The 278,219-nt window shown below is 53.8% G+C and overlaps 1 protein-coding gene and 1 long non-coding RNA gene across 3 annotated transcripts; both read right to left on the bottom strand.

Annotated features, from left to right (window-relative positions):
• Positions 1 to 5,866: 5,866 nt before the first annotated feature.
• LOC114199488 (uncharacterized) lies at positions 5,867 to 22,337 on the bottom strand. Of its 2 annotated transcripts, XR_003607302.1 has the most exons (7): positions 21,792 to 22,337; positions 20,767 to 20,963; positions 14,889 to 15,130; positions 12,446 to 12,597; positions 11,725 to 11,793; positions 9,976 to 10,153; positions 5,867 to 6,598 (listed from the first exon to the last, which is right to left on the bottom strand). It is a non-coding gene; the product is annotated as an uncharacterized LOC114199488 (long non-coding RNA). The 2 variants fall into 2 exon arrangements; XR_015769097.1 differs by lacking the exon at positions 11,725 to 11,793.
• Positions 22,338 to 35,915: 13,578 nt separating this feature from the next.
• CMIP (c-Maf inducing protein) lies at positions 35,916 to 263,784 on the bottom strand. Its single transcript, XM_028092692.2, has 21 exons — positions 263,443 to 263,784; positions 121,927 to 122,052; positions 110,499 to 110,549; positions 85,641 to 85,802; positions 81,019 to 81,060; positions 76,019 to 76,081; positions 73,397 to 73,477; positions 67,694 to 67,797; positions 66,222 to 66,326; positions 60,079 to 60,432; positions 50,987 to 51,052; positions 49,742 to 49,768; positions 49,397 to 49,445; positions 46,824 to 46,931; positions 44,575 to 44,691; positions 42,838 to 42,978; positions 42,050 to 42,097; positions 40,797 to 40,943; positions 39,865 to 39,970; positions 38,259 to 38,329; positions 35,916 to 36,205 (listed from the first exon to the last, which is right to left on the bottom strand). The coding sequence occupies exons 1-21, from the start codon at positions 263,740 to 263,742 to the stop codon at positions 36,152 to 36,154; spliced, it is 2,322 nt and encodes a 773-aa protein (XP_027948493.1). The 5' UTR covers positions 263,743 to 263,784; the 3' UTR covers positions 35,916 to 36,151.
• Positions 263,785 to 278,219: the final 14,435 nt, after the last annotated feature.

Here is a 278,219-nt window from a genome sequence, read left to right as displayed (position 1 = left end):
GGCAGCCCACGGGGTCCTGCAGGTATCACAAAGTTCCATGAGGCAACCAGAGAAAAGTCATCTGAGGACGGAGATTCCCTTTTGTTCCCTCCAGAGGCCAGCAAGCCCCCAACCCGGTTCTTGCTCATTCAACAAACACCGAGCCCTCACTTGACACCAGACCCTGTAGATTAGTGTCTGGGGGCTGCATACAAAATACTATACACTGGATGGCTTAAGCCAACAGAAACGTATTCTCCCACACTCCTGGAGGCCCGAAGTCTGAAGTCCAAGTGTTGGCAGGGGCGTTCCCCCTGGAGCCTCTGGGGGACAATGCTATCCGTGCCTCTGTCTTAGGGGCTGGCAGCTGCTGGCCATCTCGGGCACTCCTTGATCTGGGGCTGCATCCCCCACCACCTCTGCTCCATCTTCAGTGATGTTCTTCCCTGTGTCTGGGTCTTGATTCTCTCTCTCCTTTCTCTGGTGAGGGTACCAGTCACTGGACATAAGGTGGGCTCTAAAGTTAGGGTGATCTCATGTTGAGGGACTTAATTACATCTGCAAAGACCTTATTTCCAACTAAGGTCAGATTCACAGGTACGGGCGCCTGGGTGGCTCAGTCAGTTAAGCGTCCAACTCTTGATTTCGGCTCAGGTCACGATCTCAGGGTGGTGGGATCGAGCCCCATGCGGGGCTCCGCGCTCTGCACAGAATCTGCTTGAGTTTCTCTCTCTCTCTCTCCCTTTGTCCCTTCCCCCCTTCTTTCTCTCAGATAAATAAGTCAACCTTTTAAAAAAAAAGCATTCACAGGTACAGGGGGTCAGGACTTAGATCTTTTGGGCAGGTCATGATTCACCCACTAACCCTGTGTTAGGTAAATAGGGCAGTCCACTCAGCACTGAAGGGAGAGATAGCAGGAAGAGACATTTACCACCAAGGAATGATAAGAGTTGGGTTAGAGAGATAAACCAAGGGGCTAGGAAGACTTCTCAGAGGAGGTAACCTCAGAACTGTGTCTTGAGGGATGCACAAGAGGTTTCCAAGAGCACCAGAGAGAGAGAGAAGCTTTGTTATAAACCAGGCTTGTGGGTCAAAGTTGACCAACACCCTTAAAGTCAGAATAGTGGTTCTCTTTGCCTGGTGGGGGCAGAAGGAAGGGTTTTGGGGGCTGTGATATTCTCCCTTTTGATCCTGTAGTTACAAGCGGCGGTCACTTGATGAAAATGAGCCTTACACTTACAACTTGTGCAACTTTATGCATATCTCAATAAAAAATAAATATTTTAAAAAGTCTGCTCGATACATTAACACGTTGTCTCTGACTTGTTCTGCTTCTAGTGTTTTTTAAATATTCTTCACCGAGCACATCTTAGTTATACTAGAAAACTAAACTGAAAATCAAGGCCGGAGGCACCTCGATGGCTCAGTCAGTTAAGCGTCTGCCTTCAGCTCAGGTCATGATCCTAGGGTCCTGGGATCGAGCCCCGCATCGGGCTCCCTGCTCCGGGGGAAGCCTGCTTCTCCCTCTCCCACTCCCCCTGCTTGTGTTCCCTCTCTTGCTGTGTCTCTCTCTGTCAAATAAATAAATAAATAAAATCTTTAAAAAAAAATTAAAATCTTTGTGGTTTACCAAAATCAGTGACATTTATTTAATACCTACCTTGTGCCAGGACCCTACATTCAGTAAATACATTTAGTCCTTGCACCAAGATTGGGAAGCTCAATCACTTTTGTGTCTATTTTACAGATGAGGCTTGGAGGTATTAAATGACCCGCAGAGCTGGGCTCTGAAGCCCAGTGCTGATGAGGTCAGGAGCCCCACTCTCACAGGGGATTCTTGCCTCCCCGGGGGAGTTCTCAGGGAGGTCTGAGATGCACCCAGGGATGCTGGGCCTACTGAATCAGCACCCTGGGAGTGGAGCCTGGGGATCTGCATTTTAACCACCCCCAGCCCCACCCCACAATTCTTTTGTACTCTCTAGTATGGGCACCAATGCCTTCCACTGAAACAACAGGGAAAGAAACACTTGATCGGCCTTTTCAGAGATGGAAAGCAGTCTGGGCACTTGGGGCGGATATACAGAGGTATAAGCCACAAAGATAAGGAGGCTTTCCTGGCAAATTCCAGAAAGACCGCCTTTGGGAGAGGAGACATTGATTAACCCTCCCCCCCGTGGAATCCAAGACAAATTCTCCTTAAACACCAATTCAATAGATCACTCACCCAGCCCACAAGCATTTACTACATACCTACTATGTGTCAGTCACTATTCTAGGCTCCGAGGTTAAGAAGAGGAAAGATTCATGCTCTATCCGGAGGTCACCTGACAGTGAATGAATTTTTACCTACCTGAACAGGTAAAAAAAAAAAAAATTGGTTACACACCTGTTAAAATGGCTAACTAAAGACAACTGACAATACCCAGTGCTGGAGAACATGGGGAGCAGCTGCTGAGAACCCCAAAGGGTGCAGCTCCCTCAGGAAACAGTTGGGCAGTTTCTTAAAAAGGCGCACGTACACTGATCATAGGACCCAGCAATCCCACACCTAGGTATGGACCCAAGAGAAATGGAAACCTGCGTCCATTCATAAGCCTGTCTGTCGGTGTCCATAACAGCTTTATTCATACTTGCTGAAAATAGGAAGTGATCCCAATGCCTTTCAACTTGTGAAAAGATAAACAAACGTGCACGCACCGAAATGGCCCGCGTCGCGCAGAGGGAAAAAATGACAGGCACAACACGGAAGGTGCGGCTCAGATGCATTACGCTAAGTGAGAGAGACCAGAATCAAGACGTTACAATGGTGAGATTCCACTGATGTGACATTCTGGAAGAGGCAAAACCAGAGACAGAAAATAGATCACTGGTTGCCAGGGGCTGGGGGTTGACTACAAAAGGAATGGGGCAGGGGGTGGTAGAATTGTTTTATATTTTGATTGTAGTGAGATTACACAACTATATGAATTTGCCAAAACTCATATACTGTATACCCAAAAGGGTGAATTTTACTGAGTGTAAATCGTATTTTACTTAAAAAAAATTATACTACTACAGATGATAAGACCAAGGGGGGGGGGGGTTGAGGGAAAAGGAGTCATTAATGCAGGTTTGGGAGAAGAGGGTCGGGAAGGCTTCCAGAAAGCAGTGAGTCTCTCTCTGAAGCCCGTGACAGGCGAGAGCTGTCAGCTGAGTGGGGACAGGAGAGAGAACGGGTGGCAGACAGAGCAGCACGGATGATGGATGACGGATGACGCACTCTGGGCAGGGTGTAGTTCTGCTGGAGTGAAGGGCGTACGTGTCCCAAAGGAAGGCCAGGCTTGACTCATGCCCGGCCTGCCGAGCCTAACTAAGCCATCTGGACATTACCTGGGGGTAATGGGGAGCCACCGAAGGTGTTAGAACAGAAGAGCGATCTGGAGGATTTCTGGCTTGGAAAACCCACTGGGGACAGTGGGTTGAGGGAGCCAGGCTGAAGGCAGGAAGACTGGCCAAGACGTTCTTTCCTCCATGGTTGTGCACTCTTGGCTCAGACGCTCTGCAGCTCAGATGTTAACCGAACACCTGCTGCATGCCAGGCACTGCTATAGGAGCTGGGGACGGACCAAAAATCCCTGTGGCTCTTACATTCTAATGGGGAAGACAGACCATAAACAAGGAAACAGATTACCAAGGTCATCCCAGAGGGCAGTGAGTGCTGTGACAGAGCAGATGGGTATAATGGGAGAAGTGAGAGGGAATTTAGATAAGGCAGTCCCAACAGCCTCTCAGAGAAGGTGCCATCTGAGCATGACCTAAGGAAGAGGAGGAGCCCTAAGTGAGGATCTGGAGAAGGAACTTCTCAGGCAAGTGCAAAGGCCCCAGGAGGGGGTGCCTGATCGCTTTGGGGGGCACACAGTGGATGTAGAATCCCTAAAAGCCATGAAGTGGGGCGCAGGGGTCTCCCTTCTAGCAGGAGATGGACGGAGCCTTCCCCTACGAGTGGCTGCCTTTCATGCCCCTGCCCCACAACCTCCATATTTTGGGGGGAATGATAGTTTATGGCCCCAAGTGTGGAGAGAACAGCCTGAATCCAGAAGGGCAGTTTTCCGCCCGGTTCTAAAGGTCACAGCTGTTGCCACTGTAAACAGTGCCCGTGTTGACAGAATCACAGCAGCTCCGGAGACAGGGAGACTGAGGCCACACCTGGAAAGGCCAGTTTGGAATTTTCAAACTTAAAAAATAAAAAATAAAAAAAGGGCCGAGCAAGCAAACATACTTCAGTGTCTGGTGACTCATCTGTTGCTGAATCCTCCCTGTCACCAAAGCTGGCCCTGCCCGGCTCTCTCCCTGTGTGTCACCTCCCTCAGCAGTGTCCACAGGGGAACATCTTTCATTGACTGAACCTTGGTATCAGGTCTGAACTGGGCTGCCCACCTGGCAGTAACTGCCAGGGGTGAGGATGAGACCCCCACAGGACCCCACATGCCTGGGTAACAATCGATGGTGGCTAAATGGCCTTCTGAGGCGAGAGAGTCCGTTCAAAAGCCAGCTGTGGGAGACTGTATTTTCCAAAGACACCCCTACCTGCCCATACCATCTATTCTTCTACAATGTGATGTGGACGTTCCTCCATTGAACCCGGCCAATCTTTGTAACTTTGTGTAATTGCTCCATAGAATGCATCAGAAGGGATGATGCATGGCAGCTTCTGCCTGGCTCAGGACATATGCCCTAGGAGCCCCAAGCTGACTCAGGAAGACCAGCACCCCTGAAGCCACCATGCTGGAGAGACTGCCTGGGCACTGTGCAGAGACAGAGAGAGTCCCAGGGAACCCCCGCTACTCCAGGCCCTTCTCTGGTCCCAGCCCAGGCACCAGACACAAGAGTGAAGAAGTCTTTGAGATGACCACAACCCAAGTCAGCAGCTGCTCCCAGCGGTATGGGAGACCCTGAGCCGGAACTGCCCGCCACTCCCTAATTCCTGACCCTTAGACACCAGGATTGATAATCGATGTGTATTGTGGTTTTAAGCCAGTAAGTTTGGGAGTAATCCAGTACACAGCAATAGATCATTGATAAGAGGAGGTTGCTTTGTCAAGTGGGCTTGCAGGTTTGGGGCAGAGCAGAATCGTCCAGGGCACCAGAAGACAGGAAGGGCTCTGCCATGGAGTTCGCTCTCTTTGCCCTCTCCCTCAGCCCCTTCTTCCTCCTTTCCTCTAACTAAAACCTGAACAAGTATTTGAAATGTCCCGTTGAAGGGACACTGTATGAAGCCCCTGGCCTGTCCTCTCACTTTTCCCTCTACCTGACAAATGCCATTTCACCCTCCAGGGCTCGGCTCATGGTGTTATGGGGAAGGACAAGACAAATTTTACACACATATTATTTAAACTAACAGTTAAGAATCGCTTTAAGAAGGTAATAGAGATGGGGCGCCTGGGTGGCTCAGTCAGTTAAGCGTCCGACTCTTGATTTTGGCTCAGGTCGTGATCTCAGGAGTGGTGAGATCGAGCACTACGTCGGGCTCCATGCTCGGTGGGGAGGCTGTTTGCGATTCTCTCCCTCTTCCGGTCCCTCCCCCTCTGCTCTTCACCTCCCCTGCCCTCACCTCCACCCCCACGGATGCGCACGTGCTCGCTCTCTAAAATAGACAGGTAGATAATTTTTAAACATAAATAAAGAATAAAAAGATAATAGTGACACATATATACATTTGCCATTACTCTCAAACACATTAAAACTAAGATGTATGAATGATTGGAAAGAAACACAGATCGATAAGATGTGATAAAACAAACATAGAAAAGATCATAGGTGGCAGGATGTTTGCTGTCCAATTGGTTAAACTCTTCTTTCTGTGTGTTCTAAAACATTCATAATAAAATGTTGGGGAACTAAAAACAGCAAACAACTACATAGCGAATACGATGCTCTGGTCCTAAACCTCACAGTCTGATAAATCGTTCAGTCCTTAGCCCAGCCTCGGAGGGAGGTTTAATTATTATCCCCATTTTATTAAAGAGGAAGCTGGGCATGCAGAAGTTCCAATCACGCCTAAGGTAAGGAGGCAGGAAAGGGACAGAAGTGAGAGTGAAGCTAGCTAGTCGGCCCCAGCACGGGACATGCTTCCTGATGACAACATACCACCTCTCACTCATGCCACGCCTTTATAATTGGAGGAATTATAATTATATAATTAAAACACGCTTATATTAAACAAAGTCTTATGCCATTCTTTGGGGCTGCGCAGGAAAACCTGCCCTCCTATGTCTGGGGCCTGCCCCGTTACGAGGCTACACCTTAGGGGAAGTCAGAGTCTTGCTTTCCCAGGCTCCCTAGCAGCTAGGGTGCAGACAGTCCCCATCTGCCCCGTAAGGCAGCTGCACCAGCACCAGCCTTGTGTTCAGAAGCTGGAGACCGGAGAAGCAGAGGTCAGAGGGCATCTACCTGGCAAAGGCAGTGTCATGGACACCAGTGTCCCAAAGCAGCAGGACCAGAGGCTGCCATGTCTGAGCCCAGCAGAATCAGCCGTGTCTGAGCCCAGCAGAATCAGCTGTGCTATCTCCACTGGACCATCCGGTGCTGGGGTTTGCTTTGCTTCAGGCGGTGTAGATTCCAGACTTAGATCTCTGCCCTTCTGGAAAATATACAAGCCACCCAACATCCTTCAGTAAATTCCTTGTTTTGGCCAATACTGGAAGGGTTCCTGCTATTGACAAGGGCTGAGTAGAAAGGATAATATCCTACCATTTAAGGGGAAATTGATGTGGATATGCATGTGTGTATAAACTAGTTCCGAAAAATCACCAGGAAAGTGCTAACAGTGGCTATGGCTATCCCTAGCAAGGAGTTTGGGTGGCTGGGGCCAAGGGCAGGAAACTTAACATTAAACCTTTAGAACTCTGGCGGCGCCTGGCTGGCTCAGTCTGTGGAGCATGTGACTCTTGAACTCAGGGTCATGAGTTCAAGTCCCACGTCTGGTGTAAAGCTCACTTAAAAAAGAAGTCATTAGTCTCTAATACTCAAAGCCAGTTTTAGAATGCTGTATCTGTGCAAATATTACCCGTCAAAAAATAAATACATAATTGAATTGATTAAAAGGACAAAAAAAGGAAATATGATGAATTATGAATCATGATCTCTGGGTAGTTATTTTTCCACCTCTTTATACATTTCTGCATTTTTCGAATACCTCAGTAAACATCTTAGTAATCAGGAAAAAAAGGTACAGTGGAAAAGAACTGAAGCCCACAGGATGGGGCAGGATAGTTGAACATCATATATCTGATAAAAGACTTGTATCTAGACTATAAAGGAATCTTATGACGCAAGAAGACACATAAACCGTTAAAAAGGGGCAAAAAATCCAAATAGATATTTTTGTCCAAAGAAGATATACAAACAGCCAATAAAATACATGAAAAGATGCTCAACATCATTAGCCATCTGGGAAATGCAAAATGAAATCACATGAGATACCGCTTCACACACACCAGGGTGGCAAAAATAGAAAAGACAATAATAGGAGCGCCAGGCTGGCCCAGTTGGTAGAACTCTGGATCTCAGGGTCTTGAGTTAGAGCCCCATATTGGGGGTAGGGCTTACTTAAAAAAAATAGAAGGCAGTCACACGTGTTGACAAGGATGAGGGGAAAATCAGAACCTTCATACACTGCCGGTGGGAATGTAAAATGGGGCAGCTGCCTTGGAAAACAGTATGGCAGTTCCTCAAAAGGTTAACCATAGGGTTATGATATGACTCAGCAATTCTACTCCCAGGTGCAGACCCAAGACAGCTGGAAACACACATCCACGCAAAGACTTGAACATGAATGTTAATATCAGCCTTAGTCATAGTGGCCAAATGGTGGAAACACAAGGCAGATGTCCACCCTCTGATGGGTGGATAAACAAAATGTGGCCCGCCCGTCCAGTGGGATATATTTAGCAACAAAAAGGAATGAAGGACTGACACCCACTACAACGTGGATGAACCTTGAAAACATCATGCGAAGAAGCCAGTCACAGAAGAACACACAATATATGATCCCATTTACCTGAAACGTCCAGAAAAAGCAAATCTACAGAGACAGAGTAAGTGTGTGATTTTAGGTGGCTGGAGAAAAGGGGAAATGGGGAGCAAATGTTTAAGGGGCAGGGGTTTCTGTTTGAGGTGATAAAAACATTCTAAAATTGATTGTGGCGATGGTTTCCCAGCTCTGTGAATACACTGAAAACCACTGAATGGTATACTTGAAGTGAGAGAATGGTATGGTATGTGAATTGTATCTCAAGAAAGTTGTTTAAAAATGTTAAAAAAAAAAACTGGAGGGAAGTGTTCAACAATGGCTTTCTTCTCTGAGGCTTCCTCTTTTCTGCTGGTTTTGGGGTATATGTGTGTTGTTTCCAGGGCCTGGCACAAACTGGATCCCAGCAAATGGTTATTGATTGAACGGATGGACAGAAGACAAAAGGATGGCCGGCTGGCTGGATGAATGGTGGTCACCGGCCTCTAAAATGTCCCCCAATGAGCCTCATCTCCTGGGATTTATGCCCCTGTGTTGCCTCCTCCAACACTAAACAAGGGTTGACTCTTAGTGACAGAATTCTGTGGAAGGGACAATGTCTGATGTGTGAGGCTAGGATGGAAAAGGCACTGCAGCTTCTGCGATGGTCCCTTGGGTTGTTCTCTTAGGAGGAAGCCAGCCACCAGGCTGGGAAGACGCTCAAAGATCCCTCTGGAAGCGCTTATCTGGAGGGGGACTGAGCCCTCTCACCACTAGCCAGCACTAACTAGCCAGACGTTCCTGAATTCCTTACTCTCAGAAACCATGATAATGAATTACTGTTGTTTAAACCATGAAGTTTTGGGGCCAGGGAGCAACAGATTACTAAGGGAGATTTATAACAGATGGATGGGTGGATGGATGGATGGATGGATGGATGGATGGATGGATGGATGGGTGGATGGGTGGTTGGATGGATGGGTGGGTGGGTGGGTGGATGGATGGATGGATGGGTGGATGGATGGATGGATGGATGGATGGATGGATGGATGGATGGGTGGATGGGTGGTTGGATGGATGGGTGGGTGGGTGGGTGGGTGGATGGGTGGATGGGTGGATGGGTGGGTGGGTGGGTGGGTGGGTGGATGGATGGATGGATGGATGGGTGGATGGATGGATGGATGGATGGGTGGATGGATGGATGGGTAGATGGGTGGATGGAAGGAAGGAAGGAAGGAAGGAAAGTAGGAAGAAAGATGGATAGAATTTTCTTTTTTCTTTAACTCACCCAAAAGTAAAGGAGACGCAACTACTCCAACATGATTCTCTTTTCCTAACTCTCCATCTGAGCAGGGTTTCAGGCCCAGCAAACATCCATGCACAGAAAATGCGAGGTCACTACACTTCCTACCACATTTCCTCTCCCTCGCCCAAAGTAGCAGCAAGTAGAAACAACTGGGATCTCTTATGTTACTTCAGAAAACATGTGTAGAGGACTGGTATGTCTGTTCCAGGCCTGGGCTCCAGGTCCCAGGGTTCCCAAGACAGATCAGACTTGGAACAAACTGCCAAGGAAGCAAGATAAGGTGGTGGGGTCACCGAAAGGGCAACGCTCTGCAGTGTAGACACATCTGGTTCAAAGTAGAGCTCCCTTGCTTGGGCAACTCAACCTCTCTGTGCTCCCATTCTTCCTCTATAAAATAGAGCCAGTGACACCCTTCAAGTGACGTCTGTGACTCTTCAACACTAATATTAACAAAAGGCTCGGGGCGCCTGGGTGGCTCAGTCGTTAAGCATCTGCCTTCGGCTCAGGTCATGACCCCAGGGTCCTGGGATCGAGCCCCGCCTCGGGCTCCCTGCTCCGCGGGAGGCCTGCTTCTCCCTCTGCCACTCCCCCTGCTTGGGTTCCCTCTCTCGCTGTGTCTCTCTCTCTGTCAAATGAATAAATAAAATATTAAAACAAAAACAAAAACAAAAGGCTCGCATGGGACCTGGGACCGAGGAATTACCTTCCCTCTTTCCCGTACTCGGCTCTCTGCTTGTCCTTCCCTGGCCCGTGACGGTGTATGGCACAGTCCTCTGCACAGGCTCTGGGGTCAGATGACCTGGACTGGGCTCCAGGCTCGCCTCTTTCACTGTGTGACCTTGAGCAAGATACTTCACCTCTCTGTACCACAGCCTCTTCACCTGTAAAATGGGGATAATAGTAGCTGTGTTATAAATTTGTTGAGAGGATTCAAGGAGGTAATCTTACAAATTCCTGGCACCGAATCGGTACCCCACGACTGCTGGCAATAATAATAGAGACCAGCAGCAAATTACTACTGTCCCATTAAGCTCTGTCTGAAGAGCAGGAGGGACAATGGCAAGTCATCCAACTGGCCCTCCAAGGGAAATGCTGCCCATCCACCAGGCCTCCCCGATGGGCTTGGCAATCCTGTTCTTTATCCCGATGGGAGAGCGATGGCTCCACCACATGGCTTTAGCACCAACCTCTGAAATCCCACTGTACCCCTGGACAAGCCCATCTTTCCTCCAGGAAATGCCATCGTCACCTTCCCTGGGCTCCCTGGAAACATACTGTATCGACCGGCCCAGAGTCAAGGCATGGAACAGAGGAGGGTGGGGCATGACTAGACTCATAGCTGGGGTCACCAGGGGAATGATCGTCTTTGGATGAACTTTGTAGAACATTCTTTTCCCAATGGCATAGTGCTCTGGAGAAGAGCACAGTTTTAGCGTCCCTGAGGGGTGTTCTCCAAGCTTCTGCAGGGATGGCTTTCGGGAGCTGAGAGCAGGTACTTCAGTGAAAGACAGAGGCGGGGGCTTGTCTCCTACTGAGAGCCACCCACCTGCTCCACTGGGCAGCACTTTCCTGCTTGCCAAGGCTGCCCACGTGTTTTATCTCATCTGACTCCCGATCCCGGTAGAAGGGCAAGGGAGGATCTCCACCCTCACTTTACAGATCAGGAAACAGAGACTCAGAGAGGCCAGGCAGTTTGCCTAAGAACACACAGCTGGTTCTTCCCCCTTCTATCTCTCCCTCACTTTGTGCTATTGCTGGGACGATGACCTTCATGGAGCTCACTGCTTCTGACGTAGGCTGGGAGAGTCAGCTTGACTCCCAGGGCAGAATTCCAAACTTGCACTACGTGGGCCATGGTAGGTGCTCAATAAATACTTTTAAAAACCCCGTCCTCCCTGAGGCACCTGGGTGGCTCAGTTGGTAAAGTGTCCGGCTCTTGGTTTTGGCTCAAGTCATGGGCTCAGGTCATGGTCTCAGGGTTTTGAGGTCGAGCCCTGCATCAGGCTCCACACTCAGCACGGAGTCTGCTTGAGATTCTCTGCCTTTCCCTCTCCGCCTCTCCCTGCTCATGCTCTCTCTCTCTCTCTCTCAAATAAACAAAAAATTAAAATCTTTAGAACAAAACAAAAAACCACTGTCCTCCCTTTTAATATAATCATTATCTTTAAGAATAAAAAAATAATGGTAACTATTTTTTTAATGACTATAATGCGCCAGGCATTTTCTGCATGTTATTCTACTTAATCTTCGTGGCATATTTTATTTAATGCCCCAGAACAGGTATTAGTGCCCCTTTGGGGATGTCTGCAAATATTGAAGACCGGCCTGGATTTGACAATGCTAAGGAGAAGCATCAGGAGTTGCGGTCCCCGTTAGTAAGCTCTGCCAGAGGGCCATGCAGAAAGTCCTTCACTAGAGCCGACTTCAGTGAAATTGAGTGCTGACTCCTTACCAGGTTCTGGATGTTGATAAACTACGAAGAGAAGTGTACTGCTTTGTGAATTTCCAAATCACCTACCACCTGGTATGAAGAAAGGAACAGAGAAGACAAAATAGGAAAGGGAAGAGAATGGGAAGGGGTATGGGGTGTGGGGCATCCTGGAGGCTTCTCTGTCCCCTCCTGTCACAGGTAGAGGTCGCAAAAACTAGAAGTCAACCTAGTTGACTAGGGTCAACCTCCAGGCATGGTCTCTAAGGACCAAAGTCCTTGCCCGCCAGGTCTTGCCTTGACCTTCCTCCTGGCATCACCCAGGGCCAGCAGAAGCAGCTCCCCCCACCCCGGCTGGGGATGGGCTGGGGACCCAGACCAGGCAAGCTGGCCAGGCCGCACCCGCACACCAGCTGGGCTTCCACCAGAGGTGGGACTGTCCTGGCTCCAGCCATGGAGTCCTGGCTGCTGGCCCAGGGATGGGGGTAATCTCATCTCTACGGCACCCCTCACTAACCGGAACCCTCCAGCTGACTCTCCTCATGAGGAAAGTGCCAAACCACTGCTCCTTTCATCTCAGTCCAGAGCGCCTCTTCCCCGTCCCTATAATCATGCCCGTAACCCTCCCAGCTCTCCTCACCCCTCCCAAAACTCAGGGCCCAGACTGGACTCAGCCATGGAGAATGGCATGATCAAGGTCAAAGGAAAGAAGAAAGGGCTCCTCTTCGCCCGTGCCCGTGCCCACCTGTTGGCAGGTGCCCTTGGTTTCCCCCCTGGTCCAGGCTCAGGTTCTCCCAGAGTTAGTCTGAGGCGTTACTTCCTGATTGGTGTTTTCAAGAGGTTAAGCCATGGGCAGGGAAAGAGAAACTCCTTCACTGAAGAGAGAGTCCCAGGGACCTGGGAAAGGGGGGAAAGAAGTCAGAGTCTTGGGGTGGGAACAGGGCCAGCTCCAAAGGGATGCTCCATGGAGGGACCAGGCTGGGGTGGGGCCACAGAAGCAGTGAGATCGCAGGATCAGATCCCTGGAAGAACACAGAGCTAACAGGTACCAGAGCTTCCGGGGTACCAGGCGCCGTTCTAAGTACATACTCTCAATACCACCACAGCCCCACGAGGCAGATACTAGTCTCATCCCACAGTGCAGCTGAGACCCCACTGGGGTCACCCCACTGGGAAATGGCAGAACCGGGATTTGAACCCACGATGTCCGGCTCCTGATTTCACATCTCCCTGTCCACAGTGTGGCCAGAGGGGCTTCCCCAACGCCTGTGTCCTATCTTGAAACCCCAAGACTTTGGGCAGTTCCTTAAAAAAGTCGAACATAATTACCATGTGATCTAGAAATTCCACTTCTAGGTATACACCCCACAGAACTGAAAGCAGGGACTCAAACAGATATTTGCACACCCACGTGTGTAGCCGCATTATTACAACAGCCAGGATGTGGAAGCAAGCCAAGTGTCCCCTGATGGTTAAGTGGATAAGCAAAATGTGGCCTCAACATATAATGAAGTAGTATTCAAACATAAAAAGGATGGAAATTCTGACCCATGCTCCAACATGGAGGAACCTTGAGGACATTATGCTAATCGAAATAAACCAGTCACAAAGAGGCCAATACTGTAGGATTCCACATAGAAGTGTCACAGAGGGCGGTCAGATGGGGCTGCAGGGGCTGGGGGCAGGGGTGGGAATTTGTCTTTAACGAGGACAGACTCTCAGTCCGGCAAGATGAGAAAGTTCTGGAGGTGGATGGTTGCACAACACTGTGAATGTCCCTAGTGTCCCAGAACCGTACACTCGATCGTTAAAGATGGTTCATTCTAGGTTATGCATATGTTACCACGATAAAACGAACCACGACCCAGGGCTTTGGCACAACACTGGGCTGGGCACAGCCCAACGGTGACTGACATGGATGTTTTACCCAAACAGGCCAGATGGGCCGGGGAGGCTACAGGCTACAGAGGACAGGTAACGTTCCTTGCCACCCTGAGCTTGCGGGCCGTACCTGCTAGATGTGGGAAGCCAGCGACCGCTGGGACAGGCAGAGGGGGGGAACAGACCGGGGTAGCTGTGACAGGCCTCCTCAGCAGGAGCGGGGGCAGAGGGCTGCACCCTAGACCCGCTGCAGGCAGGTCTAAAGCCTTGGGGTGTAGCAGGCTCTCTGCTTGGCACGTACGTACGGCACCGCATGCATTGCTGCAACCTTTGGGAGTGTTATTTATGCCCTCTGCACGGATGGGGAAACTGAGGCCCAAGAAGAAAGGCAACCTGGCCAAGCACACCAGCTGGCTGGCAGCAGAGCCAGGCCTGGCACCCACATTTCTCAATGCCCATCTCCTTCCCAGGCCACAGCTCCTCTGCCCACAAGGGGCACTCATGGTTGAGGTGCCCGGGGCTAGGCTGGGGCTTCTACCCAGAGTCAGGGTCCTCACCTCCCTGGGCATCCTGAGAGGGCTGGCTGCCCGGGCAGGAGTCCTGAACTTGGGCCACACCCTCCATGGAAGTTGCTGGAAGCAGATTCAGCCCCAGTGGAGCACGAATGGGGGGGGGGGGCAGCTGCAAGGGGCAGTGTTTTCAGTCTGGCGGAGGGAGAGCTCAGGAAGCCCACTCACCGCCCTACCCCCCTGCTCCCGGGGACTCAGGGGAGGACCTGGGGGCAGCGAGGGGATGGAAGTCCAGCCGGGCCAGCCTTTCCAGGAGAGACTCAGAGGCCTACTTGGCCACTGCCCGGATGGCTGTCATTAGAACCAACACAGCTGCCTCCGCCCCAGGGAAGAGAGGAAGTGGTCAGACAGCAAGAGAGAACCTTCAAAGGGGACGTGTCCCAACTCCTACCACCCCCTCCCCTCGCAGGAAAAGCGGCCGCCCTGCGGAGCTGGGCCTGAACTTCTGGGAACCTCCCACCTGGGGAGGTCGGGGGAAGACAGAACCTGCTTTCATCCCACAGTGACCTCCTGAAGACACTCCAGAAATCTGAGGGCCTCCAGGCCTCCAGCCTTGGGGATCCCCGATGTCCAGGGGACAGTGGGAGCCCCCAATCTAGTAACCAGCACTCAGCAAGCTCAGAGCTCATGAAAAATGGAGGAGCGGGGCACCGCGGTGAAGACTGTGCCTCGGGAGTTGTGGGTTCAAATCCTGCCTCTGCTGCTTCTTAGCTCTGTGGTCAGCGTCAGGTTGCTCACCTCCTCTGGGCCCTGGTGTCCTCCTTGGGAACGTGGAGACAACCAAGTCCTTGCAAGACTGGTGAGAGCTCAGTGAGGCGTGAGATGTCGAGCGCTAAATGCAAGGCCTGCTGTGCAGATGAGTTTGATAAATGGCAGCTGCTCTGATGTCAGGGGCATCTCTGAGGCGCTGGAGCCCGCGGCGGGCTGGCAGCAGGTGGAGGCTGGGCCCAGGGTACATCCAGAGAAAACCAGCCATGCAGCTACCACAAATGGAGAGAGAATCAGAAAAATCTTAAGGACAAAATGGGTTTGATGATGGGTTGATCCCCATCTCTCCAGAGGTCCAGTCTGAACCCTCCTCGCTGCAGAGTCTAATCCTCAAACACCTCCAGGGAAGGAGGTACCACCACCACCAAAACAGCACAGCATGAAGGGTCCGGGACACCATCTCAGGAGCTGAGCCAGAACTCTGCTGCCTTGCCCCACATGCAGATGTCATTTTATCTGTCCACTGTCACCACCGTCTTGAGTCTAGCTCTGAAGAGTATCAGTGGCCACTCTGGCCTTACAGTACAATAGCTGTTTGCAGATCTCCTGTTTCGTCATCAAGAAGCAGTCAGCAGGGCTGGGACCTGAGCAAGGTGAGCGAGGTGCCTAGGGTGGGAGCCTGAGAGTGAGTGCCTCCTGAATCTTTTCCTTTTAGGGTGTCCCCTGGGCCCCTCACTCACCTCACCCTCTCCAGACCCTGGCAACCGATCTCTGGTTCCCATTCCTCCCTCTTTCAAGGGATACAACCACCTCCACTTCCAAACTATCCACCAAGAACCAAACAGGACGCTTTATGAGAAGATCCTAGAAATGAAAGAAAAGAAGAGAGGCTCCTCTATTTCTCAGAGCCCTTCATGTCACAGGATAACTCACTCCATTAAGACTGAGACCATCCTCTGCTTCAAGTTAAGCAAACTCTTTTCCAAAATCCCGCCCCCACCCCCCAAAGGAAGCATTGGAAATATAAATAGAAACTCTTAGCGACATGGTGCCAGAAGTTTACACCCATTTTGTGTGACAAAAGACCAAGGGACAGTAATATTTTAGCAATTCACACGAGAGGAAACACGATCAGCCAACTTAAAAAGAAAAGAAAGAAAAAGATAGTCAGCCTCACTAGTCCTCAAAGAAATGAAAATAAAATGCTCTTTTTACATTTGAATCAAATAATTTGCTTATTTAACAATATACTACGGACAGACACCTTTCTAGGTCAGCAAATCCAGCAAACGTCATAGTCTTTTGGTTGTTTACAGTTCTGTGTCTCTTTCTCTTACAAGCAGTGCATTTTTCCTTATGTATTTCTGAACACTTGGGGGAGAATATTCACAGAAAAAATATTATTTTCCATTGTAAATGCCGGATCACATTATCAAAACATATATGTATGTTTGACAGAAATGTCAAATTGCCCTCCAAATACTTTACGGTTTGACTTGATAACAATATCCCTCTATTACTTTTTTTTTTAATTAAAAAGGCCGCTTTGCTTAAGATTTGTTTAAGATGACAGAGATGGTAAAAAGCAGCCCAGATGGGCTCAGGGAAGAGGTTCTTTGGCTGAGTTAGTTCTTGGTCCCCCAAATAAACCCCCAAACCAGTTGCGCATGAACATGTAAATCAAACCCATGCTTTGGGTGCCCAGTGTTGACTTCTGTTTCCTGCCTGGAGAGCCCCATGTAAAAGCAAGGGCGGGAAGGCAGCTGGGCTGAGCTTCAGTGAGCACCCAGAGCCTGGAAGTCAACCCCACCCTTACCCTCCTACCCTGGGCCCTCCCCTGCCATATCCGACCCTCAGAGCTTGGAGAGGTCACCTCTAGGAGGGAAGGAGCCAGGCTGGGTCACCAGGAAGTTCTCAGTTTCCATCTCAGCTCTAATAATAGTGTCTCACTTCACATGTCTGACTTCAGACAAGTTGCTAAGACTCTCTGATCCTCAGTTTTCCTAATCTATAAAATGGGTCCGCTAAAACCTGCCTGACTCACTGGATTGTGATGAGGAGCAGATGTGGGAAAGGATGTGAAAGTAACTGGTTTTCCTTCCTTCTGTTTTGGGTTTCCCAACAGGTCTACAGCTGGGGAGTAGGGGAGCCCAGTCTGGGGTTTTCTGACCACAAGTACTTTCCCAGAAATAGTCTTCTTCGAAGTTATTATGTTTTATCTGATCAGGTTATACATGGACATGAAACAAAATTCAAAAGGTCTAAAAGGGTAAGGTTGGAAAGCAAATCTCTTTTCCACTCCTGACCCCTCCCCCCAGGTCCCTGCCCCAGAGGCAGCTTTTGTCACCTCTTTCTTGTGTCTTCTCTCTGGGTGTTTTGTGCATTTGCACCTCTGCACCTTGCTTAAAAAAAAAAAAAAAAAAAAAAAAAAGTCTTGCCAGTGTTTCTTGAAACTTTTCCCCCATCAATGCATATGGAGTTCCCTCGCTTTTTTTTTCATGCCTACTTTTTACTTTGAAAGTTTCAACACTATAAAAAAGTTGCAAGAAGAGGAACATGAACAATCATATTTTAAAGCTTGGATTCACCAATTATTAATAAATGCCACCTTTGCTCTGTTTCTCTTTTTTTTTCTAAACTATCCAAGAGCCCAGAGTTAGTTCAGCAGATATCTACTAAGAAGGACATTCTACCATATAACCACAATACAATGATCACACTCAGGAAAGTCAACATTGATACAATGCTCTTATCTCATATATAGCCCATAATCAAATTTCCCCAGGTGTCTAGTTAAAATGTCATTTTTTAAGAAGCCAAGTTCCAATGAAGGAGTGCTCAGTGCATTTAACTGCCATGTCCGTTTAATCTCGTTCAATCTCCCAGCCTATTTTCTTTTACCACGTCAAGATTTTTGAAGGTCTAGGCCAGTTTTGCAAAATATTCCTCAGTTTGAATTTCTCTGATAGTTTCCTCACAATATGCTTAGTTAAAGCATTTTTTTTTTTTTGCAGGATGTTACATGGGTGACATTACACCTCATTATTGTTAATGGCACATAGTATCCCAGTACATTACAATTTATGTAACTTGTCCTCTACCCATAGAGACTTAGTGGTTTCCAATCATGTTTCATAAACGATGCTACAGTGAATATTCTGAAACTTGTCATTTTGAAACTGTCTAGTGTGTGTAGGATGAATTCCTACAAGTGGAATCACTGCACCTACATAAACCGCCCTTTATAGAGGATATACTCATTAATACTCTCACTAGTACTGCGTGAGGACGCTTGTGCCAGAAGGCTGTCTTATTTTTTAACTTGCATCTCACTGTGTCCTGGCTAGTAAGGTCACACATCCTTGTCAAGTCTCAGGGTGACAAGATTTCCTTACATTTCCTTACATTTTCTCCTGGAATTGGCAAGAAATCCTACTTTCCAAAGACAAAGTCCCAAGTGCTCCAGAGGAGCACAATTTTTTAAAAGATTTTATTTATCTATTTGAGAGAGAGAGAGCGCACAGGAGCGGGGAGAAGGGCAGAGAGAGAGAGGGAGAAGCAGACTCCTGATTGAGCAGGGAGCCTGCCTTGGGGCTTGATCCCAGGACCCTGAGATCATGACCTGAGCTGAAGTCAGAGGCTTAACCACCTGAGCCACCCAGGTGGCCCTCAAGAACAGTTCTTGCTCTTGGTTACAAAACACACCCATATGCTCTGTAAGCTCCGATTCAAAGGGAAGAAGGATTTGTTAAACAAGGAAGGTGTGTTAAGCACCTTGCTAGTTGATTGATGGATGTTATCAAGCCTGACCTGTGAGAGTGATTAATTTGCCCATTTTACAGATAAGAAAACTGAGGTTCAGGAAGGTTACAGGCGGTTTACATGTCTGATTGAGGAATAAGCGACTCAGGCCTCATTGCCATCACAGAAGCGTGGATAGGTCTTATTCTCCGCCCCCCCCCCCCCCGCCCCCCGGGTGTTGGTGGTTGGGAGACAAACAAATCCTACATATTCACTCTAAATCTAAAAATCGTTAACCCCCAGCCACCGCGTCAGGTTAGGGTGAATCACCTCTGCTACCGCCGCGGGTTCTCAAATCCCTTGAAAACTACTTTCTCCAAAATGCATCGCTCTCACGGACTCTTCCAGCCTCTACGGACTACATTTCCCAGGATGCAGTGTGCCCACACCCGCCGGTTCATTTCCGCTTCCGGCCCGGCCTTTCCTGGGTGTTGCGGTGTCTGTGCCGGGGGTGGGACCCCGAGGGCGGGAGGAGGAGCCTGGGGCTGTCACCCCCACGTGGCCCAAAGGCATCCGGGGGGGAATAGGTGTCACACTTACAAGCCAGGAGACACAGGGGAGGCCCGAAAGCACTTTCCGCCTCTCCCTTTAGCCACGCGGGGAGCCATCGGTTGAGACTCTCTGGCCCACTTTGGGGTTAGTAGAGGTTCCTTGAGGATCCTGGCATTCACTTTACCGTCGAGTTTTCTAGGGACCGTGAGGTTCTGTCCTTTATTCTGTGACATCATGTTGCGCCAGAAGCATACCCACGTTTTTCCTCCTTAAGACACCCGCTCCCTTCCAAGCAGAAAGGAAGGAAGCACCTTTTAATATGCTGTCTTGTTCCTACCCACTGTTGCCCCCTCCGGGAGTTAGGCTCGCCGGAGCCAGCGCAATGTTGGAAAGTTAAATCACTCAGTCGCTTCACATTCCACGGCTCCCCGTTGCTCTCAGGATCCCATGCAGACTCCACGTTATGGCCTGTGAGAGCCGATCTGTCCAATTTCACCTTATTCTACTGGCCACCCCATAAATCCCCTCCAGCCCCACTGGTCCTGGCTCCTGGAATATGCCTTGCTCCCTCTAGCCTCACGGCCTTTGGCCATACAGGTGCCTCGGCCAGGACTGTGCTGCCTTCTGCTCTTTGCATGGCTTACAGCTGTTCACTGTGCCATTCAGAGTCCTACAAGGAGACAGAAAGCACCCCGGTTCTTTTAACTGAGAAAATGCAAAGAAGGGTCATTTAAAAAGGTATCAGGGGTTAATTGTGACACAGAGCAGCTACCACCCCCCAGGGCTAGAGGAACAAAGGAAGCGGCTGATTATGAAAATTTAGAAGGTGGGGAAGTTAAGGGTGGGCTCTGGGCCTCTGAGGGGCTGGCCAGCTTAAACATCACCTCCCCGGGAGAGGTGGCCCTGATCCTGGTAACCCCCCCCCCACAGAGCACCCCACCTTGCCTTTCAGAATGCTGTCCGCACATTGTACATCATTGCACTAAGTGCCCCCCAGACACTTTGTTGACAGAATCATTTCCCAGGGACAATGCATTGGGAGTTCCTGCACTGGCTGGGCCGGGATTCTGCCATTTATCTAAACTCTCCTTGAGGGGTGCCTGGGTGGCTCAGTCGGTTAAGCGTCTGCCTTCCACCTGGGACTCGATCCCCAGGGTCCTGGGATGGAGTCCCGAGTGGGGCGCCCTGCTCAGCGGGGCATCTGTTTCTCCCCTCCCTCTGCCTGCCTCTGGCTTGTGCTCTCTCTCACTATCTTTCTCTCTCTCTCTCTCTCTCAAATAAATAAATAAAATCTTAAAAAAAAAAAAAGAAAGAAAGAAAAGGTGTATAAAGTACCTCAATGTGCCACGTATAGTGCTGGGGCTTCTCCCTCTTGTTTGTTTCCTCTAGTTGTGAGCTCGAGTCACAGTTCAAACAGAGAACCTCCCTCTGACTCCCTGAGAGTGGGTCACTGGCCTAGTGTGGGACTGGATCAAAACCATGGCTGAGGGGCCTGGTCCATGGGAGAAGGGGGCTGCCTTGGGGGACCCTCTCCTGCTCTGTGAAGCAAAAAGGGTACATGGATCAGAACTCTTTTCAAACTTGCTTAAGCACAATGGGGAATTTATTGTCTCACCTGTTGGGTTCTACCTTCAGGTCAGGCTGGATCCAGGAACTCAATAGATCTTCATCAGGGTCTCTCATTCATCAACCCAGTGACTGGGCAATAGGGTGCAGTGACTGCTCTTTGCTTGACTCACATGCCCCTCATGGCAGGGCAGGGTTGGTGACTGTGACAGATAGCCCCACTGAATCAGCTCCCAAAGAAGAAGCCTTGATGTTACCAGAAGAATGAAAGAGAGTAAGATAAATAGTAAGCCTTACTATCTGCCACATACCGTTCTAAGCACTCCTCCTTGTTAACTCAGCAAATCCTTCTAATAACCCTACAAAGTCGGTATCATTTTCATCACTCCCATTTTACAGATGAAGAAGCTGAGGCACAGGGCGCCTCAGGTCAGAGTTAGTGAGGGACAGAGCCCGCCTTCTGCCCCAGACAGTCAGGCTCCAAGTCCAACACTGTACCACTTCCTCATGTCGCCTCTCCCTACCAGACAGTAACCAGAGACGGTCACCACAGGGGCAGCCCCAGAAGGGGGCCCAGCACTCTCCTGGAGTAGTATGGACGGCAGCTGGGACCGCAGGTGGCCCAGCCTTCAGTGCCTCTGCATCTGGAAAATGCTGGGAGCTCTTAGAGGACTTACCACAGGTTGAGGACATTCCCAGGCTCCACCCCAGGGGCCAAAGACCTGGCTTGAAGGGCCAGACACCAGCTTTGCCACTGCCATAAGCTGGCTGTGTGACTTGGGGCCAGTCACTGCCCCTCTCAGGGCCTGTTTCTTCCTCTTGCAAATGAGTAAGAGCAGCCTGACCGCCCCCCACCACCACCACCACTGAGGGTTCTCTCTGGGGAAAAGTTGGGGATGAACCGCTCCAACTTGTGGTTGGCCGCAAACTGCTCTGTCCCCAGGTGCTGGGAAAACAAGGTGTCCCCTACGCCCAGCACATCAGTGGCTCTGAGCCCCCGGAGGGACTTGGCCCAACGGTGAACCCCGCTTCCTCTCCCACGGCCACCCTTCTCCCAAGGCCCACCTCACTCACCGTTGCTGGGCTTGCCGGCAGAGAGCACCCTGCCCCGACCGGGGCAGGCCAGTGCACTCCTGCTACACCTTCTCCATCTGGTAGCTTAGGCTCCTGCAGGCTTCACACACTCCAGGGGCAGTAGCTCTCAACTGAGGTGGTCGTGTGGGGTCTCTGGATTTAGCAAATAAAAATGCAACCTTTGGGGCATAATTAGACTAAAAAGCTGTGAGTCGCTTATCTGAAATTCAAATGTAACTGGGAAACCTGCATCTTGGTCTGGCAACGCTACACCCAGGGGGCATCTGTCATGTCTGGAAACATTTTTGGTTGTCAAAACTGGGGGGTTCCATTGGTGTCTCATGGGTTGAGGCCGGGGACACTGTTCAAAACCCTACAGGAGGACTCCACCAGGAGGAATAATCCTACCCAAATATCCGCAGTGCCAAGGCTAAGAAATTCTAGGTGCTTCCCCAAAGCTAACACACAGACTTAACTGCGACCTCAGGGACTTGTCAGAGGCGGCTGTGGTTGTCCCCCCGACACGGATGAAATGGCTTGTTCAAGGTCATGCAACCGGCAAGGAGCAAAGAGGAGTCCTCCACCTGTCTGCGTCTTCTCCTCTCTACTAGACTCACCTGTTCTTCTAAACGGGGAAGCCAGGAAATAGTGGGGGAGGGGAGGCAGGTAGAGCCTTACAGGGTCCGCAGACCCCCAGGGAATGGCACTGGGGCCGGGCCCTTCTGGGCTCCCTGGGGCGTGCAAGCGGGTGCTGGGGAGGGCGAAATCCCAGGTGCTGCCACGAGGTGGCAGCAGAAGCTTGGAAATGAGTCCGCACACCCGGGCGTTCTGCTGGGAATAACTGGATGGTCTCAAAGACTCCAGGGTCTCCCTCCAGAGATCCTGATCTAGTGGGTTGGCCAGGCTCAGCAGGCATTGGTATTTTTTGAACAGCTACCAGGTGATCCTAACGTGCAGCCAGGATTGAGAAGCACTGGTCCAAGGCCTTGGTTTTCATCCCTGATAGCTCATCAGAATCACCTGGGAGCCTTAAAAATACCAACGTGGATACCAATGTGGGTACCACCTCAACGTCCACTGACGGATGATGGATAAGCAAAATGGGGTCCATACGGACAATGGAAGGTTATTCAGCCACTGGAGGAATGAAGCTCTGACGTGCCCACAACGTGGACGAGCCCTGGACGTCACTGTGCTAAGTGAATCAAGCCAGATGCACAGGATTCCACTCTGATGGGGTCTAGGGTGCTCGAATTCAGAGACAGAACGTGGTGCTCGCTATGGGCTGGCGGAGGGAGGAATGGGGAGTTGGTGTTCAATGGGTAGGGCTTCGACTTGGGAAAATGAACATTTCTGGAGGTGATGGTAGCACCACAACGTGAATATACTCATTGCCACTGAACCACACATTTGAAAACAGCGAAAACGGTCCATTTTATGTGATACACATTTTACCACAATAACAAAATGCACTGGAAACAGAAATGTCACGATTAAAGTTTCAGATCATTCCACAAAACGAACCCACACATGTCCAAGTCGGCTCAGAGCAATTCAGTAAGAGGGTCTGGGGTTGGAGCCCCTGCTCTGGGAGTGTCTACAAATGTCCCGGGTGAATTTCAGAAGCAGGTCACGGGCTGAGATTATTCTAAGATCCCAGCGTCAGGGAAGAATAGTGGGTACACCATACACCATCCCTTTACCTGTTGCCACCGTTTTAAAATCTGCCCACAAATTCTTTGAGAGGTGGACCCTAATTTGCCTCTCCTGAGCATGGGCTGGTCTCAGTGACTAATAAACAGGGGAACAGCAGAAGTGACAGTGAGGGCCATCAGAGACCTTGCTGGTAAAGGTCACCAGAGTTTCAGGCTTGGTCTCTCTCTGAGAAGTCACCCTAAGGAAGAGCCATGTCATGAGAACGTTCAAGTAGCCTTTTGGAAAACCATGTGAGGAGAAACTGAGGCCTCCCTCCAACTGCGATGTGGGGCGCCATCGCAGAAGTGGGCCCTCCAGCCCAGAAAGCCTTCAGACAAGACCCAAACCCCAGCGGCTGTCTTGATCACTGCCCCATGGGAGCCCTGAGCCAGAACTACCCAGCTGAGCCACTCCCGAATTCCCACCCCACAGAAACAGTGAGATGCTTGCTTGTTGTTTTGAGCCACTACATTTTGGGGTGATTTGTTACATTGCAGTAGGTACTTAATATACCCATTCATGAGTCACTAAATCATCCACTCATCCCTTTCCACGGCCACCCATTCATCCACCCATCGACTCACCTACCTATCCGTTCATCTATCCATCCACTAATCCGTCCTCCCGTCTGTTCCTTTTTTCATTCACTTATTCACCCAGCCCCCCAGCCAGCTCCCCACCCGCACCCAGCCCCCCAGCCAGCCCCCCACCCCCACCCAGCCCCCCAGCCAGCCCCCACCCCCACCCAGCCCCCCAGCCAGCCCCCCACCCCCAGCCAGCCCCCCACCCAGCCCCCCAGCCAGCCCCCACCCCCACCCAGCCCCCACCCCCACCCAGCCCCCCAGCCAGCCCCCCACCCCCACCCAGCCCCCCAGCCAGCCCCCACCCCCACCCAGCCCCCCAGCCAGCCCCCCACCCCCAGCCAGCCCCCCACCCAGCCCCCCAGCCAGCCCCCACCCCCACCCAGCCCCCACCCCCACCCAGCCCCCCAGCCAGCCCCCCACCCCCACCCAGCCCCCCAGCCAGCTCCCCACCCGCACCCAGCCCCCCAGCCAGCTCCCCACCCCCACCCAGCCAGCTCCCCACCCCCACCCAGCCCCCCAGCCAGCCCCCACCCCCACCCAGCCCCCCAGCCAGCCCCCACCCCCACCCAGCCCCCCAGCCAGCCCCCACACCCACCCAGCCCCCCAGCCAGCCCCCACCCAGCCCCCCAGCCAGCCCCCCATCCCCACCCAGCCCCCCAGCCAGCCCCCCACCCCCACCCAGCCCCCAGCCAGCTCCCCACCCCCACCCAGCCCCCCAGCCAGCCCCCACCCCCACCCAGCCCCCCAGCCAGCCCCCACCTGTTCCTCACGGAATAGACCCATGTAAATATCTGTCACATGAACGAGGAAACATTTTCTAAACATGAAGTCTATGTTTCTTGCTGAGACAGGCCAGGGGACTTAGGGGGTTGGTCGGGAGGTTGGCCCCCTCCCTCGAAGTAGCTTCCCCGCCGGAAGCCCGTCCAGCCTCCTTTTGTCCTGCTGAAAACCGCCCCCAATCCTCCCACAAATCTGTTGGGCCTGCCTGACAGAAAAAGCCTGGTTCTGTCTCTCCACAGACCCTCCCACTGCCCCCCCCGGGGGGGGGCAAATGCTAAGGCTGCTGGCTGTGACTGAGGGCCATCGACGTGCAGAAGGAAGACTGGGGACGGCGGAATCTCCTGCCCGCTGCGGGCATTTGTGACCCTCGGCAGGGGCCACTGGCAGCAGGGCCGGAAGCCTGTCTGCTGAGCTGCCAGGACAAGCACGCAGAGTATCAGTGAGACCCACGGCCTCCAAGCAGCGGGCCGTCGACTCGGGTGACGCAGCCCTCTCCTCTCCTCCCCACTTGGCTGGCTCTGCTCTGGCTGCACCAGCTCCTCTTCCTTGAACATTCCTCCCCTGCTCCAACCCCAGGGCCTTTGTACGGGCTGTTCTCTCTGCCTGGAATGCTCTGCCCCCTCCGTACCCCGATATCGCTTGGCTCCTCCGTCTCCTCCTTCGGGTCTTTGCCCACATGTCCCCTTCTCGGTGAGGCCTTCCCTGGCCACCTTTCCTCCCCTCTCTCCATTCCCCTTTTTGGATTCATTTTCTTCTCATCTCATCTGTCTTTTAAGACACTACATCTTGTTCTTATTAATTCTGTTTGTCGCCTGACTTGTCTCAGAACATAGACTCCCCCAGGGAGGGGTTTGGTCTTTGTTCACTGCTAGACCCCTGCACTTAGCAGAGTGACCAGCACGCAGGTTTGCAAGGTGGGTGGATGGACGAGGAGAGGGTCAGGTGAGAGGATGTCAAGTGGGGCTTCTCCAGCAGCCCTGAAATCATCATCCCGGTGTAAGTTCCCCACGTTCTAGAGAAAGAATACTGAGGAGCCGACCCCAGGGCTTATTACAAAGTGGCTGCAAAGGTCCTACCTTCCCTCCTATCATCCCAGGACCAACAAAAGATGGGAGGAGGAAAAGAGAGACGCCCCCCTCCCCAGGTCTCCAGTCCGCCCCCCCCCCCCGCCCCCGCCCCGCACCCATCCCTGCAAAGCAACACCGGTATTGCCCGTCTTCGTGCTATGCCTGCCCAGATCAGGAAAAAGAGAACTGGTAAGAGGTGCCAGGCTGGTGGGAGGTGACCATGGCATGTCAGGAACGTGTTGAGTTTCTGGGAGTCACAGGGACCCCAGGAAGGACGCAAGGCCAAGAGAGCGTTCCCGTATCCCGAAAAGGTTGGTCCCAGGGTGAGGAGACCCCAGCCGGAAGCAGCTGGAGGTGGGTGACTAGCAACCGGGGGAGGGCGCTGGAGGGACCCTGTCGCGGGGGAGCCTCACCCCCACCCCTCCCAGTCCTCCCAAGTGCCACAGTGTAAGCACCCCCGGGACCAGCGGGAGAAGCACCGGTGAGCAGACAAGGACAAGGGCAACACCAGCCAAGTACGGGACAGGCGTCCCTTTCCACCTTCACCCCCTTGGAAGCGGGACGAGGGAAGAGAAACGAACGAGGATCTGGAGGTGAGGCCGAAGTCAAGTCGCCTGGACAGTAGGCTCCCCAAGGTGTCTCTACGAATCTGGAAGGAAAGATTGGACTGAGCAAGGTGGAGGGACAAAGAGAACCCCACTTCCTACGTGAGCTCCACGGAGTGCTGCGCCCCCGGGCGGCCGCCGCGTCGCGATGCCCCTTCTCCCTCGCTGCGTCGTGCTGGGGGCTGCAGGAGTTGACAAAGCGTTGGGGACCCGCAGGGCCCCAGGAGGCCCTCACTAAAAGCTCCTCGAAGGAAGGAGCATTGGACCCACAACAGTGGAGCTAGGAGTGGGAGGGCGGGGGAGGTCGCTAAGAGGGAGCATGCCCCCCTTTGGTATGTTACTGTCGGGGAGGGCCGCGGCGGGACCCCGGGCTCTTTTATGCCAAAGCATCTCCCAGCCCTGCAAGAAAGGAGCCGTGTCTGGGCGACAGGGGTGGGGGCAGGCTGCGGGGCGGCCGGACCCCTCGGGGTCTCGGTACCCTGCCCTCTCGCTGGGCCGCGCTCTGGGGGCGGAGCCGCGAGACCCAGGTCTGTCCTTCCCGCTCCCCTCAACCCTGCAAAGCCTCCCCAGCCCCGGGGTCCGCAGCTGCGGCAAAGCGTGCGGAGGGAAGCCGGGGTCTCCATGGCAACGTTGACGTCATGGACCCGAGGCCCGGGCACGCCGCCTCCCGCCCCCAGCCGCCGGCCTGGCGCCGCCCCAGCCCCGATCTGCCGCAGCTGGGACGGCGGAGGCGTTGGCGCGGCCACCCTGCCTTCTGACCTGTCCCGTCCGGGCCGCCACAGGCCCGCCAGGTCTCGCCCGCCTGCCAGCTTCCCCCTGCCCCTTTGTCCTCCACTGGCTCTCCGCGGGCTGCCAGCTAAACAGACCTGACTTCCCGTTTCGTTAACCTGCAGCCCCCTCCTAGGGAGAACGGCATTTTAATAGGAACGCGGGAGGTGATGTGCCGCGACCCCCTCCCTCCTCCACTCTCCCACGCTCCCGTCTGCCTCCCTCCGGTCCACTCCAGAACAGAGGGGGGCTGGTTTGTATGTGAACAACTCCCCAATTCTCCTATACCCCTCCCCCACCCCTCTGCCTCCGCCCCTTGCCTCTCCCTCCTGCTGCTCAGGCCCCTCACTTCCTCCTCCTCCCTTCTGCTAGTTTCTTCCTCCCTGGTGCGGGGCCCGGCCTCAGGGCCTCCGCCCCGGCGCTTGCCACTGCCTGGAAGACGGTTACCGGCTCCACCTGCCCTAGGGGCTGGTCCTCCGGGGCTCTTCAAGGTGGGGGCACGTTAGCTCGGTGCTGCCCCCTCTTGGAGGCGCTCATTCCAGCAGCCTGCGCCTCTTTCCTCGGCTCTCTCCACCGCAGTCAGAAGGGGTTTGTGGGGTTGTCTAGTGGCTGCCTCCCCCTCCAGACCGCATGGGGTGGAGGATGGCCTTTGCTTTATTTACTCCTGAGTCTGCAGCGTGCCTGGCACGCAGTAGGTGTTCAGTGCATTAAAAAAAAAAAAAAAAAAAGCCTTATTGAGAGACGCCCGGGTGGCTCAGTTGGTCGAGCCACCTACTCTAGATGTCGGCTCAGGTCATGATCTTCCGGTGGTGGGATCGAGCCTGGCATGGGGCTCCAGGCCCCGCGGGGAGTCTCCTAGGACCCCATTCTCTCTCTCTCCCTCTGCCCCTCCCCTTGCTCTTTCTCTGTCTCTCAAATAAATAAATAAAATATTGAAAAACAAAACACCCTTATTGAGATATAGAATCCACCCAAGTAAAGTGTACAGTTGGGTGGTTTTTTAGTACACTTACAGTGTTGTTCCGAAAACACCACAGGCACGGGAGAACATTTTCATCACTCCAGAATGAAACCCCGTGCCCCTGCCTGGCTCCCCAGCTCCTCAGCCCTCAGCAACCGGTAGTGGACTTTCTCCATAGATGTCCCTAGTCTGGGCTTTCATATGATTGGAATCCTAGAATATGTGGACTTGTGGGACTGGCGTCTTTCACCTAGCACAGTGTTTTCGAGGTTCAAAGCAACACGTTTGCTCAGTGAGTGAAGGGAAAGGCCACAGAAGCGAGCAGAGGGCGCTCTCCTGGCGAGCTGACAGCCAGCTGGGGGAAGGACACTGATCCCCGTCGGGATCCACATTTCATGAGGGACAGAGCTCTGGGAGAGACTGCGGCCTGGCTGTCAGGGGCACACACGTGATTGTCTTCAGCTCAAGGCCAATTTTTACATTGAGGTTTTCCATCCATCCATCCATCCATCCATCCGTCTGTCCATCCTGCAGAAATGCAAGCTCATGATCTACCAAGTTTTCTCTTTTAAATGAATATACTATTCTTTTAAAAAACCAGTTAAAGTGGACAGAAGCTTGCTTCCCAGAGGGACTGGGGGCTAGACCCTTGAACCCAGCAGCTCTGCAGGCCGGTTCTGCAAGGGCCTCCCCCTCAAGGTGTGCCCGAGAGACTTTCCTGCTTAGGGTCGCTCACAGGCAGCTCTGAGGTGGCCTCTCCATACACACATCCAAGCGAAAACCATTTTATCGGGGTGTTAGGCTATTTCAAGTCCTGTACCCTTGCTACTCTCCACTTCCCCGGCTCCGGGTTTATAGGAATTCTAGAACTGTGCTGTTCCTATGAGAGCCACTGGCCAAATATGGCTGCTATTGAGCGCTTGAGTTGTGTGTGACTGGTCCCAGCTGAGATGTGCCAGAAATGCAAAATACACAGAAGACTTCGTACAAAAAAAAAAAAAAAAAGGATTTGAACTATCTCAGTAAGTTTTATATTGATTACACGATTGAAATGATATTTGCAGTCAATTAGGGTAAGAAAAATATTTTGTTAAAATTAATTTTACCTGTTTCTTAAAAAACACTGTGGCTCTGAGGACATTTTATATTATATATGTGGCTTGTATTCTATTTCTCTAATACACACTTGTCTTGAACAGCCAACACCGGGGGAGACAGCCCCCAACCCCATGCCCGTGACGGATACCGTGGGAACTCCAGGGGTACGAGCGGCTTATGATGCATTACTGCTATCCATAAAAAAACAAACCCATGAGAGAATCACTGACCCCCGCTCCCACCTCAGCAGATCCGCTATGGCCATTGTTAGGGGGAGCCCCCGGGGCGACGGCCATGGCGTGTGGATATATGCGGCCCTGTCCCCACGGGTTCTGACAGCCCCTTCTCCTCCCTGGCACATCAGAGAGGAGACACAGCCTGGCGTTTTCGAGAAACAGCTTGTTGTTCCTACCATGACCTTGAGAGGGTACACCAACGGCGAAGAGACCAATTTCCAGGGGCTTGCTGGAGACCCTCGAGCCGGTCCTCAGCCTCCCGCTGCTGTGAAGATGACCACACGGGCTCTGGGGAGGCTTTCGTTTCTGGAGGCGTGTCCCAAGGGCAGGTCCCAACGCAGGGGTGAGAGGATCAGGAACCACATGGATGGCATCTCTCTGCCGAATCCGGGAGAGGTTGGCTTAGCATTAGTGAGGGCATGGCTGGGGGTGGGTGGGGGGAGAGCAGCAAGGCCCCATCCAAATCTGAAGAGACTGCACTGAAAAATGAAGCCAAGTCAGCTGTCCCACGCTATACAGTTGTGCAGGTTGTGCATGGCACAAGCGTGCCACATTTAAGGGAGTCTGAGTAGTTACGATGACAATTGTCCAGCAGATGGCAGTAGAGTGTTTCGAGGCGGCGACTTGGTGAGCACGGGCAAGTACTGCTTGGCTAGAAGTCATGATGGCATTGGCACCACTCACCCTCTTCCCTCTAAAAACTGCTTTTTTGATGCCATTTTTAAAAATTGAGGCGAAATTCATGTAACACACCATTTTAAAGAGGCATTTACAACAATTACAGTATTGTGCAATCACCACCTCTCTCTAGTTGCAAAAAATTTTAATCACCCCAAAACAAAACCCCATTGCCATTAAGCAGTTGCTTCCTAGCCCCCAGTAAATACCAATCTGCTTTCTCTCTATATAGGTTTGCCTATTTTGGATAGTTCCTGTAAATGGAATCAAACATGTGGTCTTCTGTGTCTGGGTTGCTTTACCGAGCATCACATTTTCAAGATTCACCGATGTTGGAGGGTGTAGCCATGGTGCATCCCAAGTCTTGTCTGGATTTACCACATTTATTAACTGGTCGTGGATATTTGAGTTGTGTCCACCTGATGTCACTTTTTTTTTTTTTTTAAGATTTTATTTACTTAGAGAGAGAGAAAGAGAGAGCTCACGAACAGGGCAGAGGAGCAGAGGGAGAGGGAGAAGCAGATTCCGTCCCGGAGCAGGGAGCCTAACCACATGTGGCTCCATCCCCAGGACCCTGGGATCATGACCCGAGCCGAAAGCAGACTTTTAACCAGCTGAGCCACCCAGGTGCCCCCTGATGCCACCTTTAAAAGGGGGTGTAACACGTGCAGTAAATGACATAAATCTGAAATGTGGAGCTCCATGAATGTTTAAACATCCGTGTGTCTGCTGATTAAAGACGTAGGGCATTTTCCTCACTCCAGAAAGTTCCCTGTCAATAGCACATTCCACCCCTGCACTACCAATAACCACTGTTCTGACCTCTATAATCACAGATGCCTGGTACCTGCTCATGAACTTCATGTAAATGGGATCCGATGGCAAACCCTCATTTATGTCTGGCTCCTTTCACACACATAACGTCTGTCCAATTAATTCACTTCATCGTGGGTATCCATGGTTGACTCTTTTGGTCCTTTCCTGCAGAATTCCATCACAGGACTATGTCACTGTGTCTTTATTCATTCTCCTGTTGATGGGGACCCGTGCGCAGTCCCGCCGTGTGACTGCCCTGCTTTGTTGATTCTCCTCTTAGTGGACATTTGGGTTGCTTCCAGTTTTTTGGCTATAAACGTTCTTGTTTGTGTCTCTTGGGGGACATGAGCACTCGGTTCTCTGGAGTGTATGCCCAGGAGCGGAGCTCTGGGGTCACAGCGTGGGCAGGTGTTTAGCTTTAGCTGGTATGTTTTCCAATTTCTTTGCCTACCGGCCGTGTAGCAAAGCTCCTGTCAGCCACCACCTCCAGCTCTGAACACAGGTGCCAGTGGCTTCTGGGGCCCCCAGCTGTAGAGTGCTTCCAGCTTGGCTAGGGTTTGGGCAGACATACCTGGTGACCGTGCATGAAGGCACCCCTAGGGAAAGCAGGTCTCAGAGCTCTCCACCCCCACTGAGCAGGAGGGAGATAGCCGGGGCACTGACATACCAGCCCTGCTTGTCCTTGAGAACTGCTGTCAGGTAGATGTGCTAATTCCAGGCCCTTTGAAGCCTGCCTTGGGGATTCAGCCGAGAAACCGAACAGCATCCCTGACTCCCTGTTGGTCTTGCCTCTCTACCAATCACCATGTTCTGCAGTTTTACTCCTAAGCTCCTCTGGAATCCATTTCTCGACATGGTCCCTGCCCTGGTCCCAGCCCCATCCATTCACCAGCCAGCGGTGCAAAGATCTTCCCCAGATGCCCTGCTCCCTGTGCGACCTTGACCAAGACACCCAGCCTCTCCTGGCCACCACTTCCCCGTCGGTCGAGAGGGGTCCTATTAATCCCTGCCTCATGGGCTCGTCAGGAGGAGCCAATGAGTTCAGACGCCCGACAAAACCCTTGTTTCCCTGCCTGGGACACGGTAGGTAGGGGCTATGGAAGTGTTTCGTTAGAGAATGAGTAGAGAATTAAATCTCCTTATCATTCATAGCCCTCAGGATGAATCCCAGACTTGGAAGTATGATGAACGCAATACGGCTCATCTCACCTCCCTCTTTGCCCTCTAGTGGGTCAAATCCAGAAGATGCATTCACCTGGAGCACGTGACTGTGACCTGACTCGGAAAAAAAGTCTTTGCAGATGTGATCACCTTAAGGACCTGTCCATGAGGTCATCGTGGGTCATCCAGGTGAGCCCTCAATCCAATGGCAGATGTCCTGATAGGAGAAAGCAGAGGGAGACTGGATGCAGAAGTGGGGGTGGGGTGGGGGGGTGGCATGTGAGACAGAGGCAGAGGCTGGAGGAGCACAGCCACAACCAGGAATGCCTCACGGAGACCCCAGGAGTGGGAAGAGGTAAGGAAAGTCTTCTCCGCAGAGAGAGCGCGACCCTGCCGACATCTTGACTTTGTGGACTTCTGGTCTCCAGAGGCAAGAGAGAATACATTTGTTGTTTTAAGCCACTGGGTTAAAAGGGAACACAGTGAGGCTCAGCCGTGCCAAGGGGAGGGCACTGGCTGGACTCGCAGCCTCCTGCAAGGCTGGTGAGGTCGAAGGATGTGGGGCTCCCAAGCTAGCAGGAGCGGGCAGGTCCGACCAGGCTAAGAGCCGGGGGCGGTCAGAGTGGTATTACTCCCAGGGCCGGAGTCGTGCAGGGAGGCTACTGTGAAGCTGGGATACCCAGGGGAAGAAGCCCCTCGACCTCTCTCTTCCAGCCTCCCGACCTCCCCCAGGTAGGCTGCATTCTCCAGGCTCCCCCAGGAGCCAGTGCACAGAGGATCCCAGGTGCTGCAGAAGAGAGTGAGGAGGAGGGTTGCGAACAGCGTGACGGGCAGGGACCGCCCCCCACCCCATGCGTCTGGTAGGTACGTGCACTGGTGCGAGCCAGGCCCTCCCCTGCGGGGGAGGGATCAGCGACGGGGCAGGTGGCAGCGCCTTGCACATGCACACGCATGTCTCCACCGGAGCTGGCCATCACGAAGCCAGGGCCCTCCTGATCCTCACCCATGGCACCTGCCTTCCCTGTGTGGTCAGAGGTGGAGCGGCTAATACCCCATCACGTTCTTGGGCGGTCACTTAATGGGCGTAGAGAGGCCTCTGGAAGTGAGGAGGGCAGGGACGGGGAGCAGGGACGTGGAGAGGCAGGGCAGGGAGCGAGGGCGGGAAGGGGGTGTAGGATGGACCCTGGGAGGCGGCGAGGGTGCTGCTCCAGTCTTCGGGAGAGAGATGAGAGGCCCGGCTTAGGGTGAAGGAGGAGGAAGTACAGATGGGTAAGGAGACTCAGGAATATTCTGGAGTGGCTTCTGAAGGCTGGCAGTGGCCTGGACATGGGGTGGGGTGAGCGATGGGGCCACTGGGCTGGGGTAACGCCCTTGCTGGGTGAGGAAACCCTGGAAGGCAAGTGACTTGGGAGAGGGGTGGAAATAAAGTCTCTCCTCGGACACACTGAATTGCCTCTTGGGGACATCTGGGTGAGGGGGCAGCTGGATGGAAGGTTCTAGGCTGTTGAACTCGGAGCGGCTTCCATGAACCAGTGGCATCTGTGTTGCCCAGAGGTCCTAGGAAGGCAGAGTCTCAGCCCCGCCCCAGACTTTGGAAATCAGCATTTGCATTTTCCCAAGACCCCCAGGTGAAGGAAAGGCACATTGGTCCTAGAAGTTCTAAATTAGAACTGCCATAAAGGCCCTGATGCATACATTGGCAGCCTGGGGTTTCCCCTGGCGGGTGATTTTGTCCCCCTGGGGGCAAAACGTTTTGGGTTGTTACACTGGGAGTGGGCGGCGGAGGCTGGGGTGCCACACGACATCCTAGGATGCCCAGAATGACCTAATGACAAAGGGGGATCTGGCCCCACATGTCAACAGCGCCATGGACGAGGAGCCCCCAGACACTCAGGAGTCCTGACCTGGGCCTGGGTCTTGTCCCCTTCCCACCCCCACCGAAAGGCTCCCTCGAAGCCACACAGAAAGGCCAGATGTCAATGAGTCACTTACAGTTTATTTTTGCCTGAAAGTATTTCACATCTCTGAACACAGCTACGTGACAGTAGTATTAACCATCAGGAAAAGCAACAGTGCGAAGGGAAAAGGTGGCATGTCTCGGTTCTTTTTTTTTTTTTCCTTTTTTAAAGTTTTTTAAAGTTTTTTTTGTTTTTTTTGTTTTTGCTTCTGCTTCTTCCTGCACCAGAGTGCTGTAAAGTATGGGACTGGAGGGGAGAGAAAACCAAACAACAGAAAACGACAACAACAGGAAAAAAAAAAAAAAAAAACCCAACACGAAACAGAACACACTCACACGCACACACAAAATAAAACCTGGCACGTAAAATGAATTAAGACTGAAACCCAATTTCTTTTTTTTTTTCCTTTTTTAAAAAAATGAGGGCATAGTCGGGGGGTAATAAAGTCTACCTAGCAAAGTATAAAACGACAAAAGCATGGTTTCCATTGAATAAGATTAAATATATATAAAACAATTACATTGACTGGGGGTTAGGTCTGGAGGTGCCGGAGGGGGCGGTATTTGTGCTAAACCAACAGAAAAGGGGGCCTGGGGGGGAGAGGGGACCCCAAGTAAACCATAAAAGGGCTGTTCTGTACAGTGAGGGCTTGTTAAGAAAAAGCCGACTGTTTACAAAAGAAACGGAGGTTGGTTTGTCCTCGGGCCCGGGGTGGGGACAGAGGGGCGTCTGTGCTGCAGTGGTCACATTCATGGGGGGCGGGCTGGGCAGTCAGGTGGAGGCGACGTCTCTCTCTTCTCCCAAGAGACCATGCAAAGAAGCGGGCATGCATGAGGAGACCACGCGAAGCACAGGACGGCGGGGAGGCCGCGGGCCGCAGTCTTGGCAGAGACAGGGATGGCAGAGGCCACCAGAGATGGGAGCTCTCCGGGGCAGGGGGCAGGGAGGGACAGGTCAGCACCCCCCACACGTGTAAAAGGGTCTGAGAGAACGCCGGGGCCTGGCGGGAGCAAGACTACAACGTAGGGACCCCACTTCCCGCCCCCCCCAGCCGGACCCCCACCTGTGAGCAAGTTGGAGACAGCTGGGACTTGGAAATGCACAGTGGGGGCGGGCGGGCAGACGGACGGCCGAGCTGTAGCATACAGAATCCATTACGAAAAAGCAATTAATTTTCCAAGGAGGTTTTTTTTTTTTTTTGTCGGTTTCCTTTAAAAAAATAACAATACTACCACCACTACCCCAACAGCTGACTGGTTTGTACAGTACTACAGGCCAGGGGCGGGAGGGCGGGAGGGCGGGAGGGAGGGTCAAAGACTTCATAAATAAGAGGCAGGTCCCAGACCCGCAATTTGTCAACATTTCTTAAATAGGCGCATTATTTAAATCTTATGTACAACAAGAATCACTTTGCATAGCAATGGCGAGGACACAGGACGGTGCGATGACATGTCTGGGCTTTCTTGTCCCAATGGCGGGGGTGGGGGGGGTTGGGGGGCGAATTCTCGGTCGAGCCTCTTGAGGAAGAAAGCATCCTTCCTCGGCCCTTGAGGCCATCGGGGTCGTGTGACGGTGGCATCGGGGTTGACTTTTCCCACACAGCATTAAACACAAAGGCAAAGAAAATCCACAGAGGGTCCCCCCTCCCCAAGCCCCCCACCCCCACCCCACACCCTCCCCCGACCCGCTGATGCTCCTCTGGTTGCTACAAAGTCCATTTTAGATCAGGTCAAGGTTTCCAATTACGAAGCTAAAAGAATTAGGTGGGGCTGGGCGTGCTTACGGCCCCCCCCTCCCCACCCCCTCCCCCCTCCGCCCTCTGCCCCAGAAGGACTCCCCCATCTATCTCACAGCCCGGACGCTGGGGGTGGGACCCCAGGACCCGCGCTCTACGGCTATTAGTCAAGAGTTGTGTGTCGCAGCTGCAAACGCCTTCCTGCCGAGCCGGGAGGTTCACCAGGCTTCCGTGTAGCGGACGTCCACCTCCTTCAGATTGGGGAGCTTGGCCTGTGGGGCAGCAAGAAGGAGCCGGTCCCTTCCAGCACCCGGCCCCGCGGTGCCCGGCTCCCCGCCTCGGTGGCTGTGGGTCCCGCCTTGCCCTCTCCCAACTTGCCACCGGGGGCTCCCTGGAGCTCAGAGCTAGGTGACCTCGGGGAGAACACAGCACATGGGGTGTGCCCAGCCCTGGAGATCGCGGGTGACAGCTGCTGGGGACTCCACGCCCCCCTCCTCGGAGAGGATGTGCATCCCTGGCTCTGTAGGTGGGAAGCCCGGGGCGTGAGCCCCAGCTCTGCCACTTGCTGGTCACAGGACCCTGGGCAGAGCCTCCAGCCTCCGGGAGCCTCAGGAGATGTCTGCGGAGCGAATGGGGTCCAGTCCTCCGCTCCCAGGACGGTGCTAAGGACAGAGTACCTAACGCACAGCACGCAGCGTCTGACACCCGACGGTATGCTCTGCAGATGGGGACTATTCTCCCTTTTCCTATCGCTTACATCCCATCATTACCAGCCATCGGGCACGCGTATGAAGCAGGATCACGGGATCCCCGTAAGGGCAGGTACTGGGCGGGGGGGGGGGGGGCGTGGACAGTCTCCTGCCTCAGGACACCCGGTCAGATCCTCCCAGACAATTCCACCTGCTATTGCTCAGAGCCGCTTCCTGCTCTCCATCCCTGCTACCTAGACAAGTTCCTCCCTTCTTTTATAAACAGCTGGCTTTCTCTCCACAAGCCTTCCCTGCACAGAGAGGACTAACAGCTCTCCTCCCCATACTCCCTCCCTCCCTTCCCACTTGCCTGCGCACCCCGGCCAGGGCGACCTTCTACCGTGCATGTGTACACATGAGCGCACAGAGCTCCTTGGTGCTTCTCTGCTGGGGCCCGGCTCACGGCCCCCCGCTCCCCAGGCAGAGGTGACACACCGGAGGCCTGCGGTCACCCTGCAGCACTGTAAAAAACCCTTTAAGCCAGCCTCTCAAAATCAGGAGACTGCAACACAGGGACGTGGTCTCCAGGTTCTCCTGGACGGGGCAGTGATCTGGGGGGCCTTGCCCGCCTGCCTCTCGAATGCATGAAAGTGGCTCTTCTCACAGGTGGCTGACTATATACACCCTTTTGCTGCTTGGTTGCAGTGTCTGGATCTGGGTTCCTTTAAGTTTCAGGGGCAATCTTTGGCAGTGGGGTCCGTGCTGGTGAGAATTCCCTCCGAGGGGCTTCCAGCGTGTGAAGGTGCCAGTGGGCTGCTGGTACCGTCTGGCCACCTGGCCCAGCCCTTCCGGCGTCCTTGGCACTGGCTAACTGCAGCCCCGCTCACTCCTTCGGGGGCAGAGGGTACCAGGCCCAGGGAGACGGGGGCAGGAGGCTGCTGAAGGCCCAGCTTCCCCAACCCCCAAGACCTGTTTTACAAACAAAACGTGTCCTGCCTTTCCCCACTCAGATCCTTTTTCCTTTCCCCAATTTTATCTCGCCAACCTAGCCCAGGCTGCCAGTCCAGGCTCTTATCTGCGAGATTGTACCAGCCCCATAAATGTGCTTCCTGTTTCTACTCTTGCTGGCACTACCTCCGGCCCCCGCAAAAAAATCAGTTTTCCTGGTAACGGCCAGAATAAGCATTTACAAGCAAAACTCACTACATCGCTTAGAGCCTCTGAAAGCTTTCTACTGAATTTGGATGAAATCCGGAGCCCTTCGGTGACCTCTGAGGCCTTAATTCAGTCTGGCCCCGGTCTATTCGTACTCTCTAGTCGCATCTGCCACAAAGTCAGTTCATGCCAACCCTTTCTGCCTTGGGACCTTTGCACTTGCTTTTCCTCTCATCCTCTGCATCTGTGGCTTATCTCTCAGGTCTCAGCTTATGCAGCCTCTACTTCAAAAGGACCATCGCTACTTCCAATCCACCCATTCTCTGCTGGCTTCCTCTTTATCACTCCTTTCAACCTGCCATTATTCCATTTACTGCCTTTCCTGCTGGAGCATAAGCTCCATGAGGGCGAAGCACCAGTATCTAGATGCTGGTGGATGGATGGAAGGAAGGAAGGAGGGAGGGAGGGAGCAAGGAATTACCTTCAGATCTTCATAGGTGTCAGCCGAGAGCTTGGTGCTGTTCATGTTTAAGCTGCAGAGACTCTTCATGGCTGTACAAGGACAGACAGACCCAGTCATGGAGTCAGTGAGACCCCCACCAGGGTAGGGTAGCTGCAGGTATGGAGCAGTCAAGCTGGGGGACTGACTGTTAGGGCCGAGGGCCCTGATGAGGAGACAGGGTGGGAGAAGTGGAGTTTCAGGGGCACGGCCGGGGCCCACAAGTCAGAAAGTCTGTTTTAGGCATGCGCTGGTCTGGGCCTATGTCCTCTCCCTGCTCTCAGAGCCTCCCTCCACTGCCTGTACCCCAAATGTCCCCAGAGCTTGCCTGCCACACTGCAGATCAGCCCCAGGGGACCAGGCCCAGCCCGTCCTCCAGGGGAACTCTGCAAGCTCTCCTGGGAGGGCTGACCCAGGCCCCAACTTCTTGAAAGCAGGTCTCAAACTTTGGTTTGGTCAGGAGTCGCTCGTTAGCGATGTGATGCTCGGCTCCACTCCTAGGGGCGCGGAGCCAGCGACTGTGAGACTCTAACGACGGTGTCCAAGAAGCGCATGTGTATAGAAACGTCTCCAAATCTCATCTTCCCTGCCCTCCATTCCTCCCGTCTCCTGTCCCCACCCTGCCCAAGCCATCCGGAATTTGCCAATAACCTGGCAGGAGCCATGGCCACTGCCCAGCAAACCCCTCCCCGGCCACTTCCTACATACGGATCTTGTCCACCCAGATCCAGTCACCTCCCTGGGAAGCCTTCCTCAATTCCTCCCAGCCAAGGTATGGGGCCTCTGGTCTAAACCAGTGGGTCAGAAATGGGAAGTGCAAATTCTCAGGCTTAGCACCCAAGAGTTTAGTCCGGGAGATAAGGGTTGGGGTACAGGAATCAGCATTCCTGAGTTCCCTGAGTGTGAACGTGTGTGTGTGTATATATACTTAAAAGATTTATTTACTTTAGAGAGACAACGCATGTACGAGGAGGGGGAGGGGCAGAGGGAGAGAAGCTCAAGCAGACTCCTCGCCGAGTGTGGAGCCCGACGCGGGGATCGATCCCACGACCCATGAGATCATGATCTGAGCCTAAACCAAGAGCTGGATGCTCGACCGACTCAGCCACCCAGGCGCCCCTTCTATTAGGGCGACGCTTCTCAAACCTGAACAGCGTACAGGGATCACCTGGGCACCTTGTTAAAATGCAGTGTCTGAGTCAGCAGGTCTGGGGCAGGATCTGAGAATTTGCCCCTCCAACCCCAGGGGATGGCTGTCACTGGTTAGGGCAACAGCGTCCTACTTTCCTTGAACCTGCTTCCTCAGACAAGTATCTGGAGGGTATGGGTACTCATTTTCCCTTTCTTTTCTAGAATATAAGCTCCCCGAGGGCAGGGATATTTCCCCTCCTGTATTGTTCCTAGCACCTAGAATGGTGCCTGGTGCCCAGCAGGTGCTCAGTGAAGACGTGTTGAATGAATATAACCCAGCACACAGCACAGGGCAGGGCACAGTCCATGCTTAGCCGAGGTCTGCTGAATGCACGCACGCACGCACGCACGCACGCAGCGGGCCCTCCCCCACTCTGGCAGCCCCCTCGGGACTCACAGCTGAGGGCCAGCAGGCCGGCGTCGGTGACGGGCGTCTCGCACAGGTTCAGCACCTGGAGCATGGTGAGGTGTTCCGACAGGAGCCTCAGGCCGGCATCTCCAAACTGTGGAGCAGAGAACCTCTCAGCCCTGGGGCTCCACCAGCCTCCCCCAGGCACCCAGGGAAGTGACCTTAAAGCTGGGGTAGCAGTGGAGGAAGGCGATGGGGACAGAGCCACGGCCTTCCAAGCCCTAGGGGTCTGCTGCTCTCGCTTCTCTCCAGGACTCAGTGCTTCTTGTGACCTGGGTTCGCGTCCAGCTTCTGCTGGTGGGATGTGGGGACCACAGCAGCTTTCCCCGGGCAGGACAGTGGGACGGGGTGGGATGGGCCTGGAAGGCAGACGGCCAGGAACACCCTGGTTTCTCCCCTGAAAAACGAGGGTCCCGGTGGAGCCTAACCATCCCAGGGGTGGTGTGGGGACCACATGCACTGATCCACGGGAGGTGCTCAACAGTGCAAATGACCCTGAGCACGGGCAGCAAGCAGCCATGTGCTGTGGTTATTACAACAAAAAGACCCACGAGCTGCCCGTGTGCTCCCCAGGCAGATGTGTGAGACCAGCCCACATCTCAGCCCTGCCTCTCGGGGCTTCTAAGACTTTGCCCAGCACATCCCTGACCTGGGCCTCAGCAACTGCACCTGTGAAATGGGCCACTGGGCTTCATGAGATCCTAAACTTCCTCTGCCCTCGGGAGTGGGTGCTGAGTGGGGGGAGGGGGTATGGTAATCAGGAGACGGGGCCACGGGCTCTGGGCAGAAAGGCCAGCCACGGAGGAGGGTGCTAAAGCAGGAGCAGAGCAGGAGTGCACGGGGGCATGAAGGCGGGTGCAGGTGCAGGATGTGGGGAGTGGGTGGGAGCACGGAGCAGGGAGCAGGCAAGCAGTGTGCACCTGAGTGGACCACAGGTTGAGCTGCTTGAGAGAAGGCAGTTTGATGAGGTGCTCAGCGCAGGCACTGGTTACGTTGGTGAAGGCCAGACTGAGGTTCTCCAGGTTCCCGAAAGAGCCGGAGCTCAGCAAACGAGCCAAGTCGGCATCCTGCAAACAGACGGGCAGGTGGGGTGTCGGGGAAGGCCTCGGGCCGCGAGCAGCTCCTGAGACCCCGTCGCACGCCCCTCCCCACCGCCCCTCCCCTGCCCCGCAGAGAGCTACAGCTGGGGGCAGCTCAGCCCCAGGAGGTGGTGTGACGCTGTGGCTCGGGGGGAGGGGCTGGGCCGAGGGGGCTGTCGGGGAGGGGAAGGCTGCTTCCACGTCCCTGTGGGTGAGGGAGAAAGCCTCCAGTGCTGTGAGTCACGCCCTGAATCACCAACTGGGGTGTTCTGAGGCCACGTCCTTCCCACGGGTGCGTGTGCGTGCGCGCGTCCACGTGTGCCTGGCCAACTCACCCTCCCAGGCGGCAGCTTGTGCCATTTCCCATCTGTGAACACTGAGGTCCCCCCAACTCTAAGGCCTGTGTAGATCAATGCAGATGGGGTGAGCACTAGACTATGAGGCCACCGAGGGTAACATCCGTTCTCCCTTCCACCTTGGCGACTGAATCCTGGAGTTTCAGCAGTCACACAACTGCCCTGAATTAAGGCTAATCTCGCGGCCAGGTGCGGCCATGTGCTGAACCTGGACAATGGTGTACAGGGAGATGTGTCCACTAGAACTTTCAGGCAAGTCCTGAAAGGGAAAGGGCATGTTCTTTGCTCCTCCTCCTTCTGCTGGTTTGAATGCAGACATGATGGCTAGAGCTTGAGCAGTCTTTTCGGACCATGAGGTGGAAGTCTCATGCCAAGGACAGCGAGGCAGCAGGACAGAAGGAACTGAGATCCCTGAAGACTTGTTAATGGGGCTGGAAAAAGGCACCAACTTCATAGTGCTATTGTGGTGACAAAATGAACTCATAACCCAGTATCTGATACATATATGCTCCATGGATATTAGCTATTATTACTAACTGGTAACATATTAACATTAATATCAACAATAATCTTTATCATGTTTGGTTTCCTGCACCCTGGTTCCCTGCTGGAAAAGCTGGCCTGTCACATACTACGTTGTTCTTGTTTGCCTCCACGAGACACTGCTGTTCCCCAGTGGGGAGGCCTAAGCACCTTCCTTCCTCCACCCGGCCCCACGGAAGATTGAAACCAACTCACTGTGGACTTGGAGGGCAGTGTTAGCCTAGTGGGCCCGCCTTTCCTTTGCTGCAACAGAAACAGACTGATTACGACCCATTCTTTCCCCTGAGCCTCCATCCTGCACCCCCCCCATTAACATCACACACAGTGCCAGGTTCATTTCTGGGTGGTACAAGGCAACAACATGGTGGTCTTGTTCTCGGGGCAGACCCTAAGACAAGGTTGGGGTGGAGTTGGTTTATTAGAGAGGGGATCCCAAGAAACACCAGCGGGGGAAGGGAGACAGCGAAGCCCCTTCAGGAAGGGAGTGTTCTCGTACAGCTACCGCTGGGGGCCTCTGGGTCATGTCTCAGAGGTGTCCCACCTGCGTGGAGAGGGAGCAGGGGTATTTACACACCCTCCCCTATCAGCCACTGGGTGAGAGCTGCTCCAGGGGACCAGGGGCATGAGTCTGTTGCCACTCTGAAGTACAGCCCTGGTGCCCTTAAGGAAGGGCCTAAGACACATGGCTAATGTGGGGGGGGGGGGTGGTGACAGTAACTGGCATACATGACGCTGGGGATGGGGACGCATTCCTGGCACGGCCGAGGAGGAGCTTTGTGCCTGTGGGCCACTGACTTGCCCTCTCTGTGATCGTCTGGAAAGTGGCAGGTGGTAGTCCCGACTTAGCTCTGAGTCTGGAGGAGGACTCACTGGGACAGAGGCCCGTGCAGGTGCAGTGGTCCTGGGCTCTGCCCCCACCGCACCCCAGCTGTGCTCTCTGGCTGGCCCAGCTCTGGAGCCGCGGAGCCGGGCTGTGGACTCACCAGCTCCTTGAGCTCCCGCTGCCGGTCACACAGCTGCTCGTACATGCGCTTGCCCACGCCTGTGCTCTCCAGGGTTGAGATGATCTGCAGCTGGGTGTCGTTGTTGTCGATGATGTTGTATTCCAGCATCAGGCACAGGATCTGCCCAAGAGCAGGGGAGGCACCTTACAGCCAGCCCGAGACTCCGGGCAGGGCTGCTCCTTACAGGCACAGAGGGCCAAACCCCCTCAGCCTGGGCCAACAGCCCCGCGCACCAGGGGACAGGGGTCTATGGATAAGCTCGGCGTGCTCTATGCACCTCAAAATCTTATCCTGAAAACGAGCCACCGTGCTCTCCCCTCTCTGCCTTTCCGGCTGTGTGATATTGGGCAAATCACCATCTGCAGCTTCCCATCCATACAATGGGAACATTCATGCCCACTCAGCTGAGCACAGAGCAGGCCCTTGGCAAATGCATGGAGAAAGGATGCATGCTAGGACCTGAAGGGCTGGGAGAGAGCCCACAAGACTGGATACTTCTTTCCATCCCTAGATTTCCCCCCTTGCCTGGCCCACGGCTGGTGCTCAAGACATGCTCACTGAGTTAAACTGGAGCCCTGGGGACCACCTGCCACATCCTGCCTCCTGGACCTTCGGGCAGCTGCGGGTGTCACTCTTCCCAGCCCTCCTGCCTGGGAGCCCGGGCTTCATGCGAAGGCAGCCCTGCCTCGATTCCCTTCCTGATGACTCCTCCCCTCCCAAGGACAGCCCACCTGGCCCAGGCCCTCATAGCATGGCTAACCTGCCTCTCGGCTCCACCCCCACCCCCCAGTCCCTGCAAGTCCCCTGCACAAGCATCAGGACCCAACCTCCAAGATCCTTACCAGGGCCTGCGGGCGCCTCGCAGGCTTTCCAGGCGCACCCACCCGAGTCCCCAATCTCTTGCCCCTCGACCCAGCCATGCTGGCCTCCTCCCTGTTCTCACGCCACGCCTCCTGCCACAGGGCCTGGCCTGGACGCTCTGCTCCTGCCTTGTTGTGAACTCCTCGCCCCCAGATCTCACTGCAACGCTCACTGGCAGGGAAGACGCTCTGGGGCTCACATTCTCGGGACGCTCTTCCCACTAAGAGGTGTTCGCAGCCCCAGCCCTAGACGAGGGGCTGGCACTTCTCCCAGCAGAATGTGACACAGTGACATTAGGGGGACGACTGGGGAGGCGCGTGAGGAAGAGCAAGACGGCTTCTGCCTGTCTGCCTTTGGACAGCGGCTCTGGGAGCCTCAGGCTTCTGCGGACTTTGGGAGGAGGCAGACAGGAACTGGGCCAGCCGTGTGCTCCCCGGTGAGTGGGAAGACTGTGGCCCAGACTGCTGCGTGGAGAGAGGCCCAGGGTCCCAGATGCTCTGGCCTCCCCACGAGACGCCGAGCGAGAACCCTGTCAGTTGGGCCCAGTCACCCCAAGATCCGTGAGCCAAATAAGTATCACTATTTTAAGCCCCCGTTGGGGTGCTCTGTTACACAGCAATAGACAAATGGAAGAGAAATCTCCCCTGATCCCTCAGGTCAACACAGATGACAAGTGAAATAGGTAACTTGCAGTGGCAGGCTCACGCGAGGCTCAGGGCAGGCCGGGGCCACACCTCAGCGGCAGCTGTGCTCCAGCTGCGCTCACAGCTCTGGGCTCCTGCAAGGCACTCAGCCAACAAGGACGAAGGCCCAGACAGACAGTGGCCTGGCCAGGGACGCGGACCGGCTCCTTACCTCCACCATGGTCTGGTTCCCCCTCAGCGCCAGGAGCATGCAGGGGCCCAGCTTGTTTTCCGCCAGGGAGAGCAGGAATTTTTTGGTCTTGTAACAGGAGCCCATGAGGATGTGCACCTGCAAGGGGAGACGGCCCGTGTGAAGAGCAGGGGCCACCGTGGGGCTGGGGCCCCAGATGCTTGCTTCTGGGGTACCAGAAGGATTCCAAAACCAGAAGGCCTGCCCCACCTCCTGCCTGGACGCTTGATCTGAAATGATCATCAGACCCCTCCCTACAGGGGGATTCAGAAGACCCCCCTCCCTGACACACGCTCCAATGTGGATGAACCTCAAAGACATGGTGCTAAGTAAGCCAATCACAAAGGACAAATCCTGTAGGATTCCACACATGTGAGGGACCTGGAGCGTCAGACTTGGAGGCAGGAAGTCGAATGGGGGTTGCCAGGGTGGGGGTTGGGCATTAGTGTTTAGGGGGTACAGTGCCACCATATGCAGGACAGAGAACAGCAGGGAGCTCCGCCTCCCCCTTCCCAAACTCTCTGGGAGCTCTAAGAGGTGTTGAGTGATCACCTGCCCCAGAAATCCAGGAATTGGCAAAATCTGCCCCACCTGGGTTACAAGCAGGGCCACCGTTGAGAAAACTGTGTTTCTTCCTGCCGTATCTGGAGGCGCACCCAAGGGCAGGGGACCCCAACCAACAGGGCTGGGGCCCAAGCACTTCGTGCGCTTTCCCCACAGACTTCATAGGATAGCAAACGCCTTTCTATGGCTGGAAACGGCAGCCTGATCATGGGGACCTCTCCCGCGCCCTGCATCTCCATGGAAACGAGGCGCTGCCATCCCAGGGGCTGCCTGCTTCCTTTTCCATGTATATTTTTTCCGCTCCATCATTAACAACTCTGGCACATGGACACAATCTCTCAGGCTGGGAAGCTGCCAGCTGCCCGACTTCTCTCGCACACTGAGTCCCCACATCGAGGGGTGGGGGACCACTGGCTGTTGCCATGGTGAAGCTGTGACATCAGGGGAGCCCTGCTGAGAGGTGAGGGGGCGCAGGCAGGCAGAGGCCAGCACCTCCAGGATGCACAGGGCACTGGAGAGGGGCTCATCAGGCAGCGGGTGAGGAGTGGAGGGCCAGTGCGCAAGGAAGACGCTCTAAAAATAAGTCCCTTTCAAGAAAGACTCCAGAGGCAGCGCCGGATCTGGCGTCACTGCGAGAGCTTCGTGAGCTGCAGGCCCCGCTGAACGGGTGGCCCAGCAGAGAGACGAGACCAACTGCAGGTGGTTGTGCGCTAGGCCCTGGCTGGGCGCCCCACGTCCACTGTCACGTGCAAAGGCATGGTGAGCCCGAGAAGCCGGCCCTCCGCTCCTGGCTTACAGATGAGGCGGCGAAGCCCAGGGCGCCACGCCAGTGTGTATCAGAGCCGCCATCTGAGTCGTGTTTTCTTGGGGTTGGGAACACGCAGAGTCCCAGGGCCCAGTTGGCCGCGTCAGCAAGCAGGACAGCCGAGGTTCCCGGCCACCGGGAGGGGAGCGTGTGCCCCCTTCAGGAGACGTGCATGCTGCTACTGGCAGAAGGGGTTGGCTCTGGACAGTGTGGGCTTGGGTCACGGGAGGGATGTGGAGGCCGAAGGCCTGTGTGAGCTCGGGCAGGCCACCACACCTCCCTAGGCTGCTTCGACACCGGCATGCTTAAGGCGGAAGGCGGAAGATGAAGAAACAGCGCACGTGAGGTGCCCGGCACAAAGAAAGCACTGGAAGTCACTGGGGGTGCCGTTACTGGTTTGGTGACCTCGTATCTCTCATCTCCAGGGTGAGACGATCATCCTGACCTTGGCTTTTCAGGCAAAGGTCAGGCGAGCCGGTGGGTCTGCAGTGCCTTCTGGAACCCCTGTGCACACCAAGCCCTCCGTGGCCAGACCTGAACGCTGCAGCTACAATTAGCAGTGCGCGCTTGGGCGGGGGGCGCCTCGGGCTTCAGCCGCCTCGTCTGCGAGGTGTCACTGCCGCACGGAGCTGAGTGGGGCTGTGCGCGAGCAGGAGTTTCGAGGCCCTGGCTGGGTGCCCGCTCAGGTGAGAGATGGAAGGCAACACGTGTGGTCGTCCCCTTCATCACCCTCCTCAGCCTCGATGCAGTCTGGGGGTTCCCAGGCTGGCTGCCCCTGCCGGATCGGGGCAGCTCTGGCCTCGTCCGATGGGCAAGCCTGGGGCCCGCCCGCCGCGCCCAGGGAGGGGCCCGCCCCACATACCATGCTGGCAAACAGCTCGCCGTCGTCGTCACAGGCCACCCCTCCGGGGCTGTAGAGCTGGAACCAGCCGTCTTTGCCCGCCCGCACGCTCAGCAGGCACGAGTGCACCTGCGCAGGAGAGGGGCACGGTGGTCAGTCCCCGGGGGCCCCAGGGAGCCCGGCAGATGGTAAAGGCTCGGACAAGTCCCGCAGTTAGGAGGCTTGTTTCACTTCTAGTCCAGCGACTCCCACCTCCTACTAAATACCATGGAAGGCCTTTTGGGGAAGTGTGGCTTCCATAAACTGGGAACTCCAGCCATTCACCTTCAGCTCCAAAGGACGAAGGGCCAGGCCCGGCTTGGTTAGTTGCCCTGAACAAAAGCAAGTTCTCTCCCCCAAACCATGGGGGAGAGAGGCTCCGAGCAACTGTTCAGACTCAGTCCCCTTTTCTCTTATGCCTCTCGGGGGGGGGGGTAAGGGGGGAGCGCTTTTCTCTCCCTTCTCTCTCTGCCCTCAGCTCCCTCTGAACGTCCTGCTCACTCTCAGGGCACCCGCCCCCTCCACTCCTGGGGGTCTGCACCTCCTGCTGGGTCCTTGCCTCTCCCTGGAAGGCTCTCTGTCCAGGGTGGGACAGTTGTGTGCACAAGCGCAGCTCTTGAGGTCTCAGCCACCCTCCCAGAGCTGCGCGTGTGAGTGTGTGGTGGGCATGTGTGTGTGTGCGTGCGCGGAAGGAACTCCACACACACCTCGGCCCCTCCTGTAACTGGAGAGAGAGAGAGAGAGAGAGAAGCAGAGGCCTTTGTTTCTTCCCCTCCTCCCTGTCCTCAGAAGAGAGCTGAGAGATGTCCCGATCATTTCCTTCAGGAGTGAAGGACAATTTGCTGCCAAAAGCCACTTACTCACAGATATTCAATCGGTCACAACCCACACACGAGTAAACAGAAAACAGAGGCAGTGGGGCTTTGATTTTTCCCTCGGAGTTGGAAGAATATCAAATGTTAATTTGTCTACTTCAAAGAAATATGGAATCAAGAGTATGAAACTCTACTCAGCAAATACATCAAACGATTTATAACTCTGGTTTCTTCAGGAGGAAGGTGGGAGGGGGAAGGAGGAAGCGAAACAGAATCAAAGGGAGAGGCGCACGGGAGCCCGGAGCAAGGCCTGGTGAGGGGCCCGCTGGGGGCAGGGCCTCCCCCGCAGGGTGGGCCCCTCGCTCACCAGTCCCCCCGGGGCCTTGCGGATGGTACCGGGCTTGGAAAGCTCCCTGCCGGCACTTGGCTCTGCCTCTCCACTCTGGGAAAAAGCCGGGACCCCTTTTAGTCTTCAGCTTCAAAGTCTGTGCTGGAACGAAAGGCTCACTTTCCAGGGGAATTCTGAGAATCTGTCTTCACACGCGGTGAAGGAAGGCTTAGACCGGTACCGGTATCCGACCACTTAAGAGCTCCCTATCTGTCAGTTTGCTTGTTCTCACTGCACCTGGGGACAACTTTGGGAATCAGGGTTTAGAATCAAGGTGTTTTAGAACTTGATCCTTCTAGAACGGTTTTACAGTGGGGCCTGAAGAAAGAATATTCTGGTTCCATCAAGAAGAAGAAATCATTTCCTCCTCTGCCCATCCTTAACCTCCCGCTGCACTGGGGGTACATGTGTCCTGGTCTGTCTCCACCTGGAAGCCAGATCCCCTCACATCCCAGGGTCCTCGCCCAGAGAGAAGGGGGCTGCGAGCTCCATGGGGCAAGGCCAGCTTCCTGCTCATTTCTGCAGCCCCGTCTGGCCCAGTGTGTCCGCTGCAGAGCTGGGCACTGAAAAGACTCTGGAGCCACACTCCCTGGGTTTGGGTCCTGCTTTGGCCAGGTACCAGCTGTGTGACCGTGGGGATGTCCCTCAACTTCAGGTTTCTCAACTCTAAGAGGGAGGTACTTCCGACGTAAACGGGGTTGATGACAGAATCTACTCGTGCTTGTGATGGGGGTTCAAGGAGAAAACACACGTGCCTGATACAGGGTGAGGCCCGAGGCAAGGCTGGCTGTCGCTACACTGATACAGTGGATGGAGGAACCCAGGCCACAGTCCTTGCTCACACAGCCTCTGGCGGGGCTGGGGGAAGCTGAGCTCTCCCTGAAGCCCAGATACTGGAGGGACAGAGTGGCCCCTCAGGGAGGCCCACAGCCATCATGCTCGGGAAATGAAAGCCAGCTCAGATCCCAGCTCAGATGTCTTCCCTGGTTTGCTAATTCTCAGAACGGCAGCCTAATGAGGACCCACTGCTGTCCTGGAGTTGGCTGGGAACCCCTGTGGCAGGCTGCACCTAAAGCAAGACCTGTGCTCCAAGAAGAAACCGCCAGCTGCTGGGAAACCACCTCTGGCGAGCCTGAGTGTATAGGAAAGGACTGACATCACGGGCCGGGCACCCCCCATCACAGGCAGGTGGCTGTGTTTATGCACAAGGCAAGGAGCCTTTGTAAACTGTTCTGAATGCCCGTGGGAGACAAGGAGGCCCTGGCAGAAGGCTACAGAAGGCTCAGAGAGGCCCACAGGCGTCCTGCCGTAGCCCTGACAGGGTGCCTTCGAGGGAGTGAGGGAGGCCTCACCTCTTGTCGTGGGTCTTCAGCGAACCTCTGAATCACGTACTTCAGTTCCCTGAAAGAGACGGGGTGGTGGCAGAGTCATTCCCCGGGTCCCGGTTCGCGTGCACCACGATGGGGGCTAAGGAGAGGGCCGGGGCGCGGGGAGCCGAACAGAGCTGGCCGGGGTTGGGAAACACCCGGACAGACCTGGACATGTGGTGCAGAACTTCCAAGAGGAGCCATGGCTGCCTCCCAGAGTGCATGGGACCGAGAAGGGGCTGGAAGGAGGGCTGGCCGAGGGGGGACGGCCTCGGGAGAGAGGACATTTGCACTGGAAGGAGGTAACGAGGGCGTTGCCCCAATACTCACTTGGTGAACTTCTCATGTGCGAGAGCTCTGTAACAAAAACAGAGGGAAAACTGCAGTTAGCGGGGTGCTTTTGAAACCCACAATGATCCACAGATCTTCCTCTGGGGACGGTGAGGCTTTGTCTGATCCGAAGAATGAGGAGGAAGTTGAGAATGAAACACGGACATTTTGTCCCTCCTTGAAACTGCACAACAAAGGCCTCCTTTGATGAGGCCAAGACTGTAGGAACGGGACTAGACGGAGCCCCCCGGGCCCCCGGGGCCCGCACCTGCGGACAGCGGCGGCGCTGAGCGGACGGCCCGTGACCCAGGTGTGCTCGGTAATTGTTCCACCGAGAAGGTGCGGCCGCGCTAATTATGCTGTACGTCAGGGGAGCGTTCGGGGACCATTCTCCAAGTGAATTGCATCATGGGCCCACTGTCACGTGTGTCTCTGGGGCCGTGGGGACAGCAAATGCAGCCAATGACGCCATTGCTCTTTGGAGACAGCCATGGCTCTCAGGAGTCAGATTTCTCCGGTCTTGAGTCCTGGGGGCCCCAGGGACCGGCCAGGCCAGCAAATGGGGCAATTACCGGGTGTAATGTCCCCTTTGGAGAGCCGCATTTCATAAACACAGGCTCGTTAATCGGCTCCTGAGAGAGCCCCGAGCTGCCTCCTGAGGCCTGGCTTCTCCACATCTGTCAAAACAGAGACCTGGAGGCATTTTAGGGCCTGGTTATTCAGACAAAGCCTTCTCTCCTCAGGCCATTATCCACCAGTTTTCTCCCCATTTTCCTCGGATAAATTCAATATTGAGATAAGGGCTGGCAAGGGAGACGAAGGGCCCATTTCTGGCCCAACTCGCCGTGGAACACAAGGTAATAATCGTAATGGGCGCAATAAGAGCATGTTCAGCATATCGCCGTAAGGCCCAGAAAGCAATTCCACGTGCATTATCCTGTGATTTTTGCTGTGGCCTTTGGAGAGCGCACAGGCAGGTAGTCCTGGTCCCATCTGAGGCATAATCAAAATCGCTAACTTCACTGCATGAAGGCACGGTGGGGAGGGCTTTGTCTGCCTTCTCAGCTCAGTGAATCCTTGTAATGTTGCCATGAGGTAACCTCCCCATTTTTCGGGGTGGGGGGTGGTGGTGCCTCCCCAGGGGTCCCACAGCCGAAGACCAACCTCTCCCTCTCCCACCACTGTCCCTGGTGTTCCTGGGGTGACCTGTGGACAACTGAGGTCAGAGACCGGTGTGGGACTTACTCTTTGGGGAATGGAATGGGTTGAAGCAAGCTGGCCAGGGACGGTCTCCAGTCATCGTAGTCGGACCTGGAGAGAGAGGGGGCGACAGTCAGGTTCCGACTGGACAAGGAGAGGCTCACCGTGTGCTGTCACAGATGGCCCACGAAGGGGTGAGGGTCTGGCAGAGACTCCCGTGGGCTTTGTCCCGCTTTCAGGGAGCTGGGGAGACAAGCAGCTGGTGTCTACGGGCCTGACAGACAGAACCTGTCCCGAGACTTCCTTATGGCAACCAAAGGGGCCAGCCCTCCGGCTCTACCCCTCCCCTTTCATCCCACCTCACCTCTGCACCGCGGTTACCAGATCGTTCCTTCCGACTTTTGAATTATCGGGCTGAGATCCTCACCCCAGTACCTTAGACTGTGTCTGTATTTGAAGACACAGATGTGATGAAGGCAAAAATGGGGCCACTAGCCCAGTGTGACTAGCGTCCTAATGTGGCGAGGAGACCAGGACACACACACACACACACACACACACACGCACAGAGGGAAGACCCTATGAGGATATGGGAAGAAGGCAGCTCACTGCAGGCCCAGGAGAGAGACCCCAGAGGAAACCGACCCTGCCCACGCCATGATTTCATACTTCCAGCTTCCAGAACTGCCAGAAAATAAATGTCTGTTGCCGAAGCCACCTGGTCTGTGTAATTTTGTTGCGGCCGCCCGAGCTGACTAGCAGAGGAGGCTTATGTTGGGAATGCAAAAGCATTCTCATCTTTGACCAGAACTGAGGAGCAAATGTATAGACTCATTCATAAAAAATAATAAACATGTGCTATTTATTTGCAGTTTGGGTCAACCCGCCTGACTTATCAGATGCTTCTCCTCCTATGTCCAGATAACAGTGTTTTAACAAAACAGTCCCTTCGAATGACAGTAGTAACAACGGGGAGAGTTAAGTGAAACGCAACAAAACCCAGCAGCTAGGGCAGCGCCAGCACGTTGTGCCTGCGCTGCATGATGCCAAGAGCTTTACCTCTGTTCACTTACTCCTCACACTGAAGTAACTAAGCTCGGCCCCATTCAACAGGTGAGGAAACCGAGGCTCCGAGAAGTTAACTGTGCAAGGTAACACAGCTGTGGTGGATGAGAAATCAAATCCAGCCTTGCCCTCGCCAGCTCTGACAGGAGGCAGCTGAGGCCTCAGGTGGGACCAGGCACTGGAGGGTCCTGCCCCGACCCCGGCCTGGGATGGACTGTTCGAGAACAGGGACGTTGGCATGAATGACTTGCCAAGCACCCACTGCGTGTCGGGACCGCTGAGACCGTGGGATCAGCCCGACTACCACGAATCTGTGTTACAGGCAGGGAGCGGTTCAGTTACTGGCGAGGTGACCGCAGAGCTGCGCCGCAGAGGGAGGTCCCAGGAAGGGAAGCAATAGCTCCTGGAGGCCGCTGCGGAGTCAGCAGGGCTCCCCCCCATCCCAGCTTCTTGCCCCCGAGGAGGAGCCAGGAGGGTCAGGAGCAGGGGAAGGAACATGTGGGGCATGGCAGCACCTCAGCCTGAGGATGGACGGGCCTTTACCAGGCCCTAGAGTGTTCACATGTGCCCCGCTTAACACTCATAGATGCCCCCCGAGGCCCCGAATTCCGACACCCCATTTTGCAGGACAACAAGGCCCACAGATGTTTCATATTTGTACAAATCATCAGCTAGTACTTTGGATTTGACCTCAGGTGCTTCTGGGGCTGTGACTTCTTCTTGCCCCACCCAGAGGCTATACCTGGTACGGCCCCTGACCTGGGTTCTCCTATCACTCTGGTTTTGGGGACTGTGCTGGAAAGCGAACCCAGAGGTAGCTAGTTCTCACCGACCATCCTAAGCCAGCCAGGCACCTCTGCAGCCTCACACACAGCGGTGGGGCCCCTGGAGCAGCCCCGCCCATGCGGAAGACTTCCGGGTGCCCAGGTGCACGCACACCTTGCTCACAGCCGCCCTGGGAGGGGCCGCCTCTTATCTCTGCACCTGTCGGGCTGGGCACCAGGCCAGGCAGATGGCTGGTGCCCGAGAGAGGCCTGTTGAGCTGCGGACCCAGCACACGCTAGGGAGAGGCAGCGGGGGTCCGGGGTTCACTCCCAAGTCGAAGGGGATGTTGACAAGTGGAACAGCGTGCATCCTCAGCTGCGCACTTGGGCGCGGTCTGACCTGGATCCTGTCTTGGTTGGGGCAGGAAGCTGGATTCTGGCAGGAGCGGGTATCTGAACCCTTCATCCAATGGCCTGTGTTGGGGTGGGTGGTGCTACAGTCGGACCCCTACTGACATCTGGCACTGCCCACAGGAGGGGCCCCGACAATGCCTGGATGGCCTGGGCAGAGGAAAGGACCCTGAATCGTGGGCCTGTGGCACTGGGGCTCCCTTCCATTGAGAATCTGGTGTTTCTCAAGCTTCTTACCACCATCTGCTGGTGCTCCTGTGGCACGCCCCCACCCCTGCCCTGAGGAGCTCTCTCGACATTTGTCCCTGTTGTCCCAATATGCACGTATCTGTTTCCGTGCCGTACGTCTGTACTTTACACCAAAAGACAGTTGAGATCCTCTCATCCCCAGGAACCAGTATGCGCCCCCACCACCAAGGCACTGTTTACATAACCCCCGGGTGACAGCCCTTTCCTGCCCTCCCTTCTTGCAGATACTCCAGTGAGAAAGTGGCAGCCTTCAGAATCCAGCTCCCACCCTGGAAAAGAATTCCCAGAAGCGTCTGGTGGCCTGAGCTAAGTCCTAACAGTGCCACTTGTGGAGGTTTGCGGAGCACTCATGAGGCCGTGCACTGGGCCAAAACTTGCTCATGGACTCCTCAGAATTGGCACTCGAGTTACCTGCCTTACGGTGAGAGTGAGGCCCCACCTGAGTCCAGACAGCTGGGAAGTGGGGAGATGGGATCCACAGCCGGGTCCTTGGACCCCAGTGCCCGAGGCTGGGCATGAGCTCTGTGTGCCAGGTGGCCGGGCCCAGCGAGCCCACAGGCCCACTGGCCTCACGGCAGGATGTGGAGACACCTTTTGACCCCAAACCTATGTGCTTCTTTTTTGGCGGGGGAGTCATTGATTTTTGTGGCAAGCCTGTCTTCCCTCTAAACCCCTCCCCATAAGCCCCCTCACCCTGATTCATGGTTTCCAGAAAAATCTAGAAGTAACAGGAGCAAACACTATAGACAGAGCTTGTTGGGAGCAGAGGCTCTTCCAAATGCACACATGGATCAGCCCCTGCGTCCCTCCGAGAAACCTGCTGATCTGGATGCACTTGCCACCCCCATCCTACAGACGTGAGAACCCTCGGGGTAAGCGCTGGCCCAGGGTCGCACCGCCCCCAGGAGCCTGACCCCAGGAGCCTGACCCCAGGAGCCTGGCCCCCACGTCCACAGGCCCAGGGTCGCACCGCCCCCAGGAGCCTGACCCCAGGAGCCTGGCCCCAGGAGCCTGCCCCCCCACGTCCGCAGGCCCAGGGTCGCACCGCCCCCAGGAGCCTGACCCCAGGAGCCTGGCCCCAGGAGCCTGGCCCCCATGTCTGCAGGCCCAGGGTCGCACCGCCCCCAGGAGCCCGACCCCAGGAGCCTGGCCCCCACGTCCGCAGGCCTGTTCACTGGGCGGCACGACGTCACGTCTCCTGCCCCCACCTACACAGAAGGCCACTTCCCTCTATCGAAAAAGGCACTTACTAGTTTTTCTTTGGCTTAAAAAAAAATAAAACATGTCCTATGTAGAAATGCCACTAAATACAGAAAACCCTGAGGAGACTTTAAATCGCTCCTTATCAGTGGGTATCAGAGGCCACGGAGCCGGGGCCTTCAGGGCAGCAACACAGCCTGGCCTGGGTTCACTCCTGAGCAGAAGGGGACTTCAACGAGCCCATTCCGCACAATGGTGCGTGTTGCCTGCACTCCCCGGGCCCTAAACTCAGGCTCCCCTGCCTCGAGCTAGGCCTCCTGCAGGCTCCATCCTGGCAGTTCACACAGGACTGCGAGTGGGGGACACGGGCACGAAGAGAAAGAGGGCACTGGACATCCTTCCTGCCTCAGCCAGGCCCAGTTCTGAGTCTGCAGTTAGCTCCTGGCCCTGCTCCAAATGCCCGGGCTGACCAGTCTGGGGGTGCAAACTGGTGTGCTGGGCAGAGGCTGGGTGCCAGGGGCTAGCCAAGCCCAAGGGGTGGGGTGTGGGCTGCCCATGGCCAGCAGGGCATCGGCCATGAGCTTCCAGAGAGCAGTGCCAGCCTCAGGGCTGGTCGGCCAGACTGACCTGGGATGGAAGGAAGAACGGCAGCTAGGCTGGGAGAGGCCTGCCCACCCACCCCCGGGGAAGAAGACAGCCAGGCCTGCCCTGCGTTCATGGAGGAAAGGGAGATAAGGCACCTTGAGCATCCCAAAGGCCTCTGATGAGCTGTAGGTGTCAATCACCTCAACACTGAGTCCTCACATTAATGGGGCCAGGCTGGCTCTAGGACTCCCCAGACTTCCCAACGAGCTCAGGGTGGCCGCCAAAGGTCACAGAGCTAATAAGGGGGGAAGCTGGACTCAGTGAGCACAAGGCCCAGGTCTTCAGCCTCATTCTGCATTCCACGGGTGGTTTAGAAGCCAGATGGCTGAGAATCACCTTTCTCCTGCTGTGTTGGGCATGGGTAACACCAGGGACAAGCTGGGCAGGTGAGGAAATGGGGACAGGGTGGTTCCCAGGGTTTGGGGCAGCAGCTTTGGCCTGGCAGACATATGGCATATGCTTGGCGGAACCGTAAGCCAACCTGACAGCTGAGGCCTGAGCCCGAGCTTGAAGCTGTCCCGGGGACAAGATGCTTCCTTCCAGCACACGGTTTCCTCCTGATTCCCAGAACTTCTGCACAATGTGGGGAGAAGGCTGCCCTACCCACAGAACAGCCGCTGACACTGAGCCAGGGGGCAGGTGCGCCGTGCGAGCCTTGAGAAGCCCGAAGTCCCCAGCACACTGGCCGGGGTCAGGCAGGCCTGGCCCTGATAGCTGCACGCACAACAGCACCCACCCCAAACCCCAGCCCTCCCAGGCCACAAGCCGGAGAGCACAAGGCAGTGGCCCCCCGGTGCGGGGGTGTCAGACTCCAGCAATGCTCTGGGACTTGGTCCTGGTCCCTCCCACCCAGCCACCCTCCCTCTCTAGCTCTCAGGCTGTTGGGAGCTGTTTCAGCCATTCCTTGTTGGACAGGGTTTCCAAGCCTCCAAACAATCCCCTGCTCCCGGCACCAAGCCTCTGGTGCTCACAGTGGAGCTGCGGCATCTGGCCGGGACAGTTCTTTACTGAGCAGCACTGTCCTGGGTGATGTAGACGCTTGCCTCCTACATTCTAGTCATGCTGCCCAGTCTTTAGGACAACCCCAAGTCTTGTCCGCATTTTCCCCCGAAGGCCCCTGAGGGACGAGGCATCTTCCAGCTCACCTCCAGCCCAACAAGCCCTCTTTCAAAGAGCGGGTGTTTGTGGGGTGCCTGGGTGGCTCAGTCGTTGAGAGTCTGCCTTCGGCTCAGGTCATGATCCCAGGTCCTGGGATCGAGCCCCGCATCGGGCTCCCTGCTCCGCGGGAAGCCTGCTTCTCCCTCTCCCGCTCCCCCTGCTTGTGCTGCCTCTCTGTCAAATGGATAAATAAAATCTTTAAAAAAAAAATTTCTTAAAAAAAAAAGCGGGTGTTTGCAAAAGATCAAGTAGCCAGATTTGAGCTGGTCAGAAGAGTGGATGTGCCCATCGCTCCCTCAGGATGGCTGCTCTTTTCTCTTCCTGGACAGAAGCCTGACCCCTTGCCGGTGGCCTCCCGTGGGCCAGCAGCCTCCCTTACACCGTCCCACCAAGCAGGCGATGTCACCGCTTTTCGTAGTTGGTGCTGCTCAGATGCAGAGGGACTGAGAGCAGGAGATCCGTCGGCGCCCCCCCCCCCACGCCCTGGCATCTAGCACAGAGCCGGGCCCAGTGCACGTGTGTGGCAAGTGCTTGATAAAGGAAAGCACTTTTCCTAAAGAAATGTGTGAGCTGCACACAGTTGCCTCATAAGCTAAGAGGTGGACTCCAAACTCCTAGAGACCCAAACCTGCTCGGTCTTGCTTCCGAGTCCACATTCTTTCCATCGTACCACCCAGCCTGGGCCTCACAGGGTGATGCTGGCCTGCGATGGGAAGAGTTTTCCTTTTTAAGGGTCTCTGGGGAACTTCTCAGGGCTTATGTTACTTTTCAAAGGTGTCAGATTCCAAGGATGCACAGGCCTCCCTGTGGGAAGGCAACTACTCAGGGACTGTGGGCTGGGCTGCCCACACTCTCGGGGAGTGGCAGTGCCTGCTCTAAGTGGGGCTCCTTTGGCCCCCACAAGGCCCCCCATTCCTCTGTTCTTTCCCTTTTACAAATAACTCTCACTGGCGAGTGCTCCAGGTGGTAAGAGCGGTGCACTCTCACCAAGAACCGGCCCTGGGCCGGCAGTGGAAAGGCCCTACGTCAGGACACCCATTGTACAGACAAGAAAGCTGAGGCCCAGGAGCCAAGAGCACTGCCTCCAGTTACACAGCAGGCTAAGTGAGACGGCCACACATCCTCAATCCCCAGAAAACACACGCTTCTTGCAATGTGAGTGTGCACTGAATGCCATATTGGGGCTTTTTTCCTCTCAAACTGCTGCTATTAAATCAAGGATGCATCTCACTCCCAACAGTATCTTAAAATAGAGAGAACACCGTTATAACCACAAAGTGTAGTAACTCCCACTTGCCCAGGTCTGCGCTTGCGAGGCGTCTATGCCGTGCCAGCACCCAGGGAATGTCCATCTCACGCTCGTGCCTGGACGCAGCTGTGGCTCAGAGAGGACCACGAACTCGCCCAAGGCCACAGGCCACCCCTGGCAACCACGGCCCTGGATCCAGCAGTCCGGCTCTGAATCTGTTGCTTTTTCCAATGTACCGTCCTTTGGAGCTGCTGGGGTTTGTGGGTCCAACGTGTCTGAGGGCCTCTGGTGGGCCAGCGACGCAAGCAGGAAGCAGGGTTCGGGAAGAATTTCTCAAGTCCGAATTATGTCCTGAGCCTCTCCCTCCACCCCAAGATGAAAAAGGCTTCCAGAGGTATAAACCTGCTTTGTGGAAAACACCCGGGCAGGGGTGAGGTGTTACTCTGGGCAGTGGCCAGGAATGCCTCCTGGCTCCCGGTGGCCAGCCCTGGCCTGGGCACCTGACCCCCCCCGCCAACGCCCTGGCAGCAGGCAGGAGGTCTGGAAGCAGACCAGAGAGAACAGAATCCGCATTCGTGAGCATGTTTATGGAGAAGGAAAAAAAATGTGTGTCAACTGCATGATGAAAGGCAAACCGTCAGTGCTTAGTGAGAAATGTGAGTCAGGGCCCAAGCCAGCAGAAGGCCTGGGAGTTCCAGGGGTTTGTGGAGAAAAGCTAGAGGAAGAAACTCTCAAGCCACAAGAAGCCGCTGCATGATGTGGGTGCCTAGAGGAGTGTGTGTGTATGTGCAAGTACATGTGCACGTATGTACCACAGGCCTTGGTTTTCCAGCATGCGGGACACCCCTAGCACCTCCCAAGTCCAGGTCAGCCGCTCACCAGGCAGCCGACACGTGTCGGCTGAGGAGACAAGAGACCCCGGTCGGCTCTGGTTGGTGCCGCACCTGCCTCCACCTTGCAGCCCACGAGTGCACTCTGGGCAACCACACGTTCACGAGAGAGGCAGAGCAGAAGCCGCAGAGCCGGGCAACAAGCGGGACTCGGAGAAGGCCCGGCAACACCGACCAGCCCCAGGAACCAGGCATCGCCCTGCATCGAGGGGCCCTGGTGCCCAGTCATTAGACAGGCACCTTGCACTGGTTAGAGGCAACCACACAGTCACGCCCATAATCCCTCTGAAAAGCCCCCCAGACGCCACCGACTGCGCCTGTAAGTGCCACCTTCCGGACTCAGTCCTGAGAGTAGGCCAGAGCTCCGTCTGCAGAACAGAACTTGTGGGGGCGAGGGGGGGAGGCATCCGCTGGGCTCCCCAGACCATGGGGGCCCCTTCATCTGGGCCCCCAGAAACCAGGTGCACGTGAGTTTGAGATGGATCTGGGTGGTTCAAGTGTGAATGGCAGAACTGGAAAGACCCATGAGGGTCAAATATTAAGATCCTTTTATTCTAGAGTCACAACTGAGGCTTGGGGAGGGGTAGGCATGGGCCTGAAGCACCGAGCTCGGTGAGGCACCAACCAGAGTCCTCAGAGCTCTTCCCACCAGTCAGGCCTGCACGCCACACTCCGTCCCTGCCCACTGGGATGCAGAGAAATACACACAGCATGCAGATGACATGACACAGAAACATAGTCACATGCTGGCTCATGCGCAGATCTACACACATACACACAGAGAAATACACGCGCTCCAAGTTTTGTGCACAAATGCTCATAGCCACACATGAGCACTCATAGCTGCTCATGCACAAAAGCAGCACAAAGCACCCAGACACACTCACACTTGTGCACACACACACACAGGCACTCAAAACACACATATAAGCCCCTTCAGAAAAATCCACATCCACCTCCTATATGCCGACACACACACACACACACACACACACACACACACACTCAGGCAACACACACATGTTGTTATAAGTGCACAGAGCCAAAGTCGCCTGAACACATATATGCACTCACAAACTCAGAATGAGCCCCCCCTGCAAAATATAAAGACATTCACACACTCACAGACACACCTGGGTGCCCGTGGGCTCATGGCCATCCTGGCCTCTGGATGCAGACACGTACATACACGTTCTCAACCTCATGGACACAGCTATATACATTAGGCTCATACACACACCCTGTGCATGTGCCCAGATAAGCAGACACGAACACAGCCTTGTGTGCGCCCCCACATATGCGCACGCAATCACGCACAGAGCTTACATTCACAAACACACCCTAAATGTGTGCCCGCACGCCCTGCATCTGCGTCCTGGGCACCCAGTCACATTTACACACATCTCAAGGGTGCACGCGTACACATGTGTGCACACACGCTCAGCATGCCCACCCGAGTCCCCCCCCCCGCCCCACCGGTGACAGGCCCGCAGAGGGGACACTCACAGCAGCTTGAGGATTTCCACGTAGCAGCCGAGGGTGCGGTCGGCCTGGGGGCCCAGCTCGATGCTCATGGTGCTGCAGGCAGGGCTGACCATGAGGCAGTCGATGAGGTTGGGCTCGCTGTCATTGCCCGCGCTGGCCGTGAGCGCTGGCTTGGCAGTGCTGGTATGCTCCACCTCCACGTGGATCTCGCTGGAGGCCACGACCACCGACTTGAGCCGCGCCTCAGACAGCGTGGCTTCCTGAGACACCAGGTCCGGGCTGGGGTGCAGAAGGCGCAGAGGTAAGGTGGGCTTCCGGTCGCAGGGCTGCTGGCAGCCGTTCCGGATCTCCTTCAGGCTGGGGGAGTTGTCACGGCTGCCGGGAGAGCGGAGGGGGGGCGTGTGAGCACGGATGCCCGCGTGTGGCCGAGCCGTCACACACCCTGCAGCCGGTGGCGGTGCCGGGAGCCAGCGGTGTCCTATCCCACCCCACGAGGGAGGAAACTGAGGCTCAGGCTGGGAGAGTGGTTTGCTCCGGGTCTCAAGACGGGGATAGGCGGAGGTGGCATCCACCCCTAAGTGTCCCTGGTGGGGGAGGGGCGGCCAGGCCTCACCTCTACTGCCCCATCCCTGGCCAGGTGAGAAAGCTCAGCATCCACTCTCCACCTGGAAGCCCACTTCAAAGGGATCCCAAACCCCAGAATTCTAGCCTCCTGCAGTCTGCGGGTCCATCCGGTCCACCCCTGCTCTTGGCTGAACCCCCAGGTACAGCATCTCCAACCACCTGGAGGAACGATGCTTGGTAACAGGGGTTTGCTGAGAAAAGGGCTCCACGGCATCACTGACATCACATCTGTGTGGGAAATGCTGGGCCAAACACACTGAAATTAGGCCTCTATATCGCAGGACTTGTCAGAGCCTTGAGGCTGGCTAAAGCACCTCCTCACTCAGTGGGCGGCTCACTAGAGGGAAGACAATCCCAGAAATGGGCTTCCTTTGTTGGTGTTCCAGCGTGGCACAGCACTGAGGGCTATCACAGACCTCACAGATATTCTGAGACCTCCCGGGAAGGCCAGTATCACCATCACCCTGTTATCAGTGAGCAGACACTCTCAGAGGTCAAATGTCCTACCCTTGATAACATGGCTTATAAGTGGAGGTGGCTGGGATTTGAAATCAGGTCTCTGACTATAAAGCCCTGGCTCTTCACCACCACCGTGGTCCTGTGCAGATCCTCCTCCTCCATGAAGTCTTCCCTGATTTCTTCCACTTGCTACCTTTACACTTCTACCCCTGAACTAGAGCTTTCCACCCCTGGCTGGATACTGCTACCCCTTGTGGGCACTTCTGAACATCCTGAAGCCCAATTTGATTAGAATCTCTGGGTTGGGGTCCAGATACCAGTAACTTTCCGGGCTCCCTGTGTGTGCGGTCAAGGTTGAGTCCACTGCTCCAAGGGACTCCGAGCATGATAGCATGATCACAAACAGCTGCTGATCCAGGCCCTCCCTAAATGTGCCACATACATGTGCCCTGTGCTTGCAAAGAGATGTACACATTCCTTGTGCACAAGGACTGGGTTGAGCACAGATTTCAGGTACAATGCACCTGGAGGGCCCGAATTTCTCCACGTGCCACAAGCCAGGCCTCAGCTGAACCCACCAAAGATGTTTAATAAATACACTTTAAACTTTGCTGGGGAAGAACAAAACCCATCAATTAAAGTCCGAGAATTCAATGGCTGATGGAAAAATGTGTGTGGTCTGGGGTGAGGTTGTGGGGGGGAGGGGCAGTGTAACTATCTCCATGGGTTCAGAGCTAATTTGCTACCCAAATACTCAACACTCCATTTCCCCTTGTTTGCCTCTGCTGGGATTTAGGAGTGGATTTTCAAGGCTGTTTGGCTCAGATCGGGTGATTTTCCAGCGAGCTATGCTAACCTGGGTCAAGTTGTCTGTTCTTCTGTAAGTACATCATGTACCCACCGAGAGCACTGTGGACAGGCCCGGAGGACATGGGGCTTTATCTTCCAGGGACTGACCACCACTATGGGATGGACTTGAGCCTGGCAAAGGTCCCCCAGCATTGCAGCCCTTACGATGACTTCCAGGAGGAACTAATAGGAAACTACTCTGGGCTCCAAGGGGGCTGTGCTGCTCTGAGCTGGGAGCTGGGACAGGCCTCTGCAGGAAGCAGCAGGACCTGCCTCGCCCTCCCCAGGCCTCCACCCTGGGCACCTGGTTGCAATCCGCTCAAGGTCACACTTGCCCTCCTCCAGTCCATCCTCCATGTAGCAGAAGCCAGGGGGGAATTTGGAAACTGACAGCTCATCAAGTCCCCTTGTAGTCTACTTAAAACCTATCGGTGACCCCAGTGCTCTCAGAATAAACACTCCAGAACTGAAACACAGGGCCCGCTCTGCCACTCAAAGCGTGGTCCCCAGGCAGCAGCACCAGCATGCCTGGGAGGCTGGAAGCCAAGCAGAGTCTCAGGCCCCGGCCTAGCCCTGCTGAATCGGAATGTGCTCAGCACAGGAAGCTAGAGCTGCTCAGCTGTACTAGTCCCCCCATGGCCTGGCTGGGCTGCTGTCCTCCCCAACTCCATCTTCGCTTCTCTTCCCCTCACTCTGCTCTCACATTGTTTCCCTCCTTCCTCCCCTGCAGCAGCCTTTATCGAGGAGCAGAGCGCCTGTGGATGCTGCAAAGAACGCGAATTCCTGGGCCCACCTGGGAAGTGCCATGTCCAGGGGATTCTGAAGCAGGTGTTTAAGGACCAGAGATGGAAAAGGTGACTAATGCCGACCCCATCCGCACCCCTGGGCCTTTGCATGTGCTGTTTCCTCTGCCTAAATCACCTTGTCCTGCCTCCTGCCTTGCCAACAGCCAGGAGCTCTCAACTTAAATATCACCTCTGTGAAGGATCCCTTCCTCACCTCCCCCCAGAGCAGGAGTTCTCAACTCTGGCCACACACTCGACTTGCCTGGGAAGTTTAAAATGAAAAAAGAACAAGAGCAAAAAAAGCCAAAACCCAAACCAAAACCAAAACAAACCAATGCCAGGCAGGGCCCTCCCAATCAGATCCGAATTACAGTGGATGGGGCCCGGGCACCCCTTTTTTTCTTTAAGATATAACCAGTGTTATGCTGATGCAACAAGAACTTGCCAGAAAAAAAGAGCCCCGGCTGCAGCATTTGCCAGTGTCCTTGGTGAGAATACGCCCACCACGACTGAACCCAAACTATCAAGGTGCCATCAGGGACTATGGAATTGGGAAGTGACACGCTTCCAAATGCAACAGGACTCCAGCACACCCCGGACAGTGAAGCACGTCAACCTCAGGCGCCGAGCTTCGTGAACTTTTACTTGTGTGACACCCAGCCGCCAGATCAGGATTCCTGCACCTCGGCACTACTGACGCTTGGGGCCAGATCAGTCTCTGTAGGGGCTGCCCGGACACGGTAGCATGCTTCGCAGCATTTCCGACTTCTCCCGGCTGGACGCCAGCAGCAGCCCCCCTCCCGCCCAGGCTATGGCAACCCAAAAGGTCTCCAGACATTGCCACACACCCGTGGGGCTCCAAACTGCTCCCAGCTGAGCGCCACTGACCTAGAGCAAGATGGGAAACGTTTCTAGGAACCCAGAGGCTTCTCTCGTGCCCTTCCACCTAACATCCCACCCCAAAGGGGGCCGCCCTTCTGGCCCCCATGACCACACATTCCTTTTGCCTATTCCTGAAATTCCAGGAAAAAGAATCACACTTCATGTATCTTTTGGGTCTGGCTTCTTTTGCCCAGTTTGCCCTTTGTGAGATTTATTCATTGTTCGTCGCTCTCGTTCATCCACTCCTGCTGCTCTATAGCATGCCTTTGTGTGGACAGACCCCAACTGTCCATCAATTCTCCTGTCGTAGGACATCGGAGTGGAGGCAGATTTTAGTTAGGGGCTGTTACAAATAACGCTGCTAGAATATTCCGGTACGTGTCTTCTGATGAATGTCCCCAAAGCTATGAGCAGCTGGGTCACAGGGTACATGTGTGCTTAGCTGATGTTCTGATTTTGTAAACCCTTCCCAAGTGATGGAAAGGTTGAAACTCCCTGACACAGACCACGCTCCCTCACTACTCCTCCATCTCCTGCTACACCGTCCGCTCTGGGAGGGCAAGGGCTCCATGTAACCGGTTCACCTTTGTGCCCTCGGCACCTGGTACATAATGAGCTGTCATCAGACGAGGGCTGAGAGGGTGAGAAGGATGAAAGCTGGTTGTTCCCGTCCCCAGGCCCCTGTCTGTGCAACAGTGTGCGCAGTTCCTAATTCTGGTCCTTTCCACCTCTACCCTTCTCCTGGGGTGGGTGTTGGCAGAGAGATTTCCAGAGTTCTTCTGCTTCCTGCTCCTGAGTCAGGAAAACCTGCTCCAGGGCACCTGGGCAGGGCTTTGAGGACACAGAGGGAAAATTCTGGGAGGTGCTGTTTCCTGCTCCTGCCCCCTCCCAATCTCAGGCCAGGCATCCACCAAGCAGGCCCTGGGAGGCCGAGATGAGTCACGGGCCTCGGGAGGAAAGGGAGCCTGAGAATGTGTGACAGTCCGAATGGCTTCCCTGCTTGCTAGGGTGGCCTGAGTTAGAAATGCATGCTGACCGGCTCCGGAGCTACAGTGTGGGAGGCCAAGGGCAAGTGACCGTCCCTGCCCACAGGGATGCTGGGATGGTTGTACTAGCCAAGTGCTACCCTTTGACCTGCTGCTGCTTCTTTTTTTTTTTTGTTTCTTTTGCTTTTAACATAACATGCTGTAGGGCACAGAACAAGCACTTACAAATGCCCTGCATGACATCTTCATGTTCTGGCCCCAGGGGTTCTATTACCTCCTTCTGAACGGGGAAATGATTTAAGAATGGACAGGTCCCAGTTGAATATCAGGACCTAGGACTACGGATATTAAAAATAGTAATCCTCCCTTCTCAAGTCCTGTCATGAGAAAATATGCCCTTAATGAGCTTTTGTGGCCCCTTCCCCAAGACCTCAAAGTACAGTGTTTGTTTTAGAAGCTTCATTTGTGCAGATTTTCTGCGTGTCAGAATGTTCCACCGCCTTCTCTCTAAGGACAGTAGCTCTAGCTACACACATTTTGGTCCCCTGGGAGTTGTGCAGTGTACCACCAGAACAACTGGACAGGAGAGCTACAGCAGATGCTACCTGGTCCTGCGCATCACATCCTCTCTAATGACCCCAGGGGTCACTGTATAAAGTTCTACACAAACTAGTGGCAACTGCATCACTCTGCATCCCAGGAGTGAACCTCAGTCAGGAAAGAATGGAAGCTGGTAAGTACCTACCCCAGTGCCATCATCCCTCAGGGGAATGGCTCAAACATGTTCCACACAGGCTCCTGGGGGGGGGGGGGGTCCCAGTGGGGAATGTGCAGGTGCCTGCAGTGGTCACCAGACCTACTGGCTGTCCTCCCTTCTTGGGTCCCCTCCCCGAGCTTCCTCAGGTTACATCCTTAATAAGCTGCTTGCCCCCAAACCCTGGAGGACCCAAGGCAGTGGCCCTGCCATGCCCTCTTCTGGCCACGCACTAGCATATGGCTCCAGTTTCTTGTTTTCTCAGCCTTTCCCCATCTGACTCGATCCTGCGTATCGTACGCCATCTCCCCCAGTAGCACCTGAAACCGTGCCTGACACGCACAGGCGCTCAAGGAATCCATGCGCACCACGGGCAAAATGAAATTCTGCCGATGAAGACAAGGGAGAAAACCTCCTGCTAGCCCTTGTGCACACGCACGGACACGCACACTCACCCCCCCCCCACGCACACCTGCACCTGTGTGCACGCATGCTCTCTCTCACACAAGCCCCAATGTATCACACGCACCAGGTGGTGAGAAATCTTCAGAATCAAACACTTGCTCCTAAAGCCAAGGCAACACAACAGCCTCGCAGTTGCTAGTGTTGATTCACAGTGTTTGCTTTTCCAGTAACATCGCTAGGTTCGGGGCCGGGAATCGGGTGAGTGCACGGGCTCAGCAAACACCCTGGAGGCAGTCCCAGCAAACGCCACTCCACCTGCCTGGCTTGGCCAAGGTACAAGCCGCCCTCCCCGGTGACTCGGCCCTTCGCAGTCACCATCCCAAGGTGGTAGCGGGCTCTCCTGGGGGCAGCAGGGCTGACCTGTTGATGAACTCTTCATAGCAGGAGTAGATGGCAGCCAGGCACACGGCCACCAGGTTGGGCAGGACCCGGGGGTGGGGGCAGTGCCCCGTGGGGCCGTGCATGCTGGAAGAGAGCAGAGCACAGGGTGAGCAGGCCGCTGAAGAAGCGGCGCCCACGCAGGGAGGCGGGTGGGGGGCGGGGTGGAGCCCTCCTCAATGGGTTAGGAGAACGACCCAGTTTTCTAATTCACGGAAAGACTTAGCATACGGTAGTCAGATATCCCAGGATAGTCATATTTATGCCTGGGGGTTCTGGAATAATAATTCATAATACCACATTTCAGTCTCAAAAGTGGCCTGCCTTGAAAGAAAAACGATTATGGTCACCCTGGCCCAGCACATGGCCCGGGACACATTTGCTAAGTCCTCCCTGAATGCCAGCTATTGTTATTCATTATGGCCATCGCTGTGCCTCAGTTTTCTCGTCTGTAAAATGGGGACCAATACCGCTACTCCGGAGCTGTCTGGAGCCTGGGAATAATATCTGTAACACTCCTGGAAAATCACTGTGGCCACTGATAAGAGAAGCCTAACCTGAAAAAATTTTACAAACCGTAACTGGGTACTTTAAAGGGACCCTGAAGTCACCAGGGCTCCAGCAGAGGGATACTTCCTTGGGATTTAGAAATGCTTTGTGAGTTCTAAGTGAGTATACTTAGGACACACATAAGCTTCAAAACCAGCTAAAACCGGCTCTTTTGATTTTCTTAAAAAATGAGAAGAGTCATGACAGTGATCGCTGACATCTGCATCGTGCTGACACAGTTCCTAGTGTTTATGGGTATTAGCTCACTGAACCTGCACATTAACCAGATGAAGCGAGTACTATGGTTCTCATTTTCCAGATAAGGAGACAGAGGCACAGAAAGAAAATTTTAAAATCAAAGAAAAAGCAAGCCCTCTCCTCCAAAACACCAGAAGTGAGTAAGAACCAGAAGATCTGGTTTCCTCTTGCCCGAGTTTGGGAGGTGGTTGTTCAAGTCCTCCCCATGATGAACCTCTGGGGCCAGCAGGGCACTATCCCCTGACGCACTCAGCACTTGTAAACCAAAGGTGTGGAAGGTGTGGGACCCATGGAAACAATCCTATTATTTAGAACTGGTACCATTTCCTGAGTTTCTACTGTGTGTCAGGTACTGTGCTAGCGGCTTCCTCATGTATCACCTTATTTAATTATACAACAACCCCTGTGGACAGTGGAGTAAACAGGACCAGAGAGGTACAGCAACTGGCTCAATGTCATACAGCTAGTAAGCGTCTCAGACCACATGGGGTCGGGAGGACCCACGTGACCCCTGTAGAAGACGAGATGCTTGGGGCCTTTGAATACAAGTGGCTTCTCTCTGGGCATCAGTGGCATGAGCAGTTCTGGGGTGGAGACGAGAGTTGGCTGGTAGACAAGGTGGGAGGGGGTCCAGCTGGGAGACCCACCTTTGAATGAACTTCTTCACCACTTCCATCCCCGCGTTGAGCTCGTTCAAGGCGAGGATGTACTCCTGAGTAAACAGCCTCAGTCGTGGGCACTTCCCAAAGTCCTGCAGAGAGAGCAGAGGGAGAAGCTGGGAGAGGCTGCAGAGAAGGCCAGGATCCCAGAAGGGGCAACGGGACCCGCTCTGCCCATAGCTGTTGGTGTGGAAGGCAACGGGAAGACACCAGCCAACGCCTCTTTCTAGAAAGCACACGTTTTTCACTTCAAGAACCTGGCCTCATCACACTCTTGCTTACACCCTTCAATGGCTGCCCTGTTTCTTCTCCTGAGCAAGAGGGCAGGAAGGAGGTACAAGAACCAGACATGGCCCCAGGGTGAAGCTGGTTCCCAGCCATGGGCTCCTCAGATGGCTCCCTCCTGCTCTAGGCTGACCCCAGCCACCCACTGGATTCCAGAAAATACTTAAGGAGCATTTGAGGACCTCATTCTTTTAGTTGTAGAAAAAGCTACCCCTCATATGGCACATGGAATCAAAAAGGCAGATGAGACAGACGGACAAGCTTGAAAAAAAGCTAGCTGGACAGGTAATTGTGTGTGAGAGATGTGGGGTGTGGGGTGTGTGTGAGAGAGAGAGACATGGAGTGTGGGAGAAGGGGTGTGTATGTGTGCGTAAGAGATGTGGGGTGTGCGAGAGTATGTGTGAGAGACGTAGGGTGTGGGAGGAGGTGTGTCTTTATGAGAGACATGGGGTGTGGGAGATGGTGTGTGTGAGAGATGTGGGGTGTGGGAGGAAATACGTGTTTATGTGTGAGAGACATGGAGTGTGGGGGGAGGGGCGTGTGTGTAAGAGATGTGGGGTGTGTGAGAGACATAGGGTTTGGAGGAGGTGTGTGTGTATGAGAGACATGGTGTGGGAGTGTGTATATGTGAGAGATGTGGGGTGGGGGACGAGGTGTGTGTGTGTGTGAGAGACAGGTGGGGTGTGAGAGTGTGTGTGTGAGAGACGGGTGTGGGAGGAGGTATGTGTGTATGTGAGACATGGGGTGTGGGACGAGGTGTGTGTGAGAGGTATGGGTGTGGGAGGTTATGTGTGAGAGATGTAGAGTGTTGGAGGAGGTGTGTGTGTGTGAGAGATGTGAGGTGTGGGAGGAGGTGTGTGTGAGAGACGTGGGGTGTGGGAGCGTGTGAGAGGTATGGGGTGTGGGAGGGTCTGTGTGAGAGATGTAGAGTGTGCGAGGAGGGGTGTGTGTGTGTGAGAGAGAGAGATCTGGGGTGTGCGAGGAGGTGTGTGTGAGAGACATGTGGTGCGGGAGGAGGTGTGTGTGAGAGACATATCGTGTGTGTGTGTGTGAGGCTTAGGGCCTGGGAATGGAGGTGTGTGCCCTGGACAGTGAGTGGCTGGTGTGTGTCTGGGAGTCCGTGTGAAAGGGGCGCAGGCAGGAGGGAGGAGAGGGTAAATCTGCTCAATGTTAGGGAAAGGCCCCAGCCCCCAGGGGCGAGGACGTCTCCATCCACCAGCTCAGCCTGAGTCCCCGCAACTCACTTCAGCTGATGACTAACTAAGGGGCACTGAGCAAGGACAGAGGGACTCCTCCCTGCTCCAGTGAGTGGCATCACTGGACACTTCTGTTTTCTTCGCTTCCCCAACACAGCACATCAACGGGGCAGGTGACAGAGTTCAGCTGAGTGGAGAGGCACATCTCCTTGGTGGCTGCTGGCGCAGGGGCTTGTCAGGAGAGGAGACATGATAGCCAGGAAAGGAGCCGTGTCCGTTCCCACGTTCACAGTAGGGGCCTGGAGGGGTGAGGCCTGCCGGGACAGCAGTTCTATTCATGGACTTCTAAACCTGTGGCCTGGGTTGTGAACAGTCAGAAAGGGCGTGAGGTGTGGTGTGTGAGGAGGGTGACCAGCCAGACATCAGAGGCAAGAGTCACATCTCCAAACTCGTCTGCCCTCTTCCTGCCCCCACTGAGTGGAACCCACTCCGTGAAAAGCAACTGGATGGGCATCCTCATTTGAGATAAAACAGTGGAGACTTTCTTCACAGCTCTAACTGATTCTGCGGGCCCTCGAGAAAGCTGGGAGGAGAACACGTCCCTCCCACACCCTCCTGCCTGCTCACAGAAGCAAGTTTCTAGAGCTGCTTCGTGCTTCTTCACCTGGAGTAAAGAGGCTGAATTATAGTCCTCAAGCCAACGAGGGGCCTCATTGCTTCCATTCTCCCTACCAGGATGACGCACTTCCATGAGGAGGGCGGCAGAAGCCACGGGGCAAGCTCAGAAGGAAGATACACACGTGTGTGCACACATACACACCCACACACACACACTCACACACACAGAGCACTGGGCTACATAAGGCCCCTGCCTGAAGAGAAAACTGAAACTTGATTGTGCTTCCAAACTAAGGAAGACATCTCAAGTCCCCAAGTCCCCAAGTCCCCTAGTGCCCTGGAAAAAGGCTGTGTGGGTCCTCTCGGGGCCTCATCGCCTCTGTTGTGGAGTGAGGGCTGTAACCGTGGATCTCTATGCCCCCCTTTCACTTCTAAGGGTTTAGGAGTCCATGGAAACTGCTTCAGCTCAACCCTGCTAAAGATAACCATCCTTATCTTTGCTATTAGATTTCTGGAGAGTCAAGGTCATTTTCTTGGAAATGAACATTATAGATGGGTCTGATGGCCTTTCGACATGTGGGTGAGGGACATTTTACCTCTTTGGAAAAGCTAAAAATGCTCTTCCTGGAAAAGCAGGTGGTCAGATCACCCACTGGTCCACTAGGGACCACAGGCACTCTTGAGAATACAGTTTAACAAATTGTTTAGAATCTCCAGGAGAACATTCTAGAGGACTGCTTCCATTTGTATCTAATTTTTATTTCAGTCCAGTGAGTAACACTCTCTGAGACTCTTCTCTAAGATTCAATGTACTCATCCATGAAATGGGACACGTGATACATTTGCCAAAAGATGCACCCTGAGGATAAGGGAGGCTCTAAAGTCCCAGAACACCTCTGTGGTCTATGATTTCCTCCAGCTCCCAAATGTTCCAGTGCCTCCTTAATGAGAAACGCTGCATGCACAGTGAAGAGAAGCCGCTGCTCGTGTGATGCTGACAGTCGTGTAGCTGGTGGGTAGGCACACCCATTAGCCAGTGACTACACTCCCCACACCAGCCAGAAGCCCCAGCTCAAAATAGTGCATCTGGCCCATGGCCGGGAAATAAGCTGTAGGGAGCATGAAATGAGTGACACCAAAGGTCTGCCATGTTTCCTGTGCCTACAGAAGCCACGATCACTGCTTCACGCGCACCTGTCCTTCTGCGGAAGGGACTAATGCCCCTCCATCCTATCTACAGTTCTCTTCTAACAGAGTTCATGGTGTGTAACTAGACGCCAAGAGCAAAGAGCGACACAAAGCTTTATCGTATCCCCAGACGCTGAGGATCACTTGGGGAGCTCTTTAAACGTCAAGTGAGAATTCATGCCTGAAGGTCCCTGATCTCTGCCAGGCCACAACAGATGCTATAAATTGTGGATTTGCCCTGTAGCTGTTCTGAATTTTATCCAGAAAATTATTACATGGTCAACACTCTAGGCCCATAAAACTAACCAAATATAAGGGAGATGTTGTATGGTTAAGCCGTGGGAGGCTGGCCTGAATTTGGACTCTTTTCCCTCGGAAGTCAGATGTCCCAAAAGAAGCATTATTAAACAGCTTATTGATGACCACAGAATACACAAAAATGTTTCTGTGCCCAAGGAGGCATGGGCCCAGACAGTATACCCTGGGGGTTTGGCTCTGTCATTGGTAAGTTGTGACGGGAAGGTCCTTTGCAAAAGAAACTCTGAAATCTCTGCTCTAGACTCTGAAAAGGGTACAACCCTCACCTCACACCACCTCCACAGTGATTTTAAAGTGAACAATCCGAAATCTTTTCCTCTTAGAAGCCTGAAGCCAGAGAGTGCCCCTGAAACTATAAAAGCCCAAATTAGGGCACAAATTTACGCTCTCCACCACTACCATGGGGAACTTCTTTGTCAGTCCCGGAGAAAGAACTGGATGGAGTATTCCTCTCCGCTGTGTTGTGAAAATCAGAAATGCATTTATCTCAAATCAAGGAAGATCTCAGAAATAAGCAGCAATTCAATTATGGTATGGGATTGCCCAGGGCAGACAACGGTAAAGAGAACCCGTAAGGTGCCAGTACCATTCAGAGTGGCTGCTGGAATGCTGTGTTGAGACAGATTCTGAAGCTATCTCTTCAGAGCGCTCGGCAGGAAGGGTGCTGTAATCGACTGATGATGTCTGCCACGAGTGTGGATGGGGCAGAAGAGCACATGTGTCATACACTTCCGTCCGGACTGGGATTAGGGGATTGGTGTAGAGACACAGTGGTCTTCACATGCTGAATCCTGACAGGGCAGGGGGGCAGTAGTCATGGGTACCCCACATCTGACTCAGTGCTCCAACGTGTGCTGCAATTACAGAGATGCTTCCATATCACCCAGGTGACTTGAGTCCTGGTTGGTGGCTGGCTCTGGAGAGCACATTGGAACACTGGCCCTCACATTCGACGGCTGCTCCTCAGCACCCCTCATGAGCACTAAGGGCTGCTCATTGGTTCCCTGAGTGACCTACGGAGCCTTTCTGGGTCCCAGACACCTCACCTATGAAAGGGGCTCCCGGGCTTTCATAGGGTTAAAAGACATGTGACATGCTTGAGCGTCACATTGTGTCTGGCTCTCAGAAGGTGCTCAGTAAATATCTATGAGTAGATGCTAGTTATTCTCATTCCTAGCTGTGGCCCCTGGGGCCAGTGAGCGGACTCTGCTAAGCCTCAGTTTCCCCACGTGCAACATGGAGAAAGCAATGATATTTGCTACTCTCACTGAACTGATAAGAACGCCAAGAGGCCACGCACACTGCCAAGCCTATACTCTATTCAGATTGCCTTTGTTTCCCCTGATGTCTTTTTGCGGTTCCAGGATCCCAGCCAGGACACCCCACTACATTTAGTCCTCTTGTCGCCTTAGGCTCCTCTGGGCTGTGACAGTTTCTAGGCTTTTCTTGTTCTCGATGGGCTGGACAGTTTTGAGCAGTGCTGGTCAGGTGTTTTGCAGAAATGTCCCTCAACGGGGACCGGACTGATGTTTCTCTCAGGACTAAACGGGGCCTGTGGGTTTAAGAGAAGAAGCCCCGAGAGGTACGGCGCCCTGTTCGTCACACCGTATCAGGGTGCATGCCCTCACGTGACTGCGGCTGCTGACCGTGACCCACTGGCAGCGGCTGTGACTTTAGGTTTCTCCACCGTACGGTCACTCTTCTCCCCTTTTCCATACTGTGCCTCTGGAAGGACACGGTGTGCACGGCCCCACTGAAGATGTAAGGAGCTCCAGTCCCCCTCCTTGAGGGCGGAGTGTCTGTAGACGTTTGTGAATCTACACATGGGAAACTTCTCTCTTCTCCCCCAGCCACGCTATTTTTGTTATTTTTACTGCGAAAAATATTCTTCCTGTTGCCTTAAGAAGAAGATAAGAGCCAAGGAGGACAGGCTGCATGAACACCCCAACCTCAACAGAATCCCAACCCCAGTCCCTGGCTGTCAGGCCAGGCCAGACAACCCTGTTCCCCAAATCTTTGGGGAATGGCAAAAGGCTGGGGAAAAGTGAAAGACTGGCTTTGCAGTCGGGCTGTCAGGGGAACTCACCATATTATGCTTGAGGATTCTCTGGACCACGGGAGTGAACACTTCGATGACCACCATGGACCGGGGCCGCTCTCTGCAGTGCTGGGGAGACAGAAGGGCACTGTCAGCACTGAGCCTGGCAGGGTCCACAAGCCTGTGGCCTGTGGCCTGTGGCTCTTAAAGTCTGAGATCGTGGGGCTCCTGGGTGGCTCAGTTGGCAAAGCGTCTGCCTTCGGCTCAGGTCATGATCCCAGGGTCCTGGGATCGAGCCCCGCAACGGGCTCCCTGCTCGGCGGGAAGCCTGTTTCTCCCTCTCCCTCTGCCTCTCCCTCAGCACATGCTCTCTCTTGCTCTCTCTAATCTCTAAAGATTAAATCAAATCTGTAAAAAGAAATAATAAAGTCTGAGTTTTCATCAGATGGTACAGACAGGCGTCCATTTGGACAGGTCCTGATTTACCCCAGGAACACTGTAGCACTGAGGATCAGAGGGCACGGTCTAACAGAGGAGTCTCTTGAAAACTGGGTGCAAGAATGCCAGGCGTTTAGTGTCTGGACCCCAGAATCTTGACAGTTCTGTGGCTTTTCAGTTGTTGGCTTTGATAGGCTGGCAGCAGTCTGCAGGCCATCAAATGCCCCTCTCAGATGTACTTTACTTCATCAGCATGTTTTGTTTTTTCAAAGTGAAATTGAAGGCCTTCAGGTGGAACAGAGGAGACCCCACCACGCGAACATATTTATAACCTGCCCGGGCCTGAAGGTACTGAGTTTCTAACCCCTGGATGAGGACCCTGGACCTGGGATATTAGAAATCAGGGCCTTCCTGGGAAATCCAAGATCAATAAGTTTTCCTCAGATCTTAGGGTTCTGGTTTTGAAATCTGGCAGGCAAGGCTGCCCAGGCGTGTCCAGTGTGGCCCAGCGTGGAGCCAGTGGGGGGTGGCTTCGTTCCCCCTCAAGCTCTCCTCTCTGGGCAGGCCGCCTGGTGGGTGGGGCACTGAGGCTGGGACTCTGACGCCCCAGAGGAAAAGCAGCCTGAAGGCTCACGGGCCCCCTAGGCTCGGACCCCTCCCTCCAAAGGACAGGGCAGCCTTCTATTTGAGGACCAACTGGAGTTCTATCAGGAAATGCCAAAAAGAATGGTTTCTTCTACACCGTGAGTTTTCAAACCAGGAACCCGCAGGTATGATTTACTTTGAACGAAGGTCCACTGTTTTAGAACAAGAGTTTGAAAACCATGAAATCTGGGAGAAACCATACAGCTTGAGAGGAGAACAAGGAACAGATTTGGATGAAATTGGACAAAATACTGAGAGACGAGATGGCCTGCTGTGATAGGTAAGGGAGCAGGATATGAAGCCCTGGGATATGTGACCCCACCCCGGTCGGGGCAGTGCCGGGGTCCAAGAAGGCCCCTGTTTTAGTTGTCTTTAGTCTCACTGAGGCCCAGGGAGGAGGGGGCCTCGATTCAGCACCGAAGCCTGATGCCCGTGCAGGCACGCTCTTGCTTACACACGTGCACGGGCTCAGCCAGACGCTCACCTGCCTGGCCCAGAAGGCACACACTGCCACGTGCCCGGACACGCACACTGAGAACACATGCGGGTGCTTCGGGCCGGCAGGCTGCGCCCAGCCTCTGCGCTGTGGGTCGCCGGAAAAGGTCTCCTGCTGGAGACACTGGGCCAAAGGGGGTAACACGACCCTGTCTCTATAATCTCTGAGGCTCCTGCCCTCTGACAAACAGAGAGAGCATGCTCTCTGAGCGGGGTGCAGAGGCAGTAAGGGCATGGCAGTCCCCTTTCCTCCAGAAACCACCGGGCCTCCCAGGTGCCTGCTTTGCCAGGCCACGTGCTCATCTCGCTGGTGGACATAGTCCACGCCCCCCGCCAAGGACAGGCTGTGGAAGGAGCCAGGGAGGGAAGGAGCATGAGTGAAGTGAGTCAGCAGGTGCTAGAGCAGAGAGTGCTGGGGTAGCAGCAAACCTTGCGTCTCTCCAAGGACATCAAGTCATTACAGTAAAAAAAAAAAAAAAAAAAAAATCACAAGCAAAGAACAAAACAGGACTGCCTGCTGGTTGAGGCCCTGGACTGTTGTAGTGTGTTTTCAGAGTGAGGGATGGCTGCTGCCCGACATGCCCCGGGCACGTTCCATGTAAACCCCCTGCAAGCAGCCTGACTCTGGGTCCAAGGGAGTGGATGGGCTGCTCTGTGGCTCCTCCCGGCTAACCTGGCATCCCCTGCCTGTTTTCCCTGTTCAGGAAAAGCCCCATGGCTGTGTCCCACTGTGGGCCAGCCGGTGCTCAGAGGAGCCGTGGCTAATAATAAACCAGCTCTGACGTCAGGAACCCAGAAAATCTGCTACAAATTTCTCCCAAGACAGCTACCAAGATATTCCAAGGAAAAGCCGGACGCTCCTCCCTGACCCACTGGTTTGGACCCTGGGCCTTGTTTATCACCTGTCTGACAGAGAGACAGCGGTAACTCTAAGAACAGGCTGCCTGACTTGCCTTCTGGCTCTGTCTGGGGCCCTGACCCAGGTCGGGGAAGCCTGGGTTTTCAGCAAATTATGCAAAGCCAACCCCCAGCACACACACACAGAGGCAGGCTGCCTCCTGCAAATACAGCCCCATTTCAGTCATGCCATACCTTGCAAAAGAATTCACAGAGATCTGGTGGTGGATGGTTGTTTTCCAGCAAAGGAGCAATTGCCTGAAAGAAAACAAACAAATGTCAGCTGGAATCTCTAGAAAGGAATCCTATCGGGGTCGGTGCGGGGGGGGGGGCTCATGGCACCCACTGAGAAGCTGATAGAAGCTCTGGGCTGCCCTCCAGGCAAATGCACACTGACAGGGGCTCCGTAACCTGCTGATGTCCGTCCACATCCCCCTCAGATCAACAGGCCCGGATTACGGGGCAGGACGGGATCGTGGTTCTAACCCCAGGCACTGGGGGCAGAGTCCTGGGTGCGAGTTCTAGGTCTGGCACTTACTACAGCCTGTTAGAACAAGCTATTTCCTCTCTCTTAACGCCCGAGTTCCCACCTGGGAAGCGGAGCAGAGAGTCACCAGAAGAACGGGAGGGAGGGCCTGCGGGACGTTTAGCAGGGACCTTGTTCTCAACCCACTGGATGCCAGTCGCAAGCCTCAGCCAGTTGTGACAATCAAAAAGCCTCCTGACACACTTCATTTCATATGAAGGCAGGTTGGAACATCTAACGCCCGTTGAGTTCGTGTCTCACCAAGGCTTCTTGGGCTAGCTGTATGGTTCTTACTGGTTCCCACTGCCATTTCTCTACAAGGTTCCCATGGCCCGAATGACGTCTGATTCTTGATTTTTCCTCCCCTTTCATAATTCCTGTTTTAATGATTGTGCTAAACTTCACATTCAAATAAAATATTTGAACAATGGAAAAGAAACGTGTCCAGACATTGCCAAATGCCTCATGGGGGACAAAACTACACCGAACTGAGGACCCCTGGTATAAAGTCTGAAATAGGGCCGGCTCTCCATAAATATTAGTTACTGGATGGTTAATGCCTAGGTGAAGTCCACTCACATTCCTGTGTGCACACTGAGCACAAGGTTAGCAACGAGGAGACCCAGGACCCAGCACCAAGACTGCCAGGCTGTGTGACCCTGAGTGAGCAACTCAACCTCTCTGGGCATTAGTCTTCTAGCCTATAAAATGGGGAGCACTAGAGTGACTGACTCACAGGGTTGCTGGGGGAATTTGATGAGAGAAAACTGTACAAGTTTTGGAGTCTCAGCCTCAGGATAAGCCCATTGCCACCATCACGGGCCGGGGGAGGGGGGGCTGTCTTGGGCAGTACTGGACATAGCGGCAAAGGGTGGCGATTCTGCCCGACTCCCAGGAGGGCTCTGTGAGGACACGCTCTCCCCATCACTGACTTCCAGGCTTAGACCCTGCCTCCTCAATTTCAGAGGGTCTCGGTGATCAGTTCCCTGCAGTGATGCCTTTGAATATGGGTAGGGACCTCTCAGCAAGGCCTTCCGCCAGGCTTGGGACCATCAGGGAAAGGAAGCATCACTGGATGCCAGGAAGAGATGACCTCACTTGTGCGAATGCATCCCTGTGAAGGAGGAAGTCAGTGATACTGAAGTTCTGCTGTGTAGCACCGCCAACCAGGCTGACCAATGGCCCAGGGTCTTACCTGTCTAGGGCGGCACCGTCCAGCACAGTGCAGATCACGTGCAGGGTTGAGCCCCTTCACTCATGCCAGGCCCCTCTTTCTCGAGAATGAGTCAAGGAATAAAGGAGTGGGAAGGATTTAAGTGCCCAGAGTGGGCGTCAGGCAGGGGCTCTGTGCTTCCACGCTATTATCTCATTTGATCCTCATGACAACTCTGTGAGGTCAAGCGGGAGCTATTCCCACTTGTACAGATGAAGAGACAGAGGGTAGGGGAGGTTACCAGTCCTGCCCTGGTCACAGAGTTATGATTATTTTAAAAGGTATGATTAATAAAAAGAGCTTATATTCTGTGGACTCTTTCTTTAAGCCCGGCCCTTGGCTGAGCATGTTAGGTGCATTAGCTCACTGAACCTTCCCAGGAACCCTGTAAGAAAGGCATGCCCATTTCATAAATGAGAAGACTCAGCCTTAATATGTCATATTAGCTGAAAATGATTGGAATGGCCATCTGGTTAAATAATAATATTTTAGAGCCAGTAGAAAGTATGCGTGGGCCAACGGTCCTCAACTAGGGTTGACTCTGCCTCCCAGGGGATGTTGGCACGTCTGGAGCCACATTTTTGATCATCGACAGGGAAGAGTTTCTGGCATCTAGTGGGTTAAGGCAGGGATGCTGCTCAACATTCTACAATGCCCAGGACCGGCCCCCCAGAAGCAATGATTCATCCCCAAATGCCACAGGTACTGAGGCTGGAAACCGTGGGGCACATGGGCACGAAGAGACTTGAAAGCATCCCCAAGATGTGTTACAAGAAAGAACCAACGCAGAACAGCCCATCTAGCAATGCACCATTAATGCTGAAAACAAAAAATAAAAACACAGCCGTATCCGTGTGGCTTTGTCACCACCTGAAAACCGCCAGGGGCTTTCTCTGAAGAGGACAGTGGGCTAGGGTGAAATCCTTTTTCTTCCTTCCTTCCTTCTAATGAAATTATTTTCACGGAATACTTGCAAAAGTATTTTTAAAGAATATCTTAAAGATATTTTCAATACAATAAAACTAAAGTTCTCCCATTGCTTGCCCAAGGTCACAGGGGGTAGTGGGGGGTGGGCCTGGGGTCTGCACCGGCTCAAAACTTGAGCTCACACTGAGCTTCAAGCACGTGGGACGGCAGCTGGGGTCTGGGCTCCAGGTCCATGCACGTCCAGTGATGTGCCATCTGTTACCAGCACAGAGAGATGCCCGACCCCAGATGGGCCGCATAAAACCAACTCAAGTCACTTGTGAAAGTATTTCTGAAAAACAAGCACATTAAAAACATACCAAGCCCTGCTGGGAGAAGACTAATTGCCAACCGGTCAAATCAGATAATGTCATCTCTGGACAGGAAGGCCGCTTCCCAATGATGATAAGGGCACTGGTAATCAAGAGCACTGGAAGGGAGGCTGTAAAACGCAGGGCTGAGGGGGCAGACCTCAGATAAAATTCTTCTCTGTTCTCGGGCACGTCTGTTGAGCAGGGGAGCTTAGCCCAGCCCAATTAAGGGGTCAGCCTCACCAAATTAGCTGGATAAAAGCAGCCTGGATCGCTCAGATCAAAATTCCTTTCCCAGGCTCATCCCCAGTCCAAAGCCCTCACCCGTCCTCCAGGGTTGAAGAGCAGGGGGCGGGGGGTGGATCCATAGGTAGCGCCAGCAGGGAGAGGAAGGTGCCAACTCCTTCCCTGGTACCCATGTCCCTGCCTGCTTTGCCAGTCTTGCTGCTCTGCCTTTCTCATGCCGGGCCCTCTCCCTGGACTGCCTTTCCCTGGAGCACTCCTACCCCTCCTTTAAGATCCAGTTTGCTCACCTCCACCTGGAAGCCCTCTGGCATCCTCCTCCCAGCACGCTCATTGGCAGAGGATGTTAGGTATCTGCCCTCTGTGCTCCCCTAACACTCCAAACAAATCTCAACCCCTGATTATCGGCCGACCTGCCAGGTTCTTCTAGCACACAGTAAATCTCTCAACAGCAGCTCTAGGTCTGTGGAACACAGACTAGTGTTTGGTACATACTTGTCTTTACATGTCAACAAATGTTTGTTAAATGAATTTACTAATTAGTGGTATACCAGAGAAAGGTGGTGGTAGTGAGTGGGGGCACCCAGGTTGACAATCCCCCTGTTCTGGCAAGAGAAGGCAATGAGTGGTCAGGATGCAGCAAGGGGAAAAAAACAAAACAAAACAAAAAACCTTTTATATTTTTAGCAAATTCTCACTGACCACCTACTATGTGCCAATTCCCACTGAACACCTACTATGTGCCAGCCACTGTAGGCGGGACTCCACAGAAGCTGCTGCCTCTACTCTCCATAATAAGTGGCCTAGGACCCACCTCCTTTGGTACCCACAAGACCCAGCTGGGGTGAGGAGGGTGAATCTCCAGGCTGGGCTTGCCAGGGCCAAGTGGGTGGGCCTACGAAATCTTCATTTGGCTCAGAGGGGCATGGAGTTGGCATCCTGCCCCTGTTTCAAAGGCTGTAGCCGTAGGACCGCTGGGGCAGGTGAATGTCCTTTCAGGGCACAAAAGGCTTTGCCTCTCACTTCCATCTCAAGTTCTGCCTCCCTACTTCCCACGTCCTTATGCTTTACAGTCCAGCAATGCCGAAGCTTCCAGAATTTACCACGTTGTTTTACATCTCGATGCATGTTTTGTTTCCTCTCTCTGGAATGCCTTTACTCTGTTTTGCCATCTGGCGAACTCCTATTGACCCTTCAAAACCCAGTTCAGACATCATTGCCTCCAGGAAGCACCATGGCTTTTTCTCCCAGGTGAGTTTATCACTCTCCTCTCTATACTACATCCTGTTTTTGCTGTGGTCTCATCTGTCTTCCTACAATAGATGATAAACCCCTTGGGAGCAGGGCCTGTCTTCATTACCTATGGATTCAAATACATGGCACAGTGCTTGGAACCCAGTAGGTGCAACCTCATTTCTCTCTAGTGAGAGTCACATTTCAGAGCTTAAAATCACCCAGGAAGCTATTTTACCCCAAAGACGCTTACATCATAGTCAAGTCCCAGAAAATATGACCTCACTTTGTGTATCAGAGAGAATTAAATCCAGGTTCTATACGTGGACTAATTAGGAGACACGTCCTGGGGCAAGAAAGAGAATATTTACCTCTCAGCTAATAGGGTTATGCCTCTGAATAAACTATATGCTCTCTGCCATCTGCCTTCAACTCCCCCCAGCATACTCAGGAAGGAGGAAGCAATGAAGACACATTTGCTACAAACCTCAAAGACTGATAATGATGCACCCCCCCAATCAACTGGGGCTCTGAAATGTGCAAAGGCAGGAGGCAGACACATCTGGCTTGACAGAAAAGATAAGATTGAGCGAGGTCGCCATGCTGGTGGATTACACCGGTGCTTCGAGAAGTCACTCAGACAGGGGCAAGGACTGTGGGCCCTGGGAGGTGGACAGAGGGAGAGGGCTCTCGAGAGACTTACCACAATGATGTTCTCATGCTCCTGGGTAGTCAAGTTTGTGTTCTAAGGGAGTGAGCGGAAAGTAGAGGAGGTAGACAAAAACAAAACAAAACAAACCACAATATTAATCAAACGGAACGTTTGCATCTTAAAGGTCCAAACAGTTTAAAACACTTTCAGCCTCTCAGAGTGCAGGTGTTGCTTTGTCTTAATTAAGCAGATCAGAAAACCCTCCAAGGCTCAGCCAGGAAGGGAAAAGAGTATGACTCTGGGGTGGCCGGGGTGCGGGGGGGAACGACACCGAGTTTCGAGTCCCAGTTTCACCCCTGTGAGTTATGTGACCTTGAACCAGTCACTCCTCCTTGGTGAGGCTCCGTTTCCCCTTCCATAAAGGAGAAACTTCCATAGGCTTCAGTGAGAGGATACAAAGAGGGGGCTTAACCCCGTGCTCCATGCTGATCATACAGATGCTACCGGGAAGCCAGAAGGCAGGTTCACGGTAAACACGGAAAGAAACAGACTTTTGAATCTTGACCGTGTGCCAGGCTTTCAGGCACCTCACATACATTATTTCAGTGGTTCTCCAGCTGGGTTCCCAGGGAAGAATGGTGCTCCATGAGCCAAACAAGTTTTAAATTCGAATTCTAGCAATTAGCTTGCAAAAAGAATAATAAGTTGAATGGATTAAATTTGTTTCATTTTGAGGGTTTTTTCCTCCCTGATCTGGAATTTTCTTACCCAGTGGGTGCCTATTACCACCATCCTGTGAATACACGACCGAGGAAAGGAATGAACACACGAGAAGCGAGAAATCGTGGGAAAACCCCGGAATGGTCACTATTGTCTTCTCTGCTAGTTTCACGGCATGCTCTGTTGTGCCCGTTCGTCTCGGTGGGCACGGGCTCTCACCGGTCTCCATTCAGGTCTCCTAACAGAGCCACGTCTGCCTCCTTGTCTCGTGCTGCCTCACTGGACAGCGAACTAGCAAGATAGAGCATTCCTGGGTTCTAGAAAGAGCCCCACCTTGTTCACCACCTAGCTTCAGCTGTAAGGAGCATCAGGATACCCAAGGAGTTTACAACCAGCTGAAGCAAAAGCTAAGCCAGGGGGCCGTGAACATGCTTCTGCCTGGCTGGCCGAGGCAGGAGGACCGCCACGGAACCTGGACCAGTGTCTGTGCTCCTCAAGTCCCCAGGTCCCCATGGAGACAGCCTGGCCCAGCTTAGAATCCAGGAACACGTGGAAGGTGGAAGGATGTTTCTTGGATTCCAAAGGCTTTTTCTTTTTGTGGACACTGGTAGCGTTTAAGGAGCCCATTTGTGGTAGATTATTAAACATCAATAATTTTTCTGATGGAAAGCTTTGGTCTTTCCTTAGGACTGACGGCAAGCTCCCCATGCCTCAGGCCAGGAGTACACTTCGTAATCCTCACCCCACCCATTTCTTTCTTACAGTGCTTCTCCTCCTCTCCCATCGACAGATGAGCTACCTGAGCCCCAGGAGCTGCTTGCCCAGGAGCACGGGGAAGAGAGGTTGGGGTGGGGGTTGGACCACTGTCTGTCCTGATGCCAAAACATGCATCTCTAACTACTGAGCTCTGATGGTTGGCCCACGCAAGGGACGGTTCCATTTCTCAGGCTGTGCTGGGCAGCTCTGAAGGGTCCAGCCCAGTCCTCACCACACCTGTGCACCTTCCCAGCAAGAGCGAGCATAGATGCCAGTTCCTTTGACCCAACCGCTGGTGGAAGCCTGTGCCATTCTGCAGGGACACTTCTCTCCACCAAGGCCATTTTCCACCCTGGGTGGAAAGCACTCACTAATAGCCAGTGCATCGCAGGGGACGTGGGAACCCTAAACTGAATGGTCACTCTCTCTACTCAACTCAACAAAGGCCCGGGGGGTCAGGGATGTGGCTTTTTTTGGCCAGTGGATGGACAGTCCTTTCTCAGAACCAAGAGCCCCCCCCTCCCCTTTCCTCACTCTCTTCCTTGGGATCCTGCCCACCTTCCAGTAGCTTTGGGGACACCTGGAGCCTCCCAGGAGACCCGGGGAGCAACCTGAGTAAAGAGAACAAATAATCTAGCCCATATATTCTAAATAAAAAAGGGCAAGGAGCAGGAAGGATCTGTTTGTTTTTCCACCCATCCCCCTAGACCCTTCAGCTGAGAGAGCTTAAGGTCAAGATCACAACCATCTCCCATGACAACAAAAATGTGACCATTTATCAAGTGCTCCCTGTATATCAGGCACAGGGCCAGGCGCTTTGTATGTATTAGAGCACTCGATCCTTAATTCTATGGAATGGGTGCTCATCTTCGCCCCAACTCACAAAAGAAAATGGTACTGAGAGACCTAGTACATTGTCCAAGGCCAGTTAGCACCTGAAGTGTAGAACCAGGTCCTTCTGCTTCTACAACACCTGTTCTCAACCATCATGTCCTACACAGCTGGGGCGCTCCCTGCCCCACTAGAAAGTCTCTACCAATTTATGCTACCTCTGTGCATGAGAGCGTGAGCTTTCTAAAAAAACAGATCTGGGTGTGGATCCTGGCCCTCCACTTATGCAAGCGACAGCCTCTCTGAGCCTCTGTTCACTCGTCTGTACATTTTAGGACTTACCTCGCAGGGTCCCTGGAGAAATGTAAAGTATCAGCTCTAAATGCCTGCCAAAGCAGTGGTCACAGAGTATGTACTCAAAAAACGTGTCACTCAGAGAGGCCCTAAGCCTTCCTTGAGGGGCTGCTGCCTGGGCTGCAGTCCCAGCTCTGTCCCCTACCAAACAGCAGTGCTTGTCTATCAAAGTGAATAATAATGACCCCGTGCCTGTCACACGGTAGGTACACAGCAGATACAAGTTTCTTCCTTTTTTCTTTTCCCTTTAAATGCCTTTCTCTTTCCACCCTAGTGCTTGGGGGTCAGATGATTTTTAAAACCTTGGCCTGAGAGGTGATGCAAAGGCCCAGGGACACACGGTCTATGCAACATGTAAGACGGAAACAAATGTTGCCAGAAGCTGGTGGTAGAGCCCACCTGCCGCCTTCCCCGTCGTCCTGACAGCGAGCCTGATCTACTGATGGTGTGGTGGTGGGGTGAGGACTGGAGGAGCAGAAGGGGTGGGCGATGTGGCCTTGCAGTGGGAGGGAGGGAGCCCTAAGGTGGAACTTCCAGCCCCACTGCTTGCTCAGCAGGTTGCTGAGTGTCTCGGGGCCTCAGTTTCATCGATTGTATAACGGAGACAGCAAGGCCCAGCTCTCTAGGGCAGACGTACTACCTGAGACGTTGTGTGCGTGGCACCTGACACCTGTTGGCACATGGCAGGTGCTTACTGATGGTGAGCAGCCAGCCCGGGCTCGGGCTGGGAAGCCAGGAGGGAACGTTGGGTATACAGCACCTGGCCTGGTCTCAAATTCCAGACCGTGACTGTGATTCATTTCAGAGCCAGAGTCTTTGCTCTTCTGTGAAATGAACCCATCTCACACCTGAGGGCATGGTCTCTGCTTCCCTACCTGCAACAGTCTTTACTGCCTGTCTTCTACTTCTTGCCCCCACTTGCTTCCAGGGCAAGGGACCCTCTATTCAGCAGATGTGGAAGGCCTGGGCCAGTTTCCTGGACTGACTGGCAGCAACCAGCCTGGGTCCACAGAGGAAGGGGTGGTTCTAGGCAGCAAGGAGCTGGTGCGGGCTCAGAGGGAGCATCTAGAAGCTACTCCGGGAATCGGGCATGCCAGGAGAGCAGGGGCCCGTCCCAGGGGAGGGGGACAGAAGCACCACTCTGGTGGCCATGCGGAGTTTAAATCAGGAGTCATCAACGCCAGGTCTCCAGGGGGCCAGGCAGGCAAACAAACGAGACAAGTGTTAGTATTTGGGGAAGCGCTGACAAGATGGTTGGGGCAGAATAAACAGTGCGTTTCCAAGCAGCTGTCACCTCCCTGTGAAAACAGCGGGACCGACACTGATTGAGGCCCTCGCTCCTGTCTGTCCCCCTGGGGGAACGTGGGCTCCAGGAGGACAGGGGCTTGTCTTCGTCCCCACGCCCAGGACGGTGTCCGGCACAGTGCACGCCCTCATGTGGGGCTGCCTGGCAAAGCCAAGCTGTGTTGGCTGCAGGCTGCTGCCGGAATTTCTGCTGCTGGGCGGGTGGTGGGGGCAGAAAGCCATCGCTGCCTGGGCCCCTGGAGCTGATGCAGGCCAGGGCGGGGGGAGGATGGAGACTGGCAGGGCCGGCCGGCCCCAATGCCGAGGGGCAGGGAGGAAGTGCCGTCTGGGGGCTTGACCGACGTGCTCCGGCTCGGGGACGAACTGGAAAATTCTGAAACTGGCTGCCACCATCATCTCCACCCGCCCAGCCTCAGGCCCAAGACTGGTCCCCCCATGTTCAGGGGTGGGGCCTGGCAGGACAGCAACACCTGCCCCTTCACCCCTGCCCCTCCCCCGGGGTGCTCAGCTGCAGGCACTGGGGACAAACCTCCTGCTGGGCTCCCTCAGGCTGGGGGACACCGCTCACCTCCTTGGAATGGGGAGACAGCACAAACTCAGGTCCAGTTCTGCTGCCAGGTATGGCGTTGTGCTCAGCCGAGGGAAAGGAAAAAAACTTGAAGGCGGGGGTGGGGGGTGTGCAAAATCAAGCAGGAGGAATGTCTTACCTCTGAGAGCAGTTTTGAGACAATTTCCAGTGGGGCTTGGTTGATGGAGTCATCCTGCAGGGGGGATGTCAGGGCCATGTCCACCAGAGTCCGGATCTCCTTCAACACAACTTCCCAACGGCTTGGGTTACTCAGGACTTTCTTATATTTGTAAATCTTTTTCTGGTCGGGAGAGAGAAGGAGACACGAACATGTTATTGACATGCTGAGGGCAGAAGTCGCAAGATGATCAGAGAAACCAATGCAATAGATGTGTAAGGCCCTGATAAACTGTCGGGGTGGACCACCCTGTAAGAAACGGACTCCCAGAGAAAGGCAAAGTCCAACCAGGCCTCCCAGACACTAGCCGAGAAGTCTTCACACTGCTTCCAATGACTTAAAAAAAAAAAAAAAATGAAGAGGTTTCTCTTTCAGATCACATCTGCCAAACGTACTCCCTAAGTATTCACACACAGTCAGAGTGGGTGCATTCCAGGGTGCACAGAGGGACCTTCTTTGAGTTGGAGGCACGGTTTCTCTCATCCCGGTCCTAAGACGTCCCCCTGGAGAGTGGAGTCCAGCTAAGAAGAGGGACAGACAGGCTTGGGGCCAGGAATTCAACTCCGGCTAGGTGCTGACAAGCCCGGAAGCCCCCAAGAAACGTTAAGGCAGTCCTCAGTTTCCTCCTGGTGAGTAAGAAGAGCATTCTCACCTTTGCTCAGGGTCACGTCCAAAGCCGGACAGCCCTGGGGCGAGGGTTCCTGTCTCCCGCGATGTGAGGCAGAGTTCCGCCTCTCTGACATCATGGAAACAGCAACCCTCAGCAGGCGGAAGACCCAGCCAAACACCCTCCCAGCTCTGCAGCTGCCTGCCCACTGCCGCCCTGGCTCGCCTGGGAGTCTCCCGCTGGATGAACTCCTTCATTAAGTGCTCTGCTCCCTGGGGAAAACCTAAGTTTAGTGTCACCGAGCCAGCAGCCAGCTGGGGTGACAAGTCGCAATCTCTGAGCCAGAGTCCGAATGAGGGAGTGGCAGGGAGGAGGTCAGGGTGCCCCTCTGGCCCCGAGGCTGCCAGGGCTCTCCTTGATCATTTAGTTTCTGAGTTTGGAATTGCAAAGTGGTCTTGGACCCCAGGGCCTTCAGGGAAGTATCTGGGGGAACCTATTCCTTATCAACCTGAGTAGTTAACTGTGCTGAGTGAGGCCTCGCAGTGGAACACAGGATAGACTGGAGGCAGGCCCAGTTCTTACCATAAAGCATACCACCTACTGAGCCTCAGTTTCCTCCTCTGCAGACGAGGCATGAAAATATTCTGCAGCCTCTTTCAGTGTGTGACCTTCATAAATTCTGGACCCACGTGGCCCACTCTCTGTACGGAGTCACATTCGAAGGCAGAGGCCAAACAGAATAGACACTGGCAACAAAAAGGGAACCTGGATTCTTAACCTGTCTCTTTGGAGAAACTTCATGAGGGTGAAATGGACAACCCACAGCAACGCAAACAGGATCCCACTTTCTTTCTCCCGTTTGTTCCCAAACTCCATGATTTTCCAGAGTCTCTCACTTGCTAATCATGCCCCATCATCACCACCATCACCCACATAGCTAACTCACAACACAGTCTGTTGCCCCTCATCATCCCAGATCTTTTTAAATTTTTATTTACTTAAGAGAATGAGCACCGGTTGGGGGGGGAGGGGCAGAGGCCGAGGGAGAAGCAGGCTCCCCACGGAGCAGGGAGCCCGATGCGGGGCTCGATCCCAGGACCCTGGGATCATGACCTGAGCCGAAGGCAGACGCTCAACCGACTGAGCCACCAGGCGCCGCAATCCCCGATCTTTCTTATGTAAATCAACGTAGCTTGTCCCCCCAGCCCCCCGCACTCTTGCACCTGCTGGCTGGCCTGCCTGCCCACGACAGCCTCTCCATTCTCCCTCTTGGTCCGGCTGTGCTGTGCCAGTCACCATCCCTCATCAAGAACTAGGAGACAAGTCCTCTCTGAGGGGCGGCAGGCCAAAAGAAACAAACAATGGGGGGATTAGCATCATTTTCTTCAGGTGGGGGACATGACTTGTCAATCATTTTAGATCCTGTAAGGACTGGAAGACATACATGGGGAGCTCTGTCAGGAGAGGGTATTTAGTGAACAGTGAATACGGTCGGGGGGCGGATGATGGTGACTATGAGGATCTGTTGAGCCCCGTGAATTTCATGACAAGACGCACCCAGTTCCCTGAGGCCCCAGTCCCAGTCACCGTCAGCCAGGAGCATGGCCACCTCCACACTGCCTGGCCTGTACAAACACAGCGTGCCCAAAGTCTAACACCATGGGGACACTTTCCAAGGCAAGAACCCGATCCATCCCTGAAGATGAATGCTCCTTTGAGTCCTGGACACAATGGTTTTGCTCTATACCCAGAGAATTGCTTTATTTTTAAATGACTGTGAAATGGTCACAGAAACTCGCCATATATGAAGTCCCAAAGAAAACCACACGATTCATATCCATGTCTTCCCACGGTAGAGTCTAGAGTCGAAAACGGTCTGAGCCGAGCCGTTAGGGCCCTATCTTCCGATCAGCAGCAAGTTATTTACCTTTGAAAGAATAATGACTTAATTCTTTTTGTGAAAATGATGCCTGTTCATTGTAAGACACTTAAACCGTGCTGGAAAGCACAAAGAAGACAGTGAGTGAAAAAAGGCCTCAAAAATCCCACAACCTAGAAATAGCTATCATTAATCTTTGGTGAACACTGTTCCACCCAACCCTCACTGAAACTTTGCCAAATACAGCCAGCGTGTTGTGTGTGGGGGGTGGTGGGGGTACAGGGAGGGGAGGGGCATTGAGTGCTGTCCAAAGCTCCCCATGCTCAGACATCCCTGAGGCTCACACATCCCTGAGGCAGCAAGGTCCAGGCAAAAGGGCTTACTGGGCAGCATTAGCCTCAGCGCTCACCGACACACCCCTCCTTACAGGGGAAGGACAACAGTTCTCTTGCGAGCACCCGCAGCCCTTGCTTAACGGGGCCTCCCCAGGACCTGCGGGTGCATTCAAATCCAGAAGGTCCCAGGGCTTGTGACAAGGGCCAATGCCTAAAGAGCACATACTATGCACCAGGCACCACGCTGAGCACTTCTGGGCATCATCTCACTCCAATCTCACAGTAACCCTGGAGCTGAGGACCTGCCATGGGCTAAGCAGCCCCCAGAGCAGACCCTAAGACAAGAACCCAAGTGCAAACTGTTTCTTTATTTGCAAGGCGTTGTAGGACACATCAGTGCAGGGGGGGGAGGAGAAGGCAATCATTAACAGGGCACCGCCAAGCATTATGACTGGGCCACTGTGGGGCGGGCTGTGAATCCCGTGGGGACTCAAGGAGACCGTGCCCCGCCCCCCCCCACCCCCCAGGGAGCGAGGAAGCTGCAGCATTTACCCACCAACTCCCTGGACACTGCCCTACTTCCAGCTGCCCTGTGCCCAGGACAAAGGGCTCCCACAGCAAGAAAAGAACATGGCCCCAGGCAGTCACATGCGGTCCCGGTCCCGGTGAGCAGTCTTCCGAGCAGAGTGGTTGAGGGGCTCATCTGCAACATCTGCTACAGGACTCTAGTGTCCCGTTTACATACAGGGCTCTCACGGCCAGAGAGGTGGCATGACTCGCCCAAGGTCACACAGCTAGAAAGCAACAATTCAATGGAGTCAGAATCGGCTCTGGTTAATTCCAAAGGTGTCTCTCTCTGTCACATCTGTCAGGGCCAAGGCAGACAGTGAAGAGGAGGGATAGATTTGCCAAGAGACACGGTGATGAAGGGGGTCAAGAAAGCTTGGTGGCATACGGTGAGGGCCAGGACAAGTCCACGGGGGCTCGGAGAGCCGGAGGCAACCGGGGGGCGGAGGCGCTGTGGGAGGCGCTAGTATGAACAGCAGGTGGACAGCAGGACTCTGAAATCATGGTGGGGGCGGGGAGGACAGGCTGCCGGGCCCCACAAGAGGCGCTAAGGTCTGGGACAGGGCAGCCACAGGGCAGAGGGAGGCCTGTCCAGGACCCACAGGGACCCACTCACTCTGCCTTGGGTGACAAATGAGCAGGTTTCATCCCAGGAACTCTGATGAGCTCATCAGGTGTTGAATCGCCATGGGGCTGGGGCTGGGGACACCTCTGGAACCTGACCCTTTGGCTTTGCAGGACTGTCCTCTCCCTGAGCCCCTTCACCAGGAGGGGTGGGTGACCTCTTGCCATGTTCAGCGTGGGGTCCATGGGCCACCGGATTCTTTCAGCAGGGGCCCTGGAATTCTCCACGAGGGGCTTAAAGCAGGAGTCGGCGAAGTGCGGTAGGGCGCCAAATCCAGCCCCTGGCTTCATTTTGTGCAAGGAAGCCCAGAATGTTCTTAGGGGTTGTGAAGCGAAAAACCCCAAAGAACATGGGACAGAAATCCGGTGTGGCCCACAAAGCTGCAAATATTTGCTATCTGGTCCTTTTAGAGAAAAAGCTTGCCAACCCCTAGCTTTTCAGGGCAAAGCCAGTCTAGGAGTAAGTGGGCAGAACGCTGCTCAACATGGTGAGCCGCCAGGGAGATACCGATTCAAACCATGAAGAGACACCACTTCACACCCACCAGGCGGGCTGTAACCAAAAAGACGACCCCGGGTGTTGGTGAGGACCTGGAGGACTGGGCTCCGTGCGCACTGCTGATGGCACCGTGCGGGAGCACGGCACCACCGGAGAACAGTTTGATGGTTACTTAAAGCATGAAGCATACATTTATCATAGATCCAGCAGTTCTGTTCTTAGAAATCTGCCCAAGAGAAATAAAAACAGACTCTACACAGACACATGGACACGAATATCCATGGCATTATTCATAATAGCCTCAAACTGGAAACAACCCACATGTCCATCACCTGGTGAACAGGTAAGCAAAATGTGATCTATCCAGACAATGGACTAGTATTTGCAGTAAAAAGGGTGGATTTATTCATACATGCTACAATATGGACGAACCCTATAAACGTGAGCTAAGTCAAAGAAGCCAGGAGCAAAACATATCTTGTAGGATTCCTTCTCTACGAGATGTCTAGAAAAGGCAAATTTACAAAGACAGAAAGCGGAATAGCCATTGCCTGGGGCTGGAGGGGGGGGTGGCAACAGGGACCAGACCGCAAACAGACATGAGGGCATCTTTTGGGATGATGGAAATATTCTAAAACACGACTGTGGTAATGGTTGTACCACTCCATGAATTTACTGAAGTCACTGAATCATACACTTACAATTGGTGGATTTTAAGGTATGTAAATTATACTTCAATTAAAGTGTTTGAGAAAAAAATCCCAACCTAGGCAGGCAGAGGAGGACATGAGACAAAACCAGAGCTGGTATTGTTTAGTGGCCAAGAGCACAGATTTGTAACAGCAGACTTCAGTTCAAATCTAAGCTCTGCTTCATCCATCCACCTGTCCACCCACCCACCCATCCATCCACCTGTGCATCCATCCATCCATCCATCCCTCCTTCCATCATCTATCCAACCATTCAACAAAAATTACCAGGAACCATCTCCTATGATGTGCCAAGCCCTGTGTTCGGCGCCAAGGGTCTCCAGAGTGAGCAAAGCAGACAGGCCCCAAGTGCTCGTGGAACTCACGGTCTATTCCTTGTACCTAGTTGCCTCATCTGCAACGTGGGGTCGGACTGACTACTGCCCAAGGCTTCCGAGGCTCTTCCATGAGATAATATCTATAAAGCACCTAGCCCCACTGCTGGCTAACCAGCAGCTCTCATTCTTGTCACCTACCAAGTCCTAGAAGTGAGTAGTCCAGAGCGGGTGGAACTTAGGAGCGCTCCTGGCATCCGTGACTAAGCCCCACCAGCTCCCGAAACAACAGAGCCAGCAGGAAGAGCCTCCTGCCTCCTGTGTGGCAGAGCCAGTCACTCCATTGCAGTCCTCACCCTCTGCTCATCAGGGAGGGGACGTTACCTGGGCAACATCCGCCATCTCTCCGGCAACTGCTCCCACGGCAGAGACAACCACAGACGCCCGGGGTTCTTGGCCTGGGAAAGCGGAGCCTGTCGGCTCCTCCACGGGAGACAGGCTGTCACCGGGAGTGTGCCCCTCACCAGGAGAGGCGTGACTCAGAATGTGCTGGAAGCACGCCTCCCGGTGATGGGGCTGCTGTGCTGGTTGCCGCAGCCTCCGAGGCTCAGGCTCACACAAGCACGCATGCTCCCCACCACCTGTCATTAAAGGAAAGGCGGCACGGGAGCTCCTTGGAGCTGCCGAGAAAAATGAGCCAGGGAGGAACTGGACTGGCTTTTAGAACTTCTTTCCAGTAGACGGCCCACAGCTGTGCTGCCCAGGCCCAAAGTCCCTAGCCCCATGTGGCTACTTACATTTAACTTAATTAAAATGAAATGCCATGAAAAATTCAGTGCCACGGTCCCACTGGCCACACTGCGGCTGCCTGCTAGCCACAAGTGGCCAGTGGCTACCATAGTGGATGGTGCAGAGAAAGACCATTCTCATCACTGCAGAAAGTTCCATGGGGCAATGCTGTTCTAAGGTCCTGGGGCCCCCCGGTCACCAATGTTACCAGAAGACCAGCAACACATTCAGAGCCTCTTCCCACACTCAGCCAGCACTTTGGGGCCAGAATGTAAGTAGCACCCTTCCCACCTGTCCTGCTGTTCTGGCTTTCCCTCCCAGGTCTACAGGGTGGTGTCCCCAGATGTCCCCCGCGCATCCAGGAAGACTGACTGGTTGGGCAACTTGTCCAGGCTCCCCGATTCCTAGACAGGGGCCCTTGACCTCCTCATTCCTTCATGACTCACTATGGGGCTGTGTGGGTAACTCGCCATCCCTGCCAAGCAGTGTGCTTCTGGGGCCCCAACGCTTGGGCTGCTGGCCTTCTCGTTAGTCCTCCAGAGTGACTGGATACTACATCTTAAATCCTTCTGGCATCAAAGACCGTCACTTTGCCTTCAGATACAAGCCTGGCCTGTGGCCAGCCCACGCGTGTCACCCCGACTGCCCAGTTGGCCCTCAGGTCTCGACCCTCAACCTGAGACAGCGCATAACCTCCCAGGCCCCTGTGGATGTGCAAAGAGATGCTAATTTAGCAAATACAATTACTGGGCTGTTACCTGCTGGTATAATTAATTGACAGATGGATTCATCAGTGATTACCCTCCAGGGACTCAGGATTTTCAAGAGTGTAGGGATGCCTACTCTGGCCACTGGCTCCATGGGGGCAGTGGGAGTAAGAGAAAGGACACAAAAATGAGACACAGGCCTAGCCCTGGCCTGCCCCCCCACTTTGGCTGGCAGGTAAAGCCTGGCTCAACTCATACTCACAAAGCTATGAAACACAGTAATACTGGCTACCACTTATCCAGTGGTTACCATGTTCCAGGAACAACCATCCTGCATAATGACACAAGTGACAAGTGACACAAGAGCGTAATGGTTATCATTTCTGGAGCGCTCTCCACAGGCCAGGCCCTGTGTGAAGCACTTTATATAATAAAGTAACTTTTTGAATCTTCCCAACCATTCAACAAGGTGTGGGATATAATTGGGCCCATTATACAGAGGAGAAAAACCGAGGCCAGGAGCAGTTAAGTCCTGTGGCAAGTAAGAACCAGAGCTGGAACTGGGAGCAGGTGTAGCTGTAGATCCTCAGGGTCCGACCACTGAGCCACTCTGACAGGCACACCTGAGAGCTTCCTCTGCCTTGATGGAGGCTGCACCCCTGCTCCGAGACGCACAAGAAGTCCTTTAAACTGGAGAGGTGAGACTGGCCCATGACAGACGACCAACTGCAGCTGGGCGTCCAGTTGACACCTGCCTGGAAAGCCAGGTCCTGGGGAGACGGACAATTTGTTTGAAAGAGGGGAAAGAGCCCGGGCACTCAGCCCCCTACGTGCCCACTGGAGGCGGTCTCTCCACAGTCATTAGTGCTTCCAAGGAAACAGCGGGAACTCGGGCACAGCGTCCCAAGTGCCGTCTCAGGGGCATCGGCCGGTTGCCTGGGCAACCACGCATCTGGCTGATGAGGAGAGGAACAGGCCTTGGTGCCAGGCTCCCCACCAGGCACTCCATCCTACCTGGCACTTCAGGGCCTGCAGAACCCTTGGCAAAATCCAATCATCACCCAGATCGGTCTGACCACATTTAAAAAGATTGCACGTGGCTATTTTCCCCCCTAAGCTCTGAGTTCCTCGAGGGCAGGGATTATGTCTCGTGGGCTTCTGCCTTGTTGTATGTGGTGACTGGAGCTTCTCTCAGTGTTTATAAAATGAAGGAAAAACGAAGGTTAGAAATAATGGCTGACATGTATGAAGTGCTTCTGCTGTGCTGAGCACCAAATCTAGTCTTTTAAAACCCACCGAGTGCTCCTCACTCCCAACATGTGAGCAGGAACCATGTGGGGAGTCTTGTTAAAAGGCAGATTCCCAGGGCACCTGGGTGGCTCAGTCGGTTGAGCAGCCGACTCTTGGTTTTGGCTTGTGTGGTGATCTCAGGGTCCTGGGATCGAGCCCTGCGTGGGCTCCCTGCTTAGGAGGAAGTCTGCTTGAGGATTTCTCTCTCTCTCTCTTCCCCTCCCCCCGATCATACGCGTGCTCACTCTCTCTAAAATAAATAACTAAATCTTAAAAAAAAAAAAAAAAAAGGCAGATTCCAACTCCGTAGACCCAGGTGGGGCCCAGTGGGGCCCGGAAGTCTGTTCCCATGATACACGGGAGGAGAGGGCACTGAGGGGTTAATACCTTGCATGAGGCCATACAGCTGGTGTTGTGGGTTGAGTTGTGTTTCCCAAATGATAGGTCCAAGTCCTAACCGCTGGTATCTGTGGATGTGACTTTATCTGGAAATAGGTCTTCGCAGGCGCAATCAAGGGAAGATGAGGTCAGGCTGGATCAGAGATGGGCCCTATAGCCAACAACGTGCATCGCACATAAACAACGGAGAGACGGCCATATAAAGCTGGAGGCCAAGGTTGCAACTATGCGTCCACAAGCCAAGGAACTCCAAAAGAAGCAAGGAAAAGGACCTCCCATAGAGTTTGTGCAGGGGGGCACAGCCTTGTGGAGGGGCGAGACCTTAATTTTTGATTTCTGGCCCCACCACTCTGAGAGGATGAGCTTCTATTGTTTTAGGCCCCCTGGTTGGTGGCACTTTGTCCCAGGAGCCCCAGGAAAACTCATACAGCTGTTGAGCAGCGAAGCAAGGACGGACCTAGGAAGCCTGGCTCCTGATGGCTCCACCAGTCCGCTTCAGCCACTCAAGCTGACCCTTCCATCCCTTTTCTTTTAGGAAGATGGCAGCCAGGGCCCATCTGATGGGCTTGTGGCAGTGTGGGCGGGGGGCATGGACACCCAGGGGGCCCCTGTGCTCAGCAGCCTCTCCCAGCTCTTCCTCAGTTTGGAATTTGCGGGGTTTCCTCTTCCTGGGGGAGAAGTTGACCCCCATCTCTTTCTTGCTCCCTCAGAGGGTGGAAATGCTGGTGTTCCCACTAGGCACCGGGGTACCTGCAACATCAGCCATGTTGCAAGGACTCACCTAGACACCCAGTGGAGCTGCAGGGAGAGCTCCCCGCACTCAGGCAGGACGTTGGCACAGGGCCAGCTTCGAGTCCTTGGCAAAGAAGAGTCATGAGGCGGGCTCTTGCTCAGAACAAATGGAGCTCCTTTTCCTTTTATGAGGGTCACACATGAGCCCAGAGCAGCCCCATCACCCCAGCCGACAGCCCGGGGCCTCCTGTGGCGGGCACTGTGCCACTGCAAGGTTCTCAATCCTGGCCACAGGTCAGAGCCACTTAGGGGATTTCGAAGAGCAATCCAGTAACAGAGTCCAATCACAGGACAATCTCATCAGGAGGGTGTTGGGGGCGAGGTGGAGCCTAGGCACTTATATTTTGGGGGTCACTAGTATATTTTAAATTATATTTAAACACCAATGTGCTTAGCAGCTTTCTTCACTATAGCCAAAGGGTGGGAACAACTCAAGCGTCCCCTGATGAGTGAATGGACAAACGTGTGTATACAATAAGGTGTACGAAAAGGAAGGAAATTCGGACCTGTGTCCCAACATGGAGGAACCTTGAGGATATTATGCTGAAATAAGCCATTCGCAAAAAGACAAATACTGTATGATTCTACTTACATGAGGGACCTAGAGGGGTCAGTGTAAGGGGGCAGATGCGACCCCCATTGTACAGACAAGGAACCCGTAACACAGAGGGGGGATGGTTACCTGCTCGGGGTGAACCAGGACCCCACCTCAGGTGACCTGCTTGTCCTGAGTCAGAGTCACTGATGACTGTGAGCACACCCAGCTACTGCCCCAGACCTGCTCTCAGCATTCTGGAAATGCACCCCTGTCTCCACATGGCCCTAACCCCAGGGGAAGCCACTTTCCCCAGCAGCACCCCTGCCGCCGCCGCAACAGAACGCCATCCAAGATACCTGGGAAGGGGCTGCATGTGCCTTCCAGAGCTCATCACAGCACTCTCGGGAGACTGGGTGGGGGGATCCCCAGTTTCATACTCAGCACACCCAACACTACACCCTCACCTCCCTTTGCTCACTTGCCTCCCCTACCAGCTTGTCAACTCCCAGGGGCTTAGAGGCTTGGGCAAGGCCTGTCTTGGCTCTCAGGCGTGTGCAGTATCATAAACTGAGTGAGGGGGCATATCTGAATTCGAACTTCTGCTCTGCTGCGGGTAAGCTGGGCAGCCTCAAGCGGACGCTATCACTTCCTGGAACCTTAATTTCCTCCCTCTGTAACATGAAGATGGTAGGAGCACCTGCTTCCTGCAGGTGTTGACAAGACTGTGCTATGTCAGGCTGAATGCCATCACTTTGTAGGTGCTCAATAAATCGTAGCTATTGAGTGCTGCAGGACGTTGACTGACGATAGTTAACCTCTGAGAAAACCAAGGGTGACCAGAAACCCCTGAAAGGCCCGTCAGTGGAGACATGTCAAACACACCGCGGCCCCATGCACAGGGTTGTACGAGACAGCAGTTACAAGAATGAAGGAGAGCTGAAAGGTCCGCCAGGGGCTCCACCTGGCAGAAGCGAACACACACGTGTGCACATATATTTCATGCGTGTGCTGCGTAGTGCAGGGAGGGGGACATGGGTCAGGCTGATGACAACCGTCTTCCTGCAGAGGGAAGTGGCTTGAGGGAAAACCAAGGCTCGGGGCGGGGGAGTGGGGACGAGGAGCTTCGGCTTTATCTGTAACGTCTGACCTTGTCATAGGAAGCCAGATCCATGTATTGTACACTTAGTTAAAAAGGAGTATTAAAAAAAAAAAATCCCCAAAGACTTCAGAAATTGGGATCATGAAGGTGGTACTGTCCTTCCACAGAATTTTCAAAGTGGTCAGAACCCCATGTTCTTAGAAAGAGCTGGAAGGTATCTGAGCTCCTAGTATTTTTGACTTTCCAGTGTTCCAGCAGATTACCTGGTTTCTGAAATAATATATGTTCGCTGGAAAACAGAATCGTACAGACTGTGTTAGGGTGGAGAGTAGAGCACCAGAATTCCATCATACGGCTCACCGCCTGCATGTTTGCATGCTGGTGGCCACCATACCATGGGTTTCTTTCTGTGTGTGCACATCACTCACACTCACACACACACACACACACACACACACACACACACCCAGGATAAATGTCTACATAAATTTAGCCCATATCAGATATGTTGGCCTTCTGTTAACCTCACCTCTGTCTCCCACCCCACCTCCCCCACCCCTGTACCCCTGAACCGATGCTAACACCCCAACATATACTAGGGTTCAGCAAGCATTTTCTGTAAAGGGCCAGATAATAATATTCCAGGCTTTTCTGGCCACCCCTGCTATGGTAGCATGAGTGGGTGGGGCTGTGCCCCCCAAATGCCCCTTCTTCAGAAAAACAGGCGGTAGGCTGGGCAGTTTGCTGCCCCTGGGATGTATCCATTCGGATCTTTCTCCGCGGCTCCACGTAATCAAATGCAAGTACACAGACTTAGTCTGGTCCTCAGTTTTTGCTGTTTTGTCTCCCGTTTCATTTTACAAAAAAGGGCATCACATTATACACAGGTCTCAGTGTCTTGCTTTTCCTCTCCTAACCCCTGGAGGAAGGCCCTCCAAATCAATCAGTATAGATTTCCCCGTGCTGTGTGTTTTTATAATGCCACCTCAAGCATCAGCTTTACATTTAGAAAATGAAGCAAACAACAGTCCTCCTGCCTGACCTCAGCCCTCTGGGCAGATCCTCCTGATGGGCTTTCTGGCCATGGCCATCAGCTGCTGTGACCGCCATACCTTCGTGCCCTCCCCTCCTGGCCAGGCTGCTGTGACAAAGAGCCCTTCCTCAGGGGCTACAGCCATCTGGCCGGTACACAGCCAGCCCCCTCGGTCAGCGCAGACTGCTGGGGTCTCCAGGAACCACCCGTCCTCCCCAGGCTTTCAGCCAGCCAGAGGCTTGTCCTGTCTCTCCTAGCGATAAACACGACACAGTCCCTTCCCATTCCAGGCATGGCTGAGACCCACCTTTGAAACTTGCCACTTAAGAAGACCCTATGACTTTGCAATGACTTCTCCAGTGGCGTTCCCGTGCCCGGAGTGCACGCTGAACCTGAAGTGAAAACCACAGTGGGGGCCTCTTGCCAATCCTTAAAGGGGGATGCCATTTTCTGAGGAAACACCCCTGGTTATAATAGCAACCCACCAAATAAGTTTTAAAAATGCACATACTGTACCAGAGGCTGCTCTCTTCCTCTGCCATGTGGGAGGGGTTGGCCCCAGTGAGGTTCACTCCCTGAAATGCAGGGGACAGCACAGGACAGCATCACCGGGCCCCCTGTTTCCGCCCTGTTTCCTCTGAGCAGATAAAGGGGAATCTCTATCCCAAATAAGGAGTTCCCTTGCTCAGCCTCAAGACGTAGCATCTCAGTGGGGGCCTCCGTTGTTTGCCTTAGCACTTTATCTAGTGCTCGCATTACTTCAAAGGGCATCTGATCTGTCCATCCCTTTGTTTGGGAAGCATCCGTTCCTTGGGCGGCGGGGGGTGGGGGGGGTGGGGGTGGGGGGTGTTGCTGACTCCTCTGGGCTGGAACCTGGGCCTGAGTTTATGAGCGAGCTGGAAAAGAGTTCAGCTCCCTAGTTAATTTACAGGTGCTCTCTGGTGCGCATGTCCCAACAGGTAACGGCGGTGGACCTGAATCTAGTGTGACGTCTGCTCCTGCCTTCCTGAGTAGGGGTCTCATGGAGAGGCAGGATTTACAGGGCGGCTGTCCCTTCCTGGTGGAGGAGGGCCCTATAGACTCGCCCAGGGAAGTCTGCGATGGAGCCAGGAGGGGGACTTGGGAGCGTGTCCATCGCGGTGATTCTAAGTTAGCTGCACAAATGGGGGAAGGGCTGGTAGAGGGACCCAAAAGCATGGAACTGTTCAGCCATTTATACTTGATTTCAGGCCGCAAGGGACCCCACAGCAGGGCCTGGAGGACACAGAAGGAGACGCAGGCGGGCTCTGAATTCTGGCTTGGACACACAGGGAAGTTACTTAGTCTGATAGTCAGTTTTCTTGTCTGTGAAAGGGAGATATAGTCCCTACCCCTCAACGACACTGTACGGCCTGATGAGGACAACACAGGGAAGTGGGGGGAAAACAGTTGGCACTCAGTAAATGTCTGCTGCTCTTTGCCCTTTTATTAAGCTACTGCGGCAGTTCTCAAATATTGGTGGGCCTCAAAATCACCTGGAGGACATTCAAGATTACGGGACAGAAGATGTGCACTTCTACTAAATTTCCAGGTGAAGCAGGCGCTGCTGGCCCAGGAACTCCCCTTTGAGAACCACTGGTTCAGAACCCCCGTGCCCACCGTGGCCAGGGGGCCTGGGGGGAGATAAGGACCAGCCTCGTTCCACGCAGATGGTGACAAAGCCAACAGATACCAATGGGCTGCTTGGCTAACGCTGACTTGGCCCCTGACTCCCTGGGTGTGCTTTTCAGGGCCCACACATCCCTGGACGTCTGCTCGAGCCAGAGGTCAGATGCCATCCACTTGGCCAGAGGGTCTTACCCAAGCAGCTGCCCGGCCCCCCACCCGGCCGCAAGCCAGCCTGGTCTTCTGCCGTCACGGAAGGGCAGCTGTCAGGGGGCATCAGGCGCCTCAGAAGGGCGTCTCTGTCCACTTCAGGGTGTTCCGTGAGCCCATCTGTCGGTTCTAAGAGGGCACCAGGACCCCCAGGGAGCAGGGCGTGGGTGATGGCCACCAAGTTTGTGGTGCTTCTGCCCTGTCTCCTGGTCAGTTAGCCTCGCTCCAAAACACCTTTCTATCCAGACTGTTGAGCCCGCTGCCCCGCTGGGTATTTTATGATCATCAGGTGAGGAGAGGCCCTCGCTCCTCTGTGGGGACAAGGTGCTGCTCTTTTAGGAGTCTGTTTGGCCTTGTCTCTGAGCCCACAGGGCCAACAGTCGGGTAGGAACCTCAGAGCCACACAGAACGGCGGGCCACCTTCCCCTCTGCGGCCAGACCACCCGCCACGGCCCCCGCTGAGAGCCGACCGGCATCCGGCTTTCCAGGGCTAGCTGCCCACCGCCCAACTGCGAAACGGACCGGCTGCAGACTCCTGCAGAACAAAAGGTCTTGCTCGTCAAGATGTTACCTCACATTTCTGTTCTAAAGGCTCTTCTCTAAAGAGAAAGCAAGAGAGAGAGAAAAAAATCTGCCTTAAAGGGCAGAAAACAAGTTCACCCGCAAACCATTTACGTGAAAAAACTTCCTTGTATGGTTCAGTGACTCATCAGCCCGCATCAAAGCGTGCGTGGGATGACACACCAAAGCTCTGGTCCCCCCTTCCTTGTCTGGCGAAAAAAAAAAAAAAACAACCCACAAATGCACTTCTTTCTTGGCCATTTGGAGAGCCGGCTGTCATGCACCATCTCTGAGGCCCAGGGAGTACCTTCCCACACAAGGAGGTGGGGGTTCCTGATGGCCAAAGCTCAAGGCCAGCCCTCTGGTGGGGGCTGGGGAAGCCCCGCTTGGGGCAGGAGGGTACAGAGGAAAGGCTTGGGGTCCCAGAGATGTGCTGCAAACCCAGCTGGTCCGTTTCCTGCTCTGTGGCCTGGGCCAGGTCATTACACCTACCCCACCCTGGGGCTCCAGGTTCTGAACCTATCGACTGGGGACAGCTGGGGTGGGGGGGGGGTGTCTTGAGGGGTGAGGATTACTTAGCAAGCACCTCTCACTGCCTCTGGCCTGTAGATGGGGGGTGCTCAACACATGCTCCCCAACCCCCAACCCTTCTCGCAGAAACTCCAGCTCCCCGTCTACACAGCAGTGTTTTACTGAAAGATCTGAAGTAACGAAAGAGTATAAAACCATAAAAAGGAATGAAGTAGATCCCTATGTGCTGCCAGAGAGATGACCATGATATGTAATTAAAGGGTCAAGGAGCAAGGAACGAAACAGTGTGGGTAATATGGTCTGGGTGGTTTTTAAAGAGGAATAGTCACAGGACCTTCTGAAAGCCCCCACAAGAGGCTCACAGGCCTGCCTTGGGGACAGTGGGTATGGGGAGGAGACTGCTCCTCTCACACCTTCCTGTGCCCCTGCCATACACACCCACAGCTTTCATTCTCCTTAAATGTCCACAGAGGCCATCTGGGGTGGGGGGGCTGACGGCAGAGGGGTACGAGGGAATCTTTTGGGGGCACAGGAATTTGGGTGGGGGTTATTCAGGTGAATACAATAGTCAAAACTCACTACACCCAACAGTCAAAATGTGTGCATTTTGTTACATGTCAGTCATAGCTTTTGGTTTTTTTTTTTAACTTAAGATGTATGAATAGGTTTACAGGCAGTGGGAATTTTTTAAGTTCTTTCCGTCCTTTTGGGTATCAAAAAAAAGACCTTCATCAATACAACTGTTAAATGTCCTGTGGCTGGAGGACCCTTGTACACTGCTGGCAGGTATATAAGTCGGTATGACCACTTTGGAGAACTTTGGGGCACTGTCCACTAAAGGGGGTTGCAAAACATATCTGTGCCAACAGAAGGCAGGACAGTGGTCTTCTCTGGTGGTGGTGGAGGAGCAGAAGGGCTTGGGGGCCGAGGAGATGCCTGGGAGGCAGTCGCTCTGCTCCTCAATCTGGGTGATTGTTACTCAGGTTAATTCTGTGAGAATTTGGGAGGATTCATCCAGCAGTACGCTTTTGATCTGTGTCCCTTTCTGCATGTAATCCTTCAATGAAAAGTTAACTTAACAGACAGACTCAAGTGGCCCATGTCTATGCCACAGAGAGCTCTGGTCAGGGGCTGCGGAGATGCACTGCAAGGGCCTCATGCTTGCTGGGCACTCCCCTGCCTCGCTGGGCTCAGAGACGGGGTTGCTGTGCTCATGTCCCCACCCTCTCTACGTCCGTGGTGGTACCACCTCCTGCTGGAAGGACGAGGGTGGGCTTGGAGACCAACCGCCCTAAATCAGACCCTGGCTCTGCCTGGTTCTGGCTGTGCGACTATGGACAAGCCCTTTACCCTTTTAGCTCCTCCTTCAAGATGGGCCTAATCAAACTTGGGGAAGATTTCAAGAGAGTAAACACACACACACACACACACGCACGCACACATGCACGCACGCACGCACGCACGCACACACACACACACGCACACACGAAAGCCCCCAGCACAGCTCCTGAACAATCGCTCTGTCTACAGAGCCACAAGGGCATGAGATCTCCTTCCCAGGGCTACCCAGCCCTCTGCCACTTGTTAGTTTCAATCCCCAAAGCTGCCCTTGTTATTAGTTATAGGGCCCCAATGGCCCACTGAGTCTCTGGAGACTGTGGCCCTCCCGGGGGCTGGCAGCCTGAGCCCCAGTGGCCTCCACTCAGTTCCACGGAACACAGGTGCCAGCTAAGCGGCCTGCAAGGGCCTCTGCTCCGACATGCTGACCCTCCGCTGAGCACCCCCGTCCCCAGTCTTGGGCTGGGATGAGCCCTGCCTCTTGCGGAAAGCCACCCCTTTCACCGTTCTCCACTGAGTCCCTGTGACCCCCTCTTAAGAAGTCACAAGGCTCACTCTGATCAAGAGCTACAAATGCATCTGCATCAAATTCCGGCCTTTCTGACCTGGATGAAGCCGACATGTGCCTGGGCCCATAAGAGGTCTGCGACCAACTTCCACTCATCCTTGTCCCGTTTCCCTGTTTTACCCCCTTTCTCAGAGTGGACGGATAACACTCATGCCTTTTCCAAGCAGAGGAGAACCAGACCCAGAGCGTCAGCCTGGAAGCTTGACAACTTCTCCCATGAGCAAGCCCCAAAGCAGCACAGAGCAGAGACAACAGGACTAGATGTGGATCCCAGCAACGCTCGATGGGTGGCGGTCTAGGAGGTCATAAAGCAGGGCGGAGGGAAGCTTTTGCTCCCTCTGTCAACTCTGGTCAGCCCGCAGGGGCTCTGCTGGGAAGAGTTCTGCCCCCGGGGAAAGGAGCACAATGACTGATTAGTGATGCCTGTCACGGGCCCCCTGCGGGCTGATGGCAGGCCTTGCCTGTGCGGTCCTTCTGCTGGAGCTGTCTGCTAGGACCCTTCTGCACAAAGGGAAACAGCATCTTTGATCATTAAAGCAGAAGAAGAATAATCAACATTGATCTAACACTTACTCACATGGCAGGTGCCCTTCTAAGTTCTTTACTGCTATTGACCCATTTAATCCTTACAAGAATCTAACGAGCTTGGTCTTACTGTGAGTCCCACTTTATTTAGGAGGAAAAGTAGGCTGAGAGAGGAAAGTAACTAGTCCAGGGTCACACTGCCAGTGAGTGGTGGAGCCGAGATTTGAACCCAGGCAGTTAGGCCCCGAGCTCTCACGTTTAGGCCCTGAAGAAATTATTCCTTTGGGAGCAAACGGGCAAATGTGGTTAAGAGCCACAAAGAACACTGCTTCTCTTCCAGAACAGTGGCCACTGCTCTGGAAATCTGCCTTAAAAAAGTAGTTCCAAAGAAGTAGAAGCTTAGGATCGGGGGAAAGGCATGACTGCATTATCCACCGCTGAGGGAACCGGAGAGCCCGGATGCCCAACCATAGCGAGTCGTGTGGTAAATTAGGCCACAACCTCCTCATAGATGTTACGCAGCCATTACAGAGCTGATGCACATAGGCCTGGCCACGTCGAGACGTCTCAGTGGCAAGGCTGTGCCGACGCTAGAGGGAGGGTCTGTGCTGTGCCCCTGGCCACAGCCACCAAAGCCCCCACGCAAAGGCCGACGAGGCCGGGAAGGACATTTGCGAGAGTGAAATCGGACGTCGGATGGGGGCTGGCAGGAGCCCAGTGGCTTTGCCCTTGGTGTGGCTGCGAAGGTGTTTTCAAGATGGCCATAAAAAGGATGGAGAGCGCGAGGGGAAGAAGGACACAGAGGAGGGAGATGGGGGCAGGGAGGGGTGCACAGGGGTCACTGCCTTCCCTCCAGACAAGGGGGCGTCCTGGCCGGGGCAGGCAAGCCCAGCCAGGAGCCACACCGGAGGGCAGTGGCCCAGTGCAGCGGAGTCAGGAGCCAGGCTGGGTCTGGGCGCGCAGAGCCTCGATGTTGGCGTCTGAGGACACTGATGTGTTTGGGGCAGGTGTGGAGGTGGGCTGGTCCTGAGCTTGACCTTCTGGGCCCAGGAAAGGTGGCCTGACAGTGGTCCTGGGGCGCGCAGGACAAGGTAGGGCAATCAGCCTTTACCCACGAGAAATGGGACTGCCGAGCCAGAGGCTTACTCCCATAATCCTCGCGCTGATGTCTTCGAGACTGAGAGAAAAATGTAAAGCTCTCATGAAATGCCGAGCGAAACAGAGACACTGAGGCCCAGTGTGCGCCAGACACCGGAAGAGAAAGGAGCTGAGGGCCGGCTGGCCAGTGCCAGCCCACGAGTGCGAGGAACTGTCCGATGTGCGCGCACGTGTCTGCTGCAGCCACACACACACGTGTGCAGCTGGGAGCCACGTTCCCGGTGGTCGAGCTCCACCCCAGGTTTTGGACTCGGAGTTCTGTCCACACTGCAGCTCCGCCACTGACCCTGAGCGAGGGGTTTAAACTCTCAGCCTCGGTCTCCACATCTGTGAAATGGGAAATAGGGAGACCAGGCTCCTCCTAGGGCTTGTGAGGATTCAATGGGGTGATGATGGTCACTTGCTGCCTTTGCTGAGGGGGGAGATGGATGAAGACTCGGGGCACACAGGCTGTGGCGGGGGGGGGGCAGCTCGGGGAGGTTTGCGGTTGGGTCCAGAGGCGTTTAGGGGTCATAGATGCAGGACTAGCCGTGGCTCTTCCCCAGGAGGAAAGGCCCAAGAATGAAGAGGGAGGTGGGTCTAGGAGGAAGGTCAGAGTTGGGGGTGATGGCACCCACTGTAGGGTCCACCCTTCCCTAGGAGCTTCCCTCTGGGGAAGGGGCATCAGCTCTAGGGCCCTTTGTCTCTCTGACCTGGTTCCCTGGGAATCTGGGCACCAGCTGGACCACCCCCTCTCACCAGGTGGAGATGGGGTGAGGCGTCCAGCCCCCCTGAAGCCTCCTATGGGGGCAGGGACCTAGGCTTCCAGCTGCAGTCTTCACCTCTGGGCCTCCGGTTCTTCACTTGCACACGGGGGCCCCTGATGGTGGCTATGCCTTGGTGGAGGCTCCAAGCATAGGATGGGCTCACCCCCACGTCAGACTCAGCCAGGGCCTGATGTGGAAGCTCGACTGTGGCATCATTAGGAGCTGGCTGTCCTTGGTAATGCCCTTGGCCCCCTCATCTATGAGATGGGGTGGTGAAGACTGCGCAGGACCGTGAGAGGATTAAGGGAGTGCGTGTGCATGAAGTGCCAGGCACAGCAGTGCTCAAAAGCCTTGAGGAACGGCAGCCGCCCACCGCAGGTAAGGCCCTCCTGAGGACACTTCCCACCCATCCCCAATTCTAAAACACGCCTCGCATGGGCAGCGCAGGGGCTGGGGGGTGGGGCGGTGGGGGGCACTGAGCCACACTGATCAGAGTGCCTGCGAGGCTCTCACAGTGGCTGCCAGCCCCCTTATAACTCCCTCATGCACAGCAGAGCATCCCACCCCGCCCGGACCCAGTGAGCAAGGTGCTGGATTATCCCCATCTGACAGAGGAGAAAACTGAGGCTCAAATAAACCCACCGCGCACCCAACACACTCCTAACATGGTTACCCCTCACATGCAACATCCTCTCTCTCTCACACACACTCATTACCTCGCACAGGCGTGTGCATCCCGTGTTCTTTCCACCTTCCTGCTCTGTACAGAGAGGGACAGAGCCAGGGATGGGGTGACCCTGAGGCTGCGGCCACCCCAGGGGTTTGGGGAAACCTGCTCGGGGAGAGGAGACAGCGTGGCCAGGGCAGAATGCCAGACAGGATACAAACCTGAGCTGGGATTTTCCCAGAGTCCAGGGCATGCCTCTGCCCCGCAGCCTTGGGCCAGGAAAACAGGTCAGCCTCTCGTCTCGTGCGGAGCCCGCTTCTCTGCCCCCGGCACTTGGGATAACCCAGCTTCCCCCGGGGATAAAACCATCTTGGTTTTCAAGATTTCTGTGCAACGGCCCACACTGGAACCCCTCTCAGGAAGTGAAAAGGCTGTTTTTCAGAGCTGGAGACTCCGGAAGTGCCAGCTATGTGAAACAGGTGTATCTCGCTCCTTGTGGGCTCCCTTATGGGCCTGGTGCATGCCTCGTCCCAGCCAGGGGCTGTCCACCCCGACAGGCCTGACCCGCACAGTTGTGCACACCCAGGCCTCTTGCTTCAAAACTTGGGACACAGAAACAGGCCGGTCTTCTCGCAGCTTTGTAAACACACATCACGCCCTCATATGCCTTGCACACAGGGACGGGGCTGTCCCCTCATGGCCTTGCACACGTTGGCAGGCCTGTCCCTTCCCGGTCTTACACACACAGGCCTGTCTCCACGGGACCTGGCCTCCAAGGTGCATCTCTGACTCAGAAATGAGGCCTCATTAACTCAGTACAACTGTTTATGCTTCCACACCCCTAGGAACTGGCCTCAGGTGTCAAACCACCCAAACCAAACAGGGCTGGCGTCCCCAGGGAGCCCTCAGGACAGCATGCTCTGCTCCGGAGGACCCTGGGAGGGCTTAGTGCTACTGTCCCACCACCCACAGTAGCCCCGTCCCCGCTCCTTCCTGGGCCTGGAGAAGCTGGCTGTCCTCCTGCGTGAAGGTCTCCCTGAGCAGTGGAGGCCGAGTGGAAGAGGGGTGCAGGCGGAGGGGCAGGGGGAGCAGGGAAGGGGAACCCGGGAGCTGGGACCCTTCTGGGTAGCCTTGGGAGCGTGGGCCAGTGACTCAGATGTCCTCCCATGCAAGCGTCAGTAACAACGGACTATTCAGGGAGACCAAACGATGCTCAAAATACAGGGTCCGGGCCAAAAAAACTCACCAAGCGGACCGTGACAGCGCGAGAAGGCAGAAGCTGGCGCTGAAGTCACTGAACAGGATTACGAGCCGGAGGTAAGAAGCTCACACAGGTATCCTATTTACACTCTGTCTTGTCCCACAACACCACCTGGGGCAGACTGAGCATTTCTCAGCTTTTTTCTAATTATCCTTGCCCCCCACCCCCACCCCAGAAGTCTTCTTAGGCATTTTCCTACTTCCCTTCCTCCCTATGAAATTAAATACTAAAACATAAGATTTTGTTGAATGGGGTTGAATTTCAGAGGGCCACGTACTATTGTAATAACTTCAGGTTTTTTAAGCCCCAAAGAACCAATTGCTCCCCTTGGGAGCAATTCTCTGTTGAGAATGCCCTAGAGACAGCAGTACAACTCAGTAAAAACCAAGCCAATGGGAGTGTAGTATTTAAGAGGCAACATTCCTTACAATTAAAGAATGGGTTCTCCATATGCACACACATGTTGATGTAGGAGAAAGGACAAAAACAACATGTAGAAAATTTTGATCAAGCTGAGGTTGCAGGATTTCTAAAGTCCTTATTTTTGATTTTCTAAAAAGATACTGAAAAGAGAAAAAAGGAAAAGCCAAGAAGGTTGGTTACAAATATGGCGAAAAGAGAGGCTCCATCAGCAGAGGCAGGAGGTCACATCCTAAGTGGGCTGAAGAGTCCAAAGCTCAGAATCAGGCATAGCTGGATCAAGCAGGAGGCAGGGCAGCCCCACAGATCTGTACTAAGATCTGCTGTGAGGCTATGCCTAAGTCATTAGACCTTTCTGAGCCTTGGTTCCCTCATTTGCCGAATGACAAAGCACAGAAAAGTACACAGCATGCCTGGTACATTGTAACTGCGTCTGAATTAATGAACACTTCCCTAGAGTCTACCCAGGCCCTAAGAGAACCAGAATTCGAATCCAGGTCTCTCAGCTGATTTTGCTAGCCCGAAGGGCCTCCAAAACAAAATTTCTTCGCCATTTTAAAAAGGAAGGAGAACATGACTCTTCCAATCTCATCAAAACTGAAACCAAGTTGCTGACACTAAGATACCACTGCCACCTGGTGGCAGCATACCTAAATTATGGGGGGGGGCAATTGTCAAAGGAGGAAAACTGCCCAGCGTCTTACACCCACCTAAGACACGAGTGAAAGCTTATACAGTGATAACAAAGGTCACCATCTGCCACTTGGCAAAAGGGCCACACACTGCCAGGCATTTGCCAGTTCCTTGAAACCCTGACTTGGGTTTCCTGGATGCTTTTGTTTGTTTTTATTTTTTTAGGCGGGGTGGCTTTTGTTTTTTTTAAATTTAACAACCATAAAGAAACCAAATGCCACCAAAACTGAGCGCAGACATTCAGGTCTTCCTGAACACTGCTGGAAGCCCAGCGATCCCCGATTCTGCACCTGTTCAGTCAATGTCTGAGAATTAAACTTGACGTTTAAATTTGTACGTTTCAAGGTTGTCACTTTCAAATCATCTTTCTAGCCAGTCAGTCTCCGAAATTCAGCTCTCCATGCCCACCATCTTAGTCACCCCTCCTAGCTGCACACTACTCACGAGTTCCCCAAGCACCGCCTCTTAGGTGTGCCCATAGGCCGTAGACAACAGATGAAGAACACGCAGCCAGACGCAGCGCTCTGAGGAGTACCACTGAAGACAGCCAACCTCTCTCTCCCTTGGCATGGGTCTTGGCCACCTCTGCAATGAGGCAATTTCCCCACCTGTCAAGTGGACAGTATGTCTCCAAGTCCTTCCTGCCCCTTCCTGAGCTAAGACAAAGCAAGGCAATCACCTACTGAGCTTTCCACTCACTTGGAAAACACATACGGACAACAGAAGGGGGAGGAGGCCAAGCAGCCCAGGTCTGCGGCAGTGAAATGGCCCCTTCCTGCAGTAGCTCCCCAACCACACCATCCCTATTATCTTCCCTGCCCCTCGACTGCTCCGGCATTTGACTCCCAGACGGGCCCCCAGCAGGTCCTGACATAAGCCCTGCCTGACGGGGCCGCAGAGAGCCAGGCCTCAGGGACGAGGGATAATCTTGCTGGGGAAATTGAGCTCTCAGCAGCTCCTACTGACTCCGAGGGCAGGAATGTGCCACCTTGCCTTCCTCCCTGTCACCCGCTGCCTTCTGCCTACATTCAGAAACTTGTGGGCATGAGAGAGACCCAGGTTTGACCCCTGCCTCCAGCCCTGACTAGCTATGGGAGCTGGGCTCCAGCCGAGCCTCACCTTCCTCATGCATGAACTGGGAGCAGTGATAGTCATCAGCCTTACCTGGGCTGTGGCGGGTGTGAAATGGCCACAATGAGCCCAGCTTCATGGGCCTGGCACACAGTAGGTGCTCAATAAATTCGAATCCTTTCCCTCTGCAGTCCCAACTTGGAGACTTCTTGTTGAGCTTCTGAGATTGCCACATGGGCAGCGAGCAGGAGGACCTGCAGCTGTCGGGGGAGTGGGGAGGAGTGGCCCTCTTTGGGGCCAGGAATGTCATTTTCCAGGGTTGTATTTCCGTCCTTGGGCCGGCTGTGATGAGAGTCCCTCAGAGGCATGGGAGGAATTCCGAGTGTTCCCTTGGTCAGCCCAATGTGGCACGCGGCCTCACGCCCTGCACAGGGCCTGCCGCTCGTCCTCTGCAGCTCTCCAGCTTACTATAACGACTGACAGCTCAGGACACGCACCGCTCATTCCAGCCATACCCTGCTGGCTCGGTGAGGCCACGGGACTGTCACGGCTTGTTCTAAACTAAAAGATCAGAAAGGGGGAGGGAGGGGGCGGCGGGGGGCATAAGGAGAAGCTGAGGGCACATTCCACAACCTGGAGCAGAATGTGGATTTCCCGGGGGCTGGGAGGATCCTTTGCAGCACATCTGGCCCTGGGTCTTGAAAGTGACCAGCAAAGGACTCATTTCCTTATGTGCTAAAAGTCTCCGGACCATCCTATGCAGAGGGTGAACAGGAAAATTAGGCCAAAGAACCAGGTAACTGAAAGGAAGTGAAAACTGTGGAAGAATGGTTGGGTGTTTGAATCTCTGGCAGATTTATGTTTGGAGCAACCTTCAGAAGTTACTTTCAACCCAGCATCTTGAGACCCCAAACCCTGCCTCACCCGGCCCCTCAGGAGAGCCCCTGTTCTGAAAGCAAGGGCTTCTGTGATCCCTTTGGAAGCAGACACAATGCTAGAAAGCCCATGAGCAAAGTCAGCGGCCAACGGGGCAGGAATGCCATCGCAGGGAGAAAGGCATCAGACATCAGAGGGAGAAGGGGGAGAGGCTTTTACACAATGGGGCGAGGCTCCTCAGCTGAGCCGTCTGGAAGGCAAGAGATGTCCGCCCTCACACCTCTGGGTAACAGACTAGCTGTGAGCCCGCAGGAGGCGGCCCGAGACAGAGTCGGCCGCCTTCAACGAGCCACCGAGTCAGCACTTACCTTCCACTGCAGAGAATGGAACCACTGGTCTCGAAGGTAGCTGTTGGCAGCCTGCAATGACAAGAAAGGACAGTGAGGTCCAGTCACCGGCTTGCAGCATTTCAGAGCACAAGCACGTGGGGCCCAGCCTGCTCTACCCCGCAGGGTCTGCTCTGCAGCCCTCACGCAGGGATTCACCCAGTGGAACCTCTCGGGTACAAAACCAAAACAGAAGCGGCTACCAGCGGGATTTTCCTGCAGTAAGACATCACTGCCACTGTGTGCTTATTTTGCTGGGTATCAGTGACTCCAGACACTGGTGGCTGGAAGCATTCACTGTACACATATCTTGACTTATTTAGGATCACGGGAGGGGCCGGGATGAATGGAAAGAGGGAGGCATGGTGGCGGGATGCTGGGGGTAGGAGCGGTTCGGGCGCCTCCTTTCCACCAGGCGCTGCTCCAGGTGCCTGGCATTTGTTAGCCACACATTCTGTTGTCAGTTCTCACGACAGCCCCGTGAGCTGACTAGCACTATGCCCATTTCACAGAGGGACAAACTGAGACTCCATGATCTCACATCAACTAAGTACACTCAAATGCAGGCAGGCAGGCTTCAAAGCCGGTGGGTTTAGCCTCTTGCCAACTGCAGAAGGTCAGGGAAGAAAGCACCTAGCCTTGAACTCAGGCCGACCCGAGTTAAAAATCACCGCATAGGGGGCAAAACCTTCCCAGATCCACACCACCCTCGTTCACAGACTTTGGCAACTCGGCCTGGCTTTTCTCATCTGTAAGATGGGGCCAGGGGCCACGAACTCTGACCTTGCAGGAATGTCGTGAGGACTGGGAATGATTCCTGGGGAGCACAGAGAATCAGGCCTGGCACACAGCAGGTCGTCCCCCACAAATGTGGTCACTGCTGTCGTCACCAAAACCATCATTAGTTCCTCTCAAATAAAACGTGGCCCGAGGAAGGCCCAGCCAACTCTCACGAATGCCCCTGCATCAGCGCTAGGGCCCATGCGTGGACGGGCTTGTCGGGTCCTCGCAAGTCTCCCCTGGGAAGTTGGTACTCTCAGCATCGTCACCCCTAGGGTACAAATGAGGAAACTGAGGCTCAGGGAGGTTAGGAGCTTTCCCACAGGCTCACAGGCAGTAGGTGCGGGGCCAAGACTTGAACCCGGGCAGTCCGACTCATGCTGTAAACCATAGTTATGGCATTCCAAGTTTTCCACTGACCAACCCCAAGGGCAGAAATGCAGTGTCTGTTCTCGCCTGACCCCACAGCCCTCTGCTCCAAGTTGACCCTGACCTTGACAGTCCAGGGACTCTCACAAAGGCCAGAGCCTCTTTGCAAGCATGAAAGTCCAACTTCTGTCCCCACCCACACGGACACGCACGTACATGCACAAGCGGTACAACTTCAGGGCCCCCCTCTGTCCAGGGGATCCAGGTTCCCCGCCCAAATTGTTGATGAAGCTCAGCTGCTCTCCCAGGGCAGAGTCTGGGGCAATCTCTGGGCTTGAACAAATGAACCAGCTCAGTGGCCGGTACGGCGGGGTATCAGGCTCCTGTGGGCAAACTCAGAGACTCATTCCAAATCTCAAACAGACTGAGACCAGCCCACGGACACAAGGCAAGTTTGCACCTCTGCCCTGAGTAGGGAGCGGGCCCGGGGACACCGTCTGTGTGATCCTGGGACCTCTGCAATGGCTGAGTCTCCAACAGACCTGGGTTCAAGTACCCCGAAGACACAGAGCCTGCACCACCTGACTGGGGGAGGTGGGAGACCAAAGGGGAGTCTGCCACAGGACCAGCAGCACCCCAGAGAATCTGCGGCTGAGTCACCTCCTCTCAGTGCTGACCTAGCTCTGTGGTCTTGTGACAATTCTTGTTCATTAGGACGATAAAATATACCCCATGCTGAGGGAGAGCGATGCGAAGATCCCAAACAATGAGATAATCCCTGTAAAATGCTTACTTTGCTCCGTGCCTGGCACGTGCAGACACCCTACAAACTGCGGGGCTCAGGATCCGTGCAGCCACGGCCAGTGGGGTGGTGATAAACGTGGAATAACAGGTTTTCCAGAATAAGAAAGCCCTGACCACAGCATGAGCCACCCTCAGGGCTATAAACGATCCCGCCTTGGCCGATCCCAGGCCACCCTGGACCAGAGCTGGAAGAGATGAGCAGGATGGGCTCTCAGGAGCTGGTACCGGCTGGTATGAGCCGGCCCCAGCACACGCCCAGTCTGTGCTCTCTCACACACCAAGTGTGCCAGAGAGAGGGGCAGGTGTGGGAGGCCAGATACAGGACGCCCGAAGATGGTCCGCACGCTGATGCTGGTGAATACGTTACCTTAGGCGGCCAAGGGGCTTCGCAGATGTGAGTCAGTTAAGGACCCTGAGATGGGGAGGTTATTCCCGATTATGTGGGTGAGCCGCTGTCATCAGAAGGGTCCTGAGGAGGTTGGAGAGTCGGACAGATAGCAGAGGCTGGAGGGATTTGGCCACAAGCCAAGGGGCACCAGCAGTCTCTGAAGCTGGAGGATGCAAGGAAACACATTTTCCCAAGAGCTTCCAGAAGAACTAGCCTGCTGACACCTTGATTCTAGCCCAGTGGGACCCATGCTGGACTTCTGGCCTCTAGAACCGTGAACAAATAATAAATTTGTGTTGTTCCGACGGCTACGCCTGTGGTAATTTGTCACAGCAGCCATGGGAGACGAGTATGGGAGGTATGGCCACACGGGTTTAGGGCTGATTGGGCTCTTCTACTGGTTCTGAGGGAGCACCGTGGGCCCGGGCAGTGCCCGTAAGGTGTCACTGGCAAGACTGAATGGCCAAGTGAGGACGAAAAGGAACACAGAGAAGACAGGAGGAAGGAGAGGGGAGAAGTGCATCCGTCCCTCTTCTGTGCCCACTGGCCCCAGCACAGTGCCCAGCAAATACATGTCCCTGTGTGACCACCACCGTATCCCCAGGACCTGGGGCACCAGGTGGCCGAGCGAGACTTGCTGAACGAATGAATGAACAAATGAATGAGTGGACGGTGAGCTCCCTGAGGGCAGAATCTTGTTCCCAAATCACCAGCGCTGAGTAGCAGTGCTGGCGCAGTCAGGGCTGGTTGCACAAGAACGAACGAACACAAACAGCGGAGCCCTGGTCGTGAGTAGTCGACGGCGACTCCCTTCCTTTGCCTCGGCAGCCTGTCCAACACAGACCTGTCTCCCTCATAATCTGGCACAGCCCCTTCCCATTCTGGGGACCTCCCCGACATGGGAGCCCCTGGTAGGGATCTTTAAGGGGGTCCCCGGCCCCTGTCTTGGTTGAGTGTGAGCAGGTGATCTAGGCTGCAACAAAGTAACGTCAGGACGAAGGAGGGAAGAATTCATGATGAGGCAGAGCAGTGTCATCCTGTAAAGGTGAATGCTTGGCTGGGACGTGGTCCCACCACCTGCCTTGGCTCCAGTCCGTTTTCCAAGCCCGTTCTCCAGGCTCCCATCAATCCTTCTAGCATATTCCTTTGCTGCTGGCGACTGCCTGGGTCCATTTTGGCTGCTTACATCTGGGAGTCCTGACCGATCTGTACGGCACCACTGGACCCTTCCTCCTCCTCACAAATGGATGTTCCAAAGCACTCTCTGTGCCATTGCTCCTCCTGAAGGAGCCAGCCAGCTCCCAGAGCTGCGGCTTCTCCTGGTTACATCTCGAGCCCGCCTGGGATCCCCCGCAGGCAGTCTGGCTCTGCCCAGACCTCAGTGGGCGGCAGCCTGCTGCTGAGCAGGCATGGCCACACAGATTTCCTCTCCTGCCCTGGCGCCTGGGACCTTATCCCCAGGTTTCAGTTGGGTCCACCGTGTCCTGCCTTTCACAGCAGCCTCGTGGTCTAGGAGGGGAGGAGGGTGTCTGCAGGGACACAACCCCATCTCACCTGCCCTGGTCACCTCGGCTCACAGCCTAACCTTCCAGGAAGAACACCCTGCACGTTCCAAGTCTTCCCTCGTGTGGGAGAGAGCGAGCCCCCTGGCTTGCGGGACCCAGCTGCCCTGCCGTACCATCCTCCCGTGGGTGCTTCAGCCGGCGGTCGGCGTCACGTTCTGGGAAGAAGGCAGCTTTGGGTCCAGCGGAGCAGCTGGTAGATCCCAGCTAAGAGCTGTGTGACTCTGGACCAGCCCGTCCGTAGCACGTGCCCGGGAACCTGCCTCTCCGCGGCACAGGCCCGAACTGAGATCCCGCAGCGCAGTCACACCGGCCGACGTGACTTACCAGGCATTGAGCACAATGCTCTGCACGCATCCCTCTGAGGTGAGGAACTGGGGCTCAGAGCAGGTGGGAGGCCCCCGCCCACCCCTGGGAGCTGCCCCAGCCTTGCCCCTGAGCACACCGTCACCCTCACTGCCCGGGGCTCCTCGTCTGGCACACACGCCCCTCCTTCTGTGAGCCTGAAACCCCTCGTCTCCCGCAGCACCTCGGCTGGGACCACCCTCCCTCCTCTGCTTCCCTGCACCCCTTCCCACCACTCTCAGAGCCCCATCCTACCCCGGCGGTTTATCGGTCGCACCCACAGGACTGGGAAAGGAGGCCATGTCCAGTCCGGGGAACTGCCGCCTCCTGGGTGAGGCTGGTGTCACAAAGTCCACCCAGTGAACTCATCACACCAAGGCGAAGAGCGGGGGTACCGTCCAGGTGTCCAGGCAGAGACAGTGACCGTGTCCCACCGCACCTGCCGGGCCCACCACGCCCCAGCACGACCAGGAGGAGGGGTGGCCATAGTCGGCCCTCCGCCCTCCAGGCCGGCTGCCCCTGCAGGAAGACCGGCGGCGGTGGCCATTATAACAAACGAGGCTCTGTGAGTCGAAGGCTCAAAGGGCTTTCAAGGATCACCTGGTCCAGGAGTTCTCAGTTTTTTGGGGATTTATGGGAACCTGAAACCCTTTGAGAGACTGAAACAAGCTGAAGATTCACACCCGAGTAAGGTGCATATTTGTACATACACACACACACACACACACACACACGCAGGCAGTTTGGGAACACATCACGGACCACGGGTTAAGGAGACAATTCTAGCCCAACCTCTCTGTCCCCACCATGCTTCTGGTGAGCAAACTAAGGCCCAGACTTGCTGTGGTGTCATCGGCGTCCCCCCCCCCCCCACGTTTCCAGCTCTCCTCCCAGCACACGGCAGGACTGGTAGCCACGGGCTGGCTCTGGCCGACAAAGCACGAGCCGAAGTGGCCTGCGTCGCTTCCAGGGGAAGCCTTTGGGAGCCGGTGCACTACTTAGCAGGGGCCCTGGCCTTTGCCGTGGTAACCAGCAACATTCCAGATGGTGCCGGCTCCACCACCAGTGCTCCCAGCTGACCCACGGTGACTCGCAGCCTGAGTGAGAAATAATCCATTGTTGTTCTGAGCCACTTAGAAGCTGGGGCTGCTCGTCGCCGTAGCACAACCTAGCATGACCTGGCTGGCCTTGCTCTTCATCTGGCTTTTACACAGAACATACATCCCACCAGGGGCACTCTGCCTTCACCACCACCCCCCTGCCGCTGAACAACTCATTTACTCTTCAGGGCTCACCTGAAATACTTTCCCCTCACCATCCCCGACCACGTCAGGTGATGATGCCTCATCTAACAGAACCACAGTCTTGCAATTGCTCATCTCACTGCTGTTCCTTCTCTCCAGGCTGTGAGCTCTGTGAGGTCGGGGACCATGTGTGACTTATTCACCACTGTGTCCACAAAACCCCGAGAGATGTTTATTAAGTGAAAGGTTGGCTGACTTGTCAAATGAATGATCGGATGGATACATGGATGGATGGAGATTGGTTGGGTGGGTGGAAGGACTGAAGGATGGATGGATGATGGATGGGTAGATGGATGGACAGATGGGTGGACAGACAGATAAATAAACGTATGGGGTGGGTGGATAGCTAGATGGATGGATGAAGCATCACCCATTCTGCTCACTGAAGAAAATTTCATGTGCAGTAAAACTTCAAGGGAACCGTTCAGCCCTGATACCCTCTCTTCCCGAAGGTGTATTTGATTAAGACCAAGAAATAATCATGGCGGTCTTTTCCTGAACACCTACTGTGACCAGGCACAGTGCTAGGTACCTTACACGTAATAACACTGAGCCTCACATCGTCCAAGGAGGCAGGGCTTATGACTCTAGTTCACAGATAAATCATTGGCCCAGAGAGGTTATTGCTGCTTGCCCAACGCTACACAGATAGAGCCCGGTGGAGCTGGGCAGGGATGTGGGTCTGCCTGACCACACAGGCTGTCCACCCCTGAACATGAGAGCCCCGTGCCTGGGCTCCACCAGGCTTCCAGGAACTGGGCTGGGAAATCTGAAGGCATTATGCTGGTGAAAGGGGAAGAGGAAGGACTTGGGTCCAGTTCCAATCTCCAGGAGGCCCCACCCCGCAAACAAGAGGGTGGACCAGAACTTTCCTCCAGAAGAGGGGAGGCGCATCTCTCACTGACGGAGCCAGAGAGGGTGGGCTATGAGCTACTCCTTGCTTTGGTCTGTCTAGTTTTGAAGAAGGACGGAGGCTGCTGGGGGACGTCCAGGATCTCGGCGCAGGCATCTTTAAGTGCCTTCCAATGAAAGGGAGAGTGGCCTGGGCTGTGTCTGGCCCGGGGGACGCAGCGAGTTTCTGCACAGAGATTCCATACTGCTGTGTGGGCAGCCGAGCCAGGACGACGTGGCCCCACGGGACGCGGGACATAGCTCAGAGTCCAGAGGGTCACTCGATTCAAGCATGGGAAAGAGCCCCTGGAAACAGGCAGGCCTGCTCAGGCCAGCGCCAACTTCTCCTAGCGATAAATCTTTCGAATACTGGAAGGGCCCCGTTCCAGGCAAATTCTGCCTAATTTCCTCTTCTAAAGTTGCCAAGTTCTCTCTCATTGTTGTATTGTCTCGAGAGGTGAGAAAAACAGCCAAGGGTGCACTGTGGGTGACTGTTCCCAAGTTCTCCTTCCTGGCCCAACTTCTTAGGGAAAAAACAGCACGTGCTTTTCAGACCGGAAAGCTCTTTCTCGCCGGCTTCCAGTAAGAAGGGAACCCACCCTATCTTTGCCGCTGCCGCCTGGCCTCTGGAGATCCTCTCGGGAGAAGAGCCAGTCTCGGAGACCATCAGGAAAGGAGAGTCTCCTTGTTCTGGTTCCGCCCGAAACAGAGCAGGGGGCTCTGTCTACTTCCCATAGATGGGCGGACACCCAACCGCAAGGCCAAGATCCCCAGATGATCAGCGCCACGGGGCTCGTGAATGCTGGCCACCCCACCCCACGGGCCGGCAAGGAGTCCCCCAGGACGCTTTCGTCGGGCCGTTTATGTTCTTATGTAGTTACCTCCTCACAATGAAACACCAGCACAAAGGGCGTTAAGGGGGTAAAGAAGATAAATAGGTCCTTTCTGCACCCCGGGATTCTAATAACATGGCATTAGGGAGCTGACGCTGAAAAACACAAAAGCATCCAGAAACACACCAATTGGACCAGGCTGGGAGGCTGGTGCCTTTGTCTGGCAACTCGACCTGCTGGCAGAGTGCTCGGTGTCTCTGGGCTGGGAGAAGGCACGCTGGCCTAAGAGCAGCTCTTAACCTTCCCTGAACTCGGATAGGTCAGCTCCCAGGGGTCTGAGTGAGGCACCGATTCAAATTCTAACAAAGCAGCTTTGTAAGGAGGTCCCTGGGAGAGGGACAGAGGTTGGAGAGGGAGGAACAGAGGGAGGAGGAGACACAGAGGGAGTTGAGTCGAGAGGCACAGAGAGAAGGGCTGGGGTGGAGAGAGGCCTGGAGAAAGACATCAGGAAAAAGAAACTGCAAGAGAAGCAGAGAGCGAAACACAGCCAGAGAGAGAGAGAGAGAGAATGAGAAAGACAGAGAGGGACAGAAAGAGAAGCAGAGAGAGAGGGGGACGGGGGCACAGATGAGGCAGAGAGGGGGAGAGAGAGAGAGAGAGAAGGGGAGAGGGGAGAGAGAATGAGAGGGAGAGGGGAGGAAACAGATTCACGTGGATACGGAGAAGCTGACGGAGACCCCCAGAGCGAGAGGCCGGCAGGTGAGGGTGGGGACCCCTGCAGCCCCGACACCACTCTTGGTAGAGAACAGCCGCGCACGTGCAGCGAGACAGGACCCTCTTCAGCGACGCTGGAAGACTCCAGACCCGCGGGCGCTGGGAGGCTACCTCCCCCCGCAGGGAAGCAGTGCGTGGAGCATGGGGTCAGAATGAAAAGTGCTAGGGTCCGGCCCCATCCAGCAGAACTTTCTGTGATGACGGAGGCGTTCTTCATCTGTGCTGCCCAATAAGCAACCACTAGGTCCAGGCGGCTACCGAGCCCTGGAAATGTGGCCAGTGGCCCTCGGACCTGCATTCTTCATTGGACGTGATACGTTACAACGCAGACACCCCGTGGGGCCCGTGGCTGCCATCGGACAACACGACTCAAGGCATCTTCATCCTCTGCCGACCAGAAGCACCCAGACGGAGCTCGTCCCGTCGGCCTTGTCCCCCGGGCACACCTGGGCGCTTCTCGGTCCTTCCTCCACCCACAGCAGGGAGGACTGCTCTGTCATGCCACCGCTTAGGGGACTGTCACCTGAACCAGGACAAACCCAGAGCAAAGCATCCCGCCGACTGTCACAAGGGCACGTGAGGCAAGCTGTGCCTGGCCCCTCAGGGCAGCAGCCTGGGGCACCAGGTGGCCCCCAGCCGCCTCGCCGTCACACGGGCCTCCCAGCCCAAAGTCCACCCCCAAGATGACTCCGAAGCCATTTACAGCACGAGACAGCCACAGACAACCCATGAATCACGGGAGGGGGGAGGAGGGTGATGACGAGAAGGAAGCAAGGTGGAAGGGGATGGAAGTGGCAGAAGGAGAGACTGAGGCGGGAGAGGGGAGCTGCACCCACCTGGGCTCCCCGAGTAATGGGGTGGAGGGCTGCGTCTGCTTCCCCGTCCCAGCTCTGAGTCCCACTCTCCTGCTCCAGCCTCTGTCCACGGAGCCGGAGCTGGGGGGGCAGGGAGCGAGCGAGCGAGCGAGCGAGCGAGGGGGATGCTGGAGCAGGCCCGCCTGGCGGCTCGGCAGGGGGAGCTCTGACGTGAGGCCACTGCCGGATGCAGCCCCAGCCAGGCGAGTCATCACAGCCGGCCCGCAGCCACGGCCTGGGTTAAAGGGACATTCCACTGCCAGGCAACCCCCATCTCTCCAAGCCTCACTAATGTTCGGCCCCTTGGGGGGTATGCTGCCCCCTCTGACCCCAGAAGCAATGAGGCCCTCCTGCTGCCGAAGCACCAACCACGACATACCCAAGGAGATGGGGGCTCTGGGCCCTCCGTCCTCCTGCGGGACTATTTCAAGGTTCCCCTCCCCACCCCTGCCTCCCTCTGACACTCCCATATTCAGCCCTCTCTGCCCTGCAACTGGATGGAACCCTCCATTGTTCCCTTCACCACTTAAGAGCTTTCAATAGCTCCCTACTGCCCTCAGGACATAGCCTTGGCTTCTTCACTAAGCCAACAAGACCAGTACGATCTGGCTATGACCCAACAGCTCTGGACACATCCAGGGGGCCCTGAACATACCTCTCCCTCTCCCACATTCATGCTTTGCACCCGCATTCCCTCCGCCCTGAGTACGTGCCCTCCATCCTGGCACACTCCTACTCACCCCTCTACACCCAGCTGTAACGTCACCATCCCCGGGGAGCCTTCTCTGGAATCCCGAGACCGAGTGAGTCACTCCCTGCTCTGGGCTCCCAGTCCTCCGAGATGTGCCTCTATTTTAGCTGTTGTCTCTGCAGCCATGTGTTTATAGCTCTGCTCCCCGGAGGGCCCTGGACCTCTTCAAGGACGGGGCCGAGGGGCTCATTTGCCTCCCCACCCCCCAGCACAGGGGACAGACCAGCTCAGCTTCTTCACAGAACCCTATCATTGCCCCCCCTGAAGAGTCCACTGCTGCTCAGGCCCCAGCCCAGGCGGGCCAGGAGGACAGACAGAACTCTGCTGGCTGGAAGTGAGGAGGGAAGAGGAGAGAAAAAGAAAGAAAGAAAGATGGCCGGGTGTGGAGGGTGCCAGAGTCAGGAAGAAAACACACAGGCAGGCATGGTTTCGGTGCCCTCCAAAAGATGACGGTAAAGAGCAGGATTTTTCTAAAGAATTAGCTGTTACAGTCAGCTCGTTGAGTCCCGCATTCCTCAGAGGCTGAACTGTGTGCCTCTTGGCTGGAACGCTGTTACACAATCTAGTGGCCGCTTTGGAAACATGTTTTAGGGAAGCATCTCTTTGGGCTCAGGGCAGATTTCCCTGGAGTGACAGAAAGAAACTCTTCCTAAAAGAAAGGCCTGTTCTCCCAACAAAGAGAGTGCATTCTCTCTAATGAGGAGTCTCTGACTTGGGGGTCCCTGCTGGAAATTGGGATGGCTCTGCCTGAAATGATAAGGAACATGTCGCGTACATGTACTACAGCAATTTTTTCCGCCACAATTCCTTTATTGGTGGACCCACCTCTCCCCGACCATAAGGTCTTGGTAGGGCTATCAGAGTACACAGCTGCCTATGGTCAAGGGTGGGTATGTAACCTAGCGTAGGGCATTCCCTGGGATGCACGGGACTACAGCAGCACCAATCAGAATTTTCTATGAGATTTTATAGGAAGATACTAGAAGGAAAATAGGCTCTCACATTTTTAAAAGGACCGAAGTCCATCCTTCCCATGCACGGAGAGACCCTCCCTGACAATGAAGTCAACACACAGAAGCAGAACCAGGAGATGGAGAGAGAGAGAGAGAGAGGCACTGAATGTTAGCATCATTAGACTCCTGGATCAAACTATGCCCGAGAGCCTCTCTTAGACTTCCCATTTAGCTTAATACAGTGACAGCTTCAAATTCTTTTTGCTTCGGAGAGTTTGAATGTTTGCATCATTTCCAACCAACAGCCCTGATCGATACACACAAAATGCAACCCTACCCAAGGAGATATCTCATATTTCTAACAGAGTCTCAGGATTTAGACCAACAAGAAGAACCTCCTCCTCACTTGAAGTATAGCAAAATGTGGCACCCATTGCTTACTTGCTTCTCTATAGCCTTTTAAGGCCTAACAACATGGCTTTGAGCCTCAGTTTCCTCATCTGTAAGATGGAGATCAGAAGAGCTATTTCTCAGGTTTGTTAAGAGAAAAAAAAAGCATAAGATATATAAAGCTCCTGGGCTGGAGCAGCCACGCAGTAGGAGCTCAGTCTGTGCACATTCCCTCTTCCTTTCCCCCAGAGGGCCCCAGTTTATACCTTTCTTATGTTGGGGAAAAAAAGAACCCTAAGCTAAACCACCTTTCCTCCTGGTGGTTGGCTGTCTTTCTCTGAGGGAAAAGAGGAGGGTGAGGGCATAGGGGGCAGGGCAGAAGAAACTGCTTGTTCATGTTTGTTTCTCCTACCTGCAGTAAGACCGTTCCCCCAGGAATCGTGAGCTGTAAACAGTACTTCGGGGCGTTCTCCCAGGACAGCAGCTGAACGTCCTCAATAGCGCTGTAGGAGACTGAGTTTTCCATGTACCCAGTTGGCTGCAGAAAAAAAAAAAAAAAGAAAAGAAAAAGAAAAAAGAGAAGAAAAAGAAAAGACACACATTGGTTACAAGATCAGGCACAATATCCATGTCTCAGAAGAAGGTTCCAGAAAACATCCCCACTCTGGCAACAAGCAGACTGGTACAGACACTGGGCAACTCCGGGAACCAAAGGAATTCCATCTTTCCTGGCTGGCAGCCTCCCAGCTGGCGGAAACGGGTCGTGGTGGAAACTTGCCCACATGTTTGGGGGTGCAGAGTCGGGACTGGACTGGGGGCACCTTGAGGGCAAAGCCTGTGCAGTGTTCCTCTGGGCATCTGTGGGGCCCAGCACAGGGCAGAGTGTGGATCTCTCCAGCCCTCACTGTGGCCAAGCCACCACCTTCTCCTGCCCAGAAAGCAGTCATAGACCCCCACCGGTTTCCCTGTCTTGTTTCCCTCCACAGATGTGCACTCCCCACCCAGCACCCAGGGCCACGTTCCACGTCAGCACACGCGATCCCCTTATTCCCTGCTCAGTGTCCTTCCACAGCTCCCAGTGGCCCAAGCACGAAACCCACATTCCCGTCCACCCTCGCCAGGCCCAACGGGTCAGGACCTGCTCCTTCCACTAGCCCCACCTAACTTTCTTTTTATCATCTGCACTCCCCAACAGCCTACCCTCCGATGGCGTCGCAAACTCAGCCTGCCCCTTGTCCCAGAAAGGTTGTGGCCTGATCCCTGGCCTCTCTTCTTCTACTGTCCAGGCCTCAGGTGCACAGGGACTTCGGGGGGCCCTACTACCCTCCAGACCCTATAACCCACCTGGTCACATCCCTCCCTGGACCCTCGGTGCTCCCCACACCCTATTTAATTATTGTGGACTGTGTGTCACCTGCTGATGTCTGCCTCCTGGCCAGGACGCACCTCGGGGAGGTCAGGCCCATATGTCTGTCCTGGCCCCTGCCCTCTCTCCCCAGTGCCTGGCACGTGGCAAGGGCTCAACAATTTGTGTGGAAAGAAAAAAGAGTAACAGCTATCATTGGTCAATGCTGGGGTGAGGGTGGGGAGAGAGAAATTCACAACTACTTCACTGCTGAGTAGGCACCAGGAGCCAGGGGGATGTACTGGCCACCAAGTCCCAGCAGGGTCCTTGTCACTCTGACCCCAGGAAGCCATACTTGAACAGAATCAGAGGCAAGTGTCACATAGCCAAAAAGGCAAAATGTAACAGCTAACATCTCCCAAGCCCTGACAGGGGCCGAGCACTCCCTAGGTAGGTGACAAGCACTCTCTCCTTCTATCCTCACAAGAGTCCCACGGGGCAGGTGCCAGGGCCATCCCATCAGACAGATAGGGAAGCCGAGATGTCCTGTGACTTGCCCACAGTCAGCTAGCTAGGAAGGGGGCTGACCAGGCTGAACCGGGCTGGTGACCCAGGAATCGGTGCCCTAACTACTCTGCTGAGCCGCAAGCAAGAGGGGATGCGATTTGAAATCCACGGCCTGACAAGTTCGTTTTACCATCAGGATTTAGGACCTCCGTGAGGCTTTAAATGTCCATTTCCGTCTGCCAAAGTGGAGATCCAGTGGTGGCAATGGTGGCAGTGGAGGAGGAGGAGAGGGTTGGGGGCATGAGGTGCCTCAAATTTCCCTGATACGATCCGCCACCAGGCTCAGGAAATAAGAGAGACGGATCAATCAATTTGCTCATTCATTCATTCATTTGATGTATCTATTAGACACCTCTTATGTTACAGGCCCACATGCCAGGGGTTAGGGATACAGCCGTGTCTAAGACAGGAGGCCAGTGGCGCAAAGAGACACAAATAAACAAAACAGGCAAATAAACTGCAAATGCTTCACTCAGATTCCAAATAGGGTGCCCATGGGGCTAAGAGCTACGGCACCCTGGAGAGGTGGAGGAAACGTGCCAAGGCCCAGGGGTGGGAACAGGCTGGGCATGTTTGGGGAGGAGCAGAAGGCCAAAGGGAGGAAGGCTCAGGTAAGAAATGCCTTGGAGAGGGGGGCAGCCACTCCCAGAGGGACCTGTGGGCCCAGCCTGGGGTCCTGGTGGAGGGCCGCAGGGGGGACAGCCTCAGGAGGACGGGGCAGAAGCAGGAACAGCCTGGAAGCTCCTGCACGGGTCCAGGCAGTGCAACAAGGCTGCTGGCGGGTGGGGGGCGGGGTGGCAGCCAAACTCACCCCGATCTTCTCACGGGGGCAGGGCCCACCTCTCGGCGCCAATCGCCGTGGCCACTGCGTCGGACTGCGACAGTTACACCGGCACATCCCAGAGGCAAGTGTGCGGGCTCCCCTCCCCCTTCACCCTATGCCAGCACCCCGGGCACTATTATGCTGTCCACATTCTGCCACCAGTGACTCGGCTCTCACAGCACATCTTGTCCTGAGGGTATCGGCGAAACCAGGGGTCTGGAGGGTGGGTTATACATTCGTTTTCTGAACCCACGTTCAAATATTTATTGTCTGCCGCTGCTGTCTTCCCTGCTAGTGTTCCAGCACCAGAGGAGCAAGAATTTCCACCTGTTCTGTTCCAAGTGCCCAGACCCTGGCATTTAGAAGCGGATCATTATTTTCTTAATAAATGAAGGAAGAGGGGCGCCTGGATGGCTCAGTCTGCCTTCGGCTCAAGTCATGATCCCAGGGTCCTGGGATCGAGCCCCGCATCGGGCTCCCTGCTCCGCGGGAAGCCTGCTTCTCCCTCTCCCACTCCCCCTGCGTGTGTTCCCTCTCTGGCTGTCTCTCTCTCTGTTAAATAAATAAAATCTTTAAAAATAAATAAGTAAATGAAGGAATATTGTCCTAGATGAAAAAGCGTTCATCCACGTACTACTTACAGTCACTACACATAACATCCTTGGGAAGGTGGCTTTTGTGATTCTTTTAAAAATCACATTTAAAAATTAAAAATAAATTAATAAATTAAAAAAAGAAATCTGCTTTAAGAAGCAATAGCACCTGGGTACCGGATGTGCCGAGTGCCCTTCTGTATGGCCCACACCCACCCCTCTCCCTCTTCAAGGTCCGCTCAACCTCCAAACTCCAGCCCACTGACCCCTCGATACACCCAGAGGCCAGAGAACATGGGCACCGACGTGGCCACCAGCACGTGTGGAAACTGCCAGACCACACCACACCATGTAAAGAAAGAAAGGCCCATCCCGCAAATCGTTAGGACTTGATCATTCAGACCAAACAAACGGCCGGCCCTGTCTCTGTAGAAGCACACCTTGAGGCCTCGAGGCTTGTGCTTCCCACCAGCCTCCCTGGGGCCTGCGCTGCCCTAGGCTTGCACCAAGCCCGTGGCAGCATGTTCCAGAAGATGACCACTCCTGACAGTGGGCCATTTCCAGGAGGCGGGGCTTGCTAGCCGCCTGCATCCGCCTTTCTCACGACCCTGCTTCAGCTGCCTCAGTGTGGCCTTGATTAGAAGTTGTAACACAGGCTTTTTGGGGAAAGGTTGGGTATAAATAAATACGTACTGGTTTTTAATAGCAGATGTACTGCTTTCCCACTGTTGGACGCAACGCTGGCTAAAAGCAAAATGTGTAGATTCACCAGGACCGGTGTCTGAGCCTCTTACTGTGTGACGTTATGCAAGTTACTGTACTTCTCTGAGCCCATTTCATCCAATGGTAAAATGAGAATTTAATAGACAGGATTATTAGAAGCCTTAAAGGAGATCCAAACTGTCGAGGGCTTAGCACAGCATCTGGAACATTCCAAAAAGCCCAATAAAAGGAACTACTGTGAGAAACAATAAACTTGATCTCTGGGGTCCTCCTCCCCCAGACCCGTAATTCCAGCATAACCATGAGAAAAACATCAGATAAACCCCAACTGAGGGACATTCCTCAAAACATCTGACCAATACTCATCAAAACACAGGAAAGTCTGAGCAACCGTCCGCACCCTGAGAAGCCTGCATCTACAGAGACTGACCACTCCATGCACTGTGGGATCCCCAATGGGGTCCTGGGACAGAAAAAGGACATTAGGTAAAAACGAAGGAAAGTGAATAAAGCATGGGCTTTAAAAACAGCATATCAATATTGGTTCATTGGTTGTGACAAAGGTACCATGTTTCTGTGAAATGTTAACCACCAAGGGGGCGGGTTTGGGGTAAATGGAAACTCTGTACTGCCTTTGTGACTTTACTGTACGTTCTCACACTGTCCTAAAATAAAATGTTCATTAAGAGAAATGAATGAACTGCTGCATTTGTTGACCCCCAGGGTCATCTTCCCGGACAGAGCCTAGACAGGAGGCTTGCAAGGGAGAGGGGACGGATTGGGACCGCGAGCCCCTGAATACTGTTCTTCAGATTCAGGTGTGAGCCAGTGCTGACCACGGACCTCCTTCGTCCTAGGTACTTTCGCGCAGCTGGGACAATTTCACAGATAACTGATAATTCCCTGGTAATCTGAACATGATGATCAGAGCGACAGTGGAGGAGATTCCTACATGGGGTAAAGGCTGAGTCAGATGAAAAGGAAAAATGAAATTCTCCTCCACCTGAGGTAAGCCAGGAAATCCAGCTCTGCGAGGTACATTTAAGGGAACAATAAGCAGACTAAGTTATTTCTACACGTAGAAGCAAAGCAAGGCATACTGCACAATTCCTCTCTACGTGACATTCTGCAATGAGCAAAGCGACAGGGCTTGAAATCAGACCAGCGGTCACCAGCACCCGGGGCACAGGTGGGGACCAGTTACCAAGGGGCATGGGGGACTTTCTGCGGTGATGGAAATATTCTGTATCTCCATCATGGTGGTAGTTACTTGACTGTATACCTTTGTCACAACTCACAAATCTACACGCTAAAAGGGTGAATTTTCCTGAATGTAAACTATAACAAACCTAAGAAAGGCAATGCGTGAATATTATAGATAATTTGGAAGATGATGAATGGGAGGCAACCTTTCAGATAAAATCATGCCAAGACCACTCATTAGCACTTTGGTATATCACCTTCTTGAGGATATTTTATACATGATTTTTACAGAGCCCAAGTCATGTGGTACATATGATTTTGTAAGTTGTCTTTTTCTTTTTTCTTTTTTTTTTTTCTTTTTTACATAATGTTACATCACACGCGCCTCCTATATTCTGGACAATAATTTCCAGAACTATCATTTAGTGGCTATAAAATATTTGGCAGCTCTTTATTTTATCACAGCTCCCCCAAACCATGGACAGTGTGGTTGTTCCATTTTACGCTACTATAAACAACTCCACAATGAACATCCTTGTGAAACATGTTTTTCTACCCTATATTTAGGATTATTTCCTTAGGCCAGATTCCCAGAAATGGAATTACTGGGACAAAGGGCAAGAGCATATTTTACATCATTGCCAAATTGCTCTCATTAAAGAGATATTAAGAGACCTGGGGAGCCCTGGCTAAGGCTGGGGGGGGGCCTTCATCCTGGGCTCTGAGTCTCGCTGGGTCCTGCTAGAAGCCACGCTCTGGCCCAGGTGAGTTCAGAGGGACTACCCTGGCCGCCAACTGCCCACGAGATGACTGCAGTGCACGGGGACTGGGGTCCCAGAAGTCTGCAAGCCAGGGTCTGGGCTCCTGGAAGGCTGCTTGCCCATGGGGAGGAAAAGTCGGGGTGCCTTTGTCCTTTTGCTCTGAGGATTGATGAGAGGCTAGTTTGGGGGGGTCTTGGGTCTCTGCCAAACCAGGAAGAGAACACTCTGCTTCTGCTTCTGCTTCTGTTTCTGAGATGAGCTTCTTCTCTGGTGTCCCCTCAATGCTGGATCTGGGCTCAAGACAGCAGAGCCTGGAGGGGCTTCATCAGGCCCCCCAGGGACTCTCAAAGGCCCTCAGAGCTGCCATTCCAAACAGGGCACCTTGGCAGACTTCACACGTCAGAATGGGCAGGGAGTAGGGTGACCAAAGGCCCCTGAAGCAGCACCCCCCCGGAGGCCCCCAGGCTTCACCTCCCCCTGCTTTCCAGGGAGCCAGCTCCCTCCCACCCAACCCTGCCTGCTGGTTTCCATGGGGATTTCTCTAAAAGCCAATGTGAATCATGATGTCTGTGACCCCCAAGATGAGGCTCCAGGCTGACTCAAGGTGCATGTTGGGAAGGTGCCCAGCATCACTCCTGGGAAGGGGAGCAGGGAAGAGGCTCCCAGACCCCAAGAGGAGAAGCAGGTCTGGAAACACCCTCCACGAGCTCACTCCCAAGGCCAGTGGACGTGGGAGGCTGGGGAACCTTGCCCCCCCACCCCAGGGACCTGGGCTGAGAACAGCAGGCTGTTTGTCACGGGGTGGGGGTAGGTGCCACCCCGGTACCCTGCTGGGTGCGCCAGCCACCTGTGCCCGCGTGGAGGCTGCCTGAGTCATCGTGTCGGGGGGACCCGCTCTGCACAGTCCGACTCCACGGGGCACCTCCCAACTGGAAAGAGGAAGGATTCACTCGTGCCACCCGCCCCCTCAACACACACCCCGGCCTCCAAAGAGAGACGGCAGGTCGGAGGACGGGGAAGTCCCTTCCAGACTTTTTGGATAGGCAACGACAACAATAATCATAACGATGGCACCGTTCTCTCCATGGCGGTACCAGAGAAGGGCTCCAGTTAGAGGAGGGGGTTTCAGCTCATCTTCCCCTGCTGCTTGTTAGAAAACACAGATGAAATGCATGTGATATGCCATGAAACGTGGACCACTTCTGGTTGTACAACTCAGTGGCATTTCGTGCATTCACAATGTTGTGCAACTTCACCTCAATTTAGTCCTAAGACATTTTCAGTGCTCCACAAGACGACTCCATCCCCGTGAAGGGGACACTCCCTGTGACCTCTCCCCCACAGGGCTGCCGACCACGGATTTGCCCATGTGGACATTTCACCTCGACGGAATCAGACGGCATGTGGCCTTTCTCTCTGGCTCTTTTCAGGTCACATTTTGGGGGTTCATCCACACGGAACTGTGTATCAGTACTTCGCCCCTTTTTATGGCTGAGTAATGTTCCACTGAATAGATTTGCCACATTTGGTTTACTCATTCATCAGCTGAAGGACATCTGGGCAGTTTTCCCACCTTTGGGGTACGGTGAAGAGTCTGTGACGCGGCTTTTCAGTGATAAGGAAGGATACAAGCTCTGCAAACTCAAGCCTCGTGAAGCCCCTCCCACGCAGAAAGACACAAGCGCCCCTGGTCAACATTTCTGGAGCAGTTCCCCATGTGGCCAGCACCATGCTGAGGACTTTATAGGTATGATCTCATCTCACCATACCGCAAACACTGGCGGGGGAGGGGGCTGGATTTATCCCTGCTGACCCACGTGCTATGGATAAAACAGGCGTAGAGAGGGGAGGACGTGTCACAGACCCCTGCTTTTAAGGGCCAGACCCAGAATTCCATCTCACGACTGCCAGGACGGTGAGCTCAGCCCCATGCTCTGCCAACTCCTCTAGCTGGACCCGGACCCCAGCATGCGTACCTGTGGGCACACGCACGGCAACCCATGCTATGCACAGAGAAGCCAGAGCCTGAGAGGGTGGCAGGACCAGAACCTGGCACGGCCGGGGTCCCAGAATCTGCCCGTCTCCTCCCACCCAGCCGCGCAGGTCCCCAGGCCACCTACAGCTCCACTCGGCCTCGGGGGCAGAAACCCACACGGGCTCGTTTGGGAAAGGCCTGTCAAAATATTTTGATGTTCCCTTTAATCCCACAAAGGGAAAGCTGTACCGCAGAAGCAAAGCGGTGGTAACAATTTGCTGCTACATGGGTCAGTCTGGGCCCCAGTCCCGGAGCAAATCTCCTCAAATGCCTTTCACACTCCCCTCCCCTTGTTTCCATAAACCAAAGATACCCAACATAATTTCAGCCTTCCTGGTTGCCCCACGGCCACTGTTCCTGCCGCCACCCACTGGTGAGCCGTGCTGCAGCCCAGCAATGGCCCTGGGCCGACAGAGCTGTCTGCCACTCCCGTTACTGACCTCTGACTTGGAGATGCTGTGTCTGTTTGAACGGCTTTTCCAACCATTGTCCTGATGCCAAATGGCTACTTCTTATTGCTGCCAGTGGACCTTCCCCTACACCCTACCTCACAAGGTTACTGCTCTTCTGGAAGTACCCACCAACTCTTCTGTTGTACCCATGGAACCAGAACACCAGGCTTGCCACAGCTATGTGCAAAGTAAAAGTAACTTGGTTTTGAGCGAGAAAGTCTCTCATGAGAAAAATACACTCTTCTTGTGTTTTGTGGTGTTTGGTTTAATCTTCTTTTCTTAGTTGTAGGGAATTTAATAATCAAGCTCTGCACAGCATAAGTTATTCTAGAGCAGCACCGTCTGAGAGAACTTACGTGATGACGGAGATGCTCTGTATCTGCATGGCCTGGTGCAGTAGCCTCCTGTGGGCCACTGAGCACAAGGAAGGTGGCTCGGGCAACGGTCACCTCGGGACTGAATGTGTGTAGTCATTCAACACACGGAACTCCTCACATGTGCAACCCACGTGGAGGCAAGGGACATGGCCCTACAATCATGGAGCTTTGGAGACAGGGAGGAGACAGATGACCCAGGAAAATGGGGGACTCTGATGGACTGAAATTTGTGTTCTCCGGGCATGGCACTTTTCACCTGTGCCCCTGGGCACCTTTGACAGCTGAGCAACTGACCAAGTGAGTCTAGAAGGGAACCTGGATGGAGGGACCAGACCTGGCTCCCACTGAGGCCCCGAGGAGCTGGCAGCGGGCATGGATGCCAGGTATCCCTCCCTCTGCCCCAGTGTCAGGACCTCCCAGGCTGGGAGCAACCCTGCTGGCTCCCCGGGCCCACCTCCCGCCTCCCACCTCCCACCTCTGCATGGCCCTTCCCACCTCCAGCAGCTCTCCCGGGAGGCAGGTATTACCATAACCCCCGAGATGGACCAGAAGGAGGTTCTGAGCCTTGACCAACCACACACAGCTATTCAGGACGGAGCTGGGAGGAGAACCGAGACCTTCAGGGTACATGTCCTGGCCGCTGTCCGTAACAGCTAGTGAGTTAGAAATCAGGGGGACGGGGCGCCTGGGTGGCTCAGTCATTAAGCGTCTGCCTTTGGCTCAGGTCATGATCCCAGGGTCCTGGGATCAAGCCCCGCATTGGGCTCTCTGCTCCGCGGGAAGCCTGCTTCTCCCTCTCCCACTCCCCCTGCTTGTGTTCCCTCTCTTGCTGTGTCTCTCTCTGTCAAATAAATAAATAAAATCTTAAAAAAAAAAAAAAAGAAAGAAATCAGGGGGACGACCACAGGGTGACACCACCACACCATCCTCCAGCGGAACAGCTCAGATGGGAAAGACAGTGACCAGTGTTGGCATACAGACAGAGCAGCTAGAATGCTCCAGAACTGCTAAACCACTCTGGAAAACGGTGCATTCCTGTCTGTGAAAGCTGGTCACTTGTATCCCCTGCAACCAGCTGTCCCAACCCTCCGAAGAAACATTGGCATATGTTCTCACGAAGACCTGTACACACATGTTGCCTAAGCACTCTGCAGCCCCAGACTGGGCCAAACTGGAAACCACCCAAATGTCCATCAGCGGAAGAATGGATGAAGAAAGTGGGGTATATTCACCCCGTGGACCAGCACGCAACGAGAAAGAATGATCTACGATGACTACACAGCACGCAAATGAACTGCATGAACCTAATGCTGAGGAAAAGAAACTAGACACAGAAGCACCGAGTACATGCCTCCATTTCTATCAAGTCCAGAATAGACGAACCCCCTCCGTGCTGTGGAGGTCAGTGTACTGGTTACTGGGGTGACCAGTTGTCCGGTTTGCCTGAGCCTGAGAGGGTTTCTTGCAACACTGGTTGTTCAGCACTAAAATCAGGAACGTTCTGGGAAAACCGGGATGAGCTGGTACAATACTCCCCAACTGGGGAGAGCACTCGAAAGATGCCAGAGGCAGCTTCTGGACATATGGTACTGTTCCCAGTCTTAATTCAGGTCGGCGGTAGCACACTGTTAAAATGCATCAAGCAGGACACAATCTGCATGTACGTCATGCTTCGATAAAAGATTTTTTGAAAAATCACAAGTTTTAGAGTCAAATCCAGGCTCCACCCCTTGCCGGCTGTGTGGCCTTGGGTGAATCACTTGGCCTCTCTGAGCCTCCATTCTCTCCCCTGCAAAAGTGAGAGAGTATTCACACCCATTAGGATGGCTAATTTTAAAAAGGGAATCACAAGTGTTGGAGAAGATATGGGGAAATTAGAACCCTCATCCACCCTGGCAGGAACATGAAATGGTGCAGCCACTTGGGAAAAGTTAACCGAGTTTCCACATGACCCCTATGGGGAGTTTTGTGGTGGGTGAATTACACTGCAATAAAGAAGGTAACAGTAAACCTATCTTAAGGGTGCTGCACTGAGTAATGAAATGCGCATCCTGTGCTCAGCACCTGTGAGAACTTGGTAGCGTTAACTCCGAGGGGGTTACACAGGGCGGCTCTAAGAAGGCAGCCAGGAGAGGCGAGGAAGGGAGGGTTCACCTGTTTGAGCTCAATGGGTTAAACTCCCAACACGGTGCCGGGTGCTAAGCAGGAGCTCATTATACCAAGGTGATTATTTTCAAGCCTCAACCAGAAGGAAGAAGGGGCTTTCTGCAAACCTCTCCAGGTTCCTCCCTCACCCACAGATGATCCCAAAATGGTAGGACAGAGATGGGTGCTCTGGCTTGGAGTTGGCCCCGAGCGCAGGGGTGATCAGCCAGCTCTGGAAGACCAATGCCAAGCAGTACCCCATCTGTTAGATACCGCCTCCCCCAGACTCACTCATCCACACCCTCTTGCCCCATCTCAACCAAGCCCTCCATGCCCAGCCCACCTTGGGGGCCTGGGCGGGGCCGCCTGGCACTGGAGCGGGGGTCCCCTTTTCCTGCGGCCCAGATCTTGGCAGAGCAATGCCTGGAGGCTGGGCCGTGAGGGCAGGGCCAGCAGGGGCAGGCCAAGGCTGTTCTCCAAGGAGTGCATGTTCTGGCTCATTAATCATGAGCCCAGCCATGGCAGCTACCCCCTTTTATGGACAAATGGCTCCAGAGGTTTAATGACAGAGGAAGAAGTGATATTTCCATGTTCGGACTCTCCAACCTCAGTCACCACTGTGGGATGGAAACCTGAGTCCCCGGGGCGTGGTGCTCCACATCCGTGCCACCGGGCACCTCGACCATCTGAGGAGCTCATCAAGGCTCTTTGAGGGCCGCGACACTGGTCAGCACATTTCCGCCCACCAGGTCAGGAAATAATTTTAGGGAGCAACAAGAGTTGGCGGCCACAGGCACCATCTTGGCCTATTATTCTCCACAAGGCCCCTGGCGAACGGGCACTGCTGGGACCCCCATCTCGTGGAGGAAGAAGGGGAGGTTGGGAGCGGCTAAATGGTGGCCCCAGGTCACAGCTGGTCAGCGGAAAGTCCACATCGTTGACTTAGAGGTCAGATCCGTATCCTCTGTACCACGTGGCCTGCCCACCCTGCCGGACACTGGCCTGGGAGCACCAAGATGACCAGGGTGTGCCAGAGTGGGCCTCCTGATGGGAGGCGGGGGGCAGAGGTGTAGATGGGTAACAACACACAACCTGATAAGCACTATAATTGAGAGGTGTAAGGTACAAAGGACAGGGGGCGGGGAGGAACCCTTGGGGAAGGCTTCCCAGAGTGACCTTTGAGCTGGGTCTTCAGGTGGGGAGGGGAGGGCCGGGCACTCCCAGCAGAGGGAATGGAAAGTACAGAGAGCCCCGAGTGTGGGGACCCCAGGCTGGGAACAGGAAGTTGTGGGATGAGCGGAGAGGGTCAAGGATTCCTGAGGGGGCCTGAGATGGGACCAGACCGAGGCACAGCCCTCCACAGCCCAAACTTCTCAAACTCTTGGATTTTCTCCCTCTCCTCTCCTTTCTTCTTTTAAGTTAAGGCAGACATATGAACAGTCAAGTGCATTAAATGTGGACGTGCACGGGTTTTACGTGTCCAGCGGGATGTATTCTGGGGCAGGCTCAGCCCTGCACAACCACCACGCACCACCCAGGTCAAGATAACAGAGTGCCTACAGCCCTCGAGCAGGCCCCCCAATATCCTTCCTGCCTGTGCTACCTGGAGGTGTCTCCGTCTGGCATCTGTCACTATAGGTCAGTTCTTGAACTTGTTACAAATGGAATCACACAGTAGACGGGCTTTTGTGTCTGGCTCCTTTTGTTCAGCATGCTGTGGGTGCATACGTTTGGGGCTCCTTAATCGCAAAGTGGTGTTCCCTCCTAGGTAGCACGGATGTCTATGGATCTTTGGTTGCTTCCAGTTTGGGCTACTGTGTATAAAGCTGCTGTGAACACTTTTGTACATATTTGGGGTGGGCAGAGCAGAGACAAAAGTATTTGGCTAAATACCCAGGAGTGGGATTCTTGGGTGGGCCACAGAGTAAAAAAGTAAAAAAGCTTATATTTAAGCCCAACAGACACACGTTTGCAGGGAATCACAGGCAAGTTTTATGTGACAACAAACTCCTTTGCAGAGCCTCTGTCACAGGTAGTTACGCCTCGGAAAGGACAAAGCTTCCTGAGTTGGGAGGACGGACTCAGGCCTGTGACAGAGCTCAATTTTCTCAAAAGGTGGAGCGTGTCTACCACAGAGGGGACTTCTGAGCCCTGTGGGAGAGACAGCACCCTTCTCAAAACTAGACTCAGAGCCCATAGAGGAAGTGGTGGCGAAACAGAAACTTTGCAGCTACAGCGGCAGAAAGGACCAGCTCTGCTCCCCTGGGTGTCCAGGGTGCTCCCCGTGCTCGGCGCAGATGCTTTTGCAAGAGGAAAGGGCGCGTTTGCTCAAGATCAGAGCTCTAGAGCTCCGAGGGGAAGGCTAGGAACAGCAACTGTAGTTTTCTTTGTTAATACTGGTAGTAATTTAACTCAGATCACACACCAATGTCAGCAGGCCTCGCTCTACCCGTTTGGTGTTCCAGATGTAAGGAGACCAGCAGGGATCAGACAGTGAATTTTTAGGTCTTTAAGAACATATTCTAGTTGATGGTGTAATTCAGCTGCAGCAAAACTGTGCCCTGGGACAGCCTGGAAACAGGGGCACCTGCCTCTGTGTCCTCATAAGCCAGGCACACCTCATCCCTGGTAGGGGTAGCTTCCCGTGCACTAAGGGATCTTGCTTTTCAACGTGTCACATTAGCCCACGTCCAGAGGAAGTGTCTTGATCAAGGACCATTTATGTGCCTCCTATGCTGGCAGACGTTTTCCCACTAACTCCTCGGAACAACCCGTGAGATTGGTGCCATGGGGATCCCATTTTACAGCTGAGAACAATGAGGCCCAGAGAAGAGAAATTACTTGCTCTAAAGTCATGTACCCAGTTATTAACGAAGCCAGGACTGGAACTCTAGCCCTTTGATCTAATCCAAAGGTCGGCAAACATTTTCTGTCAAGGGCCGTATAGTAAATTCTGTAGGCTTTGTGAGTCACAGTCACATGGTCTCTGCCATAAGAATTCAGCAGTGCTGTTGGGATGTGAAAGCAGCCACGGACAGTACACAAATAATTATGGCTACGTTCCAATAAAACTTTATTGAGGGCTTATTTTCAGTCGGTTAAGCATCTGCCTTTGGCTCAGGTCGTGATCTCAGGGTCCTGGGATTGAGCCCCGTGTCAGGCTCCCTGCTCAGTGGGGAGTCTGCTTCTCCCTCTCCCTCTGCAGCTCCCCCTGCTTGTGCTCTCTCCCTCTCCCCTTCTCTCAAATAAATAATAAAAATCTTAAAAAAAAAAAAAAAGACTTTATTGACAAAAGCAGGCCAGGGCCAGGTGTGGCCTGGGGCCCTAGTTTGCCAACTGTTACTGTGAACCATTCCAGAGCATAAATATAAACTGGATGGATGGGTGACAACGAGTGGAAAGTCTTCCTCTTTTCCTTCCTAAGGTGACTTTAGCGGATGGGGAGGTGAGTGGATGAATTTGGTATTTATCATATCCACCAGGGCTGGGTCCTACCAAAAAGTTCTCCGGCAATGTCCTCTCTTAAGGACTGGCCTTAGCCCTACCCTTAAATTCTGTGGGTGCGTCAATCAGCCAAGATCTTCAGAAATTTCCCAGAGGACATATTTGGGGGAAAACCCCTTGGGTCTATCCCTAAATGAAAGCAAATGACCCAGAAGCCAGGAGACATGGGTTCTTCCCAGAACCACCTACATCCACTGAGGACATCAGCCTGCTGGAGATGACCCCCAAGTGAACTGTCAGGACCCTATGTGGGGCAACCCACATCTCACCCTTGTTCCCAAAACAATGAAAACGAGTCATGTGAAGACAGCTGGGGACAACATCAACACAGTCTTCTAGAAAATACCAGCAAAAGGGAGAGAGGGACGAAGGAATGGGGGAGCAAGGACAAGATTGAGGATGTTTTGGTCCCACATGCACAGGAGACAGGCCCAGAGAGGTGGGTAACTTTAGGGTCACCCAGCTGAGAGGGACAGAGCCGAGAGGGGACGTCTGGGCTCGCCGAGATAGGGTCTGCTTGCCCGGAGTCCCTCTGGCACCCTTCTGGAGGCCCCTGAGCTAGACCCCAGGGTGGCTGAGCAGCGTCAGTGGCCAGCAGACCCAAGTTTCGGAATCGCTCCCCATGCTCTATGCTCCAAGGACACTCCTTGCAATCCTTCCCTCAGCATCCAGCCTCGGGACACCCGCCTCACCCTTCAGCGACTCATGCCTCTCCAGCAGGATTCAACACCTCTTCTCTGAGACCACGGAAGCCCCCAGGCAGATGCCAACCTACTGCTGGCCAGGCCTGTACCGTCACGGATGGAAACCATCTACCCTCCATGACAACTTGAGAGAGGGAGGGAGCGATTTTCATGGAGCTTGAACGTGGGACAGGACTTTTTGAGCACCAGTTAATCTTCACAGGAACACTCTAAGGTGTATAGGGTTGTTCTTCCCATTTTACAGATGAGTCAACGAGGCACCGAGCGGAAAAGTCACAAAGAGGCAGTGGAGCCAAGACTTCAATCCTGCCTTGCCCACCTCTTGTAATTACTGTGGAGCCCATAACATTAAGGCTGGCATTGATGAATGGCACAGAGCAGCCCCTCGGCTGCAGAAGGGGGGGACGACGCGGAGAAAGGAGGAAGGGGAAGAGGCCCTTGGGGATGCAAAGCATATGGCACCACCAGGCTTTCCTGTCCTGGAAACCAGCCTAAGGGCATTGGACAGATGAGCCCAGAGCCCACTGAGAAATCTGCCAAAGCCACCTGAAGTCTGTGTCCATCAGCACAACAAACAAGTGGACTGAGGAAAACAACTCTAATTACAAACAAAAATGGCACACGGTAAAAATGTACGGCTGGCTGCTGGCCTCAACACACTTATGAGACCACAGTGGCTCTGGACGATGCTCACACGGGTAGCAAGTGCCACGTGGGCACAGGCCTGCCCGAGACCAGTGCATGTCCCACAACACGGAGTCCACACAGATTCGTTATTTCCAGAAGGTGCTGCCATGCACAAATGACACCCACACGGATGTGGCCATATTTGGTCAGAGCTTCAAGGCTGGTCTTTCATATGCCAGGGTGTAAATGTCATTTCAAGGCTCCTGGGGGGCCTCAAGGTGGTCACAGCAAGCAGCTGTTTCAGGCTGTGCCATCTCTTCTACTCCACAGGACACGGGATTGGGTTGTGATCAGATGCTGGCACAAGAACTCAGGAAGGGAACAGGTCATTTCTTGCAAAGGAAGACATACTGGCATCCCCGCCGGCATGGGGCTTCGGCAGGTCATCCCATGCACAATCCAATGATGTCTTTATGTTCTCGCCTCTGGAATGCCTGTACACAGCTGTCACTCTTACCGGTAATTTCATTCAGCTAAACAGGCATATATTGAGCACCTACTGTGTACCAGCACCACCACAATCATTAGGAATCACGCTGATGGCGATCTAGCATCACCTACGACAACCTAGACTGTAACAACCCATTATCAAGACAGACATCCAGACAAACTCATTACGACCTCATTCTTCTGAGCCCAAATTAAAACCACCACGTGATCGCTACACACCTAACAGAACGGCTTTTAAAAAAGATACTTTCAACACCTCACACACATCAGGATGGCCACTACCAGAGCAAACACCAAAATCCAGAACATAACAAGTATTGGTGGAGGATACGGAGAAACTGGAACCTCGTGCTTTGCTGGTGGGAGGAGACGATGCTGCAGCCGTTGTGGAACACAGTATGGAGGTGCCTCAGAAAGCTCAACACAGACTTACTATATGATCCAGCAATTCCACTTCTGGGTATATACCTAAAAGAAATGCAAGTAGGGACTCCAATGGATATTTGTACACCCATGTTCATCGAGGGTGATTCACAAGTGCCCATCAGTGGGTGAATGAAAAAACAAAATGTCGTATATACACATGGTGGAATATTATTGATCCAGAAAGAGGAAGGAAACTGACACATGCTACAACCTGCCTGAACCTTGAGAGTGTCATGCTCAGTGAAATAAGCCAGCCACAGATATACAAAATATTCTACGATTATACTTACATGAGGGACCTAGAGAGGTCTGATTCATAGAGACAGAAAGGAGAGTGGTGGTTGCCACAGTCTGGAAAGAGGTTCAGTTGTGCAAGAGGAAAACAGCTCTGGGGATGGACGGTGGTGAAGGCTGCACACAGAACAAATGTGCTTAGTGACATAGAACTGTATGTTTTTAAAAATGGGTAAAGTGATCCATTTCATGTATATTTCATCATAATTTTTAAAACTGGGGGGAAAATACAGGATCCAGCAATGGTCAGGATGTGGGAGAGCCCGGATACTCCCACCCTGCTAGTGGGAGTATGAACTGGTAGAGCACTTTGGGAAGTGACTTGGCAGCATCGGCTAAAGCTAACTCTATCCCTGCTCCCTGTGGCCAGGAGCTCCACTCGGAGAGCCCCCCAACAGGAATGTGTACACTGATCACATGTCCTCAAGACTCACAGCAGCATGTCACTGATACCCCTGGTAATAAACACGCAAAAAGAAATCATGGCGCACTCACCCAAAGGAGAACCATCTGGCAGGGGTAGGAGCAAACTACACATCTATTCAGCAGTAGGATGAGTCCCACCCAACAAGAGTACATCCCACACAGGCCCTTTTATTTGAGGGACAGACACTGGCAAAGGTCAGGGCTGTGGTCACCTCTGGGGGAGTGGTGGCTGGACGGGGGACTACGGAGGGTCTGGGGGTGTGTTGGTCACACTCTGTCTTAATCTGGGTACAGGCTATAAGGACATGATCCCTTTGTGCAAATTCACCAACGTGTACATTTAATATCTGTGTGCTTTTCTGTAGGTATTTTATACAATTCAACCACAAAAAATTTCCTTTGAAAAGATGACATTCCTCTGGGTCAATGGTTGCTGATCTATGGACAAAGACCATGGTGGGGGCTTGAGAATTACTCTGATTTTTTTTTTCTCATCATGCACGCCTACATCATTCAACAGAGAGAGCCCATGTGTGCCAGGCACATGCCAGGCTGTGGAGACCCTGTGGGGAGTGTGACCCGTCCCTGTCCACAAGCGTAGCCTGTGGACGGAAAACATGTTATGTCTGCATAAACAGCCACACTGTCTCTCAAATATAGGGACATGCTGTTGTTACAAATATAAATTTGTTGAAAAGCAGTACTGTGATCAGAATATATGGAATTTTATATATTTCTCAGATTGTAATGGTAGAGAACCCAGGCGTGGGAGTCAGAAACCCTGACTTCACATACCAGGTCTGTCTCTACAGGCTCTGGGCCCCGGGGCTAGAGAGCAAGTTAGTCTTCTGGAACCTGTTTCCTCATCTGTGATATGGGGCTGGTAACAGAGCCCAGATGATTGGGTCATTATGAGGGCTCGATGAGAGAAAGCATGTAATTCACTTAGCACAGTGTCTAGCACACAGTGACAATGTCTGTGCATGCAGCACTGAGGACCTACTGTGTGCTGTGAATAAACAATATCCTCGCTCTCATGGAATTTCCCTTGTAGGCGGGAGACAGACAGAATGTGAGATGAATAGGCAAAATAGAACGTCAAATGATAAGTTCAAGTAGAATAAATAAAGCAGAGAGTGCAAAAGCGGATGTTGGGTTTTGGCATGGCCAAATAATTTCACAGGAAAGTAGAGTATAATTTAACCATCACACAGAGATAATTCTAGAGACGTACAGGGAACCACCGCTTGGTATTTCCCACGGTAAACCACCCCTGGCCAGAAATGAGACCACCAGAAGGTGACATAACAGGGCCCAGCTAACAAGTCCCTTGGGCAAGGGTCAGAATTTAAACATGAGAAGAGACGCTTTCTCCCTTTATGGACAACTGCGGTTGACAGGTCTACCTAGAATCTCCTAGAGAGGTTTCATCTGTGAGTGGGGGAGCAAAGAAGAAAGGCAGGGAAGGGAAGGGATCTAACCTGCGAGAAGGATTTGTGTGGTTTTCCTGGTCAGAAAACAAAAACAATGTAAACTGTGTTTCCCTTGTGCTGCCGGAACAGAATGCTCCAAGCAGCCAAACGAGGCCTGGGATAATCGGGGCCCGTCCCTGGGGATCTGGAGGGGCTCGTTCTGTGAGCTCCTAATTGCCTCATTTCACATGGTGTCTTTGAGAAGCCACAGCCCTCTTGGAGGCAGGCAGGGTATAATCTTAGACAAATAAACACAATAGTTCTTGGGGGAAGCAAGGGCTGACAGCCATTGCTGGTGTCTTTCAAATAAAAAGTGGGAAATCCCTGATTGTACTCGGCTCAGATCTTGCCTGGGGGGCTGCAGGCTTCCATCCAAGGGCTCCAGGATGTGTGACAAGGGAATTCTTAGACGCTGGCTGCTTATGCACAGCGTTTGGTGATCTTCCTCCACCAAAGCTGGGCTGCAGGGCCAGAACCACCTCTGAGGTGGGAGCTCTAGAATCATTAAAGATCTGCTCCTGAAAACTTCGGTCCACACAAAAGCCTGCGCCTGGATGTTTATAGCAGTTTTGTTCATAATCGCCAAAATGTGGCAACCAAGACGTCCTTCGGTAGGTGAATGGATAAATAAACTGGTATATACACACAACGGAATATTATTCTGTGCTAAAAAGAAATGAGCTATGAAGCCTTGCAAAGACATGGAGGAACCTTAAATGCATATTACTAAGTGATAAAAGCCCATCCGAAAAGGCTATATATTGTATGATTCCAGCTCTATGACATTCGGGAAAAGGCAAAACTACGGAGAGGCCATGAAAGATCAGTGGTTGCCAGGGGTTTGTGGGAAGGGGGATGAACACGCAGAGGATGGAGGATTTTTAGGGCAGTGAAACTACTCTCTACGATACTATGGTGGTGGATACCTGTCACTGGGCATTTGTCCAAACTCATGGATCCCGAGGTGAACTACGGGCTTTGGGTTACGACGGTAAGTCATTGTAGGTTTCATCAACCATAGCAAATGTAGCACTCTACTGGGGACGCCGATACGGGGACTGCTATAAAAGTGGGGGGGTAGGGGCTATATGGGAAATCTGCGCCTTCCCTTTAATTTTGTGATGAACCTAAAACTGCTCTAAAAAAACTAAATCTAAAAAAAAAAAAAAAAAAAAGAAAGAAAGAAAGAAAAATCTACTTCCCCAAGGCAGAGAGGAGAGAGACAGGCTCAGTCATGTCAGGAAGCCAGGTGGGAAGAGGAAAGTTCTGGAATGTGGACTCAGAATGCCTGGATCCCCGTTGGGCTCTGCAGCCCCCTCGCCCCCTGGGTGCCTTGGCTCTGCCACCGGCTTACACAAGATGATAACTGTGATGGGTGTGATGGTCTGCATGGAAGGCCAGGAAGCCGAGAACTTCCTAAGTGATGGTTCTGGGCATGGAGGTGAAGCCAGCCTCCGAGTCCAGGTCCCCATGTGTGTGTATACGACCTAGATTAACCACCGCATCGATCCTACCCACAGGCATTCCACCTTTTACAGTCCTGCCTAGGACAGGAAAACAATCTACTTATGACGTAATGAGCAGAAGTGAGAGTGAAAATATTGAACATCTGATATGGCATAGGGACAGACAAATAGGAGTGAGTGCCAGCCGTAAAGGGCTGCTCCGATCATCTGGGTGCATTCTGCAGGACCCCCGCTCATGGCAATGGTCACACATGTCCCCCTTTTCACAAACAAAAGAGCCTGGATTCCTGTCCACCAGCATTCCAGACCAACGCCACGTAACTGGTATTGCCAAATCAAACTGAGTACATTGTATTGAAAAACAAAATCCAAGAACCAGCCCCATAGATTTTATCTCATGCTGCCTGTTCTTTACACTTTTCAAAAATTAGGAAAATAGCTTACGGGTCCCAACAGATTTCTGTGAACCCCTAGGATTCTAAACACCCACAGATTTGAATCCAAATATCTTTCCTCTCTTGAGTTCTCTACCCCCCTTCCCTCTCTACCTAGCATTACAGACCCACACAGATACCTCCTCATTCACTTGGCAAGCATTCGCTCCAAGGAAAAACAGTCCAGAATCCCTTCCCTTAAGGACCTCTCAGTTGAGAGGGGGAATCAGACATGCCTAGAGATTATTAGAATTCTGTGTGTATGATATCTACACACAAGGAGGCACAGGAGCCCAGGGAGAGGTGGACTAACTCAGCTCTGGGGTCATTCAAGGAGACTTCGGAAAGTTCTGTGATGTTTGAGTTGGGTTTTGAAGGGTGAATAGGAGTTTATCAGGCGGAGAGACAGAGGTTGAGGGAGATGAGTCAGAAAAACTGGTTAGATCCCGATTATGGAGAGCCTTGAACACCAGGTTGTAAGGCCTGGATTTCTACTGGCTAACTGAGGAATGTGGGGACTCACAGGGATTCGATTCCCCCAATACACAAGACATCGAGTCATCTAAAGTATAAGGGGTGACTCAGTGGCCCACCAGCAAGGATCACGGTTGCTACGTGTCTCTGCAACTAGGTGAGCCGTGAACAACCGTATCTTTCTGTCATCATTGCTGCCACTGCAACAATCACAGTGAGCCATCCCGTGAACGAAGGAAGAACCGCACTACACTCCTCTTCGGGGTCTCTCTCAGGGACATAGGCCACCATGTGATTTCTGCTATGTCCGCAAAAAGCACTGCCAAATGTGTGTTATCCAAGAGTGGTCCATTTCAGCACGCCATTTACTCAAGAGGTTCCAAAATTTTATCTCTCAGCGAGACTGCATGAGTTAGCTCCTGAAGCTGGGAGGCTAGGTGTGGGGTGATGCTACTCACAGAGACCCAAGCAAACCCCAAGCCCCTTCTGGAGAGACAGGAGCATGTATAAACGACAACGTGACACCTCACAGAAGCTAGCAAGAGGAAGCAATGGAGTCTGAGTGTGAGAATGCTGTTTGTTTACTCACTGGAACACTCATTCACTCAACAAACATTCACTGACAGTGCTCTGTGCTCTCTCTCCAGGAGCTAGTGGGGAGTGGGGGGCATGGTGAGCACAGGAGGAGACAAAGTGCTACAAGAGGGTTACAGACTCTCGCCTGGGAATAAGGACAACCACCGATTCTGCTCAAAGTTGACTCTTGAGAACCGAGCTGGAGTTTGCTGGGCCAAGGAGATGCAGAGGCATCTGGGGCAAGAGGAAAACTGTATTTGGGGAATGGTGGGAAGTGGGCCTGGCTGCAGCTTGGCACACACGAGGGAGAGGGCTGGGTGATGAGATCTCGAGAACTAGACTGGGTCGGGAAGGGCTGGGGGGGCCACGCTGCAGGTGTGGGTTTCGTCCTGTGGTTCCGGTCAGGTCGAGGGGCAGGCTGCAGATCTGGGCACAGGAGGACGACAGGTGGGGTCCTCCCCCAGCCGGGGCCATGCAAAAGCAATTGCCGAGGTCCAGGGAAGAGGGCTGAGCGGTGCTACCTCAGGGAGTGTCTGCAAACTCTAAAGTCTGACATGGACCTTTCCACAAAATACAATGAATTCGTACTGACATGGGCTCCAACATACACGCACCTCGAAAACACGACACTAAATGAAAGAAGCCCGACACGAAAGGTCTCACAGTGTACGACTGCACCTACACGGAACATCCAGAAGAGGCAGATCCAGAGAGACACAAAGCAGGTGAGTGCTTGTCAGGGGCTGGGGAGAAGACAGGGAGCCACTCTGGCCTCTGGAGGGGATGTGAGTATCGTGGGGCCACACAGACGTGGCACGCGCGGGCCACGGCAGGCCACTGAAGCGTAGACTTCACACGGGCTAATATTATAGTATGTGAATCTCGCCTCAATTAAAAAAAAAAAAAAGTCTAAAACAAAGGCCATGAATTCTAAGAATTTCGCAGCCCCGAGGATGATGGTGCAGGGTCTGGCTGGAAGCCTCTACTGTTCCTCAAGCAGGGCGGTGGGCTACCTGGGAAGACCCCCACGTGCAGACTGCACCCCCAGCCAGCGGGGGAGGGGGAGAGCCGGGGGCCCAGGGGGCTCCTCCAGAGGCCACTTCAGGAGCAGAAATCATCTCCTGGCTTCTAATCACATGTGAAGAATTCAGATGATGGAGGACACCGGGCTGGTCCACACAGGATGAAACAGAGCTCATGTCCAAGAGTGTCCACCTCCCTTGTAGGAGGAACCCAGCCAACAGTATGACCTCAATCAGTCGGTGTCCACACACTCCCGACTCCAGATCAATGGCCCCAGCAATTTCCACGGAACCTTGACGACCACTTTAGGTAAAAACAGGGCTGCTCTTGCCCAGAGAAGGATGATTTTATAGACACACACATACACATAGCCTTGTAAACCGCTTGAAATAAATAGTCTAAAAACTGGATTAAGAGTCTGCTTCCTGAGCTTCAGACTCAGCGTTTATTCATTTATCAAATATTTATTGAGCGCTTCCTGTGTGCCACAGAAGAGTGCTTCCAGCATGTTCTGGGTGCTGGGGACATGTCATCAAGCAAAGCAGAGCTCCTTGCCTTCGTGGAGGGCTTACATGTCAGTGACCGCCCTGGTCACCACCACCCTGATGACCTCCGGCCAAGCCAAACCCACCCCCTGGGCTCTCCCTGCTGTCTTCCCAAGTCTGGTTTGTGGCAAGCACGTCTACCAGTTGGCTGCATGCAAAACCCAATAGCTCTGTCACACACGACAGCCTGAACCCCTGAATTCAGTGGGTCACCAGGGTCAAATGAAGCCTTGCCCCTTCAATTCACCCACACTGTTCCGAATCCTCTGTTCCGGTTCCATCTCCTCTCATTTTTCTTCTGGAATACGGCAAAGGCTTCCTGTCTGGATCTCCTGCTTCCAGCCCTATTGTCTTCCAAACACGCCCGAGCTTTCTTCCTGAAACACAACTCTCCCCTCTGGCTCCTCTGCCCAGTGGCTCTGGATGGCCCTACTCTGCCTTGAAAGGGAAATCCAAGCCCTCTGGCCCCGGGACCCAGGGGCTTGCCCTGGGAAGCTAAGCTGCTTCCTGGCCTTCAAAATTGTGTGAGATAATAAATGTTTGCTGGTTTTAAGTCACTTAAAAAAAAGAATTATCAGATGCTCTTTCGCGGAACCCATGTGGGCAGGGTGGACCTAGAAGCACCTGCACAAAGACAGAGGGGACGGGGAAGCTTGGGTCCAAAGAAAAGTCTCGCCAGTTAGCCCCAGTGTGAAAGGACAAGGAGAGGAGAGACTCTCCACTCCCTCCGCCTCCTTGACCTGACCGTAGGAAGCTCTACTGGCAACTTCCATTGAGCGCTGGTGGGCCTCTCCGCCCAGGGACGAATATTCCCAATGATGTATTTTTACAAAGCAAAACTGGGCACTGATTGAGAAAGAATTCAGATTTAGCCTAGCACAGTTGCTCAACAAATAGTGAGCAGAGACGGGCGGCCGATGGCCGTCAGGGTCAAAGAACAGAGCTTTCTTTGCTGCCGTGTGGGACCACAGCTGTATGAGGGTCCTGTGGCCCCAACCTCAGGGGCAGGACTCGTGATGGCGGGGGGAGACGTTCACACAGACACGGGGCCCGGGCCCTTCGCAACGCTGCCCGCCATCGGTGGGGAGACAAAGGGGCCAGGCAGCCCAGATGTTGGCAGGATCCCATTCACAGCCCCAGGAACAATTCCCCCTTTCACTGCCCCGTCAGGCGGCCAAGGTCAGAGGCAACGCCAGCCAGAGCTTACCCTCTGAGTGCCAAGGCCCTTTAGAAAAATTTTAATAATTTTTAGATAGAAATGTCTCCTCTTTCCTCGCTTTAACAGACCACGCGGAATACCCTCTGCCCTTTTCTTGATGACATAATCGTCATTTGGAGCATGTGTTACTGCACACGGCCACCGGCAGGAGCTCCCGGACAGTCGTGAGCTGCTGGCCCCCCTGCAGGAATGGGCCTCGGCGGCTGTGCGTCTCCCGTCTCTTCTTTCTATCATTCCCCCCCTCTTTCTGCCCAGACTTCAGGCTGTCAGGTAGTTCTGCTCTCCAGGGACAGCATGTCTGCAAGTCTCCCTTCCTCCTAATTCGTGAGCTGCACCCACTTCCACGGTCTCAGAAACCCTAGTGATACACTTGTCGCTGGTGCCCCAAGCGCGAAGGCTGTGAACTCAGTGTGTGTGTGTGCGGGGGGCAGCTCCCCCCTCTTGGGGTGCTCCTCCCTGGGGTTCTGGGCTGTGTTTGGGATCAGTGTGCCCGTGGGAAAGTGGTCTCAGAATAAGTGAGGCGTTCCTCTGTGTACCGATATGAAGGTCCACCGCTAACTCAGAGAGCGGAGTTTCTGGCAACCGGAAAGCACTCCCACTGAACACCAGGGAGTCACCAAAGGCCACGTGCCACCTTCTCGAGCAGGCCTTTGATTCCGAGAGGAGCCCTTCCTGGTCCCCACGGCTCCAACCTCACCTGCCCTTCTCAAGCTTGGTCTAAGTGATTTTTTAAAAACAGTGCCTAGGCCTCGTCCAGCTCAGAGAAATGGGGGCTGACCTGGCGTGTTAGCAGATAAACATTCCAGGGAGGGACTCCCGGGGCCACCGTGCACAGCCCTGGAGCATTCCTCTAAGTGGGGAGCAGCCCCTCGGTTTCCAGGCCCTGTGTGGCAGAGGCAGGGAACGGGAGCTAAAGGCTCTGGGCTCTGGGGATCAGACTCCCTGGGTTTAAATCCCAGCTCTGCTGCTTAGAAGCTGTTTGATGTGAGGCAGGTGGTTCTAACACCGTGCCTCAGTCTCCCCATCGGTATCTACCTCAGGGTGCTTTGTGAGGATTAAAGAAGTCACTGTTTCTAAAAATGCTAAGCTCAGCAATTCCCCTCCTAGGGATACAGCCAAAAGAATTGAAAGCAGGGACTCAAACCAACACAAACATTCACAGCAGCATCATTCACAATAACTAAAAGGTGGAGACAACCCAAATGTCCCATCAACAGGTGAATGGCCACACCAAATGTGCTCCAACCACACAGCAGAATATTAACCAGCCAGAAAAAGGAATGAAGGACCGGCACACACTACAACAGGGGTGAACCTTGAAAACCTCATGCTAAGTGAAAGAAACCAGTCATAAGAGACCGTGTACGGTACGAGTCCATTTATTGGAAGCTTCCAGAATAGGTAAAGCCATAGGACAAAACACGAGATTGGTGGTTGCCAGGGGCTGGAGGAGGGGAGCAGGGGGAAGTGAGCGGTGACTTCTAATGGGCACAGAGTTTCCTTTTGGAGTGGTGAAAATGTTCTGGAATCAGACAGAGGAGGTGGTTGCATAACATCATTCACTTTACAATGATTAATTTTATGTGAAGTGGATTTTATCTGAATTTTTAAAGCCTTAGCTCAGTGCCTAGCACAAAGCTCACCGTGTCAAAGGCTCTGGTGCTAGGAGACCCGGGCACCCCTCTTCACTGAGCCCCAGGCTCCTGTCTGTCCAGCAGATGGGTCCAGTCACTGCCATGCCCTCATGGCATTGCTAAGGTAGGGAAATGAGAAAATGGATGCCAGCGGCCAACACAGTACCAGGTCCATGGGTAAAAACACTCAGTTCATGATGACGAGGGCGTCTGGAGAGGTGGGAGGGGGGTGGCAGCCGATAAAGCAGGTGCGTCTGAAGGCAGGTGAGGAGGCGCCCCCAGACGCTACACTTCCTTGCCTACAGGGGTCCTAAGAGAGGGAACTCTTATGAACCCAAAGATCCTGACTGGTTGAGCTCTACCTGAAGCATCTGTTCCTTAGAAAGACAACCGGGGACCCATCTACCCCAGCTTAGTACTTTGCAAGCCTGTTCTATCATTTAACTTCTTTTTTTTTTTTAAGCAGCAGAACACTTTCTTCAGATGAAATCTTTGTTCAAGGTCCCGACAGGTAAGACATACAGCAGGTGCCCCTCAGGAGGACAGGGTGCTCGGAAGGGCCTGGGACTCCATCCCACTCTGCTCTGGCTCAGGAGCAATCTCTCCGAGCCCATGTCCCCTCCCATCCCACCGTCTCAGCGAGACACCCAGAAACAGGCCCAGCAGGCTTCTGATGACTCCTTTAGGAAGGAGGCTCAAGGTGAACCATTTTCTCTCAGGGAAAGAATTACTTTCAAGGCAGAAACTGCCTTCTAAAGTCTGGAGGGCTGTCCTGGGTGAGGAGAAGGTACTAGATTTGTGGGTGGCTCAAGTGAAAATCTGGAACACCTGTCTCCCGACTCTTGGCCAAATGCCCCTTTCCCCCCGTCCCGTCAGCCAGCATGGAGAGGAGAGAAGGACACTGCTGGAGAGGTCAGCTGATGCTGAGTGACGAGTGACGTGGGACCTCACAGGCAGTGGATGGCTCCAGGGCAGCAGCTGGCTTGGGCTCGCCTCTGTCATTGCCCTTCCCTGAGGACTAGTGTGAAGAGAGGTCTGGCTTATCTGCAATGGCACATCCCTGCAGCCAGGACAGGCAGGGACCAGGTGCTGTGGCTTCCGGGTCTCAGCCCCCAGAGAGGGCCACCAAGCATGCCTGCACACAGCCTTCTGCGACGTCTCCCGTGTGGAAAAGTCCAAGGTGTCCTTATCCAACTGCTCAGTGAAAATATCCTGCACATCAGCCCATCCATGAAGATTTCATACTTTCTGGGCTGAAGGGACTGGGGACGAGATGGGGAAATTCACAAGGACAGCTCCAATGTGAGTTCCAAGAGGAGATCATTTTTTGGACGAAAGAGGAAGGAAGGGAGGGAGGAAGGTAGAGGTCCCATAGACAAATACTTTTAGAAAACTGTCACTGAGGTTTACAAATCACAGTGATACATTAGAGGCACTGAGAAGTCCTGCAGCCACGAAACCTGCCTCTACTGTTTCTACATCACAGAATCTTTGGTTGTGTTTGTTTTGTCGTGGTGGTGATGGTTATTTTTACTTTTTGCTAGCACCCCTATTATCATATAATAAAACTCATTCTAGGAAATATTTGGTTAAGGCATTTCTGGCAGCACCAGGAAGGCAGGGGTTGGAGATGAGGGTGGCAGTTCATTTATTTGGGAAGAAGTCCTTCTCAACTGCACGAAAAGACCACTGCCCTGCTTAAGAAACTCTGGTGGCACTGCCTTAGCTCTTAGGAAACATCCAAATCCCTCTGGGTGGTATCCAAGGCCCTGGATTATGGGGTGCTGGTCTGTCAGTGTCACCTCCTGCTACTCCCCTCTCCTTTCACAGGTGAGGACCTCACCTGGCATTCCATGCTCAGGAGTCACTGTGTCTCTAAGAACGTCCCTTAAGAAAAAGCCCTTGTAACAATCATCTAAGCTCACCACGCAGGGAAAGTTTTCAGAAATAAGAAAAAAAAAATCACAATTTATTTCCCAAAAGTGGCATAAAAAAAAGAGAAGTGTGGTGAGGGAAGAGAAAAGGCATGGGAACTATGAGTGAATGCAGCGTTACGGTGCCCGTTTCACAGATGAGGAAACAGAGGCTGATACCTCATCTCAGTGCCCTCTTGGGATTTCCCACTCTCCATCTGTTCTGGACCCTGAGTGGAACCCGGGGGCTTGTTGGCAGGCTGGATCAAAGGTCTCACACTGCATTCCATCTTGGTGCTCCAGAAAGAATTCATCAAGTGGTTTCTCCTACTCCCTCATTATATGCACATAACTCCAAAACGCTCTCATTTTCCAAATCAAATGTTATGGCCTGTTATTTCCAGGATAGGGGTTGAGAGCACTTAAAATATTCCCCTGCCTTTCCTTTCTGAAGACAGGCATGACCTGCACATTGTATGGACAACGTGAAGGTTAACGCCAGGAAAGACCCAGTACTCACATGACTTAGGGCTGGGATTGTTACTGACTGGGTGAGATGCTACACCTAGTGCGCCTAAGTCCCCAGGGAGGGCAGGGAAGAGACTTGACATGCAGCATCTTTCACTTTGAATGAACTGGTGATGGTGGTGATGGTGATGATGGAGGTGATGGGAGTAATGGGGGTGATGGGGGTTATGGGGATGGTGGTGGCCATGGTGGTGGTGATGGTGATGGTGGTGGCGGTGGTGATGGCAGTGGTCGCCATGGTGGTGATGGTGGTGGCGGTGGTGATGGCAGTGGTCGCCATGGTGGTGATGGTGGTGGCGGTGGTGATGGCAGTGGTCGCCATGGTGGTGATGGTGGTGGCGGTGGTGATGGCAGTGGTCGCCATGGTGGTGATGGTGGTGGCGGTGGTGATGGCAGTGGTCGCCATGGTGGTGATGGTGGTGGCGGTGGTGATGGCAGTGGTCGCCATGGTGGTGATGGCAGGGGTGGTGAACACAGCCTCAGCACAGAACAGCCTCCAATGTGGCCAAGTGCTTCTTGAGCTTCACCAAACTGAACCTGTGTTATAACACTTCCATTTACACCTGAGACACCAAGGCTGAGAAGCGCTGGGACATCTCAAACTTACAGTTTGTAAGTCACGGGAGTGAGATCCACAAATCTAACTCTAGCTCTTGTGTTCTGACTCCCTGTTCTGCACTAGTTCACACGATCACACAGCATGACGCAGCGGTTAGGATGCCAGGCTCTGCTAACAGGCCACTAGTGTTCGAATCCTGGCTCTGCTTCTCACTAGCTGCGTGCTGAGCAAGTTACACACCTCTCTGTACCTTGATTTCCTCATCTGGAATTGACACAGTAATACCGTATTTCATCAATTCAAAGATACACAGTTGAACCTCCCTTAAAGTTGGTTGGGTAGTAAGGCTCTGGCTACATTCTTTGCTCCCTCCGAGGTACATAAAAGAATGGGGTATCTTACAAGCAGTGGGGTTTCAGATCTGATGAAAGATGGTAGCGCCTATCCCATAGGGTTGTCACAGGGACTAGGCGAGATAATGTACACTGCGTGCTGAGAATAGCACCAGGCACAAAATAAGCATTTAGAAGCATTTGTTCTTACTTCAAAACATTTTAGAGGTTATCCAGCCTGCAAAATTTATTCAGGTGTTCGTTAAGGGATCAAAATGGTCAGACCTTGAGCCAGACCCTTTGCCAGAAACACATCCCTCCTGGAGAGACTGGGAGACGACCCCTCCCCACACATGGGCAGCTCCCATGGCTAGGATGGGCCAGAGGCAGGACCTGAACTCAGAACTCCTAAGCGCCCCCACACAGCTCCAAGCACTCTGGCTGGGGCTGCAGCGCTGTCACGCTGACAGTAAAGCAGGCATCCCTGGGGGCACCAGGGGAGGAAGGGAGGGGAGCAGGGCGGGCCCATCCCCGGGGCCCGGCTGCAGCCTCCAGGGCCGCACATCATGGTGTTTATTCTGCACTCATGGATGAAGTCAGCCTCCGTGTGGGACCTTCCTTCCTGGGGCCCAGATTATCACTCAGGAGACCCACTGGCTTAACTCAGGGAGAAGTTTTCTGTTCCCTGCAGCCCCACATCACCGCTACCTCAAGCCTCCTGGAAAAGCCAGACCGGCGACGGCTTTGGAGACATCTCTGCGGGCGGCGTGGAGGGTGAGGACTAGGGAGTCAGTGCCAGGGTCGGTTCAGTCCAAATCAGCATCTCAGGAATGTTCTGAGCCTGGAAAAGCTTGAGAGGAGGCTCGGGGAGCCTTGTCCCACTGCTGCGCAATGCAGCATGGGCTTAACTGCCCGGCTCTCTCTGTGCCTCAGTTTCCTCCTCTGTCCACCGTACATTTGCTGTGCAGATTAAAAAGATAATCAGGGTGAAGTGTTTTTGCATGTGTTCATTTCATCCTAGTTACCTCAGAAGGCAACTCTCCTTGAGTACGCTCCAGAACTAGAGGGCATGCCTCTTTGAACTCTATCAAACGGGAGCTAGGAATAATTCCTCTCGGAAAACGAAATGAGACGGGGATGAGAAAGACCTCAGCAGACGGTGACAACACCCTATACAAATGTTTCTCCAGCAACCACTTAATGAGCACCTACCATGCACTGAGCCCTGGGGACCCCCAGGGGCCAATACAGTCCTTGCCCACATGACCTTACACTGGGTCCATTCTAATACTCAGTCTTAGTGCTTTAAGCACCAACTGAGCTGAAATGTGACTGTTCACTCCCCAGTGTCCGCGAACCCCGGAGATCAGGGACGGTGACTTAGCCCCACAGATCACCTATGCATCCCTAGCACCAAGCACAGCATCTGGCACATCAAACCCGCTCGCAGAAGGGTGAGAAAATGAGCAAAGCTGAGGGGCTATTTCAGGTCAAAATCAAAGCCTCTTTCTTACAGGACCTCCCACTATCTCTCCCCCACCCCCACTTTTTTAGTGACTGACAGTTTCCCAATTTGCCCAATATGAAAGCCTCTGACAGCTTCCCAGTATTCGCCAAACCATCACCTTTTCCTGATGGATTAAACGGACACCACGAGGCCAGGATTGGGCCTGCCGCAGTCCAGCTGAACCAACAGTGCCAGGTGCCAAACCCAGCACCCCTTCCACATCCCCCTGCTGGCCAGCAGGGAGGGCTCCCTGGGCTGGGAAGGGAGTCCAGGCCAGCCGATGGGCAGCCTGGGCCGGGCCAAGCGGTACAGCGTGGGGAGGGGCACCAGGGGGCGGCTGGCTGTCTGCACAAAGGGGCTGCGGGGTTGCAAGGACACCCAGAGATGAAGGCAGACTCGCAGCCTCCAGCGGGATGCGAAGCATGGGGACGTAAGACAGCTGGGCTCCCTGGGCTCTTGGCTGGGCAGCCCTGGCCGTTGCCAACCGTCCAGACCAGTGCCGTCCAGCTGACCTTTCTGTCATGACAGAAAGGTTCTGTACCTCCGCCATCCAATTACAGTGGCTACAGAACACCTGAAATGTCACAAAACCTGCATGGGGGGCACGGTGACCAGAATGCTGGTTGGCCTGGGACTGAGGGGTTTCCCAGAAAGAGGGCCTTTTGGTGCTAGAACAGGGAAGTCCCAGCTGGTCACTGACCTTGACTATGTCACTCTCCATGAGAAGCATCAGGTCGATTTCTCAACCATCCCTGGGGACCTTGGGCCCCTCTGACTGTGGGGCCGCTGGCTACCAGGCAAGCCAGGGCCACCGAGAAAGGAGCCTGGATGTGAAATCAGACTGAGTCAAGTCGGAGATCCCAGCTCCACTTCTGGGAGCTGGCCGCCTGAGCACGTGCTCCTGGCACCTCGGGCGGCTCTGCAGAGAAGAGCAGTAGGACCCCTCCCCAGGGCTGTGGTGGGGAGAACAAAGACATAAAAGTGCCTGCACATAGTAAGGGCTCAAAGAACACTGGCTCCTTGTCCCCTTTGTTGTCACTATGAAAGGCCAAGAAGATGAGCAAGAAACAACTCTGAATACATCTGAGAAAGAACAAAAGAACTCCCTTAACTAACATTCCCCACCCCCACCACACCCCATGAAATTCGCAAGGGAGGAGGGGGGCCTCTTTGCAAGATGGACGCCGCAGAGTCTGGCCTCTGAATGAATGCGAGGGCTCCTCCCCAGGGTTCTCCTGTCCACAGAAAGTGCTCAGAGGGGCTGCGTGCGGCTCTGAGCAGCTACAGGGTGGACCCGGCAGCCCAGCGCGAGGCTGATCTGATGGGAAAGAAATGGGAAGTTGAGTCCGAGGTGACTGTCAGAGTTCACCATTCTGGAGATCCAGGAAAGAGATGGCCGCTTCAGATGGTGAGCTCAAGGTCTTCGAAGCCTTGAGAAGAACATGGAAAAAAAGCCCTGGGCAAAGAAGGAGGGGAACTGGCCCGAGGACCAGCCAGAACACTACATCAAAGTGCCCTGGGCTGGTGCCCAGGGTCGGGGCTGAGGACTTCCTGGTGAGGAGTCCACCAAGGGTCTAGTGGTGGAGCTCTTCTCAACACCCTTCCCCCTGCACAAAGGTGGAGGGGGCGGGGGCGGGGGAGAACCCGGGAGGGAGGGCATGGAAGTGCAGGTCTGCTAGTGCAACAGGAGGCTGGGATTCTTCCTGGGCGTCAAGGGAGAGGCTCCTGGCTTGGGAGGCAGGGCCACCAGGCACACTCACGGGGCAGGCCAGGGCGTGACCAACCAAGGCAATGAGGGGGGCACATACCAGGCCACGCTGTGCGCGCACTAAGCTCTGCCCTGTGGGGTCACCAGGAAGGGAGCCACGCGAGCCCACACCTCCCTGGAACACCTTTTTTTTTTCCCCAATACATTTTTCAGAACAATTTCAGGTTTACAGAAAAATGGGAAAGAGCACAGAGAGTCTGCGCATGCGCCACACTCTGCCGCCCCTTTTTAGCTAGGGCGGTGCGTCTGTTAACAACTAAGGAAATAATATCCATGCATTACTATAACCTAAGTTCACACTTTCTTCTGATTTCCACAGTTCTTACTGCACGTTCTGTTCAGTTCCAGGATCCCATGCAGGACACCCCCCTACATTTAGTCCTCCTGTCGCCTTAGGCTCCTCTGGGCTGTGACAGTTTCTTAGACTTTCCTTATTCTCGATGGCCTGGACAGTTTTGATTAGTGCTGGTCAGGTGTTCTGTGGAATGTCCCTGAAAGGGGACCGGACTGATGTTTTCCTCAGGATTAGACGGGGCGCCTGTGGGTTTGAGAGAAGAAGCCCCGAGAGGTACAGTGCCCTTCTCCTCACATCACAGCCGGGGCATGCCCTGACATGACTTGTCACCGCAGCTACTGACCGTGACCTGCTGGCCGAGGGATGTCGGTCAGATTATTCCTTTCTTTCCCTTGTCCAAACTGTGCTCCTTGGAAGGAAGTCACTGTTGGAAGGCCGATACTATTCCTACCTCTTTACCAAACCAAATGGCTCCAAGGCTGTTACCTGGTGGGGGGTGGGGAGCTCAGCATCTGGAGGGAGGTGAATCAGGCTGCCAAACTGTGAGCAGGTGAGTGACATCAGCGTCTGACCTCTGCTTGGCACCCACCAGACAGAATTACAGGAACCATGCTGCGGGGGGGGGGGGGGGGGGGGGTCACAGGGACCGGAAGGCACACCTCTAAGGCTCCCGGCACCTGCCAGGGCTCAGGAAATGTGGTCCTGATTACTGTGGCCATGGGGGGGGGAGGGGGAAGGGTACTAATGACCTGAGGTGGCACGGAAAGGGGACTGGGAACCAGGGTCCTCCAGAAACGGAGAGCAGATGTCTTTTTCAAACAGGTGTTTTCACCATGGAAAACCACTTCCCTCATCTCTCCCTACCTCCCCTCCCCAGGCCCTGCTGGAGCCTAAAGGAAGAAGGAGCTGGACCTGGAGACTCTCAAAGTCCCCTGCCCAGGGCCTGGCTAACCCAGGCCTGATGCAACAGTGTGCTTCACTCACTGAAAACACGCCACAGGAAAGGGCCTTTCAGCCTTGGCCACTTCAAAACCAACCCCCAACCTCAATAACAAACACTTTACAGATAGGACACTGAGGCTCAGAACAAGGCATCACCAGGAACTGGCCGAATCAGGTTCAAGCCCAGGCTCCCACTGCACCTGCCCCAACAACAGTCACACCTGAAGGGCCAGGTCACGTCCTCTGCACTGACAACACGGGGTGCGATGATTAGGAGGCAGAACGTATGCAGCCGGTCACACGCCTGGGTGCTGACCGTGGCCCTCTCGACCCTCATCAGCCACAAAGTCGGGTGGCTACACAGGCAGAGGCTTCTAACAAGGAGAAAAACATGGCTGCCCTTGGCTCAAATGACAGCAAATGAGGGTTGGTCTAAGTCCACCTGCAGAACGGGCTCAGATTCCCCGCTAGTGTTTCTCTGAGGAAGGTGGGGGCCAAAGGAAGATTCCAGCACAAGCCTGGGGCACAGGAGGTCCTCAGTAAACAGATGCTGTTGAACTAAAGGACTGAGTGAATGAACAGTTATACATGCACATGGTAACAAACACTGAGCACCTACTACACCCAGGTGCTCCACCAAGCACTACACGGATTCACCCACGGTCCTCACAGCAACCCCGTAAAGCAGGTTATCGTGCCCACAGGTGAGGAGACTGAGTCTCAGCCAGCGGACGGGGTGGCGGTGTGTGATGGATGTGGCTCGTGCTGGTTCCTGCTGTGCACGTGGTGATCCTGGTCCGGCCACAGTGGGACTATTTACACTGTGGAAACTGGTAAACACTATACAGCTGAAGGCGTCCCCCACCAGAAAATTCACCACTCCCCAGACAGCAGATGCACCAGCACACCACTGACTCAAATCCAGGTCATCTGAATTCTCCTCCATGTTCTCCACTCCCAGGCCACACCGCTCTCCCTGAGCGTGTGCGCCTCAGGAGAGACCCACGCTCCCACACGGAGGGCTCAGATCCTTCCGGGATCATTTGCCCCAAGAAGCAAAAGCACCAGCGGCACCCGGCCCAGATAGGGATGGGCCTCTGTAAGCCACCGGTGTCCTTGTCAGGGCAGATCCGGTCTAATTAGCTCCTGCAGACCTTGGCTTCTGGAAAGTCAAACTGAAGACCGGAGAGGCTCGGACCACTGGGGCCCCAGTCAAAGACCTCTCCCTCCGAGGCAGTCAGGGCCCAAACGGTGGTCAGAGGCGAAGCAGAAAGGAGAGCCTGGCCTCAGGGCCTTGTTATCTCTGGCTTCACATTCTGGCCCCACCATCCAACGGGAGACCTCAGCTGAGTCCCTTCACCATTCTTAGCCTCGGGTTTCTCACCTGCAAAATGGGGCACCGAGCCATCCCACACAGGGTGTCCAGGGCGCAAGGACACAAGCAGGAAGCCTGGCATACAGTAGGTGCTCACGAGCTGCGGCTACTAACCTCTGTGGACACAAGGTGAGGGCACGAGGTAACAGGATAAGGTCACCCGAAGAGCCACCAATTCGGGGTGGGGGTAGGTTACAGACCCGCGAGGGAGAGGCCCACAAAGTGCTGCAGGCCCCTCTGTTCCTTGGAAAATGTATTCTCCTATTTAAATCTTTGCCAGCTTTCTAGGTGAGAAATTGCATCATAGTTTCTTTTTAGCACAACATCTCTCTGATCACTGAGAAGCTGATAGTTTCTCAGAGTTACTGGCCACTCACTTCTTTTATGCTTTGTACATTTCCCCCTGGAGGCAGTCCATTTCTTACTGATTCAGGTGCATCTTTTACGTATTGAGGTGATTTAACTCTTTATTTGTCAAATACGCTGCCACTGAATCTTCCCAACTCATCATTTGCCTTTCAAATTGGTTTATGGTAAGGCTGATTGGTCTGTTTTTCCGAGCTCGAGGGTCACTTTTTTATGTAGCCAAATCCAGGTCTCCCTTCCTTTGTGGTTTCTCGAACAGGAAGAGCCAAGGTTCAGGGCTCTTGTTGGTCTGTGAGGCTGAGCCCCACTAATGTCGAAGTTTCCACTCTCCCCCCTTCTCCCCCTGCAAGCCGGGGGCCGTGCCCGGGCCTCCTCCCACCGGGCCTGCACTCTGTGGGGTCACGCCCCTGGCCCCTGGAGCTCCTGCCTGTCATGGACAGAGAGTGACTCACTCCTCAGGCACAGGGCCCTCGCCCTGGGCCCCAGCCAAGCTGAGCCGGGAGACACACAGCCCACAGGGTTTTCACCAAGCAGCCCCTCACCTGAGGATGGGGACACAGCTCCCTTCTGATGTCCCCAGTTCCAGTGGGCAGAGGGCAGGCCTGTGGCCAGAGCACCGGGGAGAACAAGCTGAAAGTCAGAGGGAAACAGATAGTGCCATGGTCCACGGTCAATGTCAAGGGGCAACCACAGAGGTTCCCTTGCCCTCCTTCACCACCAAAGCTGCCCTGGAAGGCAAGTCCCTGGAACCTCTCTGGGCCTCCGTTTCCACATCTGCAAAATGGGCCTTCCCTCTATCAGTGACTTCCAGCCTTAAAAAAAAGTTGAAGCTGATGCTAAACAACTCAGCATACAGCTCCCAGCATCATCCCTGGGTGAGGATATTCAAGTTTTCTGGCCTCAATTCCACCGCAAAGAAAGCCTCAAGCATGAAAATATGCGGAGGACCTTCTAACAGCCACTAACAAGTCAGTGCCAGGCCAACAACTATCTATTTATTTACTTATTTATTTATTTATTTTGAAGATTTTACTTATTTGCGAGAGAGAGAATGAGAGAGAGCACATGAGAGGGGGGAGGGTCAGAGGGAGAAGCAGACTCCCCGCTGAGCAGGGAGCCCGATGCGGGACTCGATCCCAGGACTCCAGGATCATGACCTGAGCCGAAGGCAGACGCTTAACCAACTGAGCCACCCAGGTGCCCCATCAACAACTATTTATTAAGTGCCTACCATGTGCCAAGGGCTGCAGATACAGCAGTGAACAAGAGACCAAACTCCCTGCCTTCAGGGAGCTGACAGGGAAGCCACGAGTCAATAAAAGAAACGCACTTTGTGATCAGGTGTGCAGAGAAGGGGCTAGGCCTTGGAGAAGTGGCGCGGGGGCGACAGGCAATCTTGGCAAGGGGCTGGCACATCACACAGGCTGTCTCCTGGGCAATCTTCACACATCCCTTCAGCCACCTCGTGCTTCCAGAAGTGGAAACTGAGGCCCACAGAGGGGCAGCAAACGGATCTCCAGGGCAAGTCGGTCTCTCTCTCCTCCAACCATAGGGCTAGGACTTCAGGGTAAGTAAATGCTCCCAGGGCCATAGTTTTCTTGAGGCCCCAATATGCCTGCCGCGGACGCCACACCCAAGGATGAAGGGGGTCCTGGCCTGCGGCAACAGTGCCCCCAGACCAGGCACGACACACTTTGAGGACAATGAGAACCCACAAGAGCACCATGGCTGCTGTGGGCACCTCCTCGGCGGGTTCTCACACCAGGCAGCAAAGGTCTGCGAGTGTACCTTGGCATTTCTCCCAGTGAGCATCTACAGAAGGGTTATGGCTGCAGCATCCTTCCCTCTGGAGGCAGGGGGGTGGGGGTAGGGGACAGGAGGGTCCAAGGTGTTACCTCCATACGGTCCCGTGCACGGACAGCATGCATAAGTCTGACGAACACTCAAGAATGAACACATTCGTGGGACCATCACCTCACACCCAGAAGGCTCCCTTGTGCCCCTTCCTGGTCAGCATCCCCCAGAAGTCACCATTCTTGTGACCTCTGTCACGACAGGCCAGTTTTATCTGCCCCTGAGCTTCATATAAATGGAACCATGCAGTATGTACTCATCTGTGTCTGGCTTATTTTGCTCAATACAACATCTGGATTTGTCATTGTTCACTGCTGTATAGTATTCCATTGTGTGATCATGCTACAATTTGTTTATCCATTCTACTACTGATGGATATTCGGGTCATTCCCAATTTTAGGCTAATTACTAAGGCTGCTCTGAACATTCTTGTTCATGTCTTTTGGCGGACAGAGCACTCAATTCTCTTGGGAATATAACTGAGATGAGGCTTGCTGGATCCTAGGAGAAGCTGGAATGAATGCATTAGAGCCTTGCCAAGATCTGGTAGGCAAGCAATATGAGCCTCACTGTATAGATGAGGAAACAGAGAGGTCAAGTAACATGCCCAGGGTCACAGAGTTCAAGGGCAGCAGAGCTGGGACTCAAACCTAGCTATGCATGGTTCCAGCCCCACACCTCCTCCCGGCCTCACAGGGGTGGGAGCCCTGAGTGATAGCTACCGGAGAAAGAGAGCACAGGGGAGGGTAATGCTCCTTAACTCCCTGGAAGAACAGCAAGGCCCCAATCTGTCCCCAGGAGGCTGGGAGACCAGGTACGGGGGCCTGGCAGACTGAGCAAACAGACATGCATGAATGAGGCCTAAGTCCACTCAAACCCCAAGCACATAATTTCATCTGGAAGCAAACGCATCCAGCCGCCCCGGCGCGCCCTCCTTCTTGGGGAGAGGGCAGCCTCCCATCAGAAGCGCCTTTGTCTCCCCCAGAGTGCCCGAGACAGAGTGGCAGAAGCCTCGCTTGTCTAAACAAATGACAGTCAATGGTCCCCCACGTCTCCCACTGCCCGAGTTCAGCCTCAAAGGACCGACTATTTCTCCGCCTCTCCAGTTTCTCTGCCGAAGCCTCCTGCTGACTGTAGAGTGTCCGGAGAGGGACACTGGAACTCGGGTTCCAGTCCTGAAACCCGGAGGAGGGGGTGAGTGTGACATCTGCCCAACACGGGACTGGGCAAAGACGGACGAGGCCAACATGTCCTGTCGGAGCTCACAGTCTCCAAGGGAGAGAAACCTAACAGCGGATGCACGTGTGCCCAATGCTACCTTCCCGCCGAGAGCATGAATCAGAGGCCAGGAGGCAAGTGAGCTCGCCCTGGGCGTGGGTACAGCTACTGTCGCTGTCACTCCCTCCCCTTGCGAAAGCTCTCAATTGCCCCCATGGACGTCCCTGCCCCCACTGGTGGTGGGGTCACCATGGTTACCATAGGACGCTGTGCACATTCACTAGAACCCTGCCTGGTAGCCACGGCGACTGGTCCAGAGGTCGGCATGTACCCTAAGCCTGGCCATATGGGGTACTTTTCTTGGGAACCTGGACACGAGAGTGAGAAAGAGCAGAGTCTCCTTCCTTTCCAGTGTGGAGCTGCAGAACTGCAGACAAAAATGGAAATGAAGGGGCCCCGGGCTTCCAGTCCCTTCTTCAATCGCCTTCCCATAGCTCCCCGAGTTGGGCTGCTGTGATCTGCACCTAGACTTGGGAAGGTTATCTGGAGGCAGCACATTTCAGTGGGTGTTGGAGGATGCATAGGAGTTTACACAGTAGAGACTAGGGAGAAAGGCTCCTCTCCTCTAAGCCCAATGACACCCAATAGAACAAACTTCCCTTTGGAAGGTCGGCCACGTAGTCAAAGCCATCTCTCTATGCCCAGATGGGACCCCAGACTGTGGGTTCAAGTTCACGGTGCTGCCCTGACGTTGGTCCCAGTAGGGACTTTCTAGAGATTCCATGGTAATGGTCCCCTTCCTGCCTCACTCCCGGAACTGAGCCCGTCCTCGACGAAAATGTCTCAAGCTCCCTCCTGGAACATTCAGAGCACTACCCTTCACTTAACCCACTCTGGAGGCCCCTGCTCCAGCCCTGCTGTCCTCAAACCCCAACCTGCGTCCACGCACCCAGCACACACCACTCCCTGCTTCTCAGACGCTCTCCTTCAGCACACTGTCATTTGTAAACTCATTCTGCATATATTCATCCATTAGCTCTTGCATGTTTTATTCATGCCTACATAATATGCCTCCGCTCATTAAATATTTATAGAACACATATTATGTGGCCCAACTTGCTGATTCTTTCCCCAATACCCAATTCCTAAAAGTGGATCTGCAGGGCCACCAGCATCAGATCTACCTGGCTCTGCTTATTTAAAACACAGAGCAGCCCAACCCACTGCCGCCACACCCGGGAACCACGCTCCTAGAACAGATGCCCACGCTGCCTGCATACGCTCGAGTTCAAGAGCGGCGGGTTTCAGAGAGCTTGCTCCTTCTCATCTTCGTCATCCATGGCCCCCATCAGCCCCCAGGGGATGCCAACCAGGGGCTCAGAACCACAGTACATGGAAACGACATTCCGCTCTAACAGTGTTGTGGTTTTACTTCTGCTCTGAAAGCATTAAACATACAACATGCACACACAAAGATACACACGCACACTCTTAAATGGAGTCTCGGGAGGTCTTCATGAACACATCTTAGGAAAGTTCTCCCAAGGAAGGCAACTTAAGTGGGGGTGCCGAGGGCAAGGCTGACGAAGACCCAGTGCAAACCCATCTTTACTCGCGCGCAGTCCCTCTTGGGCTGCCCAGCACCCTTGCCTGTGTGAGCGCAGCATTCTTTCCTCCCCTGGGAGATTTATTTAGCCCACCCAGCCCGGGGCTCCTTCAGACCATGCATCGCTCTGTCCTAAAACTGCAAGGAGAGGGGAGAGAGGCCAGCTCAGTGGTGGGCCTGCAGGTCTCCAGCTCGCGGTCTGCAGTGGAAGTCTGGCCCTTCAAGGAGCAGTAAATGGCCAGATAGCACCGACTCGCAGCAGGAGCCGGGCCAAAGGCAGAAGCTTTTCTAGGTATTGATCTGTTTTCCAGGGCACCTCATCTCGGCACCATGAAGTGCTGAAGTGACAAGAGTTCAGAGTACGTGACCGGCGGCGGCTCCAGATGACACTGCTAATGAGGAGACAGAACATGCCCACCAAGAGCAGCGTACTGCTTGTGCTCGCTGGTGCCTGAATCACCTCGTTCCGTCCACACCGGAGTCTCCTGTGTTTAATGTGCGGATGGACTGCGTGGAGTGCTTTGTGAACATCCAGGCTGTCATGCAGGCGGTGGGGGCAGGGTCTGAGAGCCTGCCTCTCTAACAGACTCACAGGTGAGGCTGATGCTGCCAGCCCAAGGGCCACATCTTGGACAGAAAAGGGCTGCCCTACCAGATGGAAGACGTTATTATTACCAACATTCCCATTTTAACAACAAAAAGGAGACTGCAGCTTGTAGAAATTCACGAGCTGCATGAGTCACCAAGGCAAGAGAGGCAGTGCTGGGGTCTGAACTCAGGACTGTGGGCTCCCAGACACAAACTTGTAACCACTGAGCCAAGATGCCGCCCCAGCCAGCCCTCCAGGCTTTGCTACGTTCTCGCTATTTCTTTGTGCCAGCCATCCCGGGTGCCAGCCAGGCTGTGGGAATTAGAAAATGAGGCCCCGCTTAGACAATACAGGTCATGGCCTGGTGAGCTGGGGCAGTCTTTGTGCAAAGAGCGAGATGCCCTTTCCTCCGGGTGGGTCAGTGCCTTGCCAGGGCTCATGCGATTCCAGCCCACTCAACCCATGGGTGGGACGAGGTCTGAAATTGAAACTGCACAACCCTCCAGAGGAGTCCCTACTGGCCATGCTTCAGCCTCAGGCAGTGGATCCAAGTGGTGAAGAGCAAGGGCTTTGGATTTGGAGAGCCTTAAGTTCAAATTCCACCTCTACTACATCACGGCTGTGTGACTTCGAGTGAGTGATTTTATCTCTCTGAGCCTGTTTCCACACTTGGAAAATGTGGGGGAAATGGAAGAAATGCCCACCTCCCACACAGAATGGTTGTGAGATATGAACTTGGAGCCTTTGGTGCTAGCAGAATCAGCCCTGGACAGATGAGTGAGCCACTCAGGGTGCCCAGAAGCCCAGCTGGGGCAGTCTGCCCGCGACGGGGGGGGCATTGCTGGGAAGGAAGGGGCAGACATCACGGCAGCCTTGCTTTGCTGCATGACCCACTCTCACGGGCCCCGGCCCAGTGAGCACAGCCCTGGCCCAAGAGGCCCACAGCCAGACGACTGCCCAGCATGGCCAACACTATAGGTCGGTGCCTAATGAATCTGCTTGGGGGCGGGAGGGTCTGCGATCTTGTGGGTGGCTTCTGGGATGAGAGAAGTGCCAGTGAGGCATTCCCTGTGAACAGCATCAGAGTCGAGAAGACCAGGGTTTGAATCCTGGTGCTTGAACCCTGAGCAGGGTGAGCCCTGCAGGTCACGCCCCTCTGTGGAGCCAGCTGGCTCTTCTGGAAAATGGGGCCGGCATGAGGATTCCAGGAGGCCCACGTATGGCACTCGGTCTGTACCTGGCGCACATCACGTGTGCAATCAGGTGAGCCATAATTACCCTCACCCCACAACGGCCTCTCCCGCCAACGATCACCAAGCGGCCCCCGGCTTTCCCACCGTGCACTTTCACATCCAACCCGTGAGCAAGGCCTCTTTCCCTCCAGGTTAGTGCCGAGTCCCACCACCTGTCACGGCCGCTGCCAGTGCTGCCAAGGGACCAAGTATCAGCCTCCCCTCTTGCCTGGACTGCTTTGGCAGCCCTGGCAGGTCCCTGGTGCACACGCTCACATCCCTCAGACAATACTGCCCAAGAGAACTTTCTGTGATGCTGGAAATGTTCGCTAGCTGCACGGACTGGTGAGGGCCTGAAATGTGGCAACCACGACTGAGGAACTCAATTTTCAACTTTATTTCTTTTCAATTAACTTAAATGGCCACACACATGGCTAACGACTACTGGATTAGAGTTTTAGACTATTCTCCATCTAGCAGCTGAGTCAAATTGTGCCTGTCCTCTGCTCAGAACCCTCCAGTGACTCCCTTCTCACTCAGAAGAAAACCCAAAGCCCTGGCAACTGCCTGCAAGACCCTCCGTGACCTGCCCAGCTCCACCCTCTCTGGCCTTAGGTCTTGCCATCCTCCTCACTCACTCTGTTCCAACCCCACTGGCTTACCTGCAGTTGCTTAAATCTGCCAATCCCGCTCCTGCCACAGGGCCTTTGCACATGCGGTACCCACCAACCCAACACACACACACACACACACACACACACACACACACACACTTCCCCTAAATATTTTCACGGCTGGTTCCTCTAGTTCAAGGCTCTGTTCCAATATTTCCCCTGACTCCAGGAAATGACATCCTGAGTCCCCTGTGTGTCACCTTCCCCTGCCGTGTTTCTTCAGAACGCCTGTGGCTACCTAAAATATTATGTATTCGTTCACATATTTATTCCCTTTCCTTCCCAGAATGTAGGGATCATGAAAACAAAAGACTTTGCCTATCACGCACACTGCTTTATCTCCTGTGCCTGGAACAGCCCCGGCCAGGCGTATAGCGGGTCCTCAACGGAGATGAACAAAAGAATCATGAGCAAGATGCCCAGGACATAGTAGGTGCTCAATAAACAACCACTGTTGCTACTGTAGTAATAACCTGTCATCATCATTCTTTCCCCAAACCCGGTCGGTCATATTCAGGGCCAGGCCTGCTGTTCTCTTTGAATATAAAACAACAAAGCAGTAACACCCTCTCCTCTGCCCAGCACGCCCTTGGTGCCAAGAAGCTGGAAACTCCACACAGAAGGAAGTCTGGTGGCGGCAGGGAAGCAGGCAGGACCCGTGGGCCTGGTTGCTGGGTAACCCCGCCCTGTCCCTCACAACCACGGCCACACAGGTTCCACTGGGAGGGGCCGGCTGTTTGTATGCCTGTCTCGTCTGCCGGCCTGACCACCAGTGTTCGTGCCTTGCTTTCGCAAGGACAAAGCATGGGGGCGAGCAGACACTGAAGGGGAGTAGAGTCAGGGGCTGCAGGCCACGAGTCTGCAGTAGGCAAGGAGGGTGAGCTCGGGTTCCTGAGGCCCTACTGTGTGCGGCCCACTTTCAACACGCTCTCAGCAGCCTCGTGCTCCAGCAGGTTTAACTGAGAGAGCCCCGAACGGGCACTTCTGGTGGTGCCCGCATACTGAGAAGCGCTCACTAAATACAAACTGCTGCTGTGTTATCGTTTTTCTTCTGGGACACGCTCGTCACAATTTTCATGGCAGCGTGCCTGGACGGGCCCACCCCCACCCCTGGAACCTCACTCACTCACACCCAGGGTTTCTCCGCTGTGGCCCCGCGGACACGTGGGGCCGGATCCTTCGTCGTGGTGCTGTCCGGGGCACCGCACGGTGCTGAGAAGCATGCCCGGCCTCTGCCGGCAGCGGGTGGGAATATAAAATAGTGCAGCCGCTACAGGAAACAGAATGGAGATCCCTCGAAAAATTAAAAATAGAACCACCATATGATCCAGCCAGCCCACTTCTGGGTATATACCCAGAAGAACTGAAAGATCTCAAAGAGAGATTTGCACATCTACGTTCATATAAGCATTATTCATAATAACCAAAAGGTAGAAGCAGCCCAAGTGTCCACAGAGAGATGAATGGGTAAAGAAAATGGGGTACATACACACAATGCTAAGTGAAATGAGCTGGTCATAAAAATATAAATTCTGTACGACTTCACGTACACAATGTACCTAAAGTAGTCAAGTTCATAGTACAGAAAGTAGATTAGGGGTTATGGGGGGGCAGGGCACTTCCCTTAGCAGGTGGGCTGGACCCCCCCACCATGTAAGGCTGGCCTCACCCCACCATCAAAGTCCCAACTCAGAAGGAACTTCCTGGGGCGGCAGGGGGGTGGGGGTGCTTTCCCTGACCACTCACACCCAGACCAGGCACTCATCCCTCCCCTTTTAAACTTTTTTTATTTTCAAATTGTTTTAGGTTTACAGAACAGTTGCAGAGATAGTACAGGGGTTTCTGGGGACCCCCGCTCTACTCTCACCCGTTCCCCTCACGCTAACATCCTCAGGAGCACGGACACTGGTCACAATCGAGAGACCAGCACTGGTACCTGACTTAGTCACTGACCGTGACCCTTCACTTGGACTTCACCAAGCCCCCCCCACTGCCCTCTTCCTGTTCCAGGATCCCATCCAGGACCCCACATTATATGCGTCCCCTTAGCGCCCTAGCCCCCTCCGCTCAGGAACAGTGCCTCCCTTTCTCTGTCCTTGAAGATCTTGACAGTTTTGAGGAGCACTGCTCGGGAGTGTTACAGAATGCCCGTCAACTTGGGTTTCTCCAGTGTGGCACCTCCTTTTAAGAAAAAAAAAAAAAACTGTGGTAAAATATACGTAATATAAAATTTATGATCTTAACCATTTTTAAGCATACAGTGCAGCAGCATGAAGTGTTCCCACACTGTTGCCCCAGCACCACCACCATCCGTCTCTGGAACCTTCTCATCCTCCCCAACTGAAACTGGGTCCCTGTAGCACACTCACTCCCCCGCTCAGCAGCCCCTGCCCCAGGGTAAGCGCTAATCCACCCTCCACCTCTAGGAATGCAAATCAAAACCACAAGAAGAAGACATTTCATGCCCCTGGGATGGCCACTCTCAGAACAGAAAATGAACTAGGGCTTGAGAGGGTGCGGAGGGACCAGAACCCCATGCACTGGCGGCGGGGGGGGCGGGCGGGGGGATGCAAAATGTGGGCGGCCACTGTGCAGAAACAGTGTGGTAGCTCCCCCAAAATTAAACACAGAATTACCACATGACCCAGCAGCTCCCCTGCTAGGTACATGCCCCAAAGAATCGGCAGCAGGGACTTGAGTGCTCATCTGCACACCTATGTTCACAGCAGCATTATTCATCATAGCCAAAAAGTGGATGCACCCCAAGGCCACGGACATCTTCTAGAGCATTCCCCTTGCAATAACCAGTTCAATGCCTGTCTCCCCACCGCACGCCCACCCTTCCACAGCCCCAGTGGGGTCCAGCTTCGCTCTCGAGGTCCCTGGTCTAGGTTGTATCAGAAGGTAGGGCCATAGTGAGATGCCACAGCAGGACATTCACAGCCCCCGGGCAGCCACTGCCTCCCTGAAAGGGCTGTGCCCCGGTGATGGGCAGCACTAGGCCAGATCCACACTTTCCTGACCGTCTCGATGACCTCAGGCACTTGTGACACAGCCTGGTGGCACTGGCAAAACAGGGGCTCTTGGAGAAAGGGCAGGAAAAGCATGGGTCCCTTCCTGGAGGAGAGCCCTGATGGGCAGCCCTTCCCTCCCCAACTTACACGCACACACACACCGTGAAGTAACAGCAACAACATCCACCAAGATAGCAGTAACATCCTGCTAAAAACGGTCCCTCACTGGGCACTCCCAGTGCGCTGGGCACGGGGCTACATAAGCACGCGACGAGGTTTTGCTCAGACTTTGAAACAAACCGTGAGACTGATGCTGTAATAACTCCCCATTCTACAGCCACAGAAACAGAGGCTTGGACGAGAGATGTGACTCGCCCAAGGTCACAGGGGTGGCAACGTGGCCAGTGTGCCTCCGGAAGCCAAGTTCTGACCCCAACGAGACGCCTCTCCCAGCTGGAGGCATCAGGAGTTAAGGGAGCCCATCAGCGCGATTTCCAGCTCATCCCTGGGTCTGTGCTTCTCAGGGAAACAAAGGCTAAAGGCAGAGAAGATGGTGATTCCACTTGGCAGGAACTACACTCAAGTTGTAAGAGAAATAAATGACAACCACGAAGAAGTTCCTATTTATTAAGCACTTACTGTATGACAAGGTGTGGCTCCCAGCTGTTATCTTCATGGCTCCCAGCCCAGCAGGCATTACTACTGATCCATTTTAGAGATGAGGAAACTAAGATCCAGGGAGAACAATCGCTTGACCAGAATCAGGCCCCCATATCATGACAGACAACAGCCCCAGAGGCAATATTGGCATCGAGGGGTTTCACCTACTCTAGAGTGCACTTAGCCAAGGATGGATTTGGGGGGGGGGGGTCTTGGACCCCTGGGGGGGACGGTCTGCTAGGGGGAGACAGCTGTTCAGGGGCTGGAGGGGAGGGCCAGGAAGGCGGTCCCTCTTTCCACACTGACCCACATCAAAACTACCTCCCGGATTTCATGTTTCTTGCCTCTTACTTTTTGAGTTTCTTCCCTACCACTAGTTTTATTTACTCATCCATGCAAAGTTCCGGCAAGGGTCCAATGTGTGTCCCAAGGAGGAAACACGGCCGCGCTGCACGGGCACCAGAATCGGAGGACTGGTGCACATTCCAGCTCTGTCGCTTGGAAGCCCTGTGAACCTTGGGCCAGTGGCTTCAGCGCTCTGAGCGTCAGTCTCAGCAGGGGAGGCGGGGTAGGTATGGTATACACCTGCCGGGGCCGCTGGGCTCCTCGTAGGAAATCGTGGCTATGGGAGCACCTGGAGCTATGGAGAAGCTGCGAGGAATCTGAGCCCAGCGACAGAGAGAGAAAAAGCTGCATGCTCCCAGCAGGGGGCAGGAAAGAAGAAACACACCTGCCCAGGTAACACACCTGACAAGCTGCGCACAACAGTGGCAGGAGCTGCAGAAGGCCCCGGGGCCTTGCTCCCCGGTGGGTGTCCTCTCCACCCACTTCCTGTCTAACAGGCCCTTTCCCTTCAGGTGACCCCAGGCCTGCAGGGTCGCCCTCAGATCTGCCTGGGGACCCCCTACCCCCCACCCTGGGGAGGCCTGGCAGTGATGTGAGCAAGTCTGCGGGGTCACCATGTCTGCGTGCGTGTACTCCCGCTGGGGAGTCGTTCTGCGCCCTAGAGCTTAATCAGGAAGGAGACAAATGTCCCCACCCCCTGAAGCCCAGGGGAACCCGGATTTCTCCAGAGGCACAGTGACCACTCTGGAGAAAAAGGAACCAAGGGTATTTTTTCCCCGCATTGCTCCATCACATTTCCCCTCCCTGGATGATGCCTGCTGCTTATTATAACTATGACAACATTGGAAATATTTCTTATGGATTTCTGCAAGAAGGGAAATGACAGGCTTTCTTCTCCTTCCGGCTTTTCGCTGGATGCTACGGACCTGAGGTGAGGCCCTTTGGTGGGGGAGGGTCCCCCTGGGGCTGCGACTGCAGGGGTGAGGCACGAGGGCAAGAGAGGGTGGCCCTCCGGTTGCAGGCGTGCTGAGGAGGGCTTGCCAGAGGCTGCAGAACACCCCCCGCCTCTGCGAAGGGCTGGGCGTCCCTGGGTGCTCCCAGCCCAGTGCCACCTGCGGCCAGGGGCCCAGTCTGTATTTTCAGACTGCAATCATTTCTCGACTGCCCACTAGGTGCTCGCAGGCACTCTGCTAAATGCGCCCTGCCTCGGCTGGGTCTCATGCAGTCTTGCCAGGGGTTACGATTACTTCCATTCTACAGACAAGGACCGAAGGTCCAGGGAAGAATAAAGTGGCCTGACCAGGGAGGGTTACTCGACCCGTAAAGTGGCTGCAGAAAGAAGGACACTTGCTGATGCTGGTGACTGACGAAAACGAGAGAGAGAAGTACAGCGCCTGTCCTGAGTCAGAAATCTGGACAGAAGGTATGAGATGAATTAGATTACATGGAGATATTTGCCCATTTGGGATTTTGCAGACCTCTCCAACACCTGGAAGTGGCGTCCTGGAAGTGTGTTGTGAAGGACTCTGCAGCTGCATCGGGGCTCGGCAGGAAAGAGTGGTGATTGATTACTGATGTCTGCCCTGGGCACAGCGGTGGCAAGTAGTGAAACAGCACAGTGATCGTCGCTAGTCTACTGCACATCCGCCTGGGGCAAGAGACCTCCCTGAATCCTCCCCCTACTCCTCAGCTTCCGCCTCCATTGAATGGGCCCAGGTACAGAATAATAGGTAGAAATACCTTCTGAAGAAAAGGGTATTTTCTCTGACGTTAAACTATACACCTGGAATTCGTTAATTCAGAGGTAAAACCCAATTCTTACAGCAAGGGTAGGTTCCATCCAATGTACACTTACTGGGCACCGATTACGTCCTAGGGTCTCTGCCTTCACTGAGCTTAGTAAGGAAGACAAACAATTAACTTAATAATCACTTACTATGGTTGCTCTAAGTGCCTCAAGCGGGAAGCAAGGGGGCCAGGTCACACCCGCCGGTGCTGCCGATGTGGCCTCCACCTCCCTGCCAAGGATTTGGTTCTGACACGGAAACTTACCTTTCTGCTCACGGCCCACTGGAAACACTCGTCCAGTGGGTCCGGCACCCAGAAGGGGCTGAGCGCTGAGGAGTGCGGACACGCGACAGAAAGGGGGACCAAGGGAGGCTGCAGCACACGGAGCTGAGGCTGGCCCCTGTGCGGGCAGTTGGTCTTTGGTAATTAGAAGCTCATGCCTCATTCGCTTTTTTCCACTCCGAAGAGGAATCTCGACCATGCCACCCACCGCTTTTGGCAAGGGGCGTGGGCACGTTAAAGAGAAGACACGAGGGCATCTCCGGGGGGGATGACAGGGGAGGTGTGTTTGAAGCGGGCAGACCGTGGCCCGGCTTTTGCCTGAAGGCTGCACTTGAGGCCCTCCTCTCCCCTTGGCCCGAGCAGCCGCACCCACCGCCGGGAAAGGGTGGCACGGGGTGGCACAGTCGCCTCCCCTGTTCCAGGCTGGCACCGGACTGGCAGCAGGGCTTGTCTGGAATAGATGTTCCTCATCAGAGGAGTCTTCAACAATCTCCCTTTCTGGCCGGAGGAGGAGGGGGAAGGCACCGCTGAGGCCGGCGCTGCCCCCAGTGCAAACAGCTGCACCCAGCCTGCCCACTCGGCTTTCAACTTTGTTGCTTTTGCAAATATGGTCCCGGGTCCTATTTCCCACAACCCTGAAGCCAAGTCCGGTCAGCCTCCCGGAGGCCTGGCCCGGGGCGGGGCCAGAGACCAGGGCAGGGAGGGCGCCGACCCCTCCCGCCTTCCAGAAAAGCAGTGCGCAGAGGAGTCTGAGAACAGAGCAGGCGCAACCGCAGTGAACAAGCAGGAGGAGCGACTTCCAGAAACGGGAGCTCAGGCCCTGGGTGCTGAGACCAAGTGGCCAAGGAACCCATCTGTACGCTCCCAGTTCACTTCCCTCACCCTCCTCCTTCCTCAGACCACAGCTAACAAGTCACTTCCTGCCCGCACCCCCGCAGAGGAGGAGGTTGGGTCGCCTGGTAAAACTCGTTGATGTCAGTCTCCCCTCTGGAATGGACTGGAAACTGTGAGGGCAGGGACCTCGTCAGCCCCAGCACAATGTCTGGCGGAAACGGGGGGGACAGAGTTGGGGGGGAGGGAAGGAACTTGGCTCCTCCGATTAGAGTCGGCCCACCGTGGTCGGTGGATCCACGGCCCCCAAAGATGTCCACATCCGAACCCCCAGAACCTGTGAAGATGGAACCTGCTACAGCACACGGGCCCCTGCAGGTGGGATTACACGAAGGCCCCTGAGACGGGGGGGCGATCCGGGGTTATCCCGCGGGCCCCACGTCCTCACAATGTCCTTGTAAGACAGAGACAGGAGGGACAGAGGCAGAGATGTGATGGCAGGAGCACAGGCCCCACGGTGCCACCACGAGCCAAGGGACCCAGGCAGCCTGTGGAAGCGGGGACAGGTGAGCTGCCTGGTCCTCCAGAAGGAACACTGCTCTGTCGACGCCTCGGTTTTAGCCTAGGGGACCCATTTTGGATTTGCGATCTCCAGAACCATTAAGAGGATACATTTGTGTGGTTTTAAGCCACAAGTTTCTGGGAATTTGTCACAAGAGCCACAGGAAGCTGCAGGGCACCCGCGGGACCTCCCGCCAGTCACGACCAGCCCCACAGAACCGTCATCTGTGAGACAGGCATTACTAATAGCCACCGGGTCCTGGTCTCCTCCTCCTTCCCAGTACGTGGAAGACGAAGATTCCTGCCCCCTTGAAGCCACGCCATGGGGACGTGACGGGTTCTGGTGGGACAAACAAACATGACTCATGTCACTTCCAAGGCTACAGGACCGCACAGCCGGCGCTGAGCACCCGAGCGCACCCAGAGGCTGCGTGGGGGGGTGACTGCATCACCAGCTGGGAGAACCTCCACCCGGCCCCTGTGCACTGCCCGCGTGCAGCAGGTCCCCGCTGACCCTCCACGGACATGGCAACAGAGCTGGGAGAAACCGTCTTATGCCCGTGGGCCTGGAAGTCTTCGGAGACCACACGCCATCCTGATAAGGCCCATGGGGACCTGTCTCTGGAACCAGCAGCTACCACGTTGGCCAGAGACCCCTACACCATCCTGAGGGTGCCCCTGACACCCCAGCACCTTGGCCGGGGGGGGCGGGCGGGGGGGATGTCCACCTTAGTCCCTGAATGACTGTGAAGTGAAATCACTTCTTCCAAACAGCATGGGGGGAAACGGGGATAGTGGAGCAGCTTCCTGCATCTCCTACACACGTCCCGAGTGTGTCTCTGAGGTGCACACCCACAGGGCCTTCCCAACACACCCAGTGGTCCTTTGTGCTTCCTTCTGGGGACCCACAAATGTCTCCTCATTTCTCTGCTTCTTCACCAGGCCCTTCTGCCATGTCTGTGGCTGGGATTCTAGGATGTCAATGGATATTTTTCAGAGCTTTATTGTCCCATTTGCCACTTGCTAATTAGTTCGGAGTGACTAATCAGAAAGCAGTGGCAAGGCAGAGAAAATACTCCTATTTTCTTCGCTTTTGGTTGTCCGCAGTTACTGAGAACCCATTGGATTTATTTGATGGAGTTGGGCGGTGGCGGGGGGGGGGGGGGGGGCGGGGCAAGCAGTGTGTACAAAATGGGGGTGGGGTTTTCTTTGTCCTCTCCTGGGCAGATATGGACAATGTTGGGGGCTGTCACCAGGGAAAAGGGTGGCAGCTTCACGTAAGAATGACAGTGTGGTGGTCACTAGTGGGCAAAGCCAGGATCTCTGGAGCCCCTGACCTCAGCCTTCTAGTAATTTCTACCTCTGACCAGGCAAGCTATGGAAGCACAACCATCCCCACTGAGTTCAGGCCTCCCCTGGCACCAGAGGCCACATGACTGGGCCACACCAAGAGTGAAGATGGTGGCATGAGACCCGTCTACACAGTCCTGCCCAATGCCGCCAAGGTTTCAGAGCCGAGGGTAGGAGGCAGCTGAAGTCCCAGCTGCTCTCCTGAGCCCCCAGTGGACAAGGCCACGCCTCCCCAAGCTGGGGGGACACGCCACCAATTGACTGCCCTCTCCCAGCCGGGCCCCCAGCCACGTGCACACGTGCCACCTGTGATCCTCGCTGCACCTTCTCGCAGTTGCTTTTATTCTCCCGTTTCACAGGCGAGAACGCTGAGACCCAGACAGCGTGCATCACTAGCCACGGGTCACACGGCACGGAAGCGGCAGAGCTGTGCGTTCAACCCAGCGGTGTAGCCACCGTGTGTGACAAAGAGGGGAGAAGGGGCCGGGCCCACGTCGGCATCGCCAGGTGCCTAGAGTTCCCTCCCTCAGCCCTGCAACCACAGCGCGGGGTGGGTCCTATCACACATGGGCACACAGAGCTCACACGGGCACGTGCTAAGCCCAAGGGTGCACACGCACATGTGTGGACACACGCAGTTTATCAACACGGAGGGGAAGAGGGCACGCAGTTACCTGTGAGGGAGCGAGGCGGCACCCGCTGCCCCGCTCCGGGCTCGTTGGCCAGTCCTGGCCACCTCTGCCCTTTGGGAATGATTTCATCACTGATGGTGGTTTCCAAAGACAGGTAAACAAACGAGGAGGCCTCAGGCCTGCCTCTCAGGGCTGCTGCCCCAACACCCCCAGCGCACACACGCATGCGCACACACGCATGCACACACCGCACAAAACCCAGGCCTGGCAGGGAAAAGAGGGAGCAATCTGCTGGGGCGACACCACAAGCCAGAGGGAGGAAGAGCAGGTAGGAAACCAACGGCCCCACATCAGAAAGGCTGGCATTTTGCAGGGTAAAGTTTTGGCCTTCGAATGGTTTCCCAGCCCAGCCAGGTTAATCACTGCCCGTGAAGGACAAATGAGTCCCTCTACCCTCAAACTGGCCCCCTGGTGCTACCGCAGGTCAACATGTCAGGGACGAGCTTGGGGGGGGGGGGGGAGAAGACCCTGCCCTTCCCCACCCTGGGTTGTCACCACGGAGGGTCTGGTTGATTGTCCTCAAGATCATCGGAAGAGTCCTCTTCACCGACCCCCTACTGTGCGCGTGGCCTTGGGCTCTGCTCCCTCCACTAAGGCCAACAGTAAAACGGAGTTAAGAGCTGAGTGCCCAAGACCAAGCAAGCAGACCTGGGTTCGAATCCCAGTGCCCACAGTTTAGCTCCGATGGCAGTAGGCCCCATCTACAGAGCAGACGGGCTGCCATGGGAATGAACAAACAACGTACGGCAAACGGGTTCTCCACCACGGGCATTTGTCCGGAGACACCGCCAGGCGTCACCCTGGGGGCAGGTGCTACTAGCATCTAGGAGGCGGAGGCCTGGGGTGCCGCTCACACCCTACCACGAACAGGACAGCCCCCGAGAGCGGATGACCCACCTCTGTGTCAGTAGGGCCTCCGGCAAGAGATCCTGGCTCAAGGGGGAGGCCCTCCATAAACGCCAGTGGCTAGTAGTACCTCGAAACTGTCCGAGCAGCCCGAGAGCATGACATTACTGTCACCAGACTGCACAGAAGGCAGCTGGACAGAGGCTGTGACTTGCTCTGGTGACAGGAGACAGCAGAGCTGACCGGGCCTCTGGACTGCACCTGCGTTCCCTCAGGCCTGGGGCCCGGCCTCCCTGCGACAACCATCCCCTCCGGCTGCCCCAGAGTCACAGCCTCTGCCTCTGCCTCTGCCTTCCTTCTGCAGGCCCACCGGGGGAGAGGGGCTACTTCTGGCGTTGTTTTCTTGGTCACCGAGTGGACAGACACACCCGTGTCTGGACCCTGCAGACAGCTCGAAGCAGACACTTCCTTCCCCTTCCTCCTCCCTCTCCCTGTCCCCCACCTGCCACCCTCAGCTTTTGCCCAACAGGGCAGTCTGTCTCCAGGGCCCGGCATGCCCCTCCAAGCAAGATGTCCACCCTGGCTCTGAGAACCAGACCCTCCTACAAGGGTCTGGCTGACCTGGCTGTGGGGCCCTCTACCTGCATGCCCAGGGAGGGGTCAGTCTCCAGAGAGGGCAGAAAGTCCCAGGAGAGCCTGTGTGGCCTGGTCTCTAATACCTTTAGCTGGTCCCTCACTGCACACACCTGCTCGTGGCCAAATCAACACACACTGGGTCGACAACCAGCCACACTGAGATCCTTATTCCAGTGGCCAAGCCTTGACACATGCCCCTCCCTCCCTGGGACACCCTGCCCCTCCTCCTTTGCCCCATACCCCCTTCGCGTGCCTTAGACTTCGCTGAAACATCCCTCCCTCTAGGCCAGGCTCCGCTCAGAGGCCCTGCCTCTGTGCGTCCACACCTCTGCACCCATCACCCTGTCTGGTAACGGAACACACACATGCCGCTCTGTGAGCAACGCGGCTAGATCTGCAACCCTGAGGGCAGAGAGCCCTTCGGAGCGCCTCACCTTCGCAGCCCCGAGTCTGGAGCTGCGCTATCCACCACAGCATTCCGCAACGTTGGAAACGGTCTGTATCTATGCTGGCCGGCACGGGAGCTGCCACCCACATGTGGCCTTGCACTATTTGAAACCTGAAGAACTGAATTTTTAATATGGTTTGATTTTAATTAAATTTGAATAGCCATATGTGGCTACTGACTACCATACTGGGCAGCAGTGGTCTAGAATAATGTCCAGTGCAGAGTAGGTGCTCAACACCCAGGGGTTGAATGAATGAATTATGCTCACTGTCCTACTTTATTAACCCGCATTATAATCATCTGACATAGGGGCGCCTGGGTGGCTCAGTCGTTAAGCGTCTGCCTTCGGCTCAGGTCAGGATCCCGGGGTCCCGGGATCGAGCCCCACATCGGGCTCCCTGCTCAGCGGGAAGCCTGCTTCTCCCTCTCCCACTCCCCCTGCTTGTGTTCCCTCTCTTGCTGTGTCTCTCTCTGTCAAATAAATAGATAAAATCTTTAAAAATAATAATCATCATCATCTGACATCAATCTTCTCCAGCAGGCTGAGAGCTTTGTGAGGGCAGGATACGGTGAGATTTGGCTCACCACTCTATCCCCAAAGTATTACATGGTTCCTGGGACACAGACCCTCAATTAACATTAATTAAATAAATGAACGCATGCATGAATGAATGGCCTGCAACTCGGAGCCTCTTTCCCTTCGCCACCAAGCTTACGGAGCTGATGAAAGAAAGCACTCCACCGGGCTGGCTTCTGAATGGATTTCCAGCCCAGTTCCTCCTTCTCACTCAGGTGACCGTCTGCCCCAGCATCCCGGGCTCTGTCGCACCTGGTGTCAACAGTGAGGAGGCTCCTCCTTCCTCGAGTGTCCTTCCCTCTCTCCTGATGCCAGGGAAGAAGCAGGGCAAGTCGGCTTGCTCTAGACTCAGAGGAAAAGACCGGGGCTCCTCATTCCCCCGGGGCTGCTATTCCCTGCCTCCCTGCTCAGGCAGCAGGGGCCCCTCAGGAGGTTTCAGAAAGATGAGAACTCGCAGGAAGGAGGATGAATGTGAGATTCTATTATCAATCACCGCCTTTCATCCCCGACGGGTGACGGGGATGCTCGTCAACCCTGTTATTCACGGCGAGCATCATCTGTGCTTCTGCACCCCCCCCACCCCCCACTGCCTGGCCCACTTCCTTCTGATGTAGGTCACGATGGATTCTCCCTGCAATCACTAGGTATGCCTCCGGTGAGGGGGGATGGCACTGCTAGAAGCAAATTTAGCAATTCTCTCATGGGCATGCCGGGACCCTGTGTTCTCTCATTCAGCTGAGCCCCAGACTTTCAGGCGCACGTGGAAATCCTGTGCAAAGATCCTAGGGCACGTGGGAGGGCGGGCAGGCAGGGTGGTTCCTGTGCCCAAGAAAGCTGGGCAACTGGAGCTCGAAAGCCACTGTCACGTGGAAGCAATGCCAAGGGGAGGCTGGTTCCCAGGACAGAAGCAGATCCACAGGGTGGCAACTGGCCCTACTTTAGGGTGAGCATCCTGGACCCACCGCATATAACTCTGCAACCCGGAGCAAGGTGCTCCTCCTTCCTGAGCCGCCTGTTTCCACCTGAATATGGGGAATAATGCCAGCACCCGCCTCACAGGAGGATAGGAATTAAATGCATTCGTAGAGATAAAGTGCTTAGCACGGGGCTCAGCACCAAAGAAACGCTCAACAAACACAGACTATTACTGATGTTGTTGTCTGCAAGAATCTCTCTTAGCCGCACAACACGAACATCCGTTCCTTCCCTCTGACCAGCAATGAGCATGGGCGCCCTGCCAGGCACTGTGCTGGGTGTGGTGACGGGTCAACTCTCCCTGTTCTCAGGTAGCAGGCCATTTGCCGGGATGATGGACACGTTAGATAAATACAATGGTGCGTGTGGAGAGCAGTTCTTGGGAGCACGTGCGAGGTTATAGCCCAGAGGAGGGAGGGCTCGGTCTGGGCAGGCCGGGGAGGTTTCACACCATGTGAGCAGGGCCAGGAGAGAGAACAGAATGGGGATCCCTGGCATCCACAAAGACCTAGAAGGACCCGAGAACATGGGCTCTTTGGGCAACAGCAAAAGGTTGTCTGTGGCTGGGGCACAGGGTGCCTGGTAAGGAACTGGCAGGGGATGAAAATGAAAAGACTGAGTTTGGGCCAAATTCGGCCTTCTCTGCCAGGAAAATAAGGAGTTGAATTTTGTCCTGTGGACAACAAGGAGTTTTAAGTGCCACTCCTGAAGTTACTCAACTCTGAAGATGGGGAACACACCCCCTACAGACACATGTATGTAGTTCGTGTTGTGCGGCTAAGAGAGATTCTCGCAGACAACAACTCCACATACATGTACAAATACACACACACCCCCCTCTACGCACATGTGTGCAAACACGAACACTCCACACACAGATGCAAACACATACATATGTGCACATGCACACGCACACCACAGGCGCCCTGCACTGGGCCCAGAGCAGAAATGGGAGCCTCCAGACTCCAAGACACAGCAAAGAGGGTGTGTTCTGAAAGCCACATAGAGGCCTGAGAGCCGGTTTCAGGTTGCGTGGAGGAGGAAATGTTTATCAGCAAGAGGTTTCCTGCACACCTGCACACACACACGCATGTGCACACAAACTCACACTCAATGGGTGATTCTTCAAAGAACACCTTGGCAGGTTACGTCTAGCACACGCAGAACCAGAGACCCCGCCACAAGCTACTCTTTCACTTGCACCACGGTCCAGCTTGGGCCCTATTTTAAAAGGAAACTTCCTCCCACATTTAAAAGGGAAGTATGGGTCTGTCTGGACAAATTCAGAACCGAGGTGCGGGAGCGGGAAGTGATCAGGGAACCCCCTGAAGGGTGGAATAATGGGGGCAACTGCACTTTTGTGGGGCCTGCACCTGGGTCTCTCCCTGAACCCCCCCCCCACCGCACTGATGGTCTGATTTCTAAGGAGAACAGTCGTCCCAAGGAGGCTCATTCACAATGGAGATTTCTTGCAGCAGGTGGATGCAAATAAAAATGTGCTAAGGTTCCTTAAAATAGTTGCCTTCTCCTAAGCAGGATAAACCTTCTTCCCTGCAATATGGTTCATACCAGCAATTAGCTCAGTAAACCCTTTTCTTTAGAGAGAAAGGGGAAGTTTTGAAATAGAAGGGACTTCAGGGGTCACAGCTGGATTGGAAGGAGTCAGTTTTTAAACAATGAACTCAAACTTGGTTACTTCCTTGGAAGGAGAGACTGCCTGGGCCAAATAAGGATTTCTCTTTGTCCCACAGAATTAAACTCCATCTTGGTGAGGCCGGATAGAGAAGTCAGGCACTGTTTTAAGCCCATAGTCTGTTTCATCCTGTTTTATACATGTGGGGAAACTGAGGCACAGGGTGGCTGGGCGGGGGGGGGGGGGGGAAGTGACGTGCTGGAAATCAGAGAAGCAAAAGCCAGAATTGGAACCTGGGCCTTCTGCCTCCAAGGCTCAGACTCTTAGCTCACGACGGACCTCCTTCTTGGCACACTCAGACCTACTGCTCTGCTGGGACGAGGAAGGGCCACACGCAGGTGCAGCAGGGTCCAGGGGGCCAGCGGCAGAGTCCGAGCAGCCCTGAACTTGAACATGGGGGTGGCTGCCCGATGCCATCTTAGCAGTAAGCAGCAATCTATGGGGGTGAATGCGATTGCTTCCAAATGTTCTCATGGTGCCAACAAAGAAGGCTCTCTGGCCGTCCTGCGGCCTTGGCTATGGTGGGGGAGGCAAGGGGAGGGCGTCAGTCTGCTCAAGGCAAATATGGCCACAAAGCTTGGCCACGGGTGCCACTCCGTGCCATCTCAGGACCATTCTGTTTTGATTCCCAAGCCTGAGCCGGCCCACCTACCAGATAGGAACACTGAGGCCCAGAGATGTGAAGCAATTCCTCTCAGGTCACAGAGCAGGCAACAGGCAGAACCAAGAGCAACACAAGGGACCCATGATGCCAGACCTCTGCCCTACCCACCTTACAGGGATTTCAAGTCAGCAGAGGACAGATGAACGCTCTTTGGAATGGACCCCTGAACTTACCTGTCACTAAGCCTAGAACAAAAAATTTACAACTTCCTCGAGAGCAAAGCTACAAGTCAACTTTATATATTCTGCCCCACTGTAAAGCGTTCCTCCTCTCTACTCTTCCATGCTGGGGATGATGTTATGGACTGAGTGTCTGTACTTGCAATAAACCCCCCCAAAATTCACGTGCTGAAGTCCTAACCCCCACCGAGATGAGACTGGGAAGTGGGGCCTTCGGAAATAGCTAGGGTTAGATGAGGGTGCGAACCTCGGACAGGACCGGAGCCCTTGTAAGAAGAAGGAGCCCAGAGTTTCACCCTCTTGGCCACATGAGGGCGCGGGGCGGGGCGGCGCAGGGCGGGGGCGGCCATCTGCCAGCCGGGAAGAGGGGTCTCACCAGGAGCCGACCATGCTAGCACCCTGGTCTCAGACTTCCAACCCCGGCACTGTGAGAAATCAGTGTTCAAGCCCCCAGTCTGTGGTATTTCGGGAAGGGGGCCCGAGTACAGCAAGACAGGGGGAGAGCATCCCCCTCAGACGAAGGTCCAGAGCATCACACTCATGCCGTCTGTTCTCCCCCACACAGAATAATCTCACCTGCTTCCCAAGACCAGACATGCCATGCCCCTGCCTTCCACAGTCCCTGGCACGCCGCTGAGGCTCGAGAAACGCTTGCTGAACAAACAGAGCCAAGCACCGGCCGAATACCTGCACGTTTCGGAGCCAGCCCCTGCGCACCCCTCCTTCACAGGTGAAAACCTGTTCTGCCTTCACGGAGCTCCCAGCCTGACGTCTTCGGCTGCGGCATCAACCAGTGCCAGCTTCCTTCCAAATGAAAGTGAGCCCACACCCAGCAATTCGGCATCTCCGCATCTCCCCACAACTGATTTAGGCACGGAACCTCAGTTTGCTCCTGTACTGTGTGTAAGAGTGAAAGGTGAGAAATGACCGTCACATCCGCTGACAGGGGCGGAGGTGGAGGGACGACCATTTTATGGAATTCGGGGTAGCAAGTGAACAGAAGGTGGGTCTCCAGCTACCAGGACCAGCGACTGGGTGATGAACCCAGAAGAAGTCACTCGTTACTACAAAATGAAATAGATATGTCATTTTTCCTGGAAACAGGTGAAATGTGTATTTGTTTTCCATCTTTCAAGGTAGGGACTCAGCGCCTCTTCCTTGAAGATGGCCCCACCTCTGACTTCCCCACTGTGTGTCTCACACAGACCCCAAACAACGTTCGATCGACACCAGGCAATTCCGGTCCCGAAGACCGTCCCGCGGAGTCTGGCCTCCCCAGCACTCCACCTGAAACAGCTCCTGGCTTCCAGCAACGCTTACTAAGACTCTCTCAAGCACTCCATTTGGCTTCCATAAAAAACAACCACTCCCTCTTCACACTCGTAGTCCACAGGTTTGTATCATCTTCAAGGAAACTGTGCAATTACAGTAACCCCTGCAGCCAGCGTGATCGGGTCTGGAAACAAGCACAACTGGCCCTTGGTAGCACACAGCACAGCCGGCTGGAGGAAGAGCGCCCCCCAGCCTGCGCCCCAGCCCGCCACGCACCCAGGGGGTGGGGCAGGCGGCCGGCTATGCCAGCCCACCTGCTGCATCTTCTGCCCTTTACAGTTAGAGGAGTCAGTCCAGCGAGTGCGACGTATATGGTTCTCCCGAACAAACATGGACACCTCTCCACAAAGTCTCCTTAAGTGAAAAGGCAAACTGCAGGAAGACACCTACAAGAGGCTTCCTCTTATGTTTAAATAAACTCTTGCATAAAATTATACTCCATACGTTCTATCAAACGATCAGCTTGAAAGTAATATACAGAAACATCTGAAGGCTGCTGGTGGGATGTGGGGTAGAAATGGGATTGGTGGTGGAGGAAAGGAAACTTCGTACTTTTCCGTAAGGCATCATTTTTCACAAGAAGAATATTTGTCTGTGTCAAGTAGGTAACTGAGCTTTATTTTTTTAATCAGTAAGATTTAACAGAAGAGTTCAGCACATAAAACAAACAAGCCCAGAGCCTGATAAGTATGCAGCTTAAAAAAAGAAATCAAAATAACACTCGAAATAAGAAACGTTTTACTGGCTTCAAAGGAACGGCTGTCTGCCTCTCAGCTAGGGTGAGCGCTGAATGGCGTGGTCGGAGCGTTCACGGGCTGGAGCTCTTCAACGGGCAGGACCAGGAACAGTTGGTGGATTCATCAAACCAGTGTGTTCTGACCAGACACCAAGGTCGACGTACGCACTAAGCTGCCGCAGCAACCAAACACTCTTGGCCCTTGATTTGTGTCTCCATTTAACCCAACAGGCTGTGTGTCTGACAAATCCACTGAGAAGAAGCCCTAGGGAGGGCCCTCCCCAGGTGCCTGAGATTATCCGGCCACTAGACGAGTACTGTGGAGGCCCCATTCGCTACAAATGTGTGTTTCGTCCTTCATTGCCCAGGAGACCCCCGCCAGTGGATCCTGGCATACACTTGGCATGGTGCCTGGAGGAGGGGCCAGAGCTGTGAACATGGCCGAGGGAAGCAAAACCACCGACAGGTGAGTCACTGTCTCCTGTGAATTGTGCTCGCGCTGATAAAGCCCATAAAGAGACTTACCTATCGTTTCCCAGGTCAGAGGTCAGGGAGGGCCATAAAAAGTCTTCTGTGGTGGTGTCGTCCTACCCCCAGCCCCCAGCCCCCTCCCCCACCCCTGCAGCGGTGGCCCTGAGGTTGAGGACAAGAGGTGGCTCAGGCGGGCGAGAGGGGTGGAGTGGGAGGGGAGTCCTTCACAAAGAGGACCGCGAGCCCTCGGAAGAGGCGGACCCCGCAGCCGGAGCCCGGTCAGGGAGCCCCACGGTGCCTGAGGAGGTGGGAGACACAGTTCCAGACGGAATCACACCCAGCCCCAAGGCCCAGGTCGAGAAGTTTCCTAAAGGCAATGGGAGCCGAGATGGGATTCTTGAGCAGAAGAGTGGTGTTCCCTGTACCTGTGCCACTGCTTTGCATCTGAAAAACACTGATTTTGCAGCCTGTGCTTCCAAAAGGACCCTCATTTTCTTCCGTCACCATGGGCCCCACAAACCTCTGTGTCAGGCCCCCCAGGGCAGCCAGACACTTGGCAGCTGCCCCTGCCCATCACTATCAACCCCCAAGGACGCCCTGGGGAGAACCCTTTCAACATTCTGCACAAGCCCTCGGACTGCTGGGCTCATGGAAACATTCCCAAGATGTTTTTCTGTGCCACTGAGACGCCTGCTTGGAAAAGTCCTGCTGCAAGCCCTTCTTTCTCCCAGGCGGCTACACCCTCCTGTTTTTGCTGCAAGATCCTGCGTCACAAAAGGGATCTCCCCAGCTAATAGGACATGTAAGCATGCTGCAGAATCCAGGCTGCCCGAGTTCAGGGTAATCACGCCCCGTCAGTGTGTGTTCTTCCTCTGTGTTATCTAATCGAGTGTCCTGTGTGCATGAATATAAATTCTGTTGTTCTGACCCATGGTGAACTTGTAAACAGACTGATCGTATCAGCTTCAACAGATGAAGGTTTCCCAAAACGGATGAACGCCATTACTTTTATTTTAATTCAAAATGAACACAATTTCCACTGGATATGGCTGAAATTAATGACCTTAGAAGGAAACAACTTGCCTGTGGCACCAAAAAAAAAAAAAAAAAAAAAAATCAGATAATCCTATCACTGCCCGAGGTCCTAACACAGCTGTCACGTGCTACTTGCACCTTGATGCCTTTCTCTCTCTTCTGGGAATGAGGCTATTCGAATACATTCTTCTGGGTGCTCTGAATGTCAGCGTGACTTGGCTTAAATGGCAGGGGACAGATCACCACCCAGAAATTATCGAAACCAAGAGAAATCCACAGGATCAAGACCAGACCAAGACAATCTTATAAAACAGTAATTGAATCGACTTCCTACCAAAAACCAGGCTCTTCTTAAATTGCAGATATCAACTTACTCTGCTTATGAAGTAAGAATATGGAGCTCCACACCAGCCCCAAGCAAATCCACTGACAAGACTCCATCTAGCTAACCCACAGCACACTCACTCATGACGAGCACACTGGTTTTGACCCTGTTCCCACTGCTCCAATAAAGCCACTGAAGTCAGATATGGGAATCTTTCTCCCGTTAGCAGGAGACCCCACTGCTGGCTCCCCATTTCGTGGGCGTCCTTGCTTTCCGAGGGTCTGTGCGCAGACCAGAGTGCAGTGGTTGTGGGTGACGTTCTGAGAACCACACTGCCCCAGCCCCACCCCTGCTCCTCACAGGATACCTCATCTGGGCAAGGCATTTCAAGCCGCCTGCGCCTTGGTCCTCCCATCTAAAAATGGGTACAGTGGTACTGCCTACCTCACAGGCTTGTGGCATGGGTGCAATAAGATGCGTAACGTGCTTGGCACAGTGTCTGGGACGGGAGAAGCCCCAGGCAAATGTCAATTATTACTGTGATTGTTCTGTCCTGAACACTGGTCTCTCCCTGACTCCCAGACTCCCACACAGCGTACACCCCGCTTGCCCAAGACTCTAATTCCTCCACTGGACATTCATAAAACCCCTGATCTGGCCATTTCAATCCAACTTTATTCTCGGGATCCCCTCCCCCCCAAGGCCACATGTCCCCTCAATGGCAGGATGGTGGAGCAGATGGGGCTGACCCGAGTCTACGTCCCAGGTCTGCCCCCGACTGGCCCTAAGGTCTCTGGCAAGTTGCTTGTTTGTCTAAGTCACTGTGCACCTTTCCAGATTTATGTTTCAATAACATTTACCTCCTCCCCCCACCAAAATCAACGACAGTCTGTACCTCAGCTTCGTCATCTGTAAAATGGGAGGTACCAGGGAGGGAATCACCCTATTGTGAAGGTCTCTCTGCTCATGCTGTTTCTCCCTCGCCACCTGCCCTAAATTCTACCCACATCAACTAAAGGTCAGGAACTAGGTGCCCATGGCGGCGGGGGCGGGGGTGCTATACAACTTTACTCAAGACCAATCACATCAAGCTACGGAGATTGGGCACGCTACATTTTGAATGCACGCAACACTACTTAGGAACTAGGCACTTAAAAATGATTAAGATGGTAAATTCTGTGTTCTATATACTTTACCACAACTGACGAAGGAAAAAAAAAGAACTGTAAGTAAATATTCTATTCCCGAAGGTCGATTTATAATGCCCCAGAGTTAATGACTGATGAGAAAGGCACCCCGTTGTACCCTTGGGCTTACATTTTTCAAAATCTTGCCGTAAGGCCTGGGAAGATGAACAAGTAGCAATAGCTGGGGAGCAGAATTCCTGATGATTTTCTGTTTTTCTACACTTTGAATATTTTACATTCATATTTCTTAATCATAAAAGTAAACGAAAAGAAAGAACTTTTATCTGTGCTTCGTGGTCTCCCTCCTCCACTCTGCAAAGTGTCTTTCGGCCCCCAGTTTCACTCTGTATCTCTGTAGATGCCTTTATCTCTCGGACACCACTGCCCCCTCCTCATGGAAAGAGACTTCAGCTCTTTCCTGCTGAGCTCAAATGCAGCCTCGGAATCCTTCTCAACACAATGCTCCAGCAGTCCCAACCCGATGAAACCCATCTGCCGTCCCTAATCACACCTGCTCCCTTGCCTTCTCTACCCACTAGATGAGTCTTAATCCCCCAGTCCAAATGGACAGTCCTGGGGAGAGGGGCCCCCACCGTTTATCCTTCTTCTCCCCATGCCGGTCCTCAGGTGATAAGAAAGCTCAGCAATCACACTTGGGATGAACCCTGCTCTTGGATAACATGACACCTTTCCCTTGAGCTGAAAGCTCACTCTTGACTTCATCCCAAAGCAAGACCACCTATTTCCAATTCAAGGAACCACCGTGCATAGGTTCCTTCAGAGCATGACGAAAGACGCTTTCAACCTGATGGTTGACGTGGACACAACCTGGGCTCACCACCCACCCGCCTCCCCCGTGCCCACATGTGCATAACAAGATGGTGATGTCCGATCTCTGCAGCATGGATGGGGGCCACTACCAAGCGCCCTTGGTCGTCACCCTCCAAATGGATTTAAGGAACCAATTATTAGCTTTCAGAGCGACCAGATCTCTCCTCGTGTCATTCTAAAGTAATTAACATGTATCTCGTTTCAAAGTTTTTACAGAGAAACTCATCTTTACATTGACTGGTCTGCTTTGCAGACCTTGGGGTGGGGAGGCTCTTTGTCTCTGCCTAGGAGCTTACACTGCAGACAAGGATCACCCTGACCCAGAAGTGCACACTTCAGGGCACGCACAGGACACTGCAGACTTGGGGTCCCGCATCACTGAGGTCCTCTGGGCCCATGGGTGACATAACTCCCTGGAGAGAGATCCAAGACACTCTTCCCTTAAAGTCACTTAGAGTGGACAATTTCTTCCAGAAGCCTAAGACACATGAATTGACCTAGAGTCCTTGTAGCTCATAGGAAGAATATGCAGGTGTATTACTTTTCCTTACTGTAACAACCTGTCAGCCCTTTTAGAGTGTGGGGCTTTCCCAGTCATCTGTTCAGTGGAGGGAGGGGTGGGTACCAGAGTCAAATATTTGCCATCGGGAATATCCGGAAAATTCAAGGACATGTGACTACAGTATATTTACTATGAATTCTGCCCAAAGGTGAAAGGTACAAAGTGAGGACACACCTTACAGAAAGTCAACAACAATGGCAAACAATAATAATTATTATTAACAGATTAAAAGCTTTTATGTGCCAGGCATAATACTACCGAATTCACATATCTAATCTCACTCTTTTTATTTTTTAACAATTTGTTTATTTATTTTAGAAGGAGAGAATGTGCACGCACGTGCACAAGCAGGGGGAAGGGTAGAGGAAGAGGGAGAATCCCAAGCAGACGCCCTGCTGAGTGTGAAGCCAGCCACGGGGTTCGATGCCACCACCCATGAGATCATGACCTGAGCCGAAATCAAGTCAGAAGCTTAAGCGACTGCGCCACCCAGGCGCCCCTCTAATCTCATTCTTGCTAATAACTTTATGTGGCAGATGTTTATAACTGGTTCCACCCAGACAGAGATAGAACTTACCACGGCTGCGTAAAAAGAAAAAACGCATCCCAGGGATCTACCGTGAGCAAACGTGAGACCAAGGTAAGAAGCACAGAAAGGAACGCTGAGACACCACCCATGAGAGGGTCAAATACACTGGAAATTGTATGCATATGAGATTTGGAGCCCCCAGGATCTGTGTGACTGGGCAAAGACTTGACCTCTCTGTGCCCCTCTGTTCCTTCATCTATAAAATGAAGGGGTTCACCTTTCAAACACTAAGAGTCTAGAATAAATAACCTCAACAGTACAGTGATGGGTAACGGAAAGCCTGGGAGAGACTTCAGCACATATTTGCAAGTTTTAGTACATGACAATCGTGATGTTTTTAAAGCGGTGGGAAAAGGGAACATTATTCAGTGACTACTACTAGACAGTTTTGTTAACTGCCTCGCCTCACACTTTATACCAAAAATTAATTCTAGACTAATTTTACAGTTATTTGTTTAAAAAAAAAAACAAACAAAAAACAGCGGGGAATGTTTGCCCAGTCTCGAAATTTGGAAGAACTTTTTAAACCACTAACTAAGACATTTCATTAAGAAGCCACTAATTAAGACACTCAGCTCTGACCACAGAAAAATGCAAAACTTCTATATGTCAAATAAATACCCCACGCAAAATTGAGAGGATGGGGAAAAGACGACTCTGGATCACAACATGTGATTTGAAAAAGGATGAACAATTTTTTCATCTCAAAAATGAAACCCTTATCAACTACTTTAAAAAAAACACACACACACTCCAACTAAAAATGAAAACACAAAGACTCTAAACAATGTGCAAAAGAAATGCAAGTAACTAATGAACCCCTAAAGTGAGGGGAGTAGGTGAGATTTAAGGCAACAAGTCCTTACTGAGGGCGCCGTGTGAGGTTCACACTCCTTTAAAGAGTTCAGAGTTCACTACAATTGGGCATGTGTGGCCTTGCTTGTGTGGTCAAGAGGGTGCATTCCTGAAAGTCCTGGCCATGAGATGCAGCCTGACCGCAGGCTGCCCGGGACGTGCCCGGGTGCAGGAAGACAGAGACAAGGCCCCGGCCCCAGCCTGGTGGGGACACACAGACCCACACAGGGGTCGCACTGGAGCTGTGAGCAGGGCCCCCACGGCGCCCCTCTCCTGCCCTGCCCAGAATCAGACAGCAGGAAAAGAAAAACCCTAATCTCCGGGTGTCTGGGGCCTGCCGGGCTGCCCCGAGGATTGCTCACAGGGGGTGGGCAGGGGAGGGGCCGAAGGGGGTCTACCTGCTGCCTCCCTCCGACTGGAGCTTCTCTGCACCCTGCACTGACTCAGCCCCTGCTCATGCTCTGGGGGACGTTCAGAGGCAGTGCCCTGATTGATAGTTGAGGCACGTAGTAATCATACCAACAATAACAGAAGCTCTCGCTCAGTGTGTATCGACCGGTTAGTGGGGGCTACCGCCCCATCAGTAGGCAGACTTCCTTCTCTGAGGAGCAAAACGGGGCCCCCCAAAGCTAACCTGGTTCACTTATTCATCCGCGAAGCTCACTCAGCGAGTAGTGAGCATGTACGTGGACCAGGCCCTGTGCCAAATGCTGGGGAGACATAGCGGGAGGGCCAGAAAACAGAGATCCCTGCCTTCCTAACAGGAGAAGACAACCAAATAAATAAGACATGCATAGTCTGTTAGATTCTGGTAAGTGCTAAGAAGAGAAAATAAGGCAGAGGATGAGAAATAAAATAAAATACCAGGGGGAGGGTCAACACTGTCAGTGGGACAGCCAAAGAAACCCTATTGGGTGACTTCTGAGTAAAGATGAAACAGAAACGCAGAGCAGGCAGTGTGGACATCTGGGCAGGGGGACCAGCGAGGGCAAAGGCTTCCAGGAGCACCGCAGGGCGTGTCCTGTGCAAGCTATGAGTTGAATTCCCAGGAGGCCACACAGCCTTTGCAGGTGGCCCGGGAGATGACATGGTATGCCCAAGGTCACACGGTTAATCATTGAGAGATCAGCGGGCATCAATCACACTGGGGAAAGGGCACAGACTCACACTGGTGCCACGCCTCTGCCCTCCTTTGGGGGCTGGTGGAGAAAAGGCGGGGGCTCCTACCAACACACTGCGTGGCACTGGGTCTCCCCACCTTCACCTCCCGCTTTCCTCTGGGCCCAGGGAAGCTTCTCCTGACTCAGCCACTGGACAAGCGGAGGGAGCCTCCTGCAGCCTGGCCTGCAGGACCCATCTGAGGACAGCCAGGCCCGGCCCCTGGGGAGGTACAAGAGCTATTTGTGGGATTTAAAAGGTTCTTAAAGAGACTGGGAATAAGCCAGGTGATTTACCTGTGGAGCTCAATTTACTGGCCTGGCAGGAAAGGTCATTTAGGAACTTTTTCAACATTAGCGATGGTCAGTGTTCTTGAAGACAATGATACATATGCACAGGCCTTCTGCACAAGCGTGCGTGCGTGCACGCGCACACACACGCGCGCGCGCTCTTCTACCAAACCCACATCCCAGTGGGAACGCTGTATTTGTTTTTCTCCGTCATCTGATTATGAAATTGTTGGCAGTTAGCACAAAGACAAGCAGGGCAGGAAAGAGTCTTGGGTCTGAAGAAGCAGTGGGAAAGCGAGCTCGCACACACGTGAGCTCCGTGACTTCAGGTGTCTGACTTCTTCAGCTATCCCCCGCCTCAGTCTCATCTGTAAAATGGAGCTCGCCCGATGACTGTGCAAACTACAGACCACGGAGGCAAAGCCCCCGGCTCCACAGAAGACAGTCGGAGCTCCACGAAATGGAAGCTATTGAGCAAAAATACTGGAGCTATTTGCTGTGCAGTCGCTTCATTTTAGAGGACAGACCAGACCCACGTAAGCAAATTTATGAGCCATTTCTAAATACAAATGGCAACAGAGGTGAGATAATCAACAACCAGCCCCAACTAGCAATTTGCAACAGAAATGAATGTTTCTTAGTCAATAATCTCGCCCCCCCCCCTTTTCTGGCTCTGGCAATGATCTGAATCAGCCAGTCTGGGAAAAGCCACAACACACAGTTTGACCTCTTGAAAGCAGTTAACTTGGAAGGAAAGGGAATGATCTTGAACCCAATGAACCCAATTCTCCAAGCAAAGGTCGGAATGGATTACACTGATGACATGTGCAAAGACTCCAGTCCAAGGAAGGTCACATTCCTGGGTCCTGGAGGTTAGGACTTGAACATACCTTCTGGGGGGCACAATTCAACCCTAACAGCGACCCTCCGAGAAAGTATTAGAACACGCTAATGGAGGGTCGCCTGGGTGGTTCAGTCGGTTAAGCGTCTGCCTTCCACTCGGGTCATGATGTCTGGGATCAAGCCCCACTTTGGGCGTCGGGCTCCCTACTCACTGGGGAGTCGGCTCCTCCCCACAGCTCCTGCTCGCTCGCTCTCCCTCTCAAGTAAATAAAATCTTAAAATAAAAACAAAACAAAAACGACAAGCTAATGGCAGCAGAAGAGAAGCAGCAGAGAGGGGGTGAACGTGCTGGGTGGTAGGTGTCGCTTTTCCAATGATCAACCCTGGGATGTTAGGAGAAGAAAAAATTGTAATGCAGAGGATGTAATGATCAAAGAAGATAATCCGTGGAAAAGAGAGCACAGTGCCGGCGCGCGTGGCCACTCCGTGAAGCCACCCTGGGTAGTATCTGGAGGAGGCTCCCGGCTCCACGGCTGGCTGATATTCCCATTTCTGGTGATACCGTAGCGAGGGGAGAGAGTGGGAGGGGGGCGGGAGAGGCTCCCTCTGCTTCTGGGGAGGGAGGGAAGCTGAAGAACAAGCAGGCTTTGTGCGCGGGAGGCAGCAGAGTCAAGTGAATTGTCAGGACTGTCAGCTGCAGAGGGCTGGCTGAGTCGCTGAGTCAGGCGGGCTGCACCGATCCCACAAAAGAGGAGTACTCCCACCAAGAGAAATCTGTTTGACTTTAGAAAAGTACAGGTTACAGTGATACTCACTAAACACCCCACCTTCCCGCCCAACAGACAGGAGAAATGAGTAACGGGAACTCCATCAAGGGCTCTGAGGGATCCCTCACTTTTCCTGGGATCTTCCCCCCACCAAAGTGGGGGCTATCTTCACATCCTGTGTGCCTGGAATGGTCGGGATCGCCTAGTGAGAAGATTCAGATGTTATAACACAAGGGAACCGGGATCAGAACGGATCAGGACCGGAGGAGAGTCTCCTTGCACCTAAATGAGATTGATTTTCCCCTGGCCTAACGGTAACCACCACCTACCTATGAAGAAAACCATGTTATAGCTGCCTGACTGGAAGGTGAACTCTCTAAGAAGGTTTTCGCGTAATGGTGACGGTCCAACCATCGCTGGCCCCAAAGTCTCACACACACCCACCACCCTGAATCCCAACCCTAGGACACAGGTTTTCAGATGACCCCACACTCAACCAATGCCTCAGGCTCCTATGGCTGCCATAAATGACACACATTTATTCTTTTACAGTTCTGGAGGTCGGAAGTCCAAAATGGGTCTCACTGGGCCAAAATCAAGGTGTGGGCAGGGCAGTACTCCTTCTGGAGGCCCCAGGGGTGGATCTGTTTCCTGGCCTTTTCCAGCTTCCAGAAGCGTCCTCATTCCTTGTGTTGCGGCCCCTCGTCCGACTTCAAAGCACACGGCTCCCCTTCTCTGTGCCGGCGCTCACATCTCCTTCTCTTCTGCGGACCCCTGTGACTACATGGACCCCACCTGGGTAACCCACAATAACCTCCCCATCTCAAGATCCCGAACTCAGTCCCATCTGCGGAGTCCCTTGCCATGTCAGGCCGTGTATTCGCAGGGTCTGGGGACAAGGCCCCAGACGTCTCTGGGGAGCCTTCCGTCTGTCTGCCACACGAAAAAAGCCGCTCCAGGGCCCCGCAGCTTCACAGCCCACACTCCTTGGAAGGCCGACAGGCCCCACCTCACCCGCCCTGCTGACCTCTCCAGAGCCGTACGCCACCTGACCCCTCATACGCCGCCCGCCCACACCTGCTGACTGACGGTTCATGGAGGGTGCACGCACCGCTCCCTTTTCTATCTCCCTCCCTCAGGGAAAACAGGTGCCCGCTCCTCCCCATTAACCTCCCTCACGGGGCCCGTCCTGAAGACAAAGCTTCAGCATTGTGACCTCAGGAAGGCTTTCCCGATCCTCCTAACCTGGCCCAAATACCTCTCTTTCTCCCCCTTACTTAACCCACGATACGCATCACACTGTATGACGAGTATCTGTTTACTTAAGTGTCTTCTCAATAGCGGGCATTGGGAGGATTTCAGAGTCCAAGACCACAGCTCATTCATCTGTGCCTGGCCCAAGGCCTGACTTACAACGAGTACTCATTAAGGGCTGGGTGGATGCATGGATGGCTGGCTGGATGAGCAGGCAGACAGAAGGAAAGGAGAGAGGAAAGGAGGGAGAATGGGTGACTGTCCGGCACAAGAGTCCATGGGCACTAAATACCTGTTGAGTAAAAGCAAAGAGGGAGGGAGAGATGGGGGAAAACAGGTATGAACGAGGGCCACCATCCATGTCAGGAGAGCTCAGCTAGGCAGGGACCAACAGACGGAAGAAGCTCCAGATAGAAGTGTCATCTGCGCTAGGTCAGAGAGGAAAGCCCTAGTGAGCAGGGAGCTGTCACCAGGAGGGTTCTAAGAGAGGTACAGTCAACTAGAGTTAGCAAAGTGTCAATGACCTATGTTAATTTCCCACGCTGACTCAAGTGCACATCTCTATGAGAGCAAGCAGGAGGTATGAGGCAGGACCTCCTCCAGGTGTGAGCCCCACCGCCGTGTCATGGCGTCTTGACACATGAGCTCAGCTTCAAGGTACCCCGACCTCCCTCACACAGGAGGATGTCTACATCGAGCTTTTTAAACTTTATCCAGGACTCACCAGCATGGGGCCTGTGGTGGAGGTAAGAGCCACAGGGTCATGGGACATAGGGCCGGCCTCGGAACAGTCAGAGTCAAGAGATCTGTCTTCACTCTCCGTGCCAATTTCCATCATTTTCCTTACAAATACCATTTTTCTATGAAGTTGTCATAAGAGTGCGAAACACGTTTTTTTCCTAAAAATTTTATCATTTTATTATTTTGTAATTTTATTTTCAAGCATAAAGAAAAGTTGAATACTGCTACAGTCCCACCAAAATGGCTAAATTTTAAAAACTGACAATAACAGAGAGCAGCATGGATGTGAGGCAACCGGAAATTCCATATACTCCTTCCAGGAGAGGAAGCTGGTACAACCACTTTGGAAAACCGTCTGGCATCATCTACAAAAGCTGAATCTACACAAACTCTGTGATTACCAACTCCCTGCTAATGACAAGCCAAGAGAATTTCATGCACACACTGCCAAGAGGAGTATGCAAGAGTGCTCTGAGCAGTATAATTCAAAGAAACCAAAGGATGGATGCAATCTGAGCACCTGCCATCAGTGGGGAAGCATATTCTTAAGACAGACCAGTATCTACCCAAAAGAATAAGTGCCAGTTATATGCAAAATATAGATGAATCTCACAAATGCAGTATCGCACCAAAGAAGCCAGACATGAAGGAACACGCACGGTGAGATCTGATTTCTATAAAGCTGAAACCTAAGAAAAGCTAACCGCAGCCCCCCAGTGGTCAGGAAAGTTAACTTGAGAGGGGCCCCAGGGGGGGCCCCTGGGGCACAGGCAATGTTTGAGGTGATGGTCTGGGTTGAAGGTACATGAGATGTGATGATTCACTGATCTCTTCATACGGGTCAGGCACCTCTGCAAGTTAAGTGATATGTCAAAAAAAGAAAGAAGAACAAGATGATGGCTGAAAGGCTCTTACAGGGGAACCCACATGTTCATCACCCCAATTCTACAGTGAACATTTTACTCTTCTTGCTTTTTCAGACGTCTGTCCATTCCTTAAACCATCCAACAGGGCTTACTGTTATTCGTATTGATGATGAGGAATGATACTTTGACATGCAGGCCGTGAAGCCAAAGTTGCTCAAACAACTCAGCCTGGTCTCCCCCTGCAAGGCTCTTTGCCAAGCCAGTGTCACCACAAACCTACTTACCCTGTCATCTGGCTCCCCAGCACCCTCCACGCCTGCCCCACTTTGGGCTGACCAGCTGGACAGTGATGTCCCAAAGTGGGAGAACACAAGGAAGCACACTTCTCTTCGGGTCCAGAGCTGCCGGCCTCATGTTTGAACCGCACCACCACCCTATGTGCCGCTCCCATCAGCTCCTGGAGGACAAAGCTCACAGCCCCAGGTGCTCATTCCCCGGAGCCCAGACAGACTCAAGACACGTCTACGGCCATCCCAGAAACAGAGAAGACTCCGGTAATTATGAAGTGGAATTTCTCTTATTTTGGGGGGCTGGTTTGAAAAGCCTGGAAGACCCCAGACACTCAACCACCCCTCCAAAGAAACACTGATTCTCCTCTGCAGAGCGGCCTGGAAGCAACGATGTGAACCCACTCTGGTGGCTGGTTCTGCGCTGTGGGTCCTTCAGGGCCAGCCCGAGGAGACCAGGGAGCCTGTGTGCCCTTGTACGTGGGGGAAAGATGGCATGGTCTGCTCGACCTTTTGGGTGTCTTGGAGCCTTTGGGTGGTGGAGAATCCGGATCCTTTCTTAGAGCAAGCTTTTTATTTTTGAAAGTAACCTCTACACCCAACACGGGTCTCTGACTCACAACTCCGAGATGGAGAGTCGCACGCTCCAGCAACCGAGCCAGCTAGGTGCCCCTAGAGTAAGCTTTTTAAATGTATAAAATAAATTCATAGGATTGCAAAGGAAACCCATCACACTGAAATACAATCATCAAAATATTTCTTAAAATGTATGATAGGACAAAAGATGACTTCCTTACTGCATTAAATAACAAGATCCAGCTGTAGGTGTGACAACTACCATCACTTTGGAATGGTGACGAATGTAAAGACATTCGAGATACCCGTAACAGCGGGAACAGGACACGAAAAGAGATCTGTGATCTCTGCTGGTGGCCGAGGCACAGGGACTGCTAATAAATACAGCTGCAGCACTGTGTACTGTCCTCACCGAAGGAAATGTGACATTCCAGGTACAGGTTAATGACCATAAAGGTGCCATCTTTTTCATATCCAAGTTTCCAGATTCCCTGAATTCTATCCATGGCCCTGAGGACAAGAACTCCTGGAAGTTAGGAGCTTGCTTTTCTTTCCCAATATTTTATTCCTGATGATAACATGCTTGCTGCACCTGGGGACAGACCTGGACGAAGTGAGAGCAGGTATTCACACAGATCCTGCACCCCCAGCGTGCACAGCAACGTAAATCACATCAGCTAGGAGGTGCAAACAACCCAATGTCTCCTGACAGATGGACAGAGGAATACACACACACACACACACACACACACAGATATTATTCAGACCTAGAAAAGAAAGAAATTCTGACACGTGTTACAGTAGGAATGAACCTCGAGGATACTGTGCTACGTGAAATAAGCCAGCCACAAAAATACAAATACTCTATGATTCCACTTATGTAAAGTACCCAGAGGAGTAGAATTCCTAGAGATGGAAGGGAGAGGGGCTCGGGGACAGGGAATGTGAAGGCAGCACTGAATGGGGACAACATTTCAGCCCGGGAAGATGACGAAGTTCTGGAGACAAGGTGGTGATGGGGGAAGAACGATAGGAAAGTCCTTAATGCCACGGAACTGTACACTTAAAAATGGCCAGACTGGTCACCTTTATGTTACGTATACCTGAGCAGATAGAAAATAAAATAAAAATGGTCCCTGCGGAACATGGAAGGGCTGTCACCGTTACGAATGGCCTCCCTTGTGGCTGGGGACTTTCTCCTGGTGGCTCCGAGCCGGGCTGGGCCTCCACATGAACATGGGCTTGTGAGCTGCTATGCCACCATGGGCAGGTCACTCCACCTCTCTGGCCTCAGTTTCTACCTCTGTAAAAGGCCCTAGTCACCAGCCCAGCACAGGGATGAGCATGCCTTCTGGCCGGGCTTTCTGATAACCCCCTGAGATCAGCGGCACTGTGACAACATGTTACAGATGACTCAGGTAACCCTGCCCAAAGTCACCCACCTGGCTAGGAACCTGATGTCAGATGTGTTTTGTTATCTGCCTGTTCCTTGTGGATGGTCTCTCCCGCTAGGCTGCAGGCTCCCGGACGGCAGCCCCAGATACGATGGTTTCATGTGCCACACCATCCCCAGAGCCGGGGAGCTGAAGGCTCAATGAATGCCTGCTGACAACTGAAAGAACCAGGTTCTGTCTGACCCCCAAACGGGCTTCCCTTACAAGCAAGGGACAATGGCACTGACAGGGCTGGCGGTGCAGGTCTCCACGTGGACAGTGGGACAGCCCAGGCACGTCACAGGTCAGCGTTCTCCACCAAGCCACAGACAGGGGCGGGGCCGGAGGGGGCCACAGTTGATGGAAGAATAACCCACCCCGTGGTGGACGGATGCCTGCACGGTGCCCCAAGCGTGTGCGCGTGCAGACAGACACACACACACACACACACACACACACCTGGCAAAAACACCGATGACTCAGGACCCAGTAGCTGTGAGTTTCTGCCAGTGTGCGAAGGGTTCACTTTTGGTTCAAGAGGCCCTGACGCTGGGAGAGAGCCGAGGGATGAGGTCAGCCTTACATCCCCGCTCCCTGGGCAAGGAGGCAGCGCCCGAGCACAAGCTCAGGGCTACTCGCAGGGACGTGGGATGCTCAGCTGAGCCAGGCGCTGAGGGCGGTCGGGGAAATGGGCACCACGCTCCCTGAACAACAGCGCTATCAGCACGTTTCCTTTTCAGACGGCATTCTAGGCCACGATGCCCTTTGCGGAGAGGAGGGGTTAGGCAGTGACCTAAATCAGACAAACATGCCGGGCTGGGTGACTCGGGAACCTGGATTCGACAGACTGGATTAGTCAGCTGCTTGGCCAGGGACCAGGCAGGCCTGAGGTGCCGTCAGGGACGCCCTGCCTCTCGAGTCCCACCAGAATGGGGCGGGGTGGTTACGAAGCCTACCACGCAGCCGAGTGTCTGTGGGCTCCAGGGGCCCGCCTATATATAAGACGGGGTGAACCTACCCCCATCTGTGGCTGCAGAGATGGGGGAACAAGAGGGCAGACACAGAGGCACTCTGAAGCAGTGAGAAGAATGGGGTGAATCTGTACAAACCAACGAGACAGAGTTGAGACACAGAAACCAACAATGCCTGGAGGAAAAGCCAAGTTGTGAGCACATTTTAAAAAACATACCCAAAGCAATGCTACACACTGTTTATGATGTGTGTGTGTGTGTGTGTGTGAGAGAGAGAGAGAGAGAGAGAGAGAGAGAGAGAGAGTTTAAATCTAATGAAAAGATCCACATCAAATTTATGATGAAGGGTACCTGGAGGCAAGTGGTGAACTAGAGGTGAATGTCAAGGTAATCGTAACTTGTCCGGTAAGATTTTATTTCTTTACTTAAAAACAGACAAAGTGAAGAGAATAAAATATTAACAGTGGTCAGTTCTGGGTGGAAGAAATGTGTTTTTTTGATATTAGTCTTTCTTGCTTTCTATTTGTGTTGCCTGACCTGAAAATCACTTTGACGCCTGTCTATGGTCAGGTAATGAATTCTATTGATGATGATGATGATGATGATGATGATGATGATGATGATGATGTGTGTGTGTACATATATCCAAAATTGTGAAAATTTTTTTAATTCTCAAAATTCAAAAAGAAAAAGTCTCTCAGAGCATGCAGTGTGCGCTCCAAGTGCTCACTGAACGGGATTCCTCCCCCAAAAGGATCCAGAGTCCTGGTACCACACGCCTCTGCTAGAAGGCCCTCTTCCACCACTGGCTGTTTCCGGGGGAAAAGAGGTCTGCGTGGCTGGGGGCCCTGCCACTGACCCGCTTCCCTAGGACAGGCACTTGAGGAGGCCTGGGTGTCTTGCAGGGGCAGCACCAGCACTAAGCGTCCAGAGAACTAGCCATCCCTCCTGTTTCAATCCAGGCATAGCCACCTGGCATCTGGCTCTGATGGCAGGGTCCAATCCACCAGTCACGCTCCAGGAAACCCAGTGACATCACTGATCACCAATCGGAGTGCCTGACCCACATGAGTGAATTGTGTTGCCACACTAGGTTGACAGTATTGAAGCAAGAGGCAGAGACACTTGACATTTCTTTTCCCTTGGGAAGCCTTATCAAGTGTAAATGTTGGGCGTTGCCCAACACAGACACCAGCTAGAAGCCCCCATGTCCACCCACACTCGGGCTCCTAAATTTCAGATTTACTCCTAAATTGTAACAGTGCCCCTTAAATCCTGCTTACACACTTTCCCTCCCTCGTTTCCTAGATAAAAAAGAAACAACATTCTGCATGCTACATTTCACTGTATCATATATTCGCCTTTCTAGGGGGAAACTCTATCTGTCAGATTCGGGATGCCAGAAAGGAAAAGAAACATTCAGGAGACTTTTTCCCTCTCTCTGATCTCATCAACCCCCAAATGAAGAAAAATGTCACATGCTCGAAAACCAAAGTGACCCCTCAAACTGTGACTGTTTTTGGAATCTGAATGCAAGGTATGACAAGAGTTTTAAAAACCGTTTGGTTTCTCTAGTGAGTCCACCACCCCACACCTGCCTGCAAACAAAGGTGGCCAGGCTGGGAAAAGAGTACCCTCCAAGGGAGCCAGAGGAGGGGGGGGGCTTTTTGGAGAAGCCCCCACGGACCCTGCCTGCGGGATTCCGTCCCCTCCCCAGCTGACGTGCCCCTGGAGACACTGGGACCCCTGGTTTTCGGGAAGCAGAAGCAGAAGAAGAAATGCCCGTGCACAGCCCTGTCCTTCTAAGAAGCAGCAGCAGCGGCATTTCAGGAGGCAGCAACCTCAGCAGTCACCGTGGGTTTACGGAGCAGAGCGACAGTGGGGGCAGCTCATCTTGTGCTGTTCAGGGGGCGGCGAACGTGGAGCCGCCAGATACCTGAAACCTCTGCCGTCTTCCGGCCGCTGCCGACCGTCACCATAGGAACCACATCCTGCTGCTACCATGGCAACCGCACAGTACCATCCGCTCAGTAAGCAATGATGCAGAGGCCACTCAGGAAGGCTTGCTGCAAGGCCATGGGGCTGACGGGGTCCTGCGGTCCCCAGCCACAGGGACTAGGAAGTGACAGACAGAACCCTTCCGAAGCAACTGGTTTTTTGTTTTAAAAGCCCATCTGCTGCTCCTCAAGAATTCATTTGCCCCCAGATTAAACCCTTTCCAAAGTGCATTCCTGTTCTTGGGATGCAAAAATTCCCAGGGCCAAACACATCAGGTAAGAGCCCCGTGGGTACCTCTTTCAACACACAGCCATGGCTCAAGTGGAGACGGCACACTGTGACACCAAGGGCACCCAGAGCAGAACCATAAGCTCACTGCGGCAGCCCCTACGGCACACCAGGCACTGGGGTAAGGCCCTTCCAGAAGAGGCATCTGATTCCATCCTCACAACCGTATTTGTAAATCTATTTCCCTACTTCCTACCCGCATCTTACGGAGGAAGGAGGCTCAGAGAGGTTAAGCGAGCTACCCAACATCACACAGCACACAGGGCAGAGCTGTCTGAATCTCTAACTCACAGGCCCTGAGCAATTCTGGTCACCTTTATTATCCCCAGTGCAGTGTTCCACAAATCAGGCCCTACGTATTAATAATAGCTAATGGTGATTTTTAATAAGCATTATTTTAAGTAAACATTCACAGCTACTCCACAGAAATTGCTTACTCTGTGCCCGGCAGTATACTAGATAGCTTATATAGAGCGTCTTACTGTGGCAGCAACCAAGGCCGCATCCCTGCAGGGCCGCCCCCCCCCCAATCTGAAATAATGACAGCATCGGTTAATCCTTCAGCGCAGACAGGGCCTTCCGGGGAGTCGCGATTTCAATGGTCCCTCTTCATCCCAAGGCGGGCACTTCAGAACCCACATCCCACCTACTACAGCCCAGGAAGGCAGAGCCCGCCAACACGGAGGGCTTGCGGGGAGGGCACGAGAGTCCAGCATGTCCCGGCCCCTCACAAAGGCATCTTCATGGCGCACAGATACGCAGAGCCACACGAAGCTGCATTTTGTAGATTCAAAGTGGCCAACTTCTGGCAACCACATACGGTTTATTGTGCTGTCTGAGCCTCGTGGCAACTCCACTTTGCTGGTAAGGAAACCGAGGCTCAGAGAGGCTGAGTGATGGCCCAAGGTCACAGAGACAGGAAGCAAGAGGCACAGGACTGGAGCCAGGTCTGCGTGTTTTCCAAGTTCTTCCCCTCCACCGTGCAACGCTGTCTCCCCGCCTGCCCTGGGGGCCGGGAAGCCCAGCGAGGGTGTGACGGAGTGGGAAAACAGGCCAGAGAGACCACTTCCTGTGCTATGTGAGTTGAGGGGCCCGGGGGCTAGGACTTTCTCTGGGGGCCCAAGCTCCGCTCTCAAAGAGAAACAGGTCTGGTGTGGTCATAAGACCGGTAATCACAGGGGTTTTGTTTTATAGTTTTTAATCAATACTAACAGGCACAGAACACAGGAAGCAGGTAGACAGTGGGTTTGAGCTCAGCTGGCTAGCACATACTGCATGGGGCTAGTTGAGAAACAAACACAGTCATGTGAGCCAGGAGCCCAGCACCATGCCTGGTTCCCATGCAGCACAACGCATACGTTACTTTCCTTGTCCACGGCCCGTCTCTGAACTCTCACCGAGCTGGAGGGGTGCAGCCTAGCCTGGTCACTTCGGGGACTCTGGCAGAAAGTCTCTCCCATGCCTGTCCCCTCCTCCTTTCCCAGATAGGTCCGGGCATTCCCCGTATCCCACTCACCATGATAAGGCCACTGTTTTCATTCACGACCCTGACACCTCTCTTCATTTCCCAACTCCATGGCGTCAACAAGCCCAGAGGACAGCCAGCAGGCCGGGTGAGCTGACCCCTTAGCAGATGGCAGGTCAGTTTCAAAATTGTGACAAATTTTCTATGCTCAGCTATCTTTTGACCAAAGAAAGAGCCAAATAGGAAATGGAGGGATGAGATCATCCATAGGCGTTAGCCATGGGGGTCTCGAAGGGGCCTTGGTTGACTGGAGCCTTCAAAAGAGCAACTAGTCCTGTAGCTGCATTACCCGCTTTCTTCTCCACCCCAACACACACACACACACACACACACGCACGCACGCACACGCACGCACGCACACATCTGCACACCCTCACACACAAATAATCCAGGTGGAGTTGGGAGGGTGGTGCTCAAAGAGACTCCTTTCATTGACTTTGCCTGCAAAGAAATTCCACAAATCTACGGGTGTCCAATTTCCTAGAAAAATCCAAGAACTATAAAAGGTTCCCATTGTTGTGGCGGGAGGTCAACACTGAAATAGATGTTTCAAGCCACTGCCAACTTTGTGCCATGGCTGAATCTTCCAAGCCTCCAGGAAATATCTAACTCCAAAAATGGCATTCCCAAAGGGTGGGATCGTTTCTGACATGTTCCCAAGGGAGTCGCTGCTGCTCTTTTGGAGAGAGTGTTTCCAGCCTCCCTGGTGTCTTAAGGAGAGATTTCTAGGACACACTGGCTCAAACATGGGGACAGGGGAAGGGGTGTTCTTTCCCTTGAGAGCCTGTTATTTATTTTACAATTATGCAGCTAACATGCGAATAGAGTGTTGTCATAAAACTTTGAACAATACAGAAATATGAAGAGCAGGGGCGCCTGGGTGGCTCAGATGGTTAAGCCTTCGGCTCAGGTCATGATCCCTGCTCAGCGGGGAGTCTGTCTCTCCCTCTCCCTCAGCCTCTCCCCCACCGCTCTTGCTCGCTTTCCCTCTCTCAAATGAAAAAAATAAAATCTTTTTAAAAAAGAAAAGAAATATGAAGAGCAAAAAGCAGCAAAGTCCCCTTCACCTGGATTCAATCCCACTCACCTTCCTCAGAGATAATCCCTTTTGCCAATTTGGGGTGTGTCCTTGGAATCATTTTTCTAGGCCTTTATGTCTGTGTAAAAAAAAAAATACTTTGTGTTTTACACTTTTGTGTAACGATGTGTCTTAAACATCTTTCCACAGCAATGCGTTTTACATTCACTTTTCTTTTTCACCACTGCCTCATATTCCACAGAATACATGTACTAAAATTTATTAACCTAGTCCTTCACTGATGAACTTGGACGCTGTCTCTAGCTTTTCACTCTGCTCCCTTACACGTCCTTGGGCATGTCTCTAGGTGGGTGAAAGAGTTTCTTTAAGACAAACACCTAGGTGCTTTGGTACTCCTCGCTAGGCCCCTGGACTCAGCAGTACACAGCCAGACCTGATCCCAGCTCCAGGGAACCACAAGCCCAGAGTGCCCAGCCATCGATGAGATGCCCAGGCCGGGGAGGCAGGGTCAGCTTCCTCTTGTGGGAACATGGAGCTGGGTCCTACACGGCGCTGGCCAAGACAGAGGGACAGATGTTAGGGTGTCCGGGGGGGAGAACTGGGTGGAGATTCCAAGCCTAGCGAGAGTACATGCCTGCAAAGAGCAGACAGTAAGCCACAGGGTGTGCTTTAGGGAGACAAAGCTGTGCAGTATGACCGAGATCCTACAGGAAGCCGGTGGGGGGCAAGAAGCAGACTCAATGCAGAGGAGAAGCCATGATTCGATGGGTAAGTACACAAGTACCCAGGGGCACCAGGAAAGAGCAGGGGCTGAGGTGACAGCCCAGGCTGCCTGAGAGGCCGAAGCAGACTAGAGTGCAAGGGGCGGGGGGTTCCACACATGGAAAACCACAAAGGGAAAAAGAACTATGGCCCAGACCCGCAGGTGGGTGATGGGACTGGAAATCACTCAGAAGCTAGGACCCTGGGATCTTCACCTGCCGGAGCAGTCGGGACCTTACCAAAGACAGAAGCCCCTGGAGTGTCTGAACCGAGGGGCTTTAAGGCAGGAAAACAGGTGCACAGGCATGGAAGAGCTGAGAAGCCAAACGGGGGGGGGGGGGGGGCAATGAGGCAACCCAGAGGTCGGCACCAGCAGGACGCTGCCATCACCTCCTGGTGGGAGGGAAAGAGGGAGAAAGTGGTGGCCCTGAAGCCCAGGGGCCAGGCCAGAACCACAGGGCCTGTCCGGTGGCAGGTGGAGCCCAGAGAGAGTTGCAGCTGCTGTCAGAGAGACTTCCGGGGAGGAGACAGGGAGAAATCCCCTAACCTCTCACCTGCTCCCCACAGCTGCTGAACCCAGAGACAGGAGCACCTGGGACATGCTGCCTGCAAGGCTCCCCGCACCCCACCCCCACCCACCCCGGGGCTCAGACACGCAGAGCTGAACCTCTAGTACCTGGAATAGTGTCTGGGGCAGGAGACACGTTTGCTCAAAGAATAAATAAAGCCGGGGATGGTTTCAGAGCCTCGCCATCTCCTGAGAGCTATGGAAGCTGCTCTCAGACTGATGGCCACGCCTCTCATTATCCCCAATTCTGGCCCCGCACCCCCAAGCACTCGGTGGACTCGATGGAAAATCAGTAGTGCGTTCTCTGAAAGGGCGGCCAAGTGGTGCCCGCCTGCCAGGCCCTCAAAGCCGGACCGGACACGCCCCGCCCCTCACATCCCCACACACGTCCGCACCGCCCAGCAGAGACCTATTTCCACATTTCAAAGCAGGAGGGACCCGGAGGCCAAGACGCTCCGTTGTGCTGTGAGTCGCTTTGAAGCCTCCGAGCCCAGATGGAGAGGATTCGGCCTCACCTGCCCAGTTGATCCTGAAATCCGGGGCAGGTTCTCTGGCATGTCCTGGCACAGAGTAAAGGCTGGTTGCCAGCACATTTTTCTCTGCTAGCGTCGTGCTTCAGTCCAGCTGGGACAAGGCACAGGAAAGGGCTGAGGGCTTCGAGGCTACCCAGCTCTGCCAGTAACTGGCCTTCCTGGGCCGCGGACAGCCTCCAGCCTCAGCTCTCGGAAATGGGCATGCGACCTCCTTCTGGGACTGCTGGGAGATTTACCGAGAGAGCACCTGACCCTCCGATGATGTCGCTCTGGCCAGTTGTTCAAGGTACCTTCTGGCACCAGAGTAAAGGGCCCCGTTCTGGGTCTACGGTAGCCTCACCCAGTAGACACTGGTACCAACATGAACTAGAGTGATAATGCCCAGCACTGACACAGCACACACATACACACCGGGCGTCACCCTAAGGATTTCAGACCAATTCAGCCATTTAACCTTCACAGCCCATTTTATCGATGCACAGAGAAGTTTGGAAATTAACCCATGGACGCACAGTTAGGTTTTAAGTGGTAGGGCCAGAGCCCACACAAGGTAACCACGAGTCCCTAGTTACACGAGCACGCCCTACGATGGCGTGCCCGCCGTGTGCCAGGCACTATGCTAAAGGCTCCACATGGGTGCCCCCATTTTATCCTCACAGTGTCCCCATTCTGTGGACGAAGAAATGGGAGGTTTGGTGAGGTCAAGCCACTCACCCGAGGTCACAGACTAACAAGTGGCCACACGTGGTGCTCTCTCTCATTCCAGAATCATGCATCCCCCCCAACCGCCCCCCAGAGCCAAATGCATTCTTACGGTTGAGTCCAGCTGCCCCTTCCTCCTTCCTTGTGTCATTTTGGGAAACTTCTCTCACCCTGGTCCTCCAGGGGTGATCACACCCCCACCAAAGGGGAAGCTTTCTTGGTCCCTCCCTGCCTCCCTGTCCCTCCAACCCCCCAACCACAGGGGCTGGAACACCTGCCCTCCTCCCAACAAATCCAGACACAAACCCACCCGTCAAATAGACCGGGAGTGTCAGCGGATGCAAGCCTCTGTGTAGTAAATTCATGACATCATCCTCTATAAACAAACACATCACTTTGGGGATGAAGATTCTTGGGGCTTCAACAAGGCTGGCAGCATTTTTTTGTTTTGTGTTGTTTTTTAAACGAGCAGTAGCAACCAGAACAGAAGCCCCGTGGTCCACTTTGGGGTCAAATCACAAAGCCTTCCTTCAGCCCCTGACTGGGCTGGGCTGCGGGGACAAGGCCGCCCCGCCAGGGCGAAGGGGAGCAGAGCCAATATTGTTGCAGCAAAGACAACAGGCAGAGGCTGCGAGTCAGGGGACTGAAAACCAAGCCCGGAGGTTCTGAGAGCCAGAATTTTATAAAAAATTCACACCAGGAAGGAGTCCTACTGCTGAGTTGGGGGCTGACTCAGGTCATGCCTGAGCCCCCAGCCCAACAGCTCGGCCCGTTGCCAGGCCAACGGGGTCCAGACCCAATGCTCACCCCACCGCCTGCGCCAGGAGGCCGGGCGACCGCCGCGTCAGCACCCTCAGCGTGACCCCGCAGACTTAATCCCAGCTCTGTGCACGCCCAGCCCTGGAAAGGTGTCCCGACGCTCAGAGAAGAATCAAAGGCCAGCTCTATTTGTGAGTCGGCCTCCCTGGAGAATCCCAGGGTGGAAAGGAACCCAATCCAGCCAGGTGGTGTGACAGATCAGCTTTCAGTCCCTTCATTCACTGGACAGAAGTTTCCGGAACACCTACTATGCGTGGGGCCCAAGCCAGCACTGCTGGCCTGGTTCCTCCACTCCAAGCCTCTGGCTGGGACCTTGGCAACGAGGCTGAAGAGAAAGGTGGTACCTATGAATAGCGCGTTGGCAGGCAGCCCCCACACCCTGGGCCTCGTGAGCAGCGACGGCCGCGGGTCTGCCCCACCGCAAGCTTCCATCCAGAGGGGGAACCTGCCGGCTGGCTAAACAGATGAAAGGACTCAGGAGATTTATAAAGGTTTTAGGCAAGTTATCGACATCAAAGTAAAAGGCTCCCTCCAGCCAAAGATGGGACATATCTGAGTATCAAACAGAAGAGTAACTGCACAGGATTTTGGTCCATCAGGTACACAGGATTTGATCCATCAAATATAAACGTAAATCCACGAATTCATAAGAGAGTAAAAAACTAAAAAACAAACTTTTGGAAGATCCCACAAAATCAGCTCATTACTGCAAAACTTGGTATAAAGGGGAAGAAGGAAGCTGTTTCGTCTGCCTTTCCTGTATGCGCTGAACATCAGAAAAACCAAGTAGCGGACCAAGTGAAGCCCCTTTTAGAATAATTCCATCTAATGAATGAAGAAAAAAGGGTAGACTCAAACTATCTGCACTTTGCACCCCTGATGGATACCGGCTGACGACCACAGAGTCGACAGATGGGTCGGGCAGCCAGCGTCTACACCCACTCGCAAATCATACCCAGAGCCCCGGCCCCAGGCGGCACGGGAAGTGCCCGGTGCCACTCAAAAAGGATGCGTTTCACTTATTAACCCTCTGTGTCAACATATTATCACTTCCACATGCGATCCCTGTAACACATCACCAGTGAGGTATTTTATATTCGCTTTTCCATTCTAAGCCTTCAAAATCGGGTGTGTGCCTCACTCAACATGTTTCAAACTCAGATCAGTCATTTCCATGCTCGGTGGCCATGTGGCCAAGGGCTGTCGTACTGACAGCCCAGGTCCAAAAAGAACTAGAAAGTCACAGGATGCACAGAAAACGCACAGGAACGACAAGGCACAGAGGAACGTGTTCAACGACACCACTGGGAAGCAACTGGCAGAACCGGGAATACGGGGACATATTATGCAAACATAACGTACGCACGGTGTTTGGATTCTTATTTGAACAATCCAACAAAAATCATTTATGAGACAGCTGGGGAAATGTGAACACTGACTGGGCATTTGATATCAAGGAACTGTTAGTTTCTTAGGCATTGATAAAGGTATTGCATTTATAGATGTATTTTTAAAGATACTCACTTTGTAGAGAAACCTACGTAAGTCAGCTCTAATGAAATGACAGGTGGTCAAGGATCTGCTTCCAGGTAATTCAGTGGCTGCGGGAGAGGGGAGCAGATGGGGGCAGTTAGGTGACAAGACTGGCTGAGAGTTGGTAACCGTCAAAGCTGGTGACAGGCACACAGGGGTTCATGAACTCTTCTCTGTTGTCAAACATGTCTTCTCAAATTCCCCAAAATGAAGGTCTGATTTTTTTTTAACTAAAGAAAGAACTGTCAGTGTCAGGCTGGACTGAGGCAGCAGCAGAGAAGGGGTGGAGAGCAGCTTAGCACCGGGAGCTCTGGGGTCCCCACGTTGTCACTGCCGGTTATGGGACTGTGCCCATCCCTTCAGCTGCCAGCCCTCAGTTTACTAAGCGCAACAGTGCCTCGTCCCAAGGCTGTCGTAAGGATTAAATAAAATAACCCAAACTAAGTGCTTAGCTGAAGGCCCATGATAATGTCAGGTGGTCATTATCACCATCCCTACTGGCTTCGTCACTGTTATCTGGGGAAAGCACACTGGAGATGGGGCGTCCATCACGGGCCATGTTTCCAAGCTATGTTCTGGCGTGCTCACCCAGGGATGTGAAGGCCCCGATACCTGGTCTGCGTAGCTCTTGGGCAGCTCTGAGGAGCAGATGTCTCCCCGTCCCCGAACGGGCTGGGAGAGACACAAATTACAGGGGGAAGGAGAAGGCAGGGTGGTGGGAGTACGCTGATGACTGTCGTCGACTCGACAGGGTGCGCACAGGGCAAGAAGCCAAAGCCTGCAGGGCTTTTGCCAAATGTCCCATCAGAGATACAAGAAAAGCATCCTCATCCGAAAGTGTAAATGTAAACTGATCAGAAAATGAGGCTCCATTTGCCGACCGGATCCAATTTAGGCACAGTTCCTCCGGGGCAGGACACTGCCCCGGTGGAGAGAAGGACACCTGGAGTTCCAGACAAAGGGCCTGCATCCCAGAGAGGCGGGGGAGGCCCGTCCACTCTATGCCATCTATCACACGGGCAGGCGCCAGCCACCTGACGACATCGGTCCTGCCCATTCCCCAAAAGGAGAGACAGGAAGGCCACAGTCTGGAGGTCCTAGGACCTAGCCTCGAAGATGTCGTGGGGGCAGGCGGCCCAACAGACAACTGGTCAGACCATGCCTGTGGGTGGCCCAGGCAGTGTTCCGGAGCCTTCCTGAAAGTTGTGCCTGCCCCAATTCAAGGGAAGAGTTCTGTGTTGGGGCCACACTGGCCCGATGTGCTCAGGATGACCAGAGGGAGATGCATAAACAGGGCAGGAGGGAAAGACAGCCAGACCACGACTCCAGAGCACCCAGCCTATCATGAAGGTCATTCCCATCCTTAGTGCTGAAAAGCCTCAAGTTCAGATAGGCGCTGGAGCTGACAAAGCCAGGAAGGAGAGGAGCCTCTATTTCAAACCCAGTGACTATCTCCAAAGCCATGCTCCCTCCACGGCACGCTGCAGGGCGCCTGGGTGACAGGGATTAGACACTCGAGGCTGGAGGCACACAGGATGGGTGGTCGCGCCCACTGCTTCTCTCTGAGCCACGCCTGCTCATCTGTAGGACAGAGCTCACGAGAGCAGTGAGGATGACGACCCCGGGTCCAACCCAGGATCCCGGAAGGGGGCCTGCCATGCAGGGAGCTTGCGTTACCTTCAGAGACCTGTATGAACGTGCTCTTCATGGGGACGTGCTGGCTTTTCTCCCTGGAGTGGTCTTTATTTGAAGAACAATAAAAAAGGCATGAGAGCTGCTGTTCTTCAGGCCAAGTGAAAGGGAATCTGCATTTTTATTAAAGAGTTGAATTCCTGGAAGTGGGGGGCCTTCCAGCTAAGCAAGAAGGGGGCTCTGTACTCCAACTATCTAAATTCCACTTCTTCCCAATGAATGTGCCAAGTGCTTCAATTTGCAAGCAACTGGCCGGCAAGGCCAAGGGGGGCTGGCCCTGGGCCGTGACACTTGTCCTCCTAGCATTTCCCAGCCCAGGCTGCATGCGGCACAGAGGACCCAGGGGTTACAATGGCAATCCCCATGCTGGTGCCCCCTCACTTTGCACACCAGAAGCTCGCCTGAGACCCTTCTCCGGGGGCACCCTCTCAGGGCAATGCAGTTTGGAAAGGTCTATCAATATTCCAGAGGCACATAACCTTTGACCCAGTGATGCCACCTCTGGGAATTTAACCCAGAGACACCCTTCCTTGCATGTCATGAAGACTCATGCACGGGGCAGATCACTGCAGCATTCCTCGGAAGGGCCAAAGGCTGGAGACACACCCCTCGGAAGCGGATGGTTGTGCAGTTTCATACAGTGGAATACGAGGAAGTGAGGACACTGTACCGATCCGCAGCCATCTCTCACTACCCTTCAGTGCAAAAAGAATACGGGACCAGGGGTGCAGGATTCTGTCGCTTGTCTACAAAAACAAAGAAGGAAATAAAAATATGCACACATTTGCTGCTGTGTACCAAGACGGTCTCTGGAGAGGAGACAGCACTGTCCTTCCCAGACAGACACAAGGCTGGCCTGGCGTCCCGGGTAGCACTGGGACACGTGGGCACAGCGGTACTGGCCTGGTCACTGCCAACCCGCCTGAGAACCCCAGCCTCTTCTTCCTGCAAGAACCCCAAAATCGAGAAGGCAAATGCTCGGCGACCCACATCTACCCAATCAGGAAATTTCTCTCAAGTCGTGTCTAGTCTTAATAAGTCTTGAGAATTTTTCTATCCCACTCCATGTCAGCATTTGCTGTAATAGCAAAATAATATTTTAATGACTCCCTAGTTAGACTGTTTAACCTTTCCCCCCTCACCAAATCTTCTAAAATGGATGCTTCCAGAAAGGGGTGCCATGTTATCAATTATACCCCAGTTAAAGTACTTAACCTTTCCACCCCTCACGTAAAATGCTCATTTGAAGAGGACGGAGCCATGTTTTAAATTACATATCAGTTAAATGACTCAACCTTTTCCCTCTGAATCGATGAGTCAAGGGGATACGTGGAGAAGATCTGCTGGGTGAGCCTGTGCTCACTGGAGCTCCTGACGCCCCCGGGGGGTGAGATGAGGCGGCTGTGGCCCACCTTCAGTGTCTGCAGAGGGCAGCTACCCAAGACCCCAGGGAGCCGGGGCCAGGAAAGTGGCCTCATCTTAGGGTATGTGTGGGAAAAAGGCTGCAAGTCATTTCAACCTTAAAGACACACTTCAGGGGTGTCTGGGTGGCTCAGTTGTTTGAGCATCCAAACCTTTATTTTGGCTCAGGGCATGACTTCAGGGTTGTGAGATCGAGCCCCACATCTGGCTCCATGCTTGCTCTCTCTCTCAAATAAATAAACAAATCTTTAAAAAATAACACACACACACACACACACACACACACACACACACACACAAAGACGCACTTTATTTTCTTCCCATTTCACAATCTTTATATTTGGAAAACATTTCCCCACCTCAAACCACTGTTCCTAAGCCATTACTAATTTTTATTCCCATTTTCATTTCCAATGTTATTTACATAACATAAAGACGATTTTTAAAAAGCAGTAAATATCAATAAAAGGAAGGACTAGGTTTCCCTGTGTACTAAAATAGCTGAATGTTTGGAACCAGGACCCATGTCTCAACAATAAATGTCAAGATTTCACTGGGCTTTTTGAGGGGCTGAACATTTCTCTGGGCACCCTTCTTCACTACTGTCTCCTCAGACCCCAACCCAGAAAGTACCATCAAAGCAGTCCAGGAGTACAAGTTTAGAACCACATGGGCCTGGATCCAACCTTAGCTCAACCAGTATCCTGTTGTGTGACCTGGAGAAAGTTCTTAACCTCTCTGAGCCTTGGTTTCTTCCTCGGTAACATGAGGCTAAGAACAGTCCCACCTGGTCTGGTTGCAGGAGGATGAATGGATATGCGTGTAAATCGCTCAGCCTGGTGCCCAGCACACAGTAAGCCCCCAATAAAACAGTAGATCGTTTGTATCATTCCTGATTTAAACTAGCCACTATTTCATGCCAAAGAGAGGCCCAAGGTCCTGGTGGGGAAGTTATCCTGGCCAAAGTTTCAGAGTAGTTTCCTGACAATGCTCATAATTTCTCCCCTCATACAGCCTGACGGAAGTAGACAAGACTTTCGGTTCCCAAACCAACAAAACTCTAAAGACATCCTTCAATAGGGACCAGAAACCCAGTGCAGAGGGTCCGACCTGATGCTCTGGGGCCTTTGAAAACTGGAAGGTAAACGGTGGGACAAAATCAGCAGCCCTAAAGCTGTGGGAGTCGTCCTGACCCAGAGGACCAGTGACATCTGGGAGCAGGAGTGGGCATCAGAGTGGCCGAACGGCTGTCCCCAAGCAGGCATGGCCTCCTTTACCTGCCGCAGGACAGGCCCCCCCACTCCGTCTCCCCACTCACCCCCTAGGTCACAGGTGTGCCTGTGTGCTGCTCTGGCCAGTGAGATGTGCAGACACACATCTCTGGTCCTCGCCTTCATGACAGTGAAAACACGTGTGGAGACGGGACCCCCGTGAGCCTGGGTCCTGGGGTATTCCGGAGACAAGGGAGAAATAAACCTGGACAGTGTAAAACTACGGGCAGGCAGGCGGGTGGGCTCTTTGTTAGCGCAGCAGAGTCTAGCCCCACGTGGCCATTGCAAAGGGTCAAAGGGCAGGGTCCAGGGGCAGCACTTGTCAAGCTATCTGTGGCAAGAGACCAGACTCTATTTTTATTTGCAGTTTCTAATCCACTGCAGACCAATCCTTTCGAAAATACAATAAAAATATCACTATAATGTCAAATTAGAAGAAAAGTCCCTAGACCTTACTCTCTTGCTCTGGACTTGTCTCCTCACAGATGGGCCCGAATCCCCAGCCCACACCTGTGGTGGCACACACAGTCTGCGGAGAAAGACAAAGGCAGGCCCCAGCCCCAGCTCGGTATTCTCCAACGCTGGAGATAGAATTTAACCTTTCCAAGTCTTGACTCTCTTGTTTGTCAAGTGAGAACGTTCAGGCGAAGATTTATATAGAAAGCACACAGAACACAATGCCAGGTGTGAAGAAGGCGCTCAATAAATATCAGCTACTCGTCCACGTCCTGTCTGACTCCCAGGGGACAACATCTATGTCACAGCCAGGCCCCATGACCAGCTCAGCGATCTGGAGTGGGGCCACAGGCCTCGAGCACCCTCAGAGATCAAGGCACTGGGCTGAGATTGAGAATTTACTTCCAGACACCCACCGTCAGATAAGGTGGCCAGACTGGCATCTAAAGGGGGACTTGGCGGACCGCCTGGTGGTCCACTGAGACCAGAGCATAACATCTACTGCCTCAATTCCATAATGAAAATCTTAAGATAATCTATAACCATTACGAAACCAATGTTTACCGCTCGTGGTGAGGTACCTCTGTGCTCAACGCTCCTCAGGACTACTGGCACTTTTCCATGCCCCCGTGAGGTAGGGATGGGTAAGCAGGAGAGGAGAGGGAGGCTCACCGTGGTTAGGTAACGTACCTGCAGTCACACAGCAGGGCCGGGTACGGTGACTCAGGGCTGGCTTCACTCCAGAGGAGGGTAACCAACTGTCCAGTTTTCCTGGGACTTGGGACTTTGGATTTTAAAATGGGGATAGTCCTGGGCAGACAGGAACAGCTGGTCACCTGCTCCAGACCTGTGTTCTTTAGCTACGGTGTTTCGCAGGTGCTGAACTGGGGCAGGTCTTTAATAAAATGTCTACCAGGAGGCCGGAGCAGATCTTTGGCTGCTTAGCAGTCTGTCTGGGAAAGCCACATCCCAGGACACCCTGCAAACATATCTAAGAACAGAGAGACAGGGCATGATGGATGCACCAAAGATAAACCGATTACCTGGCATCACGGAGATGAGCCACGGCTCCACACAGCCTGGGCACTGGCCCTGCCCTGAGGCCTGCTCAAGGATGGAAACTTCTCAACAGCAGCCCATAACCAGAAGCCTTTTCCTGACTTGCTTTAATTCAAACAATAGGTAATCAGAACGTGCTCAGCTAGTGACACACTGTCCTAATTTGCCAAACAAAGCAATGGGAATAGGATTCTAACGGTAATACTTTGCATTTCTTAGAAGGGTGGGTCTTGGGTGTGACTTCATTTCCCAGCGCTGCTGGCTGAGTCTCTGTCTCTCCCTCCTCAGCACCACCCCAGCATGATGCCCAAATGCCTGGCGTGTGAGAGATGCCCAGGGGACAGTCGGTGAATGGGCTGATGCAGGAGGACCTCTCCATTCTGCAAAACTAAGGCACCCCCACGCTATACAAGCTGGATCCTCTACGGCTGTGTCACCTTTCCCTCCATCACTCCCCTGAGTCTAGCACCCACAGTGTTCCTGAGACAGTCGTAGTTGCTCCATACATAAGCTGACCATGTGGTCTATCCTCCAAACCAAGAGAACGAAATGAAATGGGCACGGCTGATAATGATACCAGGAACTATAAATAAGTGTGAACTGCGACTGTCCCAAGCAAAACAGGATAAGTGGTCACCCTGCTGACATACAGCAGCTCAACTCACCCCACCCAGAGAAGCAGCATAGCTCAGTGGGGACAAGCCTGGACTCTGGGGCCAGACACCCTGGTCTAAAGCCCAGCCCTGCTACTGACCAGCTGGGTGTCAGTTTCCTCATCCGTACAATGAGGCTAGGCGGTAGCTGTCCCATAGGGCCGTTGCGAAGATTATACTAGTTCACGTTTGCAGAGCCGGAGTACAGGGCCTAGCATGTGGTGGGTGCATTATGTGTGTTTATTGAATAAAAAGTCTTCCCGCCATCCCCAGGGGAGTACTAGAATCATTGTTTTACAAATAAGGAAACTAAGGCATAGAGGGGTTATGTAACTTGCCAGTTAGTGGCAAAACTGAATTCAAACCTAAGACTCAGGGCCTGTGCCTTAACCACCCTGTAGTCCGGCCCCCTCCCCCCACCTTCTCAGCGGTGGACTACTCTGAATGGGGAGCTACAACAGATTCTCTCCCCAGTTAGAAACTTAGGACACAGGTCAAGTGAGAAGAGCAAGGAGCCCTGAATCCACATGCGGCACAGGGCCCGCCAGCGCTCACCCTGGCCCAGAGAGGTGGCTGACTTAGGGGAGGGGGGTCTGGGTCCCCTGGGGCTGTGCGGCGTTTGCAAAACCAAGCGGCACCAGCCGCATAGGAAGGGCACTGCTGCCGGGCGAGTCACACGCCGAAGTTCCCCTTTTTCTTTCTCACCAAATTACTCGATCTCAGACATTCCTTTGCAAGACAAGACTGAAATGCAATCTCCAACCCCATGGGGCCCCATGGGATTCCACCAACAGAAACTGCCGAGTCCTCCAGGAAAACAGAGGAAGCTTGCCTGAAGTTTCAGACTCTTGGTAGGTCTTAGAAAGCTCAGGCACTTGAGCGGCTCCTGGAAGCGGCAGGAAGTGGTTTGCCTTTGCTTATTTTCCAAAGGATAACCACCAGATTTGCTCATAAAAACTTTTTAACCGATTGGCGAAGGGCACCTGCGTAATCAGGTGACTTCTCATCTCCTTGGGGTTTCCTTCTTTTGGTAGTTCACTTTGTGCGGCTTCAAAGAAGCGGGCGCTCAGGGCTTGACACAGTGCTTGGCACATGGAGAGAAAGAAAGGGGAAAAGAGGGAAGGAAGGAAGGGCAGGCATCTAGCTGAAGGGTCAAAACACACCAAAAAGAAAAGTTACTAAGGTCCACTCCAAGCCCATGGCTCCACACCCAGCAGTGCTCAGCATGGACCATCAGCTCTCCCGGCGTTCAGGGGTGGGAGCTGGTAGAACACACCAGAAGGAGGAGCAGAGACAAGGAATGGCCACAGGTGGCAGAATGCAAAGGGGGGACTGGGTTCCTCACCGGAGGCTGGGTATGCTCGGGAGAAGGAAAGAAAGGGCTCCTCCAGAGGGACCGCCAAGCAAGGCGCAGAGACAAGTATAGGCAAGAACAGGCTGGGGAGCCGAGCAGGGGAGGGCCAAGGGCACTGGGGTCATGGCCCAGAAGTCTGGATGTTTCTGATGGGGCCAAAATAGGAGAGTCTCGCCCAGGCCAACAAGCCCAGACCCGCCTCTGAAAGCAGCGGCAACAAGTGCGGATCCTGGACAGGACAGGACCGGGAGCCGAGGGCGTGGCTCAGAGTCAGAGGGGTGCCGAGGTGGGGTGGGGTGCGGGCAGGGGTGGGGCGAGAAGCACCGTCAGGAAATGAAGGACCAGAAGGAGATGTGAGTTTCCTGCCACCGACTCATGGGAAGCCTTTGGACCAGTCACTTCTGCTCCCTGGGATGTGGCCACGTCCCCAGCCCAGTCCAGTGTTAACGTTCGCAGATTCCTGGGGGCTGGGGGGGGGGCGGGGGGCGGGGGGCTGAGGTCCTGTGCCAACTGAGAAGGTGGATGGGAAGGAAGCCAAGGGGAGGCCCTGACAGAAGGAATAAGGGCACCAGAGAGGCCGCAAGCCAGGGAGGAGGGTGAACATGGGTGGCCTCGGGTGGGCAAGCCTAGACCCGCAGCATCACTTCCCTCTGCAGCCTGGTGAGCATGAGGACTCTCTGAAAGGGAGCTGGAGACGGAGCGAAGGGCAGGATGTGTGTTCCCAAACATGCATGCTATGCTCTGTGCCCTTCCAGCACGCGTGTGAGGTATGTGCACCCATGACCTTGAGAATGAGTGCTCAGTGGTCCAGCACGCGTGTGAGGTATGTGCACCCATGACCTTGAGAATGAGTGCTCAGTGGTCATTTGTGTACACTGTGAAGGGTACATGACATGCTCAAGCACGTTCACGGGGAAACAGCATTGTATCAGCGTTCAAAGCCTGGACAGGAGCCAGGCCGGGACCGAATCTTGGCCCAGTCCTGCACCAGTGTGTGAGCCTGAGCAACCGCCTAACCTGTCCGCATCTCAGCTTTCTCACCAAGAAGATGGGGCTAATGTGGTCACTATCTCATGGCATTGTTAGGGAGATTAAACGAATTCGTGTTTGCGAAGCACTTAGAGGTGGCCCTATAAATACTGCAGATGTGTACTAAGATGTGGTCACAAAGCTGGGCAGAGAGGCCCGTGTACACCCAGAGAGGTGTGCACAGCACAGAATAAATGGGAGCGTTCACACATGCAGGGTCAGGGAAACGTGGGCTGAGTGTACGTGGATGTACAAGACGAGGTGTGTTCAGCCACTCCTGAACATGTGTGCTATGTGTAACCATGACGCCTGGAGGAGGAAGTACGTGCAAGCACACGAGACACACAGTGCTCATGGGCCAGTGTGCCATGTGAATGTGTGTGTGTATGTGTGTGTATGTGTGCAGGGTGTGCAGGCATGTTCTGACAGCATGCATGCATGTGGGGTAGAACCGCTAGAAGCGAATCATGGTGAGCACGGGCCTAATAACGCTGCAGGGAAAGGCAGCTCTGAGCAGCATGGGTGATCCATGGCCAGAGGCCCAGGGGGACCCCGCAGAACTGCTGGGAGCCTCCGGCAGACTGTAAGTAGAGAAAAGTGGGGGAGAAAACCCAGACCAGCAAGACCAGGGACACGAGCCACATCTGACTCGACCCTGTGCCTCAGCAAGTTAGGGAGGGAGGGACACAGACACGTGACATCACAATGGCCATCCGCTGGACACATGAGGAAGAGGACCAGCCCCGTGTTTTCAGACAAAAGGAAACAGAGATGAACTAATCTGCCCACAGACCCACAGCTGGGAGTGGGGGGTTCCACGCCAGCTTCGTCTGACCCTGTGTCTGACCGTCTGAGAATGAATGAATGAGCATGAATGACGAATGAATGGACGCAAGCACCCACAAATGAATGGACAAACAAACAACAATGAAAAGGAAACCAAAACTTAGTGCCCAGAGAAGGGATGAAGCATGGGGAAGTGGCTGGCGGACTGGGCCCACGCCACGTCGGGGACAGGGCCAACTCAGAGAGCTGTGGGCAGTGGTAACGGTGGCATGCAAAGGGCCCAGGACCCCACACTACAAAGGCAGGGTCTTCTCCACGGGCCCCGAGGCCGCCTGCGCAGAGGGGAAGGCCAGGTGTGTGAGGAGCTTTCCAGGCCGGCCTCTGTCAGCACGGAGTCAGAATGCAGGCCTGGCAGCCCCACCGTGGGGCCTTCAGTATCGGTTCTGAAAACTGGCATTCCGAGCTCTGCTCTAGTGCTGCGGGATTTTAGATTAGCTAGATCTGCACTGCCAAGGCCTGGACACTCTCGGGAAGCCAGACTGCCGATGCCGGACGTTACCAGCAGGATCACATCACTGTGACTTCTCACAGCAGCCTGTGTCGTAAGGGCGCGTAGTGCTCAAGCTGATGGACAGCGAAAGAAAGCCCCTCCCCAACCCCCACCCCCCGCCAAGACCCTTCTGGAAACTGCCAGCAGGGTCCAGGGGCTCTTTAGAGATGGATCCTCAAGCCCCCACCCTGACATGCTTAGCAAACCCAAGCTCCAACTGCATAGCTCTGAGCAGCCTTGGACAAGTGGCTCAACGTGGCCAAGTGCCAAGCTCTTCCTCTGGGGTAAGGAGCCATCATCCAGTGGGTGTTATGAAGGAGACGATCCTGCCCAAGGTAGAAGGTCATGAGACACCCAGCAGGTCCTCCCACATGATGGCTGTTATAAATGGCAGCCACCAGGAGCCAGAGCTACTTGGGCAGAAGGGAGCCCCACGTTGCTGGACCCCACGGCTATGTGAGGCTGGCCAGGCAGGGCTGGAAGGGACCTGAGCGCGGATGTCATGGGCTCTGATCACTTGCCCCTAAGCTCCCTAAGCTCCCTAAGGGGCCCGTGTCCTCCCCTCCCTCTCTAATGAGACCCTCCCACAGCCCCAGACACCCGGCATATCCCTGTAAATCCACCCCAGGACCTCTTCCAACACCTGAGCTCCCCTGCCACTACGGGGTGAGCAAGAGCCCCACTGCCAGGATGCATGCGGGTACCCCCAGGACTGCCTTCCAGTCGGTACTGGTTTCTCCCACTTAAACCTGCCCTTTGTCCACCCTCCCGCCCCCCCCCATTCTGTTTAACAGAAGGTTCTTCTCAGACTTGGACTGTTTAATTGGAAAGAAGCCCATCAGATGGAGCGTGAGTTTTCCAACTGTGTTCCCCGGGGCCCCCAAATGGGCTCCAGGGGTACCTGTGGGGGCTGACCCCCACCTCAACCTGGACATTATGCCTTTACGAACCTTCTCTTCATGATGTTGTTTGAGGATCGCTGCAATACCCAAATCATGAAAGCATGTGCACAAAAGTTCACCCAATTTGACATCAAAACACCCTTCCCCGCTGCACGCCCTGCCCCAATGTGCTGCTTAAGGCCCTCCATGGCACTCACCATCGCTGTACATACGTTTCATGTACTTATCCATTTCCTGTCCCTCCCTCCCCACCAGTAATGCCCATGAGGGCAGGGGGCTGTTCTTGTTCACTGCTCTATCCACAGCACAACAGCAAGCACAACAAAGATTGATTTCACACTCAGTTTTTAATTGACTAAATTCAATAATCAACAACAACCATAGTGCTTACTATGGGCCCAACTCCGTTTATAGGTGTTACACGTGTGAACTCACTCAATGCTCACATCAACCCTCTGAGGTAGGTCCCATTATTATCCCCATTTTACAGATAAGAAAACTGAGGCAGAGCTGATTTACAACCCTGGATTTACAACATCTTCAAGGCTCCCGCCCTTGGTCACCAGCTGTCCCGCTCCCTTTCACCTGGAACAGGACCCTGCTCCTTCCATTCCTCGCCCCCATGTGGTCACTCTGTCCAGGGACTGTCTGACAAACACGCACACTTCACACGTGAGATTGAGGGACTGGAAACTTCCCGTCTAGGTGGGGGAATTAAGGTGGAAGGAACACAACAGCCGACAGCGAAATAGCTGAGTGAAGCTAACCGACATCCATGGAGGATGGGCACCTGCCACTGAGCATCAGGGAGGACTTCCAGGAGGAGGGGGACAGCTCCCGCAGATGCCAGGCTGGAGCTGCTTCTCCTCGACCAAGCTGGCTCCATGGCTCGAGGCCTCTGAACAGCAGCGGCCAGCAGCTGTGATGTCTCAGTCGTTTCTTCCACAACAAGCAAAGGAGGAGGGACCCAGGCTATCTCAGATTGGGGGCACAGCTGCCCACCCTCCCATGAGCGGGTCTGTGACTTCCGCCAGCTCTGGATGCAGTCCCTGAGCTGGGCAGAGCCACAGCAGCATGGTGAACGCGGGATGCTTCCCCGCCATCCCCCGCCCCCAAGTGGACTGCCCCCGAGCAGCCGGTCCCATCCTTCCCTGGACGCCAGGGCAGAAATCCATAACTTCCCTCCTTGTGGCAGACAGGCTGGACTGGTGTGTTCTCCCGCAGGTCCCTACAATGCCCACTCTTGAAGGCAGGTCCCCTCCATGTCCACGCCCACGCCTGACCCCCTTCCGAGGAGCCTCACCCCTGTGCGTTTGCCTGGCTCCCACTGATCACTGTGTCTAACCTGCCCGGGGTCTCAGACATGGGGGTTCTTCCTCTGCATCGCCCAGGCCAGGCGAGCACTCTGCACAGCAGCGTCTGTTCCTCATGAGACCCCGTGTTGGGGCAATAATGAGGACGACGATCAGGGGTGACAGCGTGCCAGGCCCTTTACAGTCAGCAATTCCCATTAATTCAAACCCTTGCCACAGGGAGCATAATGAGTTCCACATAAAGAAGTTTTAAACTGAGGTTCAGAGAGGTCACCTGATCTGCCCGAAACCTTACAGTGACCAGGTATCAGACTTCAGTCACAAGGACCCGGTGGAAGTCCCGTCGCTGCCATCAACTCTACAGTCTACAGCTAATTATGTAACTACTCTGTGCCTCAGTTTCCTCATCCGTAAAGTGGGGACAACAGTGCCCATGTCACGGGCTTCTGTAGTGGGCTAAACAAGACAGTGCAGGAAAGTGCATGGCACCTAGGGGCTCAATCAATGGCAGTTACTGTTACTTATTAAGGATGCTCACGATAAAAATCACTTCTGTGTTGTTTGGGGACAAGAGCACCAGGTCCCCAGATGCACTCGGGCAGCACTAGGGAGTCGAGGGAGCCCGGGATGTGGAGTCGGCCGAAGGAGTCTGCGTCCCAGCCACACCACTTCTGACCACGTGGCCCCGGGCATCACGGGCAAGGAAAGGAGGGCAGCCCCTCTGCTCCCACCGTGACCCCCGAAACCATGCAGAGAACCCCGTGGGGCACTTGGCACAAGCAGCCGCCCGAGTGCGAGTCCCGGGAAAGGAACCCGCCAGCGCTTCTCTCCAAACCTCTCTTTTGATGTCGGCTTCCCGTGGGAAGCGTGTCCTGCCTGAGGTGACAGGAAGGTTGTCCGGCCTTCCCTCGGAACGTTCCTAAGAAGCACGGCCCAGTTGCCCAGTTGTGTAGCCACATGGCACCTTTTCCACCATCTGTGTCAGTAGGGGCCACTTCTGGGGAACCCTCGGCCCTGCAACTGCTCCGTTCCCTGCACACGTCTGGAAACACCCTGCTCGGACTGGGACCCGCTCTGGGCGCCCCTGGCCCGGCCAGGGACAGCAGGAGGAACAGTACTGCAGTTCGCAGGCAGGTGCACACCCATGCTGCAGGGCCGGTCTGGAGGCCTCACAGCGGTCCCTGAGGCCAAGACACCTATGAAACTGGGCCCTGCCGTGGCCAAGAGACCCAGGAAGCGGCGGCTCCAACAGCCTGATGCCAACCTAACCCTGCCCCTGCTTCCCCAGGTGACCAGTCTCTGCACGACGATGGCACCTAGAGGCAAAGCCTCCGGAATATTCCGAGCCAGGGACTCTGGCTTCAACCACGCAGATCACATACGCAATCACAGTTCCACATACTTACACAAAAAATTCTAATTCAGAGATGTAAAAAAAAAAAACAAACAAACTCCAGCTAATAAGGAAATCAGCTTTGCTAAGACTTCTGAAAAACGCCAGTTCATCAACTGGGCCTGCAAAATGCAACGGACAATGGGCCTGGCCTGGGCTCCGGCACCGGGCGGATCCGCGTTCAACCTGGCGCTGTGGCCTGGTAAGACCCGCGGCCCCAAGCACACGCTGCTCCTCTTCGAGCTTGTTTCCTCCTCTGCCAGGCCCACGGGCTGCAGGCTTGCAGGGGGCACACGTGTCTTGTGCCATCAGGGCCCCAACGGCAGTGTGTTGCCGCCACTGTTCCTATCTTTATCATTACCAACTCTCTGAACCTCCGTCTCCCCACGTGTGAAGTGGGAACGATCAGAGAGAATGAGCCACACTGCTGGGGGGTAAGGGGGGCAAGGTCCTGGGTCGGGGTGCCCCCCACGCCAGCTGCTGTACGGCTGCAGAGAGCAGCCCCTCGGGCCACGCGGTAACCTACCCTGCATGCCAGGCCGGCTCCCAGGGCGGCACTAAGCCAACTGCATGTAATCCTCCGTCCAGCCAGGGAGCAGGCATTCACAGGCAGGTAACAGGAGAAGCCAATCTCCTGTGGGAGCCCCTCTCCACAGCTGCTCCTTGCCCCCCTTGCCCTGGCTGGAGGGGACCCTGTGGGATCTCTGCTGTTAACAGCGGTGCTAACGGCTGAGGCAAGGGGCAGAAGGAAAAAGCACAGCATAGGCTGAGAACGCTAAGGCATGCATCTCAAAGTCAATCGGTGACTACCGACACTCAACGCGGCACCATTTTCAACCCGCAAAGTTAATTTAAGAGAAAGAGAAACAATAAAACCCCAAGCTGTTTGGGCTGTGTGAACACGAGGGCATTCCCATGCTGCCCATGGCATTACAAACGGATTCACCTGCTCTGGAAAGCAAGACAGCCTCCTTGGTATCAAAAGCCAACAAGCCAACAAAGTTCACTCCCCTTTGACCAACGAAGCTCCCCCCTGGCTATTTTTCCCAACAAGCACCCGTCACCATAAGGAAAGGGGGAAAGAAGCCACGAGCGCACGGATTTCGCTATGGCTTGCTCTACTACAGAAGGAAGGCAGAGAATGGCTTCAGTATCTAAACCAAAGTGAGGCAGGTCCACAAAATGCGGTGTGCAGCCCCTAAAAATAATGTTCACGAAGACTACACAGAACAGAATCCAATCTGATGACAGTGGAGCACAAACAGAAACAGAACCCTGTAAAAACATAAGAACATCCGTATCTACGGACAAAACCCAAGAAGAATGATTAGAAAACCAATACAAGTTAAGTCTGGAGAGCCAGATCCATTCAGCTTGGAGAGCAAAGGACAACAAACAATCCGAGTCCCTGCGGCTCTGGAGTTTCGGGGAGCAAGCAGCGCGTTTCGGAATTGATCTGAGAGTGTGTCCAAACCTACCCAGCTGCGGGCAGGGGGGTATCTGCGGTTCTGTTCTGGTGGTAGAACCGTTAAGTAAAGGATTTTTCCCTCCTTTTCTTCTTTTTAAACTGTCTTTAATGTTGCTTTGATACTGTTTTTGCAATTAAATAAAGGAAAAAATCAGGATTCTCATGTACGGGCTTAGAGCTGACAAAAGCCTACCCCATGTATAATCTTACTTGATCTTCCAAAAGCTTCAGAAGGGAGGTAGGGCAGAGAGTTTAATGACCCCATTTTCACCAAGATGAAAACGGGGAACCAGAAAGGGGGTGACTTTCTCGGGGCTCAAACCAGGCCCTTTGGGAAGGAAGTTCCAGGCCCCACACCGGGCCCTCTAGGCCTGTCCTCCTGGGCTCTTGTGAGGCCTACACCGGACGCCGGAGCTCCAGCCCCCTGGACGTCTGGCCACAGCCATCTGCCCCCAGGACATATGACACAGACCAGGGCCATATCACCTACCGGCCACCAGGGCGGACAGCCGAGGGTCTCCAAAGGGGAAACGCCCTGACCTGCTCATCACCACACTCCACACTCGGTGCAGGACAAACCTCTATCACTGGTCCCTCATCCAAGTCCTGCGGCCAAATGAGGACGAAGGTGACAGCACAAACACCTGAGCCAAGGCTGTGCGGTCTCTTCCCCAAGTCTGAATCCCGACTCCTCCACTTGCTGGCTGTGTACTGACTCACCCTGAGCTTCAACATGACCAACCAGTAAAACGGGAATTGTAACAGGGCTATAACCTCTCGGGGTTACTGGATAAAAGGAGACAGTGTGGGTCCTGCACCGAGTCCAATGCCTGGCCATAGCAAGCACTCCTCCAAGCCTGCCATGTTCTCCCTTAGGGCCTTTGCACTTGCTCCCTCTGTGTGGAACGTTCTACTGCAGATACCCATGTGGCTCCCCCGTTTACTTCCTCCACATCTCAGCTCAAGTGTTCCTCTGGTGAAGCCCACCCTGTTCACATCATGAACATTCCTACCCCCTTACCCTGCTTTGGTCTTCTTCATGGTCCTGACCCACACCCAACATGCTATGTATTTATCAGATTAGGGGCAGGTCCCCCCAACCATGAGAAAAGGGACTTTGTTCACTGCACTGACATTTTCCTAGCATGCAGAAGGAGCTCAATAAATGTTAAACTAATTAATTAATAAGCAGTGGTGATGATTCTGCAAGGAACAGGAACCTTCGGTCACATTCAACCAAAGGCCAATGTGACCTTTCACTCTCCAGGACACTGCACGCCTCTGGCCAGGCCGCCACAGTGTCTGTAAGACCCACGTGCTCTCTGCCTCCCTGCCTGCTCCCCAGGGACTGAAAGGCTGGCACTGAGAAGATACCAGAATCCTGCTGGCCAGAAACATGACGGATTGCTTTGCTGAAGTGGGAACAGATTTCAATAAATCTACTGGATTCTGGAATCCCTGGAGGGAGCAAAGCCAAATTCCTAGCACTGGATGGCGGGGGAAGTTCCCGGGGTCTCTCCTTCCCCTTGCAACTCCTCCTGCCAGGGAGACACTCCCCACACCCCCACAGGCCCTGCCCCAGAGCCAACCAGCACTGGGACCTTGGACACCTGCAGGAAGGAGCTGCCTGCCACTTGCAGAACCCTGTCCTGTGCTGGGCACTTGGCACACACACAGCTCGGTTCTCTCCCCCACCTTGAGCTAGGCTCAGCAGTGCCACTTCACAGACTGGACCAGGGCTCCAAAGCGCAAGAGCATATGCCAAGCCCCCCCAGGGGCTGGGTCCTAGAGGAATGGCAGCGCGTGGTCAGTTTGATGATTGTGTGTGCTGGGTCCCTGTCTGTTCCAAAAGGCTCCCGGACCTCTAGGTACAGTGGCACTTTTAGAACGGGGGCCCCACAAACAAGCCCTCTACTGCTGGTCTCGCATCTAGGCCCCTGCATCCAAATGATGCATCTCATTGTAGGGGAAAGAAAGCATCACCACCCCCCACACCCTGGCCGAGGTCTGGAACTCCATCCCTTGCCTCGGCGACCCTGAGCTTCTGCAGGTGAGGCCCCAACTCCCCTTTTCACCCAGCTAATTCCAGCTCCTTCTCCTAACAGCCACTTAGAGGTCACCTCCTCCGGGGAGCTGGCCCTGCCCCCTCACATCAGCCCCTGAGAGCCCCCCCGGCAGCATCAGTACAGGCCTTGCTCAGGGCTGCATCTCCCATGCCTGCCGAGGCCAGCACACACCGGACACCGGATGAAGTGAAAAAGGAATGAATGCCAAGAGAATGAATGACAGCAAAAAGAATGGGAAGAGAGCAAATGGAAACCCAGAATGAATGAAAGAAGGGAGCCATGAATGGAGCATGTACGGACGACGGCGAGGCCGGCTCCCCCTCCAGTGGCCGCCGTGAATGGAGCATGTACGGACGACGGCGAGGCCGGCTCCCCCTCCAGTGGCCGCCGAGCATCAGGAGTCACATGACAGCAGCGTGCAGCTGATTTTACCGGCACAACTCTACCCACGCGGGCCATTCTTCCTCATCCCATCGACATCACAAGGGGTCGCAAGACAGCAGGGTGAGGCAAGGGCTGGAAGGGGGTCTGGAGACTCCGGGGGCCACCAGGCTGCGCTGGGGCTGGGGGCAAAGCAAGGGAAGCTGGTGACCCCAGGGGCAGCCACCAAGGGGAAGGAACTGGCAGATTACCCTCACAGCAGCCCCAGGAGACTGGCGTTACCCCACGTTCCCCTGGAGAGCACCAGACAACATAATCAAGACTTAATAGAAGAATTGGGACGCCTGGGTGGCTCAGTCGTTAAGCATCTGCCTTCGGCTCAGTTCAGGATCCCAGGGTCCTGGGATCGAGCCCCACATTGGGCTCCCTGCTCAGCAGGAAGCCTTCCCTCTCCCATTCCCCCTGCTGTGTTCCCTCTCTCGCTGCGTCTCTCTCTGTCAAATAAATAAAATATTTAAAAAGAAAAAAAAGACTTACCAAAGAATAAAGGAATGATCACAGTGATCACGCCCCTGCGCACCAAGCCCTGTTCTAAGCACGGAACACATGTTACCTCACTTAATCCTCCCAACATCCTTGTGAGGTAGACGGTGTTATCTCCACTTTACAGTTGAGAAACTGAGGCACAGAGACTCTCAGAAAGTGGCCCGAGGTCACACAGCTAGAAAGTGGAGAAAGGGAATTCAAAACCCATACAGACTGGCTCTGGAATCTGAACCTTTAACTACTGATTAACGTTTCTCGGCTTTAGTGTGCTTTGATCACGTAGCCAGTAATTAGTTAATTAATTAGTTAATTAATACTCTCGGTTTTAGCAGACACAGACCAGACAGCCCACAACAGTAACACTAAGAAGCAGGGCATACCAATGGCCCCTCCAGAGCTGGTACAGAGGGGGAGCTGGGGGCAATGATTCAGTGAGACAAGACGTATCAGCAGATTCTCTAACCACTGGCACGACTAGCACATTGTTCCTGTCTAGGCTGCATGTCCCTGGGGGTGGCTCTGAGATGGGGATGGGGTTAAACCCTCCCAAAACTACTGTTTGGTACAACTTTGGAGCCAGACACCAAGCTAATCATTTCACAGGGACTTTTCTCCTTTGATCCTCACACAGACCCTATGAAGGTGGTGCAAGGATGCCCCCCCATTGCAGAGAAAGCAAGCCGAGGCTCAGAGAGGTTGAATGACTTGCCCAAGGTCACACAGCTAGGAGGTGACATTTGAACTCAGCTGCTCTCTGTCCCCCAAGTCCAGACCCTTGCCCCCCAGATCTCTGGCTTCCTTCGCCATTGGAGAGGAGGAACTGCCCAGAAGCCAAGTGGGACAAGCCTGCCTGGCCTGCCCATTCCCGCCAAGTTGGCTCCCTCGGCCTGCCACAGGCCCCGGAACCCCATCACTTCAAAGTGATTCACCCTTGAGGGCTGTGTGGTCTGGTCTGGACCTGGGGGGCGGAGGAGTCAGCACCACGCTCGTCCCTGACCACCCAGCTTTGAACCGGGTTCCCCAAGACCTCAGGAATCCAGGTGCAGCTCTTGGAAAGGATCCCAGCACTCGGGAAGTTGGGTTGGTGCCCTCCCACAGGGCAGAGATGCTGGGGGGCCAGAGGGGTGCCCAAATCAGCCCCCTGCCCCAGCTGCTCAGCCAGTTTTGTCTCCCTCTGTGGGAAACCCCCCCACACACAGCTGGAGGCCAGCCCCAGCCCAGCAGGCATCCCCTCTGCTTCTCCCAGAACTGGTGGCTGAAGGAATGCAGTTGTTTCAGCTGCCCTCACCCCCCTGCATCCCACGCTCCCTCCAGAACGCTTCCCCTGTGCCACTCAACGCCCCCCAACGTGCTCATCTCCTGCCTTAGGCCCTGGAACCCCAGGAGGCTGGGGAAATGCTGGAATGTGCGATGCCTGAGGTCAGAGCCTGAGTCTGATCTGAGTTGGGTTGAGATGAGGGGAAAATGGCCAAGAACAACTCGCTCATTTACTTCATTTCCAGACTTGGCGGCTGCCGGGGCCGGGCTTCCAAACCAAGCTGGCTGTGGCCAGGACATCTGCAGCACCGGCCACAAGGCACATCTGGATCTGCTTAGGGCGTTAAGAGCCATAAAGTTCTCTTAAGAAATTAGTTCCTGGGGAGCCCGGGTCTCTCTGGGGACTGGGTGAGGGGCCCCGTGGGCTAAGGACACCCGGAAACTGTGTGATAGGGGTGGGGGCCTTCTAGGTCTCCTTGGAGAGTGCCCTCGTATGCTCAAGAGCAAAATGGCTCAGGAGGGCACGCAGGCCCAGCCCTGACACTTCTGGCCGTGTGGCCTCTGGCATCTCTCCTGAGCTCTCCGGGCCGCTGGGCAAATCGTTTCAGAGGAGAGAGGCTAGTAAGGACTCCAAGCACAGTTCCCCCATTTGCCATGGTGTCTTGGGGCTTAGTGCATATCTGGCCCAGGTGAGGTGAATGAGTGAAGAAGCCCAAGAACGAATGAATGAACGTCATTTCCCTCATCTGTCCAGTGAGGCTGATGGCATCACCTCCCAGGGCTGCTCTGAGGACGGGCCTGTAGAACAGACAGGAGGCCCTGGCCCCGGGGATGCGCACACTTCTCCCTCAATTTTCAAGTCCACCAACTACAGACCTCTCAGCCCCGGGAACCTGAAGAGCCCCAGGAAAGCCCGACCGTGCTAGAACTGCCTCGTATTCCTCCTGTAGACAAACTCGTGAAGTCCAACACACGCCCTCACTCTGACCAAACAGGTGACGCATGTGCGAACCAACATGCAAAGAATGCGGGGTGATGGCCTGGAGTGTGGCCTTCCTGAGTGCCGTCTCAGCCTGCCAGGCATGGCTCACACCCACACCTCGCCACCTGGAAGCAGGTCTGGGGGCTCGGGGTCATCAGCCCCACGACACAGGCTCAGAGCAGCTAAGCGACACAGTGAAGGAAGAGGCAGGGTCCAGGCGAGAGCCCGGGTTCCCGCTCTCTGCGGTGACATGAGCAGGCCAGGTGGGTCAAGCCCCCGCTCAGTCACTCATTAGCCAGATTCTCTCTGGCGACTTCTCTTGCCTCCACTTCCCCATCTGTGCAGGGGGATGATAAGAGTGCCTATTTCGTCAGGTTGCTTCTCATCCATGTAAAATGCCACCTGCATAAAGAAACAACACCGGAAACTCTCAGAAAAGGGTCTGGCATATTCCAAGTGCTCAGCAAATGCTACTTCTTTTTACTGTTTCGAATGGCTGTCCACACATAGTGCTAAATAAGCCATCGGTTCCCCTGAGTCCAGAGGGACAAGAGACTGGTTAGAAACCTCCTAGAATCTTCCGAGATCTCCACCTTGCGGCACGTCACAATCACCCAGAGTGTTTACAAACTGTGGTGTCCAGCAGCAAGCAATTGTGTTCACAGGCACAATTAGCTGGCATTTTTATGGACAAGAATCATTTACATTATTATCAGCTTTCTATCATTAAAGTTGTAAAACAGCTCAAAGACAGCAAAAGGCAGAAATCACTCGGACAGGTGAGCTAGACAAGGCACAGGGATCTCTCCCCAGCCATTTCAGAAGCATTTGCAGGATCTCCTGACAGACAAGATCTCACAAAGAGATGGATGGAGAATGTACTATGGTAGGAAAATGTAGGAACAACTGAAACGTCTGTTACAGGAGCGTGGTACACACGTGCTCTAGAATACTCTGCCAATATTACAGTCGAGGGTGTCATGATAGAAACACTGCCCAGCCCCCACCACCCATCACATGAATCCCAGTCCCAGGGGGTGGAGCCCGGGTGTCAGCATATCCCGTTTTAGGCTCCCACGGGACTCTGATTTGCAGCCCAGGATGGGAATTGCTACTCGAAACCCACCGAGCAAGCCTTGGACACAAATGAGGTCTTCAGGGGCTGCAGAGCACATTCCCAGGAGGGGGCAGGGGTGTAAGGAAGCCAAAAATTAACCTAAGACAGCCCAGCAAGCCGACAGCAGAAGGAGGAAGACCAGGCACCTTCAACCCTGTCCAGGGCCCCTGGGTCTTGGATGCCTGCGAGCTTGCAGTCTGAAGCCAATATTCCCATCCCTAAAGGGTCTTTGAAAGTCTGGTCAACGGTCCTTAACTAGCCGGGTCTGTGTATACACCCGGCGGTCACACCCCTGCCTCAGGCTCCCCCCTCACGGGGACCCAGGGCAAGGGGAGAGGGTTTCACCCCGGGAATTTTTATAACCGGGCTATCACTCTCCATTAGCGTCAACTAGCAGTTGCACCCCCTCGGGGACGGAGGCGGCCATGGCAACATTGCCAGGCCTGCCGAGTGCTGCTGGGCAGTTTCTGCTTCTGGCACCTCCCAGAAACTCTCCCTCGGGCTGGCAAGTGAGACTCCACCACTGCCTGGGACTCTTCACCAGAACTGACCTTGCCGGAAGGAAGCGGCGCCAGCAGGACCCAGGAGGGAAGGATGGCTTTGACCAGGTGGTCCTCCAACCCAACCTGGGTAATGTGTGGAAAAGGATGGCGTCCAAACACGTCTGGAACTATCGTGACTTATTTCCTTGCTTTCTGTAAAGCTAGAGAGAAGAAGGTAGAAAAGGCACCTGTTTCGTTCACCCCAAAATCTGCCGTCTAACAGAAAACCCTCACAGGGTAGGTGTTCAACAAATATTAACTAATTCAGTAACCATAAAATGCTCCCTTACACAGGATTCCAGTGGGACTCCAGCATTTAAGGGAAAATGTAGTGGGTGGAAGACTTGAAATGCGGACAATTCTATCTACAGCCTTAATTTTTGCCCTTTGATTTGGATAAAGATCACCATTATTTGCCTGGAGAGATAATGCTCTGCAGGAGAGACCATGAAATTCTAAAAGCAGGGTTTGTAAACCACCGTGCTGTATAAATAGCAAAAGCCCTATGTGACCAGCACTGAGGCTGCCTGGAAGAGGGGAGAGCTAAGTCAAGTCCCCAGATCAGACTGCAGGTAAGGCTAGACCCTGGGCTCATTCCCACAAAACAGAGTGGGCAGCACAGGAAGGGAAAGGGAGGGGGAGAGCAGAGGGAGAGAGGGAGGCATTTTCAGGCTTTGGAGCTGTCATTTTCTTGAATGTCTGCTCTAACACAGCTCTTCTCCCTCAGAGTCAAAACCTAAGTTCCTACAAGGCTCTACACCATTTGGCTCCTCACTGACTCACTGACCTCAACTCCCACCACCCTCCTCAAGTTGACTCGCTCTGCTCTAACCACATTCATCTCCTTGCATTCCTAGGAAACACCAAACTCCTGCCCCAGGGCCTTTGCACGTGCTGAGATAACTGTATGGCTTGCTTCCTTACCTCCTTCAAGTCTGTGCTCAAACGTCTCCTTTTCACCCAGATCCTCCCTTGACCGCCTTATTTAACATGCCGTCACACACAGACCCTGCACCCCCGACTCATACCAGCACTCTGTCCTCCTTATCCTGCCAGGTTTTTCTCCACAGCATTTATCAGCAGCTGACAAGATTCTCTACTTCCTTATCCATGTTCTTCCCCCATGGGGCCTAAGGAGGGGCAGGACCTCATCTGCTCTGCTCTGTGCCCAAACACTGCCTGGCACACAGCGGATGCTCTAGCAACACCTGCTGAATGAGCGAGTGAGTGGGCCTGCTCTGTGCCAGGCACATCCCATGACTAGCCTCAAGAACAGGCTCAGCCTAGAAGGTGGTGGAGACTGGGTCCACTCAGCTCCAGGGATTCCAAAGCCCAGGTATGTCCCCTCCCAGAGAAGTGGGCAGATAGATGCAGTTATATGGGGCCTGTCTGACTCCACAGAGCCAAACTCCCTCCTGTCTCAGAGTTTGCCGGATCCTGAAGGATGCCAATGCTCCCAGCTCTCCGTCTTCTGGCCCAAAGGATGCTCCTGCGTGGGGGTGGGGCAGGGGCCTCCCCGCCAGGCTCCATCCTCCAACCCCCTTAGACACACAACAACTCCCTGCGTCTTCACAGCTCAGACAGGAGCAAAGGCACTCCCTTCGGAAGTCACTTAGCAGGTGTCTGACTCCCAGTCTGGAGCGTGGCTCACTGGGCCTCCAGCACACACTGCACCAGCCTGTCTGGCTCGCCACACACCCTCCTGGTCCTCCCTCCAGGCACTCAGATGCCCAAGAGCCCCTCCAACTGCCACGCTCTCACCTCTAGGACCCCAGCCAGCCCCATTCTCCCCTGCGGTGGGATGCACAACAACGGACCCCCAGAGATGTCCTGGTCCTAATCCCTAGAACCTATGAATATGTTCCCTTACCTGGTAAATGCGACTCTGCAGATGTGGTTAGGTCAAGACTTTTAAGATGTGGAGACTGTCCTGGCTTATCTGGGTGGGCCTGATATCATCACAACAGTCCTCAGAAGAGGGAGGCAGGAGGGGCAGAGTCAGGGAAGGATATGGGACAGCAGACGCAGAGGTGGAGCGAGGTGACCACAAGCCAAGGAACGTGGGCAGTCTCTACAAACTGGAATTCTTCCCTAGACCTTCCAGAAGGAATGCAACACCTTGATTTCAGCACCATGAGACCCATTTTGGGGCTTCTGACCCCCCAGGAGTGTCAGATGAGAAATGTGTTTTGTTTCAAGCCACCACATTTGTGGTGCTTTGCTACAGCTGTTCTAGGAAACTGAGCCACGGCCTGTACCCTCAGCTCAAGATGGGGCCTACCCTGGCCCCAGTGTGGTCTGCCACCACGCAGATGCTCCCAGGACTTCCTCTTTCGTAATTACATCAATGCCTGTGAGCTTGCACTCTGAAGCCAGACAGCCCCGTGTAACTTCAGCCTCCACCTCTCATGAGCTGTGCAACCTTGGAAAGGTTTCCTAACTTGTCTGCGTCACCTTCTCCTCATCTCTCCCAGAGGGCTTCCCGAACGGCCTACTACTACCACCTTCCACAACTGCTATGAGGCTTGCATGAGAGCATCCACAGAGCCAGACAGCCTGGCACACTCAGGTAAGGGTCTGCCCACGCCCCCCCCCCCCGAGCTGTATCCTGGGCAGACGTCAGGCCCGTGGAGAAAGGAGACTGTGCCTGTCTTGTCCACTGCATGTCCGCGAGCCCCACACAGAGCCAGGCAATCAGGTCTGAGTAACAGCTGTTGAATGAATGAGTCCTACAGCATAAAAGGTCGCAAACACAGACATGAGGGATAAGGGACAAACCATGGGACACAATGTTCCTGAAGGAAGGCGGACAGCCAAGCCAAAATCTTAAAGGATGCACAGCTTCTCCCGTGCCCAGCACCAAGACCAACACCACATTAGCTAACCTTCCCTTTCCCCTCTGCTTTGGTTGAGCCCTGCCCCCGCCCAGCCATGATGGCGATGAAGCCCCACCTGTTTCCCCGGTAATGTCTCTCCCCAATCATCACGTCCCCCTTCGGTGTCAGCCCATGGAGAAACACATGTCACTACAAGAGTCCCCCTGCGGGGGGGTTCCTTAGAGGTCCAATAAGAAAAGGCAAATGAAGTGTATAGTGCCTGGCATACAGTTAGCACTCCATAAACGCTACTGAGATAGTCTGTAATTAGTTTATCCCATAGTATACATATGAGTAGCTGTAAGTCCCCTTTTTGCAATCACATACAAGAGAACCAACTAGAGAAGCAGGAGAGAGGATCAGGTCAGGGCTCTGGACTCAAAGATTTGGAGGCTGTGTGAACTTGGGCAAGTTGCTTAACCTCTCTGAACCTGTTTCCTTATCTAAGAAATGGAGATACCTGCCCCCCACAGGAGTGCTATGGCACAAGAAAAATAATGCATATCATCCATTCTCGCACTGGAATCACTTCAGGAGCTCTGTGGAAAAATCTAGTACCCAGGTCTCCCCTAGAACAATGCAATCAGCATCTCTAGGCTGGGGTCCAGCGTCAGGGGTTATGAAGATCACCTGGGGTGATTCCACGGTACAAGGGCAGAAACACAGATGCTTACATACACCTGGCAGGCAGCAGGTGCTCGGGAAATCCAAGTTTTCATCATGACTTCAGCAACCAGCAATGATTTTCTCTCATTCATTCAACATACATTTGCAGAGTGGCTAGTATATATAAACTCACAGATCTCAAACCATGTGCCAAGGGCCAGGGGTTGGGGGGATGGGAAGCAACTGTCAATGGGCACGGGGCTTCCTCTTGGGGGTGAGGAAATATTTTGGCACTAGATAGAGGCGGGAGTTGCACAACACCGTGAATGGACTAAATCCCACTGAACTGTTCACTTTAAAATGACTGATTTTATGTTAAATGAATTTCACCTCAAAAAAAGGCAAAAAAATATATCATAATCCAGACATAAAAGGACAAATACTGTTTGATCCCACTTTTAGGAGAAGCCTGGAGCAGTCAAATTGAGAGAGACAGAAAGCAGAATGGTGGTTGCTTGGGGTAGGGTGTGAGGGGCAAGAATGGGGAGTTAGTGGTTAATGGGTGCACAGTTTCGATCTGGGAAGATGAGAAAGTTCTGGAAATGGATGATGGTGATGAATGTACTTAGAACGGCACACTTAAAAAACGGTTAAAATGTGGGCGCCTGGGTGGCTCAGTTGGTTGAGCGACTGCCTTCGGCTCAGGTCATGATCCTGGAGTCCCGGGATCGAGTCCCACATCGGGCTCCCTGCTCGGCGGGGAGTCTGCTTCTCCCTCCGACCCTCTTCCCTCTTGTGCTCTCTCTCATTCTCTCTCTCTCAAATAAATAAATAAAATCTTTTTAAAAAATGGTTAAAATGAGAAAATATTATATTATGTGTATTTCACAATTTAAAAAGTCACGTGCTGAAGGTCCAAACACACCACTGTCCTAATAAATGGAGGAGCCCCGTCCCATCTGAGCTGTCCCCGACACACACCCCACTTCTGCCGGGAGACGGCAGCTTCCCAGTTTTTCCAGGCGAGCAAGTTCGAGTAACTGAACGCCCTCTTTACAAACAGGATGGAGGCTGTGTGTTTGTTTTCTCTATGGGGCAAGGCCAGATTAGGTAAAGAAAACACAGCAGATCCCTGCCCCTCCCCCCAGGAAAAACCCTGCCGGGTCAATAGCAGAACTAAAAGGGCCCGCGTACACTTTCACTTCCTGTCCAAGTCCCCCAACTCCTGGGGGTCTGGCAAGGCCCAGACTAGGGTGGGCAGCAGGTGCTGCCCTGTCAGCCCACTCCGAGGAGGACTTGTCTGCACCGAGCTCCAGGAAAGAGGACCCGGCCCCGCTGGCTCCGGGGGGCAACTCCTGAAGCTCTGGGTGCTGACTCCAGGAGGGGAAGGACCCACAGGAGAGGCACGGGCATGGCTGAAAGAGCCATGAATCTCGGAGCCCTGGGTCCCCAGCCAGCCCGCACAATGCACCTCAGGGTACATCACTTCTCTGTCTGGCCCTGCTCAGCAGCAGAATGACAGAGCTGGATTTATGCAGGAAAGGTAAATGGGTTTATCTCATGAGCCAACTTCTGTCAAGAGGGAGGCTCTGGGGAGGTTTCTCAGGTGGCATTTGGGTGCAGCAGGGCCCCAGGATGGACGAGTGATGTCTGCCATCAGCAGGATGGGGAGGGGGGTGACGACTCTTGGTCTGTGCGTTTGCCACCCCTGGATGAGACTCCTTAGAGAGCCATTCCTTGACGATGCTCCATGAACCTTCCTTCCGGATCTGGAATATACTCAGTGGCCTCCCTGACTGACACACGTCCATTCAAACCTCTGCTCGCACACTTCACTTTCGGAGAGCTTACTACCTCTCCTATTCCTCCACATATGGGAAGCCAAAATCTCTGCCCTCAACACTTTCCCTGGGACCATGGTTCCAGTCTCTGGTAGCATAAGGAGTAAGATGGTCCTCTGCTCTACTTTGCACTCTTGCTGAAGAAAACTTACTCCTTATCCAGGCTCCTGTGAAAAGACTTAGTTCCTTCGACCATTCCACATGTGAGCAGGTTTCCAAAGGATGGCCTGTTCTAGAAACATGAAGGTCTATCTGTGCCGGGTTCACAATGAGTCTCCCCGACTACATTCCCCAGATTCCCTCGCAGCTAGGAGCTGCCGTGTGACTCGGGTCTGGCCAATAAGATGAAAGCAGAAGTCTCCTTAAAAGGGTAGAAGTCCTTCCCCACTCTTATCAACCACTCCCACTTCCTGCTAACTGGAATACAGAAGTGATGGCCAAGAACCCACTTACCACTAACTGGAATATAGATGCAATGGTAGGACTCTGAGCAGCTACTTAGACCATGAGGCAAAGTGCTAAGAATAGAGGAGCAGCAAGACAGAAGCAGCTTGGGTCTTTGAAGAACACAAACCCATGTGTCCTCATATGACAGCCTATTCCTGAGACTTCTTATAGATGAGAGAAAAAAACTTGTTTTGTTTAAGCTGCTGGGTTGTTTTTTGTTGTTCTTTTCTTTTCTTTTTAATATTATATCCACCCTGAACCCAACTGCAGGATAAATCAAGTCTGATTGCCGATGATGAGAGCCTGGCTGTTTTCACACAAAGCAGAGCACCCTGACACCTTCAGTAGGAATGAACGTAACCCAAGTGGCTAGGCCCTGGTGATTTCAACAGCCCACACCACGCCCTAATATCTGCCCCTTAAGAATTCAGGGCCAACATTTCCAAGGTGGATGGTTTCTGCAAAATCAGTGGATGTATTTTCCCAGTGGATGGTACCACAACTAGCTACCATTCGTCAAGCACCTACTCTATGCCCCAGGTGATCAGCATGGGATAATTCATGCAGAATTATCTCAGCCCCACAAGACAGACACGGCCCTACTACAGATGAAGTCCCAAGACATCCAGCACGTTGGCGCTAAAACTTCAGGACTCCAGCTTGGGGTTCTCCCCCATTCTTCGCCGTCTCCTGAAGGTTCTCAGGAGGCCCAGGGGATGGGAGCACTGCCCCTGCGAAATGAGGACAAGAGGAAGGGAGGGTAAAGAAGAGGAAAAGGAAGAAGGGAGGGGGCAGGAGAAACTCTCACTGTCCAGCAAAGGGAGACGTGTGTGACGAATTCAGGGCCAGGAGAAAGGCAGGGGTTGAAATTAGAGAGAAGAACACGTGGAAACATCAGGAACTGCAGCTGGAACGGTTTACTTCTTACACGGGGTGGTTATACTCACTTATTATTTTATATACTGCTTTGGATGGCTGAAATCATTCAGCATTTTAAAAAGAAGGTGGACTGTGCAGTTTATTGTATGTCAGGAAAACTCAACAAAGAGGGTTTTTGTTTTTTTTTTTTTAATGCACCTAGAAATGGGGGTGGGGGACACAGAGATGGAGAGACAGCAGAAGGAGAGAGGGAAGGGTTAAGCCTCCAAACAGGGTGGCTTCTCCTCACGGCCCACGCTCCTCTCTCCTACAGGGAAGGCCAGCCACGCTGACCACAGCAGCCCCATCCACGAAGCCACAGCCCTCTGTGGAAAGGGCCACTTCACCTCCATGTTGCTGAAGCCTCCTTAGGTGAAATGATGTCTCAAAGCTCCCAAAGTGAGTCACCCTCCAGCCTGGCCACCCCAAGAACCACGTTCCACCCACCAGCCATTTTGACAAAGTCGAGCAGTAGCTGTCCGCCCCTCAGTGCTCCCCCCACGGCGGGATGTGGGGCGGCCAGGCTGGCAGGACCTCAGCACGGATACCATCCTGGGCTTGCTCCCCAGAGCACAGCGGGCACTGGCAGGAGGGGCGGGACCCGAGGGAGGGGAGCCCCACAAGGAGGTGTTGCTGCTCCTCCCTCGGGGGTGGGGAGGTACGGGGGCGGGGGGTGCTGGGGTCTCTGCCTCCAGCACTGCTCCCTGTCCACAGGAGGGTGGCTGACACGGGAAAGGAGGCTGGGGTCCCACCTCTCCTGGGGCCTGACTCAGGTCCCCCCTGGGATCCTCATGCAGCACCTCCCACTGGAGGTCTGGACGGAAACCAGGGAGCCTGCACAAATCCGCCCGCAGAGCAGAAGCGGCTTGGGAGGGGCGCGGCCCAGGTGTGCCTGGGGGAATGGAACCGCACAGCAGGGACGGAGGGAGGGGTCAGTCCATGATAGGTGACTCGGTCAAAGAACAGCAGCTTTCCTCCGACCGCTCATCTTCACCTCTCCAGGCTCAAGAGGGGACAAAGGCCGATGCCCCCAGCCCCAGGCAGGCCCCGAACCTGAGTACCATAGGTGGAGTGGAGAGCACGAGCCCAGCCACACAGGGATGCCGGCACGGTCAGGAGTGCACTGACTCCTGGTCTGCCTCGGTGTCCCCAGCTGTAGAGTGGGGATAACAATAGAGGCATCTGCATCCCAGGACTGCTCTGAGGATCAGAGGAACAGACCGACAGAACCATTTAGAACAGCACCAGGCACGTAGTAAGTGACACAGAAGTGTCTGCTTTTGTTGTTATTATTAGAAAATGGAAATCCAGATTTTTTTTTTTTTTTAGGGAAACACTCCTGATTTTTAAATGCAGACAACTTACTAAAGCTTTCCCCCCCCCCCCCTCAAAACAATGTGCGGGCCAAGGAAAATATATGGGCAGACTGGACTTGGCCCTTGGGTCACCTGCCTGCAACCTGTGCTCAGCGTGTCCCGTCCTCCCTCTGAGGCAGGCCCGAGTCCTACAGGCATCACAAATCACCAGTCGGGACTCGAGATCACCCCACTTCTAATGCTGGCTTCCAAGCCCATGAATCTCTTAATGGGAAATAAATGTTTAAATCAACCCCCACCGACTCCCACACCAAAGGGACAGGAACTACTAATTCTTACCCACCACATCCAAGTCGCCAGTTTTATTTCACAGGAAGGGAAAAAAAAAAGGACTTATTTAAAAAAAGAAGACGGAGAAGAAGAAAAAGAAGAAGAAGAAGAAGAAAAAGAAGAAGAAGAAAAAAAAAAAGAAAAAGAAGAAGAAGAAGAAAGAAAAAACCAACAAAGGCAATGTCGAGAGTGCCCCGCTGTTGACTTGGGCAACAGCCACTGCCGGTCAGGGGAAAACAGCTCAGCTCTGAAACCCGTCCCAGACATGAAAATTACAGAGCAGCGTCGCTGACATACCCCTGCCCTTTCTGTGTCATTCACTCAGGAGGAATGCAATTAAATACCCCTCCCCCACAACAAACAAGACGGAAACGTCAGCCGCTGGTGCTGGTGCTCTGGGAGCTGAAAAGGAACTGACCTCGGAGAAGGACACAGGGAGGCAGGGCCACCAGGCAGAGCAGTGGAGGGATGAGGGGCCCTATAGTAGGGCCCATTGTACAGATCAGGTCACTGAGGGCACATGCAGGAGATGGGACGTAAGCAGACCTGACACCCGCTGGGAGGCAGCCACTATGTGGCTGATCCCGAGACAGGTTCAGAGGGACAAGAGAAGAACAGGACACACAGTCTGCCCTTGATCCCTCTCTCACCAGCCTTTGCAAAAGGTCATCAGATCTTATCATGTCCCTGTTTCCCAAGGCACTCAGAATAAAATCCAAGCTCCTTGCTGAGGCTGCCATGGCAGTCACAATTGGCCCCTGCCGGCCCTCCAGCCTTCTACCTCAGGGCCTTTGCATTTGCTATGTCCACTCCTGAAATGTTCCTCCTCAGATCCCCACAGGACTGGTCCCTCCATCAGTGTTGCTACTCAGAGAGGCCCTCCTTGGGTGCACTATCTAAAATGTGCCCTCAGGGGGCACCTGGGTGGCTGGGATGGTTAAGCGTCTGCCTTCGGCTCAGGTCATGATCCCAGGGTCCTGGGATCGAGTCCCGCATCGGGCTCCCTGCTCCTTGGGAGCCTGCTTCTCCCTCTGCCTCTCTCTCTCTCTCTCTCTCTCTGTCTCTCATGAATAAATAAATAAAATCTTTAAAAATAAAATTAAAATAAAATAAAATAAAATAAAATAAAATGTGCCCTCAGCCCGTCTGTCTCCACCACTCTGCCCTGTCTGATCTTCACGCCAGCACTTGCATCCTCTGAAGGGGGCCTTATGGCTGTTTACTTGTTTGCTGTCACCTCCCCACCCCCATGAACTCTAAACTTCCAGAGAGCAGAAGCCGTGCGACAATGTGCTAGAACAGTGCACAACACAGAGCTGATGTTCAGCAGTGTTGAATGGGTCATGGGGTTCGCTGTGTACTCATAACCAGGAGAACCGCAGGCCAGATGGGTCAAATCCCGAATCCTGGGGCCAACCAAGTGCTGTGGGAATGGTGGAGATAAGACACCATAAAGGACACCAAAAATAAGAACAGCTCATCTTAAGTAGGCACCTCGGGGGTCCTGGGTCTTGTCCTGGGCTTGTTTCATGCATTCTTTCATTGCATCCTGACCACAACCCCAGGTCACAAATGTTACTACTGGGGCGCCCAGGTGGCACGGTCGCTGAGCGTCTGCCTTTGGCTCAGGTCATGGTCCCGGGGTCCTGGGATGGAGCCCCGCATCGGGCTCCCTGCTCAGCCGGTAGCCTGCTTCTCCCTCTGCCTCTGCCCCTCCCCCAACTCATGCTCACGTGTGTGCACATGCCCTCTCTCTCTCTCTCAAATGAATAAAATCTTTAAAAAATAAATAATGAAAAAAATATTACTACTGATTTCATCTTAGAGATGAAGAAACTTAGACAAGTTATATAACTTGCCCAAAATCACACACACACAAACCTAGTTAATTTGAATGCAAGGAGGAAAATGCCATTGAGTGAATTGACATCTTTGAGGACGTGCATATACGTGTGTACGTGCACACACGTGCGCACACGCAGTGTTGTGTGTATGCGCGGGTCACCGCACACACGTGTGTACACCGTATGTGCGTCCGTGTGCACGTGTGCCTAGATGCGTGTGTTCATATATGCGTGCACCTCTGCACACGTGTACACGTGTATGTGTGATCTGCAAACCAAAGCTCATCTCTATGCTCACTTTCCTCCTCAGGAAAAGGCTTCCTTCTGTACTGATCTTAGGGGTCTCAGGGCTACGGCAAAGAGATGATATCATGAAGTCAGGAATTGTGTTTATTTATAAACTAGTAGTTCTAAGTAGAAAAAAACCAGTGTTTAATCATTTCTGACTTACAAATTCACAGTTCCCTGGGTTTCCCCCAAATCTGCCCCAGGAGTCCACCTTCGTGTGGCGTCTTTACGGGCAGGCTGGTGGAGGGGCAGGCACCCAGCCCTGACTCCCTAGGGAACCACTGGCGGCCTCAGGTCAGGCCTGGCCTTATCTTTAGCACCTTTTCCAGACATCCTTTTCCAGAGGGAGAAAGAAAGCAGCTCCGAGGTCAAACTTCAGAAAGGTCTGGCTCTGCGACCTGGCCTGTGTGCAGGTGCCCCCTGCCACAATGCACAGGCCAGCAAACACCGGGCAGAGGCCTGGGAACCCGGCCTCGCGGCCAGCAGCCTAGGCGCACCAAGAAAGCTCCTGTGGTGGGCCGCCTCTGGAAGCTGCAACCGCCGGTCCCGCCAAGCAGCCCAGAGGCCCCGGACGGGCCTGGTCCCTGCCGGGGAAGCAGCGGAGGGCCAAGGTGCGGAGCCACTTTGTTTATCTAATGCTTCTCGACATCTTTTTTTTTTAATTCTCTTCAAACTGAAACTGTCAAAAGTGGTGCCTGATAAATCTGAAGGCTGTAGAGGAAGTGGTTTGTCCTTCCTCCTGCTCACGACTTCTGCAAAAGATAACACAGGGCTCTGGTTAAATCGTCAGGCCAGGCAGGGCTCCCAACAGGGCTCGGGGAAGCGCTCTTCACCTGCAGAGGGCTGCCGGCCTCCCGACCAGCCTCCCCAGCCTCCCAACAAGGTCATGGCTGCAGGCCCTCTGGGCTCACTGCCCACACCTGTCCGAGGGGGCTCCACAGGAAAGGAGGAGCCCTCCCCACCCCACCTCCCGAAGACTTGCAGGAAACGTGCCGCAGGCAGGAGCCCTGACCTGGTAGTTCTTACGCCCCCACTGCAGCCCGGGAGCTGAGTGGTGCTATCCCATTTTCCAAGAGGGCAACTAAGACAGAAGGAAATAATGTACTCAATTTAACCTCAACAACTTGCCCAGTGTCACACAGAGCCAGAGACTGGCAGAGCCTGAACTTCGGAATGTGTGACTCCAAAGTTCCGTGCCACCTGCCCTGGGAGGCCCTTTCTGGCCGCTATCAATCCACTGGGCTCAGTCAGGCCCCTCCTCTGCAGTCTTGGGAATACTTGTAATAATAGTAATAACAACAAGAGCTCTCTCTTTCTCCTGCGCCTTCTCTGTGCTGGGCACAGTGCTAATGCTGGATGTGCATTTTTCCCACTGAATCCTCTCAGAAGCCCAGGGCATTGGTACCACTATCCACCCCACTGTACTGACGAAAAACAAAAGCTCAGAGAGGTGAAGCCACTTGCCCAAGGTCACACAACTGGTGAAGGGTAGAGCCTAGGGTGGAACTCTAGCTTACCACTCTGATCACTGGCCTAGGGCTCCTTTCACCGTGGTGGACTGATCCCAGCATCTCCAATACCAGACCGTTCTCTCCATTATCTTGGGTTTAGATGCTTCCGGCCCGAAATGACGTCAAGGACCCGCCCCTTTGAGCCTCTCTACCAACACCAAAGGTTGAGGGAGAGAGGCCATTTCCTCACTGGCAATGAACTGAGCCCCACCCTCGTCACCAGTTCGGCCTTTCCCAGGTTCTCAGACCTGATGATGACCAAGTCAGGGCAAAGAACGAGGCTTTTTCAAGGCTGAGCAGGAAGGAACAAGGCGTTCGGGGGCATTCCAGGGAATTGGCTTCCATGTTCAAGTCCAAAGTCCTGAGCCCAGCATGGAGGACAGCTCACCTGGGCCCACCCCACTCAGCACACTCCTGGCCCAAGGAGCATTTCCCTCCCACAGACATGCCCCCACGCCACACACCTCTGGGCTCTGCCAATGCTGCCCCCGGCCTGGAATGCTATTCCCCGCATTGCCCACCAGCCTGAGTCGACCCCTTCTCTGCTCAGCGGCTGCCTCCCAAGGAACCCTGGCGCTTTCACCAGTGCCCCCATCACCCTTATGTATGTCAGGGTCTCCGCATCTCTGTATTCCCAGCCCTTGGCACAACACCCGGTACCCAGCAGGTGCTCTATAAGTGCATGTTTCAGGCATGGATGCCTAAACACTGAGTGTGCACAGAGGATGCAGACACCGGGTGCATTTTCTCGTTCCTGCCCTACCTTCCGCAGAAGGCTCTGCCACAGAAGGAACTCAGAAGGCTGGGGACGGGAAGCCAGGCACTTCACACTTTGTACTCCTCACCTGTAGGACACACCCAGGGCCTGAGTGTGTGAGTGGGAGGTGGGGTGAGGGAATGAGCCCACTCTAGCTGAATTTGGAGGCAGAGCCAAGCCGGTTCCTGGGGGCAAGGGAACTATAGCCGGCCCTCCCTCCCAAATCCGCCAGCCACCCTCAGGCTGTCTCCTGGTCATCTCAGCCTCCAGAGGGCCATGGAGTGCCCCCAGTGCATTTTATGGTCTTGTTCCCTGGAACCCAGGCCCAGAGGAACAAAAGAGGGAGGCTTAAGAAAGGTAAAACACTAAATCTCTGTTCTTCCCGGACCTGAACCTGGGTAGAAATAGCATTTCTGAGGGGACAACATTCAAACCCTTGGGGGGGGGAAGGAAAGATGGACGAGGGGCACCCAGAGGTGGAGGGGGTAGCGCTCTTGGGCTGCTCTGTGATAAGCTCCAGACGTGCATGTGCTCGCTCTGCCCCCCACCCCCCACCAATGGCCAAGATGACGTGAGCCTCATTTGCCAGTGAGGCCTAAGGCCAGACACCCCAAGATACTGAAGGACTCACCTGGACCCACAGTGAGTGGCAGGGATAGGCGGCAAACACAGGCCCAAGTCACACACCCACACTCGCGCTGGGCCCACACGGGGCAGGCGGCGTCACCAAGCCCTTTGCCTGACAAACTGGAAATCTGTTCAATTAAAACAAACCTCTCTGTGGGCAAGAAGATCCCTGACCCTGCCCTGCAAGGACAAGGGTGCTTCAAAGGGTGGCCTGAGGGCTTCTCTTTGTTCATTTTCCTGCATGGTCTGGTCATCACAATCGTCCAACCAGAAGGCTCAGGGCCCAAATGAGGCACAGGAGAAAGGAAGGGTCTGGCTCTGCCACAGAACTCCTGGAACCGACTGCAGAAACTTGCCTTTGCCTTTCCCGAACTTGGTGAAGGAACAAGGGCCTCTTTCAGAGCTGGGCCCTTTTGTTCCTGTTCTCAGGGAGGAGACAACCTCACGCGGGGTGGAGTGGGGCGGGGAGGACTGAAGGTTTGTTCCGTTCAGCCAAAGCATCCAGGGAAGTGATGCTGTACCGAGTCCACGACGCTCAACACCTTCCTAGCCCCTTTCCAGCTGACCCGTCAACTGGATGGTGTTGGTCTGGTCGTTTTAAAACCACAGAGCCAGCAGCCTCACTACCCCATGACCGCCTGGTCACAATGACAAGAGCAGCAAGCCTTGCAAACTCGGACCGGCCAGGTACTGTGCTAAGTCCCTCAGGAGTGTGTCACCATCAAGCGTCAGCATAACCCTAGAGGCAGACACTGCTTGCTTGCTTTTTTTTTGAGAGAGAGAGCAAGCAAGAGAGAAAGCACGAGTGGGGTGAGGGGCAGAGGGAGAAGCAGACTCCCCACTGAGCAAGGAGCCTGACTCAGGGCTCAATCCCAGGACCTTGGGATCATGACCTGAGCCGAAGGCAGACGCTCAACCAGCTAAGCCAACCAGGTGCCCCCGTTAGCTTTCTTTATACAGACAAGAAAACTGAGGTTCACCATGCTTAAGGTCGTTGCCAAGGTCATCACTAGCAAGTGTCAGAGCTGGGATTCGAACCCAGTAACTGCACATAACATCCCTGGCTGCCAATCAACCAAGAAACAGATAACTGAATTAATTTAAAAAAAAAAAAAACAGAAATGAAGGGAAGGGAAGGGGAAAAGAAAGAAAAAGATGTACTTTCTTTGTCACGCTTAGTACCATCTGAAATTAGCGTGTGCTTTCGTGCCAAGCGTCCCCCCTCTGGAATGTAAAGTCCTTGGGCGGGGGGCTCTGCTTTGGTCACCCCCTAGCCCAGTCCCTAGCCAACTGCCTGGCACACAGGAGACCTTAAGAAAACATTCACGCATTGGCCCTGCTGCTGGGAGTAAACTCGGCTGTGGACCCAGCTTTGCAGGGACAGGCTCCACCACAGGACACAGCCTCTGCCTTTCCCGCAGATGTGAGCGAGGGCTCAGAAGAGGGACAGCTCACTTGTGTTCACACGGCTCTGCCCAACGGGCCCGCTGCGGGCTGCAGGGGGAGGGACCAGCCTGAGAGGACCCCCAGACACTCATCCATCCCAAGCCGCAAGTTGGCTCCTTCGTTCATCTCACTCATTCACTCTTTCACTCACTTCTTTATTCCCTCATTTGACAAGTATTTCCTGAGGGCCAACCTGCCACCAGGCACTGTGCTGGGCGGCCCTCCAGGACTCAGACTGCACCCGTGAGGGATGCTTCCTGGAGGCGGCGGACCTCCAGCTGGGCTGCAAACACTGAGTGGCGCCTCCTCCCTCAGTCCCAGGGCCTCACACGAAGGCTTCTGTATTGTGAAACGAAGATCCATCCCACACCACCAAAGACTGTGAGTGCATAGCATGGTTCTGCGTGGGCAGAAAACACAGCAAACATAAGTGACCATCCTACAAAGACGTTATAGGTCAGCATGCTGGGTAAATTTTATTTTCCACGTGTATTTGTATCGTCTAATTTTTCTACACTGAACCCCGAGTTCTCTGTGTAATGGGAGAGAGGGAGATGAGCATCTTTAAAAGAGCAATGTCCGCTCCTAGCTATACATCCAAAAGAACTGAAAGCAGTAAACCTAACAGCTGTGCATTCATCACAGGGCCAAGTGTGCATCACAAGATGAAAGGATAAACAAAATGTGGTCCACCCACATGCTGGAACACTACTCAGCCAGGAAAAGGAGAGGAATTTTGAGAACTGCTACAACATGGGTGGACCCTGACATCATTCTGCTAAGTGACACGCACCAGCCCCCCACAGGACTACACTTACATGAGGTACCTAGAATACGCAAGCTCACAGGGACAGAAGGTAGAAGAGAGGCCGTCAAGGGCAGCAGGGGCAGAGGGGCTAGGATTTAATACAGCGTTTATGCTGAAGAGGATGACAAGTTTGTGATACAAGCAGTGATGATGGTAACACAACACTGTGAATGTATTCAATGCCACTCAATCGCGCGCCTACACATGGTTAAAGTGGTAAATGCTATGTATCTTTCACCCCAATTAAAAAAAAAATTCAGAACCTCAAATGTCTAAATAAACAAGGCTGTGGTAGCACACGGTAGACAAAGTGAGAGAATCAGAAGCTGTACCCGGGGAGGGACGTGACCAGGCAGTGTCTGTCCCCAGGCCTCGGTCTGCCCGGCCGTAAAAACAAGAACACTGGCCTAGATGATGTTGAGAGGCCCCACGGGACCAGACGTGGGCTTGGTGACCCGCTCTTTCACTTCCTGACACAGAGCGGATTCTAGATGCTGGCAGGTGAAGGCCTCCAGGTCGTGATGCCGACTCCCGAGATGCACCTCCTCCAGGTAAACAGGCAGTGAGCACCTGCTCAGAACACGGCAGGCTCAGCCCAGCCACCTCTCCCGTTATATCTGAGCGGCCATGCACAGGCCACCCACCCCTTGGAGCCTCAGATTTCTTACCTGTGAAGAAGAGCGACTCTTGAGACGGTTACTTTCTCTGCACTCCCCCTCCCTGTTCATACGGTCAGGGCTGCCCTGGCATGTCGCACAGGGGAGGCAGACGGAGCATGAACTTCACCCCAGAGCTGGTAGCCTGCAGAAGGCCACCTTGGCCAGCGACCAGGAGGACTGGGCCAATGTTGGCTGCACCTGAGCTCAGCAGGGAGGTTGCTGAGCTGGAGAAGCAGAGATCTTTCTGGGCCTTCCCTTCTTGGCCAACCAATGCCTACTAATTTTTCCTTAGTTGGAATCTTACAAGGGTGGGGACATAAAGAACACCCAGGAAGTCCCTTGAGGTCACAGGAGAAGCGTGGGGCTTAGGGAAAAACACGAGGGCTCAGGTCAGCCTGACCTGGGTGTGAATCGATGCTCTGAGACCTACAGCTGTGTGACCCTGGAGGCCAGGGGCTGTCCCCAGTCCTGGAACATGGACACGACCCACCCGAGGCGATGGCTGTAAGGATGAGACAGACGCACAAGCGCCCGGCACATAGTAGGTGCTCGAGAAATGGTAGATTCCATTGTTTTGCCCAGCCTAGCGCATGGCAAACTGTACCCAGCTGGACAGAGAGTTGGCTCGGATCTCTCTGCAGAATGTTCAGGGAAGGGAGAGGCCTCCATGCACACAGCACACTTTTAAAAAAGAATTTGAGAGTCATAAAAAAACACAACCGCATCCCACCAAACTGCCAAATGTGGTGGGAGTAATGAAGCAAACAAAAGGGAAAGTTCAACTCCTTTTCTTGGCTTAAGAACATGCAAATGCAAAATTCAGTGGCAAAGAAATCAGCCCAGAATTCCATGTCTACATCTGAAATGGCCCCATGGAACCATCTCTCTCTCTCCAGTCACTCAAATCATGTTTCACTCCAGAATGGGCTCAAGATGGGTGCCCGGCTCATGTTGGAAGAGTCGAAGACAATGAGGGAACTCGTTTATTGGGATCTTTTCCGAGGTTACCCACCAAGGAAGACCAATGCTGCTAGTTGGCCTCCGTGCCGTCCTCCTAGAGCCGCGTGCATCCCGCACCTCACAAAGGGATGCAGCTGGCTTCAGCTCAGTTTGCCAGGCAGCCTGCGTAACTCACTCAATAAAAACACCAGCCATTCACAGCACAGTGGATCCACACTTCTGACTCAAGTTCGAGGCAATCAAACACAAAATCCACCATGGCCTACTGGGACACTCTCCGGGCCTATTTTTTTTTGTGCTTACTATTCTTTAATCCTTGACCACCGGGGGTTGGCAACCACTCTGTCCCCTAGCTTCACAGGTCAGAGAGGTGAGGCGGCCCAAGGTCACTCTGTGTACTGAGAGGGGCTGAGCACTGGGCCACATGTGCAGTGCCGGCAGAGTCACCCCATGTGGACCACAGCATGGCTTCGGTGATGCGCTCTGCTTTATCAAAGAGCGAAGCACTGTTCTAAATCTGAAAATAAACATTTTAGGGGCAAGAAGTACCAACCTTGAAACTCCAGACTAGGATAAAAGAAAAAAAATATTTCACCATAACCAAGAAGACTAAACACAGCTCTACAAGCATAGAAAATGCTGTGTGGACAAATCCACTTCCCCAGCCAAAGGAGCAGAACTCCGAATAAAAATCTTGATCTTTCATACTTAATAAAACTTTTTCTTCATCATTTACATGTTTATTTCTGTGCAAAGTTCCATTTCCTGCTAGGGAAGTGTCACAGACCCCCAGGACTGGTTTATAGTCTGGGGGGTCCAGAAGGAATCCCCAAGAATGTCTGTATTACAGATGCTAAATCCCATGAGCCTGTTATCTTATCATTTCGCCAGCAAAAGGGTCCGTGGCTTTCATCAAATGTTCAAAAGGAGTATGTTGCTCAAAACGTCCGAGACCCGGTGTCCTGGCACATTCATTCAGTCGGGAAGATTCTGTCATTTTGATTGCCCGTAACTGACAAAGAGACCTACTGACCGTCCACTCCAATGTGAGAATGGAAACGAGACCAAGAATGAAAGAAAAAAATAAATCACTTCCCAAAGCGAGTCATGCAGAGCACAAACAGACCAAAATTTAAGTGGACGTGACAGAGGAATCTTTAAAAATTAATAATAACAATACGATTTTATAGGCCTCCAGAAAGGAAAGAGGAAGAAAACCAGCATTACTTGAGTCAGGCCTCATCTTTATGAGGCAGCTGAGCTCCCCAGGGTGGAGCGTTGTCCACACAGCGCATGACCACACGACAGGCCTACAGCAGTGCCCGGAACACACTAGGTCTTCAATCAGGGTATCTGCGGGATGCTGAAGAAACACTCCAAGCCATTTATTTCTCACAACATTGGGATGCAGGGATTATAATTTCCAGTTTCACAGACCAGGCTCCAAGAAGTCATGTGACTTACTTGAAGTTACAACCAGAAAAAGGCAGAACTGGGATTTAGACCCAGATCCATGCAATGCTGTGCAAAACCCAGGTCCTTCCCCCTACACCATACCTCGTTTAGATGTCAGACTTTTGACCCAAAGTCATCTCTCAACAGAGAGTCATCACTGTAATCCTGGTGGCTCCCGGGAGGGTCATTCAATGTCCCTGGGTCTCAGGTTCCTAATCGGCACAGTGGCTGCAGGCCAACTGCAGTTGATTAGTAGTGGCTGTCTCGGGGCTCCCTAGCAAGGGTGGATTATGCCAGGATTGATTAGCAATGTCTACCAGGGGTGAGGGAATTAGGAGTTCCAGCACGTGTGTCATATATTCGCCATCCCAGAAGTAGATGGCCTGCAGGTTCTCTCTGCCTCTGATTCTAATTATAAAAATTTAAAGGAGGGGGGGGATGGAAAAGGAAAGAACAGACTAACATTTTCCAACACTGTCCATGGCTGAATTCAGCAAAGCCAAAACGGCCGACCAGCCAGTTCTGCGTGCTTTGTGCACACAGCCCTGCCACATGGGAGGAAGTGGAAAACATCAGATCTGCTGCCTGCACACCCAGTAAGACACTCCATCCAAGCCAGAAGCAGCCCAAGTGTGGCTTTTGTCTGGTTTGGCCTGGGGTGTAAAACACCTCACCAGTCAGTAGGCAGACCAAACTCGCAGACTGCTCCACTGGGCTTCACGCCCTGGCCTGACCTCTCACCCGGCCTGAGGCTTGGGCAAACGCCTTCACCTCACTCAGCCTCAGTTTCCTGACCCCGGAGAGTCCTCAAAGGGTTGTCATAATGCCTCAACACAAGGGCGCATCAAAGTTAACACAACAACAGGCCCGTAGTTAACTGGGCAGATAAAGGGTCACTGGGATCATCATCACCATTCTGTGAAGGCGGCCTTATTTTCAGAAGAGAGTCTCTGTCCAAGAGATTAATTTCATTTTCCCATGTTTAGAGTATGGCCCATTTGGTTACTTCGAGTTCTAAAAGGGAAAAGCTCTGAAAACTACATCCTCCTGAAGCTCCTGGTGCATCGGCCGGGGCCCTGGGAAGAAACAGATGGCAGACACAAAATGGTGTAATTTGGAGAAACTGTAACAAAAGGACAACATACCAAGGTGTGGCAGAGCACAGGGAAGGCACGAGAGATGGCTGTTCTCCCCAGGGTGACCAACTGTCCGGTTCCGCCCGGCCTGCAGGGTTTCTCGGGACACAGGACTTGAGTGCAGGCACAAGTTTCCCGGGGCAGTCCCAGGCAAGCCAGGACAGGTGGCCACCCCATTTCTACCACAGGTGTTCCCACCCCTAGGCCTGAGTGGGGGGGTGGTGACAGGGTAAGAGCTGTGATTGAGGGGCCCTGCCCACCCACAGCAACCTTAAATTAAGGAGCCAATGGCCTCCATCTCCTCCAGGGTCCCCAGTGGACAAACCAGGTCTTGGGCACAGAGAAAAACGAATTGGAATAGAGTGTTATCCTGGGATCACCCGGGTACCAGGAGCCACCTCTTAGAAGGCTCCTCGGGAAGGCCCACGGGGACCCAGAGTTCCCAGTCCTCAACCAAAAGCAAGGACAGGAACCTCCTCCCCCTCTGGGATGGGAGCGTTGGGGTAGAACAACCAGACTCAAGCTCCACGAGGCCAGCGTGTACACAGTTAATGCTCCTCATTCAAAGGTGGACGCAGCAGGGCTCCGAGGAAGCAGCCCTTCCCCCGGCAGCAGGGTCATCACTGACAGTGTGAGTAAGACCAAGATGACACAGCGGGCTACCACAAAAGAAAGGGGGTGCTGTGAAGGCGGGCGAGGGGGGGTGTCGGACATAGAGGTGCGCCTCCCGGAAAGGCCGTGAGTGGCTCCCACCGGCACGCTCGCACCAGACGCCACTCTGCGGGCCCTGTGCATGTGTCAGGGGCAATATCGTTGAGAAAACAAAAGCAACTTTCAATTCTGTTTTTAAATCATATTTTCCAAGATCAAAATCTTATTTCCCAAGCACTGCTGCTGAAAGCTAAGGTGAAAACCACCAATAATATCTCAATCCTCCCAGCTTCGGGTTTCTATCTCACTTGAGTCAGGGACATGGTGGCCGGTACTGGGGCCAGGGCTGAGGGTGCATTCCAGGTTGTGGTGCCTGAGGTCACAGGAGAGGGTCAGGGGCAACCCCGAGGTTCCCCTGGACAGTTCCAAGGACACCAGCCAGGGACAGGGTTTCCAAGAAAACTTGAGATGCTTGTCTGTCCCTTCACAGCCTGTGATGCTGGGGCCCCCAGATGCCCTCGAGAGCAACTACATTCAGCCAAAGGCCTGCACTGACATCAGGTGTCCCTGGATTAAAAGGACGCTGCCTTCGAGAAGTTGACAGTTGAGGAGGAAGCAGGAATGCAGGCAGGGGGAAGGAGCAGCCAGGATAAAACGGGCGCATTTACTGAGCCCTTACTCGCTGGCACCCTTCTAAGCCCCCCCAGGTACTATCTCCTTCACCCTTAGGACAGCTTGGGAGCTTGGCCACTATCATCCCCAACTTACAGATGTGGAAACAGAACCGCATCACACCCCTGGTCACGTGGCCCAGCGTCAAGTGTGTGAATCCAGCAACACTGGCCAGCACTCGTAACCACGTCACCCGATGACAGTGAGGGCCCCTCTTCCGGAAGGACTGACCTGGGGAGGCGGGGTCTTTAGCATCTCCATCTCCACCACGGGTTTCATAGTGAGGGCAGGGTGTGTGTCCCCCAATCCTCAACACAGACCCCTTCAAGCAAGGCTGCCCTGAACGCTGGCAAGGGCGTGCTGGGGCTGGATAGGGGCCAAGATCCAGCCAGGGCTCAGCTCTCCTGGCCCAGAGGGGGCCCTGCTTACCACTGGGGCATCAGAAGAACCCCCAGACCTCTGCTCTTTGTAACACTCTCTAACCTAAGCCCCTCACTCCTGCAGCGCACCTGCCGGCAGGACCCACACATACTCCAGAAGCATCCTTTTTTATATCTTTCCTGGTGGTGTGGTTCAACGAACTCCAAAAGGCAGAGGGACCCAACACATGGCCTTGGAGGGCGGGGCGGGGAGCTTTAGTCAAGCAGATGAAGGCCTTCTTAGAAGAGCCTCCTCGCCAGGTAGCCGACCCACCTGCGGACTCCCTCTCCTCTCCACAACCCTTCCCCCCCAGAAAACACTTTACTTCACAAAGGTTGCTTCATTTTCCTCACACCAAAACTTTGTAATGCTAATTTTTCTTTATTTCATTGGCATGATGCAATTCTCCTTTCAACACCCCAGATCTCTGAAGTCCTGAGTCATCAAGGCAGACACGGCAGGAATGCTGATCCAGGGATCAAAGGTGTGGGGAGCCTGCTAATGCTCTGGCCAGCAGGATTTCCTTCCAGGGGCCTTGCCGGAGAGCCCCGCCACTTGGCCCCGTGCCAGGCCAGACACGGGCATCTGGGCTCCAGCAGCCCCCCCAAAGTGCCTCCTTACCACCTCCATGCCAGGTTCTGAAGAAGCAAGGTGACTGGGGTAGGGGCATGGGCTCCGGCTCCGCCAGAGGCCAGCCCACAGCCAGGGACCCCTCGGACAAATGGGGCCACGCAGGGTAGGTGGGGTATTAGATGAGCTCCCTGGGGGCTCAACCGGGAATGGTGCCCCCAGGGCACATGGGCCAATGTCTTCAGGCATTGGGGGCCCACTACAACTGTGGGGAGCTTCTAGTGGGCGGAGGCCAGAGATGTTCTACATCCTACCATGCCCAGGACGACCCCCACCACAAAGAATAATTCGGGCCCCAGTGTCAGTAGGGACAAAACTGAAGCACTTTGAGATAATGTACTAATGGTTTAGCGTTTAGAAATAAGACCTAATCCCTGCTTGCTGTGCAAAGGATCCTGTGGGTGTCCTACGTACTCATCTAGGAAGAGCACAGAGGGCTTCACCCCCAAATGTCCATATGCATGACTTTTGGGAGGCTGGGATTGTGGGAGAAATTTTTGCTTCTTTACTTGATAAGCTTATCATCCCTGTGTGATGATTTTTGTTTATTCTGCAAGTGCAGAAGGGAACAGCCAGTAGAGAGGACTAAAAAGCAAAGAGGCAACTGGCATCCAGCTGGGGAAGGGGCGCAATGCACCCTGAGGGAAAGGGAGCCCCCACAGCCACTGGGGGGTCAGGGAAGACTCAGGGGCTGGTGGCCTCCACCGAGGCAGAGGGAAGAGGGGCTGTGCCAGAGCTCCGAGGTGTGGGGTAGTCGAACCGGACGGTGGGCAGGGCCGGGCGTGCGCCCCCAGTGGACCCTGAACTGCAGGCTCGCCGTAGTCAGGTCATCACAGCCTGACGGGCAGCTCCTCAAGGCCAGGCCATCTCAGGCAAGGGAAGTGAGGCTCCACGGGGCTGGGTCCACTATCCCAAGATTGATCCGGGGCAGGTGAGAAGCCAGGGTCCACCACGGCTCTCCCAAAGACAGGCCTGCAGGAGATGGCTGCACCACCCCCCCCCAGGGCGAAACACTCTGCTCTGTCCACACACACCTCCACCCCACTTCTGTAAGGCCCCCCTCTCAGCATTGAGCCAGCCTGGCCCCTGTGGGTCTTTCTGACCCTCTCTGCTCTTCAGCCCTGCTCACAGAACACATGTGGTTACCCTCTGGAGCCAGATGGCCTGGGTTCAAATCCCAGCTCCAACCATTACTGGATGGGTAAGCAGTGATCTCATCTCTCGGGGCCTCAGTTTGCTCATCTGTCAAATGGGGGAATTAACAGCATCACAGGGGCATCACGAAGTTTAAATGAGCTCACGTACACAAAGGGCTCGGAGCATAAGCACCGAGTAAGTACTGGCTGCTGTTATCGAGGCCTTCCTCGTGCTGAGTCCCCACTGCCCAGCAAGGAGGCATCGTGGCACGTTGGGAAAGTCTTCAGCTCTGGATGCAGGTGGTATGGGTTCCAGATGTATAACGTGAAACTCGCAGGGCCTCAGTTTCCATCTATAAACTGGAACCCCAGCGGCTGGTGTGAGCATAAATGCATAAATACGTCCCTTGGAGTAAACGATCACTACTGTCCTGATCCATCAGACATCACAGGCTGACCCTGCTGGCATGCCCAGGCCTAGCAGCCACCAGAACACTGGCACAGTTCAAGTGCTTTCATTTTCCCCATTCCCAAAGCAAGCCTCGGTCACAGGGCCGTGATACACGAACCAACCAGAGCAACTGAAGGATCTCAGCCAAGTCACTGTTCCCCTTTCCAGCAGGGCAGCCCTGCCCTACCACCTCAGAGCCCGCCAGCCCAGAGACGCCACCGCAGACCCGAAGCAAACTGCCACCCCTGTCCTGGGCCTCAGCCTGATGGTGCTACCTTCCCAAGAGCCCCAGGGCCAGGCTGAACCTTCTCACCAGGCCTCCAGGAAAGAAGGTTCCAGAAGGGGAGCCATGAGAGCTAAAGCTGACAAGGGAGGTTTCAGGTCCAGGGCTTAGAAAATACCAAATGGCTCTGATGGGAGCCCATCAGGAGCTCCAGGCTGGCCAGCTGAGCCTGGAGGCAGCCTCACACACAAACCAGCAGGCCAGGAACCCTCGGGCCTGTGTCCACCCCTGAGGCTGGGCGCGCACGCCATGTGCCACATGGGTCGGCGGCACACACGGTCCGTTTGCCTCAGTAGCCCTGGAGCGGAGAGCGGTGTAGGTGTGCTGTGCCTGTCATGGAGGGCCGGAGACACACAGGGTCACAGGGGTGGAGAGTGGAGGTCTGAGCACAGCTCCTCCATCTCCCCTTCCAACAAGGAGGGACCCACCAACTAGGCACTTGCAGCAACCTCATTCGCTCCCTCCTTCACTTGCTCATCCACCCGTTCATCTAGCCAAAAATGTCTGCTGAGACGCCAGGCCTCAGTGTCCCCATCTGTAAATTGGACAGAGAAACACAGGGGAACCACCAATGTAACCACCTGGCACAGTGCCTGGCAAAAGGAACGCTCACAAGTGGTTGCCACCATGGTTACTACTGCGACAGACGCCTGGCCCTGGTGACTCAGATCCCTGCACTCCTGAAGCTTCCCCTTGGGGGGATCCCAGGCTTCGGGCTGGCGGCTGGTCTCCCGTCTCTCTGCCCTGTGACCAGGGCCCTCTTGGCTTGACCGTGCCCTGGTGAATCCGGCACGCAGGTCACCCCCACTGGGGGCCCCCACTCTGGGAAGTGATCCCACCTCCACCTTTATCCCCTATACCTTCCTGTGGTGCCCGCCGCTCAGGGACAATGGCACAGACCACCCGGAACGTGGCCCAGCGGCTGTGGCCTCTCCCTCCTTACTTCATTCCCAGCCCTGGCCCCCAGCCCCATCTCTACCGGTCTCCCTCCTAGGTCTGTCCGTCTAGATGTGTCTCTCCTACAAAGTCCTTCCTGAAACCAGCTGCCCCTTGGCAGCCACTTCTTCCTCCCTCCAAACAGCAGGACGAGGCATAAACCTCTCTGAGGAAATGTGCTTTGCCCTCTAGTGCATCCCAGTTTGTGGTGCACCCCCATGTAAGTGAGCCTTGGGGAGTGGACAGGCTATCTGACTGTGAGCGCAGTCCCCGGGAGCACTCACTCTGTAAGCACAGTACCAGGGAGCACTCCCTGGCAAACGCAGTACCCGGGAAACTGCCTCTGCACACACAGTATCTAGTACTCGACTCACAAACTTAGTGCCTGGTACTTACTCTACAAATACTTGGCATTCACTTCCCAACACCAGTTCCCTGAACTCACTTGACAAATTCACAAAGGAATGTCTGCCAAACACCGGCAAACACTAAACTGATAAGCCCACTGATTCTTAGCTAAGATGTTCCTGCAAGAGGCTGAAATAATTTCATGTTTAACTGTTGGATGTGCACATACTCATGGACACGCACACCCACACCACACGTGGGGGGCAGGCCTGCCATTGCCTCTCCACTCAACCTCTTCACACGCAGTAGGTAGACAATAAATGTCCCTGTAATCATGAATGCCTTGCTCCATTCCTTACAATACATTTGCTTAGCCTATTTTATTCTCCACCAGAGAGAAGACTGCCACTAAGCTCAAACCCAGGAGCTAGAAGAGTTCCTGGTGTTCGAACATCCATTCCAGAGCGGCAACTCTGCAGCCAGTACCTTGAAGACTTCCGGACCTCTGCGGTGTCCCAGAAATCCTGGCGGGAGTCCTCATGATTCCACGGCCTCCTTCCTCCAGTGCCCACCTTCCCTGTGCTCAGGAGCTGTCATATCCTAGAGATGTGAGTGGCCAGGCCTACCACTGGCTCAGCCTGGAGCTCTCTCCCTCTCCCATCTCCCACTCAGTGAGGCCCTGGAGGGAGGAGAGGGGCAGCCAGTGAGACAACGTGAAGGAGCCAGGTGCCCACAGGATCCAGCTCCAGTAGGGCAGAATCCCCCACCAGACTGAGGAGAGCAAGAAGTAAACCATATTGCGTTAAGTCACGCAGATTTGGGGGCTAGTTGTGACGGCGGTTAGTTACCCTACCCCGACTGACGCCCAGCCCCATCCACAGGGATGGCTCCATTGCCCCTCTGAGCCTCACACTAGCATGTGCCGGTGATCACATTCACCTGGCCTGGACAGTAAGCCAAACTGGGGGGGGGGGGGGGGGGGCGGGGAGGCCAGCCTGGTTTCTCCAGATTGTGCACTCCCCTCTGCAGCCTTTCCAGGCCTTTAAGAGCTTGGGACTGGCTCAAGACACGCAGGAAAGGACTACAAGTTCCAGTGTTATCTCCCCTCTCCTGACGATCCCACCTGAGCTGGACCCAAACAGCCCAGCCCCAGGAAAGCATCCACCACCCCGCCTGAGTCCTATACATCCACCTACCCAGAGACTGGAGAATCCAGCTCTTCTGCTTCCGTCCAAAGTAAGTTTACTCAGCCTAGTCTGCTTATATACTTTCTCGAAGCATCATTTCTGATAGCAGCTTGAAAGCAGGAGGGCCAATGAAAAAGGAAGACAGAAGGCACTGGAAGGTTCTAGAAGGCACTGGAAGGTGCTGGGAGGCAGGAGTTCTGGGTGTGAATCCCAGCCCTGCTGATGAATCATTTGTAAGGGTCTCTGAGCAACAAACTTCCCCTCACCACTTCCCCCACCACCCCCCACCCTCGCCAGCAAAATGCCAGAGGCGAATTCAACAATTAGTGTGTTCTCAGTCCTAGGACCCTTGTAACTCAGGATGGACCCAGGCAGCTGGTTTTTAAGTTTTGCCGGGCTTTGTAATTTAAGAGTCTCTTACAGCACTGCTCCAAAGCTATTCACTATCTATTGAGAGGAAGCTTGGCTAAATAAAACACACACACACACACACACACACACACACACACACACACACACCCAGAAGCACAAGAATGAAAGCTCCATGGGGCAGGGAGCTCCCTGTATGCCCAAGAACTAGCACATTCTGGTGTTCATAAATATTTTTCAATAGGTGATAACAGCTCCTAGAAGGCAGGAGTAATAACAATTGTACAGCAATTACTAAATGCCAGCCACTTTACTAGTTGATTTCTAAGCACAATCCAGTCTCAGGGCCTTTGCACTTGCCAGTCTCCCTGCCAGGAACGCTCTCACCCCCTTCCCTGACTGCCATGTGCAAAGCAGCAAGGTTGCCAGTCCCCAAGCTCTGAACGCCCCACCTACCTGCCTGCTTTGTTTTCTCTAGGACCCCTGTCACCACCAGGCAGATTTTATATCTCCCTGCTTAGTGGTTTATCATCTTCACCCACCCCATCAACAGGCAGGCTGGGGGAGGAGGGGAGAGCAGGGTCTTGTTTTCTTCAAAGTGCCTAGAGCAGTGATATTTATCTGTTGAATAAATGCGAGAATGAACTGCCAGGCCTTACCTCACTTAACCTCATGGACATCAGTGCCAAAAGGAAATCCCCACAACCTGAATTTTACAGGTAAATACAGACTGTTAGGTGACCTGCACAAGGTCACGCACCAGCTAGGAAGTTGCAGGGCAGGGATTCAAGTTCACCTATCTGACCACTCCACTGGGTCTGGCTGTTCTCCAGCCACCTCACTGCACAGCCCAACGCTGATACACATGCATGTGGCAGGTATAATGAAATGGTTCCTGAACATGGGTACCAACTCCTGCATCAGAAACGCTTCCTCTGAGATCTCCTTTGCCTCAGAACTCAGGGACAGCACGCACGCGCGCGCGCGCGCGCGCGCGCACACACACACACACACACACCTCACCACCCTTTGGTTGTGGCGCTGCTGATGTCAGCAAAGCTTCCTTTCAAACGTGCACCGCCTCCCTCGGCGCCCCGATGAACTCACTGGGTGCTTTGTCGCCAGAGCCAGGAGTGGGGAAGAGACACTCTCACTTCCTCCCTTTCTCTACCACGGGGCTGGGCGGCCTGGCTCCCATCCTGGGGAAGCAGGAAGTCTGGGGACAAAAACGATGCTCTCAGGTGGAGCAGGAAACAGCCAGCCTGGGCCACGCAGACTCTTGTCCTCGGGGCACAGGTCAGCGTGACTGCCCAGAGTCCCCTGCTCACCTGTGTTCGGTTCCTGGGGGGCCAGGTGGGCGGACTCTCCGAGGGGGCTCCACAGCTGGTGACATGAAGCCAGATGGAAGCATGCCTGCAGGCGGCCAGGACCCCAGGCAACACTGCCCAGCCCCCTCCGGGGGAAGGTCAGCTCTTCCTTGCAAGCATTCTGGGACTAAGTATTTGAACACCCACCAAAGAAACAAAAAACATTCAAATTATCAAAACAGGAACAACTCCACTGAATAAAGATGGAAAGTGTCTTGTTTCAAACAGCAAAAGACTGGGTCTAACCTAAAGGTCCAGCAGTAGGAGATGGTCTAGCAGCATCACGTTGCACTTCCACCACAGAGCACCATGCCGCCACGTGTGCACAGATCTGGAATCATCTATAGAATACCCTGTCCAATGACCAGTCACGGCCCAGAATGGGCAGCAAGGATACGGAAGAAATGGGTAAGAGGGCTTGCCCGCAAGCAGGACAACGAAGCCCCATGGGGCCATGAAAAGTGTATTTTTCCCGATACGCCTTGTTGTACTATCTGAGTTTATTTGATGTGCATACTATTGTTGCAATTAAAAAAAAAAGAGCTTTGTGGGATGTTTTCTTTAAAGAAACTAGACTGTGCTCCTGAGGAGTCTTTCTTAAACTGCTTTCAACAGTCTCACTGCCTGCAAACACAGCAGATCTACTCACTACCCCTAACCTTCCCAAGTGCACTGCTCATCGCAGGAGACTTTTCTCTGGAGACTGCCCACTTTTAAATAGCAACAGTCCTTTCTACTTGCGCAGAATTTCAAGAAGCTCTCTCGGGGCAATTAAGAAAACGCGAATTGGAATACTGGCCCCTGCTCGTATTCCCACCCTGTGCTGGCCGTCCTACCAGGTAGGACTCAGAATTATCTCCAAACCTTACGGCAACCCTATAAATGAGGTAGGTAGGATTATACCACTCTCCAGATGGAAAAAAAAAAAAGCAAGGCCCACCAAGGGAAAGCAATGAGCTAAGACACACAGCCAGGAAATCAGAACCTCCGAATTCAGACCAGGCGCCATGTGAGAGCAAAGCCCAGGCCAGGTCTGCCCCATGGTGAGGACACCCTAAACCGTATCACACTGCCCCCTAATCCTTTAATCGAAGGCATAATTCAACCACCTCAAATGTCTATTCCACCAAAACACCAAGAGGGTGCCCTTCACGTGGGCCCAGCCCGGCTGGCTCGGAGAAAAAAGAGGCCACCCTGATTCCCCAAGGCTGGCAGGGGAGGAACCCTGAGACAGCTTCGGTTCTCAGGACAACACAGCTGCCAGGCTACCCCTACGCCTCACCGGACACAGTACCCCAGAAATGCCCTCTCCCACTGCCAGGCGAGTCGGCGGGTGCACAAGCGGGAAGTGCCAAGCAGAAGTCACTTGTAGGCCATGGAGCCCAAGCCAGGAACACACGCCTGTCTCCACCGCCAGTTTGGCAGCAAAGCCCAGCCACATGCCATGAAACACCATCCACCTGGACTGGCACGATTCTGCCCATGGCCAGAAAGAGCACCTCGGACTATGCTAGGCAAATGGCAGCATCAAACTTACTCCCTCCTTAAAATGCATTTATTTATTTATTACAACCTGGGAGAGGCAAAACATGTTTGCTGTTTATGAAGAATTTAGATTCTTTTCTCCTCTTCTGTCTCTGCCCCCCCCCCCGCCCCTCCACCCCTCCAATCAGACATGTTACCCAGGAAACAAACTTGACAGACTCCAAAATCTTAGGACAAACGGTACTGAAAGAAAAAAAATTATTTGTGTTCACTCACTGACGCAGAAGACATCCAATAAACCAAAGGCGGGAAGGATGGACTGACAAGAGCCGGGTAAGTGACAAAGTGGAAAAAACGAACACGCATGCGCACGCACACGCAGACCCGTCCCCGTGGGACCCGCCACTATCCTGGACGACACAGATTTTAATTCTCAGGCAGAAAGCACACCATGGGGCTGAGCTCTCCACTGGGCACTGGACACCCAGCAGGTGCTTAGTTAATAAAATCCAAGTTCAGAAGGTTGCTGCCCCCCAAGAGAACACCAAATTAAAGAGACTGACAAGGATTAAGGTGACTTCTCTTTTCCTTGCCATGATAAAAAGCCCAGAAACACTGCAACTGGAGGAGCAGAGGGGAGAAAACTTAAAAACAAGGCACTGAGGAATTAAGGCTTGAAAACAGAGAAGGCTGCGGTCACCTGTGCACCAACCCCTATCCTGTTTGGTCAGGGAAGAAACGGGTTTTCGGATCCGACCCACCATTCGGAGATGCCACGTGCCGCATGTAATAAAATAAGGTGAAAGAAAAGGTAGGCAGCTTATTTGTGCTTCTTCAGTGCAGAGAAACAAAGCACACAGACAAAAGCCCTCTTTCCAGCGGACAAACATGTCTAGCAGGTGATCAAATTCAACCCACACAAGAGAACCGCAAAATGGATTCTGGTCGTGTGGACCCGGCTGCTTCTGCAGAACCCCTGGCCCTTGGCTGCAACCCACACTACAGTCGGCAGCCACGAAAAGCCCAAGGAAGCCGGGGGAATGAGAAGTCTGGATGCAAAAGGGGAATGAGGCACCACGTCTAGGCCACAGTCTGGGCAGGCCCACAGGTGTGGTCGTGTGTACTCAGGGGAGGGGGCAGACGCGTCCCAATCACCCCTCACACGTCAGCCAGGTCACTGCTGCCTTTGTGTTTCCTTCTTTGTTATGAGCACTGGGGATCCAAAGTCTCGAGCACAGAGTGCATCAGGCCCCAAACTGTCACAGGCAGAGTCAGGCACACTGCTGGCTCTGCAAGGATTTAATCAGTAACTGGCCCAGGAGACTGGCACAGGGGTAAGCTCCAACCTGACCCCACAGACGGCAAAGTTTACGGCCAGGCCAGGGGGATAGGCTGCCAGCCCCCAGGGTCCTGGGCTGAGCCCATCTCCCCAGCGGGGAATCAACTGAGGTCCACCTGAGGGGTGTACCCAGCTGGAGCAGTCTACCAGGCGGGCTGGGAGCCCCCATGTGCTTCCTCCACCCTAGCCTGATGCAGCTGTGGTCCTGGAAGCCTTTATCTCTGACAACGATCCAGTTAATCGGATCAGTGTAGACAGACTCCAAAGACGGTTTGGGCAGGAGTGTATTTGGTTTGTTTATCGGTTTGAATCCAGATCAATCACTGAGTCTTGTTCCTGAAGCCTACACAATTAACCACATAATTACCAGATGGTTCTGAGTTGGGCTGTGCAGGCAGCTTAATATATGGATGATGTACATTTCATGGAAGGATATGACCCGATCCGGAACATACCTGATCTGTCGGCAGCTTGCGGCTGGGCCAGGGGACTCTGCAAAGCCACAGGGCTGCAGAGGGCTTTTGTTGTAGTGAACTACACTCAAATTCACCTTTGTTTCATTTGGGCTAATATTTCTCAATAGCATGCTTGGGCCACACTATAAAATGCAGACAGATTACATAATGCCCAGGCCTCAGAGAAACCCCTCAGGGCCTGCTTTGCTTCCCCAGGGCCTGGACACCAACCAGGTGTTTCATGATGGGACAAGGTCCCTGGTACAGTTCCAACCCCACTTCTGCCCTGGAGGCCACTGCCACAGCCAGGACTGCCCTCAGCAGCCCCCTCCACACTCACAGGCCCTGGCACAGAGAGCCCTGCACCCCACTGGAGCCCACCAGGGCAAAATTCAAGGACATCCCCTGCCCACAGGGCTTAGTGGCCACAGGCGGAGGAAGGGGGATTTGCCAGCCCATCGGACACTTGCTCATAGTTCCTACTTCCCCATTTCCAACCCTACCAGAGCAGAGTTCTGCTGAGACAAATCTTGTTCCATGGATGGCCCTCATCCCCAGTCCTGAAAATCACAGCTCCTCTCCAGAGAAGCCTAAGCTACCAAGGTACCACCCACCTCGGCTGGTGAAGGTGGTGCCGGGGCCTCTGGCTGCTTGAGAAACCAGTGCCCAGCCTCAGTCTTTGTTCCTTTCCTCTCGCTCCTATAGACCTCTTGAGCAATCAGAGTAAGTTGGGGGAGGGGGACCTCGGAGCCTCCAAAGCTGGCTTTCCCCACCAGACCATGGCCAGCAGCAGCAGAGCACACGCTCGTGGCTTCTCCCAAGGAGGGTCACTGTGCCTCTCAACCCTTTCCTCCCCCCTCCCAACTCCCCTTCATTTTGAGGGGTGGTAGAAAAACAACAATGCCCCCCTGAAGCAGGGGGAAATTCTGAAGCCAGATTGGGGGGCTCCTGATCCCAGGCAGGGAACTATTAAGGGCACTGATTCCTCCCTGAGCCTGAAGCACTGCGTGCTGGTGAATTTTCTGAGGCTCTCCCTCCATCAAATGAAAAGCCAAATGCTGAGGCCTGTGGCTTCGGATGGGTTTAAGAACATGCATGAGCCTGAACCTGGGACCGGACCGCCTCACGGCAACCAGCGATCCTCCCTGAGGAAGAAGTCTTTGCAGATACTGCACCAACCTGCCCACAGGAAAGAAAAAAAATAGGTGTTCTAAGCACGTCGGACCCAAAATTCAGAATAAGAGTCCTCATGTGCTTCAATGCTTTCGGGAGGGGGGAGTGGTTTCGAGGAGTAGGGCTTCTTCTGCTAACTTTTCCCCCCTCCCCATTCCTTGGAGCATGTGTCACAGCCTGTGACACACTGCCAAGGGAACATGGATGCCGGGGAAATGTCTACACACGCTACACGTTTGTGACATGCCATGTAAGCGACACCCTGTTTCCTGGCTGGGTTTTCTTGGCACAGGTGTGGGCAGGCATTGGATTCTGCCACCACCACCACCACCACCACCACCCGCCCCCACCCCCCCAACAACCGTGCTTAGTAAACAGGATCCCAGCCACCCCAGGGGGAGTGTGCATTCTGGAGAAGACCTGCCACCTCTCCACAGAGGACGGGATCCCCTCAGCAAGGCTCAGGCCCAAGCAGAGCTGGTGCTTGAAACTGTCCTTGTTTCAAAAACACAAAGCATCCTGCTCAGGCTCCTGCCCGCCACCCCCACACCCTGCGACCCCACCACAGCTCTTTCCCCACCTTGCAGATTCGATTTCAGAAACAGATCAGTGACTTCTCTCCCTCTCATCCAGCGGACCCACTCCCAGCCATATATTAGAAACAATAACAGTAACAAAATAAAACCAGCCACAGAACACACGTATACACACACTTAACAGACAATGCAAGACCAGGGCCCCACGGGCCAGCTTCCACTCCAGAACTTGACCGCCCCTCGGTGGGGAGGAGATAGTCCAGGACCCCTGCCCCCTCCCCCGTCCCCTTCCCCTTCCAACCTCCCAACGTGCGAATGAGATTTTTCAGAAAGGGAAGCACCCAGTTTTGCCTATCAGCCTGGGCAGGAAAAAGACAGTAGAGCACAGACAGGAACTGGCTTCTGGAAATTCTTTGGGTTTTGGGATTTCGAGGTTGTTAGGGTTTCTTTCTTTCTTTCTTTTTTGGTTGTTTTGGTTTCCCCTCCAGCGCAGATCCAGAAGGGCCGCGGGCTTTCAGAAAGGGAACCCCCACCACCCTCGGGGCCCAGCCCAGGTCTATCCCACGGTCCCATCCATAAGAAACACTAGCTAGCGCTGGGCCCGGGAGGTCCCCAGATGCCCAGGCTGGGGTGGCCCGGATCCTATGCAGAATTCCTAGGGGTCTCCCCGAGCCCGCCCGCTGGGCACAAGGCAGCCCGGGGCGCAGGCCGGGAGGGGGGCACCGGGGTCCCCCCGCCGCCCCCTGCCCCGGCCCCGGGCCGACCCGGCACCCCGCAGGCCCCGGGCTCCAGGTGCAGCGGCGGGCAGGGGGCGGCGGCGAGAGGGGGCGCCTCCCGGCCCCGAGGCGAGGCGCGGGGGTGCCGGCGCGCCGCCGCCGCGCAGAGCGACTCACCGTGGCGGACGCCAGGCTGTTGTCGGCCAGCGTTAGGTGGTGCGGCTCCCAGCGCCTCAGGAATTTCGAGGTGAGGATCTTGCTGAGAAAGGTCCGCGGGTGCCGGATGACACAGACCTGGATGTCGCCCTCCTGCAGCAGTTTGTACCTCATCCCGTTGCACAGCAGAAGGGCCCGGCGGCAGGGCACGGCGCCCATCTTCGTGCCCTCGGGGGCCGGCACGTCGCCCCCCAGCAGCGGCTTGGTCTCCTCGATCTGCCGGGGGTCGCCGCCGCCGCCCGAGCTGCTGGTCAGATCCATGGCCGGCCGGGCCGGGGCGGGGGCCGGGGGCGGGGAAAGGGGGCTGTCCCGGGCTGCCGGGGCGGCGGGGCCCCCGAGCGGCGGCCCGCACCCCCCCCACCGCCCAGGAAGGTGGGGGGGCGTGGGGCTGGGGGGGGCGCCCGGCAGGGGAGGGGCCGGCGGGCTGGCGGCGGGCGGGCGGCCGGCCGGCGCTCGGCGCTTCCTCGCGGCTCCGCTTCCTCCTAGCTCGTCGGGTGCATGCTCGCGGTGGCCGGAGCGGCGCGGCGGCGGGCGGCGGGCGGCGGGCGGGGACGCGGGGCAGCGGCGGGGGCCGGGGCCGCGCGGGCGGGCGGGCGTGTCTCGGCCCCGCCGCCCGCTCGTGTGTACAGTACGTGTGTCTGGGCGGCCGTCCGCGGGCGAGTGTGCGGCGGGGGCCGCGGGGGCCGGCTCAGTTGAGAGATTGCAGAAGCCGCTCGGCGCCCGCGCGATTGGTCCCCGCGGGGTCATGTGCCCGCCCCTCTGACGTCAATGGCGGCAACGGCGGCGGCCGCCGCGGCTTCGGCCTCTCGCAGGCGGAGTCGGCCGCCGGGCGGGGACGCGAGGGGCCGAGGCGCGGCCCGACCGGAGGGGGCGGCCCCTGGGGAGGGGGCCGCGGCGGGCGAGCCCCGGCAGGCCCCGGCCCAGCCCCGCCCGGAACGTAGGGGTGGGCGGGGGCCGCGGGGGCGGGGCGCGTGACGTCACGCCCAGCCGCGCCCCCGCCGGTGCCCAGGCCGGTGCCCGGGCCGGTGCGAAGCGGTGCGGCCCGCCCGCCCCCGCCCGGCCCCCCAGCCGCCCCGGCCGGCCCGGATCGGAACGGTCAACGCCCCGGGACGTGCGGATGCGGGCGGCCGACGTGCGGCCAGGTGCAAACCCAGGGCCCGGGTGGGGGGGGGGGGCGTTTGGGGGTGGGCGGCAGGGCTGGACTGGCGGGGCGGGAGTCGCGGGGGGGGGGGCTGGACCGCCTGACCTGTGACACCCCCTCCACAGCTCAGGCTGTCCACCTGACTGGCTAGATGGGGCTCTAGGCAGGGGTGGTTCTTCGATTTTAAAATGTCCTCTCAGTTATCCGGATAATGAGCCCGCACTGCCCTGTCTCAGCCTGTCGGACTCCGTCCGAGAGCCCCCTGGCCTTTTACAGATGTCTGTCGGGCCTTGGCCCTTGTGGTCCTCAAGCCGCCTGGGGGAGGGGACAGATTCCCCAGCCCCCCTCCTGTGCCCCTCGAGTCTGACCCCTTCTAGGAACCTAGACAACAAAGTCCCTCCCCAAAGTTACTGGGCCACTCCCCTTCTTCCTGAGCCCCAGCCTTGCCAGCTTCTTTGCCTCTCCCCTCAGACCAGCCCATTCATCCCTGCATGGGCAGGCCCAGCAGAAGGCTGGGAGAGAATCATATTGGAATGAACCACAGTGTCACCTAGGAACTCCAACTCTGAAACAAAAACGTCCTCTTTCTGGCATCAGGAGCGGCACCTGAAGCCACCCAGCAAATGCTCAGCTCCTCCACCAGGTCTTCCCACAGCCGCACGCTTCTGCAGTTAATACCATTTAAAGCCCCAGATTTTTGCCTTTTTTGTTAAGTGAAGGTGCCTCTGTAGTGATTTTATGAGTGTGTGTGTGTGTGTGTGTGTGTGTGTGTGTGTTGAATTGACTGGCAGCTTGCCCACAGCATCCCTGTGGTGGGGATTATCCCCTCCCCACTCTCTCCCAACAACAGACAAGGTGGAGGGACTCCTGGAAAGATCCTATCCCTGAGCCTGGCAGGAATGGGGGGGTGGGAGGCCATAGGGCAGAGCATATGCCATGTGTCAGGAGATGGGCCATTCTCTCCTCCTGGGTCCTGGGGGAGGCAGTTAGGTGAGAAAATGGGGAATTGATCAACTCTCCACAATTTGCTGGCAAATTCTGTCCTTCGAATTCTAAAGTTTACAGCCCTGAGAAAATCATCAAGCAAGAGAGGGTCAAGCGCATGCCCCCACCTCATGATACAGATGTGGATTCAGGGTATGGTCGTGACTAAAACCCCCAGGCCGCCAAGGGGTGGGGTTAGGCCTGCTCTTCCAACCTTTTATGGAGCTCTTCCTGTATGCTAAGTGCTGTGCGTGCATACAACTGTTCCTTCTCACAGCACCTGTAATATGGGTTTCATCATCGTCCCCTCAGGCAGACAAGGGTACAGAGAGGCTGAGGGACTCGCCAGGCTCACTTAGCTCATCAGGCTCAGAGCTTAGAGGCTAGGACAGTATAAAGGCAATGACCATGCTGTGCCTGGGCTAGAGGAGCGGAGAGAGGACACCTGAGCCATACTGTGGCGCTGGGGTACACGTCCCAACCCCAGGAGGTCTTCAGGAATCAGGTAAAAGAAGGGCAAAGGTGCCCCTGGAAGGGGGAATGGCACATGCAAAGGTAAAGACGTGGGAGACACTCAGCCTGTCCAGGAAGCTGCATGCATTTGCCAAGGCATGCAAAGTGCCCCAGGGTTGCAGGACAGAGGCCTAAGAGGTGAGCGGGGGCTGCACAGGTAGTGCCCTGAAATGCAGGTCCAGGAAACGGACTTCCTCTGAGAGCCACCGAAAGCCACCACGTGGACCACGCATGGGAGTGGCTTGTAGATGTCACCTTCGTAAGGTCACTGGCCACAGCATGACATGGACAAGGTTTGCGGAGAAGCAGCCCGGAGACAGGGAAGGCAGTGGGGAGGCTGTTGAGAGTACCCAGGAGGGCGATGGTGGGGGCCAGCAAGGAGTCATGGAGGAGGGCAGCCGGAGCAGCTGCTGTCCACCTTAGGGACATCCGTGGACCCCCCTCTCCCCATTCAGGGGGCAAACTCCAGGAGAATGAGATTTACCAGGGTGCAGAGAATCCCCGATTTCTTCCAGGACCATTCCAGACATCCTCAGCGGCTGCTTGGTACAGTGGTTGATTTGTGAACATTACATAGGAATATTATGATAAAAATGAGCAGCATGCCAAGTGCCAGGTACTATGCAGGGCTTTCATGTTCGTTCCTCTTCCTTCTTCCCAAGGAGCCCGGAAGGCAAGAATCATTATCATCCCCATCCTAAAGGTGAGGAAGTTAAGGCTCAGAGATGGTCAGAAAACCGTGGGAATCCAGCCAAGATGTGAACCCGTAATTCCGTTTGACCTGAAATTCCACACTGTCCCCACTCCTTCTTTGTAATGTTTTCCTGCACAGGTGCTCAGGGGAGAAGTGTTGAATTCAATTGATGTCGTCTTTAAATGCTATTTCTTGGTGTTCATTTGAAGTCAGTGACACGGAGCCCCCAGGATGCTGCAAGAAGAGATCCATGAAGGCAGAATGCAGCGGCTCCTGGCCGACAGCAGAACTAGCTCAGTGCCTACATGCAGTGTAGGGTCAACTCAACAAATAGGCAGTGATTGACCAAGTGATAGTCACACTCACCTATTCCCTGGTGCTTAGGAATGTGCAAGCAATAGGACCGGGTCTATACATTGGGCAGCGTTGATACTCGGTGGGCCAATGCAGAGTCCCTTGCCTCTCACTGTTCCAGGTTCCTAACCTAAAAATCAATGAGTCTAGGTGCCAGATTCCATCAGAAGCCCCCTCCCTGCAAGCCCCCAACCTCTGTAGGAGATGCAAGCAGGTCGAGTTTCCATGGATGGATCACACACCCGAGTTGTCCTTGATGTCACCGGATCCAGACCCTCCAAAGAAGAAGCCAGGCCCCTCCTGGGCCACATGGGTAGAGAGCCCACTCACTGTGGCAAAGCTCAGTGCTAGGAGCTAGGGTTGCAGTGAAAGGCAATAAACTGCCCTCATGGGCTCACATCTCGGCTCTCAGGTGCCTAAGTCTCCCCCTGAGCTAAGAGGGGAAAGACAGAGCTGGCTGCCCTCAAAGGAATGTGATGAAGTGGCAAAGTCCCTAGTGGGGGAGGAGAACATGGGGCTGATGGCCAGCCCTGGGAGAGGTCTCCCTCAGCACCCTCTCCCAGCACTCCTGCCCCTTCCAGGGGACATGCCTGGAGCTGGGTGGACTCCTCCTTGGTGTGGTCCCCAGTGGAGATCCCCACCAGCCTCTGCCCAGCCCCCATCTTGCCCCACCCCACCATGAAATGGTGCACAAACCCAACACCCTGTACCCTCCAAGAGGGCAGGGTTCATTCCAGTTTTGCCCATCACTGTGCCCAGTGGTTTACTGGTAAATGTTTAACCATCAGCTGACTGAAAGAAGAGAACCTGATTTAGAGCATTTGATTTGCCTGGTGGAAATATTCCCACCATGGCAGTTTTCAAGCTACCAAAGTGCATCACTGAACAAGGAGTTGGGAAGAGATGCATCCCATCGTAGGATATTTCTACCTACAGATACAATGTACCCGGGGTCACATCAGCAAACAATGGCTGAGGGCCCAGATTCAGCTTGTGGCTGGCAAAACAAAATACTTACCTTCTGGCCCTTTTACACATTTGGAGACCTCTGCAATAGACATAACCTTCAGACCAGAGATACTAATAAAATGTAATAGAATAGGAAGTGATGAGTTCTATTACCTTTTAAAAATACAATTGTAACTTTATATAATTTAAGCTTGTTTAGTGGCTGTTTGACAACCAACTTGAAAAATTGCTGAAAAACCAGCAACCAGCTCTCATGAGCCAGTGTAGGGTCAGCTCCAGGATGCCTGGGTCTCTAGAGCCTGGCCCAGAGGAGATGCGCAGTGGTTATCTGTTGATGGCTGGAAATCAGTGCCTGTATTCAAACTACTAGGCCACACTGCCCTGCCACCTTCCTTCATTCTTTCATTCGATTCCATTAAACACCTAGCTATTCGTGCCTCCAGAGTGCCAAGGACTTTGCTAGGTACAGTTAGTTCTTCTTTATCTGCAGGGGATACGTTCCAAGACCCCCCCCCCGCCAGTGGATGCCTGAAACCACAGATAGTACCAAACCCTATACAGACGGTGTTTTCCTATACATAGATTCCTATGATAAAGTTTAATTCATAAATTAGGCACAGTAAGAGATTAACAACAGAGACTAATAATAGAACAGTTTTAACAATATACTGTGATAAAAGTTATGTGAATGTGGTCTTTCTCTCTCAAAATACTTTATTGTACTGCACTCACCCTTCTTGTGAGGATGTGAGATGATTAAATACCTACAGGATGAGATGAAGTGAGGGGAATGATGTAAGCACTGTGACGTAGCATTAGGTTACTACTGACCTTTTTTTTTTTTTTTTTAAGATTTTATTTATTTGGGAGAGTGAGAAAGCGGCAGAGGGAGAGGGAGAAGCAGGCTCCCCGCCGAGCAGGAAGCCTGATGCAGGACTCGATCCCAGGACCCTGGGATCATGACCTGAGCCACTTGGGCAGAGGCTTAACCAACTGAGCCACTCAGGCTCCCCTACTATTGACCTTCTGACCATATGTCAGAAGGAGGATCATCTGCTTCTGGACAGGGGTTGACTGCGGGTAACTGAAAGCACGGGGAAGGGGGGACTTGTGTACTGCAGATCCAGCTCACACAAGATTCTGCCCTCACAGAGCTCATAGTTGCGTGGGGGGAAGCAGACACCCCTCCCTTCCAATCATCTCCCCCCGCCAAAAAAAGAGTATGCCAGGAAGAAAACAAACTCCTTGCCCTTCCCTTTCTCAGCTATATGTATTTTGTTGATTTACCATAAAGCGGGGTGGTAACAGAACCTCTTCCCAGGTCATAGACATTAAATGAGATCATCAGCATTGGGCTCACAGTCTGGCACAAAGTAGGCACCTTGAATAAACAGTGGCTATCTGATGTGGCTACTGTCAGTTGAGAGGCCACGTTTCCCCAGCCCTGGTCACTGGCTTTCCGTCTAGTCCACTTGTCCAGACCTCCCCCATCTGCCCAACAAGTGGCACTCAGACACTCTCAACACAGCCTGTCTGCGGGGTTTTTCAGGCTCGGCACTATGAACATTTGGGGCTGGATCGTTCTTCACGGCGGGCAGCTGTGGTGCACGCTGTACGGTATTTAGCAGCATCCCTGGCCTCAGCCCATAGACACCAGTAGCAGCCGTAATCCGTGACAACCACGATGACTCCAGGCATTGCCATGTGTCACCTGGAAGGCTAAATCACCCCTGGTTGAGAACCCCTGGTTTAAAGGAAGATGTTTTCCCGCCCTCTTAGCCGGTCCACGCTGCTCCCCAGGCATCCTCTGGGGGCGATTATGTTGTCCACCCTCATGCCATGGCATGTTCCTCCTCAGATGCCGCTTCCCGGGGGCTGGAGCAAACACAGCCGGCTTTATCAGACTGTCAGGGAACACGCAGACCCACAGGAGGGAATAAGTTGCAACCTGTTTCAAGTCGTGTTTCTGGAGCCAATTTTGTGGCATGAGGCATGCCTGTAGTAAGATGCCAAGCACCAAAAGCAGGCAACAAAATTGTTCTTAAGTGGTCCCAATTTTGTGCCTACCCATGGCGCTATTTCTTTGGGGGGAACTCTCGGGAAGCTCCGTCTGGAAACTCTGTCTCAGAATGGCACCGGCCAGGAGAGCACTCCCAAACCTCATTTTTAACAGGCATGAGACGCCAACATAATGGAACACACACTCCATCCCAATGGCATTTAATGTACTGGTCAAATAAAATGTGCTATTTTCCTCCTATGAGGAGAGGAGTCGTGTTTTCATCCTGAAGTCGGTGAATAGCCTCCCCCCTCTCCTGAGCTGAGATAAAGTCAGCTCACTTTCTAGGCTCCTGCATGGGGAGGCGGGGGAGGGGGTAGGAGCAGGTTTCCTCTTCAGCAGCCTGTGATACCGGGTAGCTGAATGATCACTGCACACCCCCCCCCAAACTTCTCCGGTTTCAGAGGGCAAAGCTGGGCATCAAAAGAACACGAAGTACCACCCTCTCTCCCCCTTCCTTTCCTTGCTTTCACCAAATGATTATGTCTGAGGTTAGTAAAAAGTATTACAGAGGATCGAGTGTTTATCTGGAACTAATATTTCTAACACACAATCAGTTGACTGATTGAGTTACCTACACACAACAGAACCTTAATAGTGGTTATCTCTGGATTGACGGATTACAGGTCATTTTTTCCACTTCTTAAATCCATGTTATTGAAGAATAATTAACACGAAATAAAACACACCCACTTTAAGAGAACAGGTTGATAAGTGTTGAAGAATGTATACACCCATGTAACCACCATCTCCATCAAGATAGCAACACAGAACATTCCCACAAGCCCAGAAAAGTTTTTTGTTGCTCCTTTAAGCCAACCCCAGCCGCCCACTTCTGGTCCCAGGCATGCCCCATTCTGCCTTCTCTCATTATAGACAGTTTTACCCCTTCTGGAACTTCATATAAATAGAATTAAAAGAGGGGAACCTGGGTGGCTCAGTCGGTTCAGCATCTAACTCTTGGTTCTGGCTCAGGTCATGATCTCAGGGTCCCGGGATCGAGCCCCGTGTTAGGCTCCTCGCACAACGGGGAGTCTGCTTGGGATTCTTTCCCTCTACCCTCCCCTCGTGCTCGCTGTCTCTCTTGAAAATAAATAAATATTTTTTTCAATAAATACATAGACTCGAAAGATATGTGCTCCTTTTGGTCTGACCTCTTTGACTCAGCATGACAGGTTCCGAGATTCATCCATGTTGGTATGTGCATCCTGATCTCTTTTGGAGTCCACTTACCGTAGCCATCACGTGGCTATAACATGGGTACATGTTTTCTTCTTTGTGCTCCCCCCCAACATTTCTACAACAAGCATGTGTTGATTTGTTTTCATTTTTAAAAAGAAGATGAGCGCCATTTTTTTTTTCTTTTTTAATTCACGGGGACTTTACTAAAAGCCCAAATGCCAGGCCACTGTTGACGTGCAGAAATGGTTGCCTGGCACAGCTACATGGGGGATTGAAGGCCATGGATCATGTTTTTAAAAATAAAAACCACTGTGTTTTTCAGATTAATTGCATCTCTCTCCCACACCAGCCTTTGCGGTGAGCTGCTCAAATTGACCAATTTAAATGTGACCTCACTTCTTTCCCCTCTATCCGCTCTGAGTCAGTTGCTAAGAAGCAAGAAAGGAAGTATCGGGGGGAATGTGTTACATGTGTGAAGTACCTGCCACCCCCCCCAAAACTTGCCCACATGCCCCTTCACACTGGGCCCTCCAGACAATGTTCAGATGGGCGAGGATGATGGTATCACCCCATGTGCAGATGAGGAGGCTGAGTCAGGACCCGGGGTTTGTCTCAGACCCCACAGCAGGAGAGTGGGAAGATGCCATCCCAGGGCACCCAGTAGGATGGCAGGGAGGTTGGTAGCACAAACTTTGGATATGGATCCCAAATGTCCACCTTACTCAGCTGAGTGATGCTAACCCAATCTTTCAACTCTCTGACCCTCGCTCTTCCTCTGTGAAACAGAGACCCCACTGTGGATGCTCACCATTGAGCTAACGAGAGAAGGTGCATAAAGTGCTCCAGACAAGGCTTAGGAAGAAGTCCGTGTGCTCAATCACTGGTGGGGGAACATGGCTTCTCACTCCTCTTTCTTCAGTCACAGCACCAAACTAGAGCTGATTCCAGCCTGCCCGGGCCAAAGGGAAAGGAGTGGACATTTTGTGGAGCCCCAGCAGAGAAGTGAGAAGCCAGTGTCCAGATGTAGCTAAGATCTCGGCTGCCACAGAAACCAGAGTAGCTTCATAAAGAGTACAGACCAAGGGTGTCTCACTGAACCCCAATGGCATAAAGGTAGCCAGTCTCAGAAAAGACCAGAAACCAGGGCCCAGGGCCTTCTTTCTGCTTTGTGTGTCTGCTTTTCTCTGTGCCACACTCGCCCCCGGCTCCCACCCTAGTCTTCTCTGCTCTGTCACCTCAGCATGACATAATGTAGCCATTTGAGAGCCCAGCTGGGATCAAACTAGGATCTCTTTGGCCCAGTTCCAAGGGAAGTACTTGGTCAGCTCAGCTTGGGCGGGATGCTCCCCACCCCTCCAGCCAGTGGCTGAGGCAAGTTCTACCAATATGGTTGCTAACAACCACTCCCTAAAGGTGAGAACGATGGTCATGCAGGTCACCGTGAGCCACAGAGCAACCCCCACCCAAGAAATGTCTTATTACAAGTAACAACCACCTGTTTTACTGTGTTCCCCAACTATATGCATTTCTTTATCTTACTAACAATCATAACAAATAACCACAATAGGGCTTACTGTGTGCCAGTCACTGGTATAAGCGCTTTGCATACGATGACTCTTTAAATTAATCCTCACAAAAATGCAGTGAGGTTTATTTTGTCCATTATACAGATGAGGACACTGAGGTACAGAGAGGCTAAGCACCTTGTCCAAGATCACACCTGCACTTGGCCAGTCTGGTACCAGACCTGCTCTCTTACCACGTGTGTTATCTATTTTAGCCCCAATTGTGCTTTTTCTAATTCCTCTGTTAGCCCAAGTCTCTCAAAATAAGAGAAGGAAAAAAAAAAAAAAGAGTGAGGAAGGAGAAGAATGTAATATGTAACATTTTACAAAAGCATTTAATAGTGGACAATGGGAAACACTGGAACCCGCTGGTGGCCATCTCCCTGTTCCTTTCTGAGCTGGAGTTGGGGGGAGAGCAGGCGTGGTCGCGTTGCCACTGCCTCTCCGCACAGCCCTGTGACCCTTCGCTGGCCTAGGACCACCCGGGGCAGGACGTGCAGCTTCTTTACCTCCTACCCTGTCCCTGCACACAGCAAGGTTTGTTGTTGTGGAGAAAACGTGTACCCCACCTCATGGTCTTCAAAACGCTTCTAAAAACAGGCAAAGAGATCAGTTCAAATATTGTCCCTGTGAGACCTCAAGAAAAGGGAGTTCGTGGAAAGAAGGTACGCATGAGAACCCAGCCAACGATGAGCAGCCAGGCCTTGGGAGGAACAGGCATCATGGCGGGGTCTGCACAGAGCCTCCTCTCTCCCCTTCCCTCTGCTCTCTGGGGACTCTGCTCAGTGCCTCACGGAGCATTGCCTCTGCCTGTGTGCCTGGCACCGGCCCCGCCACGGCCACCTCAACCCCGGCCCCCAGGGCTAAATGGCCACCGTCTCCCACTCCTAAATGTCCAGGTAAAGAATCTCATGAGCTGGCTAGACTTGATCCGGCCAGGCCCCCAAGTCTCAGGTTGCAGGCCCCAGGCTCAAAAAGGAGAGCGACTTGCCTGGCGTCTGCCAGAGAGAAGGTGCCAAGTCAGGATTCCGGTCTGTTGGCACCTGCACCCGTTTCGTGGGCTGCTGTAACGAAGTACCACAGCTGGGTGGCTGGGACAACAGAAACCTATTCGCTCCTGCTCTGGAGGCTCGAAGCGCCAAATCAAGGTGTCAACAGGATCGGTGCCTTCTGAGGGCTAGGGAAAGGATCTGCTCTCGTCCAGCTTCCAGCGGCTTGCTGACAGTATTGGATGTTCCTTGGCATGGAGATGCATCACCCCCATCTCTGCCTTCACGGTCAAGGCGCTCTCCCTGTGCGTGCCTGTGTCCAAAATTCCTCTTTTTATAAGGACACAGTCATATTGGATTCGGGGCCCACCCTACTCCAGGATGACCTCATCTTCACTTAGTTCATCTGCGACAACCCTACTTCCAAATAAGGTCACAGTCTGAGGTCAGGGGGGTTAGGACTTTGACATCTTTCTCAGGGACACCAGTCAGCCCCGAGCAGAGCCCAGAGCCCGCCACAGAAGGGCCACTCCGTGCTGCCCCCCAGCCAGTTCACCCCACAACACGCCTCACTCCCCAGGCTCCAGTCAGCCCCGGAGGGCGTCGTTCTTCCTGTTTTCTCTGGAACAGGCACGGACACAAGTCTGCCCTACTGTCCTCAAGCTCACACCAGAGCATTCAGAGGGAGCAGTGGTGATTCAAGAGGAGCCACTCTGGGTGCCCTGGGCGGGGCATGACTCACCCCTACCCCTGGTAAGGTACTTCAGGAGGTTTCTTCAGATGGATGTGCTTCAGCATCAGCTCTGGCTCCATGAGGCAGTTTTGGTGGCGTTAAACCTGAACAGCACACAATGGGCTCACGAGCCTCTTTCAGCGTGGACAACAATGACCGGTGAATCAAAGCCACCCAGCGAGAACTCGGACCACGTGGCTTCTCAGTGCTGGTGGTTGACAGGTGCCTGGGTCCTGGGCCAGTCATTCAGGCAAGTGGGTTATTTCTGTATTTATTCACTTTCTATTTTGTTTGGCTGAAAATCTTGAGCAGATTTTACCTAGAGGTAAGCTGGCCAAATCTATCCTGAGGATTAGTTGCATTTCAGAAGTCCTGGATCTGGGTTCAGGGTGGAAACCTGGCCCCGCCCATTACTCCGGCCGTGACCACCGTGGAACCCTATGTGAGATCACGGGCCAGGAAGTGGCAGGGTGGGGGCTGGGATCCAGGACCGCATAACCTGGAGTCTATGCTCATTTTGTACTTTGATTTGGTGACGCACAGTTTCAAGCCTGTACTTGGGTGTTTACCCCCTTGTAAGAGAAGATGCTAAGGGGGTCATCAATGCATCCAAATCCTAGCGGTTACGATTCCCTCCATTGCCAGGGAGCAGTCAGTGAGATGGAACATTTGCCTTGCTAGAGCTGAAAGAAACCACCCGAGGTCTTCTGTCCGCCCCTCCTATTGTGCAAGTGGGCGAAGCTGGGGTTCAGAGAAAGTAAGGAGCCTTACCCAAGACCACACAGGTGGCAAAACCAGGCTCAGAGCTCCTGAGCCCTCACCCCAGAGCTCCCTCCCACCAATCTGCTTTTCTTCTCCAGCCGCTGATGGAGGACTCAGTATTTCTCATCCTGCTGCTTGTTGTCTGAGGTTATGGTGTCAGGTCCCTGGGGAAGCTTACCTTCCTCTTTGTTCCATCTGCCCAGCCCCTTGAAAGCAGGCTGTGAGGTTCCTCTCCATCCCTAATGATGTATGCCTTTGCCTTCACCCTCTCCTGGGATTTCTACAGCTTCTTCCCACCTCCCTGCCTTTCCTCTGGGCCCCCCTCCTGGTATCACATCTCTCAGCCCCAGGAAGGAGCCAATCCTGGTTCCTGCCACCCATTTCCACTGAGCCCCCCTGGTTCTGGTTCCCACTCCCACAGCCCCCTTGTTCTGCCACCTCCCACTGCCCACCGGGTACTTCCTGGGGGCCTAATGAATGGGGCAGGCCCAGCAAACAAGGTGAGCACACCCTTCTGTGTGGCCACAGACCAGTGCAGCTGTGAAAAATCCTAACAGTCCAGGGACTTTTTAAACCTTGTTATTTTTTTACAAAAATAATGTATTTTCATTTGGAAAAATAATTAGATACACAGAAGTTTAAAAAAGGCAAATCAGGGCTCCTGGGTGGCTCAGTCGGTTGAGCATCCAACTCTTGATTTCAGCTCAGGTCATGATCTCAGGGTCGTGAGCTCAGGGTGGGATCTGCTTCTCCCCCTCCCTCTGCCCCTCCACTGCGCTCACACTCTTTCTCTCTCTCACATAAATAAATAAAATCTTTAAAAATAAATAAATAAAGCAAGTCATAATGAATGTTAATTAAATATCTACTATATTCTAAACAGAGTACGCATGTTAGTTCATTTAATCCTCAAATGAGAAATTCCACAGGACAAATGACACGGACACGGTTTCTTTAGCAAATAAACAGCAAAGAAAATACATGAGAGAGGGGATAGTATTTAGATTTAAAAAGCCTTAAAAGTGTTCTCAACTATAGGGAGACATGTGACAAAGCACAGTAACAGGTCAGCCGCTGAGTCTGGGGGATTATGCTGAGGAGCCCACAGTAAAACTTACCACCTTTGCTGGATTGTTGGACCATTGTCTTAATAAAATCCCGGCAAAAAGGTTATATCAGCCAAATGTAATGTGTGGATCTTGCAGATCTTGATTCGAGCAAATCAAATGAAAAAGGCATTTATGGGACAACCAAAGATGATTAATCACTGATTAGGTATTAGATGATCTCAAGAAATTGTTTTAAAAAAATTTTATGCATGATCATGGTATTGTGGTGATTCTTTTTTTTAAAGATTTTATTTATTTATTTATTTGAGAGAGAGAGAGAGCACATGAGAGTGGGGAGGGTCAGAGGGAGAAGCAGACTCTCCGCAGAAGAGGGAGCCCGATGCGGGACTCGATCCAGGGACTCCTGGATCATGACCTGAGCCAAAGGCAGTCACTTAACCAACTGAGCCACCCAGGCGCCCTGGTGATTCTTTTTTTTTTTTAAGATTTTATTTATTTATTTGACAGAGAGAGACACGGTGAGAGAGGGAACACAAGCAGGAGTGGGAGAGGGAGAAGCGAAGCAGGCTTCCCGCGGAGCAGGGAGCCCGATGTGGGGCTCGATCCCAGGACGCTGGGACCATGACCTGAGCCGAAGGCAGACGCTTAACGACTGAGCCACCCAGGTGCCCCTCTGGTGATTCTTTTTTAGAAGAGCCTGGGACTCGCTTTAAAATAGCCACCAGGAAGAAGTACAGATGAAACACGATTGGCAATTATATTGAAGCTGGTTAGTGGAGGTCCATGGGATGATTCCTTCTTCTTTTGTGAGGGTTTGAAAATACGCATAAGAAAGAATTTTTAAAAAAAGGAGCCACTCTACAGGGGGGTACTGTTATTTTGCAGTGAAGGAAACTGAACTGAGGTTTAGAGATGTCAGGTTACTTGCCTGAGATCACCCCGCTAGTAAATCCTTTAATAGGGATTAAAGAGTATTTCCTACCTGACACACCATCTCCCATTCTCCACACCCTGGTGAGTATCCATCTAAAACTTCTCTGCATATAAAAGGATTTTGCATACCTTAAAATATATATATGCTGCATGAGTCCATCCTTGCATAACACAAATCACGTTCGTGTGTCCTTAAGCAGGTATTTCTGATATAGAACTATGGAAAAAGGGGGGGCTAAGCCATATAGAGCACCTCCTGAGCTGAGCACTTTCCCCTGGGCCATGCAGAGGACACTCACTGGCCCTCCAGCGTCATTATCAGGGCAGAGTACTGTCCCCATTTTCACAGAGAAGGAAACAAACTCAGCGAGGAGAAGTGGACCATCCAAGGTCACAAAGCTAATAACTAATACGAAATTCAGGCACGTATTTGATGGTGTGACTTGAGTAAGGTCTGCCTGCCCCTCTCACCTGGAACCCCAGGAGGGCAGCTATCCTGTCTGCTTCCCTCGCCACCTCACCTAACAGGCGAAAAAAGATTCGCCAAATGGATAAAGGAACTCACAGAGGCAGGCGGCTCTCCGCCAATGAGCTGGACACCCTTTTTTAAGAAAACCTGTGGTAAAATACACATAACCTAAATTTTGCATCTTACCCACTTTTAAGTGTACAGCTCTGTTAACGTTAAGTACATTCACAAAGTTGTACAACCACCACCATCATCCATCTCCAGAACTTTCTCATCTTCTCAAACCAAAACTCTGTCCCCATGGAACATGAACCCTGCACC

The sequence above is a fragment of the Eumetopias jubatus genome, unplaced genomic scaffold (assembly GCF_037043125.1).
Source record: "Eumetopias jubatus isolate StellerSeaLion01/CBP00866 unplaced genomic scaffold, mEumJub1_p1.0 scaffold_10, whole genome shotgun sequence".
NCBI lineage: Eukaryota > Metazoa > Chordata > Mammalia > Carnivora > Otariidae > Eumetopias > Eumetopias jubatus.
This window is presented reverse-complemented; position numbering and strand designations above follow the sequence as displayed.

Excerpts from the sequence above, each read along its gene's own strand:
- CMIP (XM_028092692.2), bottom strand. The coding sequence starts at position 263,742 with ATGGATCTGACCAGCAGCTCGGGCGGCGGCGGCGACCCCCGGCAGATC. Across the intron at positions 110,550-121,926 it reads GGGGAACGGTCTTACTGCAG|GCTGCCAACAGCTACCTTCG; the intron begins GTAGGAGAAACA and ends TTGTCATTGCAG. Across the intron at positions 76,082-81,018 it reads AGCATGAGAACATCATTGTG|GCAATTGCTCCTTTGCTGGA; the intron begins GTAAGTCTCTCG and ends GTTTTCTTTCAG.